This window comes from Oncorhynchus nerka, linkage group LG12 (genome assembly GCF_034236695.1).
Source record: "Oncorhynchus nerka isolate Pitt River linkage group LG12, Oner_Uvic_2.0, whole genome shotgun sequence".
NCBI lineage: Eukaryota > Metazoa > Chordata > Actinopteri > Salmoniformes > Salmonidae > Oncorhynchus > Oncorhynchus nerka.
This window is the reverse complement of record NC_088407.1, coordinates 32,796,915-33,009,379: the sequence shown is the minus strand read 5'-3', so window position 1 is coordinate 33,009,379 and position 212,465 is coordinate 32,796,915. Positions and strand designations below refer to the sequence as shown.

The following is a 212,465-nucleotide window of genomic DNA, read 5'->3' as shown; positions in this document are numbered from 1 at the left end:
GGGGGTGGGGTTGTAGTGGATGGGGTGAGCTCGCTGCAGTGTACTGGTGGGGAGCATGACCCCTTTGGCATGTGTTCTAAAATAGCAAAAGAATTTAGGACCGCAGAAAAGACAGACAATGGGAGCCAGTCCAATGCAGACAAGCCCCGAGCTGTCCAGAAGAAGTGTTGAGTTATAAGTCCAGATAGGTGGTGATGGACATTGGCTTGAGTTCCATATTATCTCCAAAATGCCAGGCGTTCAACCTTTGCAGGTAATTCCCTGCAGCGCAGTGGCCAACAAATCTGGACAGTCCCTTTTTCATAGATTCACATTTTTCTGCCAGGTATCAATCTAATCAATAAAATGAAATGTTCTCTTCAATTGCATTTCATCCAATTGTAACCATTCTTCTTGGTGGTGAAAACGTCACATAAGGTTTAAGAGTTAGGGAATACTTCAAAATTAGACCAACTAGCCTGCTGCACTTTTTATAGTGCTTTTAACAATTGCATGATTCATCACATGATTGGTGCTTTTTCACATACTTACATATGTCCAATAGTTAAAAGGAGACTTATGGAATCTGAAAGTGCAAACCTAGTAGGAATCACATTGGCCGTTCTGTGTAGAGATAACACTCCTCTTGACTTCAGCCAATGGTGAATAAGGTCAATACAGCTCCTGCTTTCATCTTGCCGCAAAAGACGACCTCTGTGACGGCTGAAACTCCCTCCAGTCACCCCTCACACCCACCCTCTCTCATTTAGAAAATACCAAGAGAGGTGTGCGCCAATGTCATTCTATCCAAGGTAGACCCGGACTCGCCACGAACATCAAAGCGAGGAGACTCAGAGTTAAAACCTTTGAACTGTTGCAACCTTGTCGCTTTTCACTTGTGTTTCAATTCTAGCCTTGGATTTGACTTTACCGGTCAACATTTAATACAAGTGCCAGGCTTATTGTCCATATTCCAAGTGAGGGTTTTCACGTCGTGTCCAGTTGGGAGTGTGCGTGGGGGAGCGGGACAACTGTCACGGACTGTAATTGGTGTCTCACGCGGTCAAAGCCATGCCGCCTGGGTTTCAGCAACTTGGAGTGGAGGTATTGTCAACATTACTCGTTTTTATAAGAAAATATTAAATGTTTTCATGCTCACTAACATTTACTAGCCTCTGATGCATGGAGTAGAATTTACGCATAGGTTATAGCCTATTGAGACCGATTTTCAGTAGCCTAACCCATGTCTCTGCATGTGTGAATGAAAATGTATATTTTGTTTATAAAAAAGTCTATAAAAGTATAAATATCCATTAAATACATACATTGTTTACATTTTGTAATCCACGTTTTAGAGATCCATTAATAACGTTTACAATAGGCTAATTGATCTCTCCACCCAGCTAAAAGTTGCCTCTTTATCTCGTTCTCATCCCCTTTCACTTTCTTATCTCAAGTGAGGGATGACTCTTCCACACCTGACGAAATGACTGGTTCATATGAACGCCTTTGAAACATTTGTCATCTGCGAAAATGGAGACCAACTTTAGCCTAATACCACTTTGCAGCTGTGGAATGTGGAGATGTGATATCAGAACACAGACAACTGTCAGTGAAATATGAAATATTAAAAATGTAAATTCATTTCCGCGAATGAAACGTGATTTTAGAATAATTGTAGCAATTGCTATTCATCCATCAGAATCGGCATTATGAGCATTTACATTTAGAACCCCAATAACGTTACATGGGGAATATGTAAATAACGCTATGTAACTGAACGTCTCAAATTAGACTTTCACATTCTAAAAGTAGTCCAGACCCTCTAAATATATGGCTCTAACAAACATTCTACTTTCAGGGAGATTGTCAAAACAATGTGAGCCCTTATTTGTCCTATAGCGACCTTGACCAGGAGATGTCTGCTTACAGGTCAGGCCTGAGATGAATATGGGTTGGTAGGTGACCCAGTTCCACCGGTTTGTGTTACATACCACAGCTCATACTAAAAACACTAAACTAGTACATGTATTCAAAAATATGATCAGAATTGCAGCATCTTTGTATTTTTCTTCCTGCTCATAGTTTGTGGCAAAATAGAAAAGATCAAGAAAAGGCACTTCAGAGAACTGGAGACGATGAAAACAAGGTCTTAACATCAGCCCATTTCTTTCCCAATATGTATTTCCCAATATGTTCTACATATGCAGGCTACAGTTGAAATGTTGTAAAGCCCATTCTATGAAGTGAAATGGAACACGACCCTTAGGTTCTTTTTGTTGTTGTTGTACAATGTGGGTCTCTCGGGCACACAAAAAAAACAGGAAGTGTCTGGACAACCTGTACTAAAACACTAGATTCAGGGATGTGTGAAGGACCACAGGGATGTCGGGCAACAGAGCAAACGCCTGTCAGGACACGTTTTTTTTGTCACCACAAGGCACTCCATTTCACTTTGGATACTTATACAACAGGGTGTGTGGTTTCTAGGAGGGAAGAGAAATGGAAATCTAAATTAAACATGAAAAGTTAGGCTAGACAAGGCAACTAGGCAGACATGTATACTCACTACTGTATCACAAGTTAAACTAAATCATGTTCTCAATTGTACACTATAAATATAAAACATGCATCATATTGCAGTGCCTGAATCAAACAGTGTGGTTACATAGTAAACAGACCCAGGTAGGGTCTGAAGCTAGCATTAGCCAGGTATGCTATACGACTCAGATCAAGCACTGGGCCTGGAAATAATGTGGGAAAGGCACCATCATTATAACATACAATTATACCAGTAAAATATGCACTATGTCTGCACAATAAGGGCCGAAGTGTGAGACAATGGCATCAGACTGAACAGCTCCCATGTAGTCATCGTTATGATTCGCAGTGGGCTACAAACATGTAGCAGGCTAGGCTACATGTTAACAAATGATTAGCCTAGCACACAAACGAGTACAAACATCAATCCCTGCAAAACAGACTTTCCTATCATCTCTCAAATATAGCTACTTACACTATTTAACACAGCAAACACTTCTTTATTGCTAGCTCTGCTCCCATGTGTCCATTTCCCTCACTTTATCAGATTAGCCACGCCCAGTAGGTGGGCCCCGGCAAGGTAATTAAAGGACACATGGGAGCAGCGATTGGTTCGTTGGCAGGTCAATCATGGTCTATAAGGGCCTTTTTAACAGAAACACTAACACACACACACACACACACACACACAGTGGCTGAAAAAGTACCCAATTGTCATACATGAGTAAAAGTAAAGATACCTAAATAGAAAATTACTCAAGTAAAAGTGCAAAGTCACCCAGTAAAATACTACTTGAGTAAAAGTCTACAAGTATTTGGTTTTAAATGTACTTAAGTATCAAAAAGCAAATGGAATTGTTAAAATATACTTCAGTATCAAAAGTGAAAGTAAATGCTATAAATCAATTCAATATATTAAGCAAACCAGACAGCACAATTTACTTTTTTATTTACGAATAGCCAGAGCCGCACTCAGAAATCATTTACAAACTAAGCATTTGGGTTTAGTTAGTCCACCAGATCAGAGGCAGTAGGGATGACCATATGTTCTCTCTTGACAAGTATGTAAATTGTACCATTTTCCTGTACTGCTAAGCATTCGAAATGTAACAGGTACTTTTTGGTGTCAGGGAAACTATATGGGAGTAAAATGTACATATTTTCTTTAGGAATGTAGTGGAGTAAAAGTAAAAGTTGTCAAAAATATAAGAAGTAAAGTACAGATACCCCCAAAAAATAACTTAAGTACTTCAAAGTATTTTTACTGTGTTGCCTTACGCCACTGCTTAGACAAACACATGCACACACTTGACCTTTGTTTTGCTTTTATGTTGACAAAACACGCCCTATCTGGGTACTCAACACTGCAAGGTCATCATGTCACAGCAACACAGACAGACACACCTCCGACACAAACTCAACCAGGTGTAGGATTCTAATGTAATATGCACACACATTTGGACATTTATTAATGGACCATTCTATCATTTTTCAGAATAGCATATAATAGAATAGAATGATGTCTTCAGAGGGGAAATGCTTTGCACAGTCTTGTATAGTTTAAATAAAACATAACAGTGAACACCATGTATATGTTTTCATTAATAACATAACATTCATTCATATTGATAACATTTTTGGAGAAGGAAACTGTTAACCCTATCTAGTTAATATCGGATAAGAACTAAGTAACTGTGCATTACAGCCCATGTTTAACTATTGTGAATTCAGTGCTATGTTGGGAAGGCTGCTAGAGCCAGTCAGCTTGCTGTGTCAAAGGTAAACAGATGTAAGCACTAGGAAAGCCTGGTCAGTCTCTCCTAGAGCCCCAAGCTGTCAGTCACCATGGTAACAGGTGCCTGTGGACTGATGGGAACATAGAACGCAAATATACTTTATATATACTGTTTATATATTGTAATCTTCAACCTAGACGGGAACTAGGATGGAACTCAGCGTTCAGTCACCCAATCACACGATACACAGTTAAGTCCTGGCCACAGCTAGAAAGATCCTTTCCCATTGGTATCACAGTTATAAATAGTGGATATTAGAGAGGCTGTCGCGTGTGTGTCTGGGGGGTTAGGTTGTTTTTGCAACAAACCATGCCTTTCTAGGTTATCCATACTCTCTGTATCCCTCACCAATGGGCACAATCCAACAGTCCTTGTTTCCCTTTACGAACAACCAGACACATATTTAAATCTAAATATATGGCTCTGCAAGCAACCACACAATTTCACCATGATAACAGAGGTGTTGTCTTCCTCTTGTGTGTGTCCACTACAGACAGTGACTGGAACCCTTGCTCTCTCAGTGTTCACTGCTGTATTGGGCTCCTTTCAGTTTGGATACAACATCGGCGTCATCAATGCACCTCAGAAGGTAAGACCAACTTGCAATTTCATTAAAGGGGAATTCCACCACTTTTTAACCTCATATTTATTATCTCCAGCACCATACTAGTTTTCCCTTTAACCAGTGTCATAGATAAACAGATTCTGGCAAAATCAGGCCCACTTTGGCACCAAAAGTTACAGTACATTCAAGACCGTACAATTCTAATAGAATCCCAATTAGAATGTTGTCAGGGGGCATGTTTGGTATCAAATGTAATTGGTGACATACACATATTTAGCACATGTTATTGCGGGTGTGGCGAAATGCTTGTGTTCCTAGCTCCAACAGTGCAGTAGTATCTAACAATCACAACGGTACACACACATCTAAAAGTTAAAGAATGGAATTAAGAAATATATAAATATTAGATCAAGCAATGTTGGAGTGGCATTGACTAAAATACAGTAGAATAGAATACAGTATATACATATGAGATGAGTAAGTATGTAAACGTTATTTAAACATTATTAAAATGACTAGTGTTCCATTATAAAAGTGGCCAGTGATTCCAAGTAATTTATATAGGGCAGCAGCCTCTAAGGTGAAGGGTTGCGTAACCGGGAGGAAGTCGACTAGTGATGTCGATTTAACAGTCTGATATCGGGTGCTGTAGGTGTCCTGAAGGGCAGGTAGTTTGCCCCCGGTGATGCGTTGGGCACACCGCACCACCCTCTGGAGAGCCCTGTGGTTGTGGACGGTGCAGTTGCCATATCAGGCGGTGATACAGCCCGAAAGGATGCTCTCAATTGTGCAACTGTAACAGTTTGTGAGGGTTTTATGGGCCAAGGCAAATTTTCTTCAGCCTCCTGAGGTTGAAGAGACGCAGTTGCGCCTTCACCACGCTGTCTGTGTGGGTTAGCCATTTCAGATTGTCAGTGAGGTTTACGCCGAGGATCTTGAAGCTTTCCACCTTCTCCACTGTGGTCCCGTTGATATGGATAGTGGCATGCTACCTTTGCTGTTTCCTGAAGTCCACAATCTACTGCTTTGTTTTGTTTACATTGAGTGAGAGGTTATTTTCCTGGCACTACACTCCCAGGGCCTTCACCTCCTCCTTGTAGGCTGTCTCGTCATTGTTGGTAATCAGGCCTACTACTGTTGTGTCGTCTGCAAACTTGATGATTGAGGTGGAGGCATGCGTGGCCACGCAGTCATGGGTGAACAGGGAGTACAGCTGAGCACACACCCTTGTGGGGCCCCTGTGTTGAGGATCAGTGAAGTGGAGGTGTTCTTTCCTACCTTCGCCACCTGGGGGCGGCCCATCACAGGGCGGGGTTCAGACCCAGGGCCCCGAGCTTAATGATGAGTTTGGAGGATATTATGGTGTTGAATGCTGAGCTATAGTCAATGAACAGCATTCTTACATAGGTATTCCTCTTGTCCAGATGGAATAGCGCAGTGCAATGGCGATTGCATCGTCTGTGGATCTATTAGGTCGGTAAGCAAATTGAAGTGAGTCTAGGGTGTCAGGTAAGGTAGAGGTGATATGATCCGTAACTAGCCTCTCACAGCACTTCATGATGACAGAAGTGAGTGTTACGGGGCAATAGTAATTTAGTTCAGTTACCTTTGCTTTCTTGGGTACAGGAACAATGGTGGACATCTTGAAGCAAGTGGGGACAGCAGACTGGGATAGGGAGAGATTGGATATGTCTGTAAACACTCCAGCCAGCTGGTCTGCGCATTGTCTGAGGACGCAGCTAGCGATGCCGTCTGGGCTAGCAGCCTTCTTACTCAAGACGACTCCCGAGAAGGAGAAACCACAGTCCTTGGTAGTGGGCCACGTTGGTGGCACTATGTTATCCTCTAAGTGTGCAAAGAAGGTGTTTAGCTTGTCCGGAAGCAAGACGTCGGTATCCGCAAAGTGGCTGGTTTTCTCTCTGTAGTCCGTGATTGTCTGTAGACCCTGCCACATACGTCTTGTGTCTGAGCCGTTGAAATGCGACTACTGACGTTTTGTCTGTTTGACTGTCATATTCCCAGTCACCATGGTTAAATGCTGTGGTTCGCGCTTTCAGTTTTGCGTGAATGCTGCCATCTATCCACGGTTTCTGGTTTGGGTAGGTTTTATGTCACAGTGGGTACAACATCTCCTATACACTTCCTGATTAACTCAGTCACCGTGTCTGTGTATTTGTCAATGTTATTCTCAGAGGCTACCCGGACCATATCCCAATCCCAGTGATCAAAACAATCTTGAAGCATGGATTGGTCCGATTGGTCAGACCAGCATTGAATAGACTTTGCACAGGTACTTCCTGTTTGAGATTCTGTCTATAGGAAAGGAGGAGCAAAATGGAGTCGTGATCAGATTTGCAGAAGGGAGGGCAAATGTAGGCAGGACCTCAGACTAGGGCGAAGGTTCACCTTCCAACAGGACAGTGACCCTAAGCACACAGCCAAGTCAATGCAGGAGTGCCTTCGAGAGAAGTCTCTGAATGTCCTTGTGTGGCCCACACAGAGCCCCGACTTGAACCGATCGAACATCTCTGGAGAGACCTGAAAATAGCTGTGCAGCGACGCTCCCCATCCAATCTGACAGAGCTTCAGAAGAATCTGCAGAGAAGAATGGGTGAAACTCCCCAAATTCATACCCAAGAAGACTCTAGGTTGTAATCACTGCCAAAGGTGCTTCAACAAAGTACTGAGTAAAGGGTCTGAATACTTATGTATGAGTAAACCGCCACTACCATCCGTACTATTGGCCAACGTGCAATCACTGGAAAATAGAATGGATGATCTACGATTAAGACTAACCTACCAATGGGACATTAAAAACTATAATATCTTATGTTTCATTGAGTCGTGGCTGAACGGATACTATAGAGCTGGCTGGGTATTCCGTGCATTGGCAGGACAGAGAAGCTATGTCTGGTAAGACGAGGGGCGCGATTTCTCATTTGAAAGAAGTCTCGAGGTATTGCTCGTCTGAGGTAGAGTACCTCATGATAAGCTGTAGACCACACTATCTACCAAGAGAGTTCTCATCTATATTATTCAAAACGGTCTATTTACCACCTCAAACCAATGCTGGCACTAAGACCACACTCAACGAGCTGTATAACGCCATAAGCAAACAAGAAAATGCACATCTAGTAGCGGCGCTCCTAGTGGCTGGGGACCTTAATGCAAGCAAACTTAAATCCATTTTACCAAATTTCGACCAGCATGTCACATGTGCAACTAAAGGGGAAAAAAACCTCTATACCACCTTTACTCCACACAGAGAGACACAAACAAAGCTCTCCCTCGCGATCCATTTGGAAAATCTGACCATAATTCTATCCTCCTGATTCCTGTGTACAAGCAAAAACTAAAGCCGGAAGTACCAGTGACTTGCTCAATACGGAAGTGGTCAGATGACACGCATGCTACGCTACTGGACTGTTTTGATAGCACAGACTGGAATTTGTTCCGGGATTCATCCAATGGCATTGAGGAGTATACCACCTCAGTCGCCGGCTTTATCAATAAGTGTATCGACAACGTTGTCCTCACAGTGACCATACATACATATCTCAACCAGAAGCCATGGATTACAGTGAACCGAGCTAAAAGCTAGAGCTGCCGCTTTCAAGGAGCGGAACACTAATCTGGACGCTTCTAAGAAATACTGTTACGTCCTCAAATGAACCATCAAACAGGCAAAGCGTCAATACAGGACTAAGATTGAATCCTACTACATCAGCTCTCACACTCGTCGGATGTGGCAAGGTTTGAAAACTATTACAGACTACATAGGGAAACCCAGCTGTGAGCTGCCCAGTGACGTGAGCCTACCAGACGAGCTAAAGGCCTTTTATGGTCGCTTCGAAGCAAGCAACACTGAAGCATGCATGAGAGCACCAGCCGTATCGGACCTTTAAACAGGTCAACATTCACAAAGCCGCAGGGCCAGACGGATTACCAGGACATGTACTCAATGCATGCGCGGACCAACTGGCAAGTGTTTTCACTGACATTTTCAACCTCTCCCTGACCGAGTCTGTAATACCTACTTTTTTCAAGCAGACCCTGTGCCCAAGGAAGCGAAGGTAACCTGCCTAAATGATTACCACCCCAGTAGTCATAAAGTGCTTTGAAAGGCTGGTCATGGCTCACATAAACACCATCATCCCGGAAACCCTAGACCTACTCCAATTCGCATACCGCCCCAACAGATCCAATCTCAATCGCACTGAACTCTGCCCTTTCCCACCTGGACAAAAGGAACACCTATGTGAGAATGGTGTTCATTGACTACAGCTCAGCGTTCAACATCATAGTGTCCACAAAGCTCATCACTAAGCTAAGGACCCTGGGACTAAACACCTCTCTCTGCAATTGGATCCTGGACTTCCTGATGGGCCTCCCCCAGGTGGTAAGGGAAGGCAACAACACATCTGCCACGCTGATTCTCAACACTGGAGCCCCTCAGGGGTGCGTGCTTAGTCCCCTCCTGTACTTTCTGTTCACCCATGACTGCGTGGCCAATCACGACTCCAACACCATCATTAAGTTTGCTGATGACACAGTGGTAGGCCTGATCAGCGACAACAATGAGACAGCCTATAGGGAGGAGGTCAGAGACCTAGCAGTGTGGTGCCAGGACAACAACCTCTCCCTCAATGTGAGCAAGACAAACGAGATGATCGTGGACTACAGGAAAAGGCGGGCCGAACAGCCCCCATTAACTTCTTATGGATGGGGGGCAGTATTGAGTAGCTTGGATGAATAAGATGCCCAGAGTAAACTACCTGATACTCAGGCCCAGAAGCTAAGATATGCATATTATTAGTATATTTGGATAGAACACACTCCAACGTTTCTAAAACTGTTTGAATGATATCTGTGAGTATAATAGAACTCATATGGCAGGCAAAAACCTGAGAAAAAATCCACCAGGAAGTGGGAAATCTGAGGTTTGTAGGTTTTCAACTCTTTGCCTATCCAAGATACAGTGTAAATTTGGTCCAATTGCACTTCCTAAAGCTTCCACTAGATGTCAACAGTCTTTAGAACCTTGTTTCAGGCTTCTACTGTGAAGGGGGAGCGAATAAGAGCTGTTTGACCAAGGGGTCTGGCAGAATGCACGCAGCCGTGAGAGCTAGCTGCGTTCCTTTTCATTTCTAAAGACAAAGGAATTGTCCGGTTGAAACATTATTGAAGATTGATGATAAAAACATCCTAAAAATTGATTCTATACATCGTTTGACATGTTTCTACAAACTGTAATATAACTTTTAAAACTTTTCGTCTGGACTAAGTGTGCCTGCGTCTCATGAATTTGGATTTGTGAACTAAATGCGCGAAAAAAGGAGGTATTTGGACATAAATGATGGACTTTATCGAACAAAACAAACATTTATTGTGGAACTGGGATTCCTTGGAGTGCAGTCTGATGAAGATCATCAAAGGTAAGTGAATATTTGTAAGGGTTTTCCTGTGGTGAAGGAGAAGCGGACCAAAATGCAGCGTGGTGGTTATTCATGTTCTTTAATCAAGGAACTAGACATGAAATAACTAGCAAAACAACAAACGTGTGAAAACCTAAAACAGCCCTATCTGGTGCAAAACACAGAGACAGGAACAATCACCCACAAACACACAGTGAAACCCAGGCTACCTAAGTATGATTCTCAATCAGAGACAACTAATGACACCTGCCTCTGATTGAGAACCATACTAGGCCGAAACATAGAAATACCCAAAACCTAGAAAAACAAACATAGACTGCCCACCCAACTCATGCCCTGACCATACTAAATAAATACAAAAGAAAGGAAATAAAGGTCAGAACGTGACAGTACCCTCCCCCCCCAAAGGTGCGGACTCCGGCCGCAAAACCTTGACCTATAGGGGAGGGTCTGGGTGGGCGTCTGTCCGCGGTGGCGGCTCTGGTGCGGGACGCGGACCCCACTTCACCATTGTCTTAGTCCGCCTCATTGTCCGCCTCTTTGGCTCTCTAACCATGGCAACCCCTCTCAATGACCCCACTGGACAGAGGGGCAGCTCGGGACAGAGGTGCAGCTGCTCGGTACAGAGGGGCAGCTGCTCGGGACAGAGGGGCAGCTGCTCGGGACAGAGGGGCAGCTGCTCTGGCGCCTCTGGGCTGAGGGGCTCTGGCGCCTCAGACTCCGGCAGCAGCGCCGGACAGGCGGGAGACTCCGGCAGCAGCGCCGGACAGGCGGGAGACTCCGGAAGCACTGGGCAGGAGGAAGGCTCTGGCAGCGCTGGACAGGCGGGAGCCTCTGTAAGGATGAGCCGGAGAGACAGCCTGGTGCGGGGGGCTGCCACCGGAGGGCTGGTGCGTGGAGGTGGTGACGGATAGACCGGACCGTGCAGGGGCACTGGAGCTCTTGAGCACCGAGCCTGCCCAACCTTACCCGGTTGAATGGTCCCGGTCGCCCTGCCAGTGCGGCGAGGTGGAATAGCCCGCACTGGGCTATGCAGGCGAACCGGGGACACCGTGCGCAAGGCTGGTGCCATGTAAGCCGGCCCAAGGAGACGCACTGGAGACCAGATGCGTAGAGCCGGCTTCATGGCACTTGGCTCGATGCCCACTCTAGCCCGGCCGATACGCGGAGCTGGAATGTACCGCACCGGGCTATGCACCCGCACTGGGGACACCGTGCGCTTCACAGCATAACACGGTGCCTGCCCGGTCTCTCTCGCCCCCCGGTAAGCACAGGAAGTTGGCGCAGGTCTCCTACCTGGCTTCAACACACTTCCTGTGAGCCTCCTCCCAAGAAATTTTTGGGGCTGACTCTCGGGCTTCCATCCGCTCTGCCGTGCTAGCTCCTCATAATGCCGCCTCTCTGCTTTTGCTGCCTCCAGCTCGGCTTTGGGGCGGCAATATTCCCCTGGCTCTGCCCAGGGTCCTTTCCCGTCTAGAATCTCCTCCCAAGTCCATTTCTCCAAGTAGTGCAGCCTCTCCCACTGCTGCTGCTGCTGCTCCTGCTGCTGCTGCCTCTGTTGCCTCTCCTGCTGCTGCTTTTGCTGTTGCCCATCACCACGCCGCTTGGTCCTGTTGTGGTGGGTGATTCTGTAAGGGTTTTCCTGTGGTGAAGGAGAAGCGGACCAAAATGCAGCGTGGTGGTTATTCATGTTCTTTAATCAAGGAACTAGACATGAAATAACTAGCAAAACAACAAATGTGGGCGTCAAAACTGTTCGCTGCTCTGGCCCCCCAATGGTGGAACAAACTCCCTCACGACGCCAGGACAGCGGAGTCAATCACCACCTTCCGGAGACACCTGAAACCCCACCTCTTTAAGGAATACCTAGGATAGGATAAAGTAATCCCTCTCACCCCCCTTAAAAGATTTACATGCACTACTGTTCCACTGGATGTCATAAGGTGAATGCACCAATTTGTAAGTCGCTCTGGATAAGAGCGTCTGCTAAATGACTTAAATGTTAAATGTAAATGTAAAACCTAAAACAGCCCTATCTGGGGCAAAACACAGAGACAGGAACAATCACCCACAAACACACAGTGAAACCCAGGCTACCTAAGTATGATTCTCAATCAGAGACAACTAATGACACCTGCCTCTGATTGAGAACCATACTAGGCCGAAACATAGAAATACCCAAAACCTAGAAAAACAAACATAGACTGCCCACCCAACTCATGCCCTGACCATACTAAATAAATACAAAAGAAAGGAAATAAAGGTCAGAACGTGACAGTACCCTCCCCCCCCAAAGGTGCGGACTCCGGCCGCAAAACCTTGACCTATAGGGGAGGGTCTGGGTGGGCGTCTGTCCGCGGTGGCGGCTCTGGTGCGGGACGCGGACCCTACTTCACCATTGTCTTAGTCCGCCTCATTGTCCGCCTCTGTGGCTCTCTAACCATGGCAACCCCTCTCAATGACCCCACTGGACAGAGGGGCAGATCGGGACAGAGGTGCAGCTGCTCGGGACAGAGGGGCAGCTGCTCTGGCGCCTCTGGGCTGAGGGGCTCTGGCGCCTCAGACTCCGGCAGCAGCGCCGGACAGGCGGGAGACTCCGGCAGCAGCGCCGGACAGGCGGGAGACTCCGGAAGCACTGGGCAGGAGGAAGGCTCTGGCAGCGCTGGACAGGCGGGAGCCTCTGTAAGGATGAGCCGGAGAGACAGCCTGGTGCGGGGGGCTGCCACCGGAGGGCTGGTGCGTGGAGGTGGTGACGGATAGACCGGACCGTGCAGGGGCACTGGAGCTCTTGAGCACCGAGCCTGCCCAACCTTACCCGGTTGAATGGTCCCGGTCGCCCTGCCAGTGCGGCGAGGTGGAATAGCCCGCACTGGGCTATGCAGGCGAACCGGGGACACCGTGCGCAAGGCTGGTGCCATGTAAGCCGGCCCAAGGAGACGCACTGGAGACCAGATGCGTAGAGCCGGCTTCATGGCACTTGGCTCGATGCCCACTCTAGCCCGGCCGATACGCGGAGCTGGAATGTACCGCACCGGGCTATGCACCCGCACTGGGGACACCGGTCTCTCTCGCCCCCCGGTAAGCACAGGAAGTTGGCGCAGGTCTCCTACCTGGCTTCAACACACTTCCTGTGAGCCTCCCCCCCAAGAAATTTTTGGGGCTGACTCTCGGGCTTCCATCCGCTCTGCCGTGCTAGCTCCTCATAATGCCGCCTCTCTGCTTTTGCTGCCTCCAGCTCGGCTTTGGGGCGGCAATATTCCCCTGGCTCTGCCCAGGGTCCTTTCCCGTCTAGAATCTCCTCCCAAGTCCATTTCTCCAAGTAGTGCAGCCTCTCCCACTGCTGCTGTGCTGCTCCTGCTGCTGCTGCCTCTGTTGCCTCTCCTGCTGCTGCTTTTGCTGTTGCCCATCACCACGCCGCTTGGTCCTGTTGTGGTGGGTGATTCTGTAAGGGTTTTCCTGTGGTGAAGGAGAAGCGGACCAAAATGCAGCGTGGTGGTTATTCATGTTCTTTAATCAAGGAACTAGACATGAAATAACTAGCAAAACAACAAATGTGTGAAAACCTAAAACAGCCCTATCTGGGGCAAAACACAGAGACAGGAACAATCACCCACAAACACACAGTGAAACCCAGGCTACCTAAGTATGATTCTCAATCAGAGACAACTAATGACACCTGCCTCTGATTGAGAACCATACTAGGCCGAAACATAGAAATACCCAAAACCTAGAAAAACAAACATAGACTGCCCACCCAACTCATGCCCTGACCATACTAAATAAATACAAAAGAAAGGAAATAAAGGTCAGAACGTGACAATATTTATAATGCTATTTCTGACTTCGGTTGACTCCACAACATGACGGGTATCTGTATGGCTTGTTTTGGTGCCTGAGCGCTGTACTCAGATTATTGCATGGTGTGCTTTTTCCGTAAAGCTTTTTTGAAATCTGAAATCTGACTTGCATTAAAGGAGAAGCATATCTTTAATTCCATGTATAACACTTGTATTTTCATCAACGTTTATGATGAGTATTTCTGTAAATTGACGTGGCTCTCTGCAAAATCACCGGATGTTTTGGAAGCAAATCATTACTGAACATAACGCGCCAATGTAAACTGAGATTTTGGGATATAAATATGAACTTTATCAAACAAAACATACATGTATTGAGTAACATGAAGTCCTATGAGTGTCATCTGATGAAGATCATCAAAGGTTAATGATTCATTTTATCTCTATTTCTGCTTTTTATGACTCCTCTCTTTGGCTGGAAAATGGCTGTGTTTTTCTGTGACTAGGTGCTGACCTAACATAATCGCATGGTATGCTTTCGTCGTAAAGCCTTTTTGAAATCGGACACTGTGGTGGGATTAACAACAAGTATACCTTGAAAATTATGTATAATACTTGTATGTTTGAGGAATTTTAATTATGAGATTTCTGTTGTTTGAATTTGGCGCCCTGCACTTTCACTGGCTGTTGTCAAATTGATCCCGTTAACGGGATTTCAGCCCATCTCATCTCTAAGAAGTTTTAACATCGACGGAGCTGTAGTGGAGCAGGTAGAGAGTTCCTTGGTGTCCACATCTCCAACAAACTATCATGGTCCAAACACACCAAGACAGTCGTGAAGAGGGCATGACAACACCTTTTCCCCCTCAGGAGATTGAAAAGATTTGACATGGGTCCCCAGATCCTCAAAAAGTTCTACAGCTGCACCATCAAGAGCATCACCGCCTGGTATGGCAACTGCTCGGAATCTGACCGTAAGGCACTACAGAGGGTAGTGCGTACGGGCAAGCTTCCTACCATCCAGGACCTATATACTAGGTGGTGTCAAAGAAAGGCCCAAATAATTGTCAAAGACTCCAGTCACCCAAGTCATAGTCGGTTCTCTCTGCTACCGCACGGCAAGCGGTATTGGAGCGCCAAGTCTAGGACCAAAAGACTCCCTAACAGCTTCTACACCCAAGCCATAAGACTGCTGAACAATTAATCAACCCCCCCCCATACAAAATAACTTGGATAACCTGTACCCCCGCACATTGACTCGGTACCGGTACCCTCTGTATATAGCCTCGTTATTGTTATTTTTATTGTATTACTTTTTATTTTTATTTTACCATTTTTACCTTAGTTTATTTAGTAAATATTTTCTTAACCAACAATGCAGTTCAAGAAAGAGTTAAGGGCTTGCAAGAAAGCATTTAACAGTAAGGTATTGTATTCGGAGCATGTGATAAATAACATTTGATTTGAAATGTGATATTTCTGTTTTTTATTTTCAATAAATAAATATATTTTTAAAAACTGTTTTTGCTTTGTCATGTAATCCATTTTAGAATAAGTCTGTAAAGTAACAAAATGTGGAAAAGGTCAAGGGGTCTGAATACTTTCCGAATGCACTGTGTGCTTGTTGTCCTCACCAGGGTTTTGACCTGACTGTAGTTCAGTGTCGTAACTGACATCAGTGGGCAAATACTCACTTTCGATGGCCAGTGGCACGCTGGAAAAGTGAATCCCGGTTTCAACTGTACTCATGCAGATGGCAGATAGCGTGTCTGGCGTCCTGTGGGTGAGCGGTTTGCTGCAACAAGAGGTCCCGTGAGAAAAAAACTTGCCGCCTATAGAAATCAAATGCCCATCCAACTGATTAATTAAAGTTATGTTAGGATATATCAGTTATCCTGTTAGAGCTTTTGTGCTGAATCCACTGTGTTGACTAAGGTGCCATGTTTATGGTCATGTCAGTGTGTAGGAAGGAGATTTCAAGATGTGGGAAGTGTGCAGGAAGGCAAGGGACAGAAGATTGTGTAGTTTCAGTGGATAAGGTTGTGTGTGTTAACTGTAGGGGTGACCATGCCGCTGGGGATCGGAAGTGTCCGGTGCGAGAGAGGCAGGTTGAAGTGGTCAGAGTAGTGCAGAAAGTGTCGTATGCTGAGGCTGTGGAGAAAGTAGAGGGGGATTTTTTTTTTTATCGTTCATTTCATTTGACCACCTCCCTCCAATGATCACTCAAGCCATGAACTTTCCAACCCTCTCATGAATGAGGTTGTTGATTCCTAAATTGCTTGTCTTTTTTGTGTTGCTTTAAAGCACTTTGATATTCTTTATGTAATGAATAGCGCTTGAATAAATGATTAATATGACCTTTTCGGAAACAGGCTATTGTTGTCTTTTTTCTCAGGACCAGGTTTGTCCCGTTCACAATGAAGTAGAGTCTATAGGCTTTAAAAGCAACATATTAATGTCAGTGCAATCAATTAAGGATTCAAACTAAATGAAATGTCGGGATAGAGGAAAGAAGACATGTAGGGATATAGAAGAGAGAGGGAGATTGGGGGAATAGAGAGACTGTGAGGATGGATGTACTATTACAGAATAGGAAACGGATAAAGAGAGCAGGAGGAAGAAATATATTGGAGACAAGAGAGGGAAAGAGCAGAAGAGAGAGTGGCCAGGGGAGCATCCGAGTAATGTCAACACGAGCCGCATGAGGAAACACACAGCGTTGCCAAAAAATACCCCCTCGCCCTCCCCATGCCTCCTCGCCCTCCTCACCCATCCGCAAGCCTGCACAGTTCACACATCTATCTACCCCCATTCCTGCACTTCAACCCCCCCCACATCTCAGATATCCTTAACAGCCAAGGGTGAAATTGGAGGCAGAGGGGTTTAAGGCAACGATTCTGGTGTCATGGGAAAGAGGGGCTATTTTGGGCTTTTTTTAGGACGACACTCAAAAGGTTTGTTGAGGCTTCACGCTGTGACTCAGTCGCGTTCGGAGAGAAACACACCATAGTGCACGTACAGCCTCCCTAAACAATATATAGTTAGATGATCTCACTGCAATCTAGACAATCTCTTAGATTCACTGTTGTAAAGCCCTCTTCTCATAAGGGGGCTTTAGTTGTGGTTTGGTGGTCATGGCATATATCAGAACATATACAGTATCAGCTAATTGCTAATAGATCAAATTTAGCAGATCATATATCAGCTAACATACACCAAATATATTAGAACATATATCAGCTAAAATAGCTAATATATGTTAGAATATATTTGATGTAACAGAAATAAAAAAATATTATGATATACTGTATCAGCTAACATACATCAAATATATTGGACCATACATCAGCAATCATAACCTCAGAAAAAAAAGAAATGTCTCTTTTTCAGGACCCTGTCTTTCAAAGATAATTCGTAAAAATCCAAATAACTTCACAGATCTTCATTGTAAAGGGTTTAAACATTGTAAAGGGTTTCCCATGCTTGTTCAATGAACCATAAACAATTAATGAACATGGACCTGTGGAACGGTCGTTAAGACACTAACAGCTTACAGACCGTAGGCAATTAAGGTCACAGTTATGAAAACTTAGGATACTAAAGAGGCCTTTCTACAGACTCTGAAAAACACCAAAAGAAAGATGCCCATGGTCTGTGCTCATCTGCGTGAACGTGCTTTAGGCATGCTGCAAGGAGGCATGAGGACTGCAGATGTGGCCAGGGTAATAAATTGCAATGTCCGTACTGTGAGACGCCTAAAACAGAGCTACAGAAAGACAGGACAGACAGCTGAACGTCCTCGCAGTGGTAGACCACGTGTAACAACACCTGCACAGGATCGGTACATCCGAACATCACACCTGCGGCACAGGTAAAGGAAGGCAACAACAACTGCCAGAGTTACACCAGGAACGTACAATCCCCCCATCAGTGCTCAGATTGTCCGCAATAGGCTGAGAGAGGCTGGACTGAGGGCTTGTAGGCCTGTTGCAAGGCAGGTCCTCACCAGACATTACCGGCAACAACGTCGCCTACGGGCACAAACACACCGTTGCTGGACACAAACCCGCTTTTTGCCAGTCCTGTCGACTGGCAAAAAGTGCTCTTCACTGGCGAGTCACGGGTTTTGTCTCACCTATCGTTGAAGGAATGAGCGTTACACCGAGGCCTGTACTCTGGAGCAGGATCGATTTGGAGGTGGAGGGTCCGTCATGGTCTGGGGCGGTGTGTCACAGCATCATCGAACTGAGCTTGTTATCATTGCAGGCAATCAAAATGCTGTGCGTTACAGGAAAGACATCCTCCTCCCTCATGTGGTACCCTTCCTGCAGGCTCATCCTGACATGACCCTCCAGCATGACAATGCCACCAGTCATACTGCTCGTTCTGTGCCTGATTTCCTGCAATACAGGAATGTCAGTGTTCTGCCATGGCCAGCGAAGAGCCCGTATCTCAATCCCATTGAGCACGTCAGGGACCTGTTGGATCGGAGGGTGAGGGCTAGGGCCATTCCCCGCAGGAACTTGCAGGTGCCTTGGTGGAAGAGTGGGGTAACATCTCACAGCAAGAACTGGCAAATCTGGTGCAGTCCATGAGAAGGAGATGCCCTGCAGTACTTAATGCAGCTGGTGGCCACACCAGATACTGACTGTTACTTTGATTTTGACCCCCACCCCTTTGTTCAGGGACATACTATTCCATTTCTGTTAGTCACATGTCTGTGGAACTTGTTCAGTTTATGTCTCAGATTTTGAATCTTGTTATGTTATGTTCTTACAAATATTTAAACATGTTAAGTTTGCTGAAAATAAACACAGTTGACAGTGAGAGGACATTTCTTTTTTTTCTGAGTTTACATCAAATATATTGAAACATACCCAGCTAGCAGATTTTGTTTCCTGGAAGTTGTGAGAACGTGTGTTTTTGGTTTCACATTGGTTTTTTTCCTGCCCGGTAAAACTGATTTTTTAAAAACATTCTGAGAACAAAAGTCAAAATGTATCCTGTTCTGGGAACATTTATTTTTAGGTAGCAGGGAGGTTCTGAGAATGTTTTACTCTGGTTCCTTGAAAGTTTTCCTGTAGGTTTTATTAATGCTCTGAGAACAAAATGATAGGTTATTTGGAGTTTTTTTAAAATAACTTCCTTAAAACTTTTACTGAATGTTTCAATAAGACTTTTAATAACACTGCTAGCTTATTTTGGGTTTTGAAATCCAAGCACAGATAGAACACGTAAATGTATTTCCTTAGGCATTTATCATGCAAACACATATATTTTTTATTGCGGCACAGTATACGTGAGATTCAAACCTGTAATCTAATGTTCTCTAGCCATGGAATGAGTCCACTGAGTCACCAGGATGGTAGTCTGAATACCAGTCTCTTTAGCTAACATTCCACTCCTTGTCATTGCCAAAGAGACTGGCCTTTGGCAGTCTACAACATTCAATATACACTGGATTTACAACGAACTTGCTCATTGGTTGTTGGAAATAATATTTTCCATTACAATCAAATCAAATCAAATTTTATTTGTCACATACACATGGTTAGTAGATGTTAATGCGAGTGTAGCGAAATGCTTGTGCTTCTAGTTCCGACAATGCAGTGATAACCAACAAGTAATCTAACTAACAATTCCAAAACTACTGTCTTATACACAGTGTAAGGGGATAAAGAATATGTACATAAGGATATATGAATGAGTGATGGTACAGAGCAGCAACATGTGGTACCTGGAAAATATAATTCGAATTTATAATAAAGTCAAAAACAAACATTTAGCTGTTAAGCAGGTTCTATTTCGAGGCATAAAATCAAATCTAAGATGTTTTGTGGTTGGAATTACTGTATTTACTTTGAGAATTTAGACTTGAGCTAGCAACAAACAAAAAACGGTTGCTTAGCAACCAGATACCAACGTGTTTTGTGGCGGAAAAAAGTGATAGGTCTTTGAATATTTGCATAATCGTTGTGATTGGAAGATTGATGTGAGGGTGATCGAATCAGCATCAAATCCTCTGTTCTCCTTGATCTCATTAATGATAGAATGTTCATATTTGAAGATAGCAGAAAGGCTCTTTGCCACATGGCATGGAGTACAGTGAGTGGATTAGCTAAAGAAACTGGTACCCATGCTACCACGATGGGGCTAGCATGCCATGTTTTTTTAGGCTTTCAAAAACTGTTCATTTTAGTCTATTAAAACAGAGACCATTTCAAAGGAAAACATGTATTTTTCTTTTTTAAATTGAACCTTTATTTAACTAGGCAAGTCAGTTAAGACAATATTCTTATTTACAATGACGGCCTACCCCAGCCAAACCCAGACTATGCTGGGCTAATTGTGTGCCAGCCTATGGGACTCCCAATCACAGCCGGATGTGAAACAGCCTGGACAAGCACTCATTAAGATCAGGAGTGGCCAATTAATGAGCGTGGACAACACAACAGAGCACACTTAACAAGATAGAGGATAGAGAGAGTTTTGTTCATGCTGAGAATGGAATGTACGTTTTTAAATAACATTCTCAGCGCGTTCTCTGAATATTACTAAAGTGTTCTTGTAGTTTTTTATTTATTTTTATTTTACCCCCTTTTCTCCCCAATTTCGTGGTATCCAATTGTTAGTGGTTACTATCTTGTCTCATCGCTACAACTCCCATACGGGCTCGGGAGAGACGAAGGTCGAAAGCCATGCGTCCTCCGAAACACAACCCAACCAAGCCGCACTGCTTCTTAACACAGCATGCATCCAACCCGGAAGCCAGCCACACCAATGTGTCGGAGGAAACACTGTGCACCTGGAAACCTGGTTAGCGCGCACTGCGCCCGGCCCGCCACAAGAGTCGCTAGTGCGCGATGAGACAAGGATATCCCTACCGGCCAAGCCCTCCCTAACCCGGACGACGCTAGGCCAATTGTGCGTCGCCCCATGGACCTCCCGGTCACGGCCGGCTGCGACAGGGCCTGGGCTCGAACCCAGAGTCTCTGGTGGCACAGCTAGCACTGCGATGCAGTGCCCTAGACCACAGGCCTTGTTCTTGTAGTTTTTATTGAAAAATATCTTGACATTCTCGGAACAATTTGAGAACATGACTTTAAATGGAACCACGAGGAAACCTGTGGGAAACGTTTTGCTGAAGTACTGAAATTCCCACAGAAGAACGTTGTTTCTTAACATTCTTGAAACAATTTGACAGCATTCCCAATGTCAAACCAGTTGGAGAAAGCTCCTAGACCGTTGCCAAAATTGAAATGAAATGTAACCATGTTTGAACTTTTAATCAAACGTTCTGTTAAAGTAATGAAATATAAAATAAAATAATATTTTTTAAATGTGCTGAGAATGTTCCAAAGCAAGCAATTATCCTGCACCATTCCTAGAAAGTTGTGGGATGGTTGTTTGCAAAATAACCATAGAACAACCACGCTCTTACCAATCTCTAAGAAACATATGGTTCTGAGAACTTTATGTGCTAGCTTGGGTACTGTGTATCAGCTATTACACATAAAATATATAGGTACATATATCAACAGTATATTATATCTAATGTAGAATCAGTTTCATGCTGTATATATTGCATTTTGTGTAGACAGCAGTATCATTCAACTCCTCATCTGACAAGTTAACAAATTTATACTGAACAAAAATATAAACGCCACATGGAACAATTTCAAAGATTTTACTGAGTTACAGTTCATATGAGGAAATCTGTCAATTGAAATAAATTAATTAGGCCCCAATCTATGGATTTCACATGATTGGGAATACAGATATGCATCTGTTGGTCAAAGATACCTTATAAAAAATGCTCCTCAAAATGCTCCTCAGGATCTCGTCACGGTATTTATGTGCATTCAAACTGCCATAGATAAAATACAATTGTGTTCGTTGTCCGTAGCTTATGTCTGCCCATACCATAACCCCACCGCCATCATGGGCATTCTGTTCACAACATTGATATCAGCAAACCGCTCGCCCACACGATGCAATACACGTGGTCTGCAGTTGTGAGGCCGGTTGGAAGTACTACCAAATTCTCTAAAACAGCATTGGAGACGGCTTATGGTAGAGAAATTAACATTCAATTCTCTGGCAACCGCTCTGGTGGACATTCCTGCAGTCAGCATCTATTGTACGCTCCCTCAAAAGTTGAGACATCTGTGGCATTGTGTTGTGAAAAAAATGCACATTTTACAGTGGCCTTTTATTGTCCCCAGCACAAGGTGCACCTATATAATGATCATGCTGTTTAATCAGCTTCTTGATATGCCACACCTCTCAGGTGGAGGGATTATCTTGGCAACGGAGGTATGCTCAGTAACAGGGATTTAAACAAATTTGTACACAACATTTGAGAGGAATAAGCTTTTTGTGCGTATAGAACATTTCTGGGATCTTTTATTTCAACTCATGACACATGTAACAAACACTTTATATGCGTTCATATTTTTGTTCAGTGTTTATTGAGCAGATTCTTACGAATCTGATAGTATCTGTATTTAGATACAGACAGGGAGTGAGTCAGACAGAGGAACAGACGGAGATAGTCAGGTGAGTTGTGTTACGAGAGAGGCCTTACAACCGACGTGCCCCCGCTGGTATGTACTCTCTGGTCATGAGTCCTGGTCCCTTGAACCTCTTTAAACATGAGCCAAAACCTTGAACCCTGTGCCATCTATTCAACAGGCGAAACCTTCAGGCCCAAAAGAACCTCTTGACACAACTGTGCTACTCGTTGAAAGTCAATCCATTGAAAGACAATCTATTTGCGTTAAATTCTAGGTAAGGGATTAATGATTGGGAAGTTTTCGATTTTGATAGACCATATTTGCAAGAAGCATATAGTATTGAATGGTGGTTATACCCGGCCTTCCCTCACACAAAGCACATTTCTCTCTGTTCCATTGCCAAAGCATTTATCTCAAGGAAGTAACACTTTTTGTATACACTTACCTAGATTCAGTATATGTGGCCCATGCCATGCGGGAACCAAACCAAGAACTCTGGTGTTGGAAGGATGCACAACACTCCAAATAACGGAACCAATTTGAACAAAGCTCATAAATCAATTTTGTCTTGACATTGTTGTCTTCCTGGCCTGGTCCCAGATCTGTTTGTGCTGTCTTACCAACTCCTATGATCCCTGTCATGCTGGGACAGCACAAACAGATCTGGGACCAGGTTACAGTCATCCTGCGATAACTAAGGAAAAATGTTAGCTCTATTGGATGGCTCATCTGTCTCCCCGTTGTCTTGTCATGGTCTCATCTCATCTCTCTTCTCCTGCCTTTCCAGATCATTGAGGCGGACTACAATGCTACATGGGTGCACCGGTATGGAGAGCCCATTCCCACCGCTACACTCACCACTCTGTGGTCCCTGTCGGTGGCCATCTTCTCTATAGGAGGCATGATCTCTTCCTTCTGTGTGGGCGTCATCTCAGAATGGCTGGGCAGGTAGGGAGATGATACACTCAGACACGAGAAAGCGGACTCACAGACACGCATGCACACGCTAGAGTGACCACATTAAAAACCTCAAAATGCGGGACAACAGGATGATTTTGCAGGACATTAACTGGACAGTGTTGCTTACATGAATGAAACATTTGGCAGCATTTGCATATGCACAGTAGCGGATTTAGGTATGGGCAACATGGGCAGGCACCCGGGGGGGTGGCAAGATGGTGAATTTGACATTTGCGCGAACGGTTTTCTATTGCTCGTTTGCACTTCACGTCAATGATATCATGTCACCGTGTGGGACTGTGGGTCAATTAACCTTGTCGGAGTGGGCGCCCTGATTCTAGTTTGTGAGCTACTGCCTGGAAAGGTCTCCCACTCAGAAGTACAAGATGGGGAGGTGGGCAGGGGTAGGTTGACCTCAGGTCTACCCACTGGAAGCCCGAGGTAGGGGGAGCGGCGGAATCTATCAAATTGCGCACCTCTAACTTTGTACAGTACTAATGCAATTAGTAAAATCAGTCACACTATGAAATGCTACCAAATGAACCACAATTCATTTATAAAACTGCAAATATATAGTTTCACAGACATATTGTTAAAAAAAAATCTGGTTTGTGCAAAATCATTAGGAATAATATAAAACCAGTCTGCACACCACCAAGGTGAATTGGTTTAGTCTCGACTCTAGGTTGACAGTATTGGGGGATGGGTAGTGTAGTCTCGACTCTTGGTTGACAGTGTTGGGGGATGGGTAATGTATTGATGCTCGAGTGCTAAATCAACACAAATGGACAAGAAAAGGTCTAAGCCATCAGGTGCCCAGTTTAGGAAAAAGAGGAAAGAAGAAGAGGAGAAATGTACAAAAGATAAAGGTTTGCAGCTATGTCATCTCTTTATGAGTATAATAACACTTATGTTTGTTAGCCTATGTTGCTTGCTTTGCTATTTTTATTTATTTAACCAGGCAAGTCAGTTAAGAACAAATTATTATTTACAATGACAGCCTAGGAACAGTGGGTTAACTGCCTTGTTCAGGGGCAGAACGACAGATTTTTACCTTGTCAGCTCGGGGATTCGATCTAGCAACCTTTCGGTTACTGGCCCAACGCTCTAACCAGTTGGCTACCTGCCGCCCCTATTACACATAGGGGGACAATATTCCGTTTTCTGTCCAACTAGCTTACATAACATTGGATATAATTTCACACAGTTTCATCATGATAATGTGTGTAGCCTGCAGAAGAACGATTACAACCTAACTAGACCATTATTGATTTGGTTAACTTTCATTGAGGTGACATCATAAAGGTTTTCTGTGATTGTATTGACTAGGTCCTGAGCTCAGTAAGGGGAATTTACAATGTAGGCTAACTTAAAATACGTCTATATTATGCTGATATTTTCTATATTTTTGATATATTGAGCCTTACGGGGGTGTTTTATGCCTAGAATTAGACAAGGAGGTTGTATGGTTCATTTGGTTCCTATTCTGAAAGTTTGATCAATTGTGCATAATGACATGTATATTTAATTGTGCAACAAATGTATTTAGGGTGTCAGACTCATATACTGTATTTCAATGAAAATTCAGGGGCACTTCTGAAATATTTTGGAGCACCCTCTGGCACTGGCCAGGATGAGGAGGCATCTACCTCCTCAGCCACACAGGCCTCTTCAGAAATTATCTCAGAGCCTCAAGATGAGGAGCCATCCACCTCCTCAGCCACACAGGTGTCTTCACAAATGTTGTCTGAGACTGAGAATGAGGATGAAGACCCGTTTGCTTCCACTTCTCCCCAGCAGGATTCTGCAGGATTCTATAGGTGTGTGTGTGGGTACACGTACATGTGTTTATGTGTGCATACCTGTATAACATAAGCAAAATCAATAATTTCCCTTTGCCAAGTTTTAAGTTTCCATTTTGTTGGTAACAACGATGATTTTATTATTACTGGGTATGTATGTGGGATGTTCCACCAGTATAAATGCTGTGAATATTGTGTGTAAACTAATGTCCATGTGCTCTCCATTAGAAATGCCTGTAGCAGCATCCCCACCAAATCCTGCTGCTGAGGATGAACCACTGTATACAGACCCTGCTGCTGAGGATAAACCACTGTCTACAGACCCTACTGACTGAGGATGAACCACTGTCTACAGACCCTGCTGCTGAGGATGAACCACTGTATACAGACCCTGCTGCTGAGGATGAACCCCTGTCTACAGACCCTGCTACTGAGGATGAACCACTGTCTACAGACCCTGCTGCTGAGGATGAACCACTGTCTACAGACCCTGCTACTGAGGATGAACCACTGTCTACAGACCCTGCTGAATGAGGAGGAACCACTGTCTACAGACCCTGCTGCTGAGGATGAACCACTGTATACAGACCCTGCAGACTGAGGATGAACCACTGTCTACAGACCCTGCTGACTGAGGATGAACCACTGTCTACAGACCCTGCTGCTGAGGATGAACCACTGTCTACAGACCCTACTGACTGATGATGAACCACTGTCTACAGACCCTGCTGCTGAGGATGAACCACTGTCTACAGACCCTGCTACTGAGGATGAACCACTGTCTACAGACCCTGCTACTGAGGATGAACCACTGTCTACAGACCCTGCTGCTGAGGATGAACCACTGTCTACAGACCCTGCTGCTGAGGATGAACCACTGTCTACAGACCCTGCTGACTGAGGAGGAACCACTGTCTACAGACCCTGCTGCTGAGGATGAACCACTGTCTACAGACCCTGCTGCTGAGGATGAACCACTGTCTACAGACCCTACTGCTGAGGATGAACCACTGTCTACAGACCCTACTGCTGAGGATGAACTACTGTCTACAGATCCTGCTGCTGAGGATGAACCACTGTCTACAGGCCCTGTCTACAGACCATGCTGCTGAGGATGAACCACTGTCTACAGGCCCTGCTGCTGAGGATGAACCACTGTCTACAGACCCTGCTGCTGAGGATGAACCACTGTCTACAGACCCTGGTGACTGAGGATGAATCACTGTCTACAGTCCCTGCTACTGAGGATGAACCACTGTCTACAGACCCTGCTGCTGAGGATGAACCACTGTCTACAGACCCTACTGATTGGCCTTCAGTTCTCACTGACAGAATTCGGACACAACTAGTTTGCAGAGGACAAAGTGAGGTACCACCTAACTTTGCTTTCCCAAGGAATGAGAGTGATAGAATAAGTTGCACCAGTATTTCAGGAAGACTTTGGTGAGTGTTGAAAAAATCCCTAGAAGTTGGTTGGTGTATTCTGAAAGAAACAACAGCCTCTTCTGCTTCTGCTGCAAACTCTTTTCTAGGAAGAAAATGTATTTAGCAAACTCATGTTTGACAGACTGGAAACATGCAAGTTCTTTGCTGACTTCATACGGCAGCAGTCCAGAACACCAAAACTGCATGAAAACATGGAAAGAACTGGCAATGAGGATCAAAAAAGGGGAAACAATTGATAAGCACGAGATGGCACTTATGGAGGATGAGATGGAGAGAGGTGTTGACACATTTGACTGCTATTGTGCAGTCTCTGGCAATTAGAAATCTGGCACTAAGGGGACACACAGAAACACTGTACTCTCCATCAAATGGAAATATCCTCAAAGAGGTTGAACTGATGGCACAATTTGATCCAGTCATGAAAGAGAACCTTAACCGTGTCCAAAAAGGGACTTCAAGTCACACCACCTTGGCCACCAAATACAGAATGAACTCATTGATTTGTTGAGCAGCATTTCAATAATGGTGAGTGACATTAAGCTGGAAAAATTATTCTCTATCATTCTAGATTGCACCTCAGATGTCAGCCACACTGAACAGTTGTCAGTTGTGATTAGAATTGTGTCCCTGAAGGAGATAAAGGAACGTTTTACAGGAGTTTTGGAGGCAGAGGAGTCCACGGGCCAACATTTGGCATCCCTGATTCTCAAAAGATTAGCTAAAAATTCATTTTGAGGACTGCAGAGGACAGTCTTATGATAATGGGGCCAACGTGAAAGGCAAAAACAAAGGTGCCCAAGCCAGACTCCTGGAAATGAATCCAAGAGCTCTATTTGTGCCATGTGGAGCTCACACATTGAACCTGGTTGTGGCTGATGCTGCTAAGAGTTCTGTCGATGCCACAGGTTACTTTGGCATCTTACACAAACAGACACCTTGTTCTCAGCCTCCACACAGCGATGGGCCATCCTGAAAAAAAACATGTGGACATCACTTTGAAGATGTGGACTGAGACAAGGCGGGAGAGTAAAGTTTAGAGTGTTGAGCCACTGAGGTTTCAGGCAGCAGCGGTGAGACAGGCGAGGAATCAAACCAAAGACCCTGGGATAAAGATTGAGGCCCAGTCCTTGTCAGAGGAGTTGGGATCATACTGCTTCAGCATCTATATAGTGGTGTGGTGTGACATCTTGAGCCAGATCCAACATGTGAGCAAGCTGATGCCGTCTCCCAGTGTGCGTGTGGATGTTGCAGTCAGTCGTCTCAGAAAGACAGAGAGAGGTCTCAGCAACTACAGAGCATCAGGCTTTATGACTGCACAAACGTCAGCCAAGGATATTTACGAGGGTATGAATGTAGAGGCAGAAAAGACTGAGGTCCACAAACCGTCACTTTTCATACGAATCATTTGATGAGCCTTTGAGTGATACCTTGAAGAAGCTGGATGTGACATTTTTCAATGTTGTTGTTGATGTTGCAACAGCCCTTCGGGAAAGATTTTACACACTGGAAAATGTGGGAGAGAAGTTTGGAGTGCTGTCAACCTTCCAAAGTCTCTCCAATGAGGAGCTGACAGAACAAAGAGGCCCTTAGTATGACACTGCACTATAAAGAACACTCAGAATTGGATGGCAGAGAGCTTGCACAGGAACGGAAGAACTTGCCTGACTTGCCATCGAAGACCATGACCCTGCTTGAGCTGCTGATATTTATTTATACACGATAGGGAGCTCTCAGAAATGTATCCAAATTTGTGGACTGCTCTCGGAATTTGTCTTACTCTTCCATTGACCGTAGCTGAAGCAGAGAGGAGCTTTTCAAAGCTGAAGCTCATCAAATCCTACCTGAGGTCCACCATGTCACAGGAACGCCTTAGTGGCCTTGCTGTCATCAGTATTAACCATGCAATTGCTGGGAATATTTCTTATGACAATGTAATTGATGACTTTGCATCAAGGAAGGCAAGAAAGGTAAGGGTTTAGATGGCAGTTGTGGAAGTTGTGTGTTTCTTGTTTGAAGTGCAATACTGGAATAATCAGGTTATCTTCTTTACAAGTGTGTTATTCTATTTGTGTATTTATGTGATATAGGATTTGTGCAATTTCAATTTATTTGTGTGTTTTTTGTTAGCAATAGTTCTATCTCTTTCTCTCCTTTCTCTTCTCTCTGAGAACCTGAGCCCTAGGACCATGCCTCAGGGCTACCTGCCTGATGACTTCTTGCTGTCCCCAGTCCACCTGGTCGTGCTGCTGCTCCAGTTTCTACTGTTCTGCCTGTGGCTATGGAACCCTGACCTGTTCACTGGATGTGCTACCTTGTCCCAGACCTGCTGTTTTCGACTCTCTCTCTCTACCGCACCTGCTGTCTCTAACTCTGAATGATCGGCTATGAAAAGCCAACTGACATTTACTCCTGAGGTGCTGACCTGTTGCCCTCTCTACAACCACTATGATTATTATTATTTGACCCTGCTGGTCATCTATGACCGTTTGAACATCTTGGCCATGTTCTGTTATAATCTCCACCCGGCACAGCCAGAAGAGGACTGGCCACCCCTCAGTGCCTGGTTCCTCTCTAGGTTTCTTCCTAGGTTCCTGCCTTTCTAGGGAGTTTTTCCTAGCCACCGTGCTTCTACATCTGCATTGCTTGCTGTTTGGGGTTTTAGGCTGGATTTCTTTATAGCACTTTGTGACATCGGCTGATGTAAAAAGGGCTTTATAAATACATTTGACTTATTGATTGATTGATAGTGTAATAATTTGATTCTCTTTGTATTTATACCATTTGTTTATATTTGTATTTTTTTTTATATTTACGAGTCTTCTTTTTTATATATTATTTTACATTTATATAGTTTTAAATGTTAGGATTTTTTATATATTATTTTACATTTATATAGTTTTAAATGTTAGGATTATTTATGTGTGTTGTTTCAAATGTCAGAATAAAAATTACAGGTCGTGCAGAATGGTCCATTTTTTTGGCGGGGGGCGCTGAAGGGAGCCATACATACTAGAACCGCCAATGCGTATGCATTTAGATCTTCTTGAATGACTGTTTCGTGAGCAAATTAGAGCAGATGGTCTTAAACTATATAGCCTCTCTGTATTTTGTTTCAATCAATGCACATGCGGCCTAGCGGCGCGTGCTGTTGACTTTTTGCCGCATTATATTTTTTGTGGGGACTATTCTGCTAACCATCTTAAAATCTCATAAGAAACTAGTGGTGTTTTTGTGTAACAGTAACCTTATACTGTGTTATTATATTTTGTTATGTTGTGTAGAATACTAATGAATCATTATGGGAACTTCCAATACATTCATTCAGCTTTTCTCTAACTTTACTAAACCAGGACCATTGTGAGAAGTGGCGGAGCGATGTTCCGGTGTTCTCTGGCAGCACTACACCCACAGATATCCATTTTTGCTACACCCCTGCAGTCCGCAGCACCGAACGAGCAATTGAAGCGAAGCCAATTATTTTCCCTTGCACAAAAATTGGTGATGCAGAACCGAGAGACCACACGTGTGGATGTTTTATGAAAATTTGTTTATATTTGGTTGGACTCGTGGAATGTAAAACAGTTCAAATGAGATTGAGAAAAGTACTGCAAATATGTTGAATGAGCAACTAATGGGCATGGAGAGCCTCACACGTTTGACGAAATTACCTTATATCTTTCAGTCTAATATGGCTAAAAAGCACGCCTAACTGTCCTCTCCAAATTTAGCCGGAATTTATTCCGAAAGGATTTGAGAAACATTGGTTGACTATAGGCCTATATGACGTTGGCCTACGTCTCGTCTTGCACTGCGCAAAATATCAGATCTAAACGATTGGAGAAGTTAAGCTTAGGCCATTACATCATTATGATATATATGCATATATTTTCATAAGCGCAACGTGACTGAAAGAGACAGGTTTGGAATATCTGATTTTAAATAAGGGACAAAGATACTTTTAAAAAAAAGTAGATTTGTTGATAAAATGCGGGACATGATTGTTTGGTTGCGGGACAAAGGGCACAAATGCGGGACAGTTCCACACAGTCAGTCAGATCCCACATGATTCCCTATAGATAGTGTCAGTCAGATCCCGCATGGTTCCCTATAGATAGTGTCAGTCAGCTGGATCCCACATGGTTCCCTATAGATAGTGTCAGTCAGCTAGATCCCACATGGTTCCCTATAGATAGTGTCAGTCAGATCCAACATGGTTCCCTATAGATAGTGTCAGTCAGCTGGATCCCACATGGTTCCCTATAGATAGTGTCAGTCAGCTAGATCCCACATGGTTCCCTATAGATAGTGTCAGTCAGATCCAACATGGTTCCCTATAGATAGTGTCAGTTAGATCCAACATGGTTCCCTATAGATAGTGTCAGTCAGTTAGATCCAACATGGTTCCCTATAGATAGTGTCAGTCAGATCCAACATGGTTCCCTATAGATAGTGTCAGTCAGATCCAACATGGTTCCCTATAGATAGTGTCAGTCAGCTAGATCCCACATGGTTCCCTATAGATCATGTCAGTCAGATCCCGCATGATTCCCTATAGATAGTGTCAGTCAGCTGGATCCCACATGGTTCCCTATAGATAGTGTCAGTCAGCTAGATCCCACATGGTTCCCTATAGATAGTGTCAGTCAGCTAGATCCCACATGGTTCCCTATAGATAGTGTCAGTCAGATCCAACATGGTTCCCTATAGATAGTGTCAGTCAGTTAGATCCAACATGGTTCCCTATAGATAGTGTCAGCTAGATCCCACATGGTTCCCTATAGATAGTGTCAGTTAGATCCAACATGGTTCCCTATAGATAGTGTCAGTCAGCTGGATCCCACATGGTTCCCTATAGATAGTGTCAGTCAGCTAGATCCCACGTGGTTCCCTATAGATAGTGTCAGCTAGATCCCACATGGTTCCCTATAGATAGTGTCAGTCAGCTGGATCCCACATGGTTCCCTATAGATAGTGTCAGTCAGCTAGATCCCACATGGTTCCCTATAGATAGTGTCAGTCAGCTGGATCCCACATGGTTCCCTATAGATAGTGTCAGTCAGCTAGATCCCACATGGTTCCCTATAGATAGTGTCAGTCAGATCCAACATGGTTCCCTATAGATAGTGTCAGTCAGTTAGATCCAACATGGTTCCCTATAGATAGTGTCAGTCAGATCCAACATGGTTCCCTATAGATAGTGTCAGTTAGATCCCACATGGTTCCCTATAGATAGTGTCAGTCAGCTGGATCCCACATGGTTCCCTATAGATAGTGTCAGTCAGCTAGATCCCACATGGTTCCCTATAGATAGTGTCAGTTAGATCCCACATGGTTCCCTATAGATAGTGTCAGTCAGTTAGATCCAACATGGTTCCCTATAGATAGTGTCAGTCAGATCCAACATGGTTCCCTATAGATAGTGTCAGTCAGTTAGATCCAACATGGTTCCCTATAGATAGTGTCAGTCAGATCCAACATGGTTCCCTATAGATAGTGTCAGCTAGATCCCACATGGTTCCCTATAGATAGTGTCAGTCAGCTAGATCCCACATGGTTCCCTATAGATAGTGTCAGTCAGATCCAACATGGTTCCCTATAGATAGTGTCAGTCAGCTGGATCCCACATGGTTCCCTATAGATAGTGTCAGTCAGCTAGATCCCACATGGTTCCCTATAGATAGTGTCAGTTAGATCCCACATGGTTCCCTATAGATAGTGTCAGTCAGTTAGATCCAACATGGTTCCCTATAGATAGTGTCAGTCAGATCCAACATGGTTCCCTATAGATAGTGTCAGTCAGTTAGATCCAACATGGTTCCCTATAGATAGTGTCAGTCAGATCCAACATGGTTCCCTATAGATAGTGTCAGTTAGATCCCACATGGTTCCCTATAGATAGTGTCAGTCAGTTAGATCCAACATGGTTCCCTATAGATAGTGTCAGTCAGTTAGATCCAACATGGTTCCCTATAGATAGTGTCAGTCAGATCCAACATGGTTCCCTATAGATAGTGTCAGTCAGTTAGATCCAACATGGTTCCCTATAGATAGTGTCAGTCAGTTAGATCCAACATGGTTCCCTATAGATAGTGTCAGTCAGATCCAACATGGTTCCCTATAGATAGTGTCAGTCAGTTAGATCCAACATGGTTCCCTATAGATAGTGTCAGTCAGATCCAACATGGTTCCCTATAGATAGTGTCAGTCAGATCCAACATGGTTCCCTATAGATAGTGTCAGTCAGTTAGTTCCAACATGGTTCCCTATAGATAGTGTCAGTCAGATCCAACATGGTTTCCTATAGATAGTGTCAGTCAGATCCAACATGGTTCCCTATAGATAGTGTCAGTTAGATCCCACATGGTTCCCTATAGATAGTGTCAGTCAGTTAGATCCAACATGGTTCCCTATAGATAGTGTCAGTCAGATCCAACATGGTTCCCTATAGATAGTGTCAGTCAGATCCAACATGGTTCCCTATAGATAGTGTCAGTCAGATCCAACATGGTTCCCTATAGATAGTGTCAGTCAGCTAGATCCCACATGGTTCCCTATAGATAGTGTCAGTTAGATCCCACATGGTTCCCTATAGATAGTGTCAGTCAGTTAGATCCAACATGGTTCCCTATAGATAGTGTCAGTTAGATCCAACATGGTTCCCTATAGATAGTATCAGTCAGTTAGATCCAACATGGTTCCCTATAGATAGTGTCAGTCAGATCCAACATGGTTCCCTATAGATAGTGTCAGTCAGTTAACATGGTTCCAACATGGTTCCCTATAGATAGTGTCAGTCAGTTAGATCCAACATGGTTCCCTATAGATAGTGTCAGTCAGATCCAACATGGTTCCCTATAGATAGTGTCAGTCAGTTAGATCCAACATGGTTCCCTATAGATAGTGTCAGTCAGTTAGATCCAACATGGTTCCCTATAGATAGTGTCAGTCAGATCCAACATGGTTCCCTATAGATAGTGTCAGTCAGTTAGATCCAACATGGTTCCCTATAGATAGTGTCAGTCAGATCCAACATGGTTCCCTATAGATAGTGTCAGTCAGTTAGATCCAACATGGTTCCCTATAGATAGTGTCAGTCAGTTAGATCCAACATGGTTCCCTATAGATAGTGTCAGTCAGATCCAACATGGTTCCCTATAGATAGTGTCAGTCAGATCCAACATGGTTCCCTATAGATAGTGTCAGTCAGATCCAACATGGTTCCCTATAGATAGTGTCAGTCAGCTAGATCCCACATGGTTCCCTATAGATAGTGTCAGTTAGATCCCACATGGTTCCATATAGATAGTGTCAGTCAGTTAGATCCAACATGGTTCCCTATAGATAGTGTCAGTCAGATCCAACATGGTTCCCTATAGATAGTGTCAGTCAGTTAGATCCAACATGGTTCCCTATAGATAGTGTCAGTCAGATCCAACATGGTTCCCTATAGATAGTGTCAGTCAGTTAGATCCAACATGGTTCCCTATAGATAGTATCAGTCAGTTAGATCCAACATGGTTCCCTATAGATAGTGTCAGTCAGATCCAACATGGTTCCCTATAGATAGTGTCAGTCAGTTAGATCCAACATGGTTCCCTATAGATAGTGTCAGTCAGTTAGATCCAACATGGTTCCCTATAGATAGTGTCAGTCAGATCCAACATGGTTCCCTATAGATAGTGTCAGTCAGTTAGATCCAACATGGTTCCCTATAGATAGTGTCAGTCAGTTAGTTCCAACATGGTTCCCTATAGATAGTGTCAGTCAGTTAGATCCAACATGGTTCCCTATTTTCGGTTTGTCTCATCATGGTCTGACAAACACCGCTTTGGCTCAGCCACTTTCCACCGCTGTCGTGGAAGGTCGACAGGCGGATGCGGTGGGTTGAGACGCAGTACGTGCTATATCTGGTAGCTCCAGCTTAAATTGACGGATTTTGATGGGGAGTTAATTATTATGTTACTTAGATTGACGCACGGGTGACTCTTAAGGAGTGACAATAGCTGTTCCTTGTAGAAACAAAATCTTTTCCTTATGACAATTTGTAACAGTGTCTGTTTTGTGGTGTAAGTCTGCCATCTAGAGGATACATTATAGAACAGTCGAAGGCCGAAAAACCACAATTATAAAGTGTTTCTGTAAACTATGACTACTAATAATATTAAAACGTATTTATTCCTTTGTACTCTGTCAGGAGGAAAGCCATGCTCATAAACAACTTGTTTGCCTTCATCGGAGGAGGTTTGATGGGCATGGCCAAAATCAGCCGGTCCTTTGAGATGATGATCCTGGGACGCTTCGTCATCGGTGCATACTGTGGTGAGCACTCATCCTGTAGACTTAAATTATACTTTTCAGTGGTGCAGTAGATAGCCTATATTATTTTCTATGAATAGTACTGAAATTCCAATAACCGGTGAAATAGTTCATAGGAATCACTATCGCTGCTCATTTTTTTTGTCTCCAGACCTTGGCATACCAGTTTCTGAACCTTAGCCTAATGATCTTTCCTCCAGGGTTGGCATCAGGGCTAGTGCCCATGTATGTGGGCGAGATAGCGCCTACAAGTCTGCGAGGTGCTTTGGGCACGCTCCACCAGTTGGCGATCGTCACAGGGATTCTCATAGCACAGGTACAGAAGCTGAGCTTGCACAATGTATTTAACAACATGACAGTGAATCTAGTTTGTTCTACACAATATATTACTATCTGAACCTGCATTAATGTTCTCTCTCTCATTCACGCTCTCTCTCCTATCTTCATCACTCTTCTCTTTCCTCTCCTCTCTCGCTTTCCCCCCTCGTCCCTAGGTCCTAGGTCTGGAGTCTTTGCTGGGCAGTGAGGAGTTGTGGCCAGTGCTGGTGGGTGTGACCGTTCTGCCCACTGTCCTGCAGATGGTGCTGCTGCCCTTCTGCCCCGAGAGCCCCCGCTTTCTCTACATCATCCGCTGCCAGGAGCACCACGCCAAGAGCGGTGAGGATCAAGTCACGACCGGCCACGTTCCAACACTTTCTAGTGGCCTCCTTTCCTCCCTTATCTCCTTTCCTATTTTTGATTGATTGGAGAGGACTACAAGTAGATCAGGAGCAGGGATTGAATTACAAACACACCCCAAAACCCATCCGAAGTTCTCCGCTCAGCGTGACTCTCATTCCCACTCTTCACCAGGCTTGAGGAGGCTGACCGGGAGGCAGGAGGTGGGGGATATGCTGGCGGAGATGAAGGAGGAGAAGAGGAGGATGGACATGGAGAGGAAGGTGTCCATCGCAGAGCTCTTCCGCTCCCCCATGTACCGGCAGCCCATCATCATCGCCATCCTGCTGCAGCTCTCACAACAGCTCTCTGGGGTCAACGCTGTGAGTACTAGAGAGGGCAGGGGAGTGCAGTAGGTGTGTGTATCACCTGATGATGAGTATTTTCAAATACATTCTATATCTGGAGTCCTTAGATTTCATCAAACAGTGAAAGAATGACAAAGAAACACAATTACATTGGGATCATTGCTTCAAGCTTGACCCCATTCCATGACCAACCATCCTCTTATCTTCTCTCCAGATCTTCTACTACTCCACCAGTATTTTCCAGAAGGCAGGGGTCCAGAGCCCCGTCTACGCCACTATAGGAGCCGGCGTGGTCAACTGTGCCTTCACCGTGGTCTCGGTACACAAGCAGGCCCTGTTTCCAGGCACCTCCATTACTGTTTAACACGTACACCTTTATCACTGAACAAACAAGATAACGTAGTGGGTCGACCCAACCTTAATCTCGTTCCCAGACACTCCCGCTCACATGCGCAGAGTCTAGTGAACCAACAATTCAAACTTGGCCTTCCTGAGCCAATACAGAACGGAAGAAACTCCCAACTTAATCTACCAATTAATCATCTCCCAGAACACCTTGCCCCTTCTCTGTACATGTCTTGTGCAACTCTGTTTACGGTGCCACGCCTCAAAGTCTTGTGATTCACTAAAATGAAATTATGATAAATACCTTACTTAGTAAGGTCACTCTAGGAATTCTATAGGTCACTCCCACTAAGGCCAACTTTAAATCGTTGATGTCCCAGGTTTATATGCGCTGTGGGATGAGGTTATCCCAATCTAGGGCTCTATTCAATCCATACCGTGGAAGTTACAGTTACAAAGTTGGGTGTATTTAAAGGTCAATGTTCCCACGTTAGTGGAGTCTGCATTCACGATAAACACTGCATATGTCGGCTCAATCCGAAATTACCTTTACATTTATATTGTACAATCTGTAACGCTTCAGATAGAATAGAGCCTTTAGTCTTTCTGCCTTCATCCAAAAAGGTCAGATTTGTTGATTAATTTATTGATTGTCTTGGCTGGGTTGAGGGTTGACCTTTGATTTTAAAAATGAAAACACCTCTTTAAATCATCAGCTTCACTTTTATGTTTGTATTCTGTAGAGAAAGCTCCCACTTACAATAGTCTTTATCCATGACCAAACCAGACTGGAGAATGCCTTAGACCAGTGGTTCGCAAACCTCTCCTCGGGGACCCCAGACATTTCACAATTTTGTTGTAGCCCTGAACTAGCTCACCTGATTAACCTATTCAAGGTCTTGATGATTAGTTAACAAGTCGAATCAGGTGCAAGAAACATGGAACGGCTGGGGGTCCCAGAGTAGAGGTTTGAGACAAACGCCAGTTGGAAAGGTTCTGTCAGAATCATCTGCTAAGTTTTGTCTCAATTAGAAATGAGTGAACATGATTCAGGCCCGTTGTTACCTGTTTGTCATCTTGCTCTCGTCCAATCAACAGCTCTTCCTGGTGGAGAGGACGGGCCGCCGGACGCTACACATGCTGGGGCTGTCCGGAATGTGCGGCTGTGCTATTGTCATGACGATAGCTCTTGCCTTATTGGTCAGTCCTTAATGAATAACAACAGACTCATTAGCCCATTCACGGAATCATGTATCCATAGAAATAAAATACTAGAAGGGGCGCCTCATTCAAAACAGAGGCCATAATGGGTGGTATGGCTATTTCTATTCATGTACCTCTGGCTGAACCATCACCACCTTTACCTTGGCAGGACAGTGTTCCCTGGATGAGCTACATCAGCATGCTGGCAATCTTTGGCTTCGTGGCCTTCTTTGAGGTGGGGCCTGGCCCCATTCCCTGGTTCTTTGTGGCTGAGCTCTTCTCCCAAGGCCCCAGGCCCGCTGCGATGGCCGTGGCCGGATTCTCCAACTGGACGGCCAACTTCATTATTGGCTTTGGCTTCCAGTATCTCGCTGTAAGTGATCACTTTGTGTGTTTGTTTTTTTGACCAGGAACCTTCATTTAGGACTTTAGTATTGGTTTTAATGATACGCGAAGCTGACATACTCTGGATTGGATGGTGTCTTGACAGACATGGACTGATGAGTAAATGTCTTCTCAATGATACACTAATGAATATACGCCCCCCTCCCCCTCTCTCCTTCCTCCCGCTCCACAGGAGCTTTGTGGGCCTTATGTCTTCCTCATCTTTGCAGTGCTCCTGGTCTTCTTCCTCATCTTCACCTTCTTCCGGGTGCCGGAGACACGGGGCAAGACGTTCGACCAGATCTCCGCCTCCTTCAGCCAGCACCCACCCGCCATGATGGACCTTGACATGGAGCTGGGCAAGCGGAGTACAGAGCTGGACTACCTGGGGGGGGAGGGAAGCCTTGACTAATGGGGTCCCATGGGGGAACTGGGGAGGGCAGGCTGAGGAGGCCAGACACTCTTGGTTAGGCAGGGAAACTCAGAGGGCTACAACTGGGTACTAAGGGGTGGGCTTGGGCCTAATTCAAACACATCCTTTGAGTTGTGTCTAGGCATATCGAGCAAGGTTGGCGTGTGGGTCAAGGGTTAGGGAGGTGGAATGGATTTGGAACTGGGCCCGTAGTTGGGAAATGGAGCTTGAGGGAGATATGTTGACAGGAACGGGTTGCTCGAGGAAAAGGCTGTGCAACATTAAAGCATTGCACCAACTTAACATACCCCAGAAAGGGTGGCGGGTGAGTGATTTTTATTACCAGGGCAATCCATAATGGGTGATAGAGGGGATGATCAGGAACCTGGTTCCTGAACTTTGAGGCATTACCCCCGTCCGGGTGTACATATGCTGATGGGGGATGGAGATTTGATTGAGAGAGACTGCGCAGATGTTCTATGGAGAGGGGCTTGGAGGTATTCCTGCACTTTATATACAAAAATGTCAGTTTTCAGATTGATAGCTGGTTACAATAACAGCTAGTGTGGAAACCCATGTACATTTTTAATGAGGAAAGCTATGGTGTGTGGCATTGAGTGATTTATTTCCAAGTTACTGTAAGTTTGTCTGTGGGCTAACCAGTCTACCGCTAGCAACCCACTTCCCCTTTGGAAGTGTCCCTAAACTTGATTTCACAAGATGGACAGCTTTAACATGACTCATTGCACAGCCTACAGAGAAGTTACTTTTAACGAGAGCAAATCATGTATTTAGTACTTAAATGTATATAGCGTGCTGGTTTGAGTGAAAAAAACAAAATGGTACAAGGGTCTTCAAATACTCAAACTTTACCCACTCCAATATGAGTATGTCTTTGGTTTCTATGGGGTTGTGCACAATATTAGTTGATTTGGTTGGTTTTGACTGCTACTGCATCAGCAATCTGTCCCTGAACAACGACACATGTGCTGTCTTCTGTACTGGTTGTGATTGTACAGTTGTCTTTGAAGATTTGTATTGAACAAAGAGAATCTGTAATTTATATGAAGTGTGAATATTGATAGTATCCTGTATGGTTTGTATGACAATTGTTCCCATTTCAAACATGAGCATGTTGATGCCCCAACATTTCAGTGAGACTTTAGTTACTACCATCCCGAGAAAAGGGTCATATTGAATACAAATATACTGCAATTTAATGTTACAGCTTTTATCAAGTGTCTGATGCTACGTTTTCAGATTCTACTGGAGTTGGAATTTAAGAAATGCAATTACTTACTCTGGTTTTATCCCACTAAAATGAGATTCAAGGCAGACATATTTTACATTTCCTGGACTGTGTATTGTGGACATTAAAGACATGACTGCATTGTGGTTTTTGCAAACATTTTATCGACATTTAGATACTGACATTGCACATAATCCCCTCCAAAAGAAAAGCACATACAAAAATAAGTAGAACAAAAATGTATATTTTTTTTAAACCAACCCCCGGCCTTGATTTTCCAAATAGGGTGTGGGCTGCAGCATGTTAGAAACTAGGGGGATGGCAAGGTTATCATCGCAACTCCTGGACCACTACCCTCACACACGCTTCGCTTTCCACATCATTGAACTTAAAATAGCGGCTGGGTCCTCTACTGCTCATGCCCATTCTCAGTCAATTAAAGTAAACAAGCTGGGGGTTTGTGGAGTAACTGGGCATCCAAGCAGATTTTTACATACTTTCGTTCCTCTAGATCTTTCTAGGCGTATTTTAACATTTATGAATACATGCAACTCCCTCCCTCCCATATGCAGGGGGGGGGGGGGGGGGGGGGAATTGGAGAGTAGTGCACAGTGGTGGGTGTGGTGAGAGGGGCTCGGTCCCCCAGCTAACCCTCCCTAGGAACCTAAAGAGAGCGACAGGGGGAGAGAGACAGATGGGCAGAGAAGATAAGGGGAGAAAGGCAGGTAGGTGAAAAAAAGACAGGCAGGGGGCAAAGACCGACAGAGAGGACAAGGAGAGAGACTAACATTTAAACCAATAGAACACAATGCCAAGAATTAAGACTTCTAACAGGCAGTGGGTCCCACGGGTTTCAGACTTCAATTGGCGACCAATTTACAACTGCAATATAGGTGGGCTTTCATTGAACACAAATCCCAAAAATATAAAGTCATAAGGAAAAGCATTTTTAACACCCGGTTACACATTCGGACCGCAGGTGCGGACCATCCTTCAAAAGACTCGTGCACTTCCTCCGAAAACCCATACGTTGAAAAAGTACCTAAATATCACATACTAGTGACAACAGCTACGAGATAGCCGCGTCGCAGTTTCGGTAGTAATGCAAGAAGCGCAACCCTCCACCCAAACCCTGAAAGGATGCGCCAGTTTGGAGCGGGGTCCCACCTCTTGTCTGGGGTCACGTTACACAGTCTCATCATGGGCGTCATTCTGTGTCTGCGGGAACTGTCGTGGCAGGTGGCTGAAAAAAAGGACCCTTTTGTAAAAAACTGTTGGAACATAACTAAGTCAATATTAATATAATGACTACATGCAGGAATACCTACAGTAAAATAGCCAAGTTAAGACCAGTTAGTAAAAGCAAGAGGGAGTATTGAATAGATGTCGGGGTGCCTCTTACCTCTGGTGATTTGGGGGAGGACTTGGGGGACATTTTGGGGGAGCCTTTAGGGGAGGATTTGGGGGAGGATTTGGAGTCGGCTGGCTTGGCTGTCTGAAGGGGAGTGCTAGGTTCCGAGGCTAGCTTTTCGGGCTTCTCTGTCCCATCCTAAGATATGAACAGAGGGGAAACTTAGCAACATAATATTGTCATTGTATTATTTTGTATCGCAACAATACATTGGAAGCACTGAGCCGCTCACTTTAGAGACAGAGTTAGACTCTGAGTTCCTCTGCCTGCGGCGCTGAACTGTCGGCGGGGCTTTTGGCCGTCTTCGTTGGCCTGCTCCCCGTTTGTCTGCTGGCCCTCCTGGGCCTCCTTCACCACATCCTGCCCTTCTGCTGCCTGGCCCTTTGAGGTGGCAGCACCCGCCTGAACCTCCCCGGGAGGTGGGCGAGGACGGAATGGCCTGAGAAGGTTAGATAGCATGGGACAAAGTCAAATTTACAGCCAAATAGGCCAAAACTACTCCATGAAATCTTGGAATAATAGCCTATGGGCTAAAAAGCCATCCACAAACTGCCAAGATCTATTGACATGAGAACATCCCAAATACATAAAAAAGCCTACACAAAAATGCCATGTCAGTCTCACCTGCGGTACTGGGTCCTAAACCTGCGCGGTGGAGGCCTCTGCTGGTCGCCTTCTACGCCTCCCTCCTGTTCCCCTGGCTCGCCCTGGGGAGAGAACAGACCACACAACACTTCAGGAGGGAAAACAGATTACACAACTGATATGCACAGGTGGGAGATCCAATCCTCAACTACGCCTCCATTTGCAAACATTTAGGAATGGAAAAGTCTAAAAGGGACCCTTGGGACGTCCCAACTGACTTCACCCCATTGAAGTTGAAATTTAAAACAGTTAAGGTAAGGGTAGGGTTTAGGGTGGGGACATCCATTTAGGAACTGGACAGGCGGAAGCAACTTCCTGGAAAAAGTGGCAGTAAATTCCATTCACCATTTTACTTTCAGTTGGTCTGTTTTTTCCTCTTCAAATAAGTCAAAATGGAGAATGGACTGTAAACATGTGGAGTTGCAGCTTTTTAGCCATCTACTCATCACCTCTTGCCCTTCCTGTCTGGGTCGGCGGGGCCTGCGCCGGCGCGGTGGGGGCCTGTCTCCGGGCCGCTCGCCGGGCCGCTCTCCGTCGTGCTCTCCTCCATGCTCTGAAGTGGGGCCTGAGGTGCCGTCGCCCTTCTCGTCACCGGGCCTGGGGCTGCGAGAGGACAAACGCCGGCGGAAACGGCGTTTGGTGGGCGCGTACCGACTGCCTTTAACGGGAACACCACCAGGCCCTGTCACGTTGGCTGCCTCCGAGCCCTGAGAGGGGGAGAGAGAGAGCTTGTAGGAGAGATATTTAAAACAATGATTTGCAATTCAAACAGTTTGAGTGACTCAAATTAAAAGGGATAGTTCACACCAAAAAGCTAATGTTTCCAATTCATTTGAAAAGTAACAAACGGATAAGGCAGCAGCTACACAATGGCAGCTACACAATGGCCTGAAACTGAAATTGGCATAGGACTGTAAAAAGCACAAAAAGATCAAAGTTTTATTTTGGGCTGAACTATCCTTAAGACTTGTTAATACGGTGGGTGAAGAAAAAAAGATCGTCCTTACAGGTTTGCCTACCTTGGCGGCCTCGACCACGTCAAACTCTACCACCTCCCCATCCCCAACACTGCGAAGGAACTTCCTGGGATTGTTCTTCTTGATGGCAGTCTAAAAATATGGATTGGATGATGTGATACAGGGTTTTATTCACGAGGCATCAAACAGACTAAAACATTCTAAAACAGGGATGGACTGCCTGAACTTGTCCAACAAGAAACCCTTGTTTTCATTTCACATTGTAAAACATTTTGCTAAGATACGCACTAATGAATGCAACCCAGTGGTATGAAGCAGCAGGTGCTCTTTGCAACTCAGGCTTTATCTTGCTGGGCTTACCTGATGAACAAAGACATCCTCTTTGGTGTCGTTTCTGGGGAGGGGGGGGGGACAATGATAAGTTATGACAAATCCAAAATGATCAAGCCATTGCCATGTTAACATGTCATACTAGTACTACAGAGCACATGCATTGTCTCAAATTAAATGCTAATTAGTGTACTTTTCAATTTCACATCTGACAGCCACATTACACAACCACATTCTAGCACATAGCAGGGTACCTGTTGATAAAGCCATATCCGTTGCGCACGTTGAACCATTTCACGGTGCCTTGGACTGCGGTGGCTGCAACAACAGCTTGATTAAACACCGTCTCAAACATCAAAGTCAAGTCAAAAGAAAGACTCGATGATTGTGAAGCTGCATGTGAGGTCTTGAAAGGGAACGTCTACCATACGACCTAATATATTTCTCCCTCATCGCAACTTTAACCAACCAAAACGGTTCAAGCTAGGCTGCAGGACATGCCGTGATTGTGCCAATCATTAACACTTGACTAGAAACCTACTGACTATGTCAAGTGGGACAAGTTGTGCTTACTGTGCATAGTTGTGGCGTTACCATATTAACATTGTAGAGAGTTGATGAATAAGTGCCTACATTAACGTACCAAGTAACTTTGTTGACGTAACAAATCAATGGCAACTGACACCTCAATTGGAACGTTTAACGGAAACTTGTCAAATAATTTACACCAATGCGCACTGAAAATTTAATGAAAGCCCAGTTCACTTGTCAATGCTTGATCGTCACGTTAACATTTAGACCTAAATGGTCAATGGTGGTGAAATCAGACGTCAATCGCTGATCAAGATGACGTTCACCTGTGAACAAACTCCCTCCCCCTTGGAACACGTGACATTTGATGAGGTGAAATTAGGGTCATATTGTGACACCATTAGCCTACATTCAACCACGTTCATACTCGACAACTCAAAATGTCGGTTTAAGTAATTAATCTTGATAACGCGTGTGCATCTAAACAGCCCCGCACACTACCAACCGCACAAACCCACGATGGGTCAGTTTAGCAAATGTTCTACTTTTAGTCTCACAATTAAAATATATGCGCTTGTTGAACAATATATTTGTATCAACATTAATGTCAGTCTTAAAATGGAGTAAGCATTTAATAAAATGATATTCAGCCAAGTCCTTGCGTAAAACATGGAGGCACGTGGAACTTGAAACGAAACGCCAAAAACTGCTTAGGATCAGCACAACTTGACCTGGGTGTACAATGTGCGCTACTCCCATAGATTAACTTCCAAGAGTTACAAAACCGACATGAGTCACTGAAACATACGCACTTTCCAACCACCCAATCTGTAGCACTAACAGACATATTTTAAGCAATGATTTGAGGCACAGCCATGTTCTGGCTTTAGTCCGTGGCCATGACGCATAGGTAAATCCACAAATTTATAACGCTCACAAATTATGCTAACTTTTGTCAAGGAAGATATTTTTGTCACTAGTAATTCCACTTCACTTACCTATAATTTTTCTCTCCGGCTGTGGCTGTTCTTCCACCGGAGCCGACGGTGGGGCGCTCTGCGCTTCTGCGTCGGTCATACTCTCACGGATACACGTTTACAACAATATCCCACTCTCCAAACTTTGCTCTGGCCGCCACCGCAAACTTTTTATCCCGACAACCTCCCGGGATCCACAATGTTAAGCGCGCCCTCATTGGTTTCATAGTAGCCAATCCAGGAGCCTCATTAGCTCAGCAAGGAAGCCATTTGGAAGGGCGTAGGCCGCAAAAAAAGACAGGTTTAAAATAAAAGCAGGTAGAGCAGGACAAATGATAGCGCGCAGAGCGGAGCACCCAGATTGTAAAGAGACTAGACAGGTGATAACCTGAATGAGGTGTTATCAGTGGTGGAAACAGTACTCACAAGTCATACTTGAGTAAAAGTAAACATACTTTAATAGAAAATGACTCAAGTAAAAGTGAAAGTCACCCAGTAAAATACTACTTGAATAAAAGTCTCAACGTATTTGGTTTTAAATATACTTAAGTATCACTATTAAATGGAATTGTACTTAAGTATCAAAAGTAAAAGTATTAATAATTTCAAATTCTTTATATTTTGAAAACCCGACAGCACAATTTTCTAGTTGTTTAATTGTTTTACGGATAGCCAGGGGTACACTACAACACTGACAATAATTTACTAACAAAGCATGTGTTTAGTGAATCCGCCAGATCAGAGGCAGTAGGGGTGACCAGGGATGTTTTCTTAATAAGTGTGTGAATTGGACCATTTTCCTTTCAAAATGTAACAAGTACTTTTGGGTGTCTGGAGTAAAAAGTACATTATTTCCCTTTCAGAATGTAGTGAAGTAAAAGTTGTCAAAATATAAATAGTAAAGTCAAATACAGATACCCCAAAAAACGACTTAAGTAGTACTTTGAAGTATTTTTTACTTAAGTATTTTAAACCACTGGGTGTTATGCATGTAGCCTCTCGTGGCTGTGTTGACCAGCCTATATGATTGATAAAGTATTCTGAAATTGTCAATAGCCATTGTCAAAAGTGTAATTCATGTGTGCTGGTCTATCATAATGGGTTACTATGCCTACTAGGTGTTACCCTCTCCTATGAGAAAATGGCTTATATTTCTTTAAATGCAACAATTATGTACAAGTCGGCTAGCCTAATTCCTACTTAGGCGTACTTTAATTGGTCAGTCAATAAAGCTAAATAGCCCCATATCCTGCTTGTCTCGTCTGTTGCTACAGGCCATACTACAGGCCCACTCCCCTGTGTGCACCTGTCTCTCTGTTGCGGATATTTCAGCTCGTGCAGCCGTCAGTGATAAATTAGACACATGGTTGGCCCTGCGCCAAATCAGTCAACACAAGCACCCCGTCCCCGTCTTTGCTCCCACCCATGCCCTGACTCGCATGCCCACCAGTCTCTCAACACTCCCCATCCCTCCATTTTATCTTAGCTCCCATCTGGCCCTCGAGCCCTCCACACATAGGTCATCGGATTCATGTTTCATTGGGCTAAATTTAACCCAGCGGCTCCGCGAACTGCCAATCACTGCGCACTGACTTTGACTGCCTGCCGCCATGTCAATACCACCATGGGGGCAATACCACCATGGGTAGCCTATTACAAAGAGCAAAGACTTTTGCCAATAATGAGACGCTGTTATTAGGCCTACATCAGAAACATGTATTGAGCATTAAAACCAGAACCCCCTAAAAGCACAATCTACTTTAAAAAAAGGTTAAAAACAATATTAATCCTAATATTCCCTTGAAAGTGAAATATGGTGAAGGATAATGGATGAATTTTTATTGAGGCTTCGGTCATTATCCGAGAGTGCTTACTTGGTGCGTAAAAGCGCCCATATCACCTATGCCCAAAATAACGGTACTTAGAATGAATGAGAGAGGCCCCATGCTCAGTGAATGAGAGGTTCCATTCGATGTTCCGGTGATTGCGCCCCCTCCCTGTTCTAGAATCTGAGAATTGAGGGTGACCACGCCTGCGCACTAAGCACAATATTGCCTAGGTTCATTTCATGGGTATTTGGAAAGGCTGGGTGAGGGAGTGAGCGAAAGGCGGAGAGAGCTAGGCTACGGACATTGTGGGTTTAAGGTTCCCACTCTTTTTAGGCTGGCGGCTGACCCAAGCGTATGCCCCCCTCCCCTCCCCCAACGAGAACGATTTCGACGGAGCCGCAGGACAAAATAGGGAGGATAGTGGAAGCGACTGGAATGAGTGAGAGAAGTGAGAGAAGAAGAGAGCTGATTTAGGAGATAAGGTACGACAGACAGAGGCATCGCGGCGGTAGACACCAACTAGACAACGGTAGCTACGGACGAAGGGAGAAAAAGGAAGACATAAAAAAGTGGGAAGGTTTGACAGTTTTGTAAAGCGAACAGAGTAAACACATTGTGGAAACGTTAGTTCACCGGGTAAGTTATGTCTACTTATCATAACGTGAATATAACGGGTGTGATTTTGCGTGAGACTAACTAACATTGCCTATGCTCGTCTGCTCATAGCTGTCACCTTATTTTCATTCTACATAGCTGCTCACTTGTGAGCATTATCAGATGATAGCCTACCAATAAAACAACATTGCATTGTTGTATTGTAGGCTATCAAGTTTGATAGCCTATAAGCAATAAACTGTTAAATTGCCCTTGCTCAATGCCCACTGATAAAGTTGCCGTTACCTATCAGCCAATCAAATGTATAATGTCATGCATATCTTCGGTGGGACGATTTTACACATAGAGATTGACCAAAATAACTTGGGACCGAAACTCAAACCTACCGCTATGCTCGCCGTAGCCTTATCATGCGCATTAGCTTAGTCATTTTACTCTAGTAGCCTACATTCCTATCAGCAATGTGCGACGTGGCCTTTTCAGTGTATCAAGACCACGATTTCTCCTTGTGTGGTTCATGCAACAATGTTATACTTGCCTCTCGGTTGGAGCGGAGCCCCCATATTAGTTAGTGGGCCTCAGCCCCCTAGCAGTGCGCATGCATGCAACGATGCCGTCACTGACAGCCGGTTCACGTTTTGTGCGCACTAGGCCGCGCTAGGCTCCTACACTGCGGAGAAGACACGCGTGTTATAAAAATGTGACAGCGACAGTTTGTCTGTTACTAATATGTCAATGAACATATCCTTATTATGAATGTTTGTTTACGTGCAACCGATAGTCTCAAATTGGCCTTGTGTGTGTCAAGCGCCGTGGTTAAGCCTCTACCAGTATAATCAGTCGTTTCCCAGTAGGCCTAGGCTATGGCTGCAGACCGAATTAAATCACAGTAAATTAATTGGAATATGCTTTATGATGCAATACTTTTGTAGCTCTTTCTGTTAAATGGATATAACTTTCCACCAATACCTTTGCCATTATTCTAACAGCAAGTTGACCGTTATAATATTATTGACGTTATAACCAAGAACAACAAGTTGACCGTTATAATATTCTTGACGTTACAACCAACAGCAAGTTGACCGTTATAATATTATTGAGACATTATAACCAAGGCTGACGCACGCGTGCATTGCTTTTGGCCAGGCATGGGGCCTTTCCTCCGCCGCGATATATAGTCACTCACCCACTCGGCAAATAATATACTTGTTTCCATAGTCCATTATTTGAAAATGTTCCAATGTTTGTGTCAATTGCACAAAAGTAGCATAGAGAAGGCCTATACATTTTTCAGAAAAGTGTTATATCCTATTGCTCATAGTGAGTAGGCAATGGCTGACTGGTCCAGTTAAGAGGTGCCCTATCTCCTTACTTTATTTAGCTCGATATTATCTTTTTCTTTCTCCTAATGTCAGTGAACCAGCTCTTTATTCATTTTTGTATTCAATTCATAATGTTGCATTTCTTAACGTTATTAAGTCAAATATGCAAGTATTCCACTGGAGTGTGGTCATTTGGACACATTTAAAATGATTCTTGAAAATTCACAATAGGAGACAGTGTAGGCCTACTGTACACTTCATTACACTGCAAACAGTGTTAACATCATACCAAGTGCAGTAGGCCATCATTTTTCTATTGCTCAATAATGTGTTTATTGCTAGAAATAGGAATACAGGAATACACTCTTTATTTATTCTTTAGCAAAAACCTTTTCAACATCTATTGTAGATGTATCAGCAAATAGGTAGTTTCCCAAGAATAAGCCATAACTAATATGTATTAGAATGGAGTTAGAGGTAAGTAGACCACTTGGAGTAATTGGACTCCCTTGCCCCAATCCCAGGACTCCTCAGTATCTGAGGGGTGTCATTACCAGTGATGTCATTACCAGCGGTGTCATTAACCAGTTCTTAGTCCTCATTAACATTTTATGTTTACATTTTGTCATTTAGCAGACGCTCTTAGCCAGAGCGACTTACAGTTAGTGCATTCATCTTAATAAGATAGCTGGGTTGGACAACCACATATGTCAGTCATAGTAAGTTCATTTTCCCCCAATAACGTAGCTATCAGCAATGTCAGTGCTAGTAGTGGGAGGGAAAAGTCAAGTGCGAGTGTTATGTCATGAAAGGCAATCTTTTTTTTCTTTCTTTTTTTCCCCAACCTCTTCCCACATTCCCCCTCCCCCCTGTGACATCATTGCCTCGGCAGCAGGTATGGCAGACGCAGACGTCGACTTCCAGACAGGCGATGCCGGGGCATCCGCCACCTTCCCCCAGCAGTGCTCGGCCCTGCGCAAGAACGGCTTCGTGGTGCTGAAGGGACGACCCTGCAAGATCGTGGAGATGTCCACGTCCAAGACCGGCAAACACGGCCACGCTAAGGTCAGTGGTGCCCGATTTGACTGTAACCATTTGTATAGCCCTGGCTGGTGTGCAGACATGAAGGCGTGTCTGGCATCATACTATCTTGCCCTTGTTTCTGTACGTATTGTCTACAACTCCCTGAACAGTTTGTGTTTTCTTTCCTTTATGGGCAGGTCCACATGGTTGGTATTGACATCTTCAACGGAAAGAAGTATGAGGATATCTGTCCCTCCACCCACAACATGGACGTACCCAACATCAAGAGACTAGACTACCAGGTGAGAGGACATTGGAACGGCCAAAGCAGTGAGGGGGACAGAAAGCACAGAGGGAGAGAAGGAGAAGTAGTGAGAAAGAGGTATTGCTGGTTGGAGTGAGATGGCCAATTAGGTAACACTCACTCTCAAACAAAATGGCCACGTCACTGGTAATAGATGTCCCTTGTGCATTCTGATTCCCTATTTGTAATTCCCTGACTCAATCCCCTGCTTGACTCACACTGGAAGATTTGTGAGGATTGACTAGGTGTCAGCAGTATGGTGGAACCTCCCTATAGCCCAGGGATCATCAACTAGATTCAGCCACAGGCTGATTTTATCTTGAGCGGATGAAACATGAATACAAATCGTTTGTAGTCGGCAAATTGCCTGCGTGGGAATACTTAGGAACAGATTTCCAAAAATTTAATAATTTGGAACTGATTTACTGGTGTTTTACAGTCTTTTATGTCCAACAATGAAAATGTGAAATGTTATGTTTTTGCTCAGAAAACTTGGGGGGCCAAATAAAACCACCCACGGGCCAAATTCATCCCGCTGGCCGCCAGTTGGAGAACCCTGCTATAGCCTATTAATAGGCAGTGGAGACATTAGCATTTTTCCCGTACCAATCCAGTGCTCTTTAAGCCATGAGGAAAAGTCAATGAGGGTGGAGGAACACATAATGGAGTTTGTAGGGGAATGTAATCACAGTGGTGTGTCTAGTAAAACTCTGGGATGGAATGCCTTTGACCTACACCAGCACAAGTTCCAAACTTTCTCATGGTCCTTCGAGCCGGATAGTGAACCTCAAGTGGGTAGCTGTTTTTTCTCCTGTGTTCATTTTTACCCTCTTTCATGGCGGGAGACTCTGGCACTGTGGGTGGACATGACAGTCAGTTGATTGGAGAGCACGCAGGAGCTCTAATTGATTGATTGATTGATTGACAGGGCAGTCACAAAAGGGTCAGAAATGAAAAGAGAGTACTTTTCATGCGTCTCTCTTTTCTGTCATCCTCCTTTCCCTCCCTCCTCTCTTCCCCCTGCAGTTGATTGGGATCACGGATGGTTACTTGTCTCTGCTCCAGGACAGCGGTGAAGTGAGAGAGGACCTGAAGATGCCAGAAGGAGACATGGGCAAAGAAATCGAAACCAAGTACGACGCTGGAGAGGAGATTCTGGTCAGTGGTGTTCCTCATCCTACTTCTTCTATGATTCTCCCTTCGACAAGAAATTGCCTACATTGCTATTAAGCATGGCGGTTTTGTAAGACACAGTGTTGCATGGGAGTAGCACTTTTGCTTAAGTCCTGAGATTTTATTGTCCTTATTCAGTCCTTTGTACCTCCTCTACATAAGCAGTTGTGTAGGTAGACATATCTGATTCATGTTTTCCACTCCTCTTCTGATCCATTTACCCAGTCTGTGTTTGGTGGAAATTCCATACAATGGGATGAAGTACTTAAGTAAAAATACTTTAAAATACTACTTAAGTATTTTTGGGGGCTATCTGTACTTTACTATTCATATTTTTGATAACTTTTACTTTACTACATTCCTTATGAAAATATTGTACTTTTTACTCCATACATTTTCCTTGACACCCAAAAGTACTCATTACATTTTGAATGCTTAGCAGGACAGGAAAATGGTCCAATTCGCACACCAATGAAGAGAACATCCCTGGTCATCTCTACTGCCTCTGATCTGGTGGATTCACCAAATACAAATGCTTTGTTTGTAAATGAGTGTTGGAGTGTGTCCCTGGCTATCCGTAAATTTAAAAACACAAAAATCTGGTGTGCTTAATATAAAGATTTTGAAATATATATATATTTTTACTTTAACTTTTAATACTTTAATATATTTAAAACCAAACACTTTAAGACTTTTACTGAAGTAGAATTTTACTGGGTGACTTTCACATAAGTCATTTTCCACTACGGTATCTTTACTTATACTGAGGTATGACAATTGAGTACTTTTTCCACCACTGATTCCGTATGTATTATAGCTGCTATAGTCATATTGAACCTGTATACTTACATTACTTCTGGGAATTGAATGTCCCTGTCACGAATAGTTAAAATTAGCAGAGTACACAAATACCCTCACTTATCAATGAAGACTGGCAGGACTAGGGATACATGGAATTTGGGAGTAAGACTGTACAGTATGTAGCACATACCAGTCTCTACTGGGAATCGATATCATGCTCTCAGCAGCACTCTGCAAAGTGTTATGGTTTAGGGCACAGGAGGTTGGTGGCACCTTAATTGGGGAGGATAGGCTCGTGGTAATGATTGGAGCGAAATAGGTGGAATGGTATCAAAAACATGCCATTCCATTTGCTCTGTTCCAGCCATGATTAGGAGCCATCCTCCCCTCAGCAGCCTCCACTGGTTTGGGGGTAACAATTGCTTCAAGTCTCAGGGAAAGGGATGATGTCACAGCCTAAGATAGACACACCTAGTTTACTTCGACTACACTGTCCTGCTAATTAAAATGAATGTATTTTTGTTTGTTTCCCAGATCACTGTTCTGTCTGCGATGAATGAGGAGGCTGCAGTTGCCATCAAGGCCATGGCTAAATAAGACACTGCAGGTAAATGCAAAGGCTTTCTGTATCCCAACTGAACTACATGTCACCTCATACACACACTGCCTGTGACAAAAGTGCCTGGACACACGTGTGTGTGTGTGTGTGTGTGTGTGTGTGTGATGCCACAGGACACTTTTTAACATGCACGTGCATTGCCAGGTTACACGTACATAACACTGTATGTCTATGGACCAAGGGGAAGGCAACTCCAAGACTGCTTTTTGGAGAACATCTCTATTCAAGACCTTGAACTACAGAGACGTTGGCACAACAGGAGTTATGGTTAATGTTGATCAAGGTCTTTCTGAATGTATCTTATTTATTTGTATGTCTTTTTTATCAGCCAAGCTTACTTACATGTTTTACTTTGCCTAAGGACGCACTGAAACACTTTGGCTGGTCCCCCAGGCGACTTATTTATTTGTTTTTATATCACAGGAGGTTGGTGGCATCTTAATTGGTGGAGGACGGGCTCGTGGGAAAGGCTGGAGTGGAATAGGTGGAATGGTATCAAATACATAATCATGTCTGTAACGGCGCAAATGGAATGGCCTCAAACACATGGACAATGTGCCATTATTATGAACCGTCCTCCCCTCAGCAGCCTCCTGTGTTTGAAATGTTACTGTTGGTTTACCTGGTTGTAATTCTTCATTCGCACTACAGTATATGTCTGTTTTGAAAAACATGTTGAAACAAGGGAATTGTTTAAGAGTACTATACAATATACTGGGGATGTCTTGTTTTTCCATGTACATTGCATTCGGAAAGTATTCAGACCCCTTGACTTTTTCCACATTTTGTTACCTTTACAGCCTTATTCTGAAATGGATTAAATAGTTTTTTTCCTCATCAATTTACACAAAACCCCATAATGACAAAGCAAAAACAGGTTTTTAGAAATGTTTGCAAATAAAATACAAAAGAAAACTGAAATATCACATTTACATAAGTATTTACTCAGTACTTTGTTGAAGCACCTTTGGCAACGATTACAGCCTCGAGTCTTCTTAGGTATGACGCTACAAACTTGGCACACCTGTATTTGGGGAGTTTCTTTCTTTTCTTTCTCCCATTCTTCTCTGCAGATCCTCTCAAGCTCTGTCACGTTGGATGGGGAGCGTTGCTGCACAGCTATTTTCAGGTCTCTCCAGAGATCGATCGGGTTCAAGTCCGGGCTCTGGCTGGGCCACTCAAGGACATTCAGAGACTTGTCCAATAGGCACTCCTGCGTTGCCTTGGCTATGTGCTTAGGGTCGTTGTCCTGTTGGTAGATGAACCTTCTGAGCGCTCTGGAGCAGGTTTTCATCAAGGATCTCTCTGTACTTTGGCCCGTTCATCTTTCCCTCGATCCTGACTAGTCTCCCAGTCCCTGCAGCTGAAAAACATCCCCACAGCATGATGCTGCCACCACCATGCTTCACAGTAGGGATGGTGCCAGGTTTCCTCCCGACGTGACGCTTGGCATTCAGTCCAAAGAGTTCAATCTTGGTTTCATCAGACCAGAGAATCTTGTTTCTGTAATATTTCAGTTTTACATTTTTTAAATAAATTTGCTAAAATTTATTTTAAAAAACAGTTTTTGTTTTGTCATTATGGGGTATTGTGAGTAGATTGATGAGGGGGGGACTATTTAATCAATCTAAGAATAAGGCTGTAACGTAACAAAATGTGGAAAAAGTCAAGGGGTCTGAATACTTTCCGAATGCACTGTATATTATATGAAATCTGTGAAAGGTACAGTACTGTTACAGCAATGGACTTGCCTACCCCTTATGCACGTATTACTTGCTTACATATGTTGTTATTTATTTACAGTATTTATGTATGAGCACATGTATATATAAAGAGTTGTTTTATATAGATTCCAATGCTTGGTGTATTTGTGTGAATGTAATGGTGTATTTACAGTGAGCTCCAAAAGTATTGGGACAGTGAGCTCCAAATGTATTGGGACAGTGACACATTTTTGGTTGTTTTGGCTCCGAAATGATAATGACAATGAGGTTAAAGTGCAGACTGTCCGCTTTAATTTTGAGGGTATTTTATTTGATATCGGGTGGACCGTTTAGAAATGACAAAGCGTTTTGTACATATTCCCCCCTCCATTTTAGGGGACCAAAAGTATTGGGACAAATTCACTTATGTGTATTAAAGTGGTCAAAAGTTGAGTATTTGGCTCCATATTCTTAGCGCCCAATGATTACACAAAGCTTGTGACTCTACAAACTTGTTGGATGCATAATGATTAATTATGGAGAAAGCTAGTTGCACAAATATCATACCACCAAGACATTCTAACCTCACACCATTACAATAACAGGGGAGGTTAAGCACTTTTATGTCTTTCTCACTCATCATTATTCACGATTCATTCAGGATTATCCGTAATCATGGTAGCATCCACATTAAGGTAAAGTGTTTAGAATCATATTATATTCTTAGTTACAATAAAAATGTCTAAAAAAATGACACAATACATTGTTTACCATTCATTTCTATTGTGCACAAAATAATCTGAAATACAAACAAAACATGCAACAAATGCACCAAACAAGTTTGTAGTCACAACTTGATCTAACTAATCATTGCACGTATGAATTTGTCCCAATACTAAAATGGGGGGGACTATGTGCAAAAAGTGCTGTAATTTATAAACGGTTCCCCCAATATGGATGAAAATACCCTCAAATCAAAGCTGTCTACACTTCAACCTTATAGTAATTGTATCATTTCAAATCCAAAGTGCTGGAGTACAGAGCCGAAACAACAAATGTGTCACTGTCCCAATACCTTTGGAGCTCACTGTATATGAAATGTGCACTATGTGAGGTCAAGGTTGTTAAATGTGTGGTGGGTTACTGTATTTTGATGGTATGTGAAAGGATCTTTGTGTTTTCTGAATGTTCGGAGTCCATACTGTATGTACCTCAATGCACTTGTGAACTGTTTTGTATTGATGCACACTAAATGATCCTGTCCACTTTGTTTTCTTTCTTCCCGTCTCCTTCCTATCCCTACGTGTCTCTTCCTCAATCACTTCATCTTCCCTTTTCCCCCCTTTTCTACCTATCCTACCCCTGTACTTTCCTTGTCCTCCCCACTCTCTTTCAGGAGTTAACAAGATGCACTGGACCTGGAAAAGGGAGGGAGTAAGGCCACGTCAATGCTATTCTCCCACTTTTGTTTTTGTAATCTCTCTCCCTCTCACTGTACTTTCTCGCCCTTCTCTGGGTTAAATTAGGAACGCAATTCAATAAATAATTGGAAATGGCAAAACATTCTCTCCACACACACACACACACACACACACACACACACACACACACACACACACACACACACACACACACACACACACACACACACACACACACACACACAGAGGTCAACACCTGTACAGAGGAAACGGAGAGAGAAGGTAGAATAGAGAAAGAAGTGTTTTCTCACAAACAAATTGCCGCCTATGAGGGCAGGGCGTAAGTAACTACTGTACCTAGTCAAGGGAGGAGGGGTGAGAATCTCACAAATGTCTGTTTTGTACATTTTTCCGATTCATCAAGGGCTTCTTCAACTCTATGCATGAGTGATGGATGCTGTTCTGTTTAGGAGCTCATTCAGCGGGAGCACTGTGCTTGGAATATTACAATAGAAATATAGCATACAGCATTGAAATTGGTGCCAGTTCTAGAACATGGAGATTGTGTCAGGTCTATACGTTCCATTTCTATCTGACGTTCCGAGCGATCCGCCCTTCTGAATGAGCCCCTTCTGTCTTGTTCAATATTTTGTGTAACGTATAGCACCTAAACCTGTCTGTTAAAAACGTGTCATGATTTACATGCTAGGACCAGGGCCCAGATTCACAAAACCTTCTTAAAGAAATGTCTTAACAGCCATTTTTTCCTTAACTATAGACTTATGATGAAAGTTAAACACAGTTGCTATTCCTCAAAAAAGGTTATTGGAAATGTACTTGCGCTATTTCTTATGTTTCTCCTTTTAAGTAAGAAGTTAAGAAGAAATTAGATTCTTGAATATAAAGTTGGGGGATTTGTTCCTAATTCCAAGATAGCTAAACCCTTTGTCGTAAACTCCGGGCAGTGAGAGAAAAAGCTCATGAAAGCAATTGAACATGTTTAATTCACTCACAAACCTCATATGAAAGTCTCAGTATTTATTATTTTAAACCCAAGAACATACTAGAACAGTAATCTCAGTAGAAAATAGGATGGCCTTTGCTAGATAAATGTTGTTGCTAGGCAACCGATTTAAGAAGACTAACAAGATATGAGAAGTTTGTAAGAAAATCATAAAATCTTAAGATATTGAGGAATTCTTAAGAATATTCTTATGCAAGTGTTTTATGAATCTGGGGCCAGTTCTTTGAGTAGGAGTTGAACAAGTGTCACACAGTAGCATTTGGGAGAAATGAAACTAGCAACCCAATTCCAGTGTCAATTTCAGTCTTTCAGATATCTGATCAAGTCCGTGCACAAGACTAAGTCCTTTCTTTGCGCAATCGGCCCCTTATCTTCCATTACCCTCAAAGCCTGGGCAAAGACCTTATCGACAGGGGCTGCCAACAGGGCAGGTAGCTAGCTAGTAGACACACTGGGTCACCTATAGAGAGAAGCATCAAGTTTTTGACCCATTATTACTTTGTACAAACTCATGAATGAGAAAAAGTTATGGCATTTGGTTTTTGCATTCACAAAAGTCCAAAATGTGCAGAATGTCTCCCCGCCCCAAAACAAATTAAAGAAGACACAAATTGTTAGAAATGGTGTGTGCTTTATTTATTTATTTCACGGACATAATAGTTTACGGTAATACATCCAAACACACAATACAATTTACAAAGTATAACACTATACAGTTTCACAGTGGAGAAAATGGTTTCCTAGAACCCCTAGGCCTCTAAAACTAAAGTAATACAGCACTAACAAAATAAACTATACAAGAAATATTACTACAAAGTCAAGCCTGTAGGTTTGGGCTTTACAATCAACCATCAAAATCCAAGTTTTACTGTCCCATAATTCCAGTCTTCTAGAAGCCTATGAAATCTCAACGATAAGATCTCCTGGTAAAGGTAGTTTGGGCAGGTAAACATGGTTACTTGCTTTGGTGATAGAATCTCTGTCCACTCTGCGTGTGGGGGAGGAAAGCGTTGCGGGGAGCCGCTTGGGGAGAGCTCTGGAAAGGGGCCTGGTGGACGGAACAACGCCAATGAAATGTTATCAAGCAACAGCTAAGACCTTTAAGCTAAACCATGCATATTTTAAATGACCAAGTAATAATTGAAATTGAATATTATAGTTGACACATTAAAGATGTTTGCGTTCACTGTTAAGATTATTTCATACTCAAGATTCACACTGGTTTCCTCTGGCTTTGGCTATGAGAGCTTGGACAAATTGTGCAAGAAAACAAAAATACAAATCACTTTTCAATCTATGCTTTAATAAAGAGCATGAGTAAAGCAATAACCAACTTTTTCCAAAATAACCTCTTTCTGAGGCACTCATATTTCTGATGGGGGTGATGGATCAACAGTGGGCAGTAACAGTAAGATGTGGGGTAGGGAGGGGGTAATGAGGTGTACCTTGGGAGTGGGGATCTGGACAGCCATGGAGGGAGTAGGGAGCAGGCTAGCAGCGGATGTATGGAGGGCTTGGGGGTGCATGGGTCTCAGAGCACCCTGGAAAAACACAACAGGAGTTTAGGGAAAGACAAGGAAAGGACAAGAGGTAAGAGTGAGGACTCCGATTTGAATTGACATTTGTGCACTACGCACTTAAACATTAAAACAGATTCACAACAAAGTGTATTGGTTGAATAGAGAACTCAACCTTATATAATAGGCACGTCTTGAAAGTGCATCTTCCCCCCTATCTGTCTGACCAGTGGTCTTACCGCGTCAGTGAAGCCAGACTGTTGGTTGGCATGTTCCAACTGCTTCTGAAGGGGTATTCCAGCACCAGCGATGAATCCAGGCTGGGATGTGAAGTGACTATGAACAGCATAGCCTGGCTGCTGATGAGGGAGGTACTGCATTGCCTGGAATGCAGACACACCTAGGCAGGAGACAGAAACAATCAGATTGGGTATTAAGGTATTAACCCATTCACATCCTAGTACTATCTTTAGTACAATATCAACACGTGCCACAGAACAAATTCTGTTTGGTGGAAACTCATGAAATTGTTTCAACATAGTTAGTACAAGTGTCTAGACAGGCCACATTGACGTCATCTATCATACCTCCACTGTCAAAGTTGTGCTTAGAATTATTTGTTCAAATTTTCTCAATGATCAGCATCTGTCTTTTTTAAAATACATTTAAGAATCTAATTGTTTAAAAGCATATATAGGTATTTCAGCAAGTATTCACAACCCTTGACTTTTTCCACATTTTGCTGTGTTATAGATTACATTCAGATTGGTTTTGTCATAGGAATTACGTTTTTAGAATTTGTTTTAACAAATTAATTAAAAGGAGAAATAATAGGCATCCACCTCTGTTAGGGAAAGACTAAATAAGTTCAGGAGTAAAATTGTGCTTAACAAGACACATAGTAATCTGCATGGACTCACTGTGTGCAATAATAGTGTTAAACATGATTTTTTTTAATGACCACCTCATCTCTTTACCCCACACATACAATTATCTCTAAGGTCCCTCAGTCGAGCGATGAATTTCAAACACTAGTCATTCAACCACAAAGACCAGGGACATTTTCCAATGGCTCGCAAAGAAGGGCACCTATTGCTAGCTGGGTAAAAATCTATTTAAAAAGTAGACATTGAATGTCCCTTTGAAAATTGTAAAGTTATTAATTACACTTTGGATGGTGTATCAATACACCCAGTCACTACAAAGATAGATGCATGCTTCCTAACGCAGTTGCCGGAGAGGAAGGAAAACCCTCAGGGATTTCATCATGAGGCCAATGGTGACTAAAACAGAGTTTAATGGCTGTGATAGGAAACTGAGGACGGATCAACAACATTGTAGTTACTCCAGAATACTAACCTAATTGACAGCGTGAAAAGAAGGAATCCTGCACAGAATTCAAATATTCCAAAACATGCATCCTGTTTGCAACAAGGCACTAAAGTAATACTGCAAAACAAATGTGGCAAAGTAATACACTTTTTGTCCTGAAAGTGTTATGTTATGGACAAATCCAATATAATACATTACTAAGTACCACTCTCCATAATTTCAAGAATAGTGGTGGCTGCATCGTGTTATGGTTATGCTTGTTATCATTAAGGACTGGGGAGTTTTTCAGGATAAAAAAGAAACAGAACAGAGCTAAGCACAGGCAAAATCCTAGAGGGAAACCTGGTTCAGTCTGCTTTCCACCAGACACGGGGAGATTAATTCACCTTTCAGCAGGACAATAACCTAAAACACAAGGAATAATCTACACTGGATTGCTTACCAAGAAGAGAGTGAATGTTCCTGAGTGGCCGAGCTAGAGTTTTGAATGAAATCTTCTTGAAAATCTATGACAAGACTTGAAAATGGTTGACAACAATGATCAACAACCAATTTGACAGAATTTTGAAAATAATAAATGGACAAATGTTGCACAATCCAGGTGGGGAAAGCTTTTAGAGACTTACCCAGAATGACTCACAGCTGTAATCACTGCCAAACGTGCTTCTACAAAGTATTGACTACGGGTTGTGAATACTTATGGAAATAGTATATTTCTGTATTACATTTTCAATACAATTACCAAAATGAATTCAGGCTGTAACACAACAAAATGTAGAATAAGTCAAGGGGTATGAATACTTTCTGAATGCACTGTAATACACTGTATATAAAACATAGACATGGTTTTAAAAAGGTAGTTGTAATATTTCATTAAGTACAGACATTTGTAGGTGGCTTAACTTGTCCCTGTCCCACAGCTCAGTTTACCCCATACCCAGGGTAAGTTGTGCCAAGAGACCACTTTTTTTGTACAGTTATGTTTTAAAAACTCTGTTTACATGAATTCTGATTATTTCCAAGGATTCACAACATTCTGAAATGTATGTAGACAGAATAAAAATATAAAGCAACATGTAAAGTGTTGGTCCCATGTTTCATGAGCTGAAATAAAAGAGCCAAGACATCTACCTGACAGGTGTTGCATATTTGGAAAGTGATTAAACAGCATGATCATTACACAGGTGCACCCTGTGCTGGGGACAATATAAGACCACTCTAAAATGTGCAGTTGTCACAACATTATACCACATGTCTCAAGATTTGAGGGAGTGGGCAATTAGCATGCTGACTGTAGGAATGTCCACCAGAGCTGTTGCCAGAGAATTCAATGTTAATTTCTCTACCATAAGCTTCCTCCAACGTCGTTTTAGAGAATTTGGCACTATATCCAACCGGGCCTCACAACCGCAGACCATGTGTATGGCGATGTGTGGGCGATCGGTTTGCCGATGTCAACATAGTGCCACATAGTGGAGGTGGTATGGGCAGGCATAAGCTTCGAACAACAAACACAATTGCATTTTATCAATGGCAATTTGAATGCACAAAATTACAGTGACAAGTTCCTGAGGCCCATTGTGAGGCCATATTTGTTTTTAAGGTATCTGTGACCAACAGATGCATATCTGATTATCCCGGTCATGTGAAATCCATAAATTAGGGCCTAATGAATTTATTTCATTTTGACTGATTTCCTCATATGAACTGTAACTCAGAAAAATCGGATAATTTTAAATGTTGCGTTTATATTTTTGTTCAGTATAGATATCTTTGTTAGAAAGAATACTTTATTTCCCTTGACGGAGTGATGCGGAATGTAAAAAGTGGCAGAACCTATCCCACTCTCCCCTATTGAAAAATGTCCGTTATGGACATGAATAGTTTAAGGCAACAGTAAACCTGTTAGGATGCTATAATCTATTTCGTAAACTGAAATAAGATAATTAACAAACCCATTTGAAAAACTAAAGCTATACTGAAATTATTATATTTCACTCCAAAACTAAATAAAATAAAAACCATCATGAACTATGTTCAGTTTCCTTCCACCATATTTTTTTGCACCAGCTTCAGTGCTATTCTTTTTAAAACCAAGTCACATTGAGATTTCCTTTATATTTCAAACCTAACCTATGACCTGACCCATCACCTGAAGTATTACAACCCCCCACTGGCAATATCTCCACAAACTATTCAACGCAAATGGCTCTTAGCCTCCCACAAATGTTTTCTCCCTTACACTAAAACAAAGACAAAATATTTTATGCAACTAAAACTGAAATTAAAAACTAGCAAATCAGGTCTGAAAACGAAAATCAACTTAACTGAATTTCAAATTAAAATCCCAGCCACACACATCCTACCTCTGATCTGGGAGCTGCTGGCGAAGCTGACAGGTACAGAGGGGCCGGGGGCGTAGGTGGAGGGGTGTTGTGTCTGGGCCACGCCGTAGCTCTCATGGACCGACTGACTACCCCCAAACTGTCCGTGCTCAGCCGGGCCCGCACTGAACCCAGCCTGGTTCTGGTAGTGACGGCCCTGTGGAGCGAGGAGAGTGAAACGGTCACTCTAAGCAAATAACACAGAGCACAGGTTATGCGTCTGTTGGCATCATTGACATTTTCTATGGCTCAGTGGGTAGGGCGTGGTGTTTGGAACTACAGAGTTAAGGATTTGATTCCAGCTTGGGCCGAACAGTGATGTCTGGAACTCCATTTATTGACCACATTGCTCCTCAGACACAAGTGAAAAGTGTGCTTCATAGAAAGCTCTCAAATGGTTAGAAAGGATATTACACATGCGGAGGGCTTGCCAGTTGCCACTCACTGGGTTGACCGGTGTTGGAAACAACTGCTTACTGCGCTCCGACAGCAGTCCCCCGGCCCTGTTGTGACTGACTGGACTGCCTGACAGAGGGAAGAGAGAACAAAAAAAAGGGATGAGGGAGGAGTATAGTGAAGTGACAGGTGTCAGTGAAGTCACTGAAGACATTTGTGGAGAGAAACAATGTGCCACATATATTGAAAATCAAAAGGTCTGGTAGATGACCATATTATTATGATGATTATGTAATTGATAGGAGATTGCATTTATGAACAGATGTAGGCTAAACCTTACATTCAATGTTAAGGAGATGCTGTCCTGTGTGCATGGTTAGACTGGGCTGGTAGCTGGCTGACGTCAGTGTTGTGATGTCACTGCAGGAGAGGTAAAAACAGGTGAGATATCTGACAGGAGAACAATCAGCAAATCCTGATATCTATGGCCTTACTACAATCACATTCCTAATCCAAACTGGGAGTATTGCATTTCAATCATCTAAAGTGGATCCTTGACCTTGACCTTTTCTACACCTACATTAACATTATAATAATAACAATAGTAATACATGGGATTTTAAGAGCCTTTAAAACAAAAACAAAAAAGGACACTATGTTAAGGAAGCTTGACCGGTGAAAGCACATTTCTAGACACATCCAGGCATCCAAACTGTTTTCACCTAAGCTGTTTCCATGTCGGTAAATATTAAGGAAAGAAGACAAGGAAAGAAAGCCACTTAAGATTATTGAGATGCACCTGAGGAGTCATAGAGAGGCTCAATTCCTCTCACCTCTGCTCCTTCCTGCGTCTCTTCTCCTCCTCGTGCAGGACCTTCTTCAGCTGGAGGAAGAGCTGATGTTTCTCCTCCTGAAGTCCCTGCAGTTTCTCCCCCATCTTCATCACCTGTGAGGAGGAAAAGGGAGGGGAAGAGACGGTTAAGGTGAACAAGTTATTTCTCTGATTGATCTCCATCTGTTTGTATGTTGTTATGACTTTCTCTGACCTGTTCTTTGGTCTCCTCCAAGGACATCCTCTCCTCTATCTCTTTTGTTCTCTTTCTCTCTTCTTCCTCTTTCATCTTCTGCTCCATCATCTTGTCCACCTCTTCCTCCTCTGAGATTAGGAAGAAAATAAATCACCTTGAGAACAATGAGAAATGTGCACCAATTCCAACAAGATAATTGTGGAAGCAAATCAGGCTTCCAGTTACGGTTGGTGAGGAATGCAGTAGTCAAGCAAAGCCTGGTGATATCTCACCTTGTCTTTTACGCTCCCTTTCTCTCATTATGTGTTTGTGGAGGGCTCTGGCCATAGCGTTGGACAGCTTTGGTCTGTCCAGCAGAGCAGGCATGGTGACAGGCAGTGGAGGGGCCAGCTGAATGCAGCAGAATGGAGAAAATATGTTGAATAGTAGTTAGCTACATGCAGCAATGAAAAAGTGACAATTACCAGCTAGGAACTGAACATGTTGTTTTCTTCAAACATTTACTTTGTTGCTAATATAAATACATAATCATAGCTATAGTTAATTGCATTAACCATCAGCTTGCTAACGTTGCGTTTAATCTGGCTATGCTAGTTGGTAACTAGAATTGCTAACTCAATGAAGAACGGCCAGCAGGCGTTAAATTGTAAACAGACTTTCGTTGCTTTATGAGTCTCCGCTTGGAGTTTGGTTGTTTTGCATAATTATAAAGCGGAAAATTACCGTTTTTCTACGAAAAACACTGACTTTTTGTCTGTATTGGAAATTTAAAAAAAATAATTCATGGTTAACCCCAACCAATACACTTCCGGTGTGAAATGGAGCTTCCTGTTTTTACTTCAGGGGAAAGGTGGGAGTTTATAATTAGCGCGTGGCCCAGACCTTGATCAGATGATATTATTTGGAATGACTGAAGTTCACGGCCGGCCCGCTCATTATACAGGATTAGGTGGCCGATTGACTAGGGCTGCATGTTCTGAGCTAAACTGACCAAGACGCACCTCCAATAACTACACTTTTATTTATTTTATTTCACCTTTATTTAACCAGGTAAGCCAGTTGAGAACAAGTTCTCATTTACAACTGCGACCTGGCCAAGATAAAGCAAAGCAGTGCGACAAAAAACAACAACACAGAGTTACACATGGGATAAACAAAAGTACAGTCAATAACACAGTAGAAAAATCTAAATACAGTGTTTGCAAATGGAATAAGGAGGTAAGGCAATAAATACGTCATAGTAACGAAGTAATTACAATTTAGCAAATTAACACTGTAGTGATAGATGTGCAGATGATGATGTGCAAGTAGAAATACTGGTGTGCAAAAGAGCAAAAAAAGTCAATTAAAACAATATGGGGATGAGGTAGGTAGTTGGATGGGCTATTTACAGATGGGCTGTGTACAGCTGCAGCGATCGGTAAGCTGCTCAGATAACTGATGCTTAAAGTTAGTGAGGGAGATATAAGTCTCCAACTTCAGCGATTTTTGCAATTCGTTGCAGTCACTAGCAGCAGAGAATTGTAAGGAAAGGGGGCCAGAGTAAGCGTTGGCTTTGGGGATGAACAGTGAGATATACCTGCTGGAGTGCGTGCTACGGGTGGGTGTTTCTATGGTGACCAGTGAGCTGAGATAAGGAGCTTTACCTAGAAAAGACATAGATAACCTGGAGCCAGTGGGTCTGGCGACGAATATGTAGGGAGGGCCAGCCGACGAGAGCATACAGGTCGCAGTGGTGGGTGGTATATGGGGCTTTGGTGACAAAACGGATGGCACTGTGATAGGCTACATCCAGTTTGCTGAGTAGAGTGTTGGAGGCTATTTTTTAAATGACATCGCCGAAGTCAAGGATCGGTAGGATAGTCAGTTTTACGAGGGTATGTTTGGCAGCATGAGTGAAGGAGGCTTTGTTGCGAAATAGGATGCCGATTCTAGATTTAATTTTGGATTGGAGATGCTTAATATGAGTCTGGAAGGAGAGTTTACAGTCTAGCCAGACACCTAGGTATTTGTAGTTGTCCACATATTCTAAGTCAGAACCGTCCACAGTAGTGATTCTTGTCGGGCAGGCGGGTGCGGGCAGCGATCGGTTGAAGAGCATGCATTTAGTTTTACTAGCATTTAAGAGCTGTTGGAGGCCACGGAAGGAGTGTTGTATGGCATTGAAGCTAGTTTGGAGGTTTATTGACACAGTGTCCAAAGAAGGGCCAGATGTATACAGAATGGTGTCATCTGCGTAGAGGTGGAGAAATCACCCGCAGCAAGAGCGACATCATTGATATACAGTGCTGTGAAAAATATTTGCCCCCTTCCCGGTTTCTTTTTTTTTGTTGCATATTTGTCACACTTAAATGTTTCAGATCATCAAACAAATTTTAATATTACACAAAGATAACCCAATTAAACACAAAATGCAGTTAAGCGATACTTTGACTTATTAAGGGAAAAAGCTATCCGAACCTTCAAGGCTGTTGACTCACTAAAACCTCACATAATTATGTCAGAAAACAATCACAATTTCTCTCAACCACTTGCATATCGGATTTTTAGGTGAGCAGTGATGCCACCCTGTGATAAACAGTGCCCACTTTGTCAAAGGCAGGTACAGTAAATATTTTGCTTGTCCATTCCCAGAGGCCTCTCCTGGGTGCTGTTGGAGAACCGAGGTAAAGACAGTTTCAAGTTGGATATTCGACTGATGTTTGCGCTCAATAGCTTTCAAACCACTTGAGCCACAGACTCCAAATGAGTATCATGCTGGTGGAATAACATTGCACAGGTTTTATTTTCACGATTTGGACATTAATTCGCTTTCCAAAGCTTGGTGTACTTCCGGGTTGGAGCGAGCGGTCGCATCTGCACTCGGTCCGCAGGTAGTATTACATTTCATTACATTTCATTACATTTCATTATAGTACAACGGTTTGATTTGTCTAATCTTATCAATTTCTTCTTAGCTAGCTACACAGCCGTCTTTGTATCATAGATAATTGCGTAATTATCGTATTTCGTCGTCCTAACGCAGTCTACACTGCCCTGCAGCTAGCCAGCTAGCTAACGTCCACCGTTAGCTAGTCCACCGTCTACCGATTAGCAGCACAACTATTACACTCAACTGAACGACTTGATTAGTGTAGTGTTAGCTAGCTACATAGTTGTCTTTGCTGTCTTCGTACCCAAGATAATTGTGTAGTTTAGAGTGTGTAGTTTTATGTCGTCCTTAACATAGGAGACTCTGCTAGCTAGCCAACAGCTAGCCAACGTCTACCGAACAGAACTTCTGCACTCAACAATCCGGTCGCATTTCGCTTCGCTCCACAGGTAGTATCACATTTTTCATTTCATTTCATTACAGTACAACGGCTTGATTTGTTTGATCGTAGCTAGCTACATAGCTAGCTACACAGCCGTCTTTGTATCAAAGATAATTGTGTAGTCTAGAGCGATTTCCTAGGTTAGTTAGCCAGCTATTGTCGTTCTTTTAACGCAACGTAACGTAATCAACACTGCTAGCTAGCCAGCTAGCCCCGAATAGCAGCACAGTAGAAACTATTACACTCAACGGAACGACTTGATTAGTGTAGTGTCAACAACGCAGCCAATGCCAACTAGCCTACTTAGTCAACAACGCAGCCTCTGCCAGCTAGCCTACTTCAGCAGTACTGTATCATTTTAATCATTTTAGTCAATAAGATTCTTGCTACGTAAGCTTAACTCTCTGAACACTCGTGACGTGTAGTCCACTTGTCATTCCAATCTCCTTTGCATTAGCGTAGCCTCTTGTGTAGCCTGTCAACTATGTGTCTGTCTATCCCTGTTCTCTCCTCTCTGCACAGACCATACAAACGCTCCACACCGCGTGGCGCGGCCACCCTAATCTGGTGGTCCCAGCGCGCACGACCCACGTGGAGTTCCAGGTCTCCGGTAGCCTCTGGAACTGCCGATCTGCGGCCAACAAGGCAGAGTTCATCTCCGCCTATGTCTCCTCCAGTCCCTCGACTTCTTGGCACTGACGGAAACATGGATCACCACAGACAACACTGCTACTCCTACTGCTCTCTCTTCGTCTGCCCACGTGTTCTCGCACACCCCGAGAGCTTCTGGTCAGCGGGGTGGTGGCACCGGGATCCTCATCTCTCCCAAGTGGTCATTCTCTCTTTCTCCCTTACCCATCTGTCTATCGCCTCCTTTGAATTCCATGCTGTCACAGTTACCAGCCCTTTCAAGCTTAACATCCTTATCATTTATCGCCCTCCAGGTTCCCTCGGAGAGTTCATCAATGAGCTTGATGCCTTGATAAGCTCCTTTCCTGAGGACGGCTCACCTCTCACAGTTCTGGGCGACTTTAACCTCCCCCACGCCTACCTTTGACTCATTCCTCTCTGCCTCCTTCTTTCCACTCCTCTCCTCTTTTGACCTCACCCTCTCACCTTCCCCCTACTCACAAGGCAGGAAATACGCTCGACCTCATCTTTACTAGATGCTGTTCTTCCACTAACCTCGTTGCAACTCCCCTCCAAGTCTCCGACCACTACCTTGTATCCTTTTCCCTCTCGCTCTCATCCAACACTTCCCACACTGCCCCTACTGGATGGTATCGCGCCGTCCCAACCTTCGCTCTCTCTCCCCGCTACTCTCTCCTCTTCCATCCTATCATCTCTTCCCTCTGCTCAAACCTTCTCCAACCTATCTCCTGATTCTGCCTCCTCAACCCTCCTCTCCTCCCTTTCTGCATCCTTTGACTCTCTATGTCCCCTATCCTCCAGGCCGGCTCGGTCCTCCCCTCCCGCTCCGTGGCTCGACGACTCATTGCGAGCTCACAGAACAGGGCTCCGGGCAGCCGAGCGGAAATGGAGGAAAACTCGCCTCCCTGCGGACCTGACATCCTTTCACTCCCTCCTCTCTACATTTTCCTCTTCTCTCTCTGCTGCTAAAGCCACCTTCTACCACTCTAAATTCCAAGCATCTGCCTCTAACCCTAGGAAGCTCTTTGCAACCTTCTCCTCCCTCCTGAATCCTCCTCCCCCTCCCCCCCTCCTCCCTCTCTGCAGATGACTTCGTCAACCATTTTGAAAAGAAGGTCGACGACATCCGATCCTCGTTTGCTAAGTCAAACGACACCGCTGGTTCTGCTCACACTGCCCTACCCTGTGCTCTGACCTCTTTCTCCCTCTCTCTCCAGATGAAATCTCGCGTCTTGTGACGGCCGGCCGCCCTACAACCTGCCCGCTTGACCCTATCCCCTCCTCTCTTCTCCAGACCATTTCCGGAGACCTCCTCCCTTACCTCACCTCGCTCATCAACTCATCCCTGACCGCTGGCTACGTCCCTTCCGTCTTCAAGAGAGCGAGAGTTGCACCCCTTCTGAAAAACCTACACTCGATCCCTCCGATGTCAACAACTACAGACCAGTATCCCTTCTTTCTTTTCTCTCCAAAACTCTTGAACGTGCCGTCCTTGGCCAGCTCTCCCGCTATCTCTCTCAGAATGACCTTCTTGATCCAAATCAGTCAGGTTTCAAGACTAGTCATTCAACTGAGACTGCTCTTCTCTGTATCACGGAGGCGCTCCGCACTGCTAAAGCTAACTCTCTCTCCTCTGCTCTCATCCTTCTAGACCTATCGGCTGCCTTCGATACTGTGAACCATCAGATCCTCCTCTCCACCCTCTCCGAGTTGGGCATCTCCGGCGCGGCCCACGCTTGGATTGCGTCCTACCTGACAGGTCGCTCCTACCAGGTGGCGTGGCGAGAATCCGTCTCCACACCACGTGCTCTCACCACTGGTGTCCCCCAGGGCTCTGTTCTAGGCCCTCTCCTATTCTCGCTATACACCAAGTCACTTGGCTCTGTCATAACCTCACATGGTCTCTCCTATCATTGCTATGCAGACGACACACAATTAATCTTCTCCTTTCCCCCTTCTGATGACCAGGTGGCGAATCGCATCTCTGCATGTCTGGCAGACATATCCGTGTGGATGACGGATCACCACCTCAAGCTGAACCTCGGCAAGACGGAGCTGCTCTTCCTCCCGGGAAGGACTGCCCGTTCCATGATCTCGCCATCACGGTTGACAACTCCATTGTGTCCTCCTCCCAGAGCGCTAAGAACCTTGGCGTGATCCTGGACAACACCCTGTCGTTCTCAACTAACATCAAGGCGGTGGCCCGTTCCTGTAGGTTCATGCTCTACAACATCCGCAGAGTACGACCCTGCCTCACACAGGAAGCGGCGCAGGTCCTAATCCAGGCACTTGTCATCTCCCGTCTGGATTACTGCAACTCGCTGTTGGCTGGGCTCCCTGCCTGTGCCATTAAACCCCTACAACTCATCCAGAACGCCGCAGCCCGTCTGGTGTTCAACCTTCCCAAGTTCTCTCACGTCACCCCGCTCCTCCGCTCCCTCCACTGGCTTCCAGTTGAAGCTCGCATCCGCTACAAGACCATGGTGCTTGCCTACGGAGCTGTGAGGGGAACGGCACCTCAGTACCTCCAGGCTCTGATCAGGCCCTACACCCAAACAAGGGCACTGCGTTCATCCACCTCTGGCCTGCTCGCCTCCCTACCACTGAGGAAGTACAGTTCCCGCTCAGCCCAGTCAAAACTGTTCGCTGCTCTGGCCCCCCAATGGTGGAACAAACTCCCTCACGACGCCAGGACAGCGGAGTCAATCACCACCTTCCGGAGACACCTGAAACCCCACCTCTTTAAGGAATACCTAGGATAGGATAAAGTAATCCCTCTCACCCCCCCCTCCCCCTGAAAAGATTTAGATGCACTACTGTTCCACTGGAGGTCATAAGGTGAATGCACCAATTTGTAAGTCGCTCTGGATAAGAGCGTCTGCTAAATGACTTAAATGTAAATGTAAATGTCTAATTAAACATGTGGAAATGTGAGCAGCATTTTGTATTCCTAGTTGAATTAGTTAGGGAGCGTAAACAAAGTACAAACTTTTTTAAACATTCGAATATCAATAGCTCCTTGGCCATGTGACCTACTTGACTCAAACAAGGTTCAGAATGTCCACTGACTACCCTTCTATATTGCACACCCTTTGGTTTGTTCATTTTCATCTCACACGTTTTTACATGAATTTTTCAAACTTTTAAATGTCAAAATCTCCTTGGTCATGTGACCACCTGACTTCAAATAAGGTTCAGAATGTCCACTCAGTGGGCCTACACATAACACACCCTTTAGTTTGTCAAATTTCATGTCACACATTTGTACATTTTTCAAACCTTCTAATTTCAATTGCTCCTTGGTCATGTGGCCACCTGACTTCAAACAAGGTTCAGAATGTACACTCAGTGGGCCTACACATTGCATACCCTTCAGTTTGTCCATTTTCATCTCACTTGATTTTATATATATTTTTCAGAATTTAAAACGTAAATAGCTCCTTGGTCATGTGACCTACTGGACTCAAACAAACTTCAGAATGTCCAAGGACTAGCTTTATATATTGCACACTCTTGTTGTGTGCTGTAAAATCGCACAGTGTAACGTACATTTTTCATAGTTTTACATTTCAATAGCTCGTTGGTCATGTCAATTACACACCTAAGAAGCGTGCAGTGGATATACACCCATATTGCATAACCTCTAGTCATGTATCTTCTATATTGTTGTACATTAATATTAGTTTGACAATTAGGGGGTTCAGTCCAGTGTTGTGTTAACCCTTTTCTTTCATATTTATCTATAATAATTGGTAGTTCTAAGTACTTATTTTCCCTGTTTTTTTGCCACAGTATTTAACAGTGGTACACAATAGGAGAGAGACAGATAATATCCCCTTTCATCGTTAATATCAACCATGAAGAAAAATGGCAAAGTACAAGAGTCATGTTATTAATTGTCCAAAGCAGGGATGGAGAGTGAGCTTGTGAGGTAGGCTGCAGTGGGTTTGCTGGTCAATACATATACTGAACATGTAACCACAGTAATGGTGGCCAGTAAATCAATGAATAAAAATGGAATATTGACAAATTAAACATAAATTGTAGACCATTTTTTATTAATTTCCAACATGTCAACAGACACTTTACTTCAAATAAGTACTAAACATTTCACAGTGTTGACTTTCTCTTTATCCCTGGTTGATGTACATTTCAGAGCCTCTTCAGTGTGGATGGGGTATAGCATATATTTTCAACAACAAAAACAGCACTTCCAGTTTGTGTTCTTCACTCTGAACTCCTTTGTCTTCATTCCTAGGCACATCACTGTTGGCATGCAAAACATTAAATCTGAAACAAAACAAAGCGTAACACATTATAAATAATATCAATGCAGTATGACGAATTAGCCATCCATTGTGTTATATCATAAATTGTCTTACATGCCGTCACTGTAGTCAAAAGATTATAAACATGTTGAATAAAGCAGTTGTTGGCTTTGTTGAACTCTGAAATCATAGGCATGAACTGAACATATGGCTGTCCCACACAACTACAGTTGAAGTCGGAAGTTTACATACACTTAGGTTGGAGTCATTAAAACTTGTTTTTCAACAACTCCACACATTTCTTGTTATTAACAAACTATAGTTTTGGCAAGTCGGTTAGGACATCTACTTTGTGCATGACACAAGTAATTGACAACATTTGAGTGAATTGGAGGTGTACCTGTGGATGTATTTCAAGGCCTACCTTCAAACTCAGTGCCTCTTGAAATCATGGGAAAATCAAAAGAAATCAGCCAAGACATCAGAAAGTAAATTGTAGACCACAAGTCTGGTTCATCCTTGGAAGCAATTTCCAAATGCCTTAAGGTACCACGTTAATCTGTACAAACAATAGTATGCAAGTATAAACACCATGGGACCACGCAGCCGTCATACCACTCAGGAAGGAGACGCATTCTGTCTCGTTGAGATGAACGTACTTTTGTGCGAAGAGTGCAAATCAATCCCAGAACAACAGCAAAGGACCTTGTGAAGATGCTGGAGGAAACAGGTACAAAAGTATCTATATCCACAGTAAAACGAGTCCTATAGCGACATAACCTGAAAAGCTGCTCAGCAAGGAAGAAGCCACTGCTCCAAAACCGCCATAAAAAAGCCAGACAACGGTTTGCAACTGCACATGGGGACAAAGATCGTACTTTTTGGAGAAATGTCCTCTGGTCTGATGAAACAAAAATGGAACTGTTTGGCCATAATGACCATCGTTATGTTTGGAGGAAAAAGGGGGAAGCTTGCAAGCCGAAGAACACCATCCCAACCGTTAAGCACATGGGTGGCAGCATCATGTTGCGGGGGTGCTTTGCTGCAGGAGGGACTGGTGCACTTCACAAAATAAATGATATCATGAGGATGGAACATTTAAAAAAGCTTGGTCGCAAATGGGATTTCCAAATGGACAATGACCCCAAGCATACTTCAAAAGTTGTGGCAAAATGGCTTAAGGACAACAAAGTCACGGTATTGGAGTGGCCATCACAAAACCCTGACCTCAATCCTATAGAACATTTGTGGGCAGAACTGAAAAAGCGTGTGCGAGCAAGGAGGCCTTACAATCCTGACTCAGTTACTACAGCTCTGTCAGCAGGAATGGGCCAAAATTCACCCAACTTATTGTGGGAAGCTTGTGGAAGGCTACCTGAAACGTTTGACCCAAGTTAAACAATTTAAAGGCAATGCTACCAAATACTAATTGAGTATATGTAAACTTCTGACCCACTGGGAATGTGATGAAAGAAAGAAACGCTGAAATAAATCATTCTCTCTACTATTATTCTGACATTTCACATTCTTAAAATAAAGTGGTGATCCTAACTGACCTAGAACAGGGATTTTTCTTATTAGGATTAAATGTCAGGAATCATGAAAAACGGAGTTTGAATGTATTTGGCTAAGGTGTATGTAAACTTCCGACTTCAACTGTACATAAAAATAAAGACTTTCCATTTACTTTGAATTAAATGTAATTACATACCAGACATTTTTAGTATATCCTCAGCCATTTATTTTTTGGGGAAGTTCTGTGCAACTTCCTTGGCCATCTACACCAAAAAATGAAATAGAGTTTTTGACCTACTTGTTCATTATTGAAAATATAACTATCAAACCTGCATTATAAAGACCCCACAGCTGAAAGTGTGAGCTATTTCCCCACTTTATGACCACCCAGTGGTCTTTTCCATGGCAGGGTCTTCTCATTTTGAAGTACTCTCTTTTTTTACGTAAAAATAATGGAATTCTGATTAGTTATAGGCAAATGAATACACAGGTCAAAACTGTTTGCTGATTTCCTGATCACTATAATCTAGTAGAGGTAACTTCCGTTATGCCCCATTCTACACGCAGCCTAAATTATAGGCACTGAACCATTTACAGGAGAATAATAAAAGTAGCAGATAGGATCCAACCCTATCACATAGTGAATAAAAGTAGAGCGTTTGTAGACTTTAAGAATAAAATATTAAGTGACAGTTTCATCAGTACGTGCTTAAAGTTATATCACAAAGATCACAGATGACAGTGCCCATCAAGTCTATGACAAAAGAGAAGGAATTGTAAGCACCAATGTGAGTTAAAGTGTGTTTGTCAAAGTGTGTTTATCTGAATATGTCAGTTGTTAAACATAATACTTCTATTTGCAATAGCAATTTATGATAATGCAGTTGATGAATATTCCATGTACCAACACTACATGTAGGACGGACATAAGACATTCCCACATACAGTATACACATACATAGAGGCATTTTTCAGCTATGATTTTACCACTCAGAATCCTGAATGGATATGACAGTGGGGCCATCACAGGACGTAATACACCTACGTACATCTACGTTTTGATCTTCTTGACTTCTTATCTGGTTAACTGCTGCTGTGTGTCAATAAAAGAGCCCCAAATAGGGGTTAGTGTATTCCAGTACAAAAAGGGCTGGTTTAGCTATTGCCCTGTGTCCCTGTTCATAGGGGCATGAGAGACTAGAATTGAGTTGGCACTTTATTGACCCAAACACCCACAAGGTTGAGGTTACTCATGGACAGTAATTAGTAAAAAATAAATAAATTGCATTGACTCATTGTGTCTTCTAACAGAATAGGATCCAAAGTGTTAGGAAATATTTGATGCCATATATACAAAGGAGGATGTCTCTCCTCATACATCTGGCACATTAGTAAGACTGCCAGACAGTGTAAAAACTTTCTTCGAAAGTCAAGTTAACAAACAGATCACCGACCATTTCGAATCCCACCGTACCGTCTCCACTATGCAATCTGGTATCCGAGGTGGTCATGGGTGCACTTCAGCCACGCTCAAGGTCCTAAACGATATTATAACCGCCATCGAAAAAAGACAGTACTGTGCAGCCGTCTTCATCGACCTGGCCAAGGCTTTCGACTCTGTCAATCACCTCATTCTTATCGGCAGACTCAATAGCCTAGGTTTCTCAAATGACTGCCTCGCCTGGTTCACCATCTACTTCTCAAATACAGTTCAGCGTGTCAAATCGGAGGGCCTGTTGTCTGGACCTCTGGCAGTCTCTATGGGGGTGCCACAAGGTTCAATTCTCTGGCCGACTCTTTTCTCTATATATATCAATGATGTCGCTCTTGCTGCTGATGATTCTCTGATCCACCTCTACGCAGACGACACCATTCTGTATACATCTGGCCCTTCTTTGGACACTGTCCTAACAAACCTGCAAATGAGCTTCAACGCCATAAAACACTCCTTCCGTGGCCTCCAACTGCTTTTAAATGTAGTAAAACTAAGTGTATGCTCTTCAACTGATTACTGCCCGCACCCTAATGCCTGACTAGCATCACTATTCTGGACGGTTCTGACCTAGAATATGTGGACAACTACTAATACCCAGTTGTCTGGTTAGACTGTAAACTCTCCTTGCAGACTCACTCGCATCTCCAATCCAAAATGAAATATAGAATCGGCTTCCTATTTCGCAACAAAGCCTCCTTCACTCATGCTGCCAAACATACCCTTGTAAAACTGACTATCCTACCGATCCTTGACCTCGGCGATGTCATTTACAAAATAGCCCCCAACACTCTACTCAGCAAACTGGATGTAGTCTATCACAGTGCCATCTGTTTTGTCACCAAAGCTCCATATACCACCCACCACTGCGACCTGTATGCTCTCGTTGGCTGGCCCTCACTACATATTTGTCGCCAAACCCACTGGCTCCAGGTCATCTATAAGTCCTTGCTAGGTAAAGCCCCGCCTTATCTCAGCTCACTAGTCACCATAGCACTATAGGAGCACGCCCTCCAGCAGGTATATTTCACTGGTCATTCCCAAAACTTCCTTTGGCTGCCTTTCCTTTCAGATCTCTGCTGCCTGGAATGATGACTGGAACAAATTGCAAAAATCACTGAAGCTGGAGATTTATCTCCCTCTCTAACTTTAAGCATCAGCTGTCAGAGCAGTTTACCGATCACTGTACCTGTACACAGCCCATCTGTAAATAGCACACCCAACCAACTACCTCATCCCCACATTATTACTTACCCCCTTGCTTTTTTGCACCGCAGTATCTCTACTTACACATCATCAGTTGCACATCTATCACTCCAGTGTTAATGCTAAATTGAAATTATTTCGCCTCTGTGGCCTATTTATTGCCTACCTCCCTACTCTTCTACATTTGCACACACTGTACATAGATCTTTTTTTTATTTTTATGTATTGTGTTATTTACTGTATGTTTGTTTATGTGTAACTCTGTGTTGTTTTTGTCGCACTGCTTTGCTATATCTTGGCCAGGTCGCAGTTGTAAATGAGAACTTGTTCTCAACTTGCCTACCTGGTTAAATAAAGGTGAAATAAATTTTAAAAATGATGGGAAGTAAACCTTAATTTAACTACACAAGTCAGTTAAGAACAAATTCCTATTCACAATGAAAGCCTAGGAACAGAGGTTTACCTGCCTTGTTCAGGGGCAGAACAACAGATGTCAGCTCTGAGATTTAATCTAGCAACCTTTCAGTTACTGGCCCAACACTCTAACCACTAGGCTACCTGCCACATGTCTGAAAGTGACAGAGCCAGCAGTCAAGGGAGTTTTCACAGTATGTCACAAAAAAGTATTACACTTCTGAATTTATGTAAAATGCTAATATGTATTAGATCCAGTACAATGGAATAACTATAGTCCACTGACTATATAAGGACAGTCAGTGGACATTCTGAACCTTGTTTGAAGTCAGTAGGTCACATGATCAAGGAGCTATTGACATTTGAAAGTTTGAAAAATTAATGTAAAAATGTGTGAGAAGAAAAACTACAAAAAAGTATGTGCAATGTAATGGTTATAGAGCTATTTAAATTTGTTACATTTGATTTGTCACTATGTTAACAGTCCCTAACTGCTATTGGTGGACGTAAGGAAAATTACAGGCGAATATCCAACCTGAAACTGTCTTTACCTCGGTTTTTGGAGAGACGCATTGCTGTGGCGCTCCACCAACGTTCCATAAAAACAAGCATCTAACATAAATCATGTAGCAGATAAAGAATATGTTATAAAGATTGTGACCTTTTCTGTAGCCTACAGCCTGGATACAAAATGTATAACAATTGTATGACATGGACACTTTCTACATCATGCAGGTTTCTCCGATCAAATGGCCTAACCGAATCAAAAAAAAAAAACGCGCTGTCATGTTAACAAACAACATATCCTAAAAACAGGACAGGTCAAAGTAAAACTGACCATATGGAATGGATAATCACAACTGTTGTCAGGAGTTTCACTTCATTTTCAATGGTTTCAAGTTTGTATCCGTCAATTTCTTTGACAAGCTGATCGCAGAGAAAAATAAAATACTTCTGCATTTCCCGCTGTGTAAACATGTTGTAAATATGCCTGGCTCGCGATAACTCCTGATAACGTTGGGTAGCTGATATTCACAATTTAAATAGGCAAATTGATTAGTCATTGGAAACAGGACTAATAAAGCCAATGTAATGGCCTATCACATGGATGGGTGTATATAAAGTTCCATTGCGGCCGACGGGGTTGGCTACACCCCAGTTGAATTATTATTTTGGAAGTCTTTTTTGGGGGGTGTTTACAAACGGTAGGCTTACCACATAGATGGGCATTCGTAAAAAAATATATATTTCAGGCAACACAGTCTACACCTCAGTAAGCATGGACCGACGCTGATGCTTTTGGGACGTCTTTCGTGTAGTCTGAACCAATCATAAGACTTCTAGGTTTGGTTCAGATTTTGTCTGGTCTGGACCAGCCTTGATTTGACCCAGACATAGACCTCTAAAAATTACGTATTTTCAACTCTCATTCAGAACCAAACATTTGCCTGATTTCAACATCCCCATAAAGACAAAGAGAAAACAGTGAAATATTTGCAAATGTATTTAAAAAAAAAAAGACAAATAGAAAATGGAAAAACCTTATTTACATAAGTATTCAGACCCTTTGCTATGAGACTCAAAATTGAGCTCAGGTGCATCCTGTTTCCATTGATCGTCCTTGAGATGTTTCTACAACTTGACTAAAGTTCACATGTGGTAAATTCAATTGATTGGAAATTATTTGGAAAGGCACACACTCGTCAATATAAGGTCCCACAGTTGACAGTGAATGTCAGAGCAAACACCAAGCCGTGAGGTCGAAGGATAGAGCTCCGAGACAGGATTGTGTCGAGGCACATATCTGGGGAAGGGTACCAAAACATTTATGCAGTATGGAAGGTCCCCAAGAACACAGTGGCCTCCATCATTCTTAAATGGAAGAAGTTTGGAACCACCAAGACTCTTCCTACAGCTGGCCGCTCGGCCAAAATGAACATTCGGGGGAGAAGGGCCTTGGTCAGGGAGGTGACCAAGAATCCAGAGTTCCTCTGTGGAGATGGGAGACCCTTCCAAAAGGACAACCATCTCTGCAGCACTCCACCAATCAGGCCTTTATGGTCGTGGCCAGACGGAAGCCACTCCTCAGTAAAAGGCACGACAGCCTGCTTGGAGTTTGCCAAAAGGCACTTAAAGACTCAGACCATTAGAAGCAAGATTCTCTGGTCTGGTGAAACCAAGATTGAACTCTTTGTCCTGATTGCCAAGCATAACATCTGGAGGAAACGTGGCACCATCCCTACGGTGAAGCATGGTGGTGGCAGCATCATGCTGTGGGGATGTTTTTCAGCGGCAGGGACGGGGAGACTAGTCAGAATCGAGGAAAAGATGAACGGAGCAATATACAGAGAGATCCTTGATGAAAACCTACTCCAGAGTGCTCCGGACCTCCAGACTGGGGCGAAATTTCACCTTCCAACAGGACAACAACCTTAACCACACAGCCAAGACAACGCAGGAGTGGCTTCAGAACAACTCCCTGAATGTCCTTGAGTGGCCCACCCAGAGCCCGGATTTGAACCCGATCGGACATCTCTGGAGAAACCTGGAAATAGCTGTGCAGCAACGCTCCCCATCCAACCTGACAGAGCTTGAGAGGATCTGCAAAGAAGAATGGAAGAAACTCCCCAAATACAGGTGTGCCAAGCTTGTAGCGTCAGTCCCAAGGAGACTCGAAACTGTAATCGCTGCCAAAGTTGTTTCAACAAAGTACGGAGTAAAGGGTCTGAATACTTTTGTAAATGTGATATTTCCATTTTTTATTCATAATAGATTTGCTAAACCTGTTTTTATTTTGTCATTATGGGGTATTGTGTGTAGATTGATGGGGGAAAAAAACAATAATACATTTTAGAATAAGGCTGTAACCAAACAAAATTTGGAAAAAGTAAAGGGGTCTGAATACATTCTGAAGGCACTGTATAGTCTTCAGCAGGGCTTTCACACCTTCCAGTCCCTCCCACTGCACAGAAAAAACTCACACTGCCTTGAGTATCCAGGGCAGGCACAGAGATCATGCTTCAAAAGCACACTGATAAGACAAGCCTAGACAAATGTATTGAAATGTAAAGACTGATAAGAAATGGTGCTTGTGTGTTTCCTATGCAGACACATTACACCACTGACAGTCATGTAGTAGGCCTACAGATCCTCAAAGTTTTACAGCTGCACCATTGAGAGCATTGACTGGCTGCATCACCGCTTGGTATGGCAATTGCTTTGCATCTGATCGTAAGGCGCTACAGAGGGTAGAGCAAACGGCCCAGTATATCCCCGGGGCTGAGCTGCCTGCCATCGATGACCTCTATACCAGGCGGTGTCAGAGGAAGGCCGTAAAAATGGTCAAAGACTCCAGCCACCCAAGTCATAGACTGTTCCCTCTGCTACCACACGGCAAGCAGTACCGGAGGGCCAACTTTGGGACCAAAAGGTTCCTGAACAGCTTCTACCCCCAAGCCACCACTGCTGAACAGTTAATCAAATGGCCACCCTATTTGCATTAAATGCCTTTTTATTTGCAATGGCTCTCTTGCACTCACTGGACTCTACCCACACACACCATGCATATTAACATACACAGAGAGAGACACACTTTCACACCCTGCTGCCTAATAACTTTTACCCCTACCTACATGAACATATTACCTTGTACCCCAGCACATTGATTTGGTACCGGTACTCCTTTTATACAGTCTCGTTATTTTCTTGCACATTTGGCTTACTTTTTACCTCTGCATTGTTTGGAAAGGGCTCGTAAAGTAAGCATTTCATCGTAAAGTCTACACCCGTTGTATTCGGCACATTGACAAATACAATTTGATTTATAGATGAGAATTATGGCGAATAACCCTTTCAAGTGCTTTATTTGAATAATGTGTGTGTTTTTCATAGTACCATTTTCTTTGATAATGCATAATTTCCTTTCCATCAGGGGGCTCTCCAGGAGAGGACTAGGCAGACTGCAGTGGTTATCATAGGGGCGGCGTCCTGACACCAAACTAAACCAATCTGATTGTAAAGGTGAGGTAACAACCTCCTCAGAACACCATCTTGGCTGAATAGCAATATGGATGCTAATTACTGGGCGCATTCCTCTGCCCAGGCGTTCCTGACGCCTGCCAGATCTTACAACCCCTTAATAGGTATTTTACGTATCAGCGAACATATGTTATAGCAATTTGTCATTTGATGATGTAGTACACAACCATTGGTTGATGCATGTAACATCTGAGCAGGGTAATGTGACCTGTCTTTTTCCTCCCTACAGCTCATGCGGAGCTATGTGATGGTGGGATTGGTTATCTCCACAGTGAGTGCAGTCTGTGGTGTGATCAATGTAGCGATCAAAAGGTTTCCATTTTGAAAGCTAATAATAGTCATTTGAAAGCGCAGATGTGAACGGAAGAAAATAAATGTTCTTTATTCAGGCTCTCTCTCAAGACTATGGTCGCGGAAACCATTTCAATATGTTCACATACAGCAGAAAAATGAAGGCGAAAGACCGACAGTTAAGAACAGACGGGAAACAAGAGTTCGCTTTTTGTCACATTTTATCATGTATGATCATGAGTGGAGACGCCAGTAACGCAGCTGTATAACGAGTTCCAACTTTTTAAAAAGGAAACAAAAAAATTGCTTTACAATACCTCAGAAATCAAAAAATAAAGTACAATAATCATAATAATCAAAATAATATATTTTTTAACCACAAAGCAGAGAGGGGGGGATGATTGTTCAGTTCGAATTCTATTCTACTCCAGTCAGATGTCAAATACACTACGTCTTCAAAGTATCTTACCAGCACTACGACATTAATAAAACACATTACATTTTTTCATTGCCAAATGGAGCAGAATTTAATCACGGTAGATCCAAAGGCTACCTCCTTTCTTAACCCTCATCTTTAGAATAACTGGTAACATTGCCCAATTCTAACAGTCGTTTCAAAATGGCATCCGTTCTCAGTTTCAGCATGATCAAAGCACTATGAAAACTGGCTTACGGGACCATTCAACTGAAATCCCTATCTCGAAGACCTGGAGGCAAATAAAATTCACACTGTTGGAATAGTACTAAAGGGGTAAAAACAAAGGGATAACAGGAGGGGGAGTGAAAGTGCATCTGACATCTTTGCTCCGGGAACTCCAGGCTGCTGAGCTGGATACAGAATTTCAATAGACACAGGGTGTGGTTTGGGGGGGGCAGGACTTGGTTGAGGAAGGGAGGAGGTTCAAATTTCTGTATGGTTGTCTCCATAGACACTCTCATCACTGTAGGCAATGTAGAGGAAAAAGTCCTCTTCATGGTGCTCCTGAAAGAGAGCGAGAGAGATAGAGGTGTTAGTGTGAGCTGACAAAACAGAGGTAGGGGAATTGCATCCCAATCCCCAAAAGGAACAAGCAGCAGAAAAGTGAGAATGTAAAAAAATATCATACCTGGTATAGCAGGCCCATGGTGGCGGAAGTGGGTGGAATGACGTTGTTTACAAAGAAGAATAAGGCGTCTTCTGCCCGCAGGTGGATTCGTTTTCGGATGAGGAAGTAGAACTGGCCCACTGTAGTAAAGGTAGAGGAATTGAACAATTACAGTTCTGAAAAGAATGGTATGAGTTTGTGATACATGGGTGGCACTGTTATAATAGTTCAAGTTACCCGTGAGGTCGGAGGGCACGAGGTATTTCTTCTTGTCCAAATCTCCTATCCTTGCTTTGGGGGCTTTTTCCACAATTACCTAAAATAAAAAGAACAAAAGCAATCAGTATAGGCCTAAATATTGTGTGGCTATGTATCCAACAATGTGAAGTTTGCTGACACGGTCAAAAAAAGAGCCATACTTTTTACATGAATAACTTTTACATTCATAATTAACTTGGTCACATACGCTTGCACAATTCAAGCTTCTTTGTTTCACATTTCAAGGTAAAGGGGATCGGAGACCTGATCAGAAACCATGGTACCTTTTGGCTTTGGCCCACTTGCTACTTCTCCATTTAGATTCCCACTGCTATGTGAAGCTGACAGGACAGACATGTTGAGTGGGGAGTAGAAATGAAACCAAATCTCACAGAGAAAGAATACTTCCCTGTGCTCTAAGGCCAGAAAAATGACAACATTGGTATCGGCCCAATGTCTAGTTTAACGGCGATGTGCAAAACCGATGTCAAAGCTGATATAAAACGTAGGTACGCGATGTATTGACGCCACGTAAAATTGTGCGTTACACGTGCAACACAGAATTCCTAACCTAGCCCACAATGTCTGCTGTGTGGACCGAGCAGTCATTTGAAAGAGTAAGAAAATTTCAGCTTGACAACTTAAATGTGAAATCCATTAACGCCAAGATAAGGGCAATGAATTCCACTGACAATCAACCGTTCTCTGTCGTGGGTGATGTTGGCTTTGGGTACACACTACCAAGTGCCCTATTTTTTTTTAGATGTTGCACTACCATAGTTACACAGTAAAAGCATCACTGCTATTATCTTACCAACATACAGTGGGGCAAAAAAGTATTTAGTCAGCCATAAATTGTGCAAGTTCTCACACTTAAAAAGATGAGGCCTGTAATTTTCATCGTAGGTACACTTCAACTATGACAGACAAAATGAGAAAAAAAATTCCAGAAAATCACATTGTAGGATTTTTAATGAATTTGCAAATTGGAGCGTTGTAGCTCCTATTGCGGGCCTGTGAAATCACCTCCCCAGTCAGCCTATTGTGTGTAATGACATTCATATGGCACTGTTTTTGCTTTACCTAAGGATTGGGGGATCAATGAAATTGGGTATATGTCTACTCAATACCCAATATATATTTTTCCAATGTCCTCCTCAGAGTTATCAGACCGCAAAACATCCACAGTATTGTTTTCCCTCTGGAAGTGTTCAATACACATAGGTTGACAATAAATGTGGCTCAATCCAGTTGTTTCAGAGTCCCACAATAAGAGCTATGACGCTAATGTCTCTGGGTGTCACTGAGTAGACTGATAGCCCACCATGTCATTGATCCACAATCCATAGGTAAGGCTGTAGGTGGCGTGGCGAGAATCTGTCTCCTCACCACGCGCTCTCACCACTGGTGTCCCCCAGGGCTCTGTTCTAGGCCCTCTCCTATTCTCGCTATACACCAAGTCACTTGGCTCTGTCATAACCTCACATGGTCTCTCCTATCATTGCTATGCAGACGACACACAATTAATCTTCTCCTTTCCCCCCTCTGATGACCAGGTGGCGAATCGCATCTCTGCATGTCTGGCAGACATATCAGTGTGGATGACGGATCACCACCTCAAGCTGAACCTCGGCAAGACGGAGCTGCTCTTCCTCCCGGGGAAGGACTGCCCGTTCCATGATCTCGCCATCACGGTTGACAACTCCATCGTGTCCTCCTCCCAGAGCGCTAAGAACCTTGGCGTGATCCTGGACAACACCCTGTCGTTCTCAACTAACATCAAGGCGGTGGCCCGTTCCTGTAGGTTCATGCTCTACAACATCCGCAGAGTACGACCCTGCCTCACACAGGAAGCGGCGCAGGTCCTAATCCAGGCACTTGTCATCTCCCGTCTGGATTACTGCAACTCGCTGTTGGCTGGGCTCCCTGCCTGTGCCATTAAACCCCTACAACTCATCCAGAACGCCGCAGCCCGTCTGGTGTTCAACCTTCCCAAGTTCTCTCACGTCACCCCGCTCCTCCGCTCTCTCCACTGGCTTCCAGTTGAAGCTCGCATCCTCTACAAGACCATGGTGCTTGCCTACGGAGCTGTGAGGGGAACGGCACCTCAGTACCTCCAGGCTCTGATCAGGCCCTACACCCAAACAAGGGCACTGCGTTCATCCACCTCTGGCCTGCTCGCCTCCCTACCACTGAGGAAGTACAGTTCCCGCTCAGCCCAGTCAAAACTGTTCGCTGCTCTGGCCCCCCAATGGTGGAACAAACTCCCTCACGACGCCAGGACAGCGGAGTCAATCACCACCTTCCGGAGACACCTGAAACCCCACCTCTTTAAGGAATACCTAGGATAGGATAAAGTAATCCTTCTCCCCCCTTAAAAGACCTAGATGCACTATTGTAAAGTGGCTGTTCCACTGGATGTCATAAGGTGAAAGCACCAATTTGTAAGTCGCTCTGGATAAGAGCGTCTGCTAAATGACTTAAATGTAAATGTAAAATGCTGTACAGTGAAATAAGTACACCACCAATGCAATTCTAAAGTATAATACATCCAGTGTGATTTCAACAGATTTGCCAAATTAACAAATTATTATATTTTGTTGATTTGATATAACATTACAACCTCGTTTAGCATGATGTATTCAATTATGGCAAAATTCTACTATTTGTATTCATTTGCATCACTGTCAATGACAAACTTTTATTTTGAAGTCTACACGCAAAGTCCACTATTGTGGGGTTAATCCTTTTTGTGGCTAGCTTCACATAGATGGGTTCGACCAACATTCATCAAATAAGTATTGTGTTATAAATTAGGGCTATTTTAGATGATACCCAGCTATATAGTTAGCTAGCTGTAGACCAGCACTGTAGGTGCGCGAGACAACTTTACCAGCATCATAGCATACGTATCGATGAATCGTTGCGACATATGAAATACGAGTGATAGTGTAATCAATGTGTAATCAATGTGTAGTAACTACGTAAAAATGTTATGAACACGTTAATTATTATGTGACATGCAGTCATATTCAGGTCCCGATTGGTCAAAGTGTTATTTGACGTGTATCTTTTTTGAAACGCAAAGACCCAAACAGCGTTTCATAGAAATCCTGGTAGAGAATGAAACTACCAAACAAATGAACAACAAAACAGCACAGCAAGTAAGTGAAAGAAATAGGTTTGGGTTATGTTTTACTGGCAATGGGGACATACGTAAATGCCAACAAAATAACTTTTTGGTCAGTGTGGTGTGTAACCTTTATTTAACTAGGCAAGAACAAATTCTTATATTTGATGGCCTACCCCGGTCGGCCAAACCCGGACGACGCTGGGCCAACTTTGCGCCGTCCTATGGGATTCCCAATCACAGCTGGATGTGATAGAGCCTGGATTCAAACCAGAGACTGTAGTTACGCCTCTTGCACTGAGATGCAGTGCCTTAGACCGCTGTGTCCATGGGTTTTACCTACTTAACTCTACTAGAATGCTTAAAAGGTCGCTAAAATTATCGGATATCTGTATCAGCAAAAAAATGTCATAGGTGCAGGGGGTGGGCACACGGTTGGGGGGGGCACGGTGTGCGAGGGGGAACACGGTGTGCGAGGGGGGCGGTGTGCGAGGGGGGGGACACGGTGTGCGGGGGGAAACACGGTGTGCGAGGGGGGGGCACACGGTGTCGAACAACCTACCTACAGAGGGGCCAAATGCGAAGGACTGCATATTGACACCAGCTGTAGGCTATTTAGGGTACTATTCTTTCAACACAAACTACCTTAAACTGTAAACCTAGAAACTCATTAAACATTGAATATTAAGATGTCATGTTTAATTTTGACATAAGCTTGGTAGCAAGTTAGCCATTAGCTCCTATTGTTTTGTAAGGATGTTAAACTAGCTACCTGTCTTATGAAATACTGTGTCTGACTCCATGGATTAACAGCAAGCATATTGACAGATTGCTAGCTAGTAAAACATAAAAATCCAATTCAATATTGAATAGAATTATGCCTAACTGCGACGAACACGGTAGGCCCATAAGAAGCCATTTGTTGTTGCCAACCCACATACAAACGCTAACGCGATAGCTAGCTAGTAAACTAATACAACTGCCCTACTTTGGCGTCGTTATGATAATACACCAAAACCAAACATGACATGGCTTGAGCGGTTATCACGTTAACGTTATCTAATTAGGATTACTAATGTCAATACTAGTTTTAATATCCAAATGTTTCCCTATTGACTTTTGGGTAGAAAAAAACATTTAACGTTAGGCTATGGTAGTTTAGCTAGCTACTTACAGGAACCCTGTCCGGATACTTCTTCCTTATTTTCTCGCCCTCAGACCGTCTCTTTTCAAATGGATGTTCCTCTTTGTATTGGAACTTCATTGTCAAACGAATGACAGGGTGTCGATCTGAGATATCCTCAAGTAACAATTCGATGGAACACGGGTCTGCTGTTTGCTCGGATTCTTTCCTAGTACGACTGCAGCGGACGGATACAATAACATATGACGCGCAAGAGAAGTCTGCACGTCGAATTAGCTAAATAGTTTAGGCTACGCTCATGGTGCTTTCAAGACAACCTGGATCTATGAAAAAAACGGTGTCAAATCATCACATCAGTGATATTTAGGTCGGGAATTCGGAGCTCTAGAAAGAAGCGGAGTTCCCGATTTGTCGTGAATACACTGAAGTCAGATATATCCAAGTTCCCAGTTGTTGTGAACGCGGCATCCGTCGCACGGCCTCATTAAAATGAGTTGTGAAAGTTTGAACGCTGAATTAAATATTTAGTAATATTCATCAATTAATCGAAATGTAAGGATTATTTAACAAATTAGCAATCATTTTTGGTTGCAAAATATATTTTTTAAAGAAAAAACTGATTTTCAACGGAACTACTTTATTTTGACCAACCGGTTGTGATGAGGCAGTTGTCATATGACCCATCACTGCACTTTCCGTGGCGTGTTATTGAGTATAGCCAGCAGCAAATTCAACAGAGACTACTAAATCGATTGAATCGACTGAATTTAATGTGTTTATAGTGCAGACCTGGAAGTAAGTTGTGGGACTAATAATTCCTCCTAGTGTCTAATCACACTTCAAGGTGTGATTAGTTTGATAGGGCAGTTGCACAAGTGGTCACATGCTTGGGAGTCATAGGTCAGCTGAGGTGGCTGCTGTTGATATTACTTTTTGTTTTCCCCTAGGCAAGTCAGTTAAGAACAAATTCGTATTTACAATGACGGCCTAGGAACAGTCAGTTAGCTGCCTTGTTCAGGGGCAGAACGACAAGAGTTTTACCTCGTCAGCTCAGGGATTTGATCTAGCAACCATTCAGTTACTGGCCCCAACGCTCTAACCACTAGGGTACCTGCCGCCCCACAATCGTCACAGTATCCTTACAAGTAGTGTAGTCAAAGCATTTGAAAAGGTAAACTATAAAGGGTATACCAGTTCCATAAAACAATATGATCTGTTTATGACCAGTTTTTAAAGTTACCTTAATTACACCCTACATCACAAATTCCAGGCTCCTAGCAAAGCTAGTTTTATTCTCCCTAGCAGTTAATTGATTACCCTATGTCATAGATCAACCAGCGAGGTTCAAATCAATCTCTGATTAAAATGAAAATATGGAAACCAGTGTGGTGGCCCACCTGGACATGAATACACCTGCTATGTCAACAGGTAGTCACCATGTCAAGCAGCGGAGACAATGATGGGGAATGGAGATCATGATGCAGTTACTCATCTTACCACATGAGGGCAGCCAAGTGTAAGATTTGGCAGTGGATCTTATTGAGAAACAGAATATCACCATTTATTACTTGTCCTTTAACAAAAATGCAATGTCAATTTATGAAATTTCTGTCTCAATTTAAAACGGGTCCCCCTTTCCTGAGCATTCTGTCATATATTCCCACAAAATACAAGCAGACAAAACACCACAACTGGGATGCTTTTTGAGAGCACCGTGATTCTGTGTGAAGTTACAAAGGAGAGCCAGATAAAAGTGGTCAATACTGACAAGTGTTTTATTAGTAACACAGACCTGGGGACTGAGCCAAAAAGATGCAGTCTTGACAAGACTGAAATTGTTCAAATGGCATTGAAAAGACAGGAGCAGACAATGGAACCAATACAGTCAGGGGAACAGGAAACAATCAAAAGGGCTGCTCATTCTGCTTCAAATACAAAACAACAAAGTAAAATCCCAGAAATTAAGTGCAAATCCCAAATTGAAATGTTGTATCAGGCATAAGATTTTCAATAATGGAGATGTCTATGTCATACTATACATCATGGTAACTGAAAGATGAGAAATTGAAATATTTTTTTAACCATTATTTTCTTTCATAAGTTCTTCAGTTCAGCCTTACATCCTACAATGGGTTTTGGAGGAAAAAGCTTGAGATAAATGATCATGTCTAACCAACAGTCATTTGATTAAAAAAATAAAAAATAAACTGCTTTATACTTCATCCAGAGAGGTCTGTGTTGTGTAGCGAATCTTCATTGCGTAAAATTACTTGTCATAACTCACTCATTGGTACCCCCGACACATGAATTACCCTGGTTGATTGACAGGGCCTATATTCCCCCAATCAAAACTATCATCCTCCATCTAATCCTGTCGTCCGGTTCCTCTTGGCCATCTTAACAGAAGTAAGGTCCAGTACCAAGTTGAGAAAGAGAGAGTAAAATAACAGGCGTCGTTAGAGGTGCAGTCCAGACTAATGACATTTAAGAAAAAAAGGATGGAAACTTGTCTAGTTCATTGCCATGCTGTCCCTATTATTTTTGTAACGTCAAAAGTTTAGCATGACGAACAAACGTGAGCATTCTCCCAATTCATGTACAAAAAGACTCAGCCCCATGCGTACTTACACAGAGTCAGTATTAGGAACTAAGGCAGAGACTCCATTTAGTTTTTTTCAAAAATCATACAAGAAAAAGAAAAAGCTGGCTTCCCCCAGTCATTTGCTGGCTCTCCAGATCTTGCTCCGTTCATTTCTTGTTGGATGTTCTGCTTTAACCCTTCTCTCCTCGGTCCTTTTCTGAGAGGAGTGAAAGGTCCACTGCGTGGTAACGGAGGAGCGATGGGAGCAGGTAGGGGGAAGGGGTATAAAAAAAAGAGCCAATCAGCGAGACCCTCCCCGCAGAATCAGCCAATCACCAGAGCCGGTGCTGGTGGAGGTTTCGACTGAGGACGGATCGGATGTCAGCAGTGAACCTAGCAGACAGTTGTAAGGGTTATGCATTTGTCATGCTACCAGGTAACTGGAAAAACACTGCTACAGTGCAGGATCATTATCCATCCATCTGAATACCTTAAATACTCACCTAAGTGCATCTAGCATAGGCAGCAGGTTAAGGAGTGCTGTGTCACTAGGGTCGCTGAACCAAGACTTGATAGGTATTGCATTGTCTGGAAGGCAAATACAGACATTCAAAACCAAAATAAGGATAGTAGGAGAGTTGTGAAACCTAATAATTGGTGTGTAAAACCAGGTGAGTACAAAATGATCTGCTGTTGAAAAATCAACAAAACATTACTTTTATTAATAGGGTACAGGTGGTTGCTCCTTGGTAGCTGCCAACTTACCTTGATTCTCACAAGTCTGTCACAAGGCTAATCACGGTTTCTATAGAAAACGGCAATGTTTGAATTGGTGTGTTGTTTGTTCGCTTAAAAACGTGCAAGAGCTGGCAACCTTCCACTCACACCCACCAAGCGGACAGCAACTGGTTTGACAACATCTTGACATTTAAACAATCATTACAAGCTCACCTAGGCGGATATGACCTAGAACGATGTACAGTTGAAGTCGGAAGTTTACATACACTTAGGTTGGAGTCTATAAACTCGTTTTTCAACCACTCCACAAATTTCTTGTTAACAAACTATAGTTTTGGCAAATCAGTTAGGACATCTACTTTGTGCATGACAGGTAATTTTTCCAACAATTGTTTTCAGACAGATTATTTCAAAGTATCACAATTCCAGTGGGTCAAACATTTACATACACTAAATTCACTGTGCCTTTAAACAGCTTGGAAAATTCCAGAAAAAAAAGCTTGATCAGTACAAACAATAGTACGCAAGTATAAACACCATGGGACCACGTAGCCGTCATACCGCTCAGGAAAGAAACGTGTCCTGTCTCCTAGAGATGAACGTACTTTTGTGCAAAAAGTGCAAATCAATCCCATAACAGCAGCAAAATACCCTGTGAAGATGCTGGAGGAAACAGGTACAAAAGTATCTTTATCCAAAGTAAAATAAGTCCTATATCGACAATCTGAAAGGCTGCTCAGCAAGGAAGAAGCCACTGCTCCAAAACTGCCATAAAAAACCCAGACTACGGTTTGCAACTGCACATGGGGACAAAGATCATACTTTTTGGAGAAATGTCCTCTGGTCTGATGAAACAGACCAACAACAACAATAGAACAGTTTGGCCATAATGACCATCATTACATTTGGAGGAAAAAGGAGGAGGCTTGCAAGCCCGAAGAACACCATCCCAACCGTGAAGCACAGGGGTGGCAGCATCATGGTGTGGGGGTGCTTTGCTGCAGGAGGGACTGGTGCACATCACAAAATAGATGGCATCATGAGGGAGGAAAAGTATGTGGATATATTGAAGCAACATCATCAAGACAAGTTAAAGCTTGGTCGCAAATGGATCTTCCAAATGGACAATGACCCCAAGCATACTTCCAAAGTTGTGGCAAAATAGCTTAAGGACAACAAAGTCAAGGTATTGGAGCGGCCATCACAAAGCCCTGACCTCAATCCTATAGAAAATTTGTGGGCAGAACTGAAAAAGTGTGTGCGAGCAAGGAGGCCTACAAACCTGACTCAGTTACACCAGCTCTGTCAGGAGGAATGGGCCAAAATTCACCCAACTTATTGTGGGAAGCTTGTGGAAGGCTGCCCAAAATGTTTGACCCAAGTTCAACAATTTAAAGACAATGCTACCAAATACTAATTGAGTGTTTATAATCTGCTGACCCACTGGGAAATAAAATCACGACTATTATTCTGACATTTCACATTCTTAAAATAAAGCGGTGATCTTAACTGACCTAAGACAGGGATTTTTACAAGGATTAAATGTCAGGAATTGTGAAACTGAGTGTAAATGTATATGGCTAAGGTGTATGTAAACTTCCAACTTCAACTGTACATAATCGCCTCATCACAAAGTATGCATACATTTCTGTTGTGTGAGTGTGTGTGCGTGCACGCATATGTGTATAACCTCACCTGGATGACTCCGGTAAGCTCCAGGCGAGTTGTCCAGGATGACGATACTAGACAGGTCTTTGTGTACAACAGACAGGTCTTTAATATAACTACCTAGATCCAACGTGCAATGCTGCAGACACAGGAAGAAGACATAGAAGATGTAAGCAGATCGTAAATAAATGAGAAAGGGGAAACGAGGTCACTGATAGAGTACAGTTTTCACAAAGATGTGGATAGACATAAATCAGTTGTGTTCAGATGATAGGGGAGAGTGATACCTGTCTGTAGTATCTGCGTTTCAGGATGTTCCTGTTGTTGTCCAGCTTGTCTGCCACTGCCGAGCCATAGATCTCCATACTGGCCGTGAATACTACCAGCTCATACCACTGGCTGACCTGGAGAGCGGGGTCACACACACAGCGAAGGATACATGTTAGGCCACGCCATCATTTACAGTCAAAGAACTGGTCAAACAGAGCACAACATTGTTGACAATGACGTACAAAATAGAACTCACAGTTCACAAGGACAACATTTTTACTTACCACTTCTAAAAAGAAGTCAACGTGCGGCCTTTTATGTACAAAGAATCTGACAGGGTGCTTGTCAATGACTACCTGAGAGAGAGAGAGAGAGAGAGAGAGGGGAAACGAATGCAACACGTATCTAGATGCATGACCTCCAATATGATACAGGAAAGAGAAGTTTTCACTGCAGTCATTTTACGTGTGGGCTGCCACAATATGGAACACGGGAAAAAATATTTCTGCCGAGGTGCACTTTAAAGATGCTAGAACAGTCCACATTTACTTTCTCTGCAAACAAAATGAGTAATGAATAGAATAAATCAGACAACCCCATAGTAGAACAGTTGATGTATTTACCTAGTTGGCTTGTTGTTGTGGGTTCTCTGCAAGATAATATTCCTCACAAGCACATTCATGTTACAAGTGTCATAGGGAGTGAGGGAAACATGCATGCTGAGAAGCAGTCAACGCACAACAATTCTCATAATAGCTGGGAAAACAGCTCTTGCAGAACTTTGGGTTGTGCCGTGGCGGAGATCTTTGTGGGCTATACTCGGCCTTGTCTCAGGATGGTAAGTTGGTGGTTGAAGATATCCCTCTAGTGGTGTGGGGGCTGTCCTTTGGCAAAGTGGGTGGGGTTATATCCTTCCTGTTTGGCCCTGTCCGGGGGTGTCCTCGGATGGGGCCACAGTGTCTCCTGACCCCTCCTGTCTCAGCCTCCAGTATTTATGCTGCAGTAGTTCATGTGTCGGGGGCTAGGGTCAGTTTGTTATATCTGGAGTACTTCTCCTGTCCTATTCGGTGTCCTGTGTGAATCTAAGTGTGCGTTCTCTAATTCTCTCCTTCTCTCTTTCTCGGAGGACCTGAGCCCTAGGACCATGCCCCAGGACTACCGGACATGATGACTCCTTGCTGTCCCCAGTCCACCTGGCCATGCTGCTGCTCCAGTTTCAACTGTTCTGCCTTACTATTATTCAACCATCCCGGTCATTTATGAACATTTGAACATCTTGGCCACGTTCTGTTATAATCTCCACCCGGCACAGCCAGAAGAGGACTGGCCACCCCACATATGCTCTCTCTAATTCTCTCTTTCTTTCTCTCTCTCGGAGGACCTGAGCCCTAGGACCGTGCCCCAGGACTACCTGACATGATGACTCCTTGCTGTCCCCAGTCCACCTGACTGTGCTGCTGCTCCAGTTTCAACTGTTCTGCCTTATTATTATTTGACCATGCTGGTCATTTATGAACATTTGAACATCTTGGTCATGTTCTGTTATAATCTCTACCCGGCACAGCCAGAAGAGGACTGGCCACCCCACATAGCCTGGTTCCTCTCTAGGTTTCTTCCTAGGTTTTGGCCTTTCTAGGGAGTTTTTCCTAGCCACCGTGCTTTTACACCTGCATTGTTTGCTGTTTGGGGTTTTAGGCTGGGTTTCTGTACAGCACTTTGAGATATCAGCTGATGTACGAAGGGCTATATAAATAAATTTTATTTGATTTTGACTTCACCCGTCTCAAAATGAAATGGTTTTGACAGTTTGGAAGTTAACGAAGTGAGCTTCTCTTTTCCTCCTGCTACAACCACACAGTGCGACTCACAACAGTGATTGCAGTCCTCGTTATTAAACTATCAACTATACTCAGCATATGTAAAGAAATGGCCATATACAGTGTATTCGGAAAGTATTCAGACCACTTCCATTTTTCCACATTTTGTTGCATTACAATTCTTAAATTGATTAAATAAAAATCCTCAATCTACACACAATACCACATAATGACAAAGAGAAAACAGACATTTTTAGCAAAATGATAAATAAAACAGAAATGTTTTATTTAAAAAAGTATTTAGACCCTTTGCTATGAGACTCAAAATTGAGCTCAGGTGCATCCTGCTTCCATTTATCATGCTAGACATGTTCCTACAAATTGAAGTCCACCTGTGGTAGATTCAATTGATTGGACATGATTTGGAAAGGCACACACTTGTCTATATAAGGTCCCACAGTTGACAGTGCATGTCAGAGCAAAAACCAAGCCATGAGGTCGAAGGAAATGTCCGTAGACCTCCAAGACAGGATTGTGTCGAGGCACAGATCTGGGGAAGGGTACCAAAAATGTGTTTGCAGCATTGAAGGTCCCCAAGAACACAGTGGCCTCCATCATTCTTAAATGTAAGAAGTTTGGAACCACCAAGACTCTTCCTAGAGCTGGCCGCCGGCCAAACAAAGCAACCGGGGGAGAAGGGTCTTGGTCAGGGAGGTGGTCAGTCTGAGCTCCATAGTTCCTCTGTGGAGATGGGAGAACCTTCCAGTAGGACTACCATCTCTGAAGCACTCCACCAATCAGGCTTTTATGTTAGAGTGACCAGACTGAAGACACTCCTCAGTAAAAAGGCACATGACAGCCTGCTTCTAGTTTGCCAAAAGGCATCGAAAGGACTCTCAGACCATGAGAAACAACATTCTCTGGTCTGATGAAACCAATATTGAACTCTTTGGCCTGAATGACAAGCATCACAAACCTGGCATAATCCCTACGGTAAAGCATGGTGGTGGCAGCATCATGCTGTGGAGATATTTTTTAGCAGCAAGGACAGACTCGTCAGAAAAAGTTGAGCAAAAACTGTTAGTGAATCGACGATTTGTAACATTTGAATCGCATTGCACATTGGATGAATCTTTAAATCCCTAATGCGCAGCATGCTTGTCTCTGGACCAGAAGGTCACAGGTTCAAGTCCTGATATGATTACCCCCCCAAATTCACTGTGTGCTTGTGTGTGCGTTTACCTTGAGGATGAAGTCTGGTGGTGTGCCGGGTCTCACTGTGGGTCTGAGGACCCCGTCATGGTGAGAGTGGATCAGCGTCTCATCTAGATCCAGCACCAGAATCTTCCTCTTCACTGCATCTAAAGGACCAAACAAACACATACACCTGCTTATTACATGTTCAACACAACCCCCACCCCCCCTTGCGGTTAGAGTGCGGGGTTCGCTCCTGGTCGAGTCATAACCAAGACTCAAAATATGGGACCGGACGCCTCTCTGCTTGGCACTCAGCAATAAGGAGATGGAAGGCCCTGCGACAGTCTAGTGTCCTGTTCACCAGGTTGTGTACTTGTACATCAAGTGCCTCACGGTACAGAAACAAGAGAAAGGGAATGAGAATATGGGCCACTCTGGCTCAGACAAGGCTTACTTGTCCAAGGCTGACTTAATACACACCTTGCTTTATATCTAACCTATAACACCATAAAGAACATGACAGATGGGTCAATAATACTGATGATTTTACCATCTTACACAAGTGACAAAAAAGTTTCTTTGTGTCAATGCATTCACATGTTTTGCACTATGCTAGCTGTTTCAAGCGCCCACATGCTTCAATAAAAGGTATCGGGTTAATGTGATAAGAGATAGCAAAGCAGGTCTGTGCTTTAGAAAATCCCTTGGAAGAGACTGGGGTTGCGTTCATACTCTTCAGCCTTAGAGGAACTGAAATGAAAGCTGCTACATGTAACTTTCGGGGGACTTGACCAATTCACAGTTCTAGATCTGTCCTCATTGAAAGCAAGTCTAAGAAGTGGTAGATATGTTCTCTATTTCTATGCTTCCTGTTCTTAAGTTTAGCTTTTACATCTTTTACTTTCAGTTTTGTACACCAGCTTCAAACAAACATTTTGATTAGTGAAAATATATTTCAGTGTTTTAAATGGTACAACGATAATCTACAATTGCTTGTTTTATTACAAATTGAAATTAGGCTAACTATTCAAATTTTCGCAACCAGGAAATGGTGAAGCGATTTCTGCTTAATGCTTTAATAATGGATTTACAGAACCGCGGATCCACATTTGTGTGAGTATGGTTCCCCTGTTGTCCTTTGAGACAAGCAATAAAACAGTAGTAGTCAGAACTCCTAGGTCCCAGCGAGCACCTGTGTTTCATGCACATACAGTATGTTGTCTCTGAAGATGTATACAATTATATGCCCACCATTGCTGTAGTAGTTGCTTTGTACAGATTGTATCTGTTGCTGTTTCATTGCATTTAGTTTTGTGTTTTGTGATCATGTTTTTTCCTGTTTGTCTTAATCAGAGTTATCAATAAAACAAAAAATAACTGAGAGTAACTGAAGTAACACCAAGCTCTTGCTTTGAAGGCATTACTGAACAAGGACTTTACTAAATAAAGACAACTGGACTCTGGCAACTGATGTGTAGATGCAGTAGACCAGCTGAAACCAGAATGAAAGTTGAGGAAGCTATAGCAAAGGGCAGAGGCATTATGAGGTCATGTCAGTGTGTTTATTAATTCTATTTCTATAGTTTATACATAATGATCAACTGGACAGGGTCCAGTTTTCTGGGATCGAGGAATGGCAGAGTGGGTCAGAAAGGATGACAGAGCGACAGCAGTACTCACTAAGTCTATTTCTGGAGATGGGGGACAGTGGTAAAGTGTCATACCGCACCGTCTGGTACTGGATTACCTGAAACAGAATGAGAGAGATTAAACATACTTGTTCAACTCAGCCAAAGAGAGTCACTCACAGACACTAGTGTTTGTTACATTTGTGAGCATAAATTGCATGAATTTGAAGGCAGAACAGTGGGCAAAGTTTAGTTACTCCTGTCTTGGAAATGGTACAGAAATACAATTTTAATGAAAAAAAAAAAAAAAAAAAAAAAACTTGTAAATTCATTACAAACCGATTTATTCCATTGTCTGCTCCCTACATGGGAAAGCCTAATTGGGGGAAGGTGTGGTTATGGAAAATGTAGGCCTATGTCTACGTATCCTTGGCAACATTATTCCCATGTCCACAAACAAAAGCGCAGGGTCAGACTAGACCTAGGCCTCCACGACTACTGCCATCCTTGGGAGCATTTCAAAAGTTTACAGTGCGTTCCTCTACTTCATTTAGGTCTCAGCACTAATTAGGTCTGTGCTTAAACCTGTCAGGGCACATGACAGACCAGTTGGTAAGGATCCCAGAGGAGAGGGAGCCATATCAGATTTAGACACACCGATTTTCCCCACTCCATTCATTCATTGTTCCCTCCTTTTTCCCCCTAAACAGAGTAGACAGCTTTTTTGCCTCTCTGTTCTCCATAAGGGCTAGGAATAGGGGGCCAAGTGAAAAGGGAGACCTGCAGGGTGACTGTCTGCGGCTGCCAGGTTGTTTTGTCCGAAACCCTTAGATGACACCCACTGCCAGATCTTTGATACATGCCCTGTGGCGCTTGGCCCGGCCTAGGGGTAGCCTGTTCATGAACAGCTGGTGGGGAACCCACAGCCCCACATTCTGTACCCCCTAGGGCAGTGGTATTCAAAGACGGAGTCGTGGGGGAATTGCACTTTAACTTTTTTGGGGGGAACCAAAATTTAAGAGTACATGTTATTTTATGGGACAATATACAAACATTGAGAATTATATATTGAATATATTTTTTTTGGGGGGGGGATACAATTTTATTGAGTAAATGAATGTATTGGTTCTCAGAGATGAAAATGTAATGAATAGAAGATTGTTGATGTAAAAATCCAAATTTACAGATTTTAACAGTGTCATTATATTTGGGGTAGCCAGAATGTCTGGGGGGGGGTGTGTAAGAAAAATGGGGTCCCCGCTGAAAAGTTTCAATACCACTGCCCTTGGGTATTGTCTGGATATAACCCTCCCAGAAACCCTCTCCAGCCCTCCACTCCTCTGGAAGATGCATTTATGTCAGTGTTGTCTGTCTTGAAGATTATGATGCAACTGGCTTATATGTCTAGCACACATCTGATTAAGGACTGGTAGCATATGCATGCGTTTATGCTCCATAATCCAATTGTAGTGATGACAGCTACCGTCCCACTAGGTTTTCATTGTAACCCTAATTTAGCATACCAAATTCTAATAATTAGCTTATTTGTATCCCAATTAGCTTTTGCAGATGCATCAGCTTCTTTTCCTGGGGCCCACAAAGCATTTTCAAGTAACAAAACAATGATCGATAAGGACAGTCACAAATTTGAAATACAATGATAAACAATACAATAAAAATACTGTGCGTATTAGTGTCTGTATGTGCATGCGTTTGATAAACTTGTTAACAAGCTGAATCGGGTTAGTTACAACTGGGGTTGGAGCGAAAACCTACAGCAGGGTAGCTCTCCGGGAACATGGTCTGAGAACCCTGGTCTAAGCCTAGCCTATATAGCTACAGCATACCAGGGTCTCTATTGTATGAACGGGCAACCTGGTTTAGCTAGACACCTAGGCATCATCACATTGGTAGCTGGGAGTGGGAAAACCTGTAATATACTCCAGAGAATTCCAAGCCTAGGCAGTCTTTCTCCAGCATATTTTGGGCGCACAACATGACGGATTGTTCAGGAAGAAATAGGTTGCTACATTGTGAAACAAATGGTTATTTTATTCATATACGGCATTTCGACTTGAAATGTTCCAAACACTGTCCGCATCCCTCTGACTAGGCCCTGAGCGATTATGTATCACTGTTAGGTAATACAATACATGCGGTAAACACTGGAGCTTGACTAAACTACAACATACTTAAATGTAATATCAGCACTCCCCTCTCGCTCTCTGTTGCTGTGAAACAAAGTCAGAAACAAAATCCTTTGATAATGTGGCATCAAGTTTACAGACAGAGTATATAATAAACAAACCATATGCCCCACCCAAACAGACTTGGTGCATTATTTGGTGGACAGGTGGAGCCTTTGACACCTCAAATGTCAAGTTTATATTTGGGGCATCAGCAAACGTGACCAGAGTCTTGTGGGTCCTGTCCATATATCAAGGGCATGCAAGACCTCAGTCGGACAAGAGCCTTCCTTTGTCCTCCTAACACTCACATCACACTACAGTAGAGGGCTACAAAAGTAACCCAGAAACACGTGAGAGCAGTGGCATTTGATTGTCAGAATGAAAAGGATTTTTTAATGAGTCCATTACAAAAGTTGTCTTTATTTCAACGGAATCCTACAGCCCCACCGGAAGCACATTACCTGTCAAGACTTTCCACCAAGTGCCATTCTTATCTATGGCTCTGATAAGGGCCATGTGGCCATAAGGGAAGTGGAAGCATGTTTGTAAACTGTGAGATGATGGTTTCTGACTGGAGGTTAGTTTTGTTTTAGGTTTGTGACAGGGCCATGACAGCAGTAACCAATGCATTTGAATGTCATGTCTATCCCACACACACACACGACTTACCCCAGACAATGTAAACAAATGTGCAAACAAACAAGAGAAGTTGGTTTGGCTATTTAAAAAAAAATACTCACCGTGCGTAGGTGCTTCCTGAGAATGTACAAGATGAATCCCCACATTCTGGACGTTACACCTAGGAAAGTGCGGATGCCAAGTAGACACTGACGGGTCTTCAGCATGTCGGCGACCACACAAGGACCCACACAGGAACAGGAGGTCGAAGGTGCTACAAGTTAACCCGCTCAGCTAAATTTACCAATGTGGTTCAGGCTAGGGTCCAAATTGTCGAATTGGAATCCGTCCCTACAACCTCAACAACCTCTCAAAAACGAACCAAACGCGTCCAAATTAACAAGAGTAGATCGAGCAAACGTGTGAGTGCCTCTGCACGCTTGCTGCACAACTCTCATAGATTTGAATGCATTGACATTGTGTAGCAGAATATGTTTACTATATAAACAATAGTTAAAACAAAAGTAGACTCTTGCACGACGTTTGCTATCCAATAGCAATTTGGTCAGTGAGTGGGCTACCGACTAGCTAGCTAGAGTCAGAATATACCACGCAGCTCGTCTCGCCGACAAGCTAAGCTAGCAGCTAGCTCGGTAGGGTGACCACCTTGAACCCTGGAGAACATTAACTAAAAACTTTCGTCCTTCGAAATTTGAAAACAGTAAACAATACTCTTATTTTATCTGTGGTATTTGACGAAAAATAATGTCTGAAAACTAACAAAAGTCAAACAGTCACCATGAAAACTGCTTGCAGTTCACAGCAAATCCGGAATCGAACTGCGAGCCGCCATCGCCGTCACTTCCGCGGGGAGAAGTCTTCTCAACCTGATTCGAACCTGACGGTTGCGCGCAAGCACGTCCCCGTGGAAAACAGACAAATTAAAAGTAAACGAGTAGATGGACAGAATTTTCAAACTTGTGTATTCTCTTTGGTAGGTGTGTGGGTTTTCCCAATTTCTAAAGCAAATACATTTGTTGTATTACCCCGAACAAACATTGAAGTGAATGAAATATGATGCAGAAGTCAAATCAAGCTGTTTTTTGTTGTTGTTTTTTTCACCTTTATTTAACCAGGTAGGCAAGTTGAGAACAAGTTCTCATTTACAATTGCGACCTGGCCAAGATCAAGCAAAGTAGTTCGACACATACAATGACAGAGTTACACATGGAGTAAAACAAACATACAGTCAATAATACAGTAGAATCAAGTATATATATGATGTGAGCAAATGAGGTGAGATAAGAGAGGTGAAGGCAAAAAAAAAGGCCATGGTGGCAAAGTAAATACAATATAGCAAGTAAAACACTGGAATGGTAGATTTGCAGTGGAAGAATGTGCAAAGTAGAAATAAAAATAATGGGGTGTAAAGGAGCAAAATAAATAAATAACAGTAGGGAAAGAAGTAGTTGTTTGTGGCTAAATTATAGGTGGGCTATGTACAGGTGCAGTAAGTGTTTCCCTGTTTAGGGAATTCAGTTGCTCCTTTCTGGCATAAAATTGGCAAGACTCTACAAGAAACAATTGTAGGTTTATTTACAAGTCTGTGATTTCATGTGGCTTCTATTACGGTGAGTTGGGTCTGGCTCTAAACACTAGTGGTCACTAGACTCAAGCTCACACTCCAGTGGTTAGCGGTAGAAACTACAGAAGTGCAAGCATACTGTACAAAAAGGTGTCAGTTTGAGGTATTACAAATGTGCTAGTATAAAAAAAATACATAACAGACAACCTGAAAACAGTACCCTTTATTTGAAGCTAGATTTAAACAGATACCTGTCATAGATGTACTGTAGGCATCTGTTCTCTGCATCATTCAGTCTTCTGCTGAAATATTCCTGAATTGATTGCTGTAACAAGCAGTATCTCTCTTGTCTACTTACACGGACTCCACCTTAACCACATTCCTCCACTGCAAAAACTGGCATTCGGTAAACCTGGTATTCTGTTAGACTTGAATTTAAATCTCCTCTGAGAAAGTAAAATAAATACCAGGCAGGGACCCAGGCTATTATTTTGGTTTCCAGCATGTAAAAGTCCGATGTGGCATTAACTGTAAGGGCTTAGGACACTGCTTTTCATGGATAGTAGCCTGTCCTCTAGAAATCAAGATCATCATCAGGGTCCTCTGGGTCATAATCATCATTGGCATCAGGCTCATACAGGATCCGTCCTGAACTGAGGCCCAGGTGCAGAAGTGCTGACTTCCTGGAAGAAGACAAATGCGGAGTTCAATAAACACTTGAGGCAACTTATTCAGACAGCAGCAAGCAAGGACAGTAGCTAGACAGTTTGGGGAGAAAAGGCATGGATTGTGGAATCACAGTGGAAATAAGTCTCACTTCTCTTCCCTGAAGTCGAATGGAAGCGGCAGTTTTTCTTTGGCCTCTCTCTCTGTATCGGACAGGTGGAGGTTAAAGGTCAGGTTGGCTGTTGGATATACCTGGGGAAAGACGAGAGAATCATACAACACAATTGGCTTATTCCTTCTCATTCTCATATAGTACATGTCAGAAATAATACAGGTGTGCTAGCTCAGATTTGTCTGCATTCATCCCTGTGTATCCAGGATGACTGAGTTTGCTCTGTATTGTAACTGGCAGGTCCTCATTGATGCTGAATATCTCTTCCTGGTAACAGACACACAACACTATCGGCATAAAATGGCTAAGACAGTTTAGCTCCCAGTCCTCTGGTCCCTGGAGCCCCGGTGATGACACTGATTATAAATATACCATGACAAACCTTTCTTGAGAGCCTAAAGTCTCTGGCATATGACAGCAGGGTCAGGATGCCTCAAAATCCATGAGAGAGAGACAATGATGAGTGTCACTACTTTGGCCTGAGGTGTTTGTTTGAGAAGAGTGCCTATGTCCTCTAGGGTGAACTGATGGACAGTAAATTGTGAGTTTCCAGTCCAGCTAAGAGGATCTGAGTCGGCATTGTGAAAGTGCAGCCTATTTTCAAAGTGGAAAAACATGCAGAAGTGGGCTAGTACAGTTGACTAATTTAAGGAGTTTCTGATTTTTTCTAGTCACCTCTGTGCAGATGTTCTGTCCAATCCTTCTTTGAGTTCATCTTCACTGGCCTCGAACCCCAATACATGGACTACTGTAGCTCCTTCCTGAAACACAATATTTTGGAATGATATTAATGCACAACACGAACTATATGAATAACGTTACAAGATAACACAATGAAAATATTTGTGCCATGGAAAAGTGATGTACCGTTTAAGTGCTGTATTTATGTAGTTTTTCAGGTGTCGACCAGAGTAATTCACATAATCGGTCAAAAGCAAATGTTCGCTAGTTAACTAACTGACAGTGGTTCTGAAAATATTGCTTTTAGTTAGCCAACTGTACAATATGGTGACCACAGACAAGTATATTTGACCTTGTATTACAATTAATCCTCCAGATTCTGTTCCTTGCAACACTTCCCACAACATACTGTATTTACAGGCTTAAACAGCTTGCTAACGTTATAGCAAGAATGTTGGTTGCCGCGTGTGATACCTCTTCATCTGCCTTCTTCAAACATTGATGTTCCTCTACAAATCTGACAATTATCATGACTAGCTTTTGTCAGCTGGATATTTATTTCGGTTAACCCAACTAAAGTCTTGCGTTTACGAGAGATTACCTGGACATTAGATGGAACATGGAAGTTTGCGTTTAGGAGAATAATTAAGTTGTGCGAGTGCATTAAATGTACATTTCAACACAAGGCGATCAGCTCGTGTCGGGAAAAACTCCATGCCCCCAGAAAGCATCTGGTTATTAGCCCTAATCACGCCATTCCTTTTCCCCTCATGACATTATCAATGTAGCAAATGGAATTAAATTATTTATGAAGTGATTGATTGATTGATACAAGTGTGTCCTATATAAACACGATTTCATGGATCTGGAGAGCAGTGAGCATTCTGTTATGCAGGTAGAATTACCAGCAGTTCAATGAACCCGGGGTTCATGTCTTTCTTGTGTCTTGAACTTTGGCACGAACGCCGGTCGAGCTGGTTGAATGTTTGGAAAGCTGTGGCTCGTGATCAATCGTTCATAAACAAACTACTCAGTGTTTCAGCTCGGCTGTGCTGTGACTGGGTCAGAGAGGGTAGGAGATAGTGATGGAGAAACAAGTATGGAGCATAGTGGTACAAATAAAGGAGGGAGTAGGGGTTTGAACGGGAGCGAGAGGTCTATGGAGACAGAAAAGGAAATCTGAGGAGAGCAACATAGCTCCTAGCGCTCTCCAGGCTGTATCACATCCAGAAGTGATTGGGAGTCCCATAGGGCGGCGCACAATTGGCCCAGCGTCGTCCAGGTTTGGCCGGGGAAGTCCGTCGTTGTAAATAAGAATTTGTACTTAACTGACTTGCCTAGTTAAAAACATTTTTTAAATAGAGGCAGTTCGGAGGTAGAAAGTGCCGATAAAGTGCAAGACGCGCTGGGAGCATAAAGTGATTCTGAAGTTTAGGGAGGAAAGGGAAGTTGGGGCGATGAGTCCGATAAGGTTGACGGCTGTTACAACATAGTTGATTGGGGGAAGTTGTCAATGCTAAATTGTTAAGAGATGGGAACTTGTTGGTGTTCTGTAAGGACATGGCACAGAGGGAAAAAGCTCTCCGAGTGAAGGTGGTGTCAAGCGGCTGAACTGATCAAGCAGGGAAGCAGTGGATTAAAGGGGTGATAACAGGGGTTCCTGTGAGTGTTTAGCACTAAAGAGGTAAGGGACCATTTGAGAGGAGGCGTTCTAGTGGATGTTCAGAGGTTGTAAACAGGAAGGGGTGGAGTTAGGGTAGATAGAATATATACGTTATTATGTGAGGGCGTATGTGCCGAAGCCTTTTAAGAGGTTATAACTGCCAGAGGTTTGGGCATGTGGCAACAGCCTGTAAAAAGAAAAAGAGGTGTGCCAGGTGTGGAGGGGAGCTTGAGTATGGTGTACAACCAAAGTGCTGCAGCTGTCGGGGTACTCATAGTGTGGCATATAGTGGGTGTGAGACTATGAAGCAGGCAGTGGAGGTGCAACAAGTGAGAGTGGAGGGAGGGGTGTCATATGAGGCACTGATGGTGGTCCAGGGAGATATAGGTTTAAAGGAGAGATGGGTAGGAGCATCGAAACTGGGGATTACTGGGCAGGTGGGAGACGATATGGTATACTGTACATAGATAAGAGAAAGCTGGTGATGTTCATAGCAAGAGCTGTCAATAGCACTGCTAAAGTAGAGTCTACAACAGTAAGGATTCAGCTAACAGTGAAAGCTGCTGGGAGACATCTGAGTATGACAGGGTTGACATTGGAAGAAGTTCGAGATGACCTCAATCAGCTGAGGGTGGAGTCATGTATTACTGGATCTTAGTTATGGTGGTAGTACTACAATGGAAGGCTGTTAGCTAATGGGCAGGAGTTCAAGCAGTTCATCGTAGATATGCCAGCCAAGCCTGATGTGATTTGTGTGCAGGAAACATGGCTCAAACAGAATGTGGAGTTTATCATACAGGGATATGTTGTGGTTCGTAGGGACAGAGATGTAGGGGGAGGGGGATGTGCCACCTTCATAAGGCAAGGACTTTCCTACAGGATGCTAGGCAGAGGTATTGGAGGTGTGGTTGAGAGGAGGGGTGATAGTGGTAGTGAACTACTGTAAACCGTGTCAGATATTGGACCTGGAAGTGGTGAAGAGGGTGCAAGGCTAGGATAGAAGTAAGGTAATGGGGTCTGGGGATTTTAATTCCCACAACACGCTCTGGGGGGATGGATGGATGGAAATGGCCAAGTGATGGAAAATATGCTAGAAATGAAAGATCTGGTGTGCCTGAATGATGGCGGAGGGACCTGGATTGATGTAGCCATAGGGAAAGAGTCTGCCTTGGACCTCACGCTGGTATCTAGTGCAATGGCAGGAAACTGTGAGTGAGAGGTATGGGAGGAGTTGACAGTAGGGAGTGGTCTTTACCCCATGGTATGCACAGTAGGCCGGATGGAGGATGTGTTGTCAGTGGACGGAGTAGGCAGGTGGGTGTTTGGAAGGGCAAAGTGGGATCAGTTTCAGGAGCTGAGTGAGCAGGTGATGGCTCGGGTGGGTATGGGAGGGGATGTGGATAATATGAATAACTGGGTGAGAACAGCGTTAGTGGGGGCAGCTACCGTGGCTATACCTAAGAGTTCAGGGAGGAGGAGGAAAGCAGTCCCATGGTGGACGGAGGAGTAGGAACAGAACATTTAGAGTACTGAAAAGGACTCACACCTTCCAACATCTGATTCAGTATAAGCAGGCCCAGACCCTGATGAGGAGAACTATCCGTCAGACAAAGAGGTCATGTTGGCGTCGGTTCTGGGACACCATTGGAAGGGCGACACCTGTAGGAGAAGTATTGGGGATGATTAAGAGGATAAGTAGGGTCCGAAGGGAGTGGGATTATCCAGTGTTGACGAGTGGGAAGGATGTGGCAGTAACAGATGAGGAGGCAGAGATGATGGCCAAAGCGTTTGTCCAAGTGCGTAGCTCGGCAAATTTGTCAGAGGAGGGGCAGAGAGAGAACCAGAGAGGAGCATCTTGGAGTGCTGGATAGGAGGGAGGATGTTCAGTTGAAGTCGGAAATTTACATAGATTTAGGTTGGAAAAACTCGTTTTTCAACCACTCCACACATTTCTTGTTAGTAAACTATAGTTTTGGCAAGTCGGTTAGGACATCTACTTTGTGCATGACACAAGTCCTTTTTTCCAACAATTGTTTACAGACAGATTATTTCACTTATAATTCACTGTTTCACAACTCCAGTGGGTCAGACGTTTACATACACTAAGTTGACTGTGCCTTTAAGCAGAAGCTTCTGATATGCTAATTGACACTATTTGAGTCAATTGGAGGTGTACCTGTGGATGTATTTCAAGGCCTACCGTCAAACTCAGTACCTCTTTGCTTGACATCATGGGAAAATCAAAAGAAATCAGCCAAGACCTCAGAAAAAAAATTGTAGACCTCCACAAGTCTGGTTCATCCTTGGGAGAAATGTCCAAATGCCTGAAGTTACCACGTTCATCTGTACAAACAATAGTACGCAAGTATAAACACCATGGGACCACGCACCCGTCATACTGCTCAGGAAGGAAACGTGTCCTGTCTCCTAGAGATGAATGTACTTTGGTGTGAAAAGTGCAAATCAATCCCAGAACAACAGCAAAATACCTTGTGAAGATGCTGGAGGAAACAGGTACAAAAGTATCTATATCCACAGTAAAACGAGTCCTATATCGACATAATCTTAAAGGTCGCTCGGCAAGGAAGAAGCCACTGCTCCAAAACCGCCATAAAAAAGCCAGACTACAGTTTGCAACTGCACATGGGGACAAAGATCATACTTTTTGGAGACATGTCCTCTGGTCTGATGAAACAAAAACGTAACTGTTTGGCCATAATGATCATCATTATGTTTGGAGGAAAATGGGGGAGGCTTGCAAGCCGAAGAATTCCATCCCAACAGTGAAGCACAGGGGTGGCAGAATCATGTTGTGGTGGTGCTTTGCTGCAGGAGGGACTGGTGCACTTCACAAAATAGATGGCATCGTGAGGGAGGAAAAGTATGTGGATATATTGAAGCAACATCTCAAGACATCAGTCAGGAAGTTAAAGCTTGGTCGCAAATGGCTCTTCCAAATGGACAATGACCCCAAGCATACTTCCAAAGTTGTGGAAAAATGAAAAATGGCTTAAGGACAACAAAGTCAAGGTATTGGAGTGGCCATCACAAAGCCCTGACCTCAATCCTATAGAAAATGTGTTGGCAGAACTGAAAAAGCGTGTGCAAGCAAGGAGGCCTACAAACCTTACTCAGTTACACCAGCTCTGTCAGGAGGAATGGGCCAAAATTCACCCAACTTAATGTGGGAAGCTTGTGGAAGGCTACCTGAAATGTTTGACCCAAGTTAAACAATTTAAAGGCAATGTTACCAAATACTAATTGAGTGTATGTAAACTTCTGACCCACTGGGAATGTGATGAAAGCTGAAATAAATCATTCTCTCTAGTATTATTCTGACATTTCACATTCTTAAAATAAAGTGGTGATCCTAACTGACCTAAGACAGGGACTTTTTACTAGGATTAAATGTAAGGAATTGTGAAAACCTGAGTTTAAATGTATTTTGCTAAGGTGTTGTATGTAAATTTCCGACTTTGACTGTGTTGAATGTACCATTAACTACCAGGCAATTAGAAGGAGGCAGTAGTGGGACCAATCCGGAAACCAGGGAAGTACCCAACGAGGCCAACAAGCAATCGGCCAATAGCTTTAACACCACATGTGTGTAAGATTATGGAACATATGAATAAGGAGAGGCTAACGTACCTACTGGAGAGCACAGGTATAGTATCACCACATCAGAGTGGGTTCAGGAAGGCAAGAGGAACTATGGACCCAGCGCTCTGCTTAGAAGCAAGGAAAGCTCAGGTAAACAAGGAGACTGTTGTAGCTGTCTTTTTTGATGTGGCGAAGGCGTATGATATGATGTGGATATGTTAATGAAGTTTGTTAATGAAGTCTGATATTATGGGGGTAGGAGGAAGAACAAACAACTGGATAAAGGATTTCCTGTTTGGAAGGTCGATCCAGGTGATGGTGGGAAAGTCACTATCGGGCAGCTACCTGGTAGATAACGGTACACCACGGGGGAGCGTGATTAGTTGTTCTCAATGATGTTTACTCTCAGGTACAGACGGATATTGGGAGGTCGTTATTTGCAGATGATGGGGCCTTATGGAAGAGGGGAAGAAATGTGCCATACGTAGTCAGGAAGCTACAGGAAGCAAGTGAGGAGGTGGAGCGGTGGGCATTCATGTGGGGATTCAGGTTCTCTGTAGAGAACTCATAACAGTGTTCTTTACCAGGAGAAAGGTGGGAGATGAGGTATGCTTGAGGTTATATGGGAGAAACTTGGAAAGGGTGGGGGCCTTCAGGTTCCTTGGGGTAAACTTTGACACCAGACTGACCTGTGCGGAACACATTGAGAGAGTGGTGAGAAAGTGTAAGAAGGTGCTAAAGGTGATGCGCTATCTGACGGGGAAGGAGTGGGGGGGGCGTTCCTCATTGAGGACCACGTATGTTGCATTGATCTGATCTGTAATAGACTATGACAGTATATCGTATGGTTCGGCAGCCCGGACCTCATTGGACTACAGGTGGAGATGGGGGATATGCCATTGCAGATTATGAGACAGCAGCTGGGAATGAATTATTACAGGGGACATGGGGTGTCTCATCCTGCAAAAGGGATTTTACAAGCATACTGGGAACATGAGCGAAGACAGAACACAAGCTTTGGGTTGGGTGGGTAATATCCAGGCGAAGGAGATGGGACTGTATGGAAGGGAGTTTAGTCCCAAGGGAGCTATACCATGGCTACTCCCAGAGTCGCCTCTTCTACAAGTAAATGAAAGTGTCTAGTTTGAGAAACAGACGCCTCACAAGTCCTCAACTGGCAGCTTCATTAAATAGTACCCGCAAAACACCAGTCTCAACGTCAACAGCGAAGAGGACATTTCAAAGTGACCCCAAACTTTTGAACGGTAGTGCACGTTTACATAAAGTGGTTTGTAAATTAATACTTGCACAAAAGTGTTTTTTCCCCCAGGTTATTTGATCAAGAATTCATCTTACAGGATTCAATGGTTGGAATTGTAAGAGTTGTTGCCTTGTCCCTTTCTCTGTGATTGTCATTCTGGAATCCAGAAAGAATCAAACCCTGTCCACAAACATTTACTTCATAAGGTGCAACGTTATGGGCAACTACCTTTTTTTGCCAAAGCAGAGATGCTGAAAATATGTGTTTACCTAAGCTACATATGTCTATATAGGGCCACTAATTATAGTAAAGGCCCAGTGCACTACTTTTGTGAAGAGAAAAAAACAATCCAAATATATATACATATAAATATATATATTTTTTAAATTCTGATTTTTCATGGGATGCTGCAGAACCCTTAGCACCCCTACTTCGCGCGGCTATGCGTATACCCAAATACTCTGCAGCTTCCACCACAACAAGATTCCCCCTCACAACCTCAATCAAAGGAGCTCATTGTGCCAGCAATGCGCCTTGTTCCATAGCAGAAAGCCTCCACACCCAGGCCCAGGTAGACACTCATATCCTTCTTGACAGGTCATTGTGCTACACTACTTTGTGCATGCATGTAGACCAAGTGTAATCTGCTGTGCTCCTTCTTTCTGCCAGTGACCCCCCTGATGTTCAATTTAAACTCACCCAGCTGATTGCCATGCACACTGGTCAGATTGACCAGCAGATTACCTTTGCCTGTTAGAGGAGGAGGTGGCGAGAGAAGTGCAAGAGAATGTAGAAGTTGCGGATTCAGAGATCCCACCTGCACTTTTCAGGCAGCAGACCAATGGAAGCCTCCCCAGCAGATGTGGCCTGAGGGATAGACATTGTCCTCTATCCAGAGGCAGCCCCACAGAGGAGGGGCAGGTGGTGCACAGTGGCCAGGCTAGCTATGGATCCCAACAGGAATACGTCGCCTCTCAAGAGCGGGTGCCTGCAGCTGGGTGAGCCCAGCGCCCACTCACCCACTCAAAAGCATTGCAAACAAGGCAAGGATGATGTGAGTGATTTGGATGACTTCGCAGAGGAACCTGCTCCTCATGGGGGTGTGCATCCTACCTCCACCCCCTGAAGGGCAATGTTACAAGGGAAATGTGGAGTATAGGAATCTTTATCTCACTCTCCTAATATGCCTTTGAAGATAGCATCAGAACTGGAAAGAAGAGGATGTGGATGCCCAAGGAGTGTGTGGAAGCAGGGGTTTCCCACTATTTTTTTTATTTTATTTTACCTTTATTTAACTAGGCAAGTCAGTTAAGAACAAATTCTTATTTTCAATGACGGCCTAGGAACAGTGGGTTAACTGCCTGTTCAGGGGCAGAACGACAGATTTGTACCTTGTCAGCTCGGGGGTTTGAACTTGCAACCTTCTGGTTACTAGTCCAACGCTCTAACCACTAGGCTACCCTGCCAGCTACACTCTCTCCAGAAAGAGTGGTAATCATTGACAAATTGTCTTTCAACGTTCAAACTGAGAAAACAGGTGACAGTGCTAGTGAGTCAGAGGCTCCTAGGCCTCTTAGCTGCTGCAGTCCATGTTGTACCGTTGGACTTGCTCCACATGCGGCCAATACAGTGCTGGTACAACAGACACAATCTATGTCCCAGAAGGGACAAACACAAAAAGGTAATGAGTTGCTGAAGTGCTAAGCACAACCATTGTATTGCTCTTCAAACTCCCAGATGAGTTCTCCTAGGCATAGTTCACAACTGGTGACTTTGACCACAGACGCCTCCATACAGAGATGGGGAGCAGTCTTGAACCAGTCAGGGGTTCATGGTGTATGGTCAACAGCATGGACAACAGCTCACATCAACGTACTGGAGCTCAAGGCAGTTCACCTTGCACTCTGGCACTTCCTCCCAGTACTGAGAGGACAACATCTACTGATACTGAGACAACACAACCGTGGTTGCACACATCAACCGCCCGTGCGGACTGAAGTCAATGACACTGCACCAGGTAGCAGGGGATATACTCCTTTGGACAAAGAGACACCTTTCATCCCTCAGAGCAAAACACCTGCAGGGGGTGTAGAATCAGGCGGCAGACTTTCTCTCTAGAGGAGGCCCTCTTCCTTGAGACTGGAGGATACATTCCACAGTAGTGGAGAGGATCTGGGCACGATTCAGAACGCTGATCTGTTCGCATCGCAAGACTCAACGCATTTTCTATGTGTATCTCCATAAAGACACCAGCAGGCCCAATCGGGGTTGTCGCCATGCTATATGTGTTTCTACCAATTCCCTTGCTCCCTCTGGTCTTGAGGAAGATCAGTCTTGAGAGTGCGCCAGTTCTACTTGTTGCTCCACATTGACCACAGCATCACTGGTTTTCAGACCTTGTACAGCTGACAACCTCTCAATCATAGGAAATCCCTATTCGAGCGGACCTCCTCTCAGAAGCGAACAGCAAGCTTTGGCACCCAAAACCCAGCATACTGAAGTTGTGAGTGTGGCCCCTGAACGTGACCACCTTATAGCTTCAGTGTTGCCGTCCTTGGTAATTGATACAATTCAGGCAGCCAGGGAATCCTCTATGCGAACGCTGGAGTCCTACTGTCTTCACTTGAGCTACAGTATGTGAGCTCTCAGTCAATACTGACTTTCTATTGGCTACTGTTTAAGCCAAGTGTGTTGAAGAATTACATGCGCTTTCTACCCATCCTTCATGCTTCTAGCAGAAAATGGATCTAAGGCAGTGCTTCGGCCAATCCAGCATTCTTACCTAAGGTGCTTTCATCATCACATGCTAACCAGCCCTTAATATTTCATTTCACCCGCCTCCCCACTCCTCACAGGAGAGTCGTGAGTTGCATACACTTTGCCCAGTTAGGGCATTGAGTGCCTATCTTCCTGCAACAAGAACTGTTTGTCAGAACAGCATTTTGTGTGTTATGAGGAGAACAGAGTGTAAACATTAAAGGTCTCCAGACCACGTGGTAGCACACTCCACCAGGTGTATGGCCACTTCATGGCCCCTGTTCAGAGGGGCCTCCATGGACTCTCTGTGTTGCTGCAAGTTGGGCAACACCCATAACTTTCATGAGGTACTACAGACTCAATGTTATGTCCACTCCATCGGTGGGGTCTGTGGTTCTGTCCATGGCATGCTCTCTCAACCCAGATAAGTGAGCATACTGTGAACCTTGTACATACTTACTTATCAACCATCAGTGAGATGGATGTTCTATACAGCGGCCTTCCACTCTTGGTGCTGTTGAACCCAATTGAAGCTTCATGTTGTATGTTCTAGCTTTCAGCTTGCTTGTGTATACGGTTGTATACCACAGTTGAAAATCTGTGTTACCATGTTGGGTAATTATATTCTGTTGCATCCTGTGATGGATACAAGGACGTCTCAGGGACTGATCTGGACTAAGTTAAATGGTGAGTTATCCCACTTTGTTGTCCGAACAACATCTTTGGTACATACTTTCCCACCCGTTACTAAAAAGAAAGAGAACGTTGGGTTACGGATGTAACTTTGGTCCTCTGAGTAGAGTAACGGGTCGCCAAGCGTTCATGTCATTCCATCCCCTCTGTTGGGTTCAAGTGAAGTAATAGATATTGTCACAACACACCACCTTTTTATAGTGACACGTCACGTGGGTACAGTAAGGGTGTGGCATGATTTGAAACATCTTTGGTGTGAAGCATCTCAATCACATTGCGTGAACGCGAAGGAGTTCCTATAGGTCGTTTGGTGACCCGTTACTCTACTCAGAGAACCAAGGTTACATCCGTAACCCAACATTTTTTTGACAAGGAGGTTAATTTGGGAGATCCTTTTTACTATCGAGGACTGTGAAGAGAGCAATGGGAAAGGTGGATTCAATCAAGGTGACTGGAAGTGGCCTTGTTTTGGTTTTATTTTTTAAAATTGAACCTGTATTTAACTAGGCAAGTCAGTTAAGAACAAATTCTTATTTACAATGACGGCCTACCCCGACCAAACCCGGACGATGCTGGGACAATTGTGCGCCATCCTATGGGACTCCCAAGCACAGCCGAATATGATACAGCCTGGATTTGAACCAGTGACACCTCTTGCACTGAGATGCATTGCCTTAGACCGCTGCGGGAGCCCAATTGGTTAATTGTGTAAATGAAGAACAGAAGAAGCGTGCACTGGATCTGGCCAAATTCCCTACGTCGGAAACTGACCTTCATTGATCTTCAGAGCAGGGCACCTGCTAAAGGAGTTATATCTGGAGTCTCATTAGATATAGATGACGTGTGGGCTTACCTTATTCAGAAAATTCCAGGAGCGGTCAGTGCACATTGCCTGACCTGTATTGTAAAAGGAGAAAAGCTTATCGATATAATTGTTGTTTGAGGGGACTCTGCACATGTGAAGCTTGGATATGTGAGGTATGAGGAGAGAGCAATTGTGCCCAAACCACTCAGTGGCCACATGTCAAATGTTTGCAGACGGGAGAAGTATGTTATTGAAGAATCTATGAAGGGAAAATGTTGCAACTGTGGTGGGGATCGTACTATGGACTTCCTTGAGTGCCCTGTTAGGGTGAAAGAGGTCATGGTGTTGTTGTGGAAAGATTCTTACACAAGGACACTCAAAGTCAACCTTAAACGATTCATTGTTTATTGTCAGCGCGCTGGAGAGGTTCCAACCAACTCAATGCACCATCGTACACATGTCAATCGGGAGCTCTGCCTGGGCAGACCCAGCAGTTGTCTTATATATGGCAATAAACAGATAAATTATATTTGCATGATTTAGCATAATTAATGAATCATTACCGTTTTGTTCTATTCATGTGACCGACCAATACTGTTTCATAATATGTGACAGACCAACATCTCACGAGGCTTCTCCTCTCTAAGTGGAGACCTTGAAACCAATATATTGTCCGTTCTCAAAACAATGTCTGTGTGTATAGCCAAATTGCAGCTACTGACAGTTGATTTGTACAGTCAGCCACTTGCATGAACACATAAATTGGTTTATAGAACAGCACATGAATAGAACATAGAAAATTGTTATAAGAAAAGCACAAACATTAAAATTCCCATTACAGTGTCAAGGATCTGTGTTGTACAGCAGATCTCCTATGTGGTGAAGAGTCGAAGGGGCAAGGGGCCATAGTGCTGAAGAAGATATGGCGGTGGATGCACCACAACCAGTTGCAAATATTTTTTTACGCCAATCAAGAAATCTTGATACACTCATTGTGAAGGTGGATTTTGTAGCATTTATAGTCAGAGTTATTATTTGTACTTCCAAAAAGGTTTTGTGGCTCCAAGACTTCCTGGCAGAAGCACCGCAAGGACAACTGTTGCCAGAAAATGTACCACCCTCACAGGATCCTTCTGACCCTGAATCGAATTTTGCATTTTAACTGAAAAGCATGTTGATTTAGTTTAGTTAAACTTTTTTGGGTGGTTTGTATGAATATTTTCCCCTTTTTGGAGTCTTTGTTATCCACTTGCACAGTAGGTGGCGTAATGCACATCCAATTGTTGCAAACGCCATTATGCCAGAGAAGAAGATGCCTGGCAAGAGTGAGGCGCGCAAGGGACGATACATATTCTAGTCACTCTCGTCGATTTTGTTCGTGTTATGGAAAAACGTAAACTTCATCTAAGAAATATGTTACCTGAATGCCTTTGTCCTTTACAATGGATTCACCTGCTGCAGTTTTTTTCCGGTGACTTAGTGCGATAGTTTAACAAACTAGTTGATTTCCAGGAATATTTATGTAATATAACTGCTGTGACGAAGAAATTAGCTAGTAACGTTAGCTAGCTAACCTTGCTTCTTGTTAGCTAGGTAACGGGCAGATAAGGAATTATTTCTGCAATTGTGGTTGGCTAGTCCGTACCTAGCCGGTTAAACCATCTAGAACTGGGGACCATAATCCAAAAAGTCAAGGAAAGTCGCTTGTCGAAGAGTTGTTGAGTCCTGCGTTCTCGGCAGGGGTGTCCCACACACAGTCAAGCCGGGAGAAAAACACCCCAGCTGCTAGCTACCTGGTAGCTACCACCACAACGGGCCTTGTTGCTGAGGCGACAATGCTTGAAATAATGTCTGAACACCAAGGTACGTTAAGTGTCAGTTCACATAGTAAATTGATCTATAGTTGTTTTCTAGCTAGCGGACATTGTTGGTTTTGTTCAAGCCTCCCAGTAAAGCAACTGTTGGTTGTTCAATCACAATGTTAGTTGGTTAACGTTAGCTAACACGTCGTTATAGTTAACTAACATTAGCTGTCAGTTAGCTAGATTGACTTAATCTGTATCAAACAGTCAACTTAAGTTAGCTTGCAGAGTTTGATGATAAACTCTGCGTTTTTATGCAGTAACGATAGATAGCGTAGCTAGTTAACGTTTGCTTAACCATGGCATTGATGTGGCTAATGTAAAATAACCGCTGGCAAGCTAACGGTAGCTAGCTAGCAAGCATAACGTTCCAACAAAATGGGGCGTAATGATTTTTGCTTTGCTAACTAACATGTCTTCAACAGTTGACTATCAGTGTTTGTTAGATTGTTACAGTAACTAGTTAGCTAGATGATGCTAGTTTGCTAGCCAAGTTCAAAATTCGGGGTTGAGCCGGCTCCTCATGCCAGCTGCTAAAGCTGGCTCACAATGCATAGATGGCATGGTTCAAGTTTGTACGCTAACGTTATCCAACCTAGCCAGCTAGTTACGACTCAACATTTTCACCCCAAGCACCATGTAACAGTCTTGAATTTGTCGTTGTATCTCTATTGAAGTTATTGACCCGTTGTAAAAAATATAAAGACAACATTGTTGGCGGTAACGTTAGCTAGCTGGCTAACATCGTTACTGGCGAGCAGGGTAGGTATTCACTCGTTTAGGACAACTAGTTAACATCATTGTTAGCTAGCAAACTAAACCTTAAGTCAGTACCCTTGTCTGGTTAAGTTTTTCATTGCATTAGCGAGCTAACTCGATACATCTCTAGGCCGAACACAAATAGACAGTGGGGAGAATGAGGTTATTATAACCTGAATTGAATTGTACTTTGAAGTAATGTATACTTTTTTTTCATCCAAATGACTGTATAAAATGTAAACCGATTATAGCTAGTATAGTAGTTTTTTTCTTAAGTTATTGTTTTTTTTGTATTATACAGATTCGTTATTGAAGTGCAAAACGGAGACTCTGGTAAGTAGACTTCCGGTGTGGTATTCAATTTCACCTCCCCCTTAACATGACCACACTATTTGGTGATGCATGTACGAGTTATTAGCTTGATTCATGTATGTGTGGATCTCATTCATGTTTTGTTTTCTCTTTAGCCTCCAGAGAGGAGAAAGAGGACCGTCGAAGACTTTAACAAGTTCTGCAACTTTGTCTTGGCATATGCAGGCTATATCCCCAATCCTAAAGAGGTAGGTTAACTAGGCACATCAGGACATAAACCCCGTTTCAACTGGCACTTAAAATTAGAGGCAAATTGAAGATGTCTCGAGAGAAACCCGGGCCAGTACAGCCCAGTTTTACAACTGGTGCCAGTTCGATTAGAATTGGGGCTGGTGACGCCATTACTATGCAACCACCAGCTGATCACGAGTGGATGATTACACCACGTTTAGCTAGCTCGTCTGAGCTTGTTGCTGCTTGCTAGCACATTGTCAGGCGGTACTGCGATAGTCATACATTACACGAATTACCACCATAGCTGAATCCTTAATTAATTTTTGCACTACACAATACACTTATGACAAGTCAGTCTTCGAATGCTAGCTGCTAGCTACATAACGCTGGCCAGCAAATCAGAGCTGAAACACGCTAGCAAGCAAGCTAACGTGAGCTAGCAGGAATTTTAGCTGGCCAGGTCGTATTGAAAGCAAACTATCAAACCCGTCGTCTGGTTTCCTTGGTTAGCTAGCTAATAGTCAATGTCATGGCTAACAAAGGTGGAATGTAGCTAGCTAGCTAACCTGTTGTGCTAGCGACGACGCTAACCGTTTAGTTAGCTAGCTAACGTTAGAAAGCTAAATACATGTCTGAGTCTGTCTGGCAGGAGTATGTGGTAACGTAAATTACAGCATGGTGGGGGCGAATTAAATTATTCAACATCTTGCTAGCTAGCAACATTAGCGAAGACTGCTAGCAATATGACATTTCAAAAAAAAAAAAACTAGTCGAGCTAGCCAACCTAGGCAAGCCCAACCCGGTTGACTTCTGTGTAGGCTGGACACGTGCCATTTTAAACAATTCATTTTTCTGATAACTGGTTAATTTAATCCACCGTGGAGTCCAGTTTCATAATATTACCATATGTCCCAGCTGCTTGCCGTAGTTTTGAAGAAATCGCGAAAAAACAGGCCTTATTTTATGACATTTTTCACCCCGCCAGCTCCTATTAGTTCTATTGAGCACCAACTAGCTTTCCGAATGTTCTATTTCCAGTTTGTTTTACGTCACAATGCCTGCTTCCCTATTGTTGACAATGAGACCTGCCCACGTTGTTTGTAGTTAAAATGTAAACAAAAAACGTCTCATGGAACTCTTGAGGTCCTCCCAGTGTTTACTATAGGGAAATACAGGTATTACCTGCCTGTCTATTTTGTCATATCTCGCAATGTGTATATTTAGATTTTTTTCGAATTGGATACCATTTTAATCAGGATCAATCTCTTTCTAATTACATAAGGTTGGATAGCGTACTCTGCTATCATCGATCGCCAGGCCAGAAATAGTCAAAAGTAGATTTTTTTTTGCCCCTACTTCTCCTTATGCAAACATAAGCACACTTGGCACTATCAAGGTGCGGATGTTTACATTTAAAAATAAATAAATAAAACTTTACCCCCTTCTCCCCAATTTCGTGGTAACCAATTGTTAGTAGTTCGATCTTGTTTCATCGCTACAACTCCCGTACGGGCTCGGGGGAGACGAAGGTCGAAAGCCATGCGTCTTCCGAAACACAACCCAACCAAGCCGCACTGCTTCTTAAAACACCGCGCATCCAACCCGGAAGCCAGCCGCACCAATGTATCGGAGGAAACACTGTGCACCTGGCGACCTGGTTAGCATGCACTGCGCCCGGCCCGCCACAGGAGTCTTTTGTGCGCGATGAGACAAGGATATCCCTACCGGCCAAACCCAGACGACGCTAGGCCAATTGTGCGTCGCCCCATGGATCTCCCAGTCGTGGCCGGCTGCGACAGATCCTGGGCTCGAACCCAGAGTCTCTGGTGGCCCTAGACCACTCCGCCATCCGGGAGGCTGGATGTTTACGTTCTACACAAGTTGTTTTTCAGTTTCATCCTAAGAACAGATTGTAGTGGTAAAATAAAAAAGGGATACATTTGTTGGTGCCATTTAGGTGAAATTGAGTTCTAAGCGTCACTCCAGTCAAAAATCTCTGCCAACGTTCGATTCCATCCATTAGCTATGGGCTCACGCTAGTGTTCCAGCTTAGGCAACGTTCTTTTGCCAATTTTTAGCCTTGGGTGAATATTGACTCGTTCTATTGTCCATCCTACTAAGTGCCAATGAAAACTATAGAGTAGCAAGGACAAACCTGTTTTGGTGATTTTATGGCGTATCATCAAAATAAACATCACTGCACATTTTTGTACTCATTCAGCAGTTTTTATCTGATTTAAGTACAATACCATTAGAAATTAATGTTTAAAGTTACATTCCTAAAACGTACATTGAAAATTATGCTGTTTCTGCTTCCTGTTGACAATGCATATTGATAAATAGCCCAAACAGTTTGTCCAAATCAATAACCAATATGCAGTAACAGTTTGATGTAATGAAAACATAATACATTTTATCTAAACATGTTCAACAATAGTAATCATATCATTTCTTTATATTTAACGAGCACCTTATAAACTGAATATGCACCCAAAACACTTGACAAATGGCAATAAATCACTCATCGATTGGGGGGATGCATTGTTGAAACTACCACTACTCAAAAACCACATGGAAACTCAAGATATTTATTTTACCTAACTGACCACCGCCAGAACAGTCAACTACATTTTTGAATGTTGTATTTTGATATCAGTATCACCAAAACTGAAAGAGAAATGCATCACTGTTTTGTCAATCACTCATCGATTATCACGTTGAAATCAATTGCCAGGGGGGCTAGGGAAGGTTGCAGATACTGTTAACTAAAACAGCTCAAAAACCTAATGGAATCACTGGTTAGAGGACAATTTGTAGAAGACTGCTCGCTACATTTTAAAGTGTTGCATTTTTAAATTAAAGTTGGTCACCGACATGGTAAGTGTAACGCAACACTTTATGTTAATCACTTCCATCGATATCAAGCTGAAATCATTAGAACGTGGCAAATGTTTGGTGTGCAGCGCTGTTTAAACTAACACTATTCAAAGGCCACACGGGAACTTAGATTTACCTAATACATGGTTGGTTCGATTAGAACTTGAAGGCATATACAGTTGAAGTCGGAAGTTTACATACACCTTAGCCAAATACATTTAAACTCAGTTTTTCACAATTCCTGATATTTAATCCTAGTAAAAAAAAATCTCTGTTTTTAAATCGGTTAGGATCACCACTTTAGTGCCTTGTTGTGAACACAATGCATGGTTTTATTCTGTACAGGCTTCCTTTTTACTGTCAATTATGTTAGTGTTGTGGATTGTAGTGACTGGGTGTATTGATACACCATCCAAAGTGTAACTTCACTACGTTAAAAAATAAATAAATAAAATATTCACTGCTCGACTGAGGGACCTTACAAATAATTGTGGGGTACAGAGATGAGGTAGTCATTAAAAAAATCATGTTAAACCACTTGACTTTTTAAGCAAATGTTTACTCCTGAACTGATTTAGGCTTGCCAAAACGAAGGGGTTAAAATACGTATTGACTCTAGGTGTTTCAGCTTTCCATTTTTAATTTATTTGTATAAAAACATTTAAAATTGGTATAATGGGGTATTGTGTGTAGGCTACATACAAAAAAAAACAAATTTAATCCATTTTAAATTCAGGCTGTAATACAACAAAATGTGGGAAAAGTCCAGGGGTGTGAATACTTTCTATTCTTTAGTCTAAGATGTTGGGGAGGGGGATGCTAAGCTGACATAGGGAATTGTTTAAGGTAATTATACTATGGATCATATAGCTATTTGATGTTGAATTTTAGGACCCCTTTACGTATAAAAATGAAATTATTTGATAAAATATCTATTTTTGTATTTACTACTAAAGCACAAAAACTCCCCCCAAAAATGACCCCCTTTTTCTCCCCTATTTCATGGTATCCAATTGGTAGTTAGTCTTGTCTCATCGCTGCGCCTCCCGTACGGACTCAGGAGAGGCAACTGTCGAGAGCCATGCGTCCCCAGAAACACAACCCAGCCAAGCCTCACTTCTTGACACAACGCCCGCTTATCTCGGAAGCCAGCTGCTCCAATGTGTCAGAGGAAACAACACAGTACACCTGGCGACTGTGTCAGCATGCATTGCGCCCGGACCGCCACAGGAGTCGCTAGAGCGTGATGGGGGTAAGAACATCCCTGCCGGCCAAACCCTCCCCTGACCTGGATGACGCTGGGCCAATTGTGTGCTGTCTTATGGGTTTCTCGGTTGCGGCCGGCTGCGACATTCGGGACCGAACCAGGATCTCTAGTGGCACAGCTAACACTGCGATGCAGTGCCTTAGACCACTGCGCCACTCGGGAGGTCCACCCCATAGAAAGTAATTGAATAACACATTCTTAAATGGCAAAAAGGACAGTAAAAAAAAAAGGAAACAAGGTTTTGACGTCTGTCCAAAACCTAGGAGATATTAAAAAAACAACGGAGAAAAAGACGTCTTGACATTCGTAGAGCAAAATGGAGAATCTCCCCTTTCTACAGTGGGGTCCCATTTAGTTTGTAGCCCAAACGGTTCGGACGCTACCAAACAGAAGTTGGCACATTGATGGTAGAATTAAGATGAGTCTCCTGATGCTTGTGGGGGTCGTAGAGCAAAACGGAGATCACTTCGTGTTCATGAGTCCCTTTTCCATAGTTGTCGTAATAGTTTGAACACTACAGACGTTTACACGAGCAGACAGATTTAAAAAATATATATATATATATATATATTTTAAATTATGTGTGTGTGGTTGTGATTATATAATTGTATTTATTTTTTGGTGGATATCTCATGGTCTGACAAACACCACTCTGCTACCTTTAACCGCAGATGCGGAAGTGCGACACTGGCTGAAGAGGTGGATTGAGACTCATCCAATGCAAAAAAAACAATATCTAGCTTATACTGACTGATTTTGATGGATCATTTTATGTAACACAGATTGACGCACCGGTGTGTCAATCAACTCTAGGGGGTTAAGTAACATTTATAACCCTATGCATCAAGTATTGTTTGTCCTATACTGTTTTTCTTCCTCATTGGTCTTTCTCTACATCTGTGGCTGTGTAGGAAGGTCCGTGGTCGCCAGCGTCCTCCAGCTCCCCACACAGCTCAGGGGCATCGGGGGAAAGTGGAAGCGGCGGCAGCTCTGGGGGGGCCAGCTGGGGAGACGGAGGCAATGACCTGCACACCATCCACACGTTTGTCCACAAGGCTCGTGCCAACAAGGGTAAGAGCATGCGCCACATGCACTCGGACAGCTCCCTGCTGGACAAGATGCGGCTGAAAGACTCTTTGTACGACAGCCAGGCTGCCAGCAAGGCAGAGCGCAAGAAGGACAAAAAGCTCAAAAAGTTGTCAATGGGTTCCGCCATTGGTGGTGCGGCTGACAGCGGGAGCAGTGGCGGTGAGAAGAGGGCCCGCATCAAGCGCAGCAAAAATCCCAAGCAGCCCAAAGCCCTCAAGAAGCTTAAGAGCTCGGCCACCCAAAGTGAGACAGACTCTGAGACCGGCCACGCCCACCCCGGGGAGCGCTCAGTCCAAGAGCACCTGACAGGGCACAGTGTCTCCTCCCCAGGGATGCAGGGGCTGGCCAAGATGCAGGCAGGGATGCAGGGGCTGGCCAAGATGCAGGCGGAGGAGTCCAACCGGGACGCAGAGATAAGTTCGAGCGAAGGTGAGACATGGATAGCCGACGAGGACATCATGGTGGAGTCAGGTAAGCGATTTCATACTGACCACGCCATGGACAAGAAAGCACCATTTTTTTATTTATTTGCTGTAAATGTGTGTGCCCTGTCATTTCCACACAAAAAAGCCTGATCACTTCACTTCAGCTTTTCTAAGTGTATGGCTACTGTTTTCTGGCAATATGCTTTGCTGCTTGGCTTACAATTGATCGATATTAGTGCACTGACCTGTTCCCTGAGGTCTAAACCAGAGGCTCATACAAGGTTTGCTTTTCTTGGGCATAAATAAGGGAAAATGTGGTATTTTAATTTGAACCTGCTTGGTAACAATAGGTACTTTATTGTATTTGTTATAAATCACTGAGGAATAATTAATGGGTCATAATTATGTAAATCTGCTGTTACTATGTAGTTCCTCAGTAAACACCAAGTAATTAAGGGGCCATAAATTAAAACCTCTGTAAATAAACAGTTGAAGAGCTTTTTCTTTTTGAAAACCTTTGCCCCTGTAAGGTGCCCACTGAACCCATCCCTGTTTGTCCCACTGAGGTGCCCCCTCTTACCTCTCTTCTCCCTCCTTCCCTGCCCAGGTGATGACTCTTGGGACTTGATCACCTGTTACTGCGGCAAGCCGTTTGCGGGGCGACCGATGATCGAGTGCAACCAGTGCGGAGTGTGGGTCCATCTGTCATGCGCCAAGATCAAGAAGTCCAACGTCCCTGACATCTTTTACTGCCACAAGTGCAGGGACACGCGACGGTCGGGGCCAAAGAAAGACCCCTAAAGATAGAGGGGTGAGAGGGACAAAATCCCTCTTATATCCCTTTTCAATCTACCCTTTTTTTCTGTGTACTATTACAACCAAGTTCTTTTCTGCAATGCCAACAGCTGATTGTTAACCCTCATCTGGACCGCAACTGTATTGTTAGTTTTTTTCTAGGTGTTTTTTTGACAATCACCATCCCCACTTATTCATGTAGGTTCTTTGTCACGTTCTGCCTCTGTGAAAACTGTACTAAAACAGGAAGACATTGGAAGGAGATCTTTTTATTATCTGTAACATACAAATAGACACACTTTTGCTCAGTAGTCTTACTAAATTGAGACTGGCTTCCTTTTTTTTCTTCATTGAAATGCTAAGGCAACCGTACAGCGATCCATTTCCTGGCTTTTACATTAAGGTCATAGCATAAGGTGCATCACAAGGTATAGATAATTATTTATTTGGGACATTTGATGGGCTGCTTTTCTGTCAACGTTCAAAGGAAAAAGCTAGTATTTTATAATGGTACATCCACTTTTGTCAGACCCTCTGTAACCAGTGTTCAATGCGACTGCCACACCATGGCAGAGGCACAACAACAAAAATCCTTTTAGGTCTAGAAAGTGTCTCTCATGTTGTTTTTTTGCTACTTTTTTCTTATGTAAGCTTTCAATTTTGGCATTTTTTTATTAGTTTCTGTCTATTACACTCAGTACCGCTTGCCACAGTGTTAAGCCCCTCTAGGATTTCTCTCATCAGAGGTTTTCTGATTGAAACAATACCATATCAAATTTGAAATGTTCAATCTATTCCATAGAAATATGCACAAACTTGTGCTACAACAGTGCACTAAAAGTCAAGCCCAAACCAAACACCCCTTTTTTTTGTGGTTATTTCATTTGAAAGTTAATTGCTTTTGGCAATTGCTAATACACTAACTTTTAAACTAAGGGCTGTGCTGTAAAGTTTTTAGATCCAGCCCATAACCAGTAAATATATATATTTTTAAATATATTTTCTTTGTCAACTGGTGCAGTATGAGCTTTGAGGAGTGGGTCAACATCTGCTACATCACCACTTGATTACTTTGAGTTCTCTCTGCATGACAATGGAATACCATGACTACCCTTTGGTTGCGGTTTGACTTGGCGACAGACTTCAAAATCCTCCAATGCTTGTTCTGTGCTTTTTTTGTTGTTTTTATTCACATTTGTGCGTTTTGCTTTTCATTAGAGACTTCTGGTTTGGGAGATTGATGTGATTGTTGTAAACTGTCGTGACGGAAAAAGTTGGAGCCACTTCACCTTGTAGAAGTGGCTTGAACATCTTTTTGCATGAATGGTTGTAAAATATATATTTTGTATTTCTTTCATGTTATCATTTTTTTTGTTTAAATGCTCAGAAAACGCTAGTTGAGATTTGTTTCCAAATCAGAGAACATACAAATCCCTCACCCTCATAATTCTCATTCGTGAAACAAAGTAGACTGTTTGTATTGTACAGAAAAGTAAGTTGATATCACCAGAGTTGTGGCAGGTCCTTTTATGTTGGTTGGTTTTACCTTGCTTTTTGTTGGTGGGAGAGTCATGTTTAGTCCCCAAAAAGCAAATGCACTCTCTCCACCACCCTTCCCTTCGATTCTCTGTATATACCCTGTTCTTCGATAACTGTACATATTTGAAAGTGAAAAGAGAGGAAAAGAAAGCCTAGCAGATGTTATATTTTCGGCCTCTGGTATTGTTTTTCTTTAACTGTAGCTTGAAAAATAAAATCTTTTTTGGGGATCACCTGTTCTCTTGTTTTTCCCCAATATATGTGACTTCGGTAAATATAAGGAATGCATTTTATTGATGTTAGGCACACAGGATGTTTGTCGTTGTACATACACAACCACTAGAGGGTGTTCAGTCCCTAACATCTAAGCAGGTTAAATATCTTAAATATAAATAAATATTAACATGCTTTCAAAACTCTTTGTGGGAATTCATCTTTACAAAACAACCAACTAACATTCACAATGAATTCTGATTTGAACCGTAAAGTCAGCATTGGATGAGTGGAGATAATTCAGTCATATTCCCAGTAGTCTTCTGGTTCATCCTGCAACACAAATGGATACAAATAAGCCAGTTCACCAGTAAAGGATGGTCAGTCCTTCCTGTTCTGTATTCTCACCTGTCTGCTCTGCTGGTTGGATGTAAGGGTGCTTCCAATAGAATCCAGAGGAATTGTTGCCTTCCTTCTGGAGTGACGGACAAATCAAAGAGAAAGATATTAAATCATGCAGACTGGACTTGTTTGGTGGCTAAAGTGATGTACATTTCACAGCACTGCAATATTGTTCCACTTACATCAGTGGCTACTCCTGGTCGCAATGTTACATTATCGCCCACTCCTCGATTGTCTCACCTCTTGTCCTTGGGTTTGCCATGATGATGGGTGGAGATATGTTCCATGGGGTCAGGGATGTGTTACCGAGGGGCGTTGAAGGTGGCAGACTTGGAACGGCATTCTTCCCAGTCCCGGGGTTGTCTCCCAGTGGGGAAAGGAAGGTGAGGTCAGAGAGCTCAGACAGGTGTGGGAAGAACTCTTGGTCCAGCCAATTCACATCCTGAGGAGACAGGGAGGACATGTTCAATCACACCGCATGGAATAACGATAGTTCATATAATACTATTGATCTACACTAAGTGTACAAAACATTAGGAACAATCCACTTCAATCAGTGTAAATGAAGTGGAGGAGATGGGTTAAAGAAGGATTTTTAAGCATTGACACCACAAGACATGGATTGTGTATATGTGCCATTCAGAGGGTGAATGGGTCAAGTTTAAGTGGCTTTGAACGGGGTATGGTAGTAGGTGCTAGGCAGTGTCACCAGTTTCCCGTCTATATCAAGAATGGTCCACTACCCAAAGGACATCCAGCCAACTTGACACAACTGTGGGAAGCATTGGAGTCAACATGGTTCAGCATCCCTGTGGAACGCTTTAAACACGTGATATTTAACAATTGATCAACTTCTTATAGAGGATGAGTATGATTCTATTGTTCACTTGATGAGTTGCTGAATAAGTAACACAATCAAAATATACTGAAATAGCTCAAATTCTGATATCATCCAAAAACATACTGGTTGGAAAAACACAAAAGGAGGGCTACCAAAAGTGTACTTGTTGTTAGAAGTGAATTTGTGGAATTTCTTTCCTTCTTAATGAGTTTGAGCCAATCAGTTGTGTTGTGACAAGGTAGGGGTGATGTATTGAAGAAAACCCTGTTTGGTAAAGAACATGTCTGTATAATGGCAAGAACGTATCAAAGAGAAATGACAGTCCATCATTACTTTAAGACACGAAGGGCAGTCAATACGGAAAATATCAAGAACTTTGAATGTTGCTGCAAGTGCAGTCACAAAAACCATCAAGCACTATGATGAAACTGTCTCTCATGAAGACCGCCACAGGAAAGGAAGACCCAAAGTTACCTTTGCTGCAGAGGATAAACTCATTCGAGTTACCAGCCTCAGAAATTGCAGCCCAAATAAATGCTTCACAGAGTTCAAGTAACTGACACATATCAACATCAACTGTTCAGAGGAGACTGCGTGAATCAGGCCTTCATGGTCGAATTGCTGCAAAGAAACCACTACTACAGGACACCAATAATAAGAAGAGACTTGCTTGGGCCATAAAACACGAGCAATGGACGTTAGACCAGTGGAAATCTGTCCTTTGTTCTGATGAGTCCAAATATGAGATTTATGGTTCTATCCGCCGGGTCTTTGTGAGACGCAGAGTAGGTGAACGGATGATCTCTGCATGTGTGGTTCCCACCAAGAAGCATGGAGGAGGAGGTGTGATGGTGCTTTAATGGTGACACTGTCAGTGATTTATTTAGAATTCAAGGCACACTTAACCAGCATGGCTACCACAGCATTCTGCAGCGATACACCATCCCATCTGGTTTGCACTTATCATTTGTTTTTCAACAGGACAATGACCCAACACACCTCCAGGCCTTGCAAGGGCTATTTGACCAAGAAGGAGAGTGATGGGGTGCTGCATCAGTTGACCTGGCCTCCACAATCACCCGACCTCATCCCAATTGAGATGGCTTGGAATGTATCAGAACTCAGGATAATACTCAGATGCAGACAGCTGAAGTCACAGATGTTTATTGACCCAAACAGGGGGCACGCAAAAGACAGGTCAAAGGCAGGCAGAGGTCCATAATCCAGGACAGAGTCAATAAGGTACAGAACAGCAGACAGGCTCGGGGTCAGGACAGGCAGAGGTTCGTAAACGGGTCAGAGTCAGGCAGGTACAGAACGGCAGGCAGGCTCGGTGTGTCCAAACTTTTGACTGGTACGGTATAACATTCTATTAGTTGCAATAATTTTGAACACAGCGTTGTTTTGAGGATCAGTTCATAAACCATGTGCCATGGAATCGGTACATTGGAAATCTCTTCCCAACTATTTTGTCATCTACATGGGACAGGTATACATTTTTGGTCCTTATACGAGACTGGTATACTTTTCTATTTATCAACATTTTCTTTAGCCAATGTTGGTCTTTAATGCTGGGCCGACAGACAACTTTCTTACTTTCTCCCCTTTCCTCTTCCATTTTTGCAATAATGCTGCAATTAGTTGGTTGTATTTTTGAGTAGAGCAGACATTTCCACATTTTGTTAGTTACATGCTTCACCAGTCCCATTTATGATAGAATTTACATTACTTCTTACTAGTAATGCTTTTATTGTTTTAGAAACATTACAAAGCATGCTCAGCCATTTTTTTGTGTTTTGTTGCAGTAATTTGAGCAACAAAATATATATTTTTTCTGGTAAAAAATGTGAATGTTTGGTAGATATTTAAACCTACTAACCACAGTGGCTGGTGGACCAAAAGGTAAATGTTATGTCCTGTTCTCAATCATAGACCATAAGCCATCACCTGGTCAGTACTGTGTACAAGTGTGGCTTCAGAAGACAGACAGACAGACAGACAGACAGACAGGCAGGCAGGCAGGCAGGCAGGTAGACAGACAGGCAGGCAGGGATAGCATCAGGTCAGTCTATGCTGTGTGTGTGGCCAACTGGAAAACCTGACGACCTTGTCTCGCTTAATTTCAGCATCGGATTGTGACCTCCAACCACGCACACACTCTACCCCCATACACAGAAATATGAAACAATGGGAAGATAGTGAACGAGAGAGGGAGATAGAGGAGGGGGCCAAAGGGCCTTGCATGGAGCGTACGAAAGGTCTGACACGTTTTCACTTTTCCTCTTTTCCTGACCATGTCCCAAGTATTTATATTCTGGGGCCGCTAGAACCACCAAACATAGACTCTAGAACAAGTGCTGATTGATCTCCATGCAAAAATAAACCAACAGCCCTGCCTACTGAATGTGGTCCCTGATAGGCCCGACTGGTAGTATGTCAACAGGGGCATACTACCAGGGGAATACTATTACTTTACTTATCACAGAGCTATGGAGACACAACGTGGGGTATTGCTTGTCACTACCAGTGTGTCTATGTGTGTGTGTGGTTGACCCGTGCTCGACTCAGATCAACTCTTCCACCCAAATGTCTGTGTTTTACTGTAAGTGTGTGTCCAGCATGACTTTCCCATGCTTCCCCACCCCCCGTCTGCTGCTCTATAAGTATCCAGCATGACAGTGTGTGCCAAATTTAGACCAAGAGCTGATATATTACAGAGCATGCATGTCTCTGCTCTCAATATCACTGATAATGAAATCCAAGATGAGTCAACGTGAGACAAAGTATTACTGGACATTATTATTATAGACAATAACTAATATGTTCTAGGTAATAGGCCAACTACAGTATTTGGGCTACATACAGTGGCTTCGGAATGTATTCAGACCCCTTGACTTTTTCCACATTTTGTTACATTACAGCCTTATTGTTTCCATTGATCATCCTTGAGATGTTCCTACAACTTGATTGAAGTCCACCTGTGGTAGATCCAATTGATTTGACATGATTTGGAAAGGCACACGCCTGTCTATGTAAGGTTCCACAGTTGACAGTGCATGTCAGAGCAAAAACCTTCCAGAAGTACAACCATCTCTGCAGCACACCTCCAATCAGGCCTTTATGGTAGAGTGGCCAGGCAGAAGCTACTCCTCAGTAAAAGGCACATGACAGCCCGCTTGGAGTTTGCCAAAAGGCACCTAAAGACTCTCAGACCATGAGAAACAAGATTCTCTGGCCTGATGAAATCAAGATTCAACTCTTTGGCCTGAATGCCAAGCATCATGTCTGGAGGAAACCTGTCACCATCCCTACTGTAAAGCATGGTGATGGCAGCATCATGGTGTGGGGGTGTTTTTCAGCGGCAGGGACTGGGAGACTAGTCAGGATCGAGGCAAAGATGAACAGAGCAAAGTACAGAGAGATCCTTGATGAAAACCTGCTCCAGAGGGCTCAGGACTTCAGACTCGGGCGAAGTTTCACCTTCCAACAGGACAACAACCCTAAGCACACAGCCAAGACAATGCAGAAGTGGCTTCGGGACAAGTCTCTGAATGTCCATGAACCCGATCGAACATCTCTGGAGAGACCTGAAAACAGCTGTGCAGCAACGCTCCCCATCCAACTTAACAGAGCTTGAGAGGATCTGCAGAGAATAATGGGAGAAACTACCCAAATACAAGCGTGCCAAGCTTGTAGCATCATACCCAAGAAGACTTGATGCTGTAATTGCTGCCAAAGATCCTTCAACAAAATACTGAGTAAAGGGTCTGAATACTTATGTAACTGTGATATTTCTGTTTTTTTTTATGCTTCTTAAATTAGCAAAAAAAATCTAGTAACTTGTTTTTGCTTTGTCAATGTATTTAAATAACTGTGTTGTTGTAGTGGGGCCCGTAACATTAGCAACTCTAAAAAAGTATACTATAGGTTAAATGTTTTAATATATTTTGTCATTTTTTATTTGTATGTTTAGCTCACAAAATATAATTTAAAACTATGCATGTATAAATCATCGAGTCAACTGCTCAGTGGGTGTAAGATTTAACAGCCCTTAAATAAGTCGACATCGTCCTCTTGTGGGTGGATATTGCTTCGACGTCAAAGTTCCAAAAATGAACATGACGTTGTAGGTTAATGAAAACCTGTCGAAATGTAACAACTACACGTCGACTTAAATTTGATAGTATTCTGAAGGAATCAAATTGCTTTCGCTGTAAAACAATGTTTCACCTATTATGATGAGGATTCGCACTACCGTACATTTTAGTTTGCTCTGGTCCAGGGCTACATCGTAGCAGCTGTCGGAAGAGCGTCGCCATAACGTTGAACTTTACAGTGCGCATTAATACAGATGTGCACTTCCAGAAAATATTATTGTCTGCTGAAAGTTGTCGGGCCGTTCAGTGTCATTTCTATCACATATAAGTATTTGCTTATATTTAACTACCCTCTTGGCTTAAATTCCGTAAACCGGCGTATCCACAATTAGATAAATATTGTGACAGCCAGTAAAGGGGCGGAGATTATGTACAAACTACACCGAAATGACAGCAACGCTTGTAGTTTTCGTATGATACAAAGACAAGTTGTCTAGCCGATCGTTAATTTTACGCCCGCTACGTTAGTTTACTGATCGGCAAATAAGACCGTCAAAGCAAGTAGGATTCTTCACGTTCTCCTCGGTTCTTCTGGTCAAGAACCACCAAACAACAAGCAATTCCTTTTTGGTTTAAGGAAAGGTAAGAGATTCCTGCCATCTTCCTTCCATTACTTTCACGAAACTAAAGAAAACACACAGCAACAGGCCAGAAAAGTTGTTAGTTATTCAACATGATTGAAAAATTTAGGCCACGATTTTTTAAATTTTAGAGTGTTTGTAGTGATATTGAGCAGTGGGAAACCTAGCCTATTCTACAGTGTTTATTTATGGATGCTTAGTAAAAGATGAATGTATTATCCTGCTATAGGCTATTCAATATTATTTACCCATCCCCATTGAATGATGACAGTGAGGTATGATCAAAGATAGTGGGTAAATTTAAGATCGTTTACCATAACAAAAAGGTCAGTTCTGGTCCACTTAACTGCGTGTGTCTCCCATAGACACCAATGCAAGAACCGTTGGGTCTGGTCTACTTAGTTCATTGACATTCATTGAACCAGAAAACAACAACAACGAGTGGGTTGTCGCTTCCTCTTCTGTCTCAGGTATGATGACAAGAAACAAACCCACAGAGAGGATTGGTAGGGCTCGTAAATCAAGGTTATTGTGCTTGGAATATATACTCTGAATCATCTAAAACCATGTTTATAAAATGGTTACTTTGGATCCTGGATTACTGTATTGTGAAAATAACTAGTTAACTCAATTTATGTGACTGGAATAATATGCAAAGTGGAAAATGCCTGACCCCTGACTTAGCCCACATCCTCTATACATCTCAAAGCAAAATAAACTGAAATGCTTATTGGGTGTGCTGTATTGTGTGTGTGTGTGTATCAAACAAGTTGCATAACCACATGCATTGATGCACGTTTCAGATTTTATGTTGGATAATGTGAAAGGAGAAAGTTTTTGATTTTTATAGCAGTCTTATTGTGAATGGATTGTTTGGAATGGTGGACATGTTTTAGTGTCATTCTCTCTCTCATTCACAACAACCCTGCTCTCTCTGCTCTGTTTTTTATTTATTTTTTACTGCCCCATGACCACTGACCATTTTATTTTTGTCTCCATAGAGACTACGGCAGTGGACAAGAGAGGAAGTCCTCCTGCTATCCACTGTGCGTCCACTAACTAAGTGATCATGTCAGCCCCAGGTAAATGGCTTCTACACCACTGTTGATGTTGATATCATATTATACTGGGGTTGCTGTTTGCCCCTTGGTATTGCACCACGAGCATTTGTATAATGCTATTATTCCAATGTATTCCAGATAGGAATTTGAAACCAGAGCTTGGCTTGGCATGTAAAAGGCTGACTATGTTGCTGTAAGCTTTGAAGATTATTTGGATAATGACGTGGAAAATGAGCTCGGACCATGTTTGACTGATTTTTAAAGAACCTTTCTTCCTTGCAGTTTCCATTGAATGAGTGGTGCAGTGTTTTGGAGTCCGTTGGTGTTTATCAATATGGCCCTCCTTTTGTTATGCAAACAGTTATTTCCTTAATGCAGATCTCCAATGCACATCATGAGCCTTAATAACACCAGTTCACCAGCTCCCCACATATTTGCATCCATAACTCCATATACATGTGTAGATTTTTGTCAATATGAATATATTTATGATACCCACTGTTTGTATTTCCTCCTATAGGTTACCCATCCCCTCACCAGGGTCCTGGAAGTTACTCCACGGCACCCTACCCTGTTCCTCATGGTGGGTATGGTGACCCTAACCATGCTCCCCCACCGGTTGGCTTCCATATGGGCTACAACCAACAACAACCCCACCCAGGCCAGCCTGTGATGTACCAGCCTGTGCCCATGCCCGAATATGGGGTACCTCAAATGGGCCCCAGCCCAGGCTATGGTGGTCCCATGCCTGGGCCCGAGTACGGTGCACCTCAGATGGGCCCCAGCCCAGGCTATGGTGGTCCCATGCCTGGGCCCAGATACGGTGCACCTCAGATGGGCCCCAGCCCAGGGTATGGTGGTCCCATGCCTGGGCCTGAATACGGTGCACCTAACTCGGGCCCTCCTGCAGCCATCTCCCCAGCCCCTGCAGCAGTTGTGCCTGTTGGAGTTCCACCTGGTCTGGAGTACCTAACACAGGTAGGTTTGCTTGGGAAGAGTAGCACAACAGGCTGTCAATTACACTTTCACAAACATCATCTGTTATCACTGTGTAATCTTTGTTTTTCTTCCATGCGCTCTCTTTCTCCATATCTCTCACACTCTCTTCTGTGTGTGTTTCAGATTGACCAGATCCTTATACACCAAAAAGTGGAGTTGCTGGAAGGTGAGCTTGCTAGTCTTATCTGAGAACAGAAGTAAAGGCATTGTAAAAATCAATAAATCATGAGAAGAAAGTGACCAACACCGACCTACTGTTTTCATGTTTACGTTCCTGCATTTCTGTCCTCTCACCATCCCCTCTTCCTTCTTCTCCCTCCGTTCCCCTCTCCTCAGCGTTCATTGGCTTTGAGACCAACAACCAGTACGAGATCAAGAACAGCCTGGGTCAGAAGATCTACAAGGCCAAGGAGAAGAACGACTGCTGCACACGCAACTGCTGCGGTGCTCTGCGTAGCTTTGACATGAAGATCAAGGACAACACGGACCGCGAGGTCATCCGCCTCATACGACCCTTCCGCTGTGCCTCCTGCTGGTGCCCCTGCTGCCTGCAAGAGGTACGATGGGGCGCTGAACCCTGAGACAAATATTTGACTGCTTTGACTATGTAAACGGGACACAAATCAGGAAAAACAATATAAAATCATCATACTGAGTCTTAATGTGTTAGAGGAGTAAAGGGACAGGTCACCTAAAATACAATTGGTTTATCAGGTTAGCAGTAGCATTGCCATACAACTGTATGAATGACAGATTAATGATGTTAATGCTGGTAATAAATGCATGCAAACTGTTGTACTGCAAGCCATTTTGGACTGTCCTACAAACTCCCTAGACCGTGCTTTGTAAAGAGTTATGAATGACACTGAATGGTCCTTTCAGTCTGACCCCTCTCCCAGACAGTCTTGATCTGGTGCCATCACTTCACCTTTATGCTGTCTCTATTGACTCACGTTTGCTGGCAGCCTGCCTACAGTATAGTGGCCTTCACGGGTCCAAACAGTTGGACCCATACCTAAATGGATCTTGGGCTTTTCCATCCGGACCCAATATAAACATGTTAAATATAGAGAGAGACCTGTTCTAAACTCACCTGGGGACAATTATTAAGCTACTTTATTAACCAGAGCTGATAAAGCACAAGGTAGCGAGAGGTGTGCTTTAGTACGGGCTGTGCTGTATGTGTCTAGTCTACTTTGAGTGTGACTGAGTAACATGGGGAACAGGGAGGAGAGACTAGTGCTATAGTCGACTAATAGCTGCTATAGCTAGGTTATTTGTCATCCAATATGATCACGTAGTACCTGTCTTGACTGCATCAAACCGGGGGAAGCTAGTTAACCGAGCTAGTGAACCAAGCTATCTAGCTAGCTGGGCTAATTGAGGCTGCATGCGCTTTCTCGCCCCACACAGTTACAAACAACAACTCCATTCGGAATATAAAGAAGCAGCCTACCTTTTGGCTCTTGGTTATTGTAGCCTATCCTTATCCTTTAACTTTGAATTCCACCTTCCATTGATTAGATATCTCCTCCCTTTTGACGCACACGGAGGCTCTGCTATTGTTCCTCGGCGTACACATCACAGACAAACTGAATTGGTCCACCCACACAGACAGCATCGTGAAGAAGGCGCAGCAGCGCCTCTTCAACCTCAGGCTGAAGAAATTCGGCTTGTCACCAAAAGCACTCACAAACTTCTACAGATGCACAATTGAGAGCATCCGCCTGGTACGGCAACTGCTCCGCCCACAACCGTACGGCTCTCCAGAGGGTAGTGAGGTCTGCACAACGCATCACCGGGGGCAAACTACCTGCCCTCCAGGACACCTACACCACCCGATGTCACAGGAAGGCCATAAAGATCATCAAGGACAACAACCACCCGAGCCACTGCCTGTTCACCCACGCTATCATCCAGAAGGCGAGGTCAATACAGGTGCATCAAAGCTGGGACCGAGAGACTGAAAAACAGCTTCTATCTCAAGGCCATCAGACTGTTAAACAGCCACCACTAACATTGAGTGGCTGCTGCCAACACACTGACTCAACTCCAGCCACTTTAATAATGGGAATTGATGTAAAATATATCACTAGCCACTTTAAACAATGCTACTTAATATAATGTTTACATACCCTACATTATTCATCTCATATGTATACGTATATACTGTACTCTATATCATCTACTGCATCTTTATGTAATACATGTATCACTAGCCACTTTAAACTATGCCACTTTGTTTACATACTCATCTCATATGTGTATATACTGTACTCGATACCATCTACTGCATCTTGCCTATGCCGCTCTGTACCATCACTCATTCATGTATCTTTATGTACATATTCTTTATCCCTTTACACTTGTGTGTATAAGGTAGTAGTTTTGGAATTGTTAGTTAGATTACTCGTTGGTTATTACTGCATTGTCGGAACTAGAAGCACAAGCATTTCGCTACACTTGCATTAACATCTGCCAGCCATGTGTATGTGACAAATAAATTTGATTTGATTTGATAGACCATTGTCGCTTTGATGACTTACAGTATGATTGGCCAACAACAACAAGCTACACGTGCCACTCTCGTGAAAAGCAAATAGCAGCAGCATAAGTGGTACAATTTCTGCAGCAGTTGCGTTCGGATCTGTATAGGTCCTTCTGGACGAGTCAGTTATAATTACACATACCAGAGACCCATGACCATCATATCAGATGCGACGCAGACCTCTGTTGATATTTAGAATTCTGGATCTGGAACCGTTCGTGTCCTGGTTTGGGTCTCTGGTATTTGTGTACAGGTGGATTTGTGAAGACCTCTACTACAGTACATTCCCATGAGACGTGAAGGTCCCTTACCACTGCAGTTTCACACAATTGTTCAGCATCTATGGAGACCTCAAATTTATTTATATAGCCCTTCGTACATCAGCTGACATCTCAAAGTGCTGTACAGAAACCCAGCCTAAAACCCCAAACAGCAAGCAATGCAGGTGTAGAAGCACGGTGGCTAGGAAAAACTCCCTAGAAAGGCCAAAACCTAGGAAGAAACCTAGAGAGGAACCAGGTTATGAGGGGTGGCCAGTCCTCTTCTGGTTGTGCCGGGTGGAGATTACAACAGAAAATGGCACCTCAGGAATTAATGTCAGTTGGCTTTTCATAGCCGATTATTAAGAGTATCTTTACCACTCCTGCTGTCTCTAGAGAGTTAAAAACAGCAGGTCTGGGACAGGTAGCACGTCCGGTGAACAGGTCAGGATTCCATAGCCGCAGGCAGAACAGTTGAAACTGGAGCAGCAGCACGGCCAGGTGGACTGGGGACAGCAAAGAGTCATCATGCCAGGTAGTCCTGAGTCCTAGGGCTCAGGTCCTCCGAGAGCGAATTAGAATTAGAATTAGAGCGAGCATACTTAAATTTACACAGGACACCAGATAAGACAGGAGAAGTACTCCAGATTTAACAAACTGACCCTAGCCCCCGACACATAAACCACTGCAGCATAAATACTGGAGGCTGAGACAGGAGGGGTCAGGAGACACTGTGGCCCCATCCGATGATACCCCCGGACAGGGCCAAACAGGAAGGATATAACCCCACCCACTTTGCCAAAGCACAGCCCCCACACCACTAGAGGGATATCTTCAACCACCAACTTACCATCCTGAGACAAGGCCGAGTATAGCCCACAAATATCTCCGCCACGGCACAACCCAACGGGGGGCGCCAACCCAGATAGGAAGATCACGTCAGTGACTCAACCCACTCAAGTGACGCACCCCTCCTAGGGATGGCATGAAAGAGCACCAGTAAGCCAGTGTCTCAGCCCCTGTAATAGGGTTAGAGGCAGAGAATCCCAGTGGAGAGAGGGGAACCGGCCAGGCAGAGACAGCAAGGGCGGTTTGTTGCTCCAGAGCCTTTCCGTTCACCTTCACACTCCTGGGCCAGACTACACTCAATCATATGACCCACTGAAGAGATGAGTCTTCAGTAAAGACTTAAAGGTTGAGACCGAGTCTGCGTCTCTCACATGGGTAGGCAGACCATTCCATAAAAATCGAGCTCTATATGAGAAAGTCCTACCTCCAGCTGTTTGCTTAGAAATTCTAGGGACAATTAGGAGGCCTGCGTCTTGTGACTGTAGCGTACGTGTAGGTATGTACAGCAGGACCAAATCAGAAAGATGGGTAGGAGCAAGCCCATGTAATGATTTGTAGGTTAGCAGTAAAACCTTGAAATCAGCCCTTGCCTTAACAGGAAGCCAGTGTAGGGAGGCTAGCACAGAAGTAATATGATAACATTTTGGGGTTCATTTTCAGGATTCTATCAGCCGTATTTAGCACTAACTGAAGTTTATTTAGTGCTTTATCTGGGTAACCGGAAAGTTGAGTATTACAGTAGTCTAACCTAAAAGTAACAATTTTTCTGCATAATGTTTGGACAGAAAGTTTCAGATTTTTGCAATGTTATGTAGATGGAAAAAAGCTGCCCTTGAAACAGTCTTGATATGTTCGTCAAAAGAGAGATCAGGGTCCAGAGTAACGCCGAGGTCCTTCACAGTTTTATTTGAGACGACTGTACAACCATCAAGATTAATTGTCAGATTTAACAGAAGATCTCTTTGTTTTTTGGGACCTAGAACAAGCATCTCTGTTTTGTCCGAGTTTAAAAGTAGAAAGTTTGCAGCCGTCCACTTCCTTATGTCTGAAAGGCTTCTAGCGGGGGCAATTTTGGGGCTTCACCATGTTTCATTGAAATGTACAGCTGTGTGTCATCCGCATAGCACTGAAAGTTAAGATTATATTTTCGAATGACATCCCCAAGAGGTAAAATATATAGGGAAAACAATAGTGGTACTAAAATGTAACCGTGAGGAACACCAACATTTACAGTTTATTTGTCAGAGGACAAACCATTCAGAGACAAACTGATATCTTTCCGACAGATAAGATCTAAACCAGGCCAGAACTTGTCCATGTAGACCAATTTGGATTTCAAATCTCTCCAAAAACCAGACTGAAGCATTTCGTATACATTGTTTGTCTTCAGGAAGGCAGTGAGTTGCTGCGCAACAGCTTTTTGTAACAATGTTGAGAGGAATGGAAGATTCGATATAGGCCGATAGTTTTTGATATTTTCTGGGTCAAGGTTTGGCTTTTTCAAGAGAGGCTTTATTACTGCCACTTTTAGTGAGTTTGGTACACATCCGGTGGATAGAGAGCCATTTATTATGTTCAACAAAGGAGGGCCAAGCACAGCCCCACAGTTACCATATTATCTTTGTCATGATAGTGATTGCTACGCCAATATCAGACACCAATACACTCATCAAATTAGTGCCATATTACCTGCTGAAGCGAGCTTTGCAGTAAGCCAAGCACATGCTATTTAAAGCCACAGTGTACAGACCGAAGCCTATTATAAACATGGTCAAATACCTTTCAAATGTTGTGTCCCTCAGCTCGAGGTCCAAGCCCCGCCTGGCACCACCATAGGTTATGTGTCCCAGGACTGGGACCCCTGCGTGCCCAAGTTCTCCATCAAGGGGGCCAACAAGGAGACCGTAATGAAGCTGGAGGGACCCTGCTTCGCCTGCAACTGCTGCGGGGACGTCAACTTCAAGGTAAGGGGTCATGAACCGAGGGTGAAAGCGCTGGTCCAATGTGAAGCCAATTTTGAGTTTTCGCTTTCTTTGGGTGAAATCAGTTAACCGTCCTATTTAACTAGAACAAACCTAATATTTGACTTTTCTTTTAGACCAGAAAAGATTGGATAAGTTGCGCGTTTTATTGTCTACACACCCATCCAATCCTTTCAGAAGTAGTGATAAGGTGCAGTGGCCAGAAATCTTTGTCTCTGACCCATGTGATTTTCTGCCGCCCTCGTAGCTGACGGGGAAAGATGGAGGCAAGCCCATCGGCCGCATCAGTAAGCAGTGGAGTGGCCTGATAAAGGAGGTCTTCACCGACACGGACAACTTTGGCATCCAGTTCCCCATGGACCTGGACGTCAAGATGAAGGCTGTGCTCATGGGCACCTGTTTCCTCATTGTGAGTCCATCCATCTGTTTGAATAAAGATATATTCAAGAAAATGTTAGGTTTTTCTAATTCCAGAGCTTTACAGGCGTAAAGCCTAAAGCTGAGCTGATAAGATAAGCAGTCGTTGGAGGAAATTTAATTGACATTTTCTTTCCTCTTCACAGGATTTCATGTTCTTCGAGAAGGTTGGCAACACAAAGCAGCGCAACACCGTCTTCTCATAACGTAGGAAAATAAAGAAAGACTGAGCCCTTGAGGCAATGCAGTCTGTTTTTCCGATCCCGTTTGGAACCTCCATTTTTTTTCTTCCAGAATCTATAAGAAACTCCTTCCTTATTCAAAAGCTTAAAGGACACTGCCAATCCCAGGACTCTTTGTGTGAAACACAACATGAGGCCTTATCTGATGATGAGCTTACATTTGAGCCAAAATGCCCTCTCTGGACTGTTTCTGTGTATCCATCCAAATGTAAGAATCAGCAACTGGGCTATGAGACATAGGCTTTAGTTGTCTTTCATGGGTTTCTCCACTCTCTGCATGGAATGTGTTTATCTACGGTATGTTTTGTCATATCTCTATTTTCTATTTGTTTTCTATAACATTGATGTGGGGTTCAGAACAGTAGGCTTAATGGAAAAATACCAGTTATATATTAACCAAACTACATATTCTTTGAGATTTCCGTTTTGTCTGTGTGCAATGGTATATTTTACATCATGTTATTTGTAAGCCAAATGTATATGTTAATCTATCTATACTTCACCAGTCATGAAATTATTACTGTAGAAATCTAGGTAATTTCATGATTAGTCTAGTAGTTTTAAAGAGATTATAGGATTAACACTTGCAATACACTACTATACTAACTGTAGCAGCTGTGGTTGTATTAGCTGCTTTATTAGATTTTTTAAGACGACCACATACACTACCATTCAAAAGTTTGGGGTCACTTAGAAATGTCCTTGTTTTTAAAAGAAAAGCAAATTTTTTTTGTCCATTTTAAAGTAGCATCAAATGGATCAGAAATACAGTGTAGACATTGTTAATGTTGGAAATGACTATTGTAGCTGGAAATGGCAGAATTGTAATGGAATATCTACATAGGTGTACAGAGGCCCATTTATCAGCAACCATCCCTCCTGTTTTCCAATGGCATGTTGTGTTAGCTAATCCAAGTTGATCATTTTAAAAGGCTAATTGATCATTAGAACATCCTTTTGCAATTATGTTAGCACAGCTGAAAACTGTTGTACTGATTTAAGGAAGCAATACAACTGGCCTTCTTTAGACTAGTTGAGTATCTGGAGCGTCAGCATTTGTCGGTTCGATTACAGGCTCAAAAGGGACAGAAACAAAGACCTTTCTTCTGAAACTCATCAGTCTATTGTTTTGAACGGTAGTGTACATAATCATACAAACAAAGTACACCTGTATTATGATTTATGGTGAAAACTAGAGTAGTTTGAAGGACCATTAATGGGAGAAGACTAATTCTGACTTAGAATGCTTGTACTAAATTTACATGCTAATGAAATATGGGATATTTGTGGATGGATATGTTTATGTACTCTGAAGTGCTCCTTGTCTTGTCCCCTGCTGTATTTGTGACTCTTATATTGTTTGTTGCCATGCTATAAATAAGAATATACTACAGTATAGGACAACAAGGCTATTTTTCCCTGCCTCTTTCTCATGACTCTTTCTGCCTTGAAGCTTTGTTTACAGTGCACTGTTCATGGTCTGTGCTGGTGCTCTGGGGACTGACTCAGTTTTTCCTCTCTCGCCCTCCTTCCTCTAGAGATGGGAGTAAACCATGGGGTTGGATCTGTGCCAATAGACAACAAGTAAAACTGAGTTGAGGCACTGAAAGAGGAAAATAATATAGGAAAGTTGAGGAAGGACAACAAAAACAGAGATGAGGGCAACGGACGACAGAGAGCGAGACTGACAGGAGGAAGTTGAGGTTAAAGAACATAGGGCCAAAAGTTAATTTTAGCTTGATCTGAAAATGTGCTCTGAGGTTTCGTATGGAGGGTGTGGCGCTGTTGCAGAGCCTGTGGAGTCATGCAGAGGCCAAATCAAGTTCTGCACTGCAAAGCCTTGTGTTTCTCAAATTTTGTAACAATGCAGAGGGCTCCATATTGACATGACTGGTTGACTGAAGTTGAGGGCGGGAGGTCCTGTATAAACACAAACTCACTTCCTTGACAACTCCCTTCACAACAGCTCTGCGCTGTTCCGTGGAGAACAATAAGTTAGAATGCACTGACTTCTGCAGAGGCCATACTGTATCACCATAAATGCTGCACGGCCAATTCAAAAGTCAGATTGACCATGCAGCGCCTTTAACTGTCTGACCTCATATAGCCCGGAAAACCCCAGTCAGGGAAACACTTTACTTTCCCTTGTAACCATGTTATTATATTATTGAAGGCATACCTTACAAAGGTTGTGGGTAGTGTACTGGTCCGGCATACAGTTGAAGTCGGAAATTTACATACACTTAAGTTGGAGTCATTAAAACTCGTTTTTCAACCACTCCACAAATGTATTGATAACAAACTATAGTTTTGGCAAGTCGGTTAGGACATCTACTATGTGCATGATATAAGTAATTTTTCCAACAATTGTTTACAGACATATTATTTCAATTATAATTCACTGTATCACAATTCCAGTGGGTCAGAAGTTTACATACACTAAATTGACCGTGCCTTTAAACAGCTTGGAAAATTCCAGAAAATGATGTCATGGCGTTAGAAGTTTCTGTTAATTTACATCATTTGAGTCAATTGGAGGTGAACATGTGGATGTATTTCAAGGCCTACCTTCAAACTCAGTGCCTTTTTGCTTGACATGGGAAAATCAAAAGAAATCAGCCAAGACTTCAGACAAAAAATTATAGACCACAAGTCTGGTTCATCCTTGGGAGCAATTTCCAAACGCTTGAAGGTTCATCAGTACAAACAATACTACGCAAGTATATACATCATGGGACCACACAGCCGTCATACCGCTCAGGAAGGCTGTCTCCTAGAGATGAACGTACTTTGGTGCGAAAAGTGCAAATCAATCCCAGAACAACAGCAAAGGACCTTGTGAAGATGCTGGAGGAAACAGGTACAAAAGTATCTATATCCACAGTAAAATTAGTCCTATATTGACATAACCTGAAAGGCTGCTCAGCAAGGAAGAAGCCACTGCTCCAAAACCGCCATAAAAAAGCCAGACTATGATTTGCAACTGCACATGGGGACAAAGATTGTACTTTTTAGAGAAATGTCCTCTGGTCTGATGAAACAAAAATGGAACTGTTTGGCCATAATGATCATCATAATGTTTGGAGGAAAATGGGGGAGGCTTGCAAGCCGAAGAATACCATCCCAACAGTGAAGCACAGGGGTGGCAGCATCATGTTGTGGGGGTGCTTTACTGCAGGAGGGACTGGTGAACTTCACAAAATAGATGGCATCATGAGGGAGCAAAATTATGTGGAAATATTGAAGCAACATCTCAAGAAATCAGTCAGGAAGTTAAAGCTTGGTCGCAAATGGGTCTTACAAATGGACAATGACCCCACTTAAACTTCCAAAGTTGTGGCAAAATGGCTTAAGGACAACAAAGTCAAGGTATTGGAGTGGCCATTACAAAGCTCTGACCTCAATCCTATAGAACATTTGTGGGCAGAACTGAAAAAGCGTGTGCGAGCAAGGAGGCCTACAAACCTGACTCAGTTACACCAGCTCTGTCAGGAGGAACTTAACGTGGGAAGCTTGTGGAAAGCTACCCGAAACATTTGACCCAAGTTAAACAATTTAAAGGCAACACACTCAATTAGTATTTGGTTGCATGTAAACTTCTGACCCACTGGGAATGTGATGAAAGAAATAAAAGCTGAAATAAATCATTCTCTCAACTATTATTCTGACATTTCACATTCTTACAATAAAGTGGTGATCGTAAGTGACCTAAGACAGGGAATTTTTACTAGGACTAATGTCAGGAATTGTGAAAAACTGAGTTTAAATGCATTTGGCTGAGGTGTATGTAAACTTCTGACTTCAACTCTATTTCCGTATGAACTGCTGTTTAATGGAATGGGATGTCTTTGCTTCAATGTCCACTTGCTTACCACTTAGAATGCATTGACAGTACATTACTTAATCCTGAATAGTAAACTAGTATGTACATTGGAATGTAACCATGTGATTGGGAGGAGTAAATCAACTGTTCAGTGGATAAGTGGTGAAGTTGTCGCCAAGAGCGGTCATCCATGGAACAAAGCTTTAGCCTTCATTTGACTTATTGGTGTGTCTCGATGAATAACATGGGTGTGGCCCTCAACGGGGTGGGGTTGTAGATCACAATAGTGCCTTTACATCCAACTATCTCTAGCTGCACTGTCAAAATGTCTGTGTCCAAAATAGTTTATAGTTGTAGTGCACTACTTTTGGGCGAATAGGGAACCATTTTGGACGTACAAAGTATCTGTCGATGACTTCTCCATTCTTATCATAAAGCATTGAAGTAGTGTCGTATTTGCTGTGTTTCATTTTAATATACAATGTTTGATTATTGTATTTTCATTTACTGTACTATTCTGTCTACAATGATATACTATTCGGTGTTTGTGTGTCCAGCATGAACACTATCAAGGAAGTAGCGTTCTAGTGTAATTCGTATTTGTTCATGGGTTGAGTACCGTTTTGACTCTTTATATACTGTTTATGGATGGTGCTCGGTGTGTGCATTAAGAAAATGTGTCAATCATTTAATTTTGTGGCAATGGAAGCTGTTTTGTATCATTTGTGTTTTCCAAATGATAAGGTATTGTTAGACAAAAATACACCTGCACTCAAGTGTCTGTCAAAATAAATGGCAGATTGAAGTTTGTCTTATTCCATCTTGTTCTGAGGGCAGAAACTAATGGGATTGGTTATTTTATTGTTTAGAACAGGTGGAAAGGGTGTGGAATATCTCCAACCTCAGCTAATTTCAAAGTTTGGCTGGGATTGAGTCTTAACCGCATAGTAGCGTGCTTAACATTTCGAGGTAATTTCCAATTGAGCAGACATCTACAGCAGTGGTTCTCAAACCTCTCTTCGGGGATCCCCAGATGTTTTACAATTGAGTTGTAGCTCTGAACTTTACACATTTCTTTTGGGATCCACCCCTGTAAATGTAATTTGCCTGATGACACGCGAGTGAAGGAGAGCTTCGTTTCATAAAAGGGCATTTTCCTCCAAGTTCCCTCCTGCCTCCTTCACGCATTTTGTATAGTATATCTTTCTGTTTGTATGACATCTGGAAAGAATTAGAGGGTGCTCAACCAACATGAGTTTAGGCGGAAGCTAAAAAACATAATTGGAAAGGAAAAGGCGCAACGCTCGCTCACAATAAAAATAAAAAAAGTTTTATTTATCAAGTTTAAAAGATTGACGCTTCGGGCCTTCAATGTCCTTCTTCAGATGCATTTTGTGTGACATTGACAGTGGTGGAAACGCACAAAATTAGGTTTGAACCATCAACCTAGTCTTCAGGAGGTTGGGATTCAACCCCTGAACCACACACTCTTTAACACCAAGCACATATTCTGTGTAGTTGAGATTGACAAAAAAAATGAAATAATCATGCATTGAACACACAAAAACAATTTCCCATTGAGCCGATTCCCATATGCAGTGGTTAATCTTTAAGAATCTATTGCCTCATCCGTAAGTCAATCTAAGTCAAATCCCCATCAAAATTTGTCAGTTGATGCCTCCAGAGTGGTGCAGCAGTCACTACAGATCCAGGTTCGATCCCAGGCTGTGGGAGACCAATGAGGTGGTGCACAATTGGCCCAGCGTCATCCGGGTTAGGGGAGGGTTTGGCCGGCCGGGACTTCCTTGTCTCATTGCGCTCTAGCGACTCCTTGTGGCAGGGCCAGTTGACTTCGGTCACCAGCTGGACGGTGTTTCCTCCAACACATTGGTGTGGCTGGCTTCCGGGTTAAGTGAGCAGTGTGTCAAGAAGCAGTGTGGCTTGGCAGGGTCGTGTTTCGGAGGACACATGGCTCTCAACCTTCGACTCTCCCTAGTCCATAGGGGAGTTGCAGCAATGGGACAAGACTGTATCTACCAATTGGGGAGAAAAAGGGGTAAAAGTAAGCAAAATAAAAAATACAATATGTCAGTTTAAACTAGAGATATACATGTAAGCTTTTTGCAAGGGCTGTGTCTCAATCCACCACATCCTTCTATGTCGGCCTTCCGCATCTGTGGTGAAAGGTGGCCAACCTATAGCGATGTTTGTCAGACCATGGTACAAATTCATATTTTAATTTTCAGTTCATATCATATTTACCTGTGGGCCACACCCTTAAACCATGCTTTCCACCCCTTTATTTGTATGTGTTGGGCTATAGCTGAGATAATTCTTTACAGAGTCAAGTATATTTGTCCAGGCCTCAATTGTTCCTTGACTAGCCCCATTCATTCTCGCTGTCAATAATATTCATGTTATAACTTCTAATAGTAACTGTATCCACTTGCAAATGGAGAGAGTGAGCCAGCATATTTTTTGCAGCAGTTCGTCTATCATTGATTGAGAGATTCAAGGAGCTATCATCTTTAAGTCACATAAAAGATGCAAAGCATTTAATATTTACATTCATGCACTTCTAAATTAATTTCCTAATTTTGTCCCAGAAACATTTAACTGCAGGGCACTCCCACATCATATGAAGGAATGTGCCTGCCTGACTTATGGGTAGTGGCGGTTCTAGCTTGTATGGCTCCCTGGGAGAACCCCCCCGCCCCAACACAATTTGTGTTGATTTGGCACTCGAGCATCCCCCAACACTGTCAACTAAGAGTCAAGACGAAACCAATTCACCTTGGTGGTGTGCAGACTGGTTTTATATTATTCTTAAAAATGTCACACAAACCAGAAAGAAATGCAACTATGTCTGTGAAACTATATATTCACAGTATTATGAAGGAATTGTGGTTTATTTGGTAGCATTTCGTAGTGTGACTGATTATACTAATTGCATTAGTACTGTACAACGTTAGAGGTGTGCTATTTGATAGATTCCCCCGCTCCCCCTACTTCGGGCTTCCAGTGGGGAGACCTGAGGTCAACCTGCCCCCTCCCCATCTTGTACTTCTGAGTGGGAGACCTTCCCAGGCAGTAGCCTGCCTAGCTCACAAACTAGAATCAGGGCGCCCACTCCGACAAGGTTAATTGACCCACAGTCCCACACGGTGACATGATATCATTGACGTGACGTGCAAACGAGCGATAGAAAACCGATCATGCAAATTTCACTAATCCAATTGTTTTGTGCGGGCACATTGTGCCGCCCCCAGTAAGATGCCGCCCATGCGACCTATATCTAAATCCGCCACTGCTTATGGGACACAGTGAACATTTGGAGTTGGGGCCAATTACATGGTAAAATCTTTCCTTGGTATTAAATGCAGTCTGTGAACAAACTTAAAATGTATAAATTGATGGTTCAGATTATGGGATGCCAAGGTCATATTTTTCTGTATTCTGTTCCAGTTAAAGGGTTGTTCAGATACAAGTAAATCTGTGGACCATACTTTTTTAATGGCTAGCTCACAATATGAGCTTTCCAAAAGTTGTTTATATATTATAGAGACCAGTCCTTTCGGGAGCGCATATCATTTATTTATAAATCCCATCACTGGATGGTTCGGTAGTTGGGTTTCCCAAGGGACTCCATAGGCCAACATAGCTGACCTAAGTTGTAGATAAAAAAAAAAGATTTGCCTGGTAAAGTGTGTCTTTCAAATCTTGGAATATTCTCAAACCATTACTGTCCATGCTATTGGCAAGGGTATGGATTCCACATTTGGACCATTGGGGCAAAAGACATCCCTCCAGATTGCAAGGAGCTATTGTGAAAAAGAGTATGGGCATGCTTGTGCCAAATTGAAATTATGTGAGAAATAACATGACCAAAGCGTAATTTACATTGTTTAAGGGATATACACAATATATACAAAAGTATGTGGACAACCCTTCAAATGAGTGGATTCGCCTATTTCAGCCACACCCGTTTCTGACAGGTGTATCAAATTGAGCACACAGCCATGCAATCTCCATAGACAAACATTGGCAGTGGAATGGCCTTTAATGAAGAGCTCTGTGACTTTCAACGTGGCACTTTCATAGGATTCCACTTTTCCAACCACTCAGTTCGTCAAATTTCTTCCCTGCTAGAGCTGCCCCGGTCAATTGTAAGTGCTGTTATTCTGAAGTGAAACGTCTAGGAGCAACAATGGCTCAGCTGCGAAGTGGTAGGTCACACAAGCTCACAGAACGGGACCGCCGAGTGCTGAAGCTTGTAGCGTTTACAAATTCTCTGTCCTCAGTTGCAATACTCATTACCGAGTTCCAAACTGCCTCTGGAACTTCAGCACAAGAACCGTTTGTCGGTAGCTTCATGAAATGGGATTCCATGGCCGAGCAGCCGCACACAAGCCTGGGATCACCATGCGCAATGCCAAGCGTCAGCTAGAGTGGTTTAAAGCTCGCCGCCATTGGACTCTGGAGCAGTGGACACACGTTTTCTGGAGTGATGAATCACGCTTCACCATCTGGCAGTCCGATGGACAAATCTGGGTTTGGTGGCTGCCAGGAGAATGCTACCTACCCGAATGCATAGTGCCAACTGTAAAGTTTGGTGGAGGAGGAGTAATGGTCTGGGACTGTTTTTCACAGTTCGGGCTCCTTAGTTCCAGTGAACAGGAATCTTAACTCTACAGCATACAATGACATTCTAGACGACTCTGTGTTTCCAACTTTGTGGCAACAGTTTGTGGAAGGTCCTTTCCTGTTCCAGCATGACAATGTCCCTGTGCACAAAGCAACGTCCATACAGAAATGGTTTGTCAAGATCGGTATGGAAGAACTTGACTGGCCTGCACAGAGCCCTGACCTCAGACCCATCGAACATCTTTGGGATGAATTGGAGCGCCCACTGTGAGCCAGGCCTAATCACCCAACATCAGTGTCCAACCTCACTAATGCTCTTGTGGTTGAATGGAAGAAAGTCCCCACAGCAATGCTCCAATATCTAGTGGAAAGCCTTCCCAGAAGAGTGGAGGATGTTATAGCAGCAAAGAGGGTACCAACTTCATATTAATGCCCATGATTTTGAAATGAGATGTTCGACGAGCAGGTGTCCGCATTCTTTTGGTCATGTTGTGTATCAGTGAATACCACCTCTTCCATGGCAACAGGAGACACCATATTAATTGGACGGAATAATCATGTTTAAACCAATTTAGGATGGGACAAAATGCTAGTGCCTGGAAATACTATTTAAAGTTTGGTATGGATAATCCTCCTATGTCGTTCCCTAATTGTTCCCGGGCTCGCTTACCTTGCCATATACATTTTGATTTTATACAGGAAGACAAGGGAAGCATTGAACTACAGAAATTCAACCGTGGCAATATATTCATTTTGGCAATAGATATTCTGCTGGTTAAAGCAAATGGTTTTATCTAAGGAAGGAAATATATATATTCCCAAATATTTAAAATGGGAAATGATTGGGATTACATAAATAGAGATGGATTCCTCCACCAGTGTCTTGATAGGCAGTAGGGCAGATTTGGTTAGATTTATTTTATAACTTGAAATGGAACTTGAAAATGATCTTCAATGCTTTTGGAGGGATTAGGAAACAAATGGTCCGATGCTATGAAAGTAGCACTCTTAGGCTACGCACATCAGAGGTGGGTTTGGCGTTGAGAAACGGAAGTATATGGAGAAAAGTACCCTCATACCTAGTATAAAATATGGTGGATCTTTGATGTTATGAGGCTATTTTGCTTCTACTGGTCCCGGGGCCGTTGTTAAGGTCAACTGCATCATGAACTTTACCAAGTACCAGGACATTTTAGCTCAAAACCTGGTTGCCTCTGCTGCAAGACAATAACCCCAAGCAAAATATATGGTAAATTGACCACAAAATCAACATTTTACAATGGCCATTTTGCAATGGGACATGAACCCCATTAAAAACCTGTGGTTTGAATTGAAGAGTCAATAAGCACAGACAAAGGATATCAAGTATCTAGAAAGATTCCCAATGTGTTCTCCAATCTCATTAATTATTTGAGAAAAAGGCACCGTGTAGAGTACAGTGTATTTGTAGAAAATCAAAGGTGATGAATTATGAAAAATGAAACGGTGTGCCTTTAAGAGGTCAACGAATCCAGCGTATATGGACAGTGAGGTATTGAAAATGAGACATATCACAGGAAATATTCATATAACAGTGAAATATAACATGTACTATATTTAACCGGGGTGAAATGTCTAGCAAGTTAGCTGTGAGCGCTAGTAGCGTTTCAACCAGTAACCTCAGTCGCTCTGACACCTTGAAGTAGTTGTTTCCCTTGCTCTGCAAGAGTTGTGGCTTTTGTGGAGCGATAGGTAACGATGCTTCCTGGGTGACTATTGAAGATGTGTTCAGAGGGTCCCCGTTTCTAGCCCAGTTTGGGGCAAGATGAGAGACGGAAGCAAGTCTATTTTACATATGGACAGGGGTGGTCAAAGACATGAACTCCAGTGGTTTTAGATGTACAGTATATGTCATTTGGACTGGAAGCTATTGAAAATTAGATATGTATGTGAATTAATAACCATAGCTGTAATAGGATAAATATTTGTTGAAAATCAAAGGGGAGGAATTTTGAAAATATTTAAAGTGTAACTTTTATAAGAGAGGTCATGGAACACTTTGCAATTTTCTGTAGACCTGTAGCTAAAATATGGTAGATAGGAAGGTATTGAAAATGAAATGTATCACAGGAGATAGTCATATAAAAATCAGTGCAATGAAAATGGCAATTCTAATGGGTGTACTAAGGAGTAGGGCGGTCAGCGAGATAACATCAAGTGGTTTATGTATATGTCATTGGACTGGAAGCCATTGAAAATCAGATACGTACGTGAATTAATAAACACAGCTGTAATTTGATAACTATTTGTAGAAGATCAAAGAGGAGGCATGTTGATCAAATTAAAGGTGTACAGTCATGGCCAAAAGTTTTGAGAATGACACAAATATTAATTTTCACAAAGTCTGCTGCCTCAGTTTGTATGATGGCAATTTGCATATACTCCAGAATGTTATGAAGAGTGATCAGATGAATTGCAATGAATTGCAAAGTCCCTCTTTGCCATGCAAATGAACTGAATCCCCCCCAAAACATTTCCACTGCATTTCAGCCCTGCCACAAAAGGACCAGCTAACATCATGTCAGTGATTCTCTCGTTAACACAGGTGTGAGTGTTGACGAGGACAAGGCTGGAGATCACTCTGTCATGCTGATTGAGTTCGAATAACAGACTGGAAGCTTCAAAAGGAGGGTGGTGCTTGGAATCATTGTTCTTCCTCTGTCAACCATGGTTAGCTGCAAGGAAACACATGCCGTCATCCTTGCTTTGCACAAAAAGGGCTTCACAATCAAGGATATTGCTGCCAGTAAGATTGCAACTAAATCAACCACTTCAAGGAGAACGGTACAATTGTTGTGAAGAAGGCTTCAGGGCGCCCAAGAAAGTCCAGCAAACACCAGGACCATCTCCTAAAGTTGATTCAGCTGCGGGATCGGGGCACCACCAGTACAGAGCTTACCCAGGAATGGCAGCAGGCAGGTGTGAGTGCATCTGCACGCACAGTGTGGCGAAGAGTTTTGGAGGATGGCCTGGTGTCAAGAAGGGCAGCAAAGAAGCCACTTCTATCCAGGAAAACATCAGGGGCAGACTGATATTCTGCAAAAGGTACAGGGATTGGACTGCTGAGGACTGGGGTAAAGTCATTTTCTCTGATGAATCCCCTTTCCAATTGTTTGGTGCATCCGGAAAAAAGCTTGTCCAGAGAAGACAAGGTGAGCGCTACCATCAGTCCTGTGTCATGCCAACGGCAAAGCATCCTGAGACCATTCATGTGTGGGGTTGCTTCTCAGACAAGGGAGTGGGCTCACTCACAATTTTGCTTAAGAACACAGCCACGAAGAAAGAATGGTACCAACACATCCTCCGAGAGCAACTTCTCCAAACCTTCCAGGAACAGTTAGGTGATGAACAATGCCTTTTCCAGCATGATGGAGCACCTTGCTATAAGGCAAAAGTGATAACTAAGTGCCTCGGGGAACAAAACATCGATATTTTGGGTCCATGGCCAGGAAACTCCCCGTACCTTAATCCCATTGAGAATGTGTGGTCAATCCTCAAGAGGCGGGTGGACAAACAAAAACCCACATATTCTGACAAACTCCAAGCACTGATTATGCAAGAATGGGCTGCTATCAGTCAGGATGTGGCACAGAAGTTAATTGACAGCATGCCAGGGTGGATTGCAGAGGTCTTGAAAAAGAAGGGTCTACACTGCAAATATTGACTCTTTGCATCAACTTCATGTAATTGTCAATAGAAGCCTTTGACACTTATGAAATGCTTGTAATTATACTTCAGTATTCCATAGTAACATCTGACAAAAATATCTAAAGATACTGAAGCAGCAAACTTTGTTGAAATTAATGTGTGTCATTCTCAAAACTTTTGGCCAAGATTGTACCTTAGATATGAGGTCAACGAACCCGCCACACTTGTCTGTTGACCTGTAGCTCATATGGACAGTGAGCTATTGAAAATTAGACCTATCACAGGAAATATGCATGTAACATCAGTTAAATAAAAAATGGCAATTCTAATGGGTGTAGCCTATGGACGAGGGAGGTCAGAGACCTAACCTCAAGTGGTTTTAGATGTACAGTACCAGTCAAAAGTTTGGACACAACTACTCATTCAAGGGTTTTTATATATTTGTACTATTTTATACATTGTAGAATAGTGAAGACTATGAAAACTATGAAATAAAACATATGGAATAATGTAGTAACCAAAAACGTGTTTAACATATCAAAATATGTTATATTTGAGATTCTTCAAAGTAGCCACCCTTTGCCTTGATGACCGCTTTGTACGCTCTTGGCATTCTCTCAACCAGCTTCGCCTGGAATGCTTTTCCAACCGCCTTGAAGGAGTTTATCGCATGGAATAGCCTTCATTTCTCAGAACAAGAATAGACTGATGAGTTTCAGAAGAAAGTTTTGTTTCTAGCAATTTTGAGCCTGTAATCGAACCCACAAATGCTCATGTTTCAAATACTCAAGTTTAAAGGCGGCCAGTTTTTTTTAGCTCTTTTAAATCAGAACAGTTTTCAGCTGTGCTAGCATAATTGCAGAAGGGTTTTCTAATGATCAATTAGCCTTTTAAAATAATAAACTTGGATTAGGTAACAAAGTGCCATTGGAACACAGGAGTGATGGTTGCTGATAATGGGCCTCTGTAGATATTCCATTTAAAAAAATATCTGCCATTTCCAGCTACAATAGACATTTAAACCATTTACAATGTCAATGCTGTATTTCTGAACATTTTGATGTTATAATGGACAAAAAGTGCTAAAACGGTAGTGTGGATATTGATCACAAAATTACAGAAACAAGAAAAAGTTTGTGAACCCTATGGAATTAACCTGGTTTCCTGCACATTGTATGTGTCATACAATTTGATCTGATCTTCATCTAAGTCACAACAGACAAACACAGTCTGCTTAAACTAATAACACAAACAATTATACATGTTCATGTCTTTATTGAACACACCATGTAAACAATCACAGTTCAGTTTGGAAAAAGTATGTGAACCCTTGGATTTAATAACTGGTTGACCCTCCTTTGGCAACAATAACCTCAACCAAATGTTTTCTGTAGTTGCAGATCAGACCTGCACAACGGTCAAGAGGAATTTCAGACCATTCCTCTTTACAAAACTGCTTCAGTTCAGCAATATTCTTGGGATGTCTGGTGTGAACCACTCTTGAGATCATGCCACAGCATCTCAATCGAGTTGATGTCAGGACTCTGACTGGGCCACTCTAGAAGGTGTATGTTCTTCTGTTGAAGCCATTCTGTTGTTGATTTACTTCTGTGTTTTGTGTCATTGTCCTGTTTCATCACCCAACTTCTGTTGAGCATCAATTGGCAGGCAGATAACCTTACATTCTCCTGCAAAATGTCTTGATAAAGTTGGGAATTCATTTTCCCGTCAATGATAGCAAGCTCTCCAGGCCCTGAGGCAGCAAAGCAGCCCCAAACCATGATACTCCCTCCACCATACTTTACAGTTGGGATGAGGTTTTGATGTTGGTGTGCTGTGCCTTTTTTTCTCCACACATAGTGTTGTGTTCCTCCCAAACAACTCAACTTTAGTTTAATCTGTCCACATAATATTTTGCCAGTAACACTGTGGAACATCCATGTGCTCTTTTGCAAACTTCAGATGTGCAGCAATGGTTTTTTTGGACAGCAGTGGCTTCTTCCATGGTGTCCTCCCATGAACACCATTCTTGTTTAGTGTTTTACGTATCGTAGACTCGTCAGCGATATTAGCATGTTCCGGAGATATCTGTAAGTCTTTAGCTGACACTAGAATTCTTAACCTCATTGAGTATTCTGCTCTGTCTTAACGTGAACTGATGAACATCAAGGCTTTTAGAGATACTTTGTAACCCTTTCCAGCTTTATGCAAGTCAACCATTCTTAATCTTAGGTCTTCTGAGATCTCTTTTGTTCAAGGCATCGTTCACATCAGGCAATGCTTCTTGTGAATAGCAAACTCAAATTTTGTGAGTGTTTTTTATAGGGCAGGGCAGCTCTAACCAGCATCTCATCTCGTCTCATTGATTGGACTCCAAGTTAGCTGACTCCTGACTCCAATGATCTTTTGGAGGAGTCATTAGCCTAGGGGTTCACATACTTTCCCCAACCTACACTGTGAATATTTAAATGTATTCAATATAGACAAGAAAAATACAATAATTTGAGTGTTATTAGTTTAAGCTCACTGTGTTTGTCTATTGTTGTGACTTAGACAAAGATCAGATCAAATAGCATGACCAATTTATACAGAAATCCAGGGAATTTCAAAGGGTTCACATACTTTTTCTTGTCACTGTATAAACGCAACATGTAACAATTTCAAAGATTTAACTGAGTTACAGTTCATTTAAGGAAATCAGTCAATTGAAATAAATACATTAGGCCCTAACCTATGGATTTAACATGACTGGGAATACAGATATGCATCTGTTGGTTACAGATACCTTTTTAAAAAAGGTGGGGCGTGGATCAGAAACCCAGTCAGTATCTGGTGTGACCACCATTTGCCATATGCTGCACATATAGTTGATCAGGCTGTTGATTGTGGCCTGTGGAATATTGTCCCACTCCTCTTCAATGGCTGTGTGAAGTTGCTGGATATTGTCAGGAATACGTCGATCCAGAGCATCCCAAACATGCTTAATGGGTGTCATGTCTGGTGAATATGCAGGCCTTGAAAAAACTGGGACTTTTTCAGCTTCCCGGAATTGTGTACACTTCCTTGCGACATGGGGCCATACATTATCATGCTGAAACATGAGGTAATTGTAGCGGATGAATGGCACAACAATTGACCTCAGGGTCTCATCACGGTATCTCTGTGCATTCAAATTGCCATTGGAAAAATGCAATTGTGTTGGTTGTCCGCAGCTTATGCCTGCCAATACCATAACCCCACCGCCACCATGGGGCACTCTGTTCACAACGTTAACATCAGCAAACCGCTCACACACGATTGCCATACACGTGGTCTGCGGTTGTGAGGCCGGTTGGACATACTGCAAAATTCTCTAAAGCGACATTGAAGTTGGTTTAAAGGAAAATAAATTAACATTCAGTTATTTGGCAACAGCTCTGGTGGACATTCCTGCAGTCAGTATGCCAATTGCATGCTCCCTAAAAACATGAGACATCTGTGGCATTGTGTTGATAAAACTGCACATTTTAGAGTAGTCTTTTATTGCCCCCTGCACAAGGTGCACCTGTGTAATGATCATGCTGTTTAATCAGCTTCTTGATATGCTACACCTGTCAGGTGGATGGATTATTTTTGCAGAGAAATGTTCACTAACAGGGATGTAAAAAAAATTGGAACATTTCTGGGATATTTTTATTTCAGCTCATGAAACATGGGACCAACACTTTACATGTAAGTTTTTATATTTTTGTTCAGTGTATATTTAGTCCCTATTTTGTTTTGTATTTCGTGGATTTCATTTAGAAAAAGCCCATAGTGTCACTCAGAAACCTGCAGCCACTAGTTAGCTGGTCATTTGACATTCGAAGTTAGCGCAGTTCTACTGCGAAACAGCAACACAGAGTTCTATCACAGACAGAACAATGAGACAGCTGTTTCACCAGTTGTATAATGGGAGAAGATGGAGCGAGATCGATTTTGGCTGTCATTCTGCACTTTTTCCCATCAATTAAACATTTGATCTCAATAGAGTTTGCTGTTCCCAAAAATATAATCTGTTACGAACAGAGTGGACTATGTTTTGTAAACTTTAGTTTAAAAAATGGCGTTGTTTAGGAGTGCAAGGGCGAATTGATTTATTGCAAACGCATACTTCACAGAGTAGCTGTTCCCTAATGGAAATATGCAAATAAATGCTAGAACGTGCCAATAGATCTCGCTAGCTCGTGCTTCGCTATGTTCACCTCCAGACTTGTTCTGCTCACTATGATTAACCACTATGATTAATTTGCTCCCATTGGAAACGACAGGCTGTGGTCTATCTTGGGTTAGTTATAATAATCTTTGGTTCTATTGAGCAGTGACCACTTTTTGATCATGCCCATGATGACCAAATAATGAAAGACAAGCACTGTAGTTTTGAGTTCCACAAAGTGGGTGTGGAAGAGGTGAATTTGTTGTTGTTGCCATCTATAAATAAGGACAAACCACCTGGTGCTGACAATCTGGATGGTAAATTGCTGAGGTTGGTCGATGAATACATTGTGACTCCTGTTTGCCACATCTTCAATTTAATCTTAGAAGACTGTGTGCCCCCAGACATGTAGGGAGGCAAAGGTCATTCCGCAACTCAAGAATAGCAGAGTACCCATTAATGGTTCAAACAGATGACCAATCAGCCTGTTACAAGTGCTTAGCAAAGTTTTGGAAAACATTGTTTGATCACATATGTTTTTTTTTTTTTACAGAAAACAACTTAACAGACTTTTCAACATGCTTATAGGGAAGGGCACTCAACATGCTCTGCACTGACACAAATGACTGATTGCCTGAAAAAATGTATAGTAAGAAGATTGTGGATGGTGTTTTGTTATACTCCAGTGCAGCTTTTGATGTCATTGATTATAACCTATTGCTGAAAAAATGTGGGTGTTATGGATTTGCATCCGCTGCCTTATTATGGATTGAAAGTTCCCTATCTAATAGAAAACATAGGGTTTTTGTTAATGGACGCCTTTCTCATGTGTAATCAGTTGTGTGGTGTACCACAGGGCAGCTGGGTAGGGCCATTATTGTTTTTACAAAACGATGTTCCACTGACCTTGAATAAAGCCTCTGTATGCTGGTGACTCAAGAGTATACACGTCGGCTGCAAGTGTAAATTAAATAGCTGAGACACTTAACATAGAGCTCCAGTCAGTTTTAGAATGGGTAACTAGCAATAGGTTGGTGCTAAATGTCTCAAACTAAAAGCATAATTTTTGGGACAAATCATTAGCTCAATGCTAAATCTTGTTTAGATATTGAATAATGTGGCTATTGAGCAAATTGAGGAGACTAAACTGCTGCATGTAACCCGAGATGGCAAGCTTTCATGGTTAAAACATATTGACCCAATGGTTGCTTAAATGGGAAGAGGTCTGTCCATGATAAGGCGTTGCTCTGCTTTCTTGACATCTCAGTCGACCAGACAGATACTACAGGCCTTAGTTTCGCACCTGGACTACTGCCCAGCTATGTGGTCATGTGCGGCAAAGAATGACATAGGTAAATTGCAGTTGGTCCAGAACAAAGCAGCATGTATCGTACTTAGATGTACACGGAGGGAAGTGTCAGTAACATACATGTCAGTCTCTCCTGGCTCAAAGTTGAGGAGAGATGAACTGCATCACTATGGGTCTTTGTGCGAGGTATTGATGTGTTGAAGGTAACGAACGGTCTGTTCAAGCAGTTACATAGTTCGGACACTCATTGGTACAACACAAGACATGCAACCAGAGGTATCTTCACAGTCCCCAGGTCCAGAACAGAGGCTGGGAAACAATATTAAATAGAGCTATGACTACATGGAACTCTGTGCCAGCCCAGGTAACACAAGCTAGCAATAATGACAGTTTTTAATTTTTTTTATATAAAAGAACACCTTACTGCACAAAGGGGACTGTGAAGAGACACAGACATGTTATGTCTCGTATTGTAATTTGCACTGTACTATGTGCATATATGTATATATTTCAGTCCTTGACTAACCATTATAACCACTGTTATACAGTTGAAGTCAGAAGTTTACATACACCTTAGCCAAATTCATTTGAACTAAGTTTTTCAAAATTTCCGACATTTAATCCTAGTAAAAATTCCCTGTTTTAGGTCAGTTAGGATCACCACTTTATTGTAAGAATGTGAAATGTCAGAATAATAATAGAGAGAAGGATTTATTTAAGCTTTTATTTGTTTTATCACATTCCCAGTGGGTCAGCAGTTTACATACACTCAATTAGTATTTGGTAGCATTGCCTTCAAATTGTTTAACTTGGGTCAACCGTTTTGGGTAGCCTTCCACAAGCTTCCCACAAACAGTTGGGTGTATGTTGGCCCATTCCTGCTGACAGAGCTGGTGTAACTGAGTCTGGTTTGTAGGCCTCCTTGCTTGTACACGCTTTTTCAGTTCTGCCCACAGTTTTTCTATAGGATTGAGGTCAGGGCTTTGTGATGGCCACTCCAATACCTTGACTTTGTTGTCCTTAAGACATTTTGCCACAACTTTGGAAGTATGCTTGGGGTCATTGTCCATTTGTAAGACCCATTTGTGACCAAGCTTTAACTTCCTGATTGATGTCTTGAGATGTGGTTTCAATATATCCACATAATTTTGCTTCCTCATGATGCCATCTATTTTGTGAAGTGCACCAGTCCCTCCTGCAGCAAAGCACCCCCACAACATGCTGCTGCCACCCCCGTGCTTCACGGTTGGGATGGTGTTCTTCGGTTTACAAGCCTCCTCCTTTTTCCTCCAAACATAACGATGGTCATTATGGTCAAACCGTTCTATTTTTGTTTCATCAGACCAGAGGACATTTCTCCAAAAAGTACGATCTTTGTCCCCATGTGCAGTTGCAAACCGTTGTCTGGCTTTTTTATGGTGGTTTTGGAGCAGTGACTTCTTCCTTGCTGAGTGGCCTTTCAGGTCAATATAGAACTCGTTTTACTGTGAATATAGATACTTTTGCACCTGTTTCCTCCAGCATCTTCACAAGGTCCTTTGCTGTTGTTCTGGGATTGATTTGCACTTTTCGCACCAAAGTACTTTCATCTCTAGGAGACAGGACGCATCTCCTTCCTGAGCGGTATGATGGCTGCGTGGTCCCATGGTGTTATACTTGCGTACTATTGTTTGTACAGATGAACGTGGTACCTTCAGGTGTTTGGAAATTGTTCCCAAGGATGAGCCAGACTTGTGGAGGTCTACAATTATTTTTCTGAGGTCTTGGCTGATTTCTTTGGATTTTCCCATGATGTCAAGCAAAGAGGCACTGAGTTTGAAGGTAGGCATTGAAATACATCCACATGTACACCCCCAATTGACTCAAATGATGTAAATTAGCCTATCAGAAGCTTCTAAAGCCATGACAGCATTTTCTGGAATTTTCCAAGCTGTTTAAAGGCACAGTCAACTTAGTGTATGTACACTTCTGACCCACTGGAATTGTGATACAGTGAATTATAAGTGAAATAATCTGTCTGTAAACAATTGTTGAAAAATTACTTGTCTCATGCACAAAACTATAATTTGTTAACAAGAAATTTGTGGACTGGTTGAAAAACTGGTTTTAATAACTCCAACTTAAGTGTATGTAAACTTCCGACTTCAACTGTATATATTATGTTTCACGCAATTCTCTATTGAATGAACATATTTGTCTAATCCTTGAATGAATTAATTTTATGTGCGCAAGTTAGTACAATGCTAGCTAGCAAACACTTGTTAGTGCCTAGCTTCTAATTCTAAAAGGAATTTCAACACCTGTGCTGTTGGTGGCAGTAACACAGCGTCCTCTCTCTGTCACCAATTGACATCATGTCTCATCTCACAGTGTCTGTGGTGTGAGAAGGTATCTTCTGGAGCCAGACCCTATTGGAAGAAACTGAAATACTTATTTGCTTATTGGGTGTATTGTATGTACTGTATATCAAACAAGTTGCATAACCACATGCTTTTAGAATGTTGAGTGGCAAATTGCACTTATACATAGAGTACCACAAAATGAGTCACAATACCCATAGAACCTAGCGGTCAAACAGGGAAATGGTTCCAATGGTTTTTCCACCATTCACTTCTTTCTCCCATAAGGGATTTTAGAAAAATATATGGTGGAAAAACGATTGGAACCATTTCCCTGTTTGACCACTAGGTTTTATGGGTATTATGACGACTCCACTGTGGGGCTCTATGGGTGGATGTTTTAGATCTTATGTTGGAGAATTATGAAAGGACAAATTTAGTTTTTATAGCCTCTTATTGTTAATGGTTTGTCTGGACTGGGGGACATGTTTAGTGTCATTCTCTCTCTCTTTCACAACAACCCTGTTCTCTCTGCTCTGCTTTTTATACCCCTAGCCCACCAATCCATCATTGTCCCCCACGATGAAATCGGGGAGGGGCATGTGAATCGGTCTCTGTCCCGTACGTTCATTCATACGTTTTTATCTCAGACAGCACTGGCCTGATTTTGACGAAACGTGGGTGAATGATGCATTGAGATCAGCCATTTACAAATTACGCTGATTGCCCAGATAATGGCGCTATAACAAGAGACGGAAAATGCTAACTTTGAAAGTTCACGCCCCTCACACTGTTTTACCTAAAGTCATGAAAGGCGATACATCGGTCCCTCTCCTCAAAAGGAACACATTTGCCTTTGGATCCACCATGATGTATTTTCCTCAATTTAGAATTTTGTGAAAAACAATTAAAATTCTACTCTTTTGGCACCGATCTGCATGAAACTTGATTTACAAAGGTCCAGACCAGTCCCTAAAACAACATTGCCGCAATTGACCAATAAACATTCACGTGGGCGTGTTCTGGAACATAAATGCATATGAATCAGTCAAGAATATTCATATTGTAACACAATTTGGTATACGTGCTGCAAACAATGTCAAGACTCAACATTTGCAAGAACATTAATATCAGTGGTGCCATAACGGGCACATGTTTATATATTTTGATCTGTTTGACTCAGAATGCTGAAATTGGTCTTGCCAGTTTTCTTTTTGCCTCCATGGAGTCTACGGGAGTGGACAAGTGTGCTCCCTCTCCGGCCTCTAGGTCACCAGGCTGCTCGTTTTGGCGCACACCTGTCACCGTCGTTACACGCACCTGCGCGTCGTCAGACTCACCTGGACTCCATCACTCCCTTGATTACCTGCCCTATATATGTCACTCCTTTGGTTCCTTCTCCAGATGTCATTGTTTCATGTCTGTGCGTTGTTCTTGTTTTGTATTATGGTCTGTTTATTTTATTAAAACACTCACTCCCTGAACATGCTTCCCGACTCTCAGCGCACATCCTTACAGAATGAAGCATCATGGAGTGTTTTTTCGAGTTAGGTGGGAATGAAGTTGGGTCTGGGAGCTGCTACAGGCTTTCATGCCTCAGCCCGGATCGACAGGCTCTCATGCCTCGACCGGCTCGCTGGTCTTTCATGCCTTCGCCAAGATCGCCAGGCTCCTCTGCTTCCACTGGCTCTTCAGGCTCTTACACCTCAACCTTTATCGCCAGGTTCTCTTGCCTCAGCCGGTCTGTCAGGTTCCCGCGTACCAGCCGGCGACAGGTTCCCGCGCATCAGCGGGGGTGACCGGTCCGCTCATGATCCCGGGCATCGTCCTTTGGGTTGGCGTCCTGCGCCTGGAGCCGTACGCGCCGGGGACGAGGTACGGTCAGTTATGCTCTCCGGCGCTCTGTCGTCATGCTCCTTCGTCTTAGCCGGATTGACGGCTTTCCTGCGCCTCTGCAGAGGTGACCGGTCCGCTCCTGTTCCCTGGGATCGTCATTTTGGTCGGCGTCCTGCGGCTGAAGCTACACTTCGGGGAGGAGGTTCAGTCACGCGTGCTCCCACTCCGGCTTCCAGGTCACCAGGCTGCTCGTTATGGCGCACACCTGTCACCATCGTTACGCGCACCAGCGCATCGTCAGATACATGGACTCATCACTTCCTTTATTACCTGCCCCTTTGGTTCTTTCCCCATGCATCTTTGTTTCTGTTTCATATTCTTGGTTTTTATTAAATCACCCACTCACTCCCTAAACGTGCTTCCCGACTCTCACCGCACATCGTTACGCGTAAATCCGCCTGCTAGCCACTGCTTGTCCACTAAGTCATGTCAGCCCCAGGTAAATATGTTCTACATAATTTAGTTATCATATTATACTGGGGGGGGGGGTTTCTCATAAATTGCATCTTTGCAGGTAACTGTGTTCATCGGCCCCTTTTCAGTACATGACTGACGTTACACACAGAAGTTCAACTTTTGGCTTTGGCTGTATAAAGAAAGTAATCGCCGTCTGTTCCCTTTCAACCTAGCATAGAATTACATTTTGTATTAAACAAAATAACTGTTTTGGCATCTCAAACGCGTGAGATGGTTGGTCTTTGCAAAATAACTATTTTGGATGTAGCGGTTGTCAGCTAGGATGCTAATGTACATTGACAGGCAGTAGCAAAGGCTATCCAAAAAGCCTTAGGTTAGTTTAAAAAGTATAATACAGTTGATTTGCGACAATTAGACATTATCTTAGCAGGACACTCGTATGAGCCTCGAAATCCAAAGGTAGTCAAATTCACCCTTAAGCAGCATGTAGGCGTTTTTGGAATTCGTTACATTACCATACGTTTTGCAAATTCGTAACATATAATACGAGTTGTTATTCGTGACACATACGAAAGGGGTGATGGACATTACCAATTATTTAACTAGGTAAATCCGTTAACGTTATTTACAATGACACCGGCCAAACCCGGACAACGCTGGGCCAATTGTGCGTCTATGGGACTCCCAATCACGGCCGGTTGTGATACAGCCTGGATTCGAAACAGGGTGTCTGTAGTGACGCCTCTAGCGCTGAGATGCAGTGCTTTAGACCGCTGCGCCACTCGGTTACCATGCGAAACGTACAGAATATTACAAAATGCTGACACCAGGTTGGTGTTCTGCCACCAACTTGTGCCCAATGCCCTCATGCTACAATGTTTGAGAACACAAAGGGGTGTGAATCTGTTTGACATCACAAACTGTGACTTGGGTCTCTTCCTGAATGAATAGATAACTGAACTGGTGTTTTTCTTCACCAGGGTTGTAATCATTACTTCACACCTTAGCTAACGGAAAACGTTTAGCAACGGAAACAAGTTTCTATTGGACAAATTCAGTTAGGTCACTTCCCATTTCGTTCTGTTGGGTTCCTAGTGAATACACCCCTGCTTCTACTCCACATTCCTCGAGGTTCTCAACTGAAACTTTACCCTCTTCCGAATTGTTGAAGTAGGAAAAGGATGTATGAAATGTCTTATTTCAATACTAAAAAAGACCATCCCAATTTTGACAAGTCAATTCATGTTCTTACATTTTAAATGCACAATGTAAAAATGTTCTTTGCTTCCAAAACAAAATATCTTTACTTTCAGCAGTTTACAAAAAGGGAAAGTGCAAACATCTGCTGCTCTCAATCTCCCCACTCTTGGTCTAGGTGTCTGTAATCCAGGAGCAATTGTTCAGTAAAAAGAAAGCTAGTCAACCTTTTTGTTTTCCTACCTTAGAGGTAGGAATGTGGAAATGGGTGCAGCGATACATCTGGGTGATTCCATGCCAGCGTAGCCTGGAAATATTTTTGGAATCTCAGATTGTTCTGGCAAATGTCACAGTAACTTCATTGGGAGGAAGGATGATTGACAGTATTTACATTTGTATCACAAACCATTTTTGAGAAAATCATGAAAGTGGCAATTTTAGTCCCTTTTTAGACCTATACATGCCCTCCTGTAAGACCTATGATCTGTGAAACGTGTATATGATAGACATCTTGTAACTACTTTTATAGTGTTTTTAAGTATGGAGTTGTCTAGATTCTGAAATGTAATTTTTCACCATTCAAAATATTAATTTTAAGTACCCATTTTGTGTATTTTTAGACATTGTTTGCCATCCAGCCACTGCCTGATAAGAATAGTAAGCAGTGGTCAAAATCCTTCGACTGGAATTCGATTCTGAGCAGGACGACCGCAGATTCTTGACAACCGTTAATCACAAATTTCCCTGTTGCACCGTAATTAAACTCCCCCTGGGTATTTTCCCCAATAGGATTTGTGTAATGCTATTATTCCTGTGTATTCGAGATAAGAAAAAGCTTGCTGTGTAAAAGGCTAACTACGTTGCTGTAAACTTAGATTATGTGAAATTACTTTTGTTCCTTGCAGTTTCCATTGAACGAGTGGTACGTTGTGGGGTGTCCATTGGTGTCCAGCAATATGGCCCACTTTTGTTAATGCCATACAATAATTTCCTTAATGCAGAATCTCCAATGTATGAGCTTTAATAACACCAGTTCACACTCCCCACATTTGCATCCATAACTCCATATTCATGTTTAGCTTTTTACCAATATGAATGTATTATAATACTATTTCCTCAGGTTACCCATCCCCTCACCAGGGTCCTGGAAGTTACTCCACGGCACCCTACCCTGTTCCTCATGGTGGGTATGGTGACCCTAACCATGCTCCCCCACTGATTGACTTCCATATGGGCTACAACCACAAACAACTCCACCCAGGCCAGCCTGTGATGCATCAGCCTGTGCCCATGCCCGAATATGGGGTACCTCAAATGGGCCCAGGCTATGGTGGTCCTGGGCCTGAATTCGGTGCACCTAACTTGGGTCCTCCTGTAGCCACCTCCCCAGCCCCTGCAGCAGTTGTGCCTGTTGGAGTTCCACCTGGTCTGGAATACCTAACACAGGTAGGTTTGCTTGGAGAGAGTATCACAACAGGCTGTCAAATACACTGATTTCACAAACATCCCTCTGCATGGCAAACATACACACAGGGACTTCTGAATGGCACAGCGGTCTAAGGCACTGCATCTCAGCCACAGAGGCATCACTACAGACCCTGGTTCGGTTCTGGGATGTATCACAACCCGGCTGTGATTGGGAGTCTTTTAGGGCGGCGAATAATTAGCCCAGTGTCATCCGGGTTAAATAAAGGTAAAATACACAATCCATGTCTCAAGGCTTATAAGTCCTTTAACCTGTGTCCCCCCCCCCTTCATCTCCACTGATTTAACAGGTTACATTAAGGGATCATAGCTTTCACCTGGATTCACCTGGTCAGTCTGTCATGAAGGATGTTCCTAATGTTTTGTACACTATCTCATACTCTGTTCTGCGTTTCAGATTGACCAGCTCCTTATACACCAAAAAGTGGAGTTGCTGGAAGGTGAGCTTGCTAGTCTTATCGGAGTACAGAGAGAACAGAAGTAAAGGCATTGTAAAAATCGATAAATCATGAGGAGAAAGTGACCACCGCCAAACTACTGTTTTCCTGTTTACGTTCTTGCGTTTGTCCTCTCACCTTCCCCACCATCCCTTATTCCTTCTCCTCCCTCCGTTCCCCTCTCCTCAGTGTTCATTGGCTTTGAGACCAACAACCAGTACGAGATCAAGAACAGCCTGGGTCAGAAGATCTACAAGGCCAAGGAGAAGAACGACTGCTGCACACGCAACTGCTGCGTTGCCCTGCGTAGCTTTGACATGAAGATCAAGGACAACACGGACCGCGAGGTCATCCGCCTCATACGACCCTTCCGCTGTGCCTCCTGCTGGTGCCCCTGCTGCCTGCAAGAGGTACGATGGGGCGCTGAACCCTGAGACAAATATTTGACTATGTAACCAGGAAGGAAAATGCATAAAATCATCATTGAGTCTTGATGTGTTAGGAGTAAAGGGACAGGTCACCTAAAATGCAATTATTTTATTTATCCTCAGGTTAGCATTGCTATACAACACTGTATGAAGTACAAGTTAACGATGCTAATGCTAAAAAGAAACTCTTGGACTCAAAGCCATTTTGTACTGTCCTACCAAATCCTTAGTGTCTGCTTTGTAAAGATCCATGAATGACGCTGAATGGTCCTTTTGTCAGTCCAAACCCTCTCCCAGACTGTCTTGATCTGGTGCCATCTCTTCACCTTTCAGCTCTGTCTCTAGTGAATCACATTTTCTGGCAGGCTAACCACAGTACATTCTGACCTGTGGCATTATTTAGAACTCTGGATCTGGACCCGCTCGGGCCCCTGATAGGATCTCTGGTATTCGGGTACAGGTGGAGCCGTGAAGTATAGTACATTTCTAAGGTCCCTTATGACTGCAGTGTCACACATTAGTTCAGTGTCTATGGAGACACAGCCCCACAGTTACCATGTGAAGCATATTACCTTTGTCATGATAGGGATTGCAACGCCAATATCGGACACCAATGCACTCATCAAATTGGTGCCATATTACCTGCTGAAGCGAGCTTTGCAGTAAGCCAAGCACATGCTATTTAAAGACACAGTGTACAGACCGAAGCCTGATTTTAAACATGGTCAAATACCTTTCAAATGTTGTGTCCCTCAGCTCGAGGTCCAAGCCCCACCTGGCACCACCATAGGCTATGTGTCCCAGGACTGGAACCCCTGCGTGCCGAAGTTCTCCATCAAGGGGGCCAACACGGAGACCGTAATGAAGCTGGAAGGACCCTGCTTTGCCTGCAACTGCTGCGGGGATGTGAATTTTGAGGTGAAGGGTCATACAGTTTGGGCTTTCTTTCGGTGAAATAGGTTCATAACAGTCCTATTTAACTAGAACAAACCTAATCTTTGGACTTTTAGACCAGAAAAGATTGGCTAAGTTACCCTTTTTGTCTACACACTCATCTAATCCTTTCAGAAGTAGGGATGTGATGAGGTGCAGTGGGCAAATCTTTGTCTCTGACCCATGTGTTTTCCTGCACACTCGTAGCTGACGGGGGAAGATGGAGGCAAGCCCATCGGCCGCATCAGTAAGCAGTGGGGTGGCCTGATAAAGGAGGTCTTCACCTACACGGACAACTTTGGCATCCAGTTCCCCATGGACCTGGACGTCAAGATGAAGGCTGTGCTCATGGGTGCCTGCTTCCTCATCGTAAGTCCCATTTGTCTGTTTAAATTTTTTTTTGAATCACAGAACTTGACACGTGTAAATCCTATTACTATGCTGATAAGATGAGCAGTTGTTGGAGGAAATTTAGTTGACATTTCTTCTTTTCTGCCTCACAGGATTTCATGTTCTTCGAGAAGGACTGAGCACTTCAAACGTCAAACTCTCTTTCTGTTCCCATTTGCAATCCCCCCTTTTTCCGATTCTGTTTGATACTCCTTCCTTATTTGAAACCTTGGCTTAGAGGAAGCTGCCAATCCTAGAACTCATTCTGTGTAACACGTGAGGTCTTATCTGATGAGCTTACATAGCCTCTGGACTGTTTCTGTCTATCCACCCAAATGTAAGAATCAGCAACTGGGCTATGAGACATAGGCCTTGTCTTTCGTGGGTTTCTCCACTGAGTTATCTGTTTTTTGCATTTGTTCTATCAAATTGATTTCTTGGCTATCTATGTACATTTGGGGGTTCAGAACTGTATGGAAACTTTACATGTTCTTCAATACTTTTTCAGTATTTTCTTTTAGTCACTGCCATGGCAAGTATTTTATCATACCGAACAGCTTCAGTTGCAGTATTACATTCTAGATTCTTTATTTTAGTGTTGCGAATTATGATTACTTACTGTTGTCACCTGTCAAATCCACTTCAATCAGTGTAGATGAAGGGGAGGAGATGGGTTAAAATAGGATTTTTAATTCTTGAGACTGTGTATTTGTGCTATTCAGAGGGTGAATGGGCGAGACAAAAGATGTGTGCCTTTGAATGGGGTAGCAGGTGCCAGGCAAATCGGTTTGTGTCGAACTGCACCGCTGCTGACTTCTTCACGCTCAACAGTTTCCCGTGTGTATCAAGAATGCTCCGCCACCCATAAGCCACCTTGACACAACTGTGGGAAGCATCGTAGTCGGCATCCCTGTGGAACGCTTGATGAGTCCATGCCCTGACGAACCGAGGCTGTTCTGCGCGCAAAAGGGGGTACGACTCCAATATTAGCAAGGTGGTCCTAATGTTTTGTACACTCGGTGTATGTTTTTCCAGGCCTCAGTTGTTCCTTGACAAGCACCATTCATTCACGCTGTCAAACATTTTAATGGTACTACTTGTGATAGTAACTATAGCCACTGGGGAAGTGGGAGAGAGTGAGGTGGCTGCCATCTGAGTCAACATCTTTTTTTTTGCAGCAGTGATTGTCAGTGATTCAAGGAGCTATCATCATTAAGTAACATAATTGATGCGAAGCATTGAGTATTTACATTCATCCACTTAAAAAAAAAAAAAAAACTTTGTCCCAGAATCATTTACCTGCAGGGCACGCCTTCATCATGAAGGAATGTGCTTACCTGACTTAAGGGACATAGTGAAGAGTTGGGGCCAATTTCTTGGTCAACTGTTTCCTTTGGTGTTACATACAGTGTCATTTTGTTCATGGGGTGAGTATGATGACTCTGTGCACTGTTTAGGGAGAGTGTTATATTTGTATTAGGCAATGAGGGTCTGGTTTCAATCAGTAGTGCCGAAGATCAGCGTGATTGAAATTTAAATGCAATATATCTGCATTTGCATTAAACGCTGCATATGTCGGCTCAATCGAAAATGACTTTTTGAATTTCAACCATGCGTCTCTTCGGCACTACAGATTGAATCCAGCCCTGGGTCAAACAGTTGTGGTAAATAAAGCAGTTTTGTACCCTTTTTTTCATTCTGCGTGACCTGTATTTTTACACTTGCGTCTCGATTCAATCCGTATCGCTGGAGAGCTTTGCTGCAGCGCAAAATACAGTTAAAAGCCAATGTTCCTGCACTGACGGTCAACGCCGCTGATGCCGGCTCAATCGGAAATGACACATTTCATTCCCGCTACAGCATGTCAGTGTTACGGATTGAATTGAGTCTTAGGTCTGTGATTCAATCCGATCACCTCTTTCTGGCTCTGCATCTTTTTAAAGGTAATGGTTCCGCATTTGCGGAGATCACATTAAAAATGAACGCAGAGGTCGGCTCGGAAATGAACACATCTTCCGCCGTCCAGATTGAATCCTGAACTAGGTTTTGCAAGTGACAGACGCCACTAGGCCAGTGGCCACTGAGGGTGGTTGGGATGGAGAGAGGTGCTTATGAAGCCCAGCAAAATGACAGACCTGTTAATAATTGGAGAAACAGATCCTGTGGCCTTACAGGCTTTTCGTCTCTCTCCAGTCTCCATCCACCTTTTTCCAAGTCATGGGCCTAATTACATTATGGCCCTTAGTTTCATGCCATAACTCTTAACCATTCCTAAAACGGTAGTGGCGATGTGCCAGGAGGGCCTGAAATATAACCAAGCCCTGTAGTAGACAGGAAAAAGGCCGGGACCACAAAGGGAGCAGTTACACCCCCCCCCCCCCCCCCCCGCTGGACGCATGCTGAGGTGCAGGTTAAAATAAACTCATGTCCTTCCCTAGTACTATGGATTCTCCAGCCCTATGTGACCAGCTCCTGTAAAGCTGTAGTTATAGACAGCGTAAGGAGAAGCTCACAATTCACCTTCCTCAACTAAAGCGGTTAAAGGAAGTCAAAGCAGAGAATTGACAAACACTTCCTCTGAAAGGAAATGACATCACTCTGTAGATCATCTTTTGATTCTTACAACATCCCAACTCTCTTGACTGGGTGTAAATTGAGGGGCATGAGTCACATGTACACATCACTAGCGCCATGCACAATTTGTATCAACATTTTATTCAACAAATATAATCAATGCTAATACAATACAGTGCCTTGCAAAAGTGTTCAGACCACTTGAATTTCTTCATTTTATTGGGGTAAAGTGGGATTCAAATGGATTTAATTGTAATTTCTTTGTCAACAATCTACACAAAATTCTCTTAAATGAGGACGTAAAATATATATTTTAATGATAAATCAAATATTCATAACTAAAATAGAGTTGTTGCATACGTATTCAGCCTCTTTGTTTAGGAAAGCCTAAATTAGTTCAGGAGTAAATTTGGCTTAACAAATCACATGGATTTGTTTCATTACTAACTCTTTCTCCGTCCCCCGTACACACATTTGTAAAGTCAAGTATTGAATATCAAGTACAGATTCAACTAAGAAGCTTTTCGAAAGAATCAAAGAAGGATAATGAAAGTGGGCAACAATAACAAATCAGACATTGCATAGCTCTTTCATCATGGTCAAGTGAATTGTTATGCTGTGGATTATGTATTAAACCACCCAGACATAAAAAATTGTCATCCTGAACTGAGCTGCAGGACAGGAATGAAACTGCTGTGTTGCCATGGGCTACAGAGTTCAATGGCAGTGATGGTAGCAACACTATTGTAGTTAAAATAATAACAAGGCACTAAAGTAACACTGCAAAAAAAACATAGCAAAGGAATACACTTTTTGGCTGAAATGCAAAGTCTTGTTTGGGGCAAATACAACATCACGGAGTAACTGCCTCCTTATTTACAAGCATGGTGGTGCCTGCATCATGTTATGGGTATGCTTCCCTTTAGAAAATATTGGGGATTTTTTCAGGATAAAAAAAACGGGATGGAGCCAAGCACAGGCAAAATCATAGAGGAAAACCTGCTTCAGTCTGCTTTCCACCAGAGACTATGAGAGGAATTCACTTTTCAGCAGGATAATAACCTAAAACACAAGGCCAAATCTACACTGGAGCTGCTTACCAAGAAGACAGTGAATGTACATGAGTGGCCAAGTTTTGACTTAAATCTGCTTAAATGGCAATACTTTAACAATGCTGTCTAGCCATGATCACCAACATCTTGACAGAGCTTGAATAATTTTTACATTAATAATGGACAAATATGAAGCTCTTATAGACTTATCCAAGAAGACTCACAGATGTAAGCGATGCCAAAAGGTGTTTCTAACATGTATTGAGTCAAGGACCTGAATACTTAATGCAATTACTATATTTTAGTTTTTAAAATGTTAGAATTTTTGTTTGAGTATTTTGTGTAAATTTTTGACAAAAAATAACAATTCAATCCATTTGAATCCCACTTTGTAACACAATAAAATGTGAAGAAATCCAAGGGGTCTGAATACTTTTGTAAGGCACTCTATTTACAAATTCATCATGATACACAACTACTTTTGAACAGAGAGGACGTGGCTGTCTGTCACGTCATTAAAAAAGACTAAACAGAATTGTAAAAAGGGATAAAAATTGTATTTTGGAGGACTGTAATGTCTTTGGTTCACTTCATATATATTCCATTCCTTTTTAATCAACCATCCCATCTCTTAAATTCCTCAAATAGCTCCTCAGTCCCTCTTCAATTTCGTAAATCTTTATTGTCCTCTGTTTCCAGTATCCCTCCATCCCCACCCATCATACTCCTCGTCTCTCCATGGCAGCAGGGGGTGCCTCTCTCTCTCTGTCCCTCCTCTCCCTTTCTCCTCCTCCAGTCCTCTCCTCCTGTACCATTCTGAACAGGTAGCGGCTGGCCAGCTGTAGATCCCACTGATAGCGGGACAGGATCCTTAGGCAGTCGTCACGAGAACACAGGCTCAGAGAGTGCAGCTGCTGCATCTGAGAAGGAAGGAGGGAATGAGCGAGAGCGAGGAGAGAGCACAAGGTTGGTGCATCACATTTAATATTAATATTGAAGTACATGGAAATAATACATGTATTAAGTATGAGTAATTCTGTCTAACCTTGAGTTGTTGCTGGGCCCTTATAGGGTTCCATTCATTGGAGTGAAGTGCGTTCCGAACCTCCTCATTGGTCACTCCATGCACTGCTTCCGTGACCTGACCAATCAGACTAGAGGACCTTAGAACTTCAGGCCAATCACAAAGCCTGAATTCTGTAATATGTCTAACAACTCAAGAACTAAAGATCATACATCCATTCAATACCTGGGCTATGAAGGCTTCCCTGGTGTGTTGTACTTGAGACGGGTTCCTCTCCCTCTCTCGTTCCCTCACCACCCACTCCTTTTCTTGATTCCTCTCCTTATCCCCATAGTCATCCAGTGCTGGTTTGGACCATGCCATGTGGGCCATTTTGCCCAGGTCGCTGCCCCCCATGGTCTGCTGCAGCTGGGGCTGGGGTGGCTGTAGCATCTGCTGCTGAGGATTCTTTTGAGGTTGTGGAGGCCACAAGGAACCTGGGGATGGATTTACAGGCCTCCGATCTCGGAACAAGGCCACCTGGGGAATCTTGACGCGTTTAAGGTTGGGCGGGAGCGGTCGAGGTGGGGGGTTGATGCTGGCCTCGCTGAACCGATGGGGATCCTGCTGCACCACAACGCTGCGGGCAACCATGGCGTTGGGGAGGGGTCCACGACGGGGGTTCACCTTGACCCCTCCTAAGGTCCTGCTCTGAGGATCACTCAGGACAGACTCCAGACTCCTGGTCATACCTGGGGACAGATGGATAGTTCTATTAAACATACAGTACCAGTCAAAAGTTTGGACACACCTACTTTATTTTACTATTTAAACATTGTGAAATAATAGTGAAGACATCAAAGTGATGAAATAAAACAAATGCAATCATGTAGTAACCACAAAAGTGTCAAACAAATCAAAATATATTTGAGATTCTTCAAAGTAGCTAACCTTTGCATTGATCACAGCTTTGCACATGCTTGGCATTCTCTCAACCAGCTTCACCTGGAAAGCTTTTCCAACAGTCTTGAAGGAGTTCCTACATATGCTGAGCACTTGTTGGCTGCTTTTCCTTCACTCTACGGTCCAACTCAAATGATAGTCCCACTAAGCACAAACCAGATGGGATGGCGTATCGCTGCAGAATGCTGTGGAGCACCCCACACAATAACACCTGCTCCTCCATGCTTCACGGTGGGAACCACACATGCAGAGATTTCTGCTCATGTTTCTTGGCCAAAGTAAGTCTCTTCTTATTATTGGTGTCCTTCAGTAGTGGTTTCTTTGCAGAAATTTGACCATGAAGGCCTGATTCACACAGTCTCCTCTGAACAGTCGATGTTGAGATGTGTATGTTACTTTATTTGGGCTATCTTCTGTATACCACCCCTACCTTGTCACAACACAACTGATTGGCTCAAATGCATTAAGAAAAAAATCCACAAATGAACTTTGAACAAGTCACACCTGTTAATTGAAATGTATTCCAGGTAACTAACTCATGAAGCTGGTTGAGAGAATGCCAAGAGTGTGCAAAGTTGTCATCAAGACAGAGGGTGGCTAATTTGAAGAATATCAAATATATGTGTTATTTCTTGGTTTTAATGTCTTCACTATTATTCTACTGTCACGTCTCCTACCGAAGGTGGCTCCCCTTCCTGTTCGGATGGCGCTCAGCGTCACCGGCCTACTAGCTGCCACTGATCTTTTTCTACCCCTCCTTGTCTGTTTATTAGTTACACTAGTTAGTTATTTACATTAGTTATTTAGTTAGGTTAATTAGTTGGGCTATATTATCCAGCTGGCCCGTCTGCTGGGTGTGCGGGATTGTTTTATGTGTACTCGTGTACACGCCTGTAAGTCACGGTTGTTCGTGTACGTGAGTTATTCGGGATTGTTTAGTTCCCCTGTGTTTTGGGGCATTTGTTTGAGTGGCATCGTTTTCACCTGTGTGGTGAATAAAGTATAGCGCTACTCTGAACTCTCTGTTTCCTGCGTCTGACTTCTTCCTCTACTACACCCCAGGCATTACATCTACAATGTAGAAATAGTAAAAAATTAAAACCATTGAATGGGTTTTGACTGGTACTGTATACAGTATATGTATTTTGTACAAAATAACTACAGTGTACAGCATGTTGAGGGTGGTTTTCACTATGTGATATAAAACTTGTGACCCTCTGCTCTTGAGGCTAGTACACTACGAAGGGTACCAAAGGTCTATACAATTAGAAGAGCTGTAATGTGCCCAATTAGCTACAGAATGCTACCCACAAGACAATTATATGTATGGATTGAATATTAGCTAATATTATTTGGAGAACATGTTAGTATCAGTCATATAATAATCAAACAAAGAGTATATAACTTATTGAAGTTGGTACCTGACATTTTCTGTAAATTGGAGCCGCCCTCTCTCTCTCTATTTGCTGGGCTTCTTCTCCAGTTTACTCTCCTGAAAAGGTCAGAGGTCAGCTAAAAACACAGTATACAAACAAACATGGGTCAGGGTTGTACACTGACAATATCAAAGGTTCAAGGCATTCATCTTACTTACTCTGCAAGATTTGTTTACCACCAATAGTGGGCCACCAACAAAGATGCAAACAAATGCAGTTTTTACTTGATTTCTATCGATATATGACAACGGATATCTGTAATGCTAAACAAGACAAGGCAACAATGTGGCATTAATGACAGCAAAAATAGTCAGGAGCCCAGGCTAGCATATAGCATGATGATGCTCAACAGCTATATATCAAAGAATCATCAAAAAGTGGAAACTTGACTGACTCGTCGAGGCATTCCGGCGTGCCCCAGTTACGGTCGGGGTGGGTCTCACTCTGCCCCGTGTGCTGCAGACTGCCCTTCAGGGGGGCCGGAATGAGGCTCGATGCAGCGACGGGGGCTGTGGTGAGAAGAGCAGGGGCGCTGCTGGGGGCGGAGAGGGAGGGAGCAGCCAGGCTCGGGGGGAACCAGCCCACTATCAAGGTCCTTTGGTTCTGGCCCTTCCACTCACACAGCTCCAGACTACAGGAGGGGAACCATACAGTCAAATCATATAAGCCACATATAAGCCACATGTAGATATACAGTAAGCGAAATAAAAAACACATGGATACAATTTAAATGGTCACATTAAGAAAAGGCAATCATACAATTCCAACAAATGACATAACAGTTTATTGATGACTTCGAACTACATATTCACAAAAAAATGTACTCTCTATAAACGATGATAAAACTCTCTTATAAACTGTCTTGACATCCTTTTACATAGGACTCTCTGAAAACTTTAGCAAACTTGAGTCAGATCTTCAAATCTTTTATTCTTGGCATCTGACTTGAAGGCCTTAGACCACCCCTCTCAAGAATGACCACAAGGTGGCAAAAATGTGAGGATTAGGGTTAACAGTCAATGCAACGGAATTCCGGTTTAAAAGTTTCGCTCTTTGAAGCAATATGTCTAAGTTTAACAATTAACCTCTGTTTCTTCCGATCTCTTTTCTCCATCTCCCCATCCTTCTTCTCTCTTACCTATGGTCTATGATGGTCACTAGGTCGTTGGACAGGAGGGCGAGTTTTCCAGGTTCCACAAAGTCCCGTACAGCACACACTTCCAAAGGCTGAGCCTGGATAGAGAGGGAAGAGGGGAGAGGAAACCATTTTATGCCACTGTCTCGCAGTCCAACCGCCTTTATTTTGGTCACTGGCCATATTGACTCTTAAATGCTAATGTGAACATGCTTGGGAGCCACTTGATTAGAGTGTATTATGTGAGTATAATGCAAATGTGAGCATACATTTATACATATATAATAAATGTACAGTACCAGTCCAAAGTTTGGATACACCTACTCATTCAAGGGTTTTTCTTTATTTTTACTATTTTCTACATTGTAGAAAATTAAATAACACATATGGAATCATGTAGTAACCAAAAAAGTGTTAAACAAATCAAAATATATTTTATATATAAGATTCTTCAAATAGCCACCTTTTGCCTTGATGACAGCTTTGCACACTCTTGGCATTCTCTCAACCAGCTTCATGAGGTAGTCACCTGGAATGAATTTCAATTAACAGGTGTGCCTTGTTAAAAGCTCATTTGTGGAATTTCTTTCCTTCTTCATGCGTTTTGTTTGAGCTAATCAGTTGTGTTGTGACAAGGTAGGGGTGGTATACAGAAGATAACCCTATTTGGTAAAAGACCAAGTCCATATTATGGCAAGAACAGCTCAAATAAGCAAAGAGAAATGACAGTCCATCATTATTTTAAGACATGAAGGTTAGTCAATATGGAACATTTCAAGAACTTTGAAAGTTTCTTCAAGTGCAGTCGCAAAAAGTTAATTAGTTACCAGCCTCAGAAATTGCTGCTGAAATAAATTCTTCACAGAGTTCAAGTAACTGACACATCTCAAAATCAACTGTTCAGAGGAGACTGTGTGAATCAGGTCGTCATGGTCGAATTGCTGCAACAACAAAAAAAACACTACAAAAGGACATCAATAAGAAGAAGAGACTTGCTTGGGTCAAGAAACATGAGCAATGGACATTAGACCAGTGGAAATTTGTCCTTTGGCCTGAAGTCCAAATGGGAGATTTTTGGTTCCAATCGCCATGTCTTTGTGAGATGCGGTGTGGGTGAACGGATGATCTCCGTGTGTTGCGGTTGGAACCAAAATCTCAAATTCGGACTCATCAGACCAAAGGACAGATTTCCACTGGTCTAATGTCCATTGCTTGTGTTTCTTGGCCCAAGCAAGTCTCTTCTTCTTATTGGTGTCCTTTAGTCGTGGTTTCTTTCCAGCAATTCGACCATAAAGGCCTGATTCACTTAGTCTCCTCTGAACAGTTGATGTTGAGATGTCTGTTACTTAAACTCTGTGAAGCTTTTAATTGGGCTGCAATTTCTGAGGTGCTGGTAACTCTAATGAACTTATCCTCTGCAGCAGAGGTAACTCTGGGTCTTCCTTTCCTGTGGCGGTCCTCATGAGAGCCAGTTTCATCATAGCGCTTGATGGTTTTTGCGACTGCACTTGAAGAAACTTTCAAAGTTCTTGAAACATCCCGTATTGACTGACCTTCTTGTCTTAAAGTAATAATGGACTGTTGTTTCTCTTTGCTTATTTGAGCTGTTCTTACCATAGTATGGACTTGGTCTTTTACCAAATAGTATACCACCCCTACCTTGTCACACACAACTGATTGGCTCAAACCCATTAAGAAGGAAAGAAATTCCACAAATGAACTTTTACGGCACACCTCATGAAGCTGGTTGAGAGAATGCCAAGCGTGTGCAAAGCTGTCATCAAGACAAAGGGTGGTTACTTTGAAGAATCTAAAATATATTTTTATTTGTTTAACACTTTTTTTGGTTACATGATTGCATATGTGTTATTTTCATAGTTTTGATGTCTTCACTATTATTCTACAATGTTGACAATAGTACAAATAAAGAAAAACCCTTGAATGAGTAGGTGTGTCCAAACTTTTGACTGGTACTGTACATATAAATATTTACAGTGTTACCTCTGCGACCAGGGTGGTGAGCTGGGAGAAGGTGGGTCGGTTGGAGGGGGTGCAGGCCCAACACTTTCTCATCACAGAGTAGAGTTCCTGAGGACAGTCAGGGGGTCTCTCCATACGCAGTCCCTCCAGCTCCACACGCCAGAGGATCTGAGAGAAAAAAAAAGAGTGGGGAACGTTTAATGACAAAGACATTGCATTGTTGTGATATTGAAGATGTTTGTGGACACACACACACACACACACACACACACACAATATTGAATATTTGATTTGGTACAAAGGGCTCAAATATTTCAGAGGTCGTACAAATGCTTAGAGCCTTGTGTCCTTTTGAGTCATGGTTCAACTTCAAGTGCTCTACCTACAAGGTGTACCTGATAAATCTAACTCATTAGCTCTCGTTACAAACGCTCATTATTTAATTCCCCTTATAAGTTCTTTGGAGCGTTAATGTTTCCCATATACTGTATCTAGTAATTCATTTATCCTAAATGTATATATTGTTATTTTCCTCTTTTGCCAGTATCATCTCCTGGAAACCAATTCCATGAACAGCAGCACTTAAGAAGAGCTCCTCCTTAAATTATAATTTTTGTAAAAATGTGTACAGTTGAGTTATTTTAGTGCATTGCTGTGTTCTCCCCATCTAGAGGAATTGGAAGATACTTTTTTGTGTGGAAATAGGTTTGAGAGGTTTTGAGAGATTGATCGACTTGGTTCTTGCAGGACTCATCTGCTGAATCATCAGGCAACACAAGGAAATAATGGGATAGGGGAACAATAAACCCAACAAGGACGACAACAAGAATTAGGACATGGACAAACAAACACAAAACCAACAGAGGGAGAAAGACGAAGGTTTTCTGAGGGATTTCTGGAGGATGGTTCAGGCCTTGAGGGAAGCAAGCATTCAGACGAACAAACAAACAAGCAAAAGAACACTTGGAAAGGAGGTGGAAACATTCTGAACATTGAGAGCGTATCTTAATTTCTGTGTAATGTGTTGTGTCATTGCAAAACACATTTAATATCTTTATTTGTATTATTCATAAAAGTGCATTGTTTAAAAAGTGCATTTACCTATAGGTGCATTATTTAAACAAGTGCTTTCATCAAGAGACACATCACATCATTCTAGAGCATAGTGCATTGTTTAGAGGTCACCGTGTAGAAGAAGATGGATGTCTTCTCTAAGCATTGTTTCAGACACATTGCCATCACGTACCCTGAAAATGTTCCAAGTGAGTCAGAAAAAAAGATATTCAAATCCCTAGAGACTCCGAGGGCAGACTTCATCCTAAAAGTGAATCAAGGAAATAAAAGTAGGCCTTCTGTTCTACACGGATGATCCCAATGCTTGGCACACAGTTAACTCCTCATTGATTGATTTCATTCTTACTAATAACCCCCATAAATATTTGTCTAGTGGAGTATTTGCATATGATCTCAGTGATCATTGTCCCATAGCATGTATTACAGATATGAAACAAAAAAATACTAATCTTATATATATATATATATATATATACACACAAGTACAGAGTTCCAAACCGCCTCTGGAAGCAACATCAGCACAAGAGCTGTTCATCGGGAGCTTCATGAAATGGGTTTCCATGACCGAGCAGCTGCACACAAGCCTAAGATCACCATGCACAATGCCAAGCGTCGGCTGGAGTGGTGTAAACCTCACCTCCATTGGACTCTGGAGCATTGGAAACGCGTTCTCTGGAGTAATGAATCACGCTTCACCATCTGGCATGATGCCAGGAGAACCCTACCTGCCTGAATGCATAGTACCAACTGTTAAGTTTGCTGGAGGAGAAATAATGGTCTGGGGTTGTTTTCATGGTTCAGGCTAGGCCTCTCAGTTCAAGTGAAGGGAAATCATTACGCTACAGCTGTCACGAGTCCGACCGAGGGTGGCTTCCCTTCCCGGTCGGGTGGCGCTCGGCGGTCGTCGTAGCCGGCCTATTAGCTGCCACTGATTGTTTTTCCTCCCCCTCCTTGTATGTTTATTGTTAGCACCTGTTCGTGAATGATTAGTTGGGCTTTATTAGACAGCCGGCCCGCCTGTTTCTTTGTGCGGGATTAATTATTGTTCTGTAGTAGAGAAACGTGTTTGTTCCTGGTCGTGTATTTCGGTTGTACTATTTTCGTCCCCCGTGTTTGGGGCAGTTTGGTTGTGAGCACCCTGGGTTGCGTTTGTGCATTAAAGAGCACAGCATTGCACTCTCTGTTTCCTGCGTCTGACTCCACACCCACGACACCCGGAGCGTTACAACAGCATACAATTGCTTTCTAGACGAATCTGTGGCAACAGTTTGGGGGAAGGCCTTTTCCTGTTTCAGCATGACAATGCCCTCGTGCACAAAGCGAGGTCCATACAGAAATGGCTTGTCAGGATCGGCGTGGAAGAACATTTACTGGCCTGCACAGCGCCCTGACCTCAACCCCCTCGAACACCTTTGGGATGAATTGGAACGCAGACTGCGAGCCAGGCCTAATTGCAATACATCAGTGCCTGACCTCACTAATGCTCTTGTGGCTGAAAGGAAGCAAGACCCCGCAGCAATGCTTCAACAGCTAGTGGAAAGTCTTCCCAGAAGAGTGGAGGCTGTTATACCAGCAAAGGGGGACCAACTCCATATTAATGCCCATGATTTTGGAATGAGATGTTCGATGAACAGGTATCCACATACTTTTGGTCATGTTGTATAGATCTAACCCTGGGTTTTCTTCTGAGTTATCTGAGCTCATTCAGATGAGAAATCAGGCCTGGGCCAAAGCAAGGAAAACTGACTCTGTAGTGGACTGGCAATCTGTCAGCCAATTGAGAAACAGATGTGCTCTCTCGATTAAGAAAGCTAAATCAAGCTACTTTTTAAGCTCTATCTCTGACTCTGCTTCTAAATTTGGAAAACAGTAAATGCTCGTAGATTTTGGAAAACCCCAGCGGTGGCTGTGTACAAATTCCTCTTCTTTCCTGCCTAAGCAAGTTCTGTCTGACTCTGGCATCATAACAATGTGTACAGTGTGTCTACACATACCTGTCTGCCAGATAGCCCCCGCCAAGGCTCCTCACAGTAGGTGAACATCTCCCAGAGAATGACCCCAAACATCCACACGTCAGAGGAGTGGGTGAAAGAGCCCACACGCAGACTCTCTGGGGCACACCTGGAGGGAGCGTGGGAGGAGAGATATGGAGAAAAAAGAGACCGAGCGAGAGAGAGAGATGGAATTACTACAAACTGCCAATCATTTACCAAAGAAAATTCCATAGTAGTGATATCTCCCTTCTCCACACCGGCTTCCATTCGGTCACACTGTTAAACAATCAATGACTGATCAATGATATATCCCCCCACAAACACCCTGATGTTCTCCTTCAGCTCACCAGGCAAAGGGGATACGTCTGTGGGCCGTCATCACGTAGTGGTCTGTCTCCTGGCTCAGGCCCCTCATCAGACCAAAGTCCCCAATCTTCACCATCTCCCTGGAGGCCAGCAGAACGTTCCGGGCAGCCAGGTCCCTATGGATGAACCTGGGGGAGATATAACACAGGCCCACTATACCGGCTGCAACCAGGAATGGTTCTGCATTTTCATTGGCTAGAAGTGTCTTCCTTCCGCCTCTGCTGAAATTTCATTGGCATTACGGAAATTCCAGTCAATTGAGGATAAAATATATGCATGAAATTGGTTCGAGGAATTGTTGACGTTTAGGGTTACAGTGAAGTTAGTGGCTAAAATTGCATATTTGGTCGTAGTCTGTCTGTAGAGTGGGACTGTTTCGTGCCTCACCTGCGACCCTCCAGGTACTCCATACCTGCTGCTATCTGGGTGGCGAAGAGCCAGAGACGTGCCAGGGGGTACTCGTGCTGGCGAGAGCGCAGCATGTCATACAGGGACCCCAGACAGGCCAACTCTGTCACCTGGGAGGAGGAGAATAGGGTTTTAAAGTCACTTCTTTACACTACATTTTCCCTCCAATTCCCTGAGTGAATTCTGCGATAAACATAACATCTGAATGACCATTCAATGTTTATTTAAATTTGCATGCCTGTATTTCAATAGCAATTCTACCAATTAGAATATTAGCATATGCAAAGGCCCATGCATGAAAGGATTACAATGCAGAGACAGGATTACAATGCAGAAATAGGAATAATACTAAATATGTTTTATACTCCACCTTTAAGAGGATAGAGAGAATGGCACTCTCACCATCTTGAGGGGCTGTGTGAGCACCACTCCGTAGAGGCGGATGATGTTGGGGTGGTCAAGAGACTGCATGGTGGTCACCTCCTGGAGAAAGTCTGTCATGGTGTCTGTCTGTCTGGAAAGGCTACTTTTCAGAGACTTCACTGCCACCGGCAGCTGTCATGGCAACAGAAAGAAGAAGGGGAAGGATGGATGAGTTAGGTGTACTGATTAATGCCATTTGGGAAAGATTGTAATGCAATTTAAATTGATTGGGAATATACAGCGCATTCGGAAAGTATTCAGACCCCTTGACTTTTTCCATATTATGTTTTGTTACAGCCTTATTCTAAAATGGGTTTAAAAAAACAAATCCACTCATCAATGTACACACAATACCCCATAACGCCAAAGCAAGAACAGGTTTTTAGAAATGTTTGCTAATTTACAAAAGATAAATAAACTGAAATATCACATTTACATTCGTTTTCAGACCCTTTACTCAGTCCTTTGTTGATGCACCTTTGACAGTGATTACAGCCTCAAGTCCTCTTGGGTATGATGCTACAAGCTTGGCACACTTGTACTTGGGGAGTTTATCCCATTCTTCTCTGCAGATCCTCTCAAGCTCTGTCAGGTTGGATGGGGAGAGTCGCTGCACAGCTATTTTCAGGTCTCTCCAGAGATGTTCGATCGGGTTCAAGTCCGGGCTCTGGCTGGGCCACTCAAGGACATTTAGAGACTTGTCACATAGCCACTCCTGCGGTGTCTTGGCTCTGTGCTTAGGGTCATTGTCCTGTTGGAAGGTGAACCTTCGCCCCAGTCTGTGGTCCTGAGCGCTCTGGAGCAGGTTTTCATCAAGAATCTCTCTGTACTATGCTCCGTTCATCTTTCCATTGATTCTGACTAGTCTGCAACTCCCTCCCGCTGAAAAACATCCCCTCAGCATGATGCTGCCACCACCATGCTTCACCGTAGTGATGGTGCCACGTTTCCTACAGACGTGACTCTTTGCATTCAGGCCAAAGAGCTTAACCTCAGTTTCATCAGACCAGAGAATCTTGTTTCTCATGGACTGAGAGTCCTTTAGGTGCCTTTTGGCAAACTCCAAGTGGGCTGATATGTTCCTTTTACTGAGGAGTGGCTTCTGTCTGGCCACTCTACCATAAAGGCCTGATTGATGGAGTGCTGCAGAGATGGTTGTCCTTCTGGAAGGTTCTCCCATTTCCACAGAGGAACTGGAGCTCTGTCATCCAACCATCAGGTTCTTGGTCACCTCCCTGACCAAGGCCCTTCTCCCCAGATTGCTCAGTTTGGCTGAGCAGACAGCTCTAGGAAGAGTCTTGGAATGATGGAGGCCACTGTGTTCTTGGAGACCTTCAATGCTGCAGACAATTTTTGATACCCTTCCCCAGATCTGTGCCTCGACACAATCCTGTCTTGGAGCTCTACGGACAATTCCTTCGACCTCATATGGCTTGGTTGTTGCTCTGACATGCACTGTCAACTGTGGAACCTTATATAGACAGGTGTGTGCCTTTCCAAATCATGTCCAATCAATTGAATTTACCATAAGTGGACTCCACTGGAAATAAGATGCACCTGAGCTCAATTTCGAGTCTCTTAGAAAAGAGTCTGAATACTTATGTAAAAATTGTATTTTTACATTTATTTTTAATAAATGTACAAACAATTCTAAAAACCTGTTTTCGCTTTGTCATTATGGGGTATTGTGTGTAGATTGATGAGGGGGAAAAAAGTGTTTAATCCATTTTAGAATAAGGCTGTAAACTAACAAAATGTGGAAAAGGGGGAGGGGTATGAATACTTCACGAATGCACTGTACTTCAATGCAAATTATTTTTTATTTCTGTTATGCAATTTCTATTGATCTTTTTGAAGGTACAGTATCTTGCCCTGTGACTTTCTAAACTGTCAACCTAGCTCTGCCTTTTACTGTTGGTGAGTAAAATAAAAGTTAAATACTGTCTCACCAGAAGCAACATACATTTGAACAAATCCACTCACCACTCTCCCAGTGGGGGTCTGCCACTCTCCTCTCTTCACCACACCGAAGGAGCCCGTTCCCAGCTTCTCCCCCAGAGTCAGCTCATCGTCCTGGATCAGACAGGTGAGGGCCCGCCCCCCTTTCTCCTGGCCCGACCCCCCGCTGCCCCATTGATCACCCCCCTCCGGACCACACCCACTGATAGCCTGGGGGACCAACAGATCAACATGAGTGACATGTGAGCATTCCAATTATTATGTTGTGTCAATCAGTAATGTCTGGTACTTATTTCAAAGAACTCACCACTACCTTGTAACAAATGGTATATAATAGTAAATTGCATTCTGGAGGGACTTGAGAGATGTTTAACCTTTCTTTAACTAGGCAAGTCAGTTAAGATCAAATTCTTATTTACAATGACGGCCTACACCAGCCAAACCCAGACGACACTGGGCCATTTGTGCTCTGCCCTATAGGACTCCCAATTACAGCCGGTTGTGATACAACCTGGATTCAAACCAGGGTGTCTGTAGTGATGTCTCAAGCACTGAGATGCAGTACCTGAGACCACTGCGCCACTCGGGAGCCCCATGTAAAGGTCTTACCTTGGCCATCCACGATTTGGGCCTCACGCTGATCTTGAAGTTTTTCACAGCCTCCCATAATCTTCTCTGTCCTACACGTAGACAAATATTCGATATAAAATATATGGCCATACAACATACAAACAAGGGTTACACTTCACATGAATACCCTCTTCATAAGGGCATTTATAATCCCATGTGAACTATTCATAGGGGAACAACATAGGGGCTTTTCATATGAAGTGTTACCAAAAATAGCTATAGAAGAATTTTTAAAAAGGACAACAATAACCACAGTGTGCTGACCTGGTTTGCTGATGCCAATCTGTTCGAGGTCAGACTCTTTAACGTAGGCGAAATGCTCTACGCGGGTGATGTTGAGGCTGTCCCGGACACGCAGGTAAAACCTCTCCAACTGGACCTCGGCCAGGAGGTGGTACAGCCACTGAGTGTCCTGTTCCATCAGCATGACCCTGTGGGTCACCACAGCACTAGGCAAACTGGCGAACTAGGGACCCCCATTATATATTAGCAAAAACAATTGTTTTCACGTCTTGTCTTATCATCAGGTGGATGATAATGACAAGGAGAAGTAATCATAGTTTTAAAATGAATAGATTGGGTACGTAGTTTTTCATTATTCTGACCTCTCCACATTGCATTTGGAAGAGGAAGTGTAAACTTTCTAGCTAATCAGCCGTTAGAGTTAACTCCAAACACATTTTTGCTAAAAGCAGCTGTTTAGCTGATTTAATTAACAAAGGTTAGCAATGTGTTGGCTAACATTTACAGTTGAAGTCTGAAGTTTATATACACTTAGGTTGGAGTCATTAAAACTCATTTTTCAACCACTCCACAAATGTATTGTTTACAAACTATAGTTTTGGGATGTCGGTTAGGACATCTACTTTGTGCATGATATAAGTCATTTTTCCAACAATTGTTTACAGACAGGTTATTTCACTTATACAGTGCCTTGCGAAAGTATTCGACCCCCTTGAACTTTGCGACCTTTTGCCACATTTCAGGCTTCAAACATAAAGATATAAAACTGTATTTTTTGTGAAGAATCACAACAAGTGGGACACAATCATGAAGTGGAACGACATTTATTGGATATTTCAAACTTTTTTAACAAATCAAAAACTGAAAAATTGGGCGTGCAAAATTATTCAGCCCCTTTACTTTCAGTGCAGCAAACTCTCTCCAGAAGTTCAGTGAGGATCTCTGAATGATCCAATGTTGACCTAAATGACTAATGATGATAAATACAATCCACCTGTGTGTAATCAAGTCTCCGTATAAATGCACCTGCACTGTGATAGTCTCAGAGGTCCGTTAAAAGCGCAGAGAGCATCATGAAGAACAAGGAACACACCAGTCCAGTCATGACCAGTGATAACCTCAAGGGAGGATCCATTTCAAGTCAATTACAAGAAACAGCGCCATGAGCATTGCCTTGTTGCTTTTTCCCAGCAGATGCACCAATTGAATATGCATAATTTAATTGAGAATTCACTCATGTTGTTCAGTGGCGGGACATTAGAGGAAGTCGAAGAGCTGTTACCAAAGGAGGCAGTACCTTTTCCGAGTTGCAATTTAATAACGAGGCAGCCTGTTTTACGGTAACTAGCTATGTTCCCAGTTCACACACAGGCCTCTTGTCATCTCATATCATTGTCTGTCTGTGGACTTCCGCTTCAGGGAATTGGCGCCATAAAACAGCCAGAGTTATCAGTGGAGAGAAGGGTGAGTCAGAGGCCTACATTCCTGTGTCAAGTACTCTGGCAAACTCTAACCAGTTCTCACATATACAGTTGAAGTCGGAAGTTTACATACACCTTAGCCAAATACATTTAAACTCAGTTTTTCACAATTCCTGACGTTTAATCCAAATGCCTTTGACACGCACTGTCAACTGTGGAACCTTATTTTGACAGGTGTATGCCTTTCCAAATCATGTCCAATCAATTGAATTTACCACAGGTGTACTCCAATCAAGTTGTAGAAACATCTCAAGGATGATCAATGGAAACAAGATGCACCTGAGCTCAATTTCGAGTCTCTTTAATCCATTTCAGAATAAGGCTGTAATGTAACAAAATGTGGAAAAAGTCAAGGGGTCTGAATACTTTCCAAAGCCACTGTACACTGAGTATGTTCACAGACAGACAATGCGAACCACCACATTTTATCATGGAAAGGTGACTGGGAATATGGCTGAATACAAACAGTGTAGTTATTCCCTCCGCAAGGCAATCAAACAAGCAAAATGTCAGTATAGAACAAAGTGGAGTCACAATTCAATAGCTCAGACACGAGACGTATGTGGCAGGGTCTACAGACACTCACGGACTGAAAAAGGAAAACCAGCCATGTCACGGACACCGGCGTCTTACTTCCAGACAAACTAAAAACTTTCTTTGCCTGCTTTGAGGATAATACAGTACCACCGACGCGGCCCACTACCAAGGACTGTGGGCTCTCCTTCTCCGTGACCGACGTAAGTAAGGCATGCTGCCGGCAAGGGCTGCCGGCCCAGACGGCATCCCTAGCAGCGTCCTCAGAGCATGCACAGACCAGCTGACTGGTGTGTTTACGGACATATTTAATCTCTCCCTATCCCAGTCTGCTGTCCCCACTTGCTTCAAGATGGCCAGCATTGTTCCTGTACCCAAGAATGTAAAGGTAGCTGAACTAAATTACTATCGCCCCGTAGCATTCACTTCTGTCATCATGAAGTGCTTTGAGCGACTAGTCAAGGATCATATCACCTCCACCTTACCTGTCACCTTTGACCCACTTCAATTTGCTTACCACCCCCCTAGGTCCACAGACATTGCAATCGCCATCACACTGCACACTGCCCTATCCCATCTGGACAAGAGGAATACTTATGTAAGAATGCTGTTCACTGACTAAAGCTCAGCATTCAACACCATAGTACCCTCCAAGCTCATCATTAAGCTTGAGGCCCTGGGTCGCAACCCCGCCCTGTGCAACTTGGTCCTGGACTTGCTGACGGGCCACCCCCAGGTGGCGAAGGTAGGAAACAGCATCTCCACTTCGCTGATCCTCAGCACTGGGGCCCCACAATGGTGCATGCTCAGCCCCCTCCTGTACTCCCTGTTCACCCACGACTGCGTGGCCATGCACGCCTCCAACTCATTGATCAAGTTTGCAGTCGATACAGTAGTAGTAGGCTTGATTACCAACAACGACGAGACAGCCTACAGGAAGGAGGTGAGGGCTCTGGGAGTGTGGTGTCAGGAAAATAATCTCTCACTCAACGTCAACAAAACAAAGGAGATGGTTGATGCACAATTGAGAGCATCCTGTCAGGCTGTATCACCGCCTGGTACGGCAACAGCACCGCCCACAACCGCAGGGCTCTCCAGAGGGTGGTGCGGTCTGCACAATGCATCCACGGGGGCAAACTACTTGCCTTCCAGGACACCTACAGCACCTGATGTCACAGAAAGGCCAAAAAGATCATCAAGGACAACAAACACCGGAGCCACTGCCTGTTCACCCGCAACCATCCAGAAGGCGAGGTCAGTACAGATGCATCAAAGCCGGGACCGAGAGACAGCTTCTATCAGCTTCTATCTCAAGGCCATCAGACTGTTAAACAGACATCATAAGCACAAAGAGGCTGCTGCCTACATACAGACTTGAAATCATTGGCCACTTTAATAAATGGAACACTAGTCACTATAATTAATAATGCCACTTTAATAATGTTTACATATCTTGCATTACTCATCTCATATGTACAGTATATATTGTATTTTATACTATCCATTGCATCTTAGCCTGTCATTGCTCATCCATATATTTATATATTCTTATACCATTCCTTTACTTAGATTTGTGTGTATTAAGTATTTGTTGTGGAATTGTTAGGTATTACTTGTTAGATATTGCTGCACTGTCGGATCTAGAAGCACAAGCATCAACATAATACACACGCAATAACATCTGCTAACCATGTGTATGTGACCAATCAAATTGGATTTGATTCTATTTGAGACAGACACATTGATGCAGCCTGAGGTGCAAGGGGCTAGCCCGGACAAGCACTTTCTCATGTCCAAATAGATTCCCAAAGACAACTCCCAAACCCGCACCCAAATATCACGTCAGAGACACTCCATGGAGCAATTCTGTAGTAAAGACATGTGTGCAACCAAACACTGAGGTCATTTCTCACGCACGTCCCATTGTTTTAAATGCCCAGTACATTCAAAAACTAGATGTTTCTGTTTTTTTTTATACAGTATTTTACCACACTATGAGGTTGGAATAATACTGTTAAATTGTTTTTAAAAAATATGATAACGCCCTTTTAGTGTAAGAGCTGTTTGCAAAGACCGCCTGAAATTTCAACCTGTCACCAGGCGGTAAATTAGTTAATAGACCAATAAGAAAGAGAGTTCCAAACCGTTCTGCCAAGAACAGCTAGTTTTCAGTTTTCCCCTCCCCACTCAGACCACTCCCAGACAGTCCGAACAATATTCTTGCTTGAGAAATATATCTTTGCTAAGAAGCCTTTTTTGTCTCTTGTTGACCATTTTAACTGAAAACAATCATAGTAAGGTACCCATAAATTGTTATCCAGAAATGTTACACAGAAATGATTTGATATGAGATTTTCTTTTAAACAACTGCTTTTAGGGTCATTTCGCTTTATGTACACGTGTATACATTTGAACCCGCTCAGCTACTGAATAATTTTGGGTGGTAACTAACCTAATGTAGCAGGCATAAAATAAATGCCTAGATCCACTACATACTGGTTTTGACAAGAAAAAAAAATGTTTTGGTGACTGACTATTGTGGATTGGTCTCTATCTGTTTCATTTCAACCAGAACCTTACAACCTCTGGGTCACAGACCGAGAATTCCAATTGAAGTTCAGCTTATGAACCTTGAGAACATAATTCTCCTAACAGTAACTGTAGACGTCTAAAAACCCACTGGACACATTATCCTTGATAAGCAGGGTGTCTAATAAAAACAGTTCATAATGACACAATAAACTTGTATAACGTCTCCTTACAGAGAAAGGCTCTTGTAACAGAGAATGCATGGACTAACTGACTGACCCAACCAGTACTGTCACCAATCAGTCAACAAAAAAGCTTCCTGGAAGTTGAATAATTATTTCAGGTATACATGATGTCCTGAATATGCACTGTAACACCAAACTCTCTCAGCCATGACATAACTTTTCCCCTTAGTTAAATAAGTATTTGTTCATAAATCCAAATTCATGCCTAAATTGAGAAGAAAAACACTCAAAAGCTATACACTAATTCTTTGTCAAAAGGAGTTTATCCTGAGCTCGCTGGTACAGATGTAGGATCTTAATTCGATCACGCTGTTGCAAGAGAACTTTCGTGAAATGCAGGAAATGTAAAACTTGTAGTTTATTTGAGAAAAAGGCATCAAACACAGGGAATTTCCATGCAAAAGGCCCAATGAGCACTAACACGAAGTTTATGGGAGCACATCAAATTTGGTGTCAAATGAAAGCTAAGAGTATATATTCATGACACATTAAGGCATATATCAAATGTTTCAACCATGTTCCAACCTAAACATTTTGAATATAAGCAAAGGCTTTGATTTCTGGTCAAACAGGTGGAAAAGAGGTCTTAGAAAACATCTAGTAGAGAAAGTGTTGAAAGGTATTATAAATACATCAAAACACAGTAATGTTGATGTAAAGACCCCTGCCAACTAATATCAACATGTAGACCCACCAAATAGTTATAGTGTTTTTACTGATACAAATTTGGTTTAGGATTTATTAAGTGATTAAAACACTTCATAATTTTACTAAATCGGACCTCATTTGAATAACAGCCACTGTGTAAAATAATAAAACCGAGGGAGATTTGATCCCTTCTGTTACCAAACTTTACATCTGCACTGTTTTTCAAGTAAATGTGTTTTTGTAAAATGTTCAGTGGAAATTGTTAAAATTAGTCCCTGTGCATAGAGTTCTTTGGTTTCTTTAACTTTGCAATACAAGTATTTTGTTTTGCATACTTTTAAAAGAGAAAAATAGGAGTCATTCTGTTATCGTGGAATTGCCACCTGTAGGTCTATATAAAATTAGAGTATTGCACAATTGTAATCTATTAGGTCGGCATTAAAATGATTATCCATTTCTCAACTTAGAACAAAAGGCTCTGAATGATCTGGTTCATGCACTCAAAAGTACGCCTTGGAGCTTACTGAAGCACGTTCAAGAACAATGAAGCCTTTCTCTAATATTCTTTTTATTTGATTCATTCTTGCCCATCAAAATCTCATTGCCATATTTTCTCATATGAGTTAGCTATCCATAAAAGTAACTCTTTAATTTGTTACACAGGATTTAATATTAAATCAGTAAAAGGGGAGGGCAGAACAGTCCCCAATAATTGATCAATCATTGAAAGTAGACCTACAGGTGTTGACCTATGTGTTATTTAACACAACATAGTCTACTGTAGTTGTGGGATGCCATGGCTTTGTCTTTTAGAATAAAGACTGTGGACTTATTGTATAAGGCAAGGCTGCTATATGGTGGGGCAAATTGATACCGAAGTTCAGTCAACGTAGATAAACTCTAAATACTAACCGTCAATAAAATGGCCCACGGTCCACCAGGGCCACGATCTTGCTTATTTATGAACCCAGCTTTCGGATATGCTACAACAAATCAAGGTATTCCCAATAGGATCGTTAGACCTAGGCCTACGGATAATCCACATCACGTGCCATACTGTTTTTCTTCATTTCGTAAATAAATGATTATATTTTTGATTTTTTAAGTTTGTCGGTTTAATCTCATAGCAAAATATCCTCTCTTCAACTGGTGTTGAAACTTTAGCAACAGCATTCAGTGTTTTTTTTGGCTACCTGTCCACATTGCTCTCTCCGCCTCTTCCTAGTATTTTCACTCCACCCCTTTTCAATTTCCACCTGTGCAACAATTGCCTAGCCACCTGCCTACACATAAAATAATTGTTATTTCACAAAAATATATTACACATAATGCGGTGCAAGCGCACAATAATTCAAATTATATGGGCATTAATAATCATACATTGTCATATCATGTATGTGGTATAATATTTTCTACTTGGTTGACCAAAACTTTAATCTGATTCAACTTCCCTTTTATGTCTGTTTTCACATGATTATATGTCTTGTTTGGTTTATGCCGAAATGCGCCAGTAGCAATGAGTTTCTTTCACTCTCTTAACCATACCTGTCTGCTCCTGCATAACCAGTCTGACTAGATTTATGCCTCTCGCATAACCTCTGATTTGAATGTAAACCCAGACAGCAATACAGTGGAGTGCCCCCTCCTTGCACCTTGTACTTCCTGGTACTGGTGGTACAGTACCTCCCAGTCACCTCGCTCCCTCTCGCTATACACAACACACTAGAAAGGGCATGGAGATCCATTCAAAAGACCTTTCAAATAGGAGTGCTAGTCAAAGAAGCCGTTTCCATTTCAAAAACAGTGTAAACGCGTTTTATTTCATGCCAATAACATATGGATATTGGCCAAGAGGATATTGTATAATTATATTCAAATCAAAGTTTATTTGTCACGTGCCCCGAATACAGTGAAATGCTTTCTTACAGGCTCTAACCAACAGTGCAAAAAAGGTATTAGGTGAACAATAGGTAAGTAAAGAAATAAAACAACAGTAAAAAGACAGGCTATATACAGTAGCGAGGCTATAAAAGTAGTGAGGCTACATACAGACACCGGTTAGTCAGGCTGATTGAGGTAGTATGTACATGTAGATATGGTTAAAGTGACTATGCATATATGATGAACAGAGAGCAGCAGTAGCATAAAAGAGGGGTTGGCGGGTGGCGGCAACACAATGCAGATAGCCCTGTTAGCCACTGTGCGGGAGCACTGGTTGGTCGGCCCAATTGAGGTAGTATGTACATGAATGTATAGTTAAAGTGACTATGCATATATGATAAACAGAGAATAGCAGCAGCGTAAAAAAATAGGGGTGGGGGGAGGCACAATGCAAATAGTCCGGGTAGCCATTGGATTACCTGTTCAGGAGTATTATGGCTTTGGGGTAAAAACTGTTGAGAAGCCTTTTTGTCCTAGACTTGGCACTCCGGTACCGCTTGTCATGCGGTAGTAGAGAGAACAGTCTATGACTGAGGTGGCTGGGGTATTTGACAATTTTTAGGGCCTTCCTCTGACACCGCCTGGTGTAGAGGTCCTGAATAGCAGGCAGCTTAGCCCCAGTGATGTACTGGGCCGTACGCAGTACCATCTGTAGTGCCTTGCAGTCAGAGGCCGAGCAATTGCTGTACCAGGCAGTGATGCAACCAGTCAGGAGGCTCTCGATGTTGCAGCTGTAGAACCTTTTGAGGATCTCAGGACCCATGACAAATCTTTTTAGTTTCCTGAGGGGGAATAGGCTTTGTCGTGCCCTCTTCACGACTGTCTTGGTGTGTTTGGACCATTCTAGCTTGTTGTTGATGTGGACACCAAATAACTTGAAGCTCTCAACCTGCTCCACTACAGCCCCGTCGATGAGAATGGGGGCATGCTCCTTTTCCTGTAGTCCACAATCATCTCCTTAGTCTTGGTTATGTTGAGGGATAGGTTGTTATTCTGGCACCACCCGGCCAGGTCTCCTCCTCCCTATAGGCTGTCTAGTCGTTGTCGGTGAACAGTCCTACCACTGTTGTGTCGTCTGCAAACTTAATGATGGTGTTGGAGTCGTGCCTGGCCGTGCAGTCGTGGGTGAACAGGGAGTACAGGAGGGGACTGAGCACGCACCCTTGGGGAGCTCCAGCGTTGAGGATCAGCGTGGCAGATGTGTTGCTACCTACCCTTAACACCTGGGGGCGGCCCATCAGGAAGTTCAGGATCGAGTTGCAGAGGGAGGTGTTTAGTCCCAGGATCCTTAGCTTAGTGATGAGCTTTGAGGGTACTATGGTGTTGAATGCTGAGCTGTAGTCAATGAATAGCATTCTCACATAGGTGTTCCTTTTGTCCAGGTGGGAAAGGGCAGTGTGGAGTGCAATAGAGATTGCATCATCTCTGGATCTGTTTGGGCGGTATGCAAATTGGAGTGGGTCTAGGGTTTCTGGGATAATGGTGTTGATGTGAGCCATTACCAACCTTTCAAAGCACTTCATGGCTACGGACGTGAGTGCTACGGGCCTGTAGTCATTTAGGCAGGTTGTCTTTGTGTTCTTGGGCACAGGGACTATGGTGGTCTGCTTGAAACATGTTGGTATTACAGACTCAATCAGGGACATGTTGAAAATATCAGTGAAGACACCTGCCAGTTGGTCAGCACATGCCCGGAGCACACGTCCTGGTAATCTGTCTGGCTTGCAGCCTTGTATATGTTGACCTGTTTAAAGGTCTTACTCACGTCGGCTACGGGGGGAGCGTCCGGACTAGCTGATGCTCTCATGCATGCCTCAGTGTTGCTTTCCTCAAAGCGAGCATAGAAGTGGTTTAGCTCGTCTGGTAGGCTCATGTCACTGGGCATCTCGCGGCTGTGCCTCCCTTTGTAGTCTGTAATAGTTTGCAAGCCCTGCCACATAAGACGAACGTCGGAGGCGGTGTAGTGTGATTCAATCTTAGCCCTGTATTGACGCCTATTTGATTGTTTGTCACAGGGCATAGCAGGATTTCTTGTAAGCTTATGTAACGGATGTGAAACGGCTAGCTTAGTTAGCGGTGTGCGCTAAATAGCGTTTCAATCGGTGACGTCACTTGCTCTGAGACCTTGAAGAAGTAGTTCCCCTTGCTCTGCAAGGGCCGCGGCTTTTGTGGAGCGATGGGTAACGATGCTTCGTGGGTGACTGTTGTTGATGTGTGCAGAGGGTCCCTGGTTCGCGCCCGGGTATGGGCGAGGGGACGGTCTAAAGTTATACTGTTACACTTAGGATATTTACTCATTTAAAATGAATTGTTATGGTGAAAATAAATAATTGCAATATCAGATTTTGAGTCATTTGTTTTGTAGGAGTAATGCATTGCTAATGTACTATTAATTCACCAAGTGGATTGAGAAAGATAAGGACCCAATAATAGTGTACCAAGTTGCGATGGAATATTTTGTTTATGAATCTAGAGGATGAGTATGTGGAAGTGTTGTAGTACTCGAGACCGAGACAGTCCAGCCAAGACTAAAAAAAACGTATAATTATCAGGCTCTGTTCAGTCAACGCATAAAACCAACCTTTATTTTGACAGGTAGTCCTGCTGAGACCATGGTCTCTTTCACAAATGAATCCTGTATCAGACATACACATCAATACATATCAATACACGATATGTAAAACACAATCATATAAAACAAACACATTTTTAAGTAAAAGGGTCCTCTATCAGCCTTCTGAATTACATTTACATTTACATTTAAGTCATTTAGCAGACGCTCTTATCCAGAGCGACTTACAAATTGGTGCGTTCACCTTAAGACATCCAGTGGAACAGCCACTTTACAATAGTGCATCTAAATATTTTAAGGGGGTGAGAAGGATTACTTTATCCTATCCTAGGTATTCCTGAAAGAGGTGGGGTTTCAGGTGTCTCCGGAAGGTGGTGATTGACTCCGCTGTCCTGGCGTCGTGAGGGAGTTTGTTCCACCATTGGGGGGCCAGAGCAGCGAACAGTTTTGACTGGGCTGCGCAGGAACTGTACTTCCTCAGTGGTAAGGAGGCGAGCAGGCCAGAGGTGGATGAACGCAGTGCCCTTGTTTGGGTGTAGGGCCTGATCAGAGCCTGGAGGTACTGAGGTGCCGTTCCCCTCACAGCTCCGTAGGCAAGCACCATGGTCTTGTAGCGGATGCGAGCTTCAACTGGAAGCCAGTGGAGAGAGCGGAGGAGCGGGGTGACGTGAGAGAACTTGGGAAGGTTGAACACCAGACGGGCTGCGGCGTTCTGGATGGAATTATGGAATTGCCATAAGAGGCATTTACCTAAATCAGTGGAGATCGATGGGATCTCCAGAATTAGCCATCCCTAATGCTCTTGGACCAACGTCCGGTAGCTTGTACATCTGTGAACGTTTATGCAAGAGGGCTTTATAAACAAAAAACAATGATCTACAAGACTTCAAAGAGGGCCAGCCTACATTCTGATACAGAAAGCAATGATGTGTACTGAACTTTTTGCCCATAATAAAGCATAGGCCTAGGCAAAATAGAGAAAGGTTATAACCCAGATTAGTCATTGGTGTGAGAGCACACTTGTGTTGTTTTTTTTTTTGCATGCTGATTTCACATCTTTTCCAAAGCACACTACATGGCCAAAAGTATGTGGAAACCTGCTCGTCAAACATCTCATTGCAAAATCAAGGGCATTAATATGAGGTTGGTTCCCCCTTTGCTGCTATAACAGCCTCCACTCTTCTGGGAAGGCTTTCCACTAGATGTTGGAACATTGCTGCGGGGACTTGCTGCCATTCAGCGACAAGAGCATTAGTGAGGTCGAACACTGATGTTGGGCGATTAGGCCTGGCTCGCAGCTGGCGATCCAATTCGTCCCAAAGATGTTCGATGGGGTTGAGGTCAAGGCTCTGTGCAGGCCAGTTAAGTTCTTCCACACCAATCTTGACAAACCATTTCTGTATGGACCTTGCTTTGAACGGGGGCATTGTCATGCTGAAACAGGAAAGGGCCTTCCTCAAACTGTTGCCACAAAGTTGGAAGCACCGAAGCGTCTAGAATGTCATTGTATCTTGTAGCGTTAAGATTTCCCTTCACTTGAACTAAGGGGCCTAGCCCGAACCATGAAAAACAGCCCCAGAACATTATTTCTCCTCCACCTAACTTTGCAGTTGGCACTATGCATTGCAGCATTCTTCTGGCATCCGCCAAACCCAGATTCATCCGTCGGACTGCCAGATGGTGAAGCTTGACTAATCACTAAAGACAACCTGCTCCAGAGCTGTACACCACTCTAGCCAACGCTTGACATTGGGCGTGGTGATCTTAGGCTTGTGTGTGGCTGCTTGGCCATGGAAACTCATTTCATGAAGCTCTCGCTGGTCCCGTTCTGTGAGCTTGTGTGGCCTACCACTTTGCAGCTGAGCCATTGTTGTTCCTAGAAATTTCCAATTCACAATAACAGCACTTACAGTTGACCGGGGCAGTTCTGCTGGGCAGATATTTGACAAACTGACTAGTTGGAAAGGTGGCATTCTATGACGGTGCCACGTTGAGTGTCACTGAGCTATTCGCTATGGGCCATTCTACTGACAATGTTTGTCTATGGCTGTGTACTCGATTTTATACACCTGTCAGCAACGGGTGTGACTGAAATAGCCGAATACACACATTTAAGGGGTGTCCACATACTTTTGACCATGTAGTGTATGTCCAATTGAATGGTGATGGACAGCAGAACCCTGACTTGATTAAAACATATATATAATAATAAGAAACAGTATCGTTCAATATGTTGAGATTAAATATACAACACCACCCTCTGCTGCCTCTTTTTCGAACAACCATATTTTCTATCATGCGCTCCATCATTGCGTCATCAACGAGCGACAAAATCCATTGAACGTAAAAGTTTCCGGAAGTAATTTTGATAAACACACGTTTGCATTTTGTTATGCTGTTGTGGCATGCAAATGACCCTTTTCTAAACTATGCCGAAACTCTTTGCGATAAAATTGACAGAAAAATCTAATACGGGAGGATTTTGGTCTGCCATTGATGTTTGGATAAAGAAACCACACGTTGTGAACAAACGTATTTGTGGAGTCAAAGAGACACAGAGTAAGAATGTTGGCTGTGAAGAACTTAGAAACATTCTGCTAACTCATGGAAGTGATACTTCAGAGTCCAAGGATGTTCTTACTTTCTTGAATAGTGGCGTTGAACTCGAACATGACCAGGAGAGACTGTGGTCTTTTTGTGTGAGGACATTCATTCCTAAAGTAAACTGTTATGGCACAACTGTACATAAAGATATTATACTCAAAGGTAAGCCTTAAATTACATTCAGCTGATGTTTAAGCTGCTTATCATTGAGTTCTGGCTGACTTTACAACATGTACGCAACACAGGTATTTGAATACAGTCATGTGTGAAAGTGTCCTGTGTGTTATTTTTTACTCAACATTTTCAGACTTTAACACTCAAAGAGTAAGCTTCTTACCAGTTGAAGAGAGTGAGGAAGGGACTGCCTCTTTACGGAAGAACAACATCTATCAGATACATCTCCTGGCTGAGAAGGGTGATGAATGGTGAGTGTTTCCATGTTTAACCTCAGTGTCTGCTTCTTCACCCATCCTTCCATTGATTCAGTAATGCTTGGATGCATTGGATAGTGTCTGCACTGGTTTGCTCTGTAAATCTAATCTCCAGGACACTAGAGTTACATCTCATGCGGCCTGATGACTGGTTCAGTGACGGGGTGGCCTACCCCAAACTGCCCTGGCTCAGTGGGGAGCTCCTGCCCAAACTGGTGCGCTGGGCCACGGAGAGTAAGACCAGTGAGTTCAAGAGCACCCTGTCTCTCCTGCCAGTAGAGAAGTACAGCATCATGTACCAACAGCTGAAAGACAAGTACAAGGAGATGGTCAAGGTATGGTCAATGTATGATTAATATGGTCAAGGTATGGTCAATGCATGGCCAGTGTATGGTTAATATGGTCAATGCATGGCCAGTGTATGGTTAATATGGTCCAGGTATGGTTAATAGTTCATGGTCAAGGTCTTTTACAGTATAGATTTGTCACAACAGTCCTGAATGCATTAATATATTTGTCTTTGCATAGGTATGGCCTGAAGTGACGGATCCAGAGAAGTTTGTCTTTGAAGATGTTGCCATCGCTACCTATCTTTTGGTAGGTCTCTTCTGTACATGGACAGTAACTACAACAATGTATTTGACGGAATGCTAATATGAGTAAAATGGCAACTCTAATGACAATAACACCATTGTCTATTAATGCACAGGTCCTATGGGGCGAGGAGCGAGCGGTGAAGGGTCTGACCGTCAAACAGTCCTTTGTGGATCTTGGTTGTGGAAATGGTCTCCTGGTTCACATTCTAAGCAACGAAGGGGTATGTGTGATAAACACTTCACTAGGTTCGCCAGAACACAGTTATATAATATAACCTGATATGCCCTGGTACTGAATAGTAACACCAGGATTACGGGCTGAAATACTCCATGTGGAAAACTGACCTCTCTAGCAGATCTCCTTTAATTTACAAATGTCCACTGGATGCTTAATCAATGACAGGGTAGCCGGCGAGTCGTAAAAAGCTTTAGTCTGCGTCCCAAGTAGCACTTTATTCCCTATATAGTGCACTACTTTTGAACAGGGCCCATAGTGCACCATATATGGAATAGGGTCCCATTTGGGACGCAGACTTAATCTGTGCCAATTCCAGGCCGGTGTTCCATTTAATCAGTGATGTGATTTAACGTCCAATCAAAACGCTGGATATCCGTAATTGAAATTACACACGGGATAGGTGGAAAGTGTGTCACTTTACCCAATGTTCATTTGATGAAGTGATTAAGGACTGACCGTCATGCCTACTTGTGTTTCAGCACCCTGGAAAGGGCATCGACGTGAGGAAAAGGAAGATCTGGGATATGTACGGCCCCCAAACACATCTAGAGGTGAGGATGGGCTATGTGGAACTCTGTTTTAGGATAGTGGTTTTTATTTTCAGCCTAGATCAACTACTTGACTTAGGGGTGTGTATATACTGCACAAGAACAACAGTTCACCTGACACAAGACTGAATTCAAACATTACACTGGACAATACTCTGGATACATTCAGTAACATAATAAGAATATTCTTAAACATTTTAGGTGCAAGAAAAAACGATTACAAGGGTTTGACTGAGAGGTCTAACAGGTGTCTCTAAGTGACCACACACCTCCAAACTGTGCACAGTTCCTAATTCATTTCAATGACCTTTTGTGACTCAAGGAAAGAGCTTTCAACTATAAGGTCATTTATTTTGCTCTCCTAGCTTTGCCATTATGGAACTGAGGCAAGCACACATGTAGTTTTTTGTTTGGAACACAGCCTTGCGTCCCCACCATCACACAATTACTGTTGTTGTTTTACGTAATCCAAAAGTGTTCCATTATAAATCGCAATGTGGGTCAGATGGGCATTGTTTGAACGCTTATTCTTTTGCCAACATGGCTAGCTAAGTTATAAAATACAAACTTACAATGTTTGGGTTTCAAAAGGTACTTCAGACAAACATATGGTAATTTTGGTGAGTCGTGAGTCCATTCAAGTCCGTGCTCTGCGGCAAATTTTCTTCATAATATGACAAACAGGCTCATTCTGTTCAGGACAACCCAGGGAATAACGCATGTCATCCTTGTTTCAAGTTTTAATGTCACGTGCACAAGTACAGTGAAATGCCTTTCTTGCAAGCTCCAAACCCAACAATGCGGTAATCAATGTCAATGTAGCACAAAAATTATATAAGTTAGAACAAAAACACAGGAGAAATAAAAATAAGAAATAAGACGAACTCAAGAAAGTAAGAAGCTATATACAGGGTCAGTTCCAATACCATATTTACAATGTGCAGGGATACTTGAGTGGTAGAGGTAGATACAGTGCCTTCAGAAAGTACGCAAGCCCTTTGACTTTTGGAAAGGAACACACCTGTCTATATAAGGTCCCAAAGTTGACAGTGCATGTCAGAGCAAAAACCAAGTGGGTCAAAGAGGTCAAAGGAATTGTCCGTAGAGCTCCGAGACAGGATTGTGTCGAGGCACAGATCTGGGGAAGGGTACTAAAAAATATCTACAGCAAGAACACAGTGGTCTCCATCATTCTTAAATGGAAGAAGTTTAGAACCACCAAGACTCATCATAGAGCAGGCCGCCCAGCCAGACTGAACAATCGGGGGAGAAGGGCCTTGGCCAGGGAGGTGACAAAGAACCCAATTGTCACTCTTGACAGAGCTCTAGAGTTCCTTTGTGGAGATATGAGAACCTTCCAGAAGGACAACCATCTCTCATGGTGGTGGCAGCATCATGCTGTAGGGATGTTTTTCAGCGGCAGGGACTGGGATCGAGGCAAAGATGAACAGAGCAAAGTGCATAGAGATCCTTGGTGAAAACCTGCTCCAGAGCGCTCAGGACCTCAGACTGGGGCGAAGGTTCTCCTTCCAATAGGACAACGACCCTAAGCACACGGCCAAGACAATGCAGGAGTGGCTTCGGGACAAGTCTCTGAATTTCCTTGAGTGGCCCAGCCAGAGCCTGGACTTGAACCCGTTTGAACATATCTGGAAAGACCTGCAAATAGCTGTGCAGCGACGCTCCCCATACAACTTGACAGAGCTTGAGAGGATCTGCAGAGATGAATGGGATAAACTCCCCAAGTACAGGTGTGCCAAGCTTGTAGCGTCATACCCTAGAAGACTCAATGCTGTAATCGCTGCCAAAGGTGCTTCAACAAAGTTCTGAGTAAAGGGTCTGAATACTTATTGCACTTAATGTACATCCACTGCATTCCAATCAATGACAATCTACTATTTTCAACCCATTTACAGGGACTCTTAGTGGAAAGGGTTCATAGCTGCCTCAATCAACTTAATTTTGAGGGCTTTGTGGATATTTTGTGTTCCCATTTTTTGAAAGCAAACAAAACTACCGCAGTATTTGAAATATTTATGAATACCAGATTAATTCACAAGATATGTAGGTATTATATGAACTATTTCGTTCACCTTTTCAAATGAAGTCATATGACAATCACATATAGTCTAAACCACAATAGATACACATGGAATTGCACATGGTGTTGCGGGGAATCCCACACGTTGTTAGACACGCTCTGCTGTGCTGTACTGTCCCATTGCCGCCCGGCTTCAATGTTTCATCAGAAGACACGCTGCTGAATGTTCCCTTGCATCTATTATTCACTGTGTGTAGACCAGGCAGGAAGTAGCTAGGCGAGGTAGTTGTTCCCATAGGGACTCAATGTACTTTTAGCTAACGGCTCGGGGTTCTTTCTGGTATCCTTATTGTCGGTGATGGGATATGATGGGGTGTATAGAGCATGGAAGTGGTCTCCAACACCGAAAGGGGTTTTCCTTGTTGTCATTTTTTGTGTTCCTTTCAACTAGTTTCCTTAGTTGTTCCTTAGTTTTTGCCTGAAATCCCTTATTTACTTTTATTGTTGTTATTTAAAAGTATAAAACCAGTTATTTCTCTAGTCCATACATGGCAAGAGGCACAAAATGTTGCTTTGAAAAGTATTTTTTTGAATTTGTAATCTCATCTGACTTTGTATTTCAGACCACCCTTCTTCATATCCACTCAGACACTAAATGAGCTGAGATAACAATCACATTAAACATTATTCTCCTTCAATATTAAAAGTTGGTAACAGAGTTGTTATTTCGCGACGGAAAGCGGCTGGGGGTGTCATAAGCCATTTGTAATTCAAAAATGATTAATGAAAAAAAATCTAATTACTGTCGGCGGTACTTCTCTCTGATCTAAAGAAGCCTGTTGTGCTTTTGGTTGGGGGACTTTTTTTCTATTCCAGGAAACGGCAATCACTCCCGGTGATGGCTTCTTATTCCCGGGCACAGACTGGCTGATTGGAAACCACTCGGACGAGCTCACACCGTGGATCCCCGTTATAGCGGCCAGGCAAGTCATCAGCAGAAACAATTTGGCTTAGCCGCCTCAAGTGGCAACTGATCTCTTGAGTTTGAAATCATGTTTTTTTCATGAGTTGGGAAGGGGGAATGGAGGTGTGTTGGTGTGTGAAGTGTCGTGTCTGATGCAGCAGCCACCCGGTGGGGATGTTGAGCTTGGCTCTAACTTTGCATCGACTCTCCTGTTCTGGTTTGAACGCTCCAACAACCTCCATCGATTTGAAATTGTCCTCATCTCCTGCCTTAATCTCACATTTTTCTCACCCCACTTTGAGTCAGTTGTACTTACATCCGCTGTACTTGTGGTATTTTCTCACCTCTATGCTGCATGCTATCTGTGGTTAGGGCTCCCTTAAAAAAAGAGGTTCCATCATATCTCATTTAAAGTCACCTGGATGAATTAAGGATGAATAGACAATTATAAAGTACATTGATAACTGTGACCAAACCACATGGTTTTGATGTGTAATTTCGGTCACTTTCCTCCCACTTTAGGTCATCCTTCTCCTGCCGGTATTTTGTCCTCCCGTGCTGCTTCTTTGACTTCTATGGGAAGTACCAGCGGAGACACTGTAAGAAGTCCCAGTATAAGGAATACATTGACTTCATCTCTGAGGTCAGCACAGCCTGTGGGTTCAACACAGAGGAGGACTGCTTGAGAATCCCCTCCACAAAGCGGGTATGCTAATGCTAACAATGACACTTGAACACACAGTACACGCTAATATGTTCATGCAAACCACTCATGTTGTTTTAATCTAACCCCTTGCTTTACAGGTGTGTCTGGTAGGAAAGTCGAGGAGCTACCAGCTGTCGGATGAGCCGCAGGCAGAGGAGGGGAGAGACAAGTATATACAGGGTCGTCAGCCCTGCTCCGGGGTCACAGTTCGAGAGTCAAATGCCGAGGATGAAGCCGAGCACCACCACGACCACTCAGAGACTGACAGGATCCACGGCACCAACTGGGGAGCTGGATTCCAGCCCCGAGAGAGGATCGAGACAGTGCGGAACTGTGCCGCCCTTCCCCGGGACTTTGTAGATGGTATAGTCTTACGTGTGGCCACCTCTCTGCTGGGGTTGACCAAGGACGAAGGTGGGGATGTCCCCGGCACCTGGAACACGGGAGGTAAGAGAATGGGCCTTTAATAGCTAAACTGTCAATCAAATCACAAGGTAATCTCTCCCTCAAAATACAATAAAGTCTCACTCGGTCTGCATTTACATGAGCTCTAATTGAGGTCATAACAGGTTTAGGAAAACAGAACATGAAGTACATATCTGATCTTGGATTTATTACTATTATGGCGTGTATTGGATTGTGTACTACATGGTGTATTGTTGAATCAGTGGAATTCAGGATGATCGGGTGTGTGCAGGAACTCAATGTTGGTGGCCCATCATGCCCTTAACCCACCCCACCTCTTTCTGTATCTCTACCTCTTCCTGTCTATCAATCCCTCTCAGCACCAATAGGAAAGCCCCTGGTGGCGCAGCACAACCCTGCTTTGAACCCTGTCAGCGTTTCATCCTCCGCCATTCGGCACCACATTCACACACTGCCCCCATCTCTCTTTTATCAACCTTTTCCGGACTTTCTCCTTCACACACACACACACACACACACACACACACACACACACACACACTCCCCTGCACTCCCCCCTCCCCCTGTACGATGGATGAGATAAGAAGAAGAAGTCTAGTCAGAGAGAAAAAAGAGGGGAAGAGACAGAGCCTGTAATCCAGGATGGAGATGACTGGATGAATAATGCACTCTGGCCCATCTTTTATGCATGAGTCTGTATTTGTGTTGAGGTATTTCTACCAGTTACTTTATGGCGCTGCTCTGAAAAGAGGGAGGATTAGCGGGGGTTAAGCCGGGGCAGCTTGCATGGACAGTGGCTAGCTCCCGAGTTTCAATGTGCCATTTTAGATGGAAAAGCAAAGTGCTACTATTAAAGTGGAACTGACAGCGTTTGAACTACTTTGCAAATATTAAACAAACAGACAATCATATTATCAGTAACAAATATCATATTCCCAGTTTATGCTTCAAAACCATTTGACTCAAAATTCCATGACAGACAATAAGACATTGTTGACATAATCGATGTATGCAGTTCAATGCATGATTTATATAATTCACCAATACATTTCTTGGTAGTCCAAAAACTATTGCTATCAGGTTGTAAATCCCAGCTGGCCTGGTACGTTGTTTGCTGGCTCCACCCATTTGGGATGCGCTGTTTCAGTTTCCATGACTCAATATTCTGAACAAAAATGGAAGACAAACTAAGGCTGGAAATGAGATGATAAATTGTTTAGATCTAGGACAGAAGAATTTATAATGGACTTTTTCAGACATAACATAGGTACAGCAGATCTATTGTATGGGACACTTTTAAGTGTGCCTTTAGAGGCCATGCAATTCAGTACTCATCAATAAAACAAAAGCAATTTAGATCAAGAGTCCATATTAACAAAGGAAATTGAAGGATTAACAGTACAGTTAGATAGCAATAAACATGGTACCATAGAGGCACAGAAGAGGTTAGAGGAAAAACTAAAAGAAATGGAGGAACTTATTCAAGAAAGATCCAGTGTAATAGATTATAAAAATAAAGTGAACTGGATGGAATATGGGGGAAAATGACCCAAATTCTTTTTCAATCTTCAATATAGAAATGCTACCAAACAAAATGTATTAAAACTTGTTACAAATGATGGAGTCACGCATGATTCACCAAATGATATTTTGAAAGAGGAAGTAAAGTACTTTAAGAATATGTTTTCGTTTCAGGCTCCTCCATCTCCACTAATTGAAACTAATTGTATGGATTTTCCCCCTAATAATATTGTAAAATTAATATCTGTACAGAAGGACTCATGTGAAGGCCAAATTACAGAGGAGGAACTGCTTGATGCAATTGGGGCCTTTAAGGATGGGAAAACTCCAGGGCTGGATGGCATACCAGTGGAAGTATACAAAACTTTTTTTTATTTTTTTATTTTTTTTAACCTTTATTTTACTAGGCAAGTCAGTTAAGAACAAATTCTTATTTTCAATGACGGCCTAGGAACAGTGGGTTAACTGCCTGTTCAGGGGCAGAACGACAGATTTGTACCTTGTCAGCTCGGGGATTCGAACTTGCAACCTTTCGGTTACTAGTCCAATGCTCTAACCACTAGGCTACCCTGCCGCCCCTGATATACTCAAAGGACCATTATTGGCATGTTTTAACTACTCCTATATAAATGGTAGATTATCAGACACGCAACAAGAAGGTCTGATATCATTATTACTGAAACAGGACCCAAGTGGTATATATAAAGATCCAGTCCATTTAAAAAATTGGAGACCTCTTACACTTCAGTGTTGTGATGCAAAAATCCTAGCAAAATGCTTGGCGCGTAGAATTGAAAAAGTATTGTCAGATATTATTCATCCTAATCAGACAGGTTTTTTACATGGACGATACATTGGAGATAATATAAGACAAGTACTGGAAACAATAGAATACTATGAAATATTGGGGACACCAGGCCTGGTTTTCATAGCTGATTTTGAAAAGGCTTTTGATAAAGTACGACTGGAGTTTATAAATGCCTAGAATATTTCAATTTTGGGGAATCTTTTATAAATGGGTTAAAGTTATGTATAGTGACCCTAGGTGTAAAATAGTAAATAATGGCTACATCTCAAAGTTTTAAACTCTCTAGAGGAGTAAAACAAGGTTGTCCACTATCTGCATATCTATTTATTATTGCCATGGAAATGTTAGCTGTTAAGATTAGATCAAACAATAATATTAAGGGATTATAAATCCGTGGCTTAAAAACTAAGGTGTCATTGTACGCTGATCTTTTAAAACCACAATTAGAGTCTCTCCACAGCCTCATAGAGGATCTAGATACTTTTGCTATTCTCTCTGGATTAAAACCAAATTATGATAAGTATATTACGTATTGGATCACAAAAATTTTTTACCAATAAAATGGTCTGATGGAGATGTGGACATACTCGGTATACAAATCCCAAAAGAAAGAAATGATCTCACTCCAATACATTTTTATAGAAAGTTAGAAAAAATAGATAAGATCTTGCTACCATGGAAAGGAAAATACCTGTCTATTTGTGGAAAAATCACCCTGATTAACTCTTTAGTCATATCACAGTTTACCTATTTGCTTATGGTTTTGCCTACACCTAGTGACCTGCTTTTTAAATTATATGAACACAAAATATTCCATCTTATTTGGAACGGCAAGCCAGATAAAATTAAAAGGGCCTATTTATATAACGAATATGAATTCGGTGGGCTGAAATGATTAAATATTAAAGCATTAGACCTCTCACTAAAGGCATCAGTCATACAAAAGTTATACTTAAATCCAAACTGGTTCTCTAGTAAATTGGTATGAATGTCTCATCCTATGTTCAAGAAGGGCCCTTTACCCTTTATTCAGATTACACCTGCTCACTTTCGGTTGTTTGAAAAGGAAATAATCTCCAAAATATCTTAATTTTTTAAAACAAGCCTTAGAAAGTTGGTTGCAATTTCAGTTTAATCCACCTGAAAAGACAGAACAAATAATACAACAAATATTGTGGTTAAATTCAAATATACTAATTGATTAAAAAAAACTATTTTTCGAAGATTTTTTTTTTTTAAGTATAATTTTTGTGAATGATATCATAAATAGGACTGATGGAGTTATGTCACACATGCAGCTAACACAGACATACGAAAATGTCTGCTCTACCCAAAATTACAACCAATTAATTGCAGCATTACCACAAAAATGGAAGAGGCAAGTAGAAGGGAGTAAAAAGTAAGGAACTTGTATGTTGCCCCTGTATTAAAGAACATAAATGGTTAAAAAAAAGTGTGATAAATAAAAACATATACCAATTTCATTTAAGGACCAAAAAACTGACAGCTGTGCCATATAAATGTCAAAATAGTTGGGAAGAGATTTTCGATGTACCCATTCCATGACACATGGTTTATGAATTGATACGCAAAACAACGCCGGATACAAAACTTCACATTTTTCAATTTAAATTACTATACAAAATTCTTGCTACTAATTGAATGTTATATATATGGGGGATACAATCTTCCCAGCTCTGCAGATTATGCTGTGAGGAGGCAGAGTCATTAGATCATTTATTTTGGCATTGTCCATATGTAGCTCGTTTTTGGTCACAGGTCCAGGAATGGCTGAAAATTGCAACATTTGCCTAGAACTAATGCTGCAGATAGCAATACTGGGTGATTTGAAAAGCCATAGTCAATCAATCAATAATATAATAATTATTTTAGCGAAATTTTGAATTTTGAATTTACAATCTGTAGAAGCTATGAGAGTAGAAAGGTTCAATTCATTTGTGAAGCATCACAGCACAGTTGAAAAATATATGGCAAATAGAAATCCAAAATGGATGATGTTGAGAGATAGATGTGAGAGGTTGAATGGAGCTGAAGGGTGGGACTGATAGCAAGATAAACCATGTAAAACATACGGGGTCTGTAAAATGTATATAGGTTCAGATCTTTTGTGAAATAGCAGTTACAAATAGAATAGAAATAGAAAAAATAACTATTGTAAAATAGACTGTCTTTAAAATGTGTATAAGATGTATAAATTGAAGGTAAAAGCTGAAGTGTTTATTAGTTTACTCCAATTGGGGGATCAGTGGAAGGGTTTGCAGGGAATAATAATAAAGTTATATTCTTTTAAAAAGCATGTATGTCTATATAGGTACAGTGCCTTGCGAAAGTATTCGGCCCCCTTGAACTTTGACCTTTTGCCACATTTCAGGCTTCAAACATAAAGATATAAAACTGTATTTTTTTGTGAAGAATCAACAACAAGTGGGACACAATCATGAAGTAGAATGACATTTATTGGATATTTCAAACTTTTTTAACAAATCAAAAACTGAAAAATTGGGCGTGCAAAATTATTCATCCCCTTTACTTTCAGTGCAGCAAACTCTCTCCAGAAGTTCAGTGAGGATCTCTGAATGATCCAATGTTGACCTAAATGACTAATGATGATAAATACAATCCACCTGTGCGTAATCAAGTCTCCGTATAAATGCACCTGCACTGTGATAGTCTCAGAGGTCCATTAAAAGCGCAGAGAGCATCATGAAGAACAAGGAACACACCAGGCAGGTCCGAGATACTGTTGTGAAGAAGTTTAAAGCCGGATTTGGATACAAAAAGATTTCCCAAGCTTTAAACATCCCAAGGAGCACTGTGCAAGCGATAATATTGAAATGGAAGGAGTATCAGACCACTGCAAATCTACCAAGACCTGGCCGTCCCTCTAAACTTTCAGCTCATACAAGGAGAAGACTGATCAGAGATGCAGCCAAGAGGCCCATGATCACTCTGGATGAACTGCAGAGATCTACAGCTGAGGTGGGAGACTCTGTCCATAGGACAACAATCAGTCGTTTATTGCACAAATCTGGCCATTATGGAAGAGTGGCAAGAAGAAAGCCATTTCTTAAAGATATCCATAAAAAGTGTTGTTTAAAGTTTGCCACAAGCCACCTGGGAGACACACCAAACATGTGGAAGAAGGTGCTCTGGTCAGATGAAACCAAAATTGAACTTTTTGGCAACAATGCAAAACGTTATGTTTGGCGTAAAAGCAACACAGCTCATCACCCTGAACACACCATCCCCACTGTCAAACATGGTGGTGGCAGCATCATGGTTTGGGCCTGCTTTTCTTCAGCAGAGATAGGGAAGATGGTTAAAATTGATGGGAAGATGGATGGAGCCAAATACAGGACCATTCTGGAAGAACACCTGATGGAGTCTGCAAAAGACCTGAGACTGGGACGGAGATTTGTCTTCCAACAAGACAATGATCCAAAACATAAAGCAAAATGGAATGGTTAAAAAATAAACATATCCAGGTGTTAGAATGGCCAAGTCAAAGTCCAGACCTGAATCCAATCGAGAATCTGTGGAAATAACTGAAAACTGCTGTTCACAAATGCTCTCCATCCAACCTCACTGAGCTCGAGCTGTTTTGCAAGGAGGAATGGGAAAAATGTCAGTCTCTCGATGTGCAAAACTGATAGAGACATACCCCAAGCGACTTACAGCTGTAATCGCAGCAAAAGGTGGCGCTACAAAGTATTAACTTAAGGGGGCTGAATAATTTTGCAATTTTTCAGTTTTTGATTTGTTAAAAAAGTTTGAAATATCCAATAAATGTTGTTCCACTTCATGATTGTGTCCCACTTGTTGTTGATTCTTCACAAAAAAATACAGTTTTATATCTTTGTTTGAAGCCTGAAATGTGGCAAAAGGTCGCAAAGTTCAAGGGGGCCGAATACTTTCGCAAGGCACTGTATGTGTATGTATACATGTCAATATGCATGTGTGTATGGATATATATATATTTACCCCGAAAATATATGGGGGATTGGAAATGATGCAGACAATTACATTGATGGAACCAATATTCTTTCCGCAATATTAAGCTGATCCACCCCTTTAGAGAGAAAAAAAGGCTGGAAATGTCAAAACAATCAAACTAGAAAGGGCAATGATCACAAGTCAGTCGTAACGTGGCTAATAGGTTAGCGCACATGTGTCAAACATAAGGCCCGCGGGCCGAATAGGACACAAGCGAATATAAACGAGTCAACAGTTGAGTCATCTACTAATTATAGCCTGATGTGCTCGCATCGGTGAATTCAACTTCAACATATTATGCACATCTGCAAGCAAAGGCTGGACAAATGTTATTTATCTCTTTTGGCCGAGGGGGTGTGGTATATATCTGGCCAACATAACACGTCTAAGGGCTGTTCTTATGCACAGCTCAACGGGGAGTGCCTAAATACAACCCTTAGCTGTGGTATTTTGATCATATATCACAAACCCCCGAGGTGCCTTACTACTATTATAAACTGGTTATCAACGTAATTAGAGCAGTGAAAATAAGTGTTTTGTCATACCCATGGTATACGGTCTGATATACCACGGCTTTCAGCCAATTAGCATTCAGGGCTCGAACCACCCAGTTTATAACAGACCATATACCACATGTATGACAAAACATGTATTTTTACTGCTCTAATTATTTTGCTAACCAGTTTATAATAGCAATAAGGCACCTTGGGTGTTTGTGGTATATTACCAATATACCAGTGCTGAGGGATGTATCCAGCCACTCCGCGTTGCGCCATGAATAAGAACAGCTCTTAGACGTGTTATATTGGCCATATATCACACCCACTCGAGCCTTATTGCCTAAATATATCATCCTATGTACACAAGTGGACATTATAAAGGACCATGTTTTTTCAAATCCACTCAGGTGTATTTCATGGCCTTTGGCGAATGTGTTTTAATGATCTAAAGTCACGCTGGTGCTACCGCCTGTAAACACACAGTTCAGTTCAAAGTGAATGATGGCAGGCCAGTGTGTAGCTCTGATTGACTATGGTGCACCAGGCTGCGTAGACTCCGGTCCTGGACGAGGAAGATGTTTTTTTTAAGGTTATATTAATTGGCCAAACGCACGGCCGGTTTCCCACTCTATATCGCTGTAGAATTCTTTTTACAAATGCCCAAATATTCTATCAATTTAAAACGTGAAAATGACCATATTTAAAGGCTCGCTTGTCAGAAAATGTTTTCAAAAAAGAAAGAAAAAAAGGTTTAATTCCTCCAGAGGGTGTATTTGAAAAGATGTTGCTAAGATTTCATGTTGCTAAAACGCTGTGAGTTCCACTTTAAGTATTCACTATTTTAGCATACAGGATTAAATGCAGGGTAAAAACAATTCCTCAATGGTTTGAGAGCATTTCTCTCTCCACATATACAATAGCACTAAATAAATACTTGCTAACCCGCAATCAATGTTAGCTGAGCATCTAGCTAGGAGCCATTTAATACACTCAGTAATACGATGTCACCTTGCTGAGTGTACTTTTTAAAGCCCACAGCATTACACAAACACACTATCTATGGACAATCCATTAATAACAGTTTGGGAGGCCAGTCCAGGTCCAAACTGAATCCACATTGTCAATAGCCCCACTTATCCCATTAATCTCTATTAGCATTGTAGGCTCTAGTCTCTTAAGGGCAGCTGTAAACGTAATATTAATCTTATATTAAGGCCCTGGGCCCCCTGGTGTCTGTGCTCTGACTGCTCTTTTGCTGCCCTCTGTTCACACACACGTTGGCATACTATTCCTAGCTACTGTGCCAGGCTGCAAACAAAACTTGAGTGTCTTGAATTGTTACGTAATGTGGTACAGTACTAAAACAATCATCTCTATGTAATCGAAGTAGTTTATGTATAATGTCTTTGTATACAAAACCAACAGAACAGTTTTGAAGTTGATAATCAAGAGTGGAGGGGTCTTGATTGATTGACATGTATTGCGCTGATTTGTTAGTAAGGCTTTACCACAGCAGAACAATTACAATGGGTGCCACGACAACTCGTTCTGATATAATATATATGATATAATAAAATAAAATAACAAGGAGCATGAGGGAAGGGAACCAAAGGTAGAATTGCACTCCCATATGCCAAAGAGAGAAGATTGTCATTTATATCAACCAAAGGTCAACATAGATTGAATTATCCATGGAGAAGGGGAAAGCAAAGACAGAAATACCTTAATGTCCATGAAATGGAACTTAAAAGATTGGCTAGCTGCTCTGCTGCAAACTCAGATGTGAATTTATATCTCGGATTACAAATATTGTGGAAACACCTAGACTTTTTGGCCATGTAAATGCATTATCTAAGACCCATGGGGAATGGGTTCGTTTGAATTAATCTCCCTCAGTGGGGAAATGGTGGTGGTAGGAAATAACAGACAACAATGTCTCAGGATTTATTTTAAAATGGCCGCTGGGAACTGTGCTGGCAAAAATGTCCTCTGTTATTGTGATTTTAATTGACTTCACAGCTCTGATGGTCTGACACCTTAGACGAACTGTCAGAGAGAATAAGTTATTTTCTGAGGTTCTAATTTATCACAACTCCCTTGTTGTCTCTGTCTGCTTTCCAAATGGGACTCTATTCCCTTTGTAGTGCACTGCTAAAAAAGCAGTGCACTATAAAGAGAATAGGGTGCCATTTGGGACTAAGGCTTGGTTTCATTCCAAAAGTCACTCCTACCCACCCAAGTCCTTTTCCTACAACGCCAATGTCATGTTCATCACAACCCCATCATCTCCTATGGCTTTCTCATCCCTTTGTCCTAGTCCTCCATTATTGAACCCTTAACCACCCTCCTCTTCTCCTTTTTCATTCCAAATTGCACTCTTGGCTCTCTCCTCTCCAGGCAGGCTGTCCGTGAGAGAGGTGGCTGAGTTGTTGGAGCAGGAGACTCTGCAGGTCCTGAAGAAAGAATGTGGCGGTCTGCAGACCCTGCTCAAGAACAACCACCAGGTCTTCAGAGGTACGTGCAGCACAAACCCCGTATCCACACACTCCTCTCAAAGAAGATTGAGCCCCAGAGCGACGGCACCTATTCCCTATATAGTGCACTACGTTTGGACCAGGGCCTAAAGGGTTAGGGTAGGGATGTTTGGGATGCTGCCATAGATGTATATACAGTAGATACTATGTGGAGATCTGCTGTGTCTATTTCGGCACCAAACATCACGTTAATTGCGTTCTTATTTGCATACTCACTATAAGGTACCTCATTTTGGAACTTTTGGTGCTAACATGATGGCTATTAAGTTTGCTGAACTGTATATCATTAGCTCTGGGTCTGCATACATTAATCTTACTGAAGCAATCCAGGGCTTATTGGAATGCAACATACAGATATGAAATGCTTGAAAAAGTCGATGGAATCATTCCCATTCTCAGCTTGAAGGAATTTGCATTTTGCAATCTCTCTTAAGGCTTGCTTCTTTAACCTGATTTACAACAGGCCTGGAAAATACCTAGTCAATGCAAGAAAAAAGGTTTTTACTAAATATTCCCCCCTCTCCTCCACTCTTCTTTCCCTCAGTGGAAGGTGGTATGGTCCATATCCGGGACTGGCGGGTACAGGCCCAGAGGCCTAGAGGGCTGCAGGGTACCAGGGCTGATTCTAAGCGGAAGCACCTAATCTCTGGTGCCCTGAAGACCCGGGCCTGCTGGTTCCACGTCCACCACCCTCACGGATGCCCACTGCAGGCCGAGGAGTGTGCCTTCGCCCATGGCCCAGACGATCTCCGACCTTCCACCAGACCACTCAAGAAAATGAAGTGCTCCAACTGAACACTCAATTCAGTTTGGACCATTATTGCAATGTTTTATTTCAATTGTACTATTTTTTTTTGTATTTTTTAGATGTGGAGTTGATGCTGTGATATGATGCTACAAGAATAGCTGTGACTGTCAGTCATACATACATACAGTGCAGTCCAAAATGATTGACACCCTTTGATAAAGATAATTAAAATACCCAGCTATATTGTAAGTGAAAAAATTGAGGAAAGAGATTTTGTTTAACAGTAATATTTATTTTCTCAAAAGGTAGGGGTTGAAATGTTTGACATCTCTAAAGATTCTTATAAATAAAGTAGTCAAAAGTTGAGTATTTGGTCCCATAATCCTAGCACGCAATGACTACATCAAGCTTGTTACTCTACAAACGTGTTGGATGCGTTTACAGTTAGTTTTGGTTGTGTTTCAGATTATTTTGTGGCCTTTTGAAATTAATGTTAAATAATGCATTGTGTCATTTTGGAGTCACTTTTATTGTAAAAAAGAATTGAATATGGGACCAAATACTAAACCTTTGACCACTTTATTGATAAGAATCTTTAGGGGTTTCAATTTTGACCCCTACCTTTTTTATCTGAGCAATTGTATTAGAATAAAATAATATAATTTCCCATTTTTGGGGGATAAAATACAGCTCAGTATTTTAATTATTTATTTTCCACAGTCATTATTGCTCATCTTTATCAGCAGGTGTCAATAATTTCAGACCCCACTGTACATACATACTTGCGCTTGTAACTAATTCCGCATATCGGAATTTTGAGACCTAAGTCTGGTTAGATAAGTACATTTTAGTTTTTAGTAGTGGAGCTACTCTGCTATGTGGTTTGCAGATCTCAAATATAACATCTCAAATATAAACAATACTGTCCTATTGTTCTTACTACCACACCTTCATTACTCAACTACATACACAGAGGTGCTTTAAGGTCCAAAACGGAGCACAAGGAAGGCCATATTGGCTTAAAACTGTAAATGTCAGGGCCATGAATTATTTGTTGCGTAGCGTTCATGGGGTGTCCCGTGTGTTGCCCTCTGTGTCCCTGTTTTCCCTCCTGTGTTCCTTTACCACCTGGGATCGTGACCCCGTGGCTGAAAGGTCACATAGAGGCAGTAGAGGGCCGCCCAGAGACCACCATAGG

The 212,465-nt window shown here is 42.9% G+C and overlaps 12 protein-coding genes and 2 long non-coding RNA genes across 26 annotated transcripts; 6 read left to right on the top strand and 8 right to left on the bottom strand.

Annotated features, from left to right (window-relative positions):
* The first annotated feature begins 695 nt into the window (after window positions 1–695).
* LOC115138147 (solute carrier family 2, facilitated glucose transporter member 4-like) lies at window positions 696–39,912 on the top strand. Its single transcript, XM_029674669.2, has 11 exons — window positions 696–1,083; window positions 4,810–4,905; window positions 23,417–23,577; window positions 35,032–35,156; window positions 35,354–35,469; window positions 35,648–35,810; window positions 36,006–36,193; window positions 36,393–36,497; window positions 37,622–37,723; window positions 37,896–38,099; window positions 38,304–39,912. Exons 1-11 carry the CDS (start codon window positions 1,051–1,053, stop codon window positions 38,520–38,522), a joined length of 1,512 nt encoding a protein of 503 aa, XP_029530529.1. The 5' UTR covers window positions 696–1,050; the 3' UTR covers window positions 38,523–39,912.
* LOC115138148 (Y-box-binding protein 2-A-like) lies at window positions 39,913–44,840 on the bottom strand. The gene is given in 10 exon segments (XM_029674675.2): window positions 39,913–41,014; window positions 41,174–41,320; window positions 41,415–41,458; window positions 41,461–41,621; window positions 41,807–41,889; window positions 42,277–42,534; window positions 42,847–42,936; window positions 43,165–43,198; window positions 43,389–43,452; window positions 44,664–44,840. Coding segments are annotated over 10 exon segments (996 nt in total). The 5' UTR covers window positions 44,743–44,840; the 3' UTR covers window positions 39,913–40,978.
* A 1,874-nt stretch (window positions 44,841–46,714) lies between these two features.
* Window positions 46,715–57,097, top strand: LOC115138146 (eukaryotic translation initiation factor 5A-1). 3 transcript variants are annotated; one of them, XM_029674668.2, is made up of 6 exons: window positions 46,715–47,107; window positions 49,301–49,473; window positions 49,629–49,733; window positions 50,762–50,893; window positions 52,244–52,316; window positions 52,473–54,484. In XM_029674668.2, the coding sequence occupies exons 2-5, from the start codon at window positions 49,306–49,308 to the stop codon at window positions 52,304–52,306; spliced, it is 468 nt and encodes a 155-aa protein (XP_029530528.1). In that variant the 5' UTR covers window positions 46,715–47,107; window positions 49,301–49,305; the 3' UTR covers window positions 52,307–52,316; window positions 52,473–54,484. The 3 variants fall into 3 exon arrangements, with proteins under 3 accessions (XP_029530528.1, XP_029530527.1, XP_029530526.1); XM_029674667.2 differs by lacking the exon at window positions 52,473–54,484 and adding an exon at window positions 55,428–57,097 and having other exon boundaries at window positions 46,716–47,107; window positions 49,304–49,473; XM_029674666.2 differs by lacking the exon at window positions 52,473–54,484 and adding an exon at window positions 55,428–57,097 and having other exon boundaries at window positions 46,716–47,107.
* LOC115138145 (G protein pathway suppressor 2-like) lies at window positions 57,088–63,951 on the bottom strand. Of its 5 annotated transcripts, XM_029674665.2 has the most exons (11): window positions 63,857–63,939; window positions 63,406–63,523; window positions 63,152–63,261; window positions 62,939–63,051; window positions 62,446–62,525; window positions 62,155–62,234; window positions 61,692–61,896; window positions 58,233–58,393; window positions 57,922–58,017; window positions 57,683–57,723; window positions 57,434–57,524 (listed from the first exon to the last, which is right to left on the bottom strand). In XM_029674665.2, exons 2-10 carry the CDS (start codon window positions 63,497–63,499, stop codon window positions 57,715–57,717), a joined length of 948 nt encoding a protein of 315 aa, XP_029530525.1. In that variant the 5' UTR covers window positions 63,500–63,523; window positions 63,857–63,939; the 3' UTR covers window positions 57,434–57,524; window positions 57,683–57,714. The 5 variants fall into 5 exon arrangements, 4 of the variants coding, with proteins under 4 accessions (XP_029530522.1, XP_029530523.1, XP_029530525.1 ...); XM_029674662.2 differs by lacking the exon at window positions 57,683–57,723 and having other exon boundaries at window positions 57,088–57,524; window positions 63,857–63,951; XM_029674663.2 differs by lacking the exon at window positions 57,683–57,723 and having other exon boundaries at window positions 57,088–57,524; window positions 61,692–61,866; window positions 63,857–63,951.
* Window positions 63,952–71,135: 7,184 nt separating this feature from the next.
* Window positions 71,136–76,988, bottom strand: LOC115138909 (uncharacterized). The gene is made up of 2 exons (XR_003865022.2): window positions 76,832–76,988; window positions 71,136–71,388 (listed from the first exon to the last, which is right to left on the bottom strand). It is a non-coding gene; the product is annotated as an uncharacterized LOC115138909 (long non-coding RNA).
* Window positions 76,989–80,525: 3,537 nt separating this feature from the next.
* Window positions 80,526–86,374, bottom strand: LOC115138144 (gamma-aminobutyric acid receptor-associated protein-like). Its single transcript, XM_029674660.2, has 4 exons — window positions 85,970–86,374; window positions 81,645–81,723; window positions 81,429–81,547; window positions 80,526–81,304 (listed from the first exon to the last, which is right to left on the bottom strand). Exons 1-4 carry the CDS (start codon window positions 86,057–86,059, stop codon window positions 81,224–81,226), a joined length of 369 nt encoding a protein of 122 aa, XP_029530520.1. The 5' UTR covers window positions 86,060–86,374; the 3' UTR covers window positions 80,526–81,223.
* A 1,322-nt stretch (window positions 86,375–87,696) lies between these two features.
* LOC115138143 (CTD nuclear envelope phosphatase 1A-like) lies at window positions 87,697–99,540 on the bottom strand. 4 transcript variants are annotated; one of them, XR_003864893.2, is made up of 9 exons: window positions 98,768–99,534; window positions 95,891–95,957; window positions 94,256–94,374; window positions 91,481–91,552; window positions 91,214–91,330; window positions 90,954–91,065; window positions 89,024–89,108; window positions 88,568–88,913; window positions 87,697–88,335 (listed from the first exon to the last, which is right to left on the bottom strand). XR_003864893.2 is itself a non-coding variant. In XM_029674658.2 (8 exons), the coding sequence occupies exons 1-8, from the start codon at window positions 98,870–98,872 to the stop codon at window positions 88,853–88,855; spliced, it is 738 nt and encodes a 245-aa protein (XP_029530518.1). In that variant the 5' UTR covers window positions 98,873–99,534; the 3' UTR covers window positions 87,697–88,852. The 4 variants fall into 4 exon arrangements, 3 of the variants coding, with proteins under 3 accessions (XP_029530518.1, XP_029530519.1, XP_064881581.1); XM_029674658.2 differs by having other exon boundaries at window positions 87,697–88,913; XM_029674659.2 differs by lacking the exons at window positions 87,697–88,335; window positions 88,568–88,913 and adding an exon at window positions 89,286–89,325 and having other exon boundaries at window positions 89,022–89,108; window positions 98,768–99,539.
* A 508-nt stretch (window positions 99,541–100,048) lies between these two features.
* On the bottom strand, window positions 100,049–110,211 carry LOC115138908 (elongator complex protein 5-like). Its single transcript, XM_065024995.1, has 5 exons — window positions 110,140–110,211; window positions 107,597–107,701; window positions 101,237–101,335; window positions 101,048–101,148; window positions 100,049–100,913 (listed from the first exon to the last, which is right to left on the bottom strand). Exons 1-5 carry the CDS (start codon window positions 110,209–110,211, stop codon window positions 100,805–100,807), a joined length of 486 nt encoding a protein of 161 aa, XP_064881067.1. The 3' UTR covers window positions 100,049–100,804.
* A 3,622-nt stretch (window positions 110,212–113,833) lies between these two features.
* LOC115138140 (PHD finger protein 23B-like) lies at window positions 113,834–123,920 on the top strand. Its single transcript, XM_029674656.2, has 5 exons — window positions 113,834–114,391; window positions 115,451–115,482; window positions 115,617–115,709; window positions 120,751–121,399; window positions 121,961–123,920. Exons 1-5 carry the CDS (start codon window positions 114,364–114,366, stop codon window positions 122,152–122,154), a joined length of 996 nt encoding a protein of 331 aa, XP_029530516.1. The 5' UTR covers window positions 113,834–114,363; the 3' UTR covers window positions 122,155–123,920.
* LOC135574321 (uncharacterized) lies at window positions 122,330–130,279 on the bottom strand. The gene is made up of 4 exons (XR_010465332.1): window positions 130,196–130,279; window positions 124,543–124,744; window positions 124,309–124,375; window positions 122,330–124,233 (listed from the first exon to the last, which is right to left on the bottom strand). It is a non-coding gene; the product is annotated as an uncharacterized LOC135574321 (long non-coding RNA).
* On the top strand, window positions 129,440–139,632 carry LOC115138139 (phospholipid scramblase 2-like). 2 transcript variants are annotated; one of them, XM_029674655.2, is made up of 8 exons: window positions 129,440–129,882; window positions 130,883–130,963; window positions 131,463–131,920; window positions 132,065–132,107; window positions 132,278–132,498; window positions 137,401–137,562; window positions 137,828–137,989; window positions 138,144–139,632. In XM_029674655.2, exons 2-8 carry the CDS (start codon window positions 130,951–130,953, stop codon window positions 138,201–138,203), a joined length of 1,119 nt encoding a protein of 372 aa, XP_029530515.2. In that variant the 5' UTR covers window positions 129,440–129,882; window positions 130,883–130,950; the 3' UTR covers window positions 138,204–139,632. The 2 variants fall into 2 exon arrangements, with proteins under 2 accessions (XP_029530515.2, XP_064881580.1); XM_065025508.1 differs by lacking the exon at window positions 129,440–129,882 and adding an exon at window positions 130,261–130,351.
* Window positions 139,633–159,647: 20,015 nt separating this feature from the next.
* On the top strand, window positions 159,648–167,087 carry LOC115138141 (phospholipid scramblase 2-like). The gene is made up of 7 exons (XM_029674657.2): window positions 159,648–160,550; window positions 162,846–163,171; window positions 163,608–163,650; window positions 163,837–164,057; window positions 164,832–164,993; window positions 165,216–165,377; window positions 165,512–167,087. The coding sequence occupies exons 1-7, from the start codon at window positions 160,538–160,540 to the stop codon at window positions 165,536–165,538; spliced, it is 954 nt and encodes a 317-aa protein (XP_029530517.2). The 5' UTR covers window positions 159,648–160,537; the 3' UTR covers window positions 165,539–167,087.
* A 1,005-nt stretch (window positions 167,088–168,092) lies between these two features.
* LOC115138138 (activated CDC42 kinase 1-like) lies at window positions 168,093–189,265 on the bottom strand. Of its 3 annotated transcripts, none has more exons than XM_029674651.2 (15): window positions 188,988–189,265; window positions 182,660–182,861; window positions 182,375–182,445; window positions 181,790–181,975; window positions 179,786–179,938; window positions 179,363–179,493; window positions 178,957–179,103; window positions 178,610–178,736; window positions 175,563–175,709; window positions 173,565–173,659; window positions 172,821–173,057; window positions 172,412–172,482; window positions 170,274–170,779; window positions 170,070–170,165; window positions 168,093–169,944 (listed from the first exon to the last, which is right to left on the bottom strand). In XM_029674651.2, exons 2-15 carry the CDS (start codon window positions 182,820–182,822, stop codon window positions 169,744–169,746), a joined length of 2,331 nt encoding a protein of 776 aa, XP_029530511.2. In that variant the 5' UTR covers window positions 182,823–182,861; window positions 188,988–189,265; the 3' UTR covers window positions 168,093–169,743. The 3 variants fall into 3 exon arrangements, 2 of the variants coding, with proteins under 2 accessions (XP_029530511.2, XP_029530512.2); XM_029674652.2 differs by having other exon boundaries at window positions 182,660–182,826; XR_010465331.1 differs by having other exon boundaries at window positions 169,857–169,944; window positions 170,070–170,178.
* A 5,659-nt stretch (window positions 189,266–194,924) lies between these two features.
* On the top strand, window positions 194,925–212,187 carry trmt44 (tRNA methyltransferase 44 homolog). Its single transcript, XM_029674650.2, has 11 exons — window positions 194,925–195,354; window positions 195,500–195,617; window positions 195,739–195,958; window positions 196,152–196,220; window positions 196,333–196,440; window positions 196,937–197,008; window positions 199,923–200,029; window positions 200,533–200,716; window positions 200,815–201,163; window positions 210,383–210,499; window positions 211,064–212,187. Exons 1-11 carry the CDS (start codon window positions 195,018–195,020, stop codon window positions 211,312–211,314), a joined length of 1,932 nt encoding a protein of 643 aa, XP_029530510.2. The 5' UTR covers window positions 194,925–195,017; the 3' UTR covers window positions 211,315–212,187.
* The last annotated feature ends 278 nt before the right edge of the window (window positions 212,188–212,465 follow it).

Coding starts and splice junctions, on each gene's coding strand:
- LOC115138147 (XM_029674669.2), top strand. CDS start 1,051: ATGCCGCCTGGGTTTCAGCAACTTGGAGTGGAG. Junction 35,470..35,647: donor CAGGGATTCTCATAGCACAG/GTACAGAAGCTG, acceptor CCTCGTCCCTAG/GTCCTAGGTCTGGAGTCTTT. Junction 35,811..36,005: donor GGAGCACCACGCCAAGAGCG/GTGAGGATCAAG, acceptor ACTCTTCACCAG/GCTTGAGGAGGCTGACCGGG.
- LOC115138146 (XM_029674667.2), top strand. CDS start 49,306: ATGGCAGACGCAGACGTCGACTTCCAGACAGGCGATGCCGGGGCATCC. Junction 49,734..50,761: donor TCAAGAGACTAGACTACCAG/GTGAGAGGACAT, acceptor TTCCCCCTGCAG/TTGATTGGGATCACGGATGG. Junction 50,894..52,243: donor ACGCTGGAGAGGAGATTCTG/GTCAGTGGTGTT, acceptor TTTGTTTCCCAG/ATCACTGTTCTGTCTGCGAT.
- LOC115138145 (XM_029674662.2), bottom strand. CDS start 63,499: ATGCCTGCTCTGCTGGACAGACCAAAGCTGTCCAACGCTATGGCCAGA. Junction 62,526..62,938: donor AGACGCAGGAAGGAGCAGAG/GTGAGAGGAATT, acceptor CCTCTCCTGCAG/TGACATCACAACACTGACGT. Junction 61,897..62,154: donor TTCCAACACCGGTCAACCCA/GTGAGTGGCAAC, acceptor TTATTTGCTTAG/AGTGACCGTTTCACTCTCCT.
- LOC115138144 (XM_029674660.2), bottom strand. CDS start 86,059: ATGAAGTTCCAATACAAAGAGGAACATCCATTTGAAAAGAGACGGTCT. Junction 81,724..85,969: donor AGTATCCGGACAGGGTTCCT/GTAAGTAGCTAG, acceptor TTTTTATTTTAG/GTAATTGTGGAAAAAGCCCC. Junction 81,548..81,644: donor CGTGCCCTCCGACCTCACGG/GTAACTTGAACT, acceptor CCTTTACTACAG/TGGGCCAGTTCTACTTCCTC.
- LOC115138143 (XM_029674658.2), bottom strand. CDS start 98,872: ATGCTGAAGACCCGTCAGTGTCTACTTGGCATCCGCACTTTCCTAGGT. Junction 95,958..98,767: donor TCAGGAAGCACCTACGCACG/GTGAGTATTTTT, acceptor ATTCTGTTTCAG/GTAATCCAGTACCAGACGGT. Junction 91,553..94,255: donor CACCAGACTTCATCCTCAAG/GTAAACGCACAC, acceptor TCTCTCTCTCAG/GTAGTCATTGACAAGCACCC.
- LOC115138908 (XM_065024995.1), bottom strand. CDS start 110,211: ATGTTGTCCTCTCAGTACTGGGAGGAAGTGCCAGAGTGCAAGGTGAAC. Junction 107,702..110,139: donor TTGAGCTCCAGTACGTTGAT/GTGAGCTGTTGT, acceptor TGTTCCGCACAG/GTCAGTCTGGTGTCAAAGTT. Junction 100,914..101,047: donor TTCGACTTCAGGGAAGAGAA/GTGAGACTTATT, acceptor GTCTTCTTCCAG/GAAGTCAGCACTTCTGCACC.
- LOC115138140 (XM_029674656.2), top strand. CDS start 114,364: ATGCTTGAAATAATGTCTGAACACCAAG. Junction 115,710..120,750: donor ATATCCCCAATCCTAAAGAG/GTAGGTTAACTA, acceptor GTGGCTGTGTAG/GAAGGTCCGTGGTCGCCAGC. Junction 121,400..121,960: donor GGACATCATGGTGGAGTCAG/GTAAGCGATTTC, acceptor TTCCCTGCCCAG/GTGATGACTCTTGGGACTTG.
- LOC115138139 (XM_029674655.2), top strand. Junction 131,921..132,064: donor GTCTGGAGTACCTAACACAG/GTAGGTTTGCTT, acceptor TGTGTGTTTCAG/ATTGACCAGATCCTTATACA. Junction 137,990..138,143: donor TGGGCACCTGTTTCCTCATT/GTGAGTCCATCC, acceptor TCCTCTTCACAG/GATTTCATGTTCTTCGAGAA.
- LOC115138141 (XM_029674657.2), top strand. Junction 163,172..163,607: donor GTCTGGAATACCTAACACAG/GTAGGTTTGCTT, acceptor TCTGCGTTTCAG/ATTGACCAGCTCCTTATACA. Junction 164,994..165,215: donor GCGGGGATGTGAATTTTGAG/GTGAAGGGTCAT, acceptor GCACACTCGTAG/CTGACGGGGGAAGATGGAGG.
- LOC115138138 (XM_029674651.2), bottom strand. CDS start 182,822: ATGCTGATGGAACAGGACACTCAGTGGCTGTACCACCTCCTGGCCGAG. Junction 182,446..182,659: donor GATTGGCATCAGCAAACCAG/GTCAGCACACTG, acceptor GTCTACGTGTAG/GACAGAGAAGATTATGGGAG. Junction 179,939..181,789: donor AGACCCCCACTGGGAGAGTG/GTGAGTGGATTT, acceptor TTGCCATGACAG/CTGCCGGTGGCAGTGAAGTC.
- trmt44 (XM_029674650.2), top strand. CDS start 195,018: ATGCCGAAACTCTTTGCGATAAAATTGACAGAAAAATCTAATACGGGA. Junction 195,355..195,499: donor TAAAGATATTATACTCAAAG/GTAAGCCTTAAA, acceptor CAACATTTTCAG/ACTTTAACACTCAAAGAGTA. Junction 195,959..196,151: donor AGTACAAGGAGATGGTCAAG/GTATGGTCAATG, acceptor GTCTTTGCATAG/GTATGGCCTGAAGTGACGGA.